General features: G+C 43.9%; 9 protein-coding genes and 1 long non-coding RNA gene across 26 annotated transcripts in view; 6 read left to right on the forward strand and 4 right to left on the reverse strand.

Moving 5' to 3' along the window:
- The first annotated feature begins 13,967 nt into the window (after positions 1 to 13,967).
- Positions 13,968 to 53,422, forward strand: LOC128814314 (integrator complex subunit 6-like). 6 transcript variants are annotated; one of them, XR_008439347.1, is made up of 19 exons: positions 13,968 to 14,136; positions 14,220 to 14,297; positions 31,991 to 32,140; positions 32,569 to 32,658; positions 32,975 to 33,158; positions 33,989 to 34,117; positions 35,953 to 36,116; positions 37,205 to 37,357; positions 38,934 to 39,066; positions 44,807 to 44,901; positions 45,660 to 45,770; positions 47,466 to 47,681; positions 48,158 to 48,281; positions 48,840 to 48,982; positions 49,304 to 49,535; positions 50,132 to 50,524; positions 51,891 to 51,984; positions 52,413 to 52,789; positions 53,151 to 53,422. XR_008439347.1 is itself a non-coding variant. In XM_053990025.1 (18 exons), exons 1-18 carry the CDS (start codon positions 14,026 to 14,028, stop codon positions 52,510 to 52,512), a joined length of 2,700 nt encoding a protein of 899 aa, XP_053846000.1. In that variant the 5' UTR covers positions 13,968 to 14,025; the 3' UTR covers positions 52,513 to 53,422. The 6 variants fall into 6 exon arrangements, 4 of the variants coding, with proteins under 4 accessions (XP_053846000.1, XP_053846001.1, XP_053846004.1 ...); XR_008439348.1 differs by having other exon boundaries at positions 52,413 to 52,714; XM_053990025.1 differs by having other exon boundaries at positions 52,413 to 53,422.
- A 9,799-nt stretch (positions 53,423 to 63,221) lies between these two features.
- On the reverse strand, positions 63,222 to 67,939 carry MMGT1 (membrane magnesium transporter 1). Its single transcript, XM_053990471.1, has 4 exons — positions 67,830 to 67,939; positions 67,283 to 67,335; positions 66,353 to 66,456; positions 63,222 to 65,381 (listed from the first exon to the last, which is right to left on the reverse strand). The coding sequence occupies exons 1-4, from the start codon at positions 67,909 to 67,911 to the stop codon at positions 65,219 to 65,221; spliced, it is 402 nt and encodes a 133-aa protein (XP_053846446.1). The 5' UTR covers positions 67,912 to 67,939; the 3' UTR covers positions 63,222 to 65,218.
- Positions 67,940 to 69,066: 1,127 nt separating this feature from the next.
- Positions 69,067 to 92,080, forward strand: SLC9A6 (solute carrier family 9 member A6). Its single transcript, XM_053990224.1, has 16 exons — positions 69,067 to 69,343; positions 75,209 to 75,408; positions 75,775 to 75,852; positions 76,495 to 76,571; positions 77,487 to 77,599; positions 79,179 to 79,284; positions 82,098 to 82,244; positions 82,471 to 82,571; positions 82,798 to 82,886; positions 83,104 to 83,217; positions 84,798 to 84,909; positions 85,293 to 85,446; positions 85,965 to 85,995; positions 87,182 to 87,261; positions 87,875 to 87,980; positions 88,764 to 92,080. The coding sequence occupies exons 1-16, from the start codon at positions 69,082 to 69,084 to the stop codon at positions 89,037 to 89,039; spliced, it is 2,046 nt and encodes a 681-aa protein (XP_053846199.1). The 5' UTR covers positions 69,067 to 69,081; the 3' UTR covers positions 89,040 to 92,080.
- Positions 92,081 to 98,867: 6,787 nt separating this feature from the next.
- FHL1 (four and a half LIM domains 1) lies at positions 98,868 to 135,296 on the forward strand. 8 transcript variants are annotated; one of them, XM_053990041.1, is made up of 7 exons: positions 98,868 to 99,024; positions 100,679 to 100,796; positions 130,815 to 130,996; positions 131,982 to 132,159; positions 132,648 to 132,817; positions 133,363 to 133,549; positions 134,316 to 135,296. In XM_053990041.1, exons 1-7 carry the CDS (start codon positions 98,983 to 98,985, stop codon positions 134,471 to 134,473), a joined length of 1,035 nt encoding a protein of 344 aa, XP_053846016.1. In that variant the 5' UTR covers positions 98,868 to 98,982; the 3' UTR covers positions 134,474 to 135,296. The 8 variants fall into 8 exon arrangements, with proteins under 8 accessions (XP_053846016.1, XP_053846017.1, XP_053846021.1 ...); XM_053990042.1 differs by having other exon boundaries at positions 134,319 to 135,296; XM_053990046.1 differs by lacking the exon at positions 98,868 to 99,024 and adding an exon at positions 100,922 to 100,977 and having other exon boundaries at positions 100,725 to 100,796.
- A 733-nt stretch (positions 135,297 to 136,029) lies between these two features.
- MAP7D3 (MAP7 domain containing 3) lies at positions 136,030 to 179,573 on the reverse strand. The gene is made up of 20 exons (XM_053990040.1): positions 179,458 to 179,573; positions 166,568 to 166,663; positions 165,696 to 165,776; positions 164,112 to 164,275; positions 161,270 to 161,384; positions 160,322 to 160,354; positions 155,813 to 155,914; positions 154,014 to 154,112; positions 153,535 to 153,633; positions 152,341 to 152,466; positions 150,328 to 150,473; positions 149,801 to 149,931; positions 148,959 to 149,203; positions 144,495 to 144,630; positions 143,160 to 143,340; positions 141,955 to 142,059; positions 141,668 to 141,721; positions 140,794 to 140,887; positions 140,180 to 140,378; positions 136,030 to 139,071 (listed from the first exon to the last, which is right to left on the reverse strand). The coding sequence occupies exons 1-20, from the start codon at positions 179,534 to 179,536 to the stop codon at positions 138,762 to 138,764; spliced, it is 2,595 nt and encodes an 864-aa protein (XP_053846015.1). The 5' UTR covers positions 179,537 to 179,573; the 3' UTR covers positions 136,030 to 138,761.
- Positions 179,574 to 179,654: 81 nt separating this feature from the next.
- On the forward strand, positions 179,655 to 181,453 carry LOC128814507 (uncharacterized). Its single transcript, XR_008439400.1, has 3 exons — positions 179,655 to 179,844; positions 180,486 to 180,631; positions 181,128 to 181,453. It is a non-coding gene; the product is annotated as an uncharacterized LOC128814507 (long non-coding RNA).
- A 15,955-nt stretch (positions 181,454 to 197,408) lies between these two features.
- Positions 197,409 to 211,334, reverse strand: ZC4H2 (zinc finger C4H2-type containing). Of its 4 annotated transcripts, none has more exons than XM_053990260.1 (5): positions 211,229 to 211,334; positions 205,501 to 205,672; positions 204,064 to 204,236; positions 202,789 to 202,951; positions 197,409 to 201,682 (listed from the first exon to the last, which is right to left on the reverse strand). In XM_053990260.1, exons 2-5 carry the CDS (start codon positions 205,654 to 205,656, stop codon positions 201,569 to 201,571), a joined length of 606 nt encoding a protein of 201 aa, XP_053846235.1. In that variant the 5' UTR covers positions 205,657 to 205,672; positions 211,229 to 211,334; the 3' UTR covers positions 197,409 to 201,568. The 4 variants fall into 4 exon arrangements, with proteins under 4 accessions (XP_053846235.1, XP_053846234.1, XP_053846233.1 ...); XM_053990259.1 differs by lacking the exon at positions 211,229 to 211,334 and adding an exon at positions 209,463 to 209,730; XM_053990258.1 differs by lacking the exon at positions 211,229 to 211,334 and adding an exon at positions 206,810 to 207,083.
- On the forward strand, positions 211,214 to 233,631 carry ZC3H12B (zinc finger CCCH-type containing 12B). Its single transcript, XM_053990257.1, has 6 exons — positions 211,214 to 211,286; positions 227,440 to 228,205; positions 229,916 to 230,055; positions 230,773 to 231,007; positions 231,095 to 231,201; positions 231,772 to 233,631. The coding sequence occupies exons 2-6, from the start codon at positions 227,604 to 227,606 to the stop codon at positions 233,190 to 233,192; spliced, it is 2,505 nt and encodes an 834-aa protein (XP_053846232.1). The 5' UTR covers positions 211,214 to 211,286; positions 227,440 to 227,603; the 3' UTR covers positions 233,193 to 233,631.
- A 5,521-nt stretch (positions 233,632 to 239,152) lies between these two features.
- LAS1L (LAS1 like ribosome biogenesis factor) lies at positions 239,153 to 252,056 on the reverse strand. Of its 2 annotated transcripts, none has more exons than XM_053990270.1 (13): positions 251,885 to 252,056; positions 251,114 to 251,239; positions 250,856 to 250,925; positions 249,648 to 249,729; positions 248,447 to 248,638; positions 247,842 to 247,888; positions 247,355 to 247,464; positions 246,544 to 246,629; positions 245,420 to 245,635; positions 244,068 to 244,203; positions 243,132 to 243,511; positions 242,033 to 242,174; positions 239,153 to 239,534 (listed from the first exon to the last, which is right to left on the reverse strand). In XM_053990270.1, exons 1-13 carry the CDS (start codon positions 252,052 to 252,054, stop codon positions 239,444 to 239,446), a joined length of 1,848 nt encoding a protein of 615 aa, XP_053846245.1. In that variant the 5' UTR covers positions 252,055 to 252,056; the 3' UTR covers positions 239,153 to 239,443. The 2 variants fall into 2 exon arrangements, with proteins under 2 accessions (XP_053846245.1, XP_053846246.1); XM_053990271.1 differs by having other exon boundaries at positions 251,962 to 251,991.
- Positions 252,057 to 273,885: 21,829 nt separating this feature from the next.
- Positions 273,886 to 284,172, forward strand: part of MSN (moesin) — a 41,098-nt gene continuing 30,811 nt past the window's right edge. Inside the window, exon 1 of the mRNA XM_053990204.1 lies at positions 273,886 to 273,995. Within this exon, the coding sequence (XP_053846179.1) occupies positions 273,984 to 273,995 (12 nt within the window). The 5' untranslated portion in view covers positions 273,886 to 273,983. The remainder of the gene's footprint in view (positions 273,996 to 284,172) is intronic.

The following is a 284,172-nucleotide window of genomic DNA, read 5'->3' on the forward strand; positions in this document are numbered from 1 at the left end:
AGCCGGAGCTGCAAACCTGTGCGGAGAGCAAGCCCCAAAACAGCCTTCCTGCCATGTTCTCCCTGCAGGGCTGCACCCACCTCACCCCAGGGACAAGTGGAAGAAAGCAGAAACAGCATCAGGAATGCTGGAGGGAGACATCTCCTGCACATGTTTTGTGAAGTTTAATTTGCTCGTTTGGGTAAAATTGCAGCGTTCAGAAGATAAAGGTGTGATGGTTAGACTGAAACGTGGGCTTTAATTTAGAATCCCCTGCACTGCAGCATGGTGTACCCCCTGTTTATAGGCACTGTGTTACTTGTCACAGGAAAATTATTTTGGAGAGAAAATATAGAAGCAAGACACCAGATGATCTCAGAAGTTTTCCTCTAAAATAAAATTTTGAGAAAATGTTTGATTGCTTGAAGCATTTCATTCCAGTAAAAGTGGGCATTTGCTGGGAAAGGTGTTCCCAGCATAAGTGAAACACAGATCCTCATAAAATTCCTGGCCTAGTGCAGTCTTTCCCCAATATAATACTGTGCCCAGTATAGAGCACATACATATTGCAGTTGGTATCTTATTTTCAGTTTCTTTGTATTTTGTAGCAATACTGATAAATTCACCAAAGTCTTACTACACTCATAAGAAATATTTACTAAGAGAAACAATGAACAGTTGGGATAGTTCGGATTATATTAGGATAAAAGTCAATAAAGCAATACCACTGAAATTACAGCAATGGGAGATAAAAATTAGATCCACAGAATTTAGTGAAAACAACAGCGCTGCTGTCTGACCTTATTTCTGCCCTCTACACAGTCATTAGCAAGACTGTGCCATTTATTTACAGCTTCCTCCCATTGCAGACCCAAACTTAGGCAATAAATTCAATTGCAGAAGTATTTTCACTGAAGCAGTTACATTTAAAATAAAGTTACCAACATTCTTTCTCCCAAAATTCAAGAAAATGTGTGGCAACCTTGTATACTTTGTCTGCAATTTTGATAACTCTTCCCAGTGATACAGTTTAGAGTCAAGTAGACCTTTATGGGTTTCACAGCTAAGGCAACAGTTACATAAAAAGGATGAACGAGCAGCAACAAAACAGGAAGGCTGGGATCTGTAATCTGAACGCCAGAACTGCCTGCACTTACACTTTACTATTTCAGTGAGGGAGGCAGCACTGGAGAGTGGTAAAGCTCATAACTTTAGGTAAGGAAATGGAATGCTTTAATTTCTGCCTTTTATTCCCTGTATTGCCCTAAGTCATTTAAGACCAGACTGCAAAGGTTACCTGATTTAGACTAAAAAGGCAGAAAGTGTACAATTGAAAAGAACAAAAAAAAAAAACAAACAAAAAAAAAAAAAAAAAAAAAAAACCGAATCTGTTACCTATAGTCAAAATTTTGCTGGGTGGTGAAGAAAAGGGGGCATGCAGCATTCAAGGTGATTTTCAATGACAAAAGTGCCTTTGGCTCCTACAAATTAGACACTGATTTCTTCCTCAGTGAATGAGAATAAAACACTGACACCACGTGAAACATGTTGGATGTGAATTGGTTTATACAACTGCTAACAGTTGGGACTAATATCTGTCACTAAACTAAAATATTGGCAACTACACCAGTAACAGGAGAGCGTCTCTGTTGCTCAGTCTTGCTGTTGGTTATGCTCCCTGCTTTCGTTTTTTTGCTAAGATACAAAAGGCTTCATTTTCAAACAAATGAATCATTTAATTATCACAAGAGATGTATGACATGCCCATAACCATGGATGGTAGAAGTGTTTCCATTTGTTATGATCCTAGGTCAGATCTGGGCTCATCTGGAGAGCTTCTTCCAGCACGGTGATATTTGGTTTTTACGGGACTTTCTTTCCCTTCTCTGCAGGATTCTGGGGCAGACATCTGGGATGGCTTAAGGAACTGGATAAAGTTTGGGTCCCCTTGGGGTAGCAGCAAAGAGTCCCTAGCCTTTGAGGCCAGAAATTCATAGCTTCTTCACTGTATTTGCAAAAATGGACTAGTTTGTCCCTCTCTCCCAAGATTCAGAAAGGAAGGGACTCTTTTGGAGAGGCAGCAGATTGGCCTCAATGCCACTCAAGCCAACAGAGTTTTTGTTCAGCTGCTGCATTTGAGGCCTGCCTACTTCTGATTTTAACAGTTCTTAAAATATTTCTGCACTAACAATGTGGAATATTAGCACACATAAATCAGCCTGGCTTGCTGAAACAGTTTGCTTATAGTTTCATTGACCCTGACAGCAATAACAATAGTGTTTCCAGAGGGAGAACTGAGTTTTTCTGTATGTTTGTTGTGCTAGTTCTTGGTTCAGGATTTTTTTCCACTATTGTCCATTAAAAATTGTTTAATGGCCTGTGTGACACAGTGACTGATGCTGAAATCCTCTGATGTCTTCTGGAAATGCAGTAGAAGCAATTTCCAGCCCATGTCACAGGAAATTTGCATGTTCCAATGAATAAAAATTAAGATGAAAGCAGGATGTGTGGGAAGAACTGGTAGTGACAGAATCATTCCCAGCTGCTTTCTTGGTTGCAGAGTAATCACAAAATGAGTTTTTTTACCAAGCTTGTTTAATCCTCATCACTGGATTTTGGAGGGATGTGGCCACTTCCAGCTGCCTTGCTGAGTTATGTGTATGTTCTGTACCACTGGAAAACTCATGATTAGACTCTGACCAGAAAACAAACCTCAGTGAGAAAGAACTGTCACCAAACCCCTAAAGTCCACTGTTTACAGAGTCCCATTTCTTAGATGAGCTGGCTTTGTTTAATGGTGTTAAGGAAAAGCTCTATTTGGAGGCAGAAGGCAGAGCATAGCCCTGGCCTCTGAAATCAGATCACACTCTTTTACCTATCTACTGGGAAAGGAGCAGCTGAGGATAAAGCTTGCACACAGGCAGCTCTGTATAGTGTTTCAAGGAAAGCTTTGGAGGAGATAAGATTCTCATTTTGTACTTTGACAAAGAGCTGCACTGACTGCAGGAGTCTCCACGTTACACTCACAGCCAGTACAGCAGTTTTCCATGGTGCTGCTGCAGCACTGCCCCACCTCATTTTATTGTCCTCCCAGTTTGCCACATCACCAGCTCCAGGGAACTGGGGGTGCTGTGGATGTGCCAGTCCCAGAGCCTGGAAGCAAAGGGTTAATGGGAGAGCTCTCTGAGTCTCTGCAAGCAATAGGAAGTTAAGAGTCCAGACAGCCTTTGCTGCTTTTGCTTGAAAATAGTAAACAAGTAAGAAAAATATTATGGTTGTATCTGGTATGCAGTAAGGCTTTAAATTTGAGTTTACTTACCTTTCAAGTGTTCCACATATCCCATATTTGACCAGAGGTTTGCAAACGTGGCCCTGGGAGGGTTGCAGGGGTAACTGGCTGGCAGCCTAGGACTGTATTTAATTAGCAAGGAATGCACCGGCCCTAACTGCATTCCCTGCAGGAGCCACAACCCACATGGCTACAGGTGCTGTCCTGCTTGCTCCTCAGGCCCAGGGACTACTCTTCCTCAGGCAGGAGTGCTGCGTGTTGCAGCTTGTGCTGCATTTGGAAAAGATTATGTTTGGATATTACTATCAGGACACAAGTCCTTCTGTTTTCTGGTTTTTGTTCTGCCATGATGACAGGCAATATCATCATGAACCCCTGGTTGCAATAACCTTGCTGGATTCACATTTTTTTGATGCTTCTTTAATTAACTATTTTGGGACAGCTGGGCCTGACTCTGACTAGCATCAGCTGCTGATCTTCCTGAGTTCATCTGGAGTTTCAAGTGATTGATACCTCAGAGAATTAAGCTCAAAGTGCACCAGGCGAGACTGCCTAGAGCTAAAATGCCCACAGTCAAAGCCCATTAACTGAAACGTCTGTGTTTCACTGAAAGTGTCTTTGGAAAGCTGAGGCTAATTTTTCCTTTGTTTCCACCATTCTGAAGTGTTCTGCCTTGATACAGTAAGATGTAAGATACTGTTCTGTTTTTTTAAGCAGTCTGATGGCTAAATACTTTAGTGCTAATTTCTGAATTTTAAAAAAAGTTAACTTCTATTTTTATGGCGATTTTAGCTGTATCAGGTGATTCTTTTCCTGAGACATGATTCAGGTAAGCTCCTGTTATGTGTATCAAAGGGTAATTTATGGTTTCAATGCATTAAGTTATGTGTTTTGCATCATGGTGGCTCCTCCTCAGAACAGCAGGAACCTTGTAGAACTGTGCTTCTCTCTGCTTGTTTTCCTTCTGATTTGTTCTTGTTTTTTCATAAATACTTTTCAAAGGTTTATTCCTTTATTTTGTCTCTATCCATCCATTTTCCTGCATTTTATTTTCTGTGTTCCTTAACGTGTGAGTACTGAGCAAGTGGAGAAGGGAAGAGGCTTTGTGAGCACTTAGCTAAAAACTCTAAGGCATTGTCCTGAGATACAAACCCCTGAGGGGCACAGTGCAGTGTCAGTGACTCCCTCCCCATAAGACCCACACCACCAGGGGTGTTGAACAGCTCAGGATCCCCCTGCCTTAGTGCAACTGTCACCGTTTGCCTCTATTTTCATTTTAACCTGCTCCTAAACTGAGAATACGAGTCCTGTGGAAACCTTGGTTCACCAGTAGCTCATCACAGCTTTCCACTGTGACAGACTGTCACTAGGCTTTTGTGGTCTTCCCCCTTGAATTTTTAATTTCATTTGTTGTAAATATACATATACAAGGCCTGTTCACAGCATTGGTTACCCATCACGTCCTTTTCCCTTCCTCCTTGTCTGCTGCTTTCTTCTCTCTGCTCTTCTGCTGGATGGCAAAATGAGGGAGCAGGATGTGTGTGCTGGGAGGAAAGGGGGTGGCAGGAGGATGGGACTGCCGGGGGTAAGGGACAAGCTGCCTGTCCCTGGCTCGGTGGTGATGCAGAGTGTGTGTTGTGCAAGGCTGCAGAAATGTTGGGGTGACGAATGAGCCTGTTGTGACATGGGAAAGGCCTGGCACAAGCTCCCAGTTCAGTTGGATTTTCTTTGCGAACACAATGGGTTTAGCTGAATAGGGAATAATTGAAGTTTGAAAATGTTTGGATGAGAATGGGCATTATTACAGCCTTTTTTAAATAAAAGGGTGAGCATAATCATAATTGGAAATTTTTGTCCTTTATATGAATGTTTAATATAAAAACTTTTATTGCAGATAGTATTTTTTAAAAATTAAACTGAGTGACTTCAGGGTGGAGTTTCTGGTTTTTCTGTTTGTTTTTTCTTGCTGTCTGAGGCAAATAGTTACTTTCACTTGGCTATGGAGACCAGTTGGTTGGTTGTCTTTTTTTTTTTTTTTGTAGAAAGTACTGAATTATTATTGGAGACTGACAAGCATTTTGATGAATAATGGAGGCAGCTACATTTTCTATCCTTTAAATATGAGATAAATGCTACAATTAAATGCCCAAACATAGGATTGAAATTTTCCTTGGTTTTACTTGAGCTAATGCAATATTCTCTCTCTGCACAATTATAAGTGTGGTTGCTCTAGGGAAAATGGGGGGAGGGTTGGATTGTAAAGCTCTGTCAGAAGCATCTCCTGCCCTCTGAGGGAGTCTGCTGGAAGATAGAGTCGGGCAGGAGAACGCAGAGAATGTTTGCTGCTCCTTCGTGATGTGCAACCGCCGGGCTCACGGCTCATGAACAGCAGGAACTGCCACGCTGTTTCCAGGAACAGCCAGCAGCGCTCAGGGATGGAGGAAAAGGCCACACACCCAATCATCTTGACTTCCAGCTCTGGTAAGGGTTTGAAAGCACAAAAGTTTCACCAAAGCGACAGGGTTTATTTGCTGTTGATCACACTGCCACATGAATTTCTTTAATGCCTTTTAAAATCCATTTTCAGCCTCCACAACCTCCTGAGGCACTGACTGCCACGATGCAATTATGGATGGTAGGAAAGAGTACTTCCTTTTGGGTGTGTCTGTTTTAAACCTGCTGCTAAATGCCTTTGTTGGATGCCCCCTCAGCTTTTGTACTGCAAGAGAAAGTGAACAATTACTCTGCATTTACCTTCCTCATTCGGTTTTACAGACTGCCATCATTTCCTGCTGCAGTCATCTTTTTTTTTCCCACCTGAAGAGCCTTTGTCTATTTCATTTCTTCTTGCTGTGAAAATTCTGTATCTCAAAAAAGATAAATGTGGGCTTTTTATTACTCCTCTCTTTTTTTCTCCATTCAGACAAAAGTGTCAAGGAAACCCTATACAGGAATGCCATGGTTAAAAGTTTCTTTGGTGTTTCTTTGTGCCAAAATAATTAGCTTTTGGCTCTTGAAAATTACCAAAAATTTCTGAAAGGAAGAGAAAATGTTGTTCTTGTAATCCTCTCCAGTCTGAGATTGTGTTCATATACAAAACTAGGTAAGAGAATGCAGTAAATAAACAGAAGTGTCTGGGTTTGAAGTTCTTCTTTGTTGCCAACAAACCTTCCAACTTAATACACAAAAATTGAGTGAGTGCAAGGAAGTGACAAAACTGGGACCTGAGAGTTCAGGAAGTCCAGTAATTCAGTTTGTACTGAACAAGGTCAGCAGCACGAACAGGACACAGCATCTCCAGAGAGAGTGGGGCTGTTTCATTCTACTTAGTCCAGAATAAGCACAGTATCTTCTATTATGTCTAAATCTGAAGGGACAGAGGAGTAAAAGGGAGCACATTTTTATTTTAAGTTTCTGTGTTCCTATCTGGCACAAATACTCCATCTGAGAGAGACAAATGCAAATGTCTCCAGATCTGAGCACAACCATCTGCAGGGAGCACCTTGCTGTCCTTTCAGTCTGGCAAAGTTACAAAGCTCTTCCACCTTGTGCCCTTTTTTCCTACCCTGTCGCATTCGAGCTGACTCTTCAAGACTCTGTACACCTACTTCTTGCTTCCTGCTGTGTCTCAGTTCTTTGGATTTCCCATCTGCTGTGTGCTGCTGGCAGTGCTGCTGCCCTGCACTGTCTCCTCCTGCCATGTCCTCTTTCCATGTCCCTACACAGAGAGCTGCTCTCAAAAGATGTCGTTGTGTCCCTGCCTAAGGTCTTCCTGGAAACTTGTTTCTTACTAACAAGATACCAGATATCTCAGGAGAAGAGCTTTCACTTCCTCTTCTTCATTGTCTATCAAAAAACCCCAAAACTATATATTGAAGAATGAAAAGATCTTTGTTTTATTTTCCTATGCATTTGCTGAGTTTCCTGCTAAGCCCCCAGTGCTGCTTGGGCCTTTCCCTCCTGCCTTGCCTCACTGTCTTGTTACCACCCACTCATTAGATCATGGCTGAAATTAGCTGGTGAAAACTACAGGGCAGGGCTGATGCCTTTACCTCGGTAGCAAGGGCTTGATATGATTTTAAGTTGTTTTTTAAAAAATAGTGAAAACAACAAAATTAGCACTTCTGCAACTGGGGAAACCAAGGTAGGAAGGCCAGGTACCCACGGAAAGTGCTGGTGAAGGTCTATAACAGAACCAGTGAGAGCTCACGTGGCACCAAAGCCTTGTATTCCAAGTAGATCATTCTGTCTGCTTTTCTAACTCTCTTTCATGATAAATAGTCTTAAGGATTAAATATGGAATTCCTTTGGGGAAAAAATATTTTGTGAAAATTGCTTCTATTAGAATGCAATGTTTTTATAGCACAGTTTTTTTCTGTATAATTTTTGCTTGTTTTGGGGGAACTAAATAATGATAAACATACTTGTGCCAGGAAGTGTTTGGTTTCAGTAAGATGATGATGATCTGTTAAGGATATGTTGGAAATGTTAATATTCATCCCTAAATGATAATATGTCCTGTTTGGGACCAGTAAGTTACTTTAGGTGCCCTCAGCCTGGAGTTAACATCCCATGGAGTGGTGTCCCATCAATATTTTGGAGACTGTCCCCAACTTTTTAAGACACAAGGTGCCATGCCAGTGAGGGACAGTGGGTGTTCCCAGTGCTGTGAAATGATAGTGAAGGGGTGAAAGGTGACTTGCTGAGCTGAAATCAGAGGGCTGAGGCTTCCAGCAGATCTGGTCTGCTTTGGATCAGGCACAAGCAGCAGTCAGGTTAGCTAAACTTTCTCTGTGGGAGATACTTTGAACTCTGCAAGGGAGAATTTCTGTTGCAGGCAAGCCATGTATATAGTAAAAAATCATAACTGTGTCCAGAAATGAAACAGCCAACTGTGGCTTTTGCTTTATGATAAATCCTGTCAGTTCAGAGCAGGTCTCCAGCCCATGAGTATTCTTTGCCATAAAATAAATGCTGATAGGTAATAGATGAAAGAGTGTGAACTTCTCACTTGGCGGCACAAATCCGTGTAGCACAGCCTGGAAAAACGACTCTCCTAACCAGTCCCTGTTGGCTCCAGTCTATTTAAACATATGTGTTTTCAGGTTTCAGTTCTGGTAACGTTATGCTGCTTTTATGACTCTTCCTCACAGGAACCCAGGGAAAAGATTGTAGTTTTCCTCAGAAGTGGCAATTTTTCAGCCTATCTTTATATTTTACCTTGTAGAATGTAATAAAATCCAAATCCTGCCACTTGTGCATCTGTTTAATTCATATTGTTGGTTTCTACATTGGTAATACTCTGGATTTTTTTTTTTTTTAAATGCCTTTCATCCAAAGATCCCAAGCTGATTTGGCCTGATTCCCAGGTACAGCTTAGCAACACTTAGCATAAGACCAGTAAAAGGAAGTAACGGGGAATTTCACGCAGTTCTTGGCTGGCTGTCAAGTCAAATGCACCTACAGTCCTACAGTCAGAGCATCCCCAGCCCGTGAGCCCTTGATGCAAGGCTCCTGTCTCAGCCACAAATCCCTCTCCCTTTCTCTTACCCCCCAGAACAAGCTCTGTTGTCTCCCAGTGTTTGTCAGCAAGAGATGATAAATCTTTCCTAGGGGAGAACTTGGCAGGACATATGAGGGCTTGGGGCTGGGGCCATTAATCTGATGTTATTTGCTGTTGGATCACAAACATACACTAGGCTGAAGCACACACTTTGGGTTTTGTATCTCCCTGCATAGGTATGTGCACAATTTAAATTTTTTTTCTTATCTTCTGACGTTTAGAGTAACACAATTCTCCAGTTTGCTAAACAGGAGAAGGTTTCAGTTTCTTTTTCAGCAGCCAGGATATTTTTCAAACTTTTATTCTGAATGTTGTTTCTTCTTTGGAGAGACTCTTGGACTTTGAAACCTGTTCTCATATGGAAAGCCTTGCCTATCTGGAAATCTGTTCTGGCTTGCTTTGCTGTTCAAGTGCTGCTTCGTGGGTTCATTTTATGTCTCCTCGGAGACATTTTGTCAGAATTTTGCTTATCTACCAGTATTACAAAACGATCCCCCATCTTAAGCAACCAATCACTTCCTCATCCCCTTCTCATTGGTCTTTAAAGCAAAATGGAAATTAAACTGTCTGCTGTTACGCAGGCTGTGGATCTGGCTTTCACCTTTGGACTCTGGGCAGTATTAGCTGTGCTTGCATAAAAACTTTGCAGGAAGAGGAAACCTTGCTGAACTGTGCACAGCAAAGGGTTAACAAGTCTGAGGGAGAAGGGGAGAAAATCAGGATGGCTGGACTCTGCCCCTTTGCTAAGTGGCTGCTTTTTCTGAAGTACATGGAAGACAGATGAAAAACCTCAGAGTTGCCCTGAATTATCTTCCTGAGCATACAGCTCTCTCTTTTTGTAGTTAAATATGACAGTTATAGTGCAGTATTTATGCACAGTCAATAAATCAGCAGAAAACGTGCTGCAGTCAGGGCATGTACCCATAGTCTGTTCTTTATATTTTAGCTGAAAATGGAATTCCTGAATTTGCTGAAGCCTGTGCAAAGAAATTCAGGTGCACATCTCCACCAGAGACTTACACGAAGTCTGATGGCTCACAGTAGCCAGGGTTTGCTCCTCAGCTTCCATTACTGTCCTTCCGTCTGCAAATCCACATTCCTGAAAAGCAGCAAAACGGCAAATTTTGGATCAGGCTCCCAAACTCTTGAGTGGAATCATTGCAGAAAGGACACGGAGCAAGTGAAAGCGGCAGAAATCTTTAAGGATGAGTTAAAATTTCGTGGAAGTTTGCAGTGTAGTTACAGAAAAGAAAAAAGGTCCTGCTGAGCAATATCCTGGAAAATACTGGTTTGGGGGATTTGTTTGTGTTTGTTGGTTTGGGTTTTTTTTTTTTCTGTTTTGTTTTTCCAGAAGGGGCTGTGTGACACACTGGCAGAAGCAGCCTGGCCTTTTCTAGTGTCTGGCTTAAGAGCAGCTAACTGCTGATGGGGGAGAATATTTTGCCCTGATGCAGCACACAATATCACAGGACTTGAATTTGCTCAGCTTCTGCCATCTTGAATATAACTGTGAAGGAGCTGTTATTCAGAACAATTTCTTACCTTCCACACCCGGGTCCAGCTGCACACAAATTTTTTACGTTAACAGGGGATTTCACCTTTCTGAAAGGGACAGCACAGATCCATGGTTGCCTAAGAGCTAAACCCTTCTGAATTCTCACTGTGGTATTGAAAAATGCACCTTCTATGGTGCCAAGTAAGTCCCTTAGCTCTGGTGACAGCCTCGTTTTTGTGTGATAGGGATCATACCTCCCAGCTCACTGCATGGATTAATCCATATTTTTGTAGTGATTTAGCAGTGACCATTTCTGCTCCGGCTGGAAGTGTTTTAAATTAAGAAGGAAAATCATCAGGGCAGCTGTATTGCATGACCAAGATAGGGAGCCACAGCAGCAGAGGGAGGTTTGAAGGGTTTAGCTGTTGATCCAGATTTTAAGTAGATAATTTCTGACTAATGTATCCAGTGTGCCCCAAATTCAGGTGGCTAAAACAGCATGGCTTCTGTCTCACAGGTGTATTGCTTGTTCAGGATAGAAAGCAGCTAGGTGAGAAAAACATAAGATGAAGCAATATAAAAGTGTTAAGAAACGAACTGTTAGTGCTAAAATCCTGTTAGAGGTAACAGCTTAGATGTTAAGCTGTGTTAGAACAAGAAAGAGAAAAATAATACTTTATCAGCACAACAGGGAAAAATACCACTGATTTGTTTGGTTCAAAAATGGACTAGAATTACCTATCCAGAATTCTGTTTCTTTTTACTATGGGATAGAATATCTACACAGAAATTATTTCAAAATATTTAATTATAGGAGAGCTTAACCTGCTGTACCTGTTGTGATTAATTTCCCCATAAAGACAATTTCTTTAACTATTGCAGCTGAAGAAATATAGTAGATGAGTGTATTTTCAATTAAAAACCAAGAAAAGTTTAAACTTTATGGAGATGATGAATGTCTGCTGCCACAGCTGCCAGATAGTCAGCTCTGCAAAAACAAACTGTATGGAGGAGGAGTAAAAGGCACTCTAGCTGTATTCATGCATGTTAGCAACCATGGTGCCTGTAATTTCAGGAATTAAAAAGTGTCTCATTAAACTAAATAAATATCTTGCATTGTGCCTAGAAGATTGCTAGACTTTAGCTCTTGTGGTGTCCAGCTGGAGCAGGATCCAAAAAACAAGATCCTCAAGAGAGAAAGAGGGAGAGTATGTGAACCTTGCCTGGTGCTGCCCTTGGAAAGGTCAACCTGTGAAATGGGAAACAAAGTTTCATCTTGACCTTTAAATACTATGTTTGGATAGGAAAGAAGTAGCTTTTAGGTATCTGGTGGTCTGGAATTATATTAAAAAAAAAGGTGAGGATATGAATTTGTAATTGTTTAGCATTTCATATAGCCTGTGAAGGAGGCTGCAGGACACGGGGCGTTGGGCTGCCAGCTGGAATTGGCTGAGGTCAGCTGGAGGCAGAAGGAGTCTCTGACCTCATCTGGTTGACATGAGAGCAATGCATAGGTGGCCTCATCGAGTTCCCTGTGCCAGGACCTGGTGGTGTTAGGTGGCTTCTTCTACCAATCGTTCAGTTTCCACTCAGGCCTTTGCAAATCCATTCCTGTCCAGGAGTTATCTTTCCAGGCTAACATGCAGCAGTACAAAAATACAGTATCTGCATTTTTATCTTATCTCTAGAGATTCAAATCCCATTTGTATCAGTCTGGCTCCATTCATGTGCACTAATGACATGCGTAAAAATATCCTGGCCTTTCTGCTATAATTGTTAAAATTCAGAAACCTTAATTGCAGATACACATGCACAACTTATGGAGGGCCTGGATAATGGAATGGAGTCTCCAAGTTTGACAGAATTCTTTTTCAAAATGAGCTGCTTTTCAACTCTTTAACTTACCTACTTTTGGTTCAATAGAATTAATTAATGAAAGAATGTAATTTGAAAAATATCTGCAGAGGTTTTTTTAAAAGACAAACTTCTTTCTAAAGCCAAATAGAGACGTGGCAGGTCCTGTGTGCAGATGGTGGGCTTTCTCTGTTGACAAAAGGGATGAGTACATGCCTGAATCAAATGAGTTTCATCTCTTGATTATTCTGATCAAAACGGGCAATGATATCTTTACCAACATTTGTATTTTGTAATGCTTTGTAATGGGGCATAAGAATTCACCTGTGATGTTGTGCAGTAACAGTATTGTCCAAGTGCTTCAAAAAAATCGAGTGAGAACTGAAACTGATTCTGCCTGCTGTTGAAATGAATGACAAAAAAAAAAAAAGTGGAAAAAGCATTTGAATTTAAAAGCACTGGAAAATATTATCAGTTTCTTTATTACTTTAAAGTAAGATACATGCTGGCAGTGCTTCTTCTGTGTGTTTTGGATTTACTCCTAGAAGAAAACAAGCATTCATGAGTGGACATAGTGCTAAATACTTCCTCAGCCTCCTTCCCCGTATCTGGTTGCTGTTGGTGGTGGCTGCCAGGCCCATTGGAGCAGGACACCTTGAAGAGGAGGCTCAGGGAGGACCTTATTTCTCTCCAAAATTGCCTGAAAGGAGGTTGTAGCCAGGTGCAAGCTGGGCTCTTCTCCCAGGCAACAAGTGGAAGGACAAGGGGACATGGCCTTGAGCTGTATGGGGAAGTTTAGGTTGGACATTAGGAGGAATTTCTTCACAAAAAGGGTGACTAGACATTGGAACAGGCTGGCCAGGGAGGTGGTGGAGTCACTGTTCTGGAGGTGTTTAAAGGAAAACTGAATGTGGCATGCTGTGCCATGGTCTGGTTGACATGGTGGTGGTCCTGTGCCATTGCTTGGACTTGATGATCTCACAGAGACTTTCCAGACCAACTGGGTCTCTGATACCTCCTTTCAGATAATACTTTTTTTTTTTTTTTTTCTGAGTGGTAGGAAATATTGCAGGGTTTATGTGTTTTCAGCTTTGCCACCATTGATTTGTTGCCATCCTGCCTTGGTCTAGGCACACTGCAGTGCCCCGTCAGCATGCGATGGCCAGAGCCAGGCACTGCCTGTGGGAGACGGCTGTTACCTGACCTGGGAAAGGATCGCATGTGGGGGCCGGGGATTTAGTGCTTAAGTGAAACCTCTGGAGACAGGAACGGGGGCGATTATGTCACCGGGTGAGCTGCTGAGAGGCTTCGCTCGGCTCCCCGGCACCAGCACACAGCTCCCGCATACTCCCCAGCCATCGAGGGCTGCGCGGGCCGAGGTGAGGCGGGTGGCGGGGAGGTGCGAGGCGGCGGCGCGGTCACTCAGCCCGCGGGTACCGGGAGGTACCGGGGGCACACGGCGGGATTGGAACCGCGACCGACCGTGAGGGGCCGGCCCGCGAGGCGCCGGGCGGAGCGGCCCCTGGAGCGCGGGGCGGGGGACCCCGCAGAGGGGCGGGGCAACGCTCTGTGTGTGTGACAGGTGCGGCGCGCGCGCGCCCGCCGTCACCCCGCTCCCCCTCCTGCCTTTCCCCCCCCGCCCCGCGCACGCCGCCATGAATATGCAAATGCCGGTATAATTGCCAGCCAATGGCGTGCGCGCTGGTCACATGGTGCTGGTGGAGGCTCAGGGAAGAGAAGTTGAGTCCGGGCGAGCTCGGGCAGCGCCGCCAGAGCCGAGCGAGCCGCGGGCGAGCGCCGCGCCTCCTCCGCAGGGAGCCCGCCGGCCGGGGCTCTGCCTGGACCATGCCGATCCTCCTCTTCCTCATAGACACGTCCGCCTCCATGAACCAGCGGGCGTACCTGGGCACCAGCTACCTGGACATCGCCAAGGGCGCCGTGGAGATCTTCATGAAGGTGAGTGCGCGGCGCCGGGGGAGCCGCCGCCCCCCTCGCCCCCTTCGCCCCGCTCACGCCGCTTCTCTCCGCTCTCTCCGCAGCTGCGGGCCCGGGACCCGGCCAGCCGCGGCGACAGGTACATGCTGGTTACGTTCGACGAGCCGCCCTATTGCATTAAGGTAATGACCCCCCCCGGCCGCCTCGGCCCCGCGGCGGGGCCGCCCTTGGCGCGGCGCGGCCCCGTCCGGCCCGGCGGCGGCAGCAGCAGCCTGTGAAGATGGCGGACATTTTGCTTTTGTATGGAGGAGAGAGGCTGAGGGCGCTGCTGAGATGGAGGAGGGGGGGGGGGAGGAGACGGGCGGGCCGTGATTCACCGCCCCGGCGCAACGAGGGGCGGCCGCGCTCCGCCCCCCGCGGGGCGGTGGCTCCGGCGGGGCCAGCACCGCGCTCGGGCCCCGCGCGGCCCTGAGACCCCCGGGACACGCGGGCGCGGTGGGGCGGGCAGTGCCCGAGCCCGGCGGGCAGGGCAGGGCGAGTTACCCCTCACGGCCGCGGGGCAGGGGCAGCGCGGAGGCCCGGCCCTGGCGCGGCTGCGGGTGTGGGACAGCACCCGCGGCTGTTTCCGCCTCTGCGATTGAAGAAGCCACTGTGTGTCCCCCTGTCCCCCCCGCCCCGTTCATCCTGCTGAGCACGGTAGCCTGCACCAGTTCTGTGGAAGGTGCTCGCAGCCGCCACTCCGTGCAGGGTCGTGGTGAGCTGGATGTGGAGCCATCGAATCATCAAGGTTGGAAGACACCTTTAAGATCACCGAGTCTAGCCATCAACCCAGTACTGCTACTCTAATTCGTAAACCACTAAATCACATCACCCAGTACCAGCCTCTTAAACACCACCAGGGACAGAGACTCTACCTCCCTAAACAGCCTGCCCTCCTGAATCATGAAAAATGTCCTCCTAATATCTGATCTGAATTTTCTCTGTCCCAGTTTAAGGCCATTTCCTCTGGTCCTCACTGCAGGCACAGCAGAAGACAGCGGTCCCTATCTCACTGCACCTCCTGTAAAGGAGTTGTATAGAATGATGAGGTTTGCCCTAAGCCTCCTTGAGAGTAAACAAGTCTGCCTGGCTGGCTCCTCTTGTCCCTGTTTTCTCATTCCTCAAGTTTGAGGCAAGTACGGCCATGCCGTTCTCATCACATTGTCTGCACCATGAGGTTTAGGCAGAAGTAAAAAAAAAAATTGTAGTGCTGCATCCCTTATGCTGTAGGCTGCAGCTTGCTGATGGAAACATCCTGACTGAAAACACTTAGGTGAAGTGTGTCGCAGAAAGCATTGCTATGGGAGTTTTAGAATCCTGAATAGTCCTGGATTAGGACTATATTTGCTCAGAGTAATACACTGCTTATGGTAACTGTTGAGCTGTAGACCCATGCTATGAAGGCCAAAGAAGTTAATGTATGAATACATTGTTGGTCATCATAGAGAAGAAAGGAAAATATTCTCTAGATCTACCAGCTAGAACTTCTTGAGATGTTTAGGAAGTAAGTAGACTCACTGGTGCTGAGAGCTTATTCACATCTGGGATAATGAGGAAATGTAACATGAGCTATGAATCTTGGCTCCTTTCATCAGTGATAAATTTACAGGGCTTTCTGAAGTGACAAGTCACAGAGTAAGTATTTATTATTTGGTATTGCTCCTTTCATTTCCTCAGAAGAAGGTGTGGACATAATTTCTGTGAATTGAAACTATCCTTGACTTAGAAAAAGTGACTGCCAAAAAACCTACATCTGCCTAGGAGAGGTGTTTTTTAGACAAGATGCACACACCATTTGCCCCATTTGTGTTAGTGGCTGGATGCAAACCCTAAGTCTTTGTTATGCCAGTGTTAACTGGATTTCTTGTGTCCTAGATTTCTTTTCTTCTAGTTTTGTGTCAAATATTTCACAAGTCTATCTTATGTTTGAGAAATGAACTTGCTCCCTGCAGTGACAACAAGCATACTGGTGATTTAATAAAAAAATGACTTTGCTGCTGGAGGTCTGTGTGGTAATGCTGCAGGTTATTACCACGTCTATACTCAGATTGCTGAGAAAGATCCTTGTGTTTAATAAGCATCTGTGTACATTCTGGTGTGCTAATGAGCATCTGACTATTAACAGTTTTAGTAAATAGTAATTGAAATAAATGGGGCTCTGATACCTGTCATAGCATTCAGTCATATTTAATATACATTAAATAGCCAAGGGAAAGGAAAAGTATTGTGGTTGTTGTAACTTGCTAATTTTTCTTCTTAGAAATTTATATTTCTGCCTTTAGCACACTGGTTTTTAAAATGGGCCTCAAACAATCTTAAAATATTTTTTCAAAAAGTAGTAACTTTTCTAGGAACAGGCTGCAGATTCAATAAATACCTGATTATAGTAATTACAAACACAAGTGCAGCTCAACTATTGCGTAAAGACTTCATGGGATAATGAGTGTTATTGGGCTGTCATCATGTCTGTTCCTTGAGCAGAGAAAGCCTCACAGCAGTGATGACTCCCTGTTTGAAGACTTGTTCTCAAGACCTGCACTGGTATTTATGATGTTCCCTCTGTTGTGTTTTTTAACAACCACAGTTGTGCCAGGAAAACTTCCTGGTCTAGGCCAGATTCTCTATGTCTTACAGAACATGCTTGTAAAACATAAAAAATCTGGTTTCTTTGCTAATGCTGCTGCAGTTAAATACTTTGTTTGTCTTGATTTAGAGAATGTGAAAACAAACCTGGCAAGTGAATTTTGCAGGCTTGCTTTCCAAGTATGTGCAGCAATGGCTGTTTTATCCTCTTGTTTTCTTTATGATTTATACTAATTAAATTACTTAGTCTCTCAGATAGTTTACCAGAGAAGCACTTGAGGGAAATAATCTGGTGGTGGAGTTGAGACCACCTAGGGCACAGAGGAATTACAGGAACTTGAGTTTTGGAGCAGGGTTAGCTGAGATACGTGTTTTGGATTGGTTTGTATCAGAATTTGTTTGCCTGTAGCATTAAATTATTTCAAACCAACAGCACTGGTTCACTTTTGATGGACAAGAATATATCAAGAAAGTATTATGCATATGTATTGTATTGTGCTAAGTGGAAGAATCATGCTGTTGCACAAATGATTTGCCAAAATCTGTGAAAGTAAGGTGGCGTTTTTGAAACTGTCTTTAGTATAGATGGTTTGAAATTATTTACAGGACCTGTTGATTCTGTTTGACTGCTAATATCTCTGTGCCATTTTTTAAACATGGAATTATTTAGTCTCTCAGATTGCAGTGGGGCTCTGCAAAGAGCTGTGATGACAAGTGTCTAAAGAGGAGTCAGGGTGCTGTCCTGGGAAGGTGGGGATGGCAGGAATATCAGCCCCACTCTGGCAGCAGATGCCTCTGGAACCTCATCAGCTGTTTGGCTTCTATTTGCTATATAATGTATAGGTGGTGATTTGTGACAGCAATTACGGTGCAACCATTTATAACTCTTACTTTGTTTCCAAAATACTCTACAGTAAGAGACAAATATTTAATATTTTAAAAACATCTTATGAAATGTATTTACCTTGTAGTTGTCAAGTGATGTGATCCTGTATAGGTCAGTGGAAAAATACATGTACATTCCATTGGATCTTGGGTCAAACTCTCATTTTATGAACTATGGGAAAATTAGTATGTTATTTCATGATGTAAGAATTTTCAACCTAATGTTTTTAGTGTATTTTTTAGATTAAAATTATGATAGGGTGCTATCAAGTGAGAATGTGCTAGTTGGTGGCATGTTAACATGGAAGTGAGCTAGTCTGTTCTGGTATTTGGGCATCTGATTTTTGGTATTTGGCATGCATGGGAAGGTAATAAGATGTACAGTGAAGCACCTTTGTAAAAGGTGTCTATTACTATTAAAACACTAGTGCTTAAATTTAGGTATGGAAGGAGTTTATTTCCAGTGTGTATCCAGTTGGGCAAGAAAAAAATGGGTTCAAGAACAGCCTTGCTGCCTGGCAGGGTGTTTGATGTTCCTGGCCTTCTGGCTAAGAGAATGCATTGTCCTGTTCAGGGAATACAGTTCCTGGTGTGTCCTTGTTTTGAGGACTTTCTGTCCATGCATTGCTAGAGCCCGGATCTTGCTCCATCCCAGCCGTGCTGTGACCTGGTGCTGCAGCACCTCCAAGCCTTGTGTGCCAGCCCCACCCTTCTCATCCCTTCCTGCACAACGTGGCTGATCCGGAATGCCGGGGCAGGAGGCTGGGAACAGGCCAGGAGTGTTACTGACAGTTGAGCACAGCACTTCCCGAGCTGCCACCGTGTCTGGGTCAGGGGCCTGTCATGAGCTCTTGCCATGGCCCTCATGGTCTTCTGTGGCTTTTTTCATTTATTTACCCACTTGTTTGTTTTTTTTTAATCACATAAATTTCAGCATCCTCTGTCAAATATAGATGTTTCTCTGTACGTAAGCACATGCTGTGGTGTAAGTGGGCAGAATCTTAAGCCATTTTGTTTATTTTTTTTTTGTGAAGTAATGGTGCTAGAGTAAAAGTATGGAGAAAAGAGAACAGTCTTCTCACCTACCCTTTTCCCTGCAAGCTTTTGCTATTTTCCAGTGATGATGTTTCAGCAAGATCTATCTAGATTTGTCTGAAAATGGAGCTCATGCCAAAATCTTAGCCAAAAGAGTTTTTGAAAAGGAAAGCAAGGCTTAACTCTTCATTTATTTTTTCCATTCTCTATTTTTGTGAAACCTCACATCCTGCAGTTTGTGGCTTGCTTGTGGATTTGGGCTGCAAATGGCGAGTTCAGGCCCAGACCAAAAACACAATGGTGGCCTTATGTGGAGTTATTGATTAACTGGACTGCCCTGTTCCCTTGTGACTGATATCTGGCTGCTGGCAGTGATACGGCCTTTCCTCAGGGCTCGAGGAATATTATTTATTATCTGGTCACAGAAATATGACTTCTGTTTTATGTTCATGTGAGATTCTATTGTCTGACCTTCATAAATGATCTGGTCACAAGTCAGAGGACTGAGAGAACATAAGTTATATTCTGAAATACATATTTTCCTCCTTCTGTTGTGTTACACTGAATTCAAGAGTCAGCTGTGACTGCACTGCAGAAATAGGCTCCATGAATTTGAGTGCAGAAATATGTACATAGCTGTCTAAGAAGTAGCTCAAATTACTTTATACAGTGCGTGTGAAACACTGCACTGTTTGAGATGTGCAAACTGGGACTGATGGATAGGATGCCTTCCAGTTCCTCTGCTGTTCCCTGCTAGCCTGAACATATGTTTCAGTGCTAAAGAGCTCCCTTGTGGAAGCAGCTCTTCATGATGGACTCTGAGCAACCTCTTCTTTTTTTTCCCTGAAATTCTGGAGTTGGATTGGGATATCTTAGACGCTGGAGCAGGAATTTGTAGAGGCTTTTTAAAGCGTCTGTCAAAGAGTACTTATTGTAAGTAAATAACCTGCTTGTTTATGATACTGAAATAGTGCTTCAAAACTGGGAGTTCATAAGGTCACACTTGAGGAGACTAACTTTGCTGTCTTTTATTTCAGTGGCACAGAAGCTTCTGGCAGAAGCATTTTTAAATTTTGCTTTCATGGAGATCCTGTGCTGGTGCAGAATGGAACTGATTACCACTCACTCTCTCTGCACAGGGCAGGGGCAAATGAATAGGTTGTACTGCTGAAAGAGATGTGAGATCTGTTTGTCTGTTTCTGGAAGAAATTAGATCAGAGCTCCTTACTGAGCTTCAGGGAGAAAGAGAAACCCAACCATGAAACCTGGTGGGTTTGAGGCAGAGATCTGCAGGAATGCTGCCTGAGGTGGTAGGAAATGCATTAGTGTGTTTTTTCATTTTTGTGAAGGAAGAAAACCAGAGGAATACCTAGTAAACTGTAGCAGATCCACAGAATAAGCCTAATTTGATTAAGTTTTTACAGGAACCTTGAGACACTGAAAATCATTGGGTTTTATATGTAAAAGGTCTGACTTTTGGCAGGCACGAGTACTTGGTGGTCTGGCCTGTGCTGGGGAAGGGGTGGTGTGAGCAGCTGGGAATACACTTGGAGGTTTACAAGCTGGCAGTGGGGTGTGCAGGCAGAATTTTTGGTGCAAGGCAGATAGCAGCTGCAGGGGCAAGAGGGAAGCTGCTATCCGAGAGGTGCAAAAGGGAGAGAGAGCTGAGGTCAGTGGGAGAGGCCTATCTTTCTCTGCAGATACGCTGTTAATGATGTACACACTTAGTGAACCCACTAGCCAGGCGCTGTTGGAAAGGGGGAAAAGAGGTGCTGAATGTAGTACTGAGGGACTGGATGAAGTGTAAGCAGCACACAGTGTCTGTTCTTGATAACTAATTCAGGAGACTATATTCTGTGCTTGTTCAGTGGACAGAGATAACCATTCCTGTTCTACCACTATGCACTTCTTGGGTCAGTTACAGCAGTATTTTTATTTCTGAGCACCAACATCTTCCATTGCCTTGGAAGTACTCCACACACCTCTCCTCCATGTCTTCCACTGTGCATGTTTGAGGCTTTGTTTTAAATTTTCAGAAGGCTGTCTTTGAGCAGAAATGACTGGCAGGTTAAAGCCAACAATTGCTTTTCCTCTGTTAAACACAATGACTTAAGGAAGAGAAACAGAAGTCATTTGTTTAAGGAACCCATGCAGATAGGATTGTCTGTTTTTTTTTTTTTTTGAGGTAAAAACAAAATCAACTTAATACTGTTTGGGAATAACCACCAAACAGTTTTTACATGCTTCTTTCAATTTAACTGCTTTATCACTTAAATCTGACTGAAGAATGTGTTTTTAACAGTTCTTTTTTTTTAAATTAGTCATCTATTCTGCAATTGGATAAGTAAGGCCATAGGCAGAAGGTTCTTGTTGGTGCAGGTGGTAGGTATTTTACATACTGCAGTGTATGTGTCTCAGAATCTGAAAACACCTAAAAATGTATTTTACTAAAATCCTAGGAATCATCAGTTGGCATCCCTGCAGCAAGCAAGGAAGTATTGTAGCCCCTTTTAGCTTATAAAGGTACTAAATTGATTCCTATTGAGAGTGTCCTTTAAAAAGCACATTCCCATTCCTGAGAAACATCATACTGGGTAGTGTAAAATGTGTTAAAATGCTTTTAAACATGCATAAGCATGCTGCTTTACTTCTTTGTGTCCTGGTTGTGAGTTGTAAGCAGCCTCTTCCAGGAACTGGTGTAATGAGGACAGAACATTATAATGAGGAATTTTGTGAAAAGTAATGTACCTTTTGCTTTAAAAAAAAACAGAGCAGTAGTAATCAGGGTGATTCATTCTTCTAAAAGATATAGTTTTGTGCCTTCTGAAATTGAGGTATTTTGTAAAAAATCAAATTCATGCAAGAACTTAAAGGTGACGGTTAAATTTTTGAAAGGAATAGATTTAAATGGAAGGACAGTTCAGAAATTCTTGATAGACAGGAGGGTCTGAACTCTGCTTGGCAGTCCTTTTTATTATTATAATTTTGAAGTATTTAAATACTTGAACTTGTGCTTTCACCTGCTGCCTGTCTTCACAGAAGGGCGAGTGTGTGTTGCTGGCTTAATTCTTAATGAAAATATTTTAACTGGTTCTGCTCCTACAGGAATCTGCAAAGTAAAATCTTGCTTTTTCATGTGGGGTGGGTTTCTGCTTTGTACTGTACAATAGATGAGATGCCAGAGGCCTTGAATGGAAACCATCATCTGTTGTTCATAGCCATTATAGCAATTTATATTTTCATCTTTTTATTTGGTTCTTTATTTGGGCTTGGACACATTCAAAGATGTAAGCCCTTAAGACTACAGGATAAACTAGACAAAAGTAGATAGGTTTGCATTAAGAGGCTTTACTCATCCTCAGTGCAAAGGTCACTTTTATTTTAAAAATAGAAGCTTAAAATGTGGAATCAAAACAGTTGAGTTGGATCTCCTGAGTTATATTTTTGTAGGGAGGTGTTCTGTAAGGAGGGTGTTTTGTGAAGTTGGTGGTTCCTGGCACATGGAATCTTTGTGGTCTGCCTCTACCCCTTTTGTGCTGTTATTATTTCAGTTTCACTTAGGAGGTTTTTGAAAAATGTCTTTTTTGTTGGTGTATATATATGTAAAAAGGCCTGGGCCTTGCACCCTGGCTGTGTGGGGTGGCTAAAAAGATGCACAAAGTACATCTGTGATACTTTGCGAATGGGCATTCATTCGTTTTTAACTCGATGAGAGCTGATGTAGTATTTGATTGGCTCACATTTTAACAGTGGAAAAAGGTAATTAAGATTGCAGACACTTCTACCTTGTTCACCTTCGCATATTTTATAACAGCTTGCCAGGAGGAACTGTGATTTGCAGCAGTGGTGCAACAATGATGTTTTGAGCTTGCTGTGATCTAGAAAAGATGTATCTTAGTGCTGTCTCCTACAGTGTTCCCATACCTCAGGCAACTGGGATCCAGTGGGGAAAAGCACGTTCTGTACTGTGTGACATGTGCTCTGGAGCTGAGTGCTTTTGGAGTGGGGAGCAGTGCAACTCCAAGAGCCCTGTCAGAAGGGTCCAGATGGCTTCAGCCTTAGTGATTCTCTTCACTGTCTGTATTTTGAATGCCTCTGTCCTTGATTTTATTTAATAACAGGCTGACAAAAAAATACCACAAAATAAAACAAAAAAACCCACAAACAAACCCTCCAAAAAACCCAAACAAAAAAAACCCAACCGCACCCAAAAACCCACCAAAAAACCAACCAGCCAAAAAAAAAAAAAACCCAAATAAAAAAAAAACCAAAAAAAAACCCCAAAAAAACCAAACCAAAAAACCCCACCAAATGTAAAGAGCAGCTGGTGCGGTGTGTAGATTGTTACTTAAGTAATGTACTTTTAGAGACTGAATCTTGGAATTTTTTTTTCTTTCCTAAACTTTATCCTTACAGTGCACATCTTAATGATGTAACTCTTGTGCTTTTATACCTCCCAAAAATATAGCAGGCAATAATTGAAAGGAATTTTTTTGCTTTGTTTTTTTTTTCCTGGCTGATTTCAGAACACTTGGAAAACACACAGCAATCAATTTCAGCTGTAAGCAGCATGTTTTAGGATCGAGGTTTTAAGAATGTGCCAAGAGATTAATTCTTGTAAAGAGACTGTTATTGTGCAGATCAGAATCTGTACTTGCCCATAGACTTGTATTGATTTGTATATTCACTCTGCAGAGCATTGAAAAAACAAACTTTCTTTTGGTATAAAAACTGAGATTGACAAGGATCTCTGAAACTTGAACTGCTTATTGTCAAATAAGTAAACAAGTCTTGTTTTATTTTTAAATAGCTATTATTTTTATTGTTATGATTTTCTGTCCCACAGTTTACCCAGTTATGATTCTTTCCTTGTGTATCTATGTAAATTTCAGCATAAGCAGCACTAGATTTATTGAATGTTATTCTAGACTAAAAAAACCTAACAGTTCAGAACGCCTTAATTTTACTTTTTAAAGATAAAGCAATTGTTGGTTTGTCTGTGTTCTCACAGATGCTTTTAAAATCTTAAACGTGTGAAATAGTGTTTTAAAAAGTGAGAATCTTGATAAGATGGATGTTGTCGAGCAATTAATTGGGCAGAAAACAAAGATCTACAGTGTGGTTAAGCTGGTGTTGCTATGCTCTGCTTCTAAGTGAGTATAATGCATTAGCACTGGTCTTCATAGCTTGTTAATGGTTCAGCCAGTGAGTCTTGATTAAAAAAAAAAAAAAGTTAAGCTCTGCTTTGTGGGAGAATGTGCATCTGTTGAGGCAGAACACTTGGTGCCTTTAGCTGCTGCCAGGGCTCCCGATGGTTCTCCCAGGCTGGGATGTGGTGGGACTGGAGGGCTGGATCAGGACCATGTGCCCTGCACTCAGAGGGCCTGGCCTGGGGGAGCTTTCTCTAATCAAAAGAGCTTAAGCTCAGGTAGTTACTTTTGGTCCAGATGACTCTTGCATTAAAAAGAAATCCAACCTTGCCATCATCTGAAATAAAAATCTGATCAATAGTAATGCTCCCAAGGCCATCAGTGTGTTTTTGGCTGTATGAGAGTGAAGTTATTTGCTGGGTTGGCTAGGTGATATTTTCCGTGAGTATATGAATTTAATGGTCATCTAAAGTACTTCTTTTCCTCAGCAGTGTGTTGAACAGCATTTCAGACATTAATTGAGGAAAGCTGGTGATTAGACGACTCCTAGATTCTTGAGTTTTGAAGTAAATTTGCAATATTTGTAGCACTTTGGTGTGCTGCTCTAGTTCTGTGATGTGCTTTTGGGAGGAAGGAGGAAAGAATGTGGCAGTTTGCAAAAGAAACGTGAATCATATTGTGTTGCTCCAGCTCTGGGCTGTAAAGCTAGAGTATCATCAGTAATGCTTTTCCACTTGATTGCAAAAAACGTGCAGTGAGGAGTCCCTTGTGTTGTGTAGTAGCAGCTACTCTGTAACCTCTTAGCTATTGCCTTTTTTCCTTGTGACTTCTCCAGCCATGCTGAGTGTAGGAAGGGACCAGGAGAAGGACAGAGCTGGGCCTGATTGGTATTGAGAGCATATTTGATAGGCTGAAAGAGCAACAGGCACTGTGAGTAGCAGAAAATCTTTGATTGAAACCTCCACATTTCTGCAGTTGCCCTCTCTACAGTGTTTGGATAAGATGCACCTATAATGGTATTTCTGAAATGACTGCTATGCTGCTGAACAGGAGCATGGAGCCTCTTGTTATGTTTACTGTGCTAAGGCTGTAAACTGTGATTACTTCTGTGTTCCCTCTCCATTAAGCTGTTGTGTGAAATGTAGCTTGTTCTGGTTCAGCTCTGTACTGAAATATCCTGGCTTCTCGAGTGTTCTTCAGAAATAGGTGCTTTTTTAACTGGATAGTGTTTTTCTATTTAAATGAGAATGATTTTTGGAACAGGGTGATACCATGATCTTTTTGGTATTTATACTTTCCTTTCTTCATGTGTTTCCTTTTTTTCCTTGTACAAGAAAAAGTGCAGTGAGAGTAACTGTCAAAATGCATGAAATACTGTTGACCAAAAAGCTAAATCCAGAGATGGATTGAAGCAGGAGCAGTGGGTAATAAATAAAAAGGTAGTGTAGGCTTTTTTCTTTCTTGCTTGGCATTGATTATTATCCCTTGGTTCCAAGCAGTTTCCAGCTTTGAGTTGTTCATACAGCTTCTGCATTTGGCATTCCTGTAGGAGAAGATGCTTCTTCTCTCTAAATGCTGATATTAACAAAGGGCCCCAGTACATGTTTTGTAACTGGAGCTTAAGAACCTCTCTGCTTGTGTTTTGCAGGGGTGCTGTGCTTAAAGATTGAGTTGTTTGTGACACAAACATCTTGAATTCTTCTTGAAGGAAAAGCGTTTCTGTGTCTTATTTAATGGTGAAGTCATCTTGAAAGGACAGTGAATTGCATGGTGTAGTTTGACGGAGCTTTTTTTGGGTTTTTTTATTTTAAGGTTTCCTGGAGAAATACTTCTTTCTATACAAGATGAAATAGTTTTCTGTGTAGCTGACTGCCTGTAATAAAAACTGGCACTTACATACTGTGCTAGAATGTATTTAACATTCACTAATGTGCTTTAGAAAACCAACTGATTTGATCTGTCTTCAAAAATTAGTCTGATGGGTGCAGGTACAGGAGAGTTCAGCTTAGAAACGTGCAATTGAAGGGGATCTCCTGGGCGTCTCACTTCACATTGCAGCCCTTCTTTGGAGTGCAAGGCCTGGATTGCTTTGAGGGGAAGTGAAACTGGAGGGTGCTCCCCAGTGGTGAGTGTCCAGGAGGGGCTCTAGTGTGGCTCTTGTGTCCCAAGGGACAGCTGCCCTGCCCTGTTTCCAGCTGTGTAGGGAAAAATAATGTGGGTGAGGGCAGGAGAGATTCTGTGTTATCAAGGTACATAGTGTGTCCCAGAGAAAAAGGAAGAATTGTGGTGCCTGGAGCTGGATGGAGATAGTGGGTTGTGCAGTGACAGCTTTCTGCTAAAAATCTGGTGTCAGACTGTATCAGCTGTGTGGGATCAAAGGAATCCTCTACTTCAGTGTCTTCTTTTCTTAAGATGTGTTTTTTCTCAAGATGTTTTAAAGCATTTAGCATACTATTCACAATACTTAGCCTTAACACTCTGACCTGGTGCTCACTAGCTCTGATGTAAGGAACACCAAGTGATGCTTCTATAGACTCTTCACTGTACTTGACTACTCTGTGGGATTATCGAGGGAGTGGTTTAAACCTGTGAATTGGTTACCTGCTAAAATACTCCTCAGATGAGAACCGAGAAGGAGGGTCTTTGTTAGGCAGGTCTCAGAGCAGATTGCAGTGTGCACCTCCTGGAGTGAGCCCTGCTGCTCCCTGTGCTCAGCACCACCCCAGTGATGAGCTGAGTTCAGACCTGTGTGCCAGTGTCGTTCTGAGCTGGAGCTGTGCTGATCTCAGATAGGAGAGGTGGGTGCTGTGCTGCTCTCCTGTGCCAAGAACAAAAAAAAGAATTGATTTTGGGAGTTTCTTTGCTATGGGCTGTTTAATGCTGTGCAGTGACAGGACTGGTGTGTTGCACAGAATAAATGAGAGAGTAGAAGTGCTGAAATAAGAGAGAGTTCTGCAGCCAAAGGTACAGAAAACCTGAGGGCTCTGTTGACTCAAAAATGGCATTCATAAGTATTTGGAGGGGGGTCAATGTCTGTGTCTCTTAGAGCTGTTTTTCTGCCCCATTTGCATAGACAAACATTTGTGAGGATGAAATCAGCAGGTGATTAGTAGGTCATATGATTTTGAATTATTTTAGGAAAATAAAAAATGTTAAATAAAAATGTATTTGGTGTTCGTAGTGTAGTCAGTACCTTTCTTGTCCCGTGTACCATTTTTAGCTAGCAAATCTTTGAATAACAGATCAAACACGTGGGGGTGGTGTGGGCATTGGCTGCTCTGTACTGACAAGCAGCCTTACCCTGTCCTTCATGGGCAGGGGGACACATGGTACCGGCACCTCTCCCTGTTTGCTGAGTTTTATTATGGCAGAGCTGGGGTGACCAAGACAGTCTTGGCTTGCTAAAACTCCTATGCCAAAGTTGATGCTCAGACAGGGAAGCTCAAGGCTGCATAGGAGGTTATTCCCTGCTGCAGAACCCACTGAGCAGTGCTGGGGCTGGGTTCAGGAGATTACAAAGAGGTGGAGATACTTCGGCATTTGGGAAGCAGCCCCGTGAATTGTTAGGGTGTAAAAAGAATAATTCATTTCTGTACAAAAGAAACACTTGACTTTGCTTGACTTTGGCTCAGACATGAGCAGGTCTGAGTTGTGATCATGTGTACAGTCACCAGTGAACAGAAAGGTAATTTAAAAATGAGTCATTCTGGTGATTTGGGAGGTAAAATGCTCTGCTGGTTTCCCTGTCTTCCTGTGGTACTTGGAAATTCCATAGCAGCGGTGGTTTCACATTTTTTTTCTTACCTTTTTTCCAAATGATTGCCACTGACAAGCTAGGATGCCACAGGCATGTTATCTTCAAGTAGTCTGTTTTCCTAAGATGGGTGCATTTAATAATAGCTTGAATTACTGAGAAACTTAAATACTTTAAACAAGTTGTAATATCTGAAATGCAGTTGTTCTTTCTAGGGAAACATTAGCAGAACTCTTAAAAATCTGTATGTTTGATTAACTATTGAGTATGTACTGTAACACAGGCTGTTGTGATTGGCATGCAGGATTGCAAATTGTCTTCTTGGAAGATTATTTTTAGTAATTGTTTTTTGAATTAGATCTGAAAGCATTCCACTGAACAATAAACTGTGCAGCTCAGTCTTAGGGCATTGCTTATTATAAGCTCTGAAGATGAAGCCTTGCAGCCTCCAAAGCACCATGTCCCTGGATTTCCTGAAGCTGGGGAAACTGGGAACTGTTTTGGACCTGGAATTCTTGTGCTCTAATGCCCAGCCTTTGGCTCTGCCCCCTTTTTTACAAGCTGACAAAACTGTGCCAAGAAATAGTTGGAAAGAATAAAAGAAAAAAAGCACAGCATCAATCAAAGCCAGAACAAACCAACAATGAACCAGTAAAAAACTACAGTAAGACCAGTAAACCTGACAGATAAACCAGTGTAGCTGAGATTTCAATATCTGTGTAACATATATTCAAAACCTGGTGCTGTTTTACTTGTACATTGATACTGCCCCCTTTTATGTGATGAAACTCCTGCTACAGAATTTTAAGATTTTCTTTCTAGTGTCTTGCAACTAAAATCTTGTTTCTCCTAAATATTGAAGATCTTTTTAAGCTACTGGGTCTGACCAAGATTTTCTTTTGCTGCTCAGCAGTTCTTTTGATGTTCAGTTAGTCCTGATTCTGCTTGGTCTAAATAAGATCTCCTTTTCTTCACTGTATTTTTCACCTTGGTGTTTGAATTCTCGTTAATGTGGGCCTTTCTCCTGCTGAAATAAGCTGTTTTGACCTTACCTGCTTCTTGAAGCAGCTGAAATACTTCTGTAGCTGTGTGGTGAAATATAGAGCAGGGCATGGATTTGTCCGAGAACTAAGTTACCGGAGAAAAATGTTACTTTTAAAGTATGTTATTTCTTGTCAGCATGATTTGCTTGCCAAGGCTGAAGCCAGGAGCTGGAGGGTGGTGTGATGCTTCCAAATCTCTGGGTGGTTTGTAGGATGGTATCCAGAGCTTGCAGAAGGCCAAATGACAGTGCATTTTTGTCTGTTGTTGGCATAAGCAAAGAGGGTGAGATTTTTGATTTTAGTACTTGTTTTTTCCTAGCTATCTTTGAAAGTCTTCTGGTATGTGTTTAGAGTCTAAAATTATTTGTTCATATAAATTATCAAAGGAAAGGCCAGTAATATACTGGTTAGGTAAAGGCTGCTCAGATTGCTATTAATAAATTCTGGACATAAAAGTGACTAAGTTGGAATGTAATATTGGAAGATTAGAAGCAAATACTCTCATGGTTCAGATTGGTTCATAAACAGCTGAAATAACTATTATTCAGTTCTGACTTCTTAGTTACTGACCTGTAGAGGATTACTAGTTTTGTGGAATATGTTTGGTTTTGGTCCTTTAAAGGTTGTGGGGTTTTGGTTGGGTTTTTTTTTTTTTTTTTTTTGGTCATTAGTGTTTCTCCTGGCAAATAAAGCCAGTGGGTTTTTCTGTAAGCAGTGTTAGTGGCAGTATTTTGAATTTAGGAAAGATTATTATTTAATCACTTCAACGTGAACTCCTTGTGCATCTGCTCAGTGTTGGGTACTTGACTCTGTTTTGCCCTAAGAATGTTCCTACTGTATATATGGAAAGGAGAATATACAGACTTCTATGGGGCTGGAGTTTCTGTCCCTGAAATACATGTTTCATTATATACACTGGCTTGAGTCTTTCTGAAGAAAAACATTTTACAGAAGCAGACTTGTCATTGGTTTAAGTGTTTTTGATTCAAGAATCTTTTTTTTGAGGATAAGGTAGAGAATGGAGTACATTAACTAATCAGACTTAGTTAGAGCTGGATATGGAAATCTTGCATTTGCTGCTCTTGTTCTCATTATGAGAAGTTCTTCCATATTACTCTGTTTATTTCAAAGGTACAGTTCTCCTTGGCTTTATCTTTAAAGATCCTGTGAGATCTGTAAGATGGAAAATAGTTTCCTTGGACAGCCAACCATTGGAGATCAGCTGCTCCTTGTACCTTCAGCTTCCCTACTTCTGCCTGGGGAAATGGTACATGTTTTATTTTGCAGGCAGTTGAACACACTGCAGCAAGATCAAACAGAGAGCTGGAAGCTGAGCAAACATTTTCACAACGGGAAAATAGCAGAATCTCCAAATACCAGTGAAGAAGACTCTTACTGTTTATTTTATAAAGAATACTCTTAAATTCATTGGAGTTCAAATCAAGAAATGTAGACTGGGAGTAATGTTTCTTTTGTAAATGTTTTGTTCCCCCATGTGCTTTAGTAACAACTTGAGGCAAATGGTCTTTGCTGGAAAACACTTTCTGACCTCCAGCCTGGCTGTTCCCAAGAACATTGATGGACTCACTGATGGGTGTTTTTTGCCAGACAAAAGGGAGCAGTCTCACCTACATTTAGGGGTCCTTAGAATTCAGACAAAACAATTTTGGTAACTGTTCACTTAAAATTGTTTAAGAGAAGCTTTTTTTGGATAAGGCAAATCATCTTGTTGGGATCTGGTGCTATTTCATTCTGAAAAAATACCATTAACTAAGTCACTTTTACTCTAAAACAGTGACTCTATGCTTGCATTTCATTTTTGCCTTGAGCTGACCACAGGTGTGGGAGGTTGCTGTGGCTCTGCTGATGAGATACTATATTTTAAGTTATGGTTGTGTGTGAGTGTTGGTGTTTTATTGAGAATTACCTGGTTCTTTTGAGCTGCCAGGGCAGTTTAATCATAAAGCTGAACCAGTCTTGGTGAAAGTCTGTTCTTTCTTTGTCCCATTGCAGAGTTTTCTCACTTGTATCCCTTGAATTAATCTCAAGCTTGAAGAACTGGTTAAGGGAGCTAAACTTGACCAAAATACTTTCGTTGTATCATCTTAGGATAATTCTCTATTCTGAAAAGAAATCCACCCAGCTTAGGCTTGTCAACTCAACAGAAGTATTGATCATCACATGTCCTTTCTGCTCGATTCTTGTATCTTTTACAGTTCTGAACATGTCTCTCCTAAGACCATTTACAGAACCCTCAGTGTGTACTAAAGGTTGGCAATGGGATAGAGCAGCTTAAAAAAACCACAGGAAAATCCTGTCCTCCTCTCCCGTTCTTGCACAACTTGGCACAGCCAGCAGGTGGTTGCTGCCGAGGCAGTGCACAGGGAGGAGAACCTGCTTCACCTGCAGGATGTGTTGCTCAGAGGTTGTCCCAGCAGAAGTCAGGCTGTCTGAAATGATCCTCTCCATGTCTGCGTAGCTGGCATTCCTGGTGGAGCACGGGGAATGTCTCTGGTGCCAGATGATAGTGAGCCTGGGTGAATAACTGCAGGAGTGCCTTGGAGAGTATGGTGTGATAGCTGAGAGTTACAGGAATATCCAGGACTTTCAGGCTTTTAGCTGAGGCATCTTTAAATCCTGTACCAATTCCCTGTGAGCTGGTCTTTTCTAAAATAGCTTCCCAACTGTGCAGCAAATCACTTTAAAGGGAAGAGAATGTGAATCACACCTGTTGGGCCTGCTTACCAGAGGGTCCAGAGTGCTTGGTTGGACTGATCCACCCTCATCACTTGCTGTTCCTTTGATCCCTGGGCTTTGTCAGCAATAACTTTTTTAAAGACCTCCAAATTTTTAAGCTGTTACCCTGAGATACTAAATAGTAATTTGATTCTTAATGGGGTGTTTGCAGCCACTCCTTTATTTTCTTCCAGACTTAATTTATGGAAGAAAGGACAAAAAGGAAATGGGTATATGCCAGAAGAGGCAGTGACATTATGGTGCTTTTGTCTTGGTTTTACCTTTGCTGTTACTTTGGCAGCTGCATTTCTGATTTCCAAACTTGGCAGTTTCTCCTAAAAAAATATTTACATGCTAAATCCAAATACTTCTATTAACAGCATCATCTCTACAGCAATTTTCATGGTAATACAAAGTTTTTCCAGTGCTTGGCAGTGTGTTTTTCTTGAGTCTCCCATTGTAGGTGTAACCATGTTTCACATCAAGTTGTCCATAACTGGATTAGGTGTGTGCAGCATGTAAATGGTGCAGTGCATCTGTTAATCAGGAATATAATTAATTTTTGTTGGGAAGAGAGATAAATGCCAACTTGCAGTTGATTGCAGTTTGCTGCTAGAATAACTAATAAGCTTTTTTATTTTATGTAACAGGCTGGATGGAAGGAAAACCATGCAACATTCATGAATGAACTGAAAAACCTTCAGGCTTCAGGACTGACAACCCTTGGTCAGGCACTCAGGTCATCGTTTGACTTGTTAAATCTCAATAGATTAGTGTCTGGAATAGACAATTATGGACAGGTAACAAATCTATCTATAGTCGTCTGTCTTTTATATTTCTATGTTTTTTTAAATTATAGTTGGTGAGGGATTTTGGTGGTTCAAGTTCCTTTTTGCATTTAACTTTTTTTTAATGTTGAATAGCTCTGTGTAAGAGCTTGAACTGGGGGCCCATTTTTTCTTATTATGGCTACTGAAAAGACCCTGGAAAATGCTGGCATTTTTTTCCTCACTGAAGTACAAAGAAGCAGAGTATAAATGACCCAACTGTAGACTCACAGGAGTAGCCCATTTTGTGTAGTTCTGTGTGGTTCCACACTTATTAAAAAAATTACAGGATTAGTTTGAAAGATTGCTTACCTTACTGTTTATTTTATAATGACAAAAATACAAGCCTCTCAGCCTGTGTGTTAAGGTTGCTCTTAGCATTCTTGTGCTTTTGTCTGTAGGGAAGGAATCCTTTCTTTTTGGAGCCATCTATTTTGATTACCATCACAGATGGAAACAAACTGACAAATACAGCTGGAGTCCAAGAGGAGGTAAACTTGCATTAAGTTCTTTCAAGTTATGGTTGTGCAGGTTGGTGCTATGCTGAGATGAATATTAATCAGTTTTTTCCTGCTAATTGTACTTCTTTATCGTTGACCTGTTTTTATAGAGAATAGAAACCAGCTATTCTGTCACTGCCTCGCCCCTAAATTCATAGTCTGTAAGGGTTTTGAGATGAGAACTTCAGATAAATTAGTGGGTTGGAGAGAAATGGGCTCTTTTACAGATAAATGAATTAATTTGGATATGATGTTTTTAGCTGGTGTGTCAAATACTGGAAAATGTTCTTAAATCTTTTTTCACCAGCTTCATCTTCCATTGAATTCTCCTTTGCCTGGAAGTGAACTAACCAAAGAACCATTCCGTTGGGATCAAAGGCTGTTTGCTCTGGTGCTGCGTTTGCCAGGAGCTGCATCTGCTGAGCCAGAGCAGCTTGGGAGTGTGCCTACTGATGAATCTGCTATCACCCAGATGTGTGAGGTTACAGGAGGTAACTGGATGCTTTTTTGCTTTGCTTCACATTTGGCATTTGCCTTGAAATATTTCTTTTCCTTTAATTCACCTTCACCTCTTTCTGTTTTTTCTATCTGAATTACTTTGTGTCCATGTGAATCCATGTGGTGCTTTCTTGGATTCCAGTAGCACAGGAGAACTTTAAAATAAAGCAATATTCCTATTTCAGGTCTAGATGTGAGAGCATTTTCTAAATGCAGTAGGAGGTTTTAGAAAATTTCTTTGGTTATTCTGGAGGTTGGCTTTGCTCATCATGAGGGTTTTTTTTTTTTAATTTTTTTTTTTTTTGTTTTTTTTGTTTAAGTGTTGAATTGAGCAGGATTGCTATTAGTGAGATGTTAATTCTGCTGCAAGGCTGATAAGCTAAATTTAATCTTTAAAAAATTAATTCTGGAGCCTATTGCTTGATATGTTGATTAGGATTTTTTTTTTAATTGGTGCTTGGAGAAATTGTTGTGTGGGAGGAGGAGGTTTGAGTAGACAAAAGCAGATTACATAGTCTTGGTGAAATCAGGCCTTCCTAAGGGCCTCTATAAACTTGGCCTTGGTCCAGCCTGATGAAGCCTTAATGGCCTCTTTTTAGTAACAAAATCTCAGCAGGTTGTGGGGTTTTGGTTCTTTTTCTTGGTTGTATTTGATTTGCAAAGTACTTTGCCTTTTACATAAACTTGTACAGAGTTTGTTGCTATTATTTTGGTTAAAGTTGCAAGCCTTGGCAGTATGACTTAGGTAATAAAACATCTTCCTTAAGTAAGATTACTCAAAATTTGCTTTTCTGTTTCCCCTTGTAATTTCTCCCTTGCATAGGTCGTTCATACTGCGTTCGGACACAAAGAATGTTGAATCAGTGTTTAGAATCTTTAGTTCAAAAAGTCCAAAGTGGAGTTGTTATTAACTTTGAGAAGTCAGGACCAGACCCAGCTCCTATTGGAGAAGGTACAGTGATTGTTGTTCCCCCCCCCCCCACCTAATGTTTAAGATAAAATGTTTTGTTTGTGTGTAGATGTCTTTAAGTGTCTTCCATGTCCTTCCTGCCAGCTTTTCCCTGTAGTGTACAGGATACACCTTTTACAAATGTTAGTTTGATCCTTGCTAAATGAAATGATGCCATATGTCTGCACATGCTTGTATGGATCATCTACTGCTGGCTGGCTCTGTCACTCCTCTTTTTGGATGGCTGAGGAAAATGAATGTTTGCAGGAAGCATTTAAGTTTGAATTACAGTGTTGTCAGGACTGTACTTAAAATAATTAAATCTAGCAGTAGTGTATTTAAACACTTAAACATCTCTAAAGCAATCTCAATGCTTAATTTTCTGTAGATTTTCATTCTGCTAAATGATCACAGATCAGTAAGATGCAGGTGAATGTTCTTAGCTGTGAGAGAAAAACTGTGTAAAGAACAAAGAATTACTTTGCTCTCTGAGTCGAGTGCATAAGAGGAAAAGAGGAAAGTGCACTTCAAATGTGAAGCAGTTCTTCAGATTTGCAGAAGTTCATGGCTTAAAAGGAGAGGGCTGACCAGTTCCAGTTTAGGAAGTTAGGATCCTGGAATATCAGAAAACATAATAGCTTTAGCATCACCTGAACATTCTAGCAAAGCCAGCTTTATTCCTGCTTTCATTCTGGAATCAGCTTTTTCTATGTTTGTTTTCTCCTTTTGCTTATTTGAGGAAGGCTTTCCTGTAATGCTGTGCTGGACAGCACAGCAGCAAATTCCCAAATGTCTCTGGTGGCCCAAATATTCTCTCCTATGTGGCAGAATGACTGGTGAAATGTGGGGTTTTTGTTAACTTCATTTCTGTCACATTTGAATGGGTGATGGGCTGTGGATATGAATGTATAAAAATGTCAAGACTTTTAATCTCTATGGAAATTGAGAAAGTCCTAAACTAGAGAGAAATACTATAGGATTTGCCCAAGCTGTAAAACTCACTGTTTTTATACTGCATTGAAACCAAACTGGTGTGTCACAGAAACATGGTTTCCACAGTATTGCTGGCTAATTCTCTAAAGCAAGGAAAACTAGTAATGTAAAATCTTTTTAAAACAATGAAGATTGGTTAAGTGGGTGATCTCTGCTGTGCTGTTTGCTTTGAAGAGCAGTCTTTGAAAACTACTGGTTACATCTGTAGTGTTACAAAGATCTTTATACAAAGTTCTTTATCCTCAGTTTGCACGAGTGTCTGTGCTGGTGGGCTGGCAGGGAAGGCTGGCCTTTGCAGCAGCCTGTGGGGTTTAAGTGATCTGTGAATTGTTGTAATTAAAAATGTGGCAAAAGCTGCCTCCTGCAAGATGGATCCAACTTCTCCAAGAAACTTTGCTCCTCTTTGGGTTTCCATGTGTGGCAGCATCAGTCAGTGAGCACTGCAGCTCATGTAGAAATGCAAATGCCAATTCTCAGCCTTTCCAGGTGCAGCAGAACCAGCAGCAGTAGCTTGGTGCTGCCTGTGGGAACTGTGTCAGACACTGAGCTTAAGCAAATACATTTTCCATAACATGTGAGTATGCCTTGCTGCACTCACTGTGTAAGGACTGTGTCACAGGAGCAGAAGGGAGATCAGGGCAAATACTGGAATTGTTTCTCAGATGCTTCTATGTACACCTGGATGCATAGGTTATTTCAGCCTCTGATATAAAGATCTGTATGTCTTTGGAACAGGAGTAATGAAATTCCTTACTGGCTGCTAATACAGAAATTTTGCTAGCAGACAAATGCATGCATGTAGCTTTTCATTTTCTTTTTGTTATTTTGCTTTGTTTAAATTTTAGATGGACTTGTTGATTCATCCAGGCCCATCAATTCATTTGCTTCTCAGCCGTGGCATAGTTGTCATAAACTCATTTATGTACGGCCTAACCCTAAAACGGGTGTTCCTGTGGGGCATTGGCCAATCCCAGAATCTTTTTGGCCTGATCAGAATTCACCAACACTGGTAAGTAAAATAAGAACTGAAAAAAGGATTCTGTATAAATAGTTGAACAGACTGAAAATAGATAATGGATAGAGTAGTTTTTACTTTCTCTATTTATTGTATGATGTGACTTTGCTTTAAAGGGTTAAAACAGAATGGTATAATCTAATGTGGCTACTGTAACCTGTGACATTTCTTGTATCCAGAAAGTTCACTTCAATGTATATGGTTAGTTAATTTGCTGAAAGATTTTAAAAGGTTAAAAAATTGAACTGTAAGTTACTTCATGTAGCACAAATCATAGTGAGCCTAATTAAATTTTAATCAAAGATTTATAAAATTCATTAACATGGAAAAAGGAGTATTTGTTTTTGAAAGAAGATCAACCATGGGTTTTTTTTCCTTGGTATTACTTCATGTGTGGACTCTTTCACTAGCAGGAAGAATTAAAATTGAAACAGAAGAGCTACTCCCTGCAGAAAATGAGGAGAAAAACTATTAATTTCTCCTTTTCTTACTGAAATGATGATACATTTGGCATGCCTTACTAGCCTTTAGAAACATCTCTTTTGTTAGGCATGTTCTGTTCCTGCACTTCGCAAGTGCACATGGTACTTTCTGTCCATTCTTCTTGTTCCCACCTCCTGATTAAAGAGGGAAAAATAAAAAAGAGATTTGTAGAGAGTTCTTTGAGAGATTCTCTGTGAATTGACTGCCCTCTCCCATCTGTTTTTCTGTGGACTTCAAGCTAGGAAGAAGAGTTGAAGTTTCCTTTAAGCCTGTCTGTGTTATAGCTCAATTGACATTAAGGCTTTTAAATATAAAGATAAATATATTTTAAATATAAAGATAAATAGTGGCACACTAACCATGTTTTTCTCTTGATGGGAAGGGTGTATCAGTGTGTGAGCATTTTTTTTCAGTTAGAGAAATACTTAGTTTATATTCTGTTATGGGAGCTTGTATTTATTCTCTTCGAAGGACTGCTGTGGAAACTGAGTGTTTTAAGACTTACAGGATGGTGAAATACCCGCTTATGGATGTTTTTAAGAGAATTGATTTGTTTGCCATAAATATGTGAAAACTGATACCCTTTTCCTCCCTTTCAGCCTCCACGTACAGCTCACCCTGTGGTGAGGTTCTCCTGCGTGGATTGTGAGCCCATGGTCATAGACAAGCTTCCTTTTGACAAGTATGAGCTTGAGCCTTCACCCCTCACCCAGTACATCCTGGAACGAAAGTCTCCCCATACCTGCTGGCAGGTACTTGCCCTTTATTTGATTCTAGAAATGTAATGGGTAATCTGAGGTACTTCAGTCTTTGCAAGCGTGGAGAATTGGGGCCTGGTTCAAACTCTGCAGCAGATGAGAAGAAACATGTCAAGGTTTCACTTACCTCCTTTCTAAGAGAATTATCAGGAGTCAGAATTGAGTGTTCACAGGCTTTGTAATCTCATTTAATTCTCTTTCTGGGCCCATCTCATTTTGCTAAGAAATGTGCCCCCCAGGTTCCATTTTTGGATAAATTGAAAATCTCTGCAGGCTTCCATTTGCTTCCAGGGAAAAGCCAGCACTAGTTTCCATCATGTTACCTAATGAACAGCTGCAGATCATTTTCACTAGATGGTTGAGGCTGCTAATGGGAATTGAATGGAAGCTGTTGATCCTGTTGACTAGATTGGCCTTGAAGAGGTCGAAGTTCTGTTGCTGAAATATTTGTCACGTGATACTTTTGTAATTTTTTTGTAAGTTTCTGTGTCCTCTGTAAAATCAAGCTCCCGTCTTGGTGGTGTTCTTTTAAATATTAGCCTAATGTGTACACCAGGAGTATGCTCAGTAGGATCCTTTAGCTGGGAATTTGGAGGTGTCTCTGTTTTTGTATCCCTAATAAATACTATAACTTAGTTGAAAATATGACGTGCATATTCAGAAGGAAAATTAAAGCTACTTAAAAAAAACTAGTTTCAAAAATGTCCTTTATATTCTGTTAGGGACATTATTTGAGTTACTAAAATTACTCTGCTGTTTTTCAAAAACTGCTTTTCTTCTCCCAGCTACACATCATACCCTTACAAATCAGAGAAATAGGCTCATTGTCATAGAAACCATGCAACAAACCCAGTTTCTTATGCCCTGAAAAAAAAAGAGGAAAACCACTTACTATTTGCTTCAAGGTTTATTTTTTTCTAGGAAAACTATTTTTGACTTAGATGTGGGATATTTTGCTTGCCTCAGTCAAGAACATCTACAGTTTTTATCCTATTGAAACATTGTTTACATGTATTGCTTTTCAGGGTTAAAACACTCATATATGTGCACTTAAAAAAATAAAGTCAATTTTAAGTATGTTGGCACTGGGCACAATCAAGACATTTCTTGAGTGGTTGTTTGTTTTGTTTAATTTCTATGCTTAAAAACGTTTTGCATTTCTTTTCATCATTGCTGTAAACATCAGTTGTGCTATTTTTGATTCAGAAGACTAATTCCAAATAGCTTGTTTATTTAACATTCCTTCAACAGATGTCCCTAACCTGTTTTAAATAATTTCAAAAACTCTTCAGGGCATCACTTCACAGTAGTTTCACTAAAGCAGTAAAGATTACTCTGTGAAGAGCATTTCCACACTTACTGGGTGTACGCTAAATGTCGCATGTCTCAGTTTGGTGACTGGAGAATGTAAGTCCTCGCTCACCCTGGTGTGTTCAAATTTGTCTGTGCTTGATAATTTACTGTCTTAATGCAGTTGGATTCAGATTGATTTGAATTTTAAAAAGTCCCATTGCTTACTGTTCTTCACATTCTTCATTCTAATACAGTGCTCTCTCTTATTCTTTGTCAGGTATTTGTGAGTAGCAGTGGAAAATACAGCGAACTCGGCCACCCGTTTGGGTATTTAAAAGCAAGCACTACTTTAACCTGTGTAAACCTCTTTGTGATGCCTTACAACTACCCTGTTTTACTTCCATTGTTAGGTAGGTAACACATCTGCATTGGGCTGCCAGTGCAGCTGCTCCAGAGTAAAAGCAAAACAATAATGGTTGGTGTTCTGCCTTAGTTTGAGACATTATAAAATAATGGAGATCAGAGAGTAGAGAATGTTGCAAACTCTTTTAACGTACTTTGGGAGGAGAGGATTTTCATACCCCCTCTCCCTTTTTTTCTCTCCAGCAGAGGAGGAGAGCTACCTGCTTCCAGTGCATGTTTGATGCTGTTCACCTCCTAGACACGTAGCCTCTTCCTTAACCTGGAGTAAGCTTCAACCTCCATTCTTTTCCCTCATTTAGGGTGTGGTGTATCCAGGTTTTGCAGTTGCTCTTGTAGCAGCTTATTTTTTACTGGAAGATGAGATGCAGTGTTTGTCACGGGTGTTGGGAAGAGGGAATTCCCTAATGCAGTTCAGAGCAGTAGAAGGAATTGAGCAGTGAAACAGTCTGCATTTCTTTCCTGCCCAAAGGACCAGGTTTTGATTTTGTTTTTTACTCCTACAATGAAATTATTTTCTAAGGAAAGGTAATATGAAAAGGTGCTGTGTGAGTAACTGGCATAAAGGTAATGGCAGAGAGGAGTTTCCAGAGTGCCACTAACCCTTTCAGTTGCAGATGCTGTTAAGGCTTTTTTGTTCTAGTCTTGTGGGTGATACAGAAGAACAGTGACCAAGCGAATTGAGTCTTACTGTCTTACACAGGATTTTTCTATTCATTTCTAGGACAAAAAAAAAAAAGATCAAAACACAATTCAGGAATGCCTTTTTGAAATCCTGGTCATAACCAAAAAAGAAGAAACTTGTGCTTGCTGATTATGTGTCTTTTATAGTTACCTATGTAGCCTGGTGATTGTCCCAAAGTGTGCAAGGAGGATGAGAGTTTTGATGACTTTGTGGTTCCTGAAATACTGCAGCAGATCCACTAGCTGAAAAGCCATCACTGATCCCAAGTTAACTTCCCTGTTCATTTTGATGTTGACATTTGCAGTTCTGCTGTGTCTTCCCTGGCAGCTCTTGTCTTCCCCCTGCCTTTTTTTTTACAGGGGTGTAAAGCTCTTCCTTCTCTTTGAGGAAAGGCACTTTTCAGTGTGTGTAGTGCTATTCTGCAGTTTACTCACCTGGTAATCCATTTCTTATATTTCTGAAGGCTCTTCAAAGGAAGATGCAGAGTTTCCACATTGCCTGAGCTGTAAAGTGGATGTTTTCTTGAGGGCACGAATCCCACGCATTCCATATTGTTCATACAAACACGCACAGTGTTACCTTCGGATCTCCTTCCAGGACTTTGTTTATCCTTGGTCTCTAAAGCATGGTAGAATTAAGTTCTGTGGAATATACCTTCAACACAAAAGTAGATCTGGACCCTTTTCTACTTAGCAGTACAGAAAAAGAGTGAGATGATAAGCAGCATGCCTGGTTATTATTTATAGATGCTCTTAGCAATACTGACTCTGTATTTGGCTCTGTATTTAGGTAGGAACACTCCTCCTGTGTCTGCCTTCATACACACTAGTAGTGGCTACTGATGGTTCAGCAGAGGACTGACATGAGTGTGTAAAACCAATTTTTCATTACTCTCACCCAGATTTAAAAGGATGTGAGGACTCCCAAGACCAGGAGAAGTCTGCTCCATTCAGCCACTACCTCCCATATTGATCACTGTGGTTCTAGTGGCTCCTGCCCTACTGGTAGAATATTGTGTTGGAGGACTGGTTGGGACAGTACCATGGATAATCTACCTCTGTTCCTTCTGGTGATTCTTTCAAAGACAAAACCACTTTACAACTGTATATTTATTTGTACTGTATCATCAAATGCGTTCAACCTTAGATAGTAAGATGTTTTCAGATATTTTTTCTTGCATTTTTGTTTTCCTCCTGCATTCCTGAGCAGGCGAAGTTTTAATTCTCTTTTTGAAAAATAGTGTAAGACAGCCCTACAAACAGGTAAGACAGGTTGGCATGAGGTAGCTTGCAGGTGATACTTGAGCAAACTAAAAGAAGTTGTACTGGTCTGTGGCTGAAGGAGATGAATTGTACCACATCCTATAGCCTTGGTGATTTTATGTCTTGGTTTCTGCAAGAGTGGATTTGGGAATGCTGTAACTTCTGCTGGCATTTAAATTCCAGAGCCTGCATTCTGAAGCTTTGTAAGGGAAAGTAGCCAATTTACAGGACTTGATAAAACAGTGCCAATCCATGTGTTAATGGACTCATGCACTGTGGTTGGCTGACAAAAGCACTGGTCTCTGGTCCATTAGCCATGATGGATGATGTGGGATGAGCAGCTCCAGTTTGCTTTCAGAAAGCTAGAGAGAAGTCCTGGCTAGCTTGGTGCTGGTTTGCTCCCAGAACTGAGGAGGTGGGATGCAGTTCTTTCTGTTCAGTAGGAGGCTGCTGAAGGCAGAGCTTTTCACAGGCAGATGCTGACGTGCTTCAATTCTGAATGCTTGGCCCACAGATGATAGAAATTTCCTCTTGAAGGATTGTTGCAAAGCTGTTGTACTTCAGGTGCTATGCTGTTTAAAAACATTGTACAGCCAGGTTCGTGAAGCAGAAGTTGAAGGAGGGGTTTTAGGGAGAGCTAAGTAAACATGAGGTATATTTCTAAATGCTTCTGCCTTGCCTAAGATGTTTCCTTGGTTCCTTTTAGCTGCATGGGTGGGAGGGCAAGCACTGCTGGGCAGTAGGAGTTCATTGGGAGTGTCAGCAGAAGCAGCAGTGAAGCAGCCATGCAGGAAATGCCTTGAGAAGGTGGTTAAATACCCTTTTTCTGTGTGTCTAAATATGCAACAGGATGAGCATTTAGAAAATGTCTGCCTGTGAAGGACTGCAGCCTGGACAATTTCCTTTGATGTTTTACAGGCTCTGTGAGAGAACCTGCTAGTAATGATTTTATATTTTGGAAACTAAGGGCTATGTTCCCACTAGTGTGAGCACAGCATGCTGTGGCTCTGGGAGGAACACCAAATACATTTTGATACATTTTGTGTCAGTGGGGAATCAGTGGCACAATACCTTTCTTAGGTAATGATGGATGCTGTTTTCCGTTGCAGTGCCTTAATTTTACTTGGATGGTTTGCAGGGAAGGATACTGTTTTCTGTGAAAGTAAAATCATGAATCTGCTACCTAGAATAGAGGATTAGTGCATAATTAGGAGAATTACAGGAGTCAACAGGGAATGGTGGTGTACTTGCTCAGGTGGAATTTAATGTGAGTGATGATTTTTAAAAAAAATTTTAAGTTTTACTTTGGGTTACATGGTGAATGAGCTGTTGTAATTTAGGCTTCAGCTGAATTACTTAAATTACCTGCTGACTCTCCTCTCTCTCACACTCTCTTTAACTGTTCACTGATCTTTAAAGGTGCATCCAGCCCCCTTCTATAGTACTGAGTGTTAAAAGTGTGTATTGTGTCCTGTTTGTCACAATTTGGTTGCTTTGTACATTAATCTGAAGTGGATAAAGACTTTGCAATGCAATTTTCAGTTAACTGGTCTGTGTGATTTTACCTGATCCCTTGAGTTGTTGCAGCTTGCAGCCTGTTCATAATGGTTTTTAATACCATGTTCCCAATTATACAGTGCTTTTTAACTCCCTCTGAGTTTAGAAATAAAAAGAATTCTGCATTAAGTAGACTATGCAAAAATTAGTATCTGAAAATAATTAGGTAGAAGTAAAACTAAATTGTGTAAGGATTTTTTTCAGTACTTTCTGATTTTTATCTGCAAAAGTTTGGGATTTAATCTGTGAAAGACATAGTTAACTAGATGATTTTTAGTTTGCTTATTTGTATAAATCATCATGTGCAGCCCAGGGCACAGGGGAAAAAGTGCCTTTCAGGTGCCTGTGTTGCAATCTGCTTGACAGTGTGTGTCTCAAACTCTCAAGGCAGAGGCAGGTAAGGTGCTGATGATGAAGTTCTCTTTGAAACTTGTGGCTGTGTTTACTACCCTTTTGAGAAGGTGGCAGTTCCTCCAGTGATTTTGTGCTATGGGGAGGCTGATTTTAAGAAGCTGAAGTTCTGCATACGTTTGGGACTTTTTTCCTGGGATAGCAGATATCAGGGAGGTGCTTTTGCATTTGATGTCTGGGAGTAGAAGTGTGCTGTGGATTGGGAGCCCGGGTGGCTGAGCTGAGGAGTGCCTGTGCCATGTCACAGTGCCTGTGTGCTCTTACTGGGAGAGCCTCACAGTGCAGCAAGTGAGACATTAATCAAGTGCTGATTTAAGGTTCAAGCTGTACTCTTAAACTGTAAAATATTAGGGTGTACTATAATACTGACAATCTTGCTTTTTAAGGTGGTTTTTTTTTATGTTGAATTTTGAGAGGGGAGGAGTTTAACTTGTGTTTTGCTGCAAAAAGGAAATAGATCTGTGAAATAAGAATGGATGTTATTTTTTGTCATATGTCATGATATCACCCCAGGTTCTTTTGGATAATAGTGCTAAGCTTGCAGTATATTGAGATTCTGAATGGAATTTTGATTTGTCCTCTCCAACTCCAGCCCACTTTCGTCAGGCCAGGGAAGAGAAGTAGCATCTGTAGTATGTTTTTTATATGTAATCCAGAACTCATTTAGATTGGAAAATACCTGTAATTGAGTGTGGTTTGTCTATGAGAATTTGGGAAGTAGTATCATAACATCTGTTCAATTTGTGCAGAATACCGTGCAAGTCAAATTTTCTTCTCCTAATACATCTTCCTGAAAACTCAATGTGGAGAAAACTATTTCCTTGCTACATCTGTCTTTTGCACACCCTCTTCTGTGCATCTCTGTCTCCTGCAGCTCTCCCCAGTTAATTTTTGGACATCCCCTTTCTTCAGACCTGCATATCCTTCCATTAGCCTCACTTTGCCACGTGCTACAATCGTACTAAGAAGATCCTTTATTTCAGTGGATAATTCATAATTGCACATGGTAAATTGCAGGATGCTGTGTTTGGCATAGAGACCACAGGCACAGTTCAGTGTGCACAGCAAATAGGCCCACACTTCTCCTGAACAGCCAGGTGCACACCTGGAGTGAGCCATGTGCTTCTAAATTGCTACCCAAAGGAAAGAAATGTCTGGTTGCTCCTCTCTTAAAGGACAGCAGTTTTTGTAGCTAATTTCTCTCTCTTGTCTGTACCTGTGGGAGACTTTGCTGCCCTGGCATGAGGCAGGTGATGTGGCTGGAGGTAACCCCTTATCTGCCGGGTGTAGCTGCTGCTGTTGGCAGCAAGTCCAGCAAAGCCGTCCAGAAGGATTCTCTGATTGGACTTGTTTTATTTCCCTTTAATGCCAAAGAATATTTTTACTGGAGACCAGAATTCATCATACAGGTTGAACAGAAGAAAGCTGGTTTGAAAATGGAAATGGAATCAAATTAATGTTGTTTGATTTAATCAGATACAGGGACTCCCTGATGTACAAGAGAGAGGCAAGGGAGGTGAAACAGGTGGATTGTTGCACCTTCCGTGCTCTGGTAGTTGTGTGCAGTGTTTAAGTCTGGTGTACCTTGTAAGTTTGGTTGCAATGGGGACTTGCTCTGGATTGCCTACTGCAGCTAGGAGTGGGGATTCCCAATCCTTCACACCTCAGGTTAAGAGCAGTTTTTGGGGGGAAGCCCCATTGGGAGATGGGTGGGGGGAGAAAACGGGGGGAAACCTGGCACCTGTGGTTTTGGACAAAGCTAAAGGTCTGGGACTGTATAAATGACACCTTCTTTTGTTGTTTTCCTTGTTGCAGATGACTTGTTTAAGGTTCACAAACTTAAACCAAATCTGAAGTGGCGACAGGCTTTTGACAACTACTTAAAAACAATGCCTCCTTACTACTTACTGGTATGTTCCTCTTCTCATCTCATCCTCCGGGGTATAATGGCTGGTGTGACCAGAGTCCTTTGCATCATACCTCTTCCTAGTAAAGTTTTTTTACATAATTATGATGGCATTTTAGATAGTTAACATTCTGCCTTTCAGAGGTATGTAGATTAGAGCAAACATTTTTAAGCATTAAAAAAATTGTAGAAATACTGAGGAGAAATAGTAGCTATGTTAAGATATTAAGTGTTTAATAAAATGTGTTTTCTTATTATTAAATATTAAATTAATTTTGATCAAAAGTACTTCAGAACATTCAGAGAAACCAAATTTGGCATTATTTTTGTAACTGGATAAGGAAAATGCAGATTAGGTTGTTTGTTAATGTGGGTGAAGTGCTACAACTTGGGAAGCTGATATTGACTGGGCCAAATAAAGGGTGGAGGGAGGCACTGTGTCACCTTTTACATGTAGCTTGGACAATGCACCTCAATATGGACTTGCATCATCCCGGCTATTCTGGACCTGAGCCTTTGAGTGGAAATTGCCAGTGGCACCACACTGTGTGGTGTCTTGGTGATGTGGCATAATGTCCATTGTGAGCTAGTTAGACACCAAACTCATGTCACATGTTATCTGAATAGACTTGAATTTTAGTGGCCAAAAGTGGAAAAGCTAGAGCACTAATCTATGTGCCTTAGCTTCCTATGATTGAGCTTATAAATTTCTTTTTATAAATACTTATTCTCTTACTATTGTGTATTTTGTTTTCCTTATAGCCATTAAAGAAAGCCCTAAGGATGATGGGAGCTCCAAATCTGATATCAGATAATTTAGATTGTGGACTTAGTTACAGTGTTATCTCTTACCTTAAAAAACTCAGCCAACAGGTAGTATTGATGAAACCTTTGCAATTAGAAGTGCGTTGATTATTTAGTTTGTGGTAATCTCATTATAAAGCAGTTAATCCCTGTGGGGGAGTTCATATGGGTGTGCAGCATATATTATAATTGAAGATTGGTGAGCATTTCCACTGCAAATATGGATGAATTCAGTATGGTTCTGTAGCCAGTGATTGTGCCTTCTGTAAGTGGTGGAGAGGAATGCAAATGAAACCTCTTCAGCTATACTTTAAATATTTGTTAGATTTTAAACTACAAAGATAGTTAATCATTCATTAATCAAATCATTAATTTGATTTATGCCTGCTCTTGCCATTGTTCTTCACAGCTGATGTCAGAGGCTTGTTTTCAGTCTCACGTTTATTTCCATGTGTCCTTTGGCAATGTATATTTTCCAAAAAAAAAAAAAGAAAAAAAAAAAAAAAGTATGTTCTTGTCTGTGGGGAGTAAAATCACAGTTTGACCTTTATATCTGAGCTTCCTGTTTCCTTCAGGTCAAAGTCTTTCTATGTGTTAAGTGTGACCTGGTGGGAAATAGTCTTTCATATCTTTTTGCCAAGACTGCCATTCCAGGTGTAAGGGCCTGGAAGTTCTTCCTCTTTAGCATGAGGAGCTCCTAAAACTGCAGTTCAGTATCTAGAAGGCAGTGGGGAAGCAGTGCAGCCTTTAAAATTACAAAGCAAAAATCCTCTGCCTTAAAGAATGCACAAAATACATCCCAGAGCCTCTGAATGACTGAGCATCTACTAGAGATAAAACTTCCTGTGGTATTTTGGTAATCTAATGACATGCAAATTCCTATGATTTATCTGCACTGTGGAGTTGGAATGACTCGAGGTGGCTGCTGTGGCTCTCACAGACGTTCTCAGCACATGGAACAGTTTGAATGTGTGGAATGCATTATCAGCTCCTCTATAGGCACAGGCAATTCCAGAATTCTGCTGTGCTCCTGCTGTCCTTAAATTCAATTTCCCACAGATAATGAAGCAAACTGTGCAGAGGAGGAGATCTGGGGGAGGTGGCTTGCAATCACAGTGGGTTTTGGGGGTTTGGTTGGTTGGGTGTTTTTTTTCTTTGGCGGTATTGCTAAAAAACCTTAACTCTGAATACAGTTAGAAGTTAATACAGTAAAATTCTCTGTAGCTGTAATAAGAAATCTCTGCTAATTGGAGAAGTGATGCATTTTTAGAAATGTACTCATAAAACAGATTTCTTTTGCAACTTTTCTCCCTTATATTGTTACAAACATACAGGGCAAAACTTAGTTCATAGGTTGCTTCAAAAATAAACTGAAATTATATTACTATATCTGAGTAATACTATTGTTTTAAATGCAACTTTACTGTAACCTAAGGCATCCTGCCTTCCATTTTGTTTTTTCTTTCCCATTAAAGATGGTTCTTCAGGGACACAACAGAGTCACAGACTTGCAGCAAAATCAGGGAATATTCACAGACCTCCTACTGGCATATAAATTTAGATACACTGGCTAAATATTTTTCCATATGTTAGCACATTAGGATTTCTTTATGCTTGAGATCTAATCTATGTAATCCAATGTATCCCTGGGTAGGTAGTAGGGAACTAAAATTGTAGTTTTATTCTGCTAATGTACTGTGTGTTTTGTACTGGAAATGTGCAATGCCTGCTGATTCTTTAACTCATGATGTGATTCCATTTTAGACAAAAATAGAGTCGGAACGGATAATAGGTTCAGTGGGTAAGAAAGTTCCACAAGAAATTGGAATAAAAGTGAAAAATCACTCCAGTGGCCTCTCCTTGGTACACAGTAGGGATTTTAAACAACTGCTGCAAGGGATCACTGGGGAATCTCCTCTGAGACTGTCGGAAATGAATGTTAAAGAATTTGCTGGATTCCACATAGGACTTTTAAACAAGGTAAACAGCACTGTGATCTTGCGTGACTAAGTAGTTAATCTCATCTGTTTTATATGGGTAATTTTTATGGACTTAGTATAGAAGGAAGTACCTTTGCTGAGCTGTGATGAGTACAGCATAGACATAAAGAGAGAGAAGAATAAATGCAATTTTTTTGCACTTGATTTTGGGACACGGTTTGAAAACCTCATGGTAGTAAATGAAAATTACTGTGTTTTAAGTGCCAGTCTCTGCAAAAGACAGCTATTGTTCATCCACAAATTAATGTGTTCTCTTAATGGAGCTGAAAGCACTAATGCTGAATAAGGTCATGTTGAAAAGACAGGCACTGAGCTTGCTTGTATCCAGTTATGAAGCTCTGAAGTTGCTTAAGAGTATTTTTTAAAAGTTAATGTTATTACAGTTCATAATGGAATTTCTCTGTGCATGAGAACGGATGGATTAACTGAAAGTTACTTATTTTGTTACAAAACTAGGATTTGAAGCCACAGGCATTCAGAAATGCATATGATATTCCCCGTCGCAGTCTTCTAGACCAGCTAACTAGAATGAGAACCAATCTTCTGAAAACACACAGGCTTATCTTGGGGCAGGATGAAGGTAAGGAATTGCAATTCTTCATTAATAGTTTGAAGAAAATACAGCTATTTTTGTTATTTCCGTATGGTAATGGTTTTTGGTGTGGGAGCAGAGGTGGGCATTGCATATCTTGCTGAGTCAGACAGTGTCCTTTTCTTGACTCTGAAGGGGAAGGAAGGAAATCTTTGCCTTCTGTCATGCAAGATGTCATGCCGGCTTTGAAATTTAAAAATAAGTTCCATGGGAGAGCTTTCACATTCACCAGGGTTCAGTAGACATGTGTTATAAAGTGATGGGGGCTTAAGGCAGAGAGGAGCTCTCTTTGTTTTTTTTGTGAGGTGCTGGTGGTCTAAAGATGCAGTTGCTGACATAGAAATTAAACTTTCTTATTTTTTATTCTTCTGCCAATTAAGCTCAGCTCTTGCCAGGCTTATTTCCACAATTGTAGTCTTCAGCTCATTCTCTCTAGTCAAAAGAAATAATCAGTTCTAGTTCTTAAATGCTAACTCTTGAAATTGAGGTGTGAAGTTTGTATTGCCTTAATTTTAAGATTAAATTAAGATCTCGTTTCTGTTGCAGACTGCCTTCATAGTGTTCCTGTTGCTCAGATGGGAAATTACCAGGAATACCTGAAAATGATGCCTTCACCTCTTCGGGAAATTGACCCAGATCAACCAAAAAGACTCCATACATTTGGCAATCCATTTAAACAGGACAAGAAGGTAGGAGGGGTCTTGCTGCCTGCTGTGCCTTCATATTTAATGCAACTTGAAATAATTAGTGCATAGAATTTCTCCCCCACAACTACAATATATTGCTAACCTGTGGAAAGGAGGGATGTCTCCCATGTGGTCCAAGACTCTGCTTTACAGAGTGGGACTGGGCTCTCTCTGGGTATCTCTGGGTTGGTTATCTCTGTTCTGAGAGCTGTCAAGCGTTCTGAAAGCCTCTTGAGTCTGAACGCAGAGGGACTCCACGCATCAGGGGATTGGTGAAACAGTTGCTGGTTTGTACTGCTACTGAATTCATTACTTCTTTTTCAGGGTATGATGATAGATGAAGCCGACGAGTTTGTGGCTGGGCCCCAGAACAAGATCAAGCGTCCCGGGGAGCCGAACACGCCGGCATCGCTGAAGCGGCGGCGCAGCATGTCCCCCCTGCTGCGGCGGCCGCAGTCACCGCCCGTCGTCACCAACCACGTGGGTGGCAAGGGGCCACCCGCTGCTCCTGGCTCCCCCTCCTACCTGAGCCTCAAGGGGGTCCCAGCAAATAAAGGTACACTGAGCTGTGGTGCAGCAGCTCGGCTGGTGGGGGGATCAGGGGAGGAAGGGAAAAGGTTCTGCCAGCGCGTCTGTGCTTTGCTGGTATGTAGGAGTGGGTTTCTTTTGTTGGCTTAGATGAACAGGCTGCTGCTACAGCTAATGAAATCTGAAATTTAAAAACTGTTTGGAGATAGAAGGTATCTCAGATCAGCTTTTAGTTTTTCTTCGTGTATTCTGTGGCAAAGAAGTTGTTTCGTTTCCCACAAATAGGAATTTTCATACCCACCTATTGCAGCAAATGGAGTCAGAAGAAAACTCTGTTAGCTGGGTTTGGGGAAGAGAAGGAAGATATAAGTTTACTTAGGAGTCATGACATTGCACTAGGAATACAGAAGATGGTGACTTCACAATAGTGATAGGAGATGTAACAGTCCAAAGGGGAAATATTCCCTTGATCACATCCCCAGTTGAGCAAAAGTATTGGAGTGTTTTCCAGTGCTGTCAGATTGCTACGCAGCACTTCATGCAAAAAGGATACAGAACTACTTCTGTTTGGTTCTTTTGATGCTGCACTTATGCACCAGTAAGATATGTATTTTTCACTTATAGATACCAATAACAGTGTTGTCCAGGATGGCAATGGAGAGAAGAAAGCAGAAAATTGTCAGTCAGTGGAGAAGCAAATTGATGGCTTACCTGTGCAAATGGCTCCTGTGGTTCCAGCTGCTGTGGGAGAGGATGAGATGTTACCCAACGACTTAGACTCCTTACCCGTTGAATTCAATTGTTTAAGTGAAGATGGCTTGGATCATAAACCTGGTACCAACGCACTTGTTCGAGGGCCTCTGAATTACAGTGTGAGTGGAGATGACCAAAAGCGGGCCATGGAGTCTACTTCTGAATCGGTGCCAAATTCCTTTAAAATTACACCTACCATGTTGGAGGGAAGCAATGCTGACATCAAAATTAAAGTGATGAAAGAGGTTCGCAAACCTGGAAGAAGTAAGTTATTTGGGTTTCTTTATTTTAGTAGTATATATTATATGTGGTACAAGAGAGAAGACTTTTCCTGGAAGGAAGGAGCTGTTTTCAATATACACACAACTTGAGATTTTGAGCAATTTCTGGTTGCTCATAAATGAGCAATGGAGGGGCAAAAAGGGAGGAAATGCTGAGTTGAAGTTCAGACTTGTGCTTGGGAGGTTGAGTGCCAAGTCACCCTATTTGCCCTGGAAGACAGGTTAACTGGTGTGAGAGGTGCCCTATGAAAGCAGCACCTTTCAGAGGTTTTGGTTTTGTTACCAGTGATCTAATGAGCAGAGAATACTCTGCTTTAGGCTGCACTTCTCCTGTGTACACAGAAAGTGTACTTGTTGCTCTGTGTCCATCAAAAAACTCCCTTTTGCAGGGCAAAGGCACATCTCTGTAAGGGTGTGCATCTTGGAATATGCTTCGAAGGGAATAGTAACAGTTTATAGCAGAGTGATTTTTTTTTTTTTTAATTTTGTGAGACTAATTAGTGATGAAACACTAAAAGTTACAAACTCTTAAGAACTGAAGACTAAAAGTGACAGTCTGCAAAGTGGGCTTATCCAGTTTTATACCAAATTCATGCCTAGTAAATGTGATGCAGATTAAAACTGTATTCAGTGTGAGTCACCTGTCTTGCTGCAGAATTCAAGCAGTCATCAGAGAAAGAAGCTAAATTGTCGTGGCTTGAATATGTAATCTGTTCAGAGGTCTGACCATTTATGCTCCCTCTGCATCCCTCTGAGCAGACTCCTGGTCACAGCACCATAAATGTATTCATACAGGGGTCAATTATGGGGAGTAGTGAAACAGTGCTGATACTAAATTTGTTTCCAATTCAGTATGTCCAGTTTATTCTTTTGCAGTGGATATATTTACCTTGTACCAATGGGACAGCCGTGTTGTGCTCACACTAAGGGTTGATAATTTGTCTTTCAAGAGATGTAATGGCAACCTCTGCTTTCAGAAATGATGGCTGCAGGCCAGATCAGGGTTTAGTGGCCCTGTGCATGTTAACTGTGATCACGGAAATGGGAGGCTTCTCTCTACCAGCCTGCATTTTCTGATGATAAATATTCCTACCTGCTGCTTTTTAAAGAGAACCTTAATCTTTAGTGCCACATTTGAATTCCCAGATCATCAGTATTCCTTTAAATTATTCCATCACCTGTGTTCTGCTCTTAAAGCTAGTGCAGGTGTTTTTCTTGTCTTATGTGTTTTATCATGCAGAGATACATGAAACTGAGCTTTTTTTTGATTTTTGGCTCTTGAGCTTTTCTGAAATTGCATCTGCAACATTCATTTTTAATACATGGTTGTATTTTTATCTCTTTTTTAGATTATGAAAAAATATTTTCTCTTCTTGAGGAGGTGCAAGGACCCATGGAAATTCAGAAGTATTTCATTGAATTTGCTATCAAGGAAGCAGCAAGGTTTGTATAGATATAAATGACTCAGAGTCATAAATTTAATATTAATTTAGATCTTGGTAGTAAATAATAAACTTTATCAGTGCTAGTTTCTGATTTTCTGTTTTGACATATTTAAATTATAGTTGTTTTAGTGGTCAAACTAATGTTACATTTTTTGTAGTAAATGGTCTTCACTTAAAGTTTAAATATGAATTAGAGAGATAACAGGTTGTTCTTGAAGACCAACTCAAAATACAAGTGGGTTGAGCAGGGGCAGATGTATTAAATTAAATTTTCTAGCCGTTCTAATGCCAGAAATAAAACAAGCTCTTCCCTACTGGAAACAGAGAGCCTCTGGTAATACAATTTGTCATGGCTGAATACTCTTTGAGTTGTTCAAGTGTATTTTTGGAAGAAGAAATTTATATTGTTCTCCCTCTGTTCTGTAGGTTTAAAAAACGGGTCTTAATACAACACTTAGAGAGAATACTAGAGGAACTAGATTTCACCAGCCCACCCAACAGAGTTAATCATGTCAACAGTAGATAATGATGTACCGGCCAGACGAATGCGGACCAGGAACGAGTTTGCTGTGCCACAGAAGAGTGGAAGAGGACGTAGCTGCTGCCCTCACCATCTTGGCAGTCAAGTGATTTTACTGTCACAGTCTGAGAAGAAGCAGTGGAGCTTTAACTTTCAGAGCCTGATTCGGCAGAAGCTGGGCTATAACCTTAAGGATTTGCTATGAAAGGTGTGGCTTTTTCCTGTGGAGGGTGCTCTTTGCTCAACAGGCGGAAGAAAATAACCATTGCTGCCCCTCCTGCAGGTGATGAGAATTTACTCATTTGAACGCTGTCATTAGACATTTACGTGCTATAGGCAGCAGGTTGCACTAAAATGGGGCACTGTCAAATGCACACACTGTCTGCATCGTGGAGAGAGCCCGTGTGTTCCCAAAAAAACCCTCCCAGAAACACCTGCACTGGTAAAATTGCATGTTGCCACCACAGAGACAAGGGTCTTGTTCCCAAGAACTGCTAGCCATGCCTTTAAACTTGAGATTCAGTGTAGATTGAGAGTAAAGAAACTGCTATTGTGTTAATGAAAGCTAAAGACAGCCCTGTGACTGTTACCACCTGATGGTCACTAAACAATCTACCTCAGACTCTCTTCTGTTTTGTCTGCAGACATTATGAAAGTGCACCTGAGGCTTCCCAGGTCCCCGACTTCAGTTCTCTTTCATCCTGTGAGGAGGACGGAGATTCTTCAGGTGGCCTTGGCACACGCTGTGCTTTGGAAGCACTAAAAGGAAACGCTTTTAAAAACGTGTATTTTAATGTTCATACAAAAGAGATTATTTTGAACAGTATTGTTACCAGATCACTAATTTGATATTTTAACTGTATAAATTTTTTGGAACATATGTATATATAAAATAAACCATTTTATTAATTTTTAAGAAGTGCTAATCTGAGGAGTCTGTAGCGGGCAGCACTGAGTTCCTCCAGTTGTCTGTTACCAGCAGACTGAGGATATTTTTGTAAAACCAGCTGAACCTGGTCTTTCACATCCTCAAACACAGCTTGTGGTGTTAGCTGCAGAATGTGTTTGTACCCTGGAGCAGCTGTCCAGGTGTCACTCAGCTTGGCCTCTGGGGTGCACATTTTTACTCAGTTTTGAGGGCTGTAAGTTCCAGTTTACCAAACTCTTGGTTACCTGAGCTGGTATCCTCTCCTCTGTTCCTCTTAACTATTTTGTCCAAAGGCAGTTCCATATATGACAGAACATACAAAGAAGACTGAAGCCACCTGTGTATAATTTTTTTTTTCTCTCTCTAAAGCAGTACCAGAAATGTGCCAGTATGAAGTGGCTCTTGGGACGAGTGTGTATTTTCAGTTGTTTGCTCATAACCTCCTCTGATCCTCTAACAGCTTTCTTTAAAAGACAGGTTAAAGTTGTGCTCGTGCTGACTTGTGCTCTTGGCCTCGTATGGGAAATATCCCAGGGATTCCAGTGCACTGGCAGGCAGGGAAACAGATTCTCGTGGTGAGCCTGTGCTTCTCTGTTCCTGCTGGTATTTTTAGTACAAGCCAGCCTGTGAGACTTCTTTTCCATCCGCTCTGAAGCAGTGGCCTTGGTTTCCTTGAAGATGCAGTTTGACCATTGGAATGACACCAGTGAAATGCAAGAAGGAAATGAAATTCAAGAAGGAAATGAAATACAGCAACAACGAATCTCTGTCACAGTGTATATGAATGAAGTGCCATAGGAGAAGGCATTACTGTAAATGTGCCCTGATTCTTAGAAGTAACTTTTATTCATCTGTGCAGATGAATAAAATTGAATATCTGTTTTAAAACCCCACAAATACCTTGAAATGATACAAAGGGGGATTTACTCCTTCAAATTTCAGATGGCAGCTGTTTGTCACTGTGTTGGACATCCCATGCCAAATGTTGGACTCTTCTAAGGGATTTTATTTATGGAGGGTCAGATATACTGTGCATACCTCGTTGTAAAACAGCCTGGTTAAATGCATCAAGTTGCATGTAATGTGCTATTCTTGAAGTAGTAGGTGGTAAGAGGAGACAGCTTTCTTCCATATAGTTATTGGCTGTTTAATTTTCATCACCTATTCCAGAGACACTCACTTGATCATTGTGTGTCTCAGCAGGGGCCATATTTTTAACTAGTGGTCTTGGTAGTGTGTAAATCTGCTCTTTTGGTGGGATGCAGTTGGCTGCCAAATCAGCTTCAGGCAGCTGGTAACTTCCATGCACTCGTTTGGAATCTTGCACCTCAGAAATGACAAAATATTCAAGCGCAAGCAGTGGGAATTTCCCCCTACCTCACCATTGTTTTATCTGAATAGGTTGAAATTGGGTTAGAATATTTGAGCAGCAGAAACCATATGGTGAACTGGACATGAGCCTTCATAAGAAGGAAGGAAGGAAGGAAGATGTCTTCAGGGGTTGTGTCAGTGCAGAGATGAAGAAAAAGGAGCAACACCAGTTGATGAAGAGCACACACAGCCCTGAATTCCACATGGAAATTGCTCATTTAGGAGGCAGAAAATGCTCCAAAACTGGTTTAAGAAGATTCTTAATGGAGAGAATTCCTTGTGAGCCAGACCCCAGTGCTGGATGTGGGTGGGACATGCCTTGAACAAATACAGTCCCAAGCTGTGCTGGCACTTCAGGGACAGCCAGGAGAGCCATGCTGGTGTCAGGCCTTGCCTTTCCTGGTACAGACCATAGCCCTTTGGTCTGTAAGCAAGAGCTGTGTCACCAGGGCTGTGACCTCTGTGACAGGTGAGCCTCTTGCTGCAGGAGTGTCCCTCAGCAAGGGCTCAGGAGAGAGGGTGGGTCCACTGATGCATCCTGGAATTGGAAGCCATTTGTGCTTTGCTCAAACTTAGATTTTTGAGCCCTTGTTTATATGTAAGGTTGAAATAACATGGCACAGTTGAATGTTGGGAAGTAGGGAAAAAAATATGGCTCTATGTTTCCTGTAAGGAGCATTGTGTAACAATCTAATTAACAAATTTAGCACTTGCCTTCCTTGGGTTGGAAGGGTTGTGAGGTGCTTTAGAGTCTGGATACCTGTGTGAGTTCTGCTGCATCTGAGGGTTTTCTGACCCTCTCTTAACTAGGCCTCCTCAGTGCTTGTTACCTTTATTTTTTCCCTTGTAGACATCAAGGGTTTTTCCTCCTAAGCCATGTAGCTCCCAGGCTGGTCACTGTGGCAGGTGTCTGTTGGGTGCTGCTGTTCCAGTTTGGGGGTGCAGTGCATTTATGGTGGGCACGTGTGTTCTTGCCCAGGTTTAACCAGCATCAGAGAGTGATTGTCATCTTCCAAAATAGCAGCTGCAGAGGCTGTTACTGTGCTGTGGTCAAGCAATTGTATGTCTCCCTTTGCAGGAAACTGTAAAAAAAAAAAATCCCCAAACCTAATTTTTTGGGTTTTTTTTTTCATCTGGTAATTTTCTCCTGGTTCTTCCTCTAAATTGCTTGGCTGAAATGGCAGCAGTGTGGGCTGTTGAGTTTCATTTCTTTTAGTCTGTTCTTTAGTATCTCCTAAGGAACTTCTGATGGAAAAATACAAGAAATGCATTACCTAACAGAAAGAAGTAAAAAAAACCTGTAAAGCTCAATTACAGTGTTTCATACCAGCAACATGGCAACATCACACCTTTAGCAAATGGACTTGAGAGTGCTTGTCTTGAGAATGTGCAACCTAGTTAAGCAGAAAACAAGGCCAAAGACACTTCAGACCTGGCAGACAGGAGGCTTGGCAGAGATCTGAAGGAAGGATGTTAGTCACTGGAATTAAAAGGAGCTGCTGCTTGCAGGTCTGCAAAAACAAGTTGAAGTCTATCCTAAGTGGAAAAGGAAGAAACTGGAGAAGAAGAATGCCTTGGGATTTAGCAAAAATCTGGCCTGCAGGAATTGTTAAACTGTACTCTAAATCTGAATCCTTAGATCATTTCAAGGAGGATGGACTAAACAAAAAATGTTGAACTTCCCTGAAATAATCCATTCAGTTGAGCTGCAATCTGGCTTGTTGTTTCTTCACTGAAAGACTTGGCTTGGCTTTGGCATTGGTGTTTTTCTTCTCTCAGTCTGTGATGTGGTGTTGTCTCTTGGTAGTGGCTAAAGTAGTGTGGCAGGGAAGCCCTGTGGTTGTCCATGGAGCTGGAAATGCAGACAGGGGCTGTGGGAAGAGTTGGTGGAAAAGGCAGGTGCTGCTTGTGTGCTGTGGGAGGTGGTTCAGCTTCACCTCTTCCATGTCAGAGCCTTCATTTTTAAAGTGCTTAAGGTGCTTTCCAGGGCTGGGAGCACAGATCTGATGCCTTGAGCAGCTGATTACTCAGAGTTCAGGGGATGGATGTGCCAAGGAAGGAGTTAAAATTGTTGTACAGACTTGTACAACCTTTTGGTAAATGCTGGAGGATGTTTCCATAGGCAGTGGAAGAACTGGGCTGCACATGCCTTCACCCACACGGCTTTGCCAGGAATGGGGACTGCTGGTACCATGTAAGGAAAACTGCCCTTCAGCAAGAGCTGGGAAGTGCTCAAAGCAGCTGCATATTTCTTCAGATTTTGAGCTTGGGATGAAGCTCTCAAACAATTTTTATTGAAGAGAAGAATAGTTTGGCCTGGGAAAGGTGGTGGAATGGAAACCTCAGATTTTTGCTGGAGATCTGATGTTTTGGAGAGCTTGGGGAAGTTTTATCTTTACATCTGCAGTGGGAATTTGATGGCTGTTTCCTAGTCCTGGACCATCTCCAGCTGCAATGGAAGTAGCTGGATCCTCAGCATTTGTGTATGTTTGCTGTCATCTCCATCACTGTCACTCCTCTAATGCAAACAGTCTTGCATAATATCCCTTAAAATATTGGACACCTCTGGTAATTTGCTGTATCCCAGAGCTCCACTCGCCACTGCTGAGCAGCTGGTAGGAGGGACAGAGCTTTTTGGGAATGATCCCCATGGTATGTGCTCATTTACAAAGTACTTAGAGCCCTGCAGGATGCTGAACAGGAGGAGAGGGTTAGAAAGCATTTTGGTAGTTGCTAGGGCAAAGCTCTTCTTGTGTGGTCAGCCTGTTTCTTGTCATTTACTCCAGAGCGGGTGTATATTTTAATGTTAAATTGTATTTGTAAGTATTTAATATGTAGAATATATAAAAGGGGTTCAGTCTTCTGAAAAGGATGGATTTGGGAGACTTCTCCCCTTGCTTATCTTGCAGCTGTGACCCATGTGCTTGTGCAGAGGTGGCCCTTGCAGAGAAGGATGCTGGGCTGTGCTCAGGTTTTCCACAGGGAGGGACTGCTCTGGAACCTTCCCAGGTCTTGGATCAGTGGCAATAGGCAAGTGGAGCTGATCTTTGCTGGGTTTGTGGAAATGCACTTACTGTTTCTTGAGGTGGTGGTAGCAGTGTGAGCAGTTCCTGTCTGGGCACAATTTTGGGAGCTGAGGAGGCTGTTGGGGTATTTGGGGTTTGAGCAGCCACAGGTCTGGTCAGGGCACACTGCTGAAGTGGCTGCCTGATCCCTTGGTAGGGGGTGTCTCAGTGAAAGGGTTCTTTCCTAAGCAGGACAGAAATAAAAATGAGCCCTGTTCCCCAAGACTAGAAAGTGATTAAAAAAAAGGCATTTTGCTGATTGCAGATGATTATCATGCAGCTGTTCGACAGTGACATCCCAGCCATGGAAAAATAACATTGATTCTTTGAGCTGTTTTCCAGTCTGCACAGCATATTAAAACCCTTCATGCACAGCTGGCACATTTAACTTTGATTATGTTGTTGAAGTGACTGATCTGAGAGCAGCCTGGATCCCAGTTGCTTGCAGAATTTGAAAATAAGATTGTTCCAATTCATCTGCAGTTGGTTATTTTGGAAGAGAGACAAGCTATCTTGAGCACTTTTAGGGCTGCTAATTAAAGTCTTGTGGCTCTCCTCTGAGAGTGTCTTTAAAGATGGATGGAGAGACTTGCCCAAGGTCATAGAGTGTGTCACTGACAAAGATGATTATAAAATCTGTGCCCTAATTTGGTCTTGCACACTTGAATTATTTCCCTGGTGTGGTCAATCCCACCACAAACCAACACACTGGCTGCTGGGCTCTTGTACATGTCAGTGGGTTCCTTCCTCCCTGTGCTCTCCCACCTGCCAGCTGGGTCTGGCATGGGAGCAGCGTGAGGTGGAGGAAGGACAGGCTCCCTACTGCTTCCCCACAGAGGTGGCTGCAGTGCTGCCCTTTGGCTGGAAGTGTGCTTCTGGGGCTGGAAAAAAGCAGGAGCTCGGAAATAAAGGTAGGAGAACTGCAGAGAATCTGCCCCAGCCTTTTGGCATTTGTGGTGGTACTGCCTCTTTGTTAGAGTTTGGCTTCTGACCTGAGCTGCTCCAGCAGCTTTCCTTTCCCAGCTCAGTGAAAGCACACTTTGAAATTCCGCTGGCATCCGTGGGTTCAGGGCTCCTCCCTCTGCACACACAGAACTTAGAAGCTGCTATCCAAAATGATCGTTAGTGGAAAAGGAGATGGTGGGGGACTCGGGAGCTCTGGAAGAGGCTGTTTTAAGTGTATCACATCCATCAAACCCTCCCGCAGGAGTTCTGTCAGAGAACAGGAATGCCAGGAGCTGGATGTGGGCAGGACGTGCTGGGGCTCGGTGAGCTGGGGAGGCTCTCAGCGAGCTGCTGCTGCAGCAGTGCCTGCGGCTTCCAGCAGGTGAAACCGGGTCAGAGCGACTCCTGGGAACTGTCTGTGAATTCCCCCAGGAAAGGCAGTTGGTGAGTCACATCCCAGGCTGCGATGGGAAGGTTGCTGGATAATAGCTTGAGCGATGGTGGTGGCTTTTCTTCACACATCAGGACCCTGAGGAGACTCTGACCTCATGGGGCAGCTGAAAGCTGTTTTTTGTCTGGCTTCCAGGTGACCAAAGCTGAATTCCTGCAAATGTAGATACAACAGGCCCTCCTTCCCAGGGTATGCCTTGCGCCCCTGGACCTGGTGTACCCACTGTTGAAGGGAGAAGGGGTTGTCAAGGTAAGGAGATGAAAGGGACAGCTCTTGCTATGATAGGAAAGCAGAAAGAGGTTGAAAACCTTTCCCTGTTGATGTTCAGGCACGAGGTGGGAGCTCCTGTGAGGGATTGACCAGTGGTGAGTTTGGGAGGTTGGTGCTGTGCTCAGTGCGAGGCTGGCGTGGGGCCTGCGAGGGGGTTTTGTGCTGATGGAGTGCTCTGCTCTGTCTGGAGCTCATCCGTCGTGACTCACTTCTTATTTCACTGCTCCTGTTTTGACTTGCACTTCATCTCTGGGGAGCATCCCGCTGCTCTGCTCCCGGAGTGTGGTGGGGTTTGAGCCTCAGGTTTGCCCCTTTCAAGCTCTGCAGCTGCTGCCTGAGCACAAGAAGCAAAGGCAGAGGAGAAAGTGCCTTGCCCACTGCTCCCATGCTGGGAGGCAGCCCAGGCTGTTTCCATGGTTGTCCTCCCTGCCAGCCCAGGGCAACCCAAGGCAGCAGCATGGCCATGGCTGTGTTTGACCACCACCAGACCGGGGTTTTTAACCAGCCCTGGTGCATCCTGTAGGTTATGTGGGTCCCTCCCATGGGAGATGAACATGGGCCTCACTCTGCTGTGGATTTTTCTTTGTGATCTGAAGCTGCTGTATTTAAACATGTAGGGAAGGAAGAGCTGGCTCCAGCTTCAGAGTGATGGTGGTGACTTTGAAATGGTGCAGCCGTCCCCAGGGTCCCTCAGCAGAGATCTGTGTGTGACAGGAGGCTGTAGAGCAGCATGGTGGCCTTGGGCAAGGAAGGGGCATTATTTGACCCCTTCTCTCCCCTCCATGTGCTTTGCATTGTGCTGGGGAGGTGGTGCCTCACTGGGGGCTCACCCAGGCCTGTGGGTGCCTTGGAAGCTTCAGTAATGGCCCAGGCAGTGACAGCTTGGTGTGGATGTGGGGAACAGGAGGCCCTCTGTGGACTGCCTGCCAAACTGGCCACTCCAAAAAACTGCTTTGGGCTGCATCCTGCTTTGTGCACTTCTGCTTCAGCCTTTGCTGTGCACAGAGGATGCTCCTCCTGCATCCTGCACTGGAGCAGAGACCTCCTGGGGCAGGGACAAGGGATTCTGGCTCTGGGGACATCAGCACTGGCCTTTTGTGGCTGGCTCTAAAATACACAGAAGAAATACCTTGGGGGAGGAGGGGAATATTTTCTTTCCTTCTATTATTTTTTTTCTGAAAGGCAAAGTGAAGTGCCCCTGCAGCACGGCCTCCCTCCGGCAGATCCCGGGGAAACTGGTTCAGCCAGCAGCAGTCTGGGCAGGGAGGGCACTGCCAGTGCTGGGTGCTCTGCCTGGCAGCACTGGGGTATGAACTGGGAATAAACATCCACATCTCTCTGCATGGGGGGCTGTGGGTTCCCCAGGACCACTGGCATAGGGTGAGCTATTGATAATCTAAATGTCACCTTTTATTTATTTTTTTTCCATCTCCCTTCCTATTAAAATGGCCTGGGAAGCTGTGACACCACACAGCCTGGGTCCCTGCCAAGGAGCCCTGGGGCTTGTGTTCCTGCTCACGCTGCCAGACTCCCAGCTGCCTTGCTGCTCTGTGAACTCCCATTTGCCTTTCTTGGCTGGAAAAAGGATTAAGTTAGCAGGACAGGAAAATTAATTAGCTGCCATTTTAAGGATGTAGCTTTCGTCGCAGTCCGAAGTGTTTTGAAATGGCATTGTGTCACTGAGACCAAGCTGGGGTTGATTAAAAGGCTTTTACCTGCCGGAATATCAGATTTATTTCCGCCGGGGTTCTGCCCCTGGTGATTATGGCTTCAAGGTGAACCTCAAGGCCAAATTCAAGGAGTGTTTTGCCTTCGCTGTTAGTGCTGGCTGTGGAAAGCTGGTACCAAAGTCTTTTCTGCTTGTTTAACATTCAAAATAGCCTTGCTTTGCCCTTCCCCTCTGCAGGCAGCCTGCCAGTCTGGCACAGCATGGCTGGGACAGCAGGGAACTGCAGAGCTGCAGCTTCCCTGCCTGGTTGGGGTCCTTCCCACAGGGAGCCCGGGGGCAGTGCCGTGGCCCCGGATGCTGCGGGGTGAGCCACAGCCTTCCCAAAGTGTCTGCTGCAAAACTGCTGCTGTTGGTGCAGGTGGCAAAAGGGAGCAGAAATGGTGCCACTCTTGGTGGGGGGCTGTATCCAGCTGGAGGATGTCCCCACAGTAATGCCCTTGCTGAAGGTGTCAGAGGTGGAGAAGGGCAGATCTGCTGCAGTGTGGTGAAGTGTGAGAGAACCTGAACCATGGGAAGCAAGTGATAAGGAAGCCAAAAATCATTTTAGGGTTAGAAATTAATAATCATTCCCTTTCTTCAGCTTTTGCTGAAGCTTTTGCTTTCAGTCATTTGCTTTCTTCAGCAAGGGGGACTGTGGGTGCTCCAGAGCACCTGGAAAGGGCCATGAGCTGCCAGCTTTCCCGAGAAAGCTGTGCCCCACTTTGGGCAGCAGTGGGGACATGGGACCAGACTGCAGCGATGGCTGTCTGGGACACGCAGAGGGGACACATCAGCTGTGCGACCAGGGGGGATTTCCACACATGGTGCTGCAGTTCAGCCCTCACTGACCTCTAGAATAAGTGCTTCTGCCAGCTGCACTCCCATTCCAGCCTCACAGGGAAGGGCTGCACGAGTGACCAATCTCTGACACAAACCGTGGTCCCCATTCCCCACCTGCAAGGGTGTAAGTGACTGCTGCCCTCCTTAGCAATTCCCCACTGAGCTCTCACTGCAATAGTTCAAAACCCAGCAAAATTAATGCAGATTAAACCTGCTACTTCAGCAATGAATGGAAATTACCAGCACATATTTTTTATTTCACTATTTAATGTAGTAGAAATACCACGGCTTGTAGCCAAAGCAATTCAAGATGTGACGGCTGTAAATGTGCATTGGGCGAGGCTGGAAACTCTCCAGTCTAATTCAAGAAACTCTTGGCTCAACTCTTGCTTTGCTTTTGAAGAAGAGAAGCTCATCTGTGAAGAACCCCATGCTGCAAGGTAAACACGAGGTGGCTTTGGGAGCTGGTTTAGGTGCCCCTTCCCAAAACGCCAGCTTTATTGGTGTTTTCCCCTTGTGCTGTGCTGGATGCAGAACTGCAGCAGCACAGAAAGCAGATGAGGGGCGAGTCTGCTGCGCTCTCTGGTGCAATCCTGATGGATGCTGTAGTTGAGCAAACTCCTCCAGTGCTTTGCTAACTTTTCAACCTCCCCCAGTGGAAAAGCAGAGCAAGAAGTGAAAAGTGATCTTGCTCAAGCCCAGGATTTTAACTATTGCCAGCCCTGGGAGCAGCCCAAGTGTTTCCCCCAGTGGCTGTTGCAACACCAGACCTTGCAGGAGCCTGTCCTGTGGGCTGGCAGGGTAGATTAGCACATGGTAGAAAAGCCTTTACTGTGGTTAATCTGAAGACAGAAAATATGTCAGCTCTGCCAGAGAGGATGACGAGGAGCCTCAAAGGCAAGCAGATCCTCAGGCTGGTAATATTTCTCTCCTAAGTGTTTTACTCAGCTACTTGCAGCTATTTTGATCCCCCTTTCTGATCTTATCTCCCAGTAATGAACACCAGACCAGACAGCACTCTCACATAGAGCTGCTATAATTAAGGCAATCACTTCATGTCAGTGCTGGGCAGTCACTTTTAAATAGTCACTCAACAGGGATTTGCTGCAGGATGGTCAGAAATAAACAAACAAACACTTTAAGGATATCAGTTTTTACTTGACATTGTGAGATCAATAAGAAAAAATAATTTGTACAGCTTTGTGATAGAACCGCTGCTGCTGCAGAGTGAGGCTACTCCTCATGAGAAGGGCCTTGAGGCAGCCCCAGGGGGCTCCCAGCAGGACCTGCTCTGAGCAGCAGGTGATGTTCTGCACCTCCCTGTCCCAGCAGCACCTCAGGCAGGTTCCTGTAACCTTCCAGCAGCACAAACGGGGCTTCTCAGACGTTTTGCGTGAGCAGCTCTGCTCTAAGGCCCTCTGCAAAGGGCTCAGTGCAACCACGGCTGCAGAACCTGTCCACAACAGTGGTTACTGAGCTCCTGCTGTGCTTCTCCCTCCCTCTGCCAATTCTGTCTCTCCTCTGCCCCACAAGGTCAGCTGGCCCACGTTCAGCCTCCCCTCGGTGCAGCAGCCCTGTTCCCCAAGGGAACAGCTCTGTCTGCAGTGGAGGGATGACCCAATGCTATTTCCGAGGCCTTTGGTGCTGGCGGGAGCAGATTTGTGACACCAGGAAGAGGAGAACCAGGACACTTCAGGAACTAATCCTGCAGCTCAGATGCTTTCAGCTGGCAGAGTAACCCTTTCTAATCAAACCCAGATGTTTAAGAGTGATTGTAGAGGAGCAGCCACGGATATTGCTCGAGCACTGCGGCACCCACTCCATAGGACGGGCAGAGCTAGAAAAAGACTTCGGTTTACACAGTATTTTTGCCAAGATTTTTGCCTTTGACAGTTCTTAACAGTTTAAAAAAATACCAAACACAATTCAATAGATGCCAGGACAAAAGGCTGAGTTTCCACTGTGCCAGTGAAACATCCTCCAACCAGCCCAAATTCTCACTGGCCCCACCAGTATCTTGACCTACCCTCCCTCTGCTGTGTCAGGGAGGTGAAAAACCAGAGAGAGATTTTAGTATTGATTCAGCCCCTGAAGGGAGATAAGAATTTAGACATAAGTAAGAGTTAAGGACAGTATGATCAGTTCTAATACATGAAATCAAGACAGTAATATTAAATCAACGAGGGGCTCAGCTGGAAAAATCAAGGTGGAAGGCTCTGTTGGCAGAAAAGGGGTTGCTGTCCTGGATTAGTGCCAGCAAACAGAGCAAGCTGCTAGACCCTACCCCTGGATCACTCACAGAAGGGACATTTTTTTACTGATGCTTAAATATGAAGATGACTTGGAGGTTGTACCTGGTGCCAACACCATGTTCAGCATGTACACAACGTTCAGCATTCCCCGGTTCACAGCCGGAGAACGCGGAGTGTGGCAGATGAGCTGAGCTGCCTCCCCCACACCAGCACCAATGCACAGCCACAGCCCAGGCAACCCGGGGCAACTCACATGAAACAAAGGAGGGCAACGAGGAAATAACGTGGTAGTGAGATACCAGGAAAAAAAAAAAGAATAACCCTTCACACAACTGTTTTTCAGCATTATAAAAAAAATAAAAATGAAAGCAATCTCTTTGACTCCCCCTGCCACACCGTGCTGGTGTCCCACAGGCATTCCAGGATCAGGTGCTGCCCCTTTTCCTGCTGTTCAGTGATGCAGTGCACCCAGCATTTCTGAGGGGATCCATAGACTGTAGTGCAAGCAAACTGAGAAAATAAATACGCTCAAACATTCCCTCCTGTCAAAGAACATCAGTTGCAGGAAAAACTAGCTTGCTTTTTGTTTTAACTGAAGTTAAGTTAGCTGCAACTCGTTTTAATATCTGAAACTTTGAAGATGTGTTTCACAGCATAACTGTAGAATTTACACTGCATTGCCAATCCACAATTCAGTCATTCTCATTAACAGTGTACAAAGAAGGTCATTAGTCTATATATATATATTTATATATATATATATTTTATAAAGTCTGGAAGATCAATATAAATACTGCTCCAGAAATTAAAAAAAGTGTTTACATCCCCGGCTTGAATATTACATCTCAGTGTCCTGGGTTACTGGTATCATCTGTAAAAGTCTTAGCGGCGCAGAGGTTCAAGTTTTCGAAATTTCAGTGCCGAGCTGGATGACAAAGCATCTTGGTTTGAAGAAGAATTCACTGTGTCTGGGGACTGGAACAATACTCTACCACGATGATTAAATACATAAAAAGATGGATGGTTCCTTAATGTGTCAAATGTCCTTCAAAATAAATGCAAAAAGCCAAGGTTAATACTCTTTCAGAGCAGGGAGTTTAGAACAGTCAGTCAGGCTGGGGCGTATTGACTTTAGACACAAAAATACAAGTTTTCAATCCAAACTCTTGCTTGCTTTTAAGTTTCCTAAACTAAACCAATGAGGAAATACACAGTTGTGAAAAAGACCACAAGATGTCCACGTCACCAACTTCCCCTTCCTTTCTGGAGCTCAGGGCCAGCCCGTGGATGCTGCTGCAGACACACCAAATGCCAGCCTTTGTTCAGCTCTCACTTGTGTTAACACCCTGATGATGCTCAGCTTTCCATCCCCCTGGGAGCCTCACGCTAAAGGCTTTAGGTGAACACTCTGAAATACAATTATGTCAGCTCTTTCACTTCCCCTGCTCCCCTGTGGTGTTGGAAATGGCCAGAGAGGCAACGTCTGCCCATCCAATTTCCTGTCAGAATCACAGAATATTCTGAGAAGGAAGGGACCCACAAGGATCATTGAGTCCAACTCCAAAGCAAACAGCTCATAAAGCAGTTGAACCTACAACCCTGGCATGCTCTAACCAACTATCCTCTTCAAAATCTTGGTCCAAAATCCCTTATTTTCTTAAAGTCTTACAGATGTCCTGCCTTGAATATACTGTGTGAGTCTCAAGTGACTCAGACTTGCAGTCTGAGACCACGTCATGACAGCAGGTGGTGATTCCTGAGCTCTGCTTCCCACCTGCACATTTCATTCCTCCACCAAGTCTGCACAGCAGGATTTCAGATGAGGAAAAGCAAAAAGTTTAGCCTGATATCTAATTCTCCCTAAAACTGAAGACATTGCTGGCTTTTGCAAGTGTGGCTGTTCCCCTTGGGTGACTGCCTACAGCATGCATGGAAGGACTGAGCTGAAGATGAGTGATTTCAGTTTGTACAGAGAAGCAGATACCGGTGCGTACAAAAAGAAGAAATAAAACATACTTATTTTTGAGTTCTGAAGTGGCATCCATGTCTTTAAACTCTCCTGCAATATGTGCTATCCCATAGCAGGTGACTGCAAAGGCCAGCAGAGTCTGCAGGACTATCTGCAACAGAGGGAGCACAGTGCAACACACACATTACCCAGTGTTCTGCACATTTACCAAAACATCTCAGCTTTCACACAGTATCTCTGGTGCTTTTCATCCAGTGACAGCAAACAGAGGTGGCCAATCCAGCAGTGGGGAAACTGAGGCACGGGAGAATTAAAATTCTCTCCCATTTGCACAGCAGAGCTCCAGCTGCCCCAGCACAGGTCTGGGTTGCACCAACTGAATCGACTCACACGGCTCCTCAGCAAGAGCCTGAGACCAAACACTGTGTTCTGTGCTCTCCAGGACCCAAATTCCTGCCAGGAACACTGTGGAGCCCCGGGCCAGGCACTGTGCCTGGCTCTCCTGGGCACCTGATCTCCCTGCCCTTCTATGAAGGAGAGAGGGAACAGATAACTGAAGTGGAAATTTGAAAAGCAAGCAAATAGAAGTTCCCTTCCTGAAGCAGGTTGCTCTGGGATCAAACAGCCACTCTGGATAAACACACGTCAGCCACCCAGAGCCAGAGGGTGCAGGATGTTGATGCTGCAAAGGAGGTGATGGATGCAAAAGCTCTCTGAGCTGCACGCAGGGAATCCTGGACAAGATGCTCCAGGGTAGCTCTAAAAGAGAGGGAGGTCTGGATCTGGGGTTTGGTTTCACTGACAACTACAACATGCTCGGGAAGTTGGGATGAAAAGTGTGGTTCTTTTTGACAGTGCCAGCTCCAGTGAAAGTGCAGCTTAAAAACTACTTTATGCTTGCCTAACACATTAAAAGGAAGCAACTGAGAGGCTAAACCACCCCTCAGTTACACCTTTCACACACTGCAAAAACTTACATCTATGGGCAACGTTTCATCTTCCTTTTCTGTCAACCTCATGTAAGAACGATCTACAAAACAGAAACACACGCACGCGTCAAGCACTCTGTGCACGCAAATAAACAGCCCGGCAACACGAACCCCCAGAGAAACGGCTGCAGAAACACGCGCCAGCCTGACCCTCCGCGGGCCGCCCCCGGTGCCGCTGCTCCGCAGCGCGGCTGGCCCCAGCGCAGGCGGCCGGAGGGAGGCAGCGCCGGGACGGCAGAGGCCGGGCTGAAGCCGCGACCCGGCGGGCGGCAGCTCCCCCTTCCCACCCTTCCTTTAGCCCTCCCTTCCCGGCCGCCGCGGCGCCCGCACGGGGCGAGCCCCGCGCTGCTCCCGGAGCCTCGGCTGTCCCGCAGCCCGGCCCCAGGGGCAGGGCCGCCCCCGCCGGCGGGCTCGCGGCTGAGGCCGATGATGATGCCGGCCCGGCCCGGCCCCCGCCCCGGGCGCTCCCCGTCGGCCGCGCGGGGGTGCCGGTGCCCCGGGGCGCCCCGGCCCGCCCCCCCCGGCGGTGACTCACGCTGCGCCGCCGAGAAGGCCGCGTGTGCCAGGGCGAACAGGCCGAGCCCCACCAGCCCCTTCCACACCGACCCCGCCGCCATCGCCGCCCGCCGCCGCCAGGGCGCCCCGGCGCGCGAGGATGGCGTCACACAGGGGGCGGGGCCAGACCGCGCCCCAGGAGTGCGGGGGCGCAGGGGAGGCGTGGCGTCAGCGGCGGGGGGCGGGGCCAGGCCGCCGCTTTCCCACGCGGGGCCATTGATAAAATGCGCGGGGGTGGGTGGCCCCCGGAGCCAGGGATGGTTCTGGGGGGCGGCTGAGGGAGAAGGGCCCATGGGCCCCCCCGAACAGGTCCCTTCCCTCCACTGGGCCAGGCCGGATCCCTTCCAGCCGAAAACAGAGCGTAGGGCCAGTGATGCCCGAGTTAATTCCCACTTTCCACGTGTTTAACCTCAAAGCTTGAGAAACCGGTGCAAGAAAAAAACGGGGCAAAGGGATGCACACAACACGTGCAGGAGGGACCCCCCTGGCCGAGCCAGGCTTGGGGCAAAGCAAGGAAACACCAGGGTCCCACACAGCCCAGCATCCTGGGTCTTCCGTGCCCCCAAGGCACAAAGGCAATTGTTTGAGGACGTTTCCTACAAGTCACCTTTAAGTTGATCACTGGCATTTATTGCAGCCCTTGACCCACCGGCTCCACGCATCCTCCCTCTATTTCTTGGTAAAAAAAGGTGGGAAGTTTACCCTGATCCCACTTCGGGGCTGACGGCGGCTCTTGGCACCGAACACATGCCTTGGCACGGTGTAAAGGCACGACCAGGATCCTCCTGGACCTCGTCTCCCCATGAGCCGGGGGATGTCCAGGACACCCCTCCAGAGCACCCTGCGCACAAACAACACCCGCTGCTGTGCGTGGCCGCGCTAAACCACCCCGCACCACGTCTGTCTGGGCATTTCTCTTTCCTCCTGCAAACCCCTTTGAACTCGGATCGCCTCCTCCGTCCCTCGCATCCCGTTCCCAAGGACTCCTCCCAGGTTTCGTGGAGGCTCCCCCGGCACCCCTTTCCCTCCCAAACCCCGCCTTACGAGCTTCCCCAGCGCCGCCCGTCCCCTTGCCCCGCTCCCCGCGGCCCCTCTCCCGCTCCGTCGCTGCCGGCCCGTCCCCGCTCGCTGCCGGCCCGTCCCTATCCGGGCTCCCGGCGCTGTTCCCGCCCCCGGCGCCTGCGCCCAGAGCCGCTTCCTGGTGTCGGCGGGGCCGGGCCGGTGCCGGGGCGATGGCGGGGCCGGGGCCGGTGCTGGCGGCGGCCGCGGGGCTGTGGGCGCGGGGCGCGGCGGGCGCCGAGGCGGCGGCGGCGCGTCCCGGGGCGCTGGAGGAGGAGATCGTGTCCGAGAAGGCGGCGGAGGAGAGTCACCGTCAGGACAGCGCCAACCTGCTCGTTTTCATCCTGCTGCTCACCCTCACCATCCTCACCATCTGGCTCTTCAAGCACCGCCGCGCTCGCTTCCTCCACGAGACCGGGCTGGCCATGATCTACGGTGAGCGGTGCCTGCCCCACGCGTGCATCCCGCGCCGCCCTTCCCTGCGGGACCCGTGCGGGAGCTGCCCCGAGCACCGCGAGCCCCATCCCGGCCGGTCCCGGCTCTGCGCAGGGCTGGCTGCGGGGCTGGGTGCTTGCCCAGGGCACACGAGTGGGGACCAGCAGCGCATCGTTCGCCCGGTCAGTGCCCGGTGGCCCCTGGCCGAGGGCTTGTTCGGTGGGCGAAGGGCTGCGGGGCTGCGGCGGGACACGACACATCCTCTCGTGGGTGCTGTGTCACAGCCCCGTCCTGCTGTGCTGAGCCTTATCTGGGTGTTGCTGGAGAGAGGGTTGGTTGTTTTCCAAACCGTAGATATGGAGAGCTCTCGAAGGCAGAGTTACTCCCAAATCTCTGGCAGTGAGGAACTGGTTGGGTTTTTCCAGACGACCTCACAGGGTGAAGCTGGCAGGGTCATGGGCTATCAGGTCACCAAGCACTGGCAGGTCCCACTTCCCTGCTCCAGGGTTGAGAGTGGGGACTTGGGGCGGCACAGAGCAGTTGTTGCACTGCTCAGGAGCATCCCGGGTTGGATGGGGCTCTGAGCAGCCTGGTCTAGTGGAAGGTGTCCCTGCCCGTGGCAGGGGAGTTGGAGCTGGGTGATCATCAAGGTCCCCTTCTGATCCAAACCATTCAGTGATTCTGTGATCCCACATGCTGGGGCCAGAGGCTGTGTTTCCAAGATGTGTTTAAAGCATCCAGATTTCCAGAAGCTGCCCAAGAAGAGTGGAGAGGCCATTTAGGGGATTCTCCCAAGCTTTGCCACACTCAGGGGCCTGCAGAGCCAGCAGCCTTCGATCCTGCTGCCTGGGGACCTGTGTGCACAAGCCACTACCTTTTCCTCCCACTGTGACAGGAGCTCTTGGAGAGGAGCCCCTTGTGTATTGCCACAGGAAGTGAAGCAAGGCTGGGGGTCAGTGCAGTGGGGCTGTGGACATTTGGGTTTTAATGGTGGCCTGTGATTTACTGAGGTGACAGGGCCTCGTGAGGTGGCCTGAACCCCAGGGTATGACGGGGCCATGTATGGCTCTCCTGGGGTTATCTGGCATGACTTTTGAGTTCAGCCAAAGTAGGACTGGGAGGTGTGCTGGGGAATGATTAACGTGGCCGTGGATCTGTATCTAGGGATGATTTGTTGAATTTAGGACTGAGAAGGCATCTCCTGCAGCGTGCTGTAGTTAGTGTGTGTCCTCTGTGTGGCCCTTGCTGGCTGGGGGTGATGTGTGACCACACAGTCAGAATCTCCCACCCAGCAGAAAGCTTTGATCTGAAGGCTGTGACTTGACCTGTTTGGGCCACTGGCTTTTGTGATCCCAAGTTTCAGTTAATTGGAGGTGTCCTTCCAAATGAAGGGGTGGAGGCACTTGTGTCAGCGCACAGGCATGAAATTCTGCTCTGCTTTTTCAGGGGCACAAAATACTGCTCTGCATTTTCGCATTCCATCCAGCCACCGCTCAGGGGGGTTCAGATGTTTCTGGCCTCCTGCCCAGGGTGGGGATGGTTACCTCCTGGGACAGGAGCTCTGCTGTGGGAGGACATGCTTCCAGCATGGAAGGTCTTCCCTCTCCTGCTGCCCCAGACGTGCAACTTCCTATTCCTTTCATGCTCTCACACCTTGTTCTTCTTCTCCTGGACATTTCTTCCTCTTGATTGTCCTCTCTCCCTGACGTACCTGAGTGCTCACTTTATTCTCAGAGCACAGCCTGGGTTGTTTCAGTCTCCTGCTGATCCATAAAATGCACCTTTTCTGTCTGTTCCTCTGCAGACTGTGCTTAGGGAATTGTTGGTGAAATCAGTAATGTCACCTGTCTGATCATGCAGAAAATCCCAAGTTTTCCTCAGTGTCAAGGCTTTTGGCATTTGCTTCTCAGGTAGTGGCAGGTGCCATAGGAAAAGAGATGTGTAATCCCAAGGAATGGTGAGATGCCTTTACTGTGACAACTTTAAATCTGCAGGGAAGAGAGGAGGTATCCCTGTCCCTGGCTCCCTGCGATGCTTTTAGCCCCAAGGAAGTTCACTGAAAATGTGGAAGGGGCTGCAAAACAGACCCTGAAATCTGAACTAGAGAAACAACTTGCAAAAGCTTGTCTTTTTCTGTTCATAAAAACCCAACAACAACTAAGTCAAAACTTTCGCATATATCTTTTTTGGCAAAACACATCAGTTTCTTTCTTGTCTTTGTTTTTACTGGAAGTTATAAGCTCTTGCTCCAGGTGGATTTCTGTCGTGCACATCACACTGTCAGCTCAGAGCTGATGTTCAAGAGCTGGACGGCGGCTGGAGTAATTTCAGTGATAGACAATAGGTGCTTAGTAGCCTGTAAGCTTCATTTCAGTGTTTAAAATGAGGTTCCCACATCTGAGGTGCTCAGCATTTAGGATGATTAATTGAACAATTTTGTTTCAGTTCTTCTCAGAGTCTGATGGTGGATGTGCAGGAGCTTCTCTAGAAGTTTAGTTTCCTTGTACTTGTTCCCACTTGACCTGTGTATTGTGTGTGTGTCTAAACTGCTTGTTGTCAGGATGTCTTCAGTTGTTGCATTTTTCTTTCCTTTTGGTGTCCAGATTAATGCTCGCCTGGGGATCCTGTCTGCTTCCATTGTTGTTAAGTGCTGGGTTTGGTAATATATTAGTCTTCATTTAAAACATTACCTCGGAAATGTTCAACAGCACCTTAAAAAAAAAAAAAAAGCCCATGGGCTTTTGTTCTTTTTAATGAAGTCAGGAGAAATGGCAATGAAAATAATCTCTTGCACTTTGCATAAAAGAACTCAATTAATTTGCCGGCTTTGCCTTCAGCTTCTCAGCTCCTTGCAGCTTTCAGCTGGCAGCTTCCTCAGTGCTGGGTTCCCTCTGCTCAGCTCCGCTCCCTCCCAGGACTCTGTTTTGTAAAACTTCTGGCAGCAAAAGCATGTCGATACTGGCTCACAGGTTGCTGCTGGGGCAGCCCTGTGAGTGCCAGGAGAGTCTGAACCATTTCCTAAGAGCCTGTTGGAACCAGGAGCACCTGCAGGGTCCCCTGGGCTTGGTCCAGGTAGCCTGAGCTCAGGACTGGGTTGGTGCCTGGAAAACCACGTCAGGTTTGTCCCACGTGCCTCCCATGAGCATCGTTGGATAGGGAGGGTTGATCAGACCCACCATGGGGCAGGAGGGGCTGCTGTGGGGCCATTTAATGTTGGTGGAATAGTTGGTGTCCAGCAGAGCAGCAGGATGCTTTCCCTGCAGGTAACTCTGGCAGTGTCTCTGTGTCAGGGCTGCTGCAGGGTCACACTCAGTGCCCAGGAGCAATTTCTGCATTTGTGTATTTGCACGTGGGTGTCTTTGCCCACCTGGCAGCCTCCCAGGCAGCCTATTACTGAGCAAGACAAAAAGTATGATTTGGGGGCTCCCAAAGAGGGGTCTTTGGCAGATGTTGTAGGTTTATCTGTCCCTTTTCCCTTACCCCATTCCTGGCCAGAGTGGGAATTTGGCCCTGTCTGGAGCTTGGCTGGCACACGGGGCCAGGAACAGCTGCCTGGATAAGGAGGTGGCAGAGGAGTAGGGGTGCTATCAGATGTAGCACTGCTTTGGGACAGGGATTAAGGGTGGAGAGGTGATCCTGCCTCAGGATCCCTTCTGAATTCACAGCAGTGACTCCTTCTGTCTGTCCCTCCTTCCTCCTGTGGGGTCTCATCTCACAGTGCTTAGCCTGGGTGTTAAAGGGGTTGCTGGGTGGGTTTCCTTCCATCTGAGCAAGGGCAGGCAGCTGCTGGCTTCTGATTCCTGCATGAACCCCTGAAATAATTTTTTTTTTTTTTTTAAGAAGAAGCTTTTTAACAGTCACCCCAGGTAGTTCTTGAGGGCTGCAAAGCATGGTATACCTTAATAGCCATAAGCAGATGTAAATAACCCTTTGAAACTCTTTTTGTCCCAGTGAAGGGTTTTGGTTGTTCCTTTGGTACCTGTAGGATTGTCATCTTCTGGGTGAAAGGAAAATGGGGAGTTTTGTCCCACTGCTGTGATGCCTTGCAGCCACTGCCACATGCTCCTGTAAATACCTGTTGTAGCATCATGATGTGCTTGACATACTTGCTTTCATTCTGTACTTTTATTTCTGGAGCACTGGAAGATCACAGGAGCAGAGGCTGGCAGAAAAGTAAACTAAAGAATTACTTGCAGTGTCCCCTGTAAGTGATGGTGGTGTAAAAGCAGCCCCCAGCTGCTCTGCACAGTGTGATGTGCCCTGAACTCTCCTTGCTGGAGCTGGTGGTGCCTGGCTGTGCCCCGAGGGAGCTGTTCTGTGACTCTTGGGGTGATTCAGTGCAGGATAAAGCCCAGAGTGGTGAGCAGCTGGTTGATGCTGCATGGCTTAAAAACATCTGTAGCCTTTTAGCTCACCTGTGCTGCAAAGTGCTGTATTAGACCAGGGTTTTGGGTCTGTCCAGTCCCTGAGCTGGGCTGTTCTAGGTCAGCAGTGGTGACTTTGTGTGCAGCCACCTCCTCTGCCTGTGCTTGTGGCCTGGGTGTGTGCTCTGGTGGCACGCCCTTGAGACAGGAGATGGGGGCTTTTCTTTTTGCCATCAAGAAAAATGGCAAATCTTGTCCTGGAAAAACTGTGGCCAAGGGAGGAGAAGTCAAAAAGTGGGTGGATGATCAGGAGCTGGCTGCAGGAGATGCTGAACAAGCTGTGGCCCCACAGTGTCCTGCCCAGGCTCTGCTCTGAGAGGTGGTGGCACGGGAAGAGTTGGGTGTTCCCATCCGTCGGGGTTGTGCCCTGCCTGTAGGAAAGCACAGAGCAAGGCTTTAATTAAGGCAGCAGTCAGGAGCAGGAGTGTCCTGGGAGGCAAATGGAGAAGCCTTCAGAGCCTTGCGGTCTGTGTTTAGTTCCCACGTGTCTGAAAGCTTTTCATAAATGTGTGGTTCAGAAATGGGGTTAAGAACCAGAATTTCTGTGGCAGCTCGGGGCCGCCTTAATCAAGGAGTTTCCAAACCCTTTTGTGCTGAAGGCTACGTGGAAAGGTGTCTTGTGGGACACCCTCTTCCCCAGCCTGCAGATGTCAAAACATTCTGCCAGGAGAGCACTCAACAACTTGAATCTGGATTTGAGACTCAGACAACAAAAGAAAAATGCCTTATAAATTGCTGACTAGCAAATTAACTCCAAAATACCCCTACTTAGCAGCTGAGCTGGAGGCAGAGTTGCCTCACCGGGCTGCCCTGGGGCTGCTGCTTGTGGTGCAGAGCTGAGTTTAGCAGGGGCAAGGAGAAGACCTGGGTGGTCAGCCTGGACTGGGAAACAGTTTTATATGTTTATATGTTTATGTATTTCAAAATGTGGTTTTATAAAAACAGGGAAGACTGGGAGGAGGCTGTATGGTGCTGCAGCACTTTAGGAAAGATGCTTGCCAGGCTCAGAGTGATCAGGGGGGTTGCTGGGTATCGTCTTTAATCCCTGCCAAAATGAAGAGTTTAATGTATCAATGTCAGGTTTCAAGGGGCACATTTTGGGCACGTGTGAGCAGCACCTGGCCCAGCAGTGCGAGCTGCTCACCTTAAAAAACCCAGCGTGCCCTTGATGTTGGCTGCCCTGGAGTGAGGGTCTGACTGATTGCTGGGTGGTTCAGATCCTTCAGGACTTGTCCATGGCTATGTTAGAAACTCCCCATGAGCACGGAGCATTCACCTGGCTCACGGCGACCAGGATGGTTCAATTCACACGGGCATTTACTGGCTTGTGGTTGTGCTCAGCAGCTGAGCAGGGGGTCAGGATCCTGGTGCTGCACCCATGCTCAGAGGGATCATTCTGGGTTTGCTGTGGTTTGTCTCACAGAGCTGTGTCCCTCCCCAGGTGTCCTGGTCGGCGTGGTCCTGCGCTACGGCATCCACGTCCCCAGCGATGTGAACAACGTCACCCTGAGCTGCCAGGTGCAGAGCAGCCCGGCCACGCTGCTGGTGAACGTCAGTGGCAAGTTCTATGAGTACACCCTGAAGGGGGAAATCAGTGCCCAGGAGCTCAACAACGTCCAGGATAACGAGATGCTGAGGAAGGTAAGGGAGGCAGTGGCTGGAGAGGTGAGCGGTGCTTCCCACGCCCTCCATGGGGACGGGTCCTGGATCTGCTAGGTTAAGTGTTTATATTTTGGTTTTTTAACTTGTGATTGTGATCAGCAGAAATTTATATGTTCAACACAATGTAATGAAACTCTAGTTTTAGCTCATCTTAATTTAAGGTGTTTAGACTCTGGGATTTGTCTCCAGAAGATCCCAGACACATCCTCAGCATTGACCCAACAGGATTCCCATGGTGGGGGTACAGGGCATCCTCCATATATTACTTTCTTACTTGTGTTTTGTCTTGCAAAATTTCAACAAATCATTTTACTGTTGGGTTTTTTTTCCTTTCTTTCTTAACAGGTGACTTTTGATCCTGAAGTATTCTTCAACATTTTGCTTCCCCCCATTATATTTTATGCAGGCTACAGCTTGAAAAGGGTACGTGCCTTTACAGTGCTGATGTTTTTAGTTCCTCTGCCTCCAGAGAATTTTTAATACTTGCAAGTGCTTTAATGCTTGCTCAGCAGGCCGAGGCTGCGGGGGTGGGATGGTTTTACCCAGCAAATGTGGGATTGTGGGAAGCAGAGCTGAGAGTGCCCCCGTCATTCTCGTCTGCCCCTCTGCCCCGGGAAGGGTCAGTGACTTCAGCTGTCTCCAGCAGGGCTTTTTGGGGTCAGCCAGGCCATTTCAGCCACCCCAGCTTTCCAGGCACATGGGAGTGTGGGAAGGTTTTAGAAAGCAGCAGCTCTCTGAAATGCTGACTTGGAAGGAGAGGAGAATGATGCAGTTTAGCTTGCGGGAGAAGGAAGGAGGAATGCTGCTGGGTTAGGAAATCAGTTCCCAGGACTTGGAATAGCACCTTATTAAACACCCAGGTGTGAGAACATGGTACATTCATGTTTATTAATGCTGCATGAACTCCTGGTCTGGCACTGGGCTGTGCTGAGCACCCTGTGCCTGTCCAGCTCATGGTGTGTGAGCTGGGTCCAAGTTGCTGTGGACACTGTGGGTGCCTGTGCAGGCTTGAAATAAATTGTTAGCAAAATATAATTCAGTTTTTGGTTTTTTTTCTCCTGCTAGAGGCACTTCTTCAGAAACTTGGGATCCATCCTGGCATATGCTTTCCTTGGCACTGCCATTTCCTGCCTGGTGATTGGGTGAGTAGATGGAGCTGGTCTGGTTCTTCCACAGGGATTTGAGCTGTGCTTGGGAGAAGTGTTCTAAGCCTGGAGCTGAAGCTCCTAATCCCAGCCCTGAAAGGTCACACAGGCTCTGCTACTGCTGCTCAGCAGCAGCAAATAATACTATTTACTGTGCAAACTTCTGCTGCATGGGCAGGGTGGTTGCTAATTGTGAAGTGCTCTCTCAGCATCTGAGCATCCCATGAGAATAGTTATTCATGGCAAGGAAAGTTTCACAGTTCAGAGAAAATTGTCTTGATAAATCAGCAACTTCAAATTATTGGAAGCATAAGCCCTCCTAAACTTGGGGCACAAGAGTAGAGGGCAGGATCATAAAGATGGGTGTCTAGTGAATACAGATGTGTTTCAAATTGTTTATCCCTCAGTGCAGAGGCTGCTGGATGGTTCCCACTCTGGATGGTAGCACACAGGCTGACACAGAGTGTTCTCCACTGGAGTCCAGTGGATTCAAGCCAACTCAGCATCTGCATTATCTGCTCCTCACTGAAAGTTTTGGGCAATTCAGAGTCAGTCCAAGGTGACTTCACTGGACTGTGTTAATGTGCAGCACTGCAAAGTGGTCTTGTGACCCCATAAGCCTGGCTGCTGCTTTTCTTTAGGCATGTTGTGCTCCTGGAGGAGTTCTGGTCCCACTTCCCTCCTGGCACCATGTTTGTGCTCCAGTTCAGGGGGTGCTTTGGTGTGTGTGGTCCAGCATTCACCTCCAAGATCATGGCCCTGGGGTTTCACCAGGCTCTGTGCATCCCATGCAGTTCTTTGGTGTTCTGGCATTTGGATAGCTTTAATCTGGTAAATGCAGGGAAACCAGGCCCATATGAATGCTGTTTTAATGCATTGCAGAGATGTGTAACTGCCTCTTCTGATCCCCAGCTCTGTGGTGTACGGCTGCGTGGCGCTGATGAAAGTCACTGGGCAGCTCGGGGGAGATTTCTACTTCACTGACTGCCTCCTGTTTGGGGCCATCGTGTCAGCCACTGACCCAGGTGTGTTACATGCTTTCCCTACCTTTTGGCCTGGTTTGAGTTGTGGGGCAGAGGGGAAGAAAGTCTGAAACTCCTGCGAGTTCCCTCCTTCTGAATTTTGGAGCTTAATTTATTTGTGACATTCTTAGAGGTCAGGTTTGTCTCTGTGCCTTTTAATTTTCTTTAGTTATGTGCAATACAGTTTCCAAACCTCTGCTTTCCTGAATCCTTGTTTGCAGTGAAGTCCTAGGCAACCTCTCTCTTGACTGTGCTGGGGTTTGGCATTGTCTCTCTGCCACCCTGTGCCAGCAGCTGTTGCAGAACAAGATGTGTAACGTGGGGAGGGTTCAGTTGATAATTTTAGTTAGTTTAGCTATTTTCTCCTGCTTCCAGTTTGGTTGGATTTTGACTGGGGCTAATCTAATTGAAATTAGACTAAGGAGACACCTTAATGAGCAGTACTGAGGAGTAGTGACACCTTGGTTTACTGATGCACTTTATAAATCAAAACTGTGAAAAACATGCCTTGTCCATGTTGTCCAACTGAAATTGGTTCATGATAGCTTGTATGTGGTAGCTGTTCACTTGCATGCTCTCATTTCATGTAAAAACACAGGGCCACAAAAAGGCCTCTGTTTGCTCCTGTGCTTTGCTGAGCAGGGCTGCAAATCCTCTAATGCTTAGAAATGCTGCAGATGAGCTGTCAGTGCCGTGTCCCTTCTTTGGGCTTGAAATAGGAACAACAAGATTTCACAGGTAGAAATGGAGAATTTCCCTGTGCATAAATGGGTTGAACCCCCCTCAGTGTGTCCTGAGTTCCTGTTCCTGTTTGAAAAGACTCACAGAAGTTGTTTGGAGCTGGCTCAGCCCTCAGCCTGAACGGTGCCCGATGCACCATGTGTTACATCTTGCTTGCTTTGGGTGTTGTGACGTCTCTGTGAGGCTGATATGCAAAACCTGCTGCTTTCCATTATCTTCATGGAGCTGCTGGATCACGGAAGAGCTTGAGGGAACTCTGATCTCTGCCATGTGGTCCTAAATCACAGAAACCCCCACGTGGGGTTTGAGCTGATACCTGGCTATTTCCAGTCAGATCTGAAATGTTGTGTGTCTGTGCTGGCACTTAGAATGTGTTGAATACAAGGATTTCTCTCAGAGTATCAGGAATGGCAAGAAAAAGCAGTCATCATCCTGGACAAGCCTGATCCTTCTGGCCTTCTGCAGGTGCAGGAAGGCTCTCCCTGATGTTCTGAGCTAACAGCATCCCTACAGCTGGGTGGCTCATGCCAGCCTGGTACTGTGGCCCAGCCCATGAGCTCAGACCCTGGGAAGCTCAGAGCAGAGTTTGTTTTTGTCTGCCTGCAAAAGATTCAATAGGCCAAGATGTGTTTTAGTAAAAGGAGGAGGGAAATGATGAATCAAATCCAAATCTGAAAGAGCAGAAGGAAGACTATCAAAGAGAGCACGGGGGGCCGCTGGCACCATCGCAGCAGTGGCACAGATGTGCAGGAAGGCCGATTTCTGAAAAGGACATTTAGTCTTTGATTACATCGAAATAACAGCACCTTTTTGAATGTCTCTTTATTTTTCTATTTGTCAGTGACTGTCCTTGCCATATTCCATGAACTCCAGGTCGATGTTGAGCTGTATGCCCTGCTCTTTGGCGAAAGCGTCCTCAATGATGCCGTTGCCATAGTGCTGTCTTCGTAAGTGTCTCCTGTTTTTATTTAGAATTGTTACGTGTGTTACATGTCAGGAGCTGGGGGGAGCCTCTCAGCCTTGCCCCTCTAAAATAGGAACATGGGTGTTTGCAAGAGCATCTTAAGCGTCCCAAAAAGCTGTAGTGACATTCTGATGCACGTCCTCATTGCTCACCACTGCTTGGGATTACGGATTGCCCTTAAAACTTCCCCCTGCATGATGGATGGTTTTGTTTTGTTTGTGTGGTCAGTTGACCCATCCACAGGGAAGTTTTTATATCCCTCTGAAAGAGGAAAAGCACCACGTCTCCTTTTCAGCTACAAGATCCCACTGCAACCCCTTGCTGATGGCTTTGCTCTTACCTGCATCGCTTCCCACCCACAAACCCCTCTTTTGTTTAGGTGGAAATAGCTGGTGAAGCAGCTGTTTGCTTTCTCTCCCCACTTTGAGGAGTTAATGTTCTTACAGGTGGAGTTAATGCCCTTGACTGAACACATGGGAAACTTGCTGCCTTTCTAAAGAATGTTTTATATTCTTTAATATTTTATGTCCTTTGCATGCAGGACATATTTTACCTGCGTTTTCACTGTGTTGTCATAATGGGAATTTGTTCAATAATATATAATACCTGCAATGGTGACAGCTTAACATATGGCTAAGGCTAATGGAGAAAATATTTCTAGAATACTTGTCACTCCAGCATGCTGGTTGTGTGGGTTTCACTGGAGGCAGCAAGTAACACACTGTGAGCTGTGTGTTGTATTTACTGAATTGAGTGTTTCTGTTGAGGTTTCTGGAACTCTTTGTATTGCTCACTCTGGCTTTTTTTGCTGGATGTGTCACTGCTGGTGCAAGAGGAAACGCTGCACAGCCAGATTGTGTTTCATGAGTGAGGAGGGGATGGGGTCTTCCAGCCTGTGCTGGCAGGTTCTGGGTGGGAGTGGGTGGATTCAGCTTCAGAGTAATGGAATTCGTGGTGGATCTCGGCACGTGTGGGTGACAGCACTGCCCACAGTGATTTGCCTCTTGCTCTGCTTCAGTGCCAGCTCTGGAGCTGTTGCTCTGATTTCCTGCTTTCCTCTCTCCACAAGCTGGGCTCAGGCCACCCCTTCCCCAAAACAGGATAATTTGCACCAAGGCAGCAGCTCCGAGTTCACTCAGCAGTTGTTTTATTTTGCCCCAGCACTGCGGGCAGGGGAGGATGTGGAGCTGGGCTCTTCAGGGGCTTTTGCCCAGTGTGGGTGCCCCAAGGCTCCTCTCCTGCCTGCTTTCAGCCCTGGGCAAATGTCTGTTCCGTGCTTAAGGAGCAGGATCTGTGCCTTTCTCTTCCTGTCTTGGCCTGGTGTGGCTTGGCAGCAGGAGCTTGTTGCAGGATGAAGAGGAATTGAACCCAGAACTGAAAGCTGGTGGGCAGTGAGGTGCCAGAGCTGCAGTTTGGGAGCAGAGGGGTAAATGCAGCTGCAGGATCCCAACCTGCTTCTTCCAAAGGGAGGATTTGCAGAGATTAAACACCACAGGAAGCCCCATGGGCAGCAAAAGGGGAAATAAAGGGCAGCTGGCAATAGTGTCTTATTGGCAAAGCAAAAAACAAAACCAGAAGGAGAACTGTAAGAGGTTAAAATGCAAAACCAACATTCAAAGAGTTGGTTATGGAGGGGAAGTGAAACCAGTCTGGATTAAAAAAAAAATGAAACTGGAAAACCCAGAATAAGAGTGTGTTAGTGAATGAGAAGTATAAGATGGAATTGATGAAAGGAATTAAAGCACGGAGAAATCTGCAGCTTGCAGTGTAAAAGGCAATGCAGAAAAATGAGCTGTATTAAAAGCAGGGAAGTTTAGCAAGGGAAATTACCTGTGTTGGAAAGGGGAGGTTTGTAATTTCTGTTGCAGAAAAATGTTGGTGTATAGTTAGGGGAGAAAGCTTCAAGATGTGTGTGCAAGGCAGTAAGTGTCTGTTCTCAGCAGTTTAAACACTAAATGTGTAAAGTTCACATCCAGGAGTTTTAACAGAGTGAGCCAAGGGATTGCTAACTAGGAAGTTAATGTTTCCAAGAAGTTTACATCAAGGAAAGTGATGTAAGGAGTTGATAAATGGGATTTAGGAGCTGGATAAGGGCCCCCCTGTATCTCAGCCTTTCCAGGTAGAACAATGACTAATGCAAGGCTCAGCTCATCAGGAGTTAGGAGGGAGCAGATTGATAGATGGAATCAGCACTGCAGACCTGTTTGCCATCTCACCACAAAGGTCTGTTGAGGTCTGGTGGATGCAGAGAATGGTATTGCTGCTGTGCATGGCACTGTCTGCCTTGGCTACCCTGTGGTATTGCACTTTGGAGCTCAGAGCAGTGCAGAGTAAATGTAGTGCATGTTAAATGTGGCAGAACGGGAGCAGTTACAGCTCTCCAGGGGATGTTCACATCAGCTGCCTCACTGGAGAAATGGAGGTTTCCTGCTTGAATGCTTTGTGGTCCCACAGCACCTGGCATTACAGGGAGCTGGTGCCAAAGTCCCCCAAATCCCACCATAAGTAGCACATGTCACACGAGGCACAGGCTTTGGTCCCCTGCTCTCTGGTGTCCAGGAGTAATTGCACATCCAGGCCCAGGGGGGTGGCTGATCCCAAACTCCCCAGGACAGCGAGGGTGTGCAGCCACTGCACGCTGTGATCCCAGGGGATTGCAGTGTGTTGTGTCTCTCTGGTTCCTCAGGCTCGGTGTTTGCAGCAGTTGTAACACTTTGCAAGGCTTGTGTAGCACTGTGAGGTGCCTCTCCCTCCAGACTAAGCAGTTTTGTTCTTGTGCTTTCCCTCCTCTTCCAGCTCAATAGTTGCGTATCAGCCAGCGGGTGACAACAGCCACACGTTTGATGTCACAGCGATGTTCAAGTCCATCGGGATCTTCCTGGGGATATTCAGTGGATCTTTTGCAATGGGAGCAGCTACTGGAGTTGTGACAGCTTTAATATCCTTCTCACTGTTTAGTTTTTTTTCCAAGTGTTTGCATAACAGCTTATTTATTTTTTGCTGCACTGCATTTCACCCAGATGTTTTATTTTTTTTCCCCTAAATGAATGAAGGGCAGTGCCATAGCCTTTTTAGGGGCAGACTGTGTAGCTGTGATACACAATTGGATTTGATATGCTGTTAGCCTGCAGTGTCTCTCCAAATTGTCCTTAACCATCTGCAACGTCACCAAGTTCACCAAACTTCGGGAGTTCCCCTTGCTGGAGACTGGCTTGTTCTTCTTGATGTCCTGGAGCACGTTCCTGCTGGCTGAAGCGTGTGGCTTTACAGGCAAGCTCCAGCACAACCCTGCCTCTGGCATGGAGATCTGCAGGGATGATGGGGCCACTGAGTTTTGCTTCTCTCAGGATCGACTGTAGCCAGGGCTCTCCCTCTGCTTGCAGAAGTTTAATGATTCTGGGTTCTGGGGTTACTGCATTAAGTTCCCTTCAGGCCTGGGGTGCAGCTCGGCTCTCTTTTCCTCACCAGGAGTCTAATGTGATGCTCTGCTCCCCAGGTGTGGTGGCTGTGCTCTTCTGTGGGATCACACAGGCCCATTATACCTATAACAACTTATCTACAGAGTCCCAACACAGAACTAAGCAGGTGAGAACTCCTCAGACCCCTTCAACCTCTCTGAATTTCAAATTCAATTTTTTTCCCTTCCCTCTAGCCAGAATTAGGTGCATCTGTCTTCTTACAGCTGCATTTCACTAGGGTTGCTTCTGCAGAAGTATTTATTGCATGACAGATGGGCTAACATGCTTTTCTTGTTAAATCTATATTATATCTAACTCACTTTTAATTTGTTTTTCTCTTTCAGTTGTTTGAGCTTCTGAATTTCTTGGCAGAAAACTTCATCTTCTCCTACATGGGACTTGCACTGTTCACCTTCCAGAACCATGTCTTCAACCCTACCTTTGTGGTGGGGGCCTTCGTATCCTTTGGAGCCCAATTTATAAGACAGAAAGAAAGGGAGAGGTGCCTCATTCCCAATTTGTGTTTTTCAGTCAAATGAGTGGGCTTGTTCTTTTTTCAGTCAGTCTAGCTTTATTTTTAAAAGGGGATTTCTGCCATGTAGTGGTGCCTTTGCTGGTTATTTTAAGAAGACAGAGATTATTTTTCCAGCTTTTCTGTTGGTTTTTTTTTTCCCCTGTGTTCTCTCCTCTTGTGGGCATCTGAATCAGCTGCTGCAGGGACTCATCATTCAGTGTGACCGTGATGCCAATGCCAGGCTTTGTCATGTGGCACCAGGAGGGGCTTTGCAAAGGGGGGCTGCCTGGTTTAGCCATTTATTTCCTCTTTTCTCTGCTAGTGCACTTGGTTTATGCCCTGAAAAAAAAGCCTTTTTTTGGTCAAACAGCACAGTTATAGCTACAGTAGATGCCTCTGAATGATGTCATGAGAAAGGATTTCCTGTTCTGCAGGCTGATGCTAATGGGAACGAGGGCCCTGGTATGTCTCAGAAAAACAAGAATTTTGAAGGAATTTTTTTCACATCTCAGGGAAGCCAGTTCAATGTGCAGAATTATTTTCACCCTTTGTCAGCACTGATGCAAGTTTATACTGGTAAACAAAACATTTTTGTCATTGCTGGTCCATGGTTTTGCAGCAGCCTCAGCTGAATTTCCCTGATCAGCTTTTATGGGGTTGCGTGGGGCAGAAGGGATGGAGAGCAGAGAAATGCTATTTGGGCTGTTATATTGAAATTTTGTGCAGTTCCTCTTCAGTGGGAACTGGCTAACTCACTGATGAAATAGCTCATTCATGAGAGAGATCATGAAATACGTCTCTTATGCAAATTGTGATGTTCAGGAAAGAACATAAAAGCTAGAAGCATTTTCCATATTATTCAAGGCTCTGCTGAATAGTGGCTCCAAGATTATTCTTTCCATCTGGGTGCTGGTATTAAAAGATACAGCTTCAAAGATAAAAAGCAATATGAAGGGGCTGGTGATTCTTGTATCTCGCAGGCTATGAAAACAGAAAGAGTATTAGTTTTTTTTTTTTTTTTCCTTCTCAACTGCTGCTGCTTTCATTTTGCTGAATAATCTTTGGGAATGAGACTTGGCTTAAAGCTTCAAACCCAGCTGTGTAGTGTGGCATGCTGGGGAATGTCAGAGAGGTTGTCATAGCTGTGATAACTTGAGCTTCACAGAAGACAAATAATTCTTGGGGTGCAAAATGGACCTAGCAGCAGAGAGCGTACTGTGGGAAATGGTGGTTTTCCTCTCCTCTCACTTGTCTAACATGTCCTTTCATCATTACCTGTGTTTATTTGTGCTTGTCTCTGTGTGATATTCCTGAATTGCAGTGTGTGCTGTGTTTCAGCGAGGCAGTAGCCTGCTCTTCCCACAGTGCTGGAGCACTCAGGGCTGGATTATTTTCTTTGCAGCCAGAGCACCGGCGTTTCTGCAGCTCCCAGTTTCCTTTGGGCAGTAGAAACTGGCTCTGTGTGCAGGTGGGATGTGATGGGAGACACAGGAAGAGCAATTTCCTTAACACGTGCAAATACAGCTTGCCATCTTCCTAGGGAGAGCTGCCAATATTTACCCATTGTCATTTTTACTGAATTTGGGGAGAAGAAATAAGATTGGAACGAATTTGCAGCACATGATGATGTTTGCTGGTAGGTGCTGCATCCTTCCTCTGACCATGTGGCCCATTGGCACTTCCTTGCCTCTGAGAACCTGGAAATATTCCTTATTCAGCTCTAAATCTCTTATGGGCAATGTCTGGAGGGGAGGCTGGGCAGGAAGGGACTCAGTGGTTTGAGATGTAGGAATGAGCTCCTCCTGTCCTGCTTCAAGTACGTGGCATGGGGCAGGAGGAGGGTTTGCCTTTCTGGGCTCAGAAAGAGGAGTGACAAAACCATCACTGTTCTCCCCTGGGGGTGGATGGATGTCCCAGCAGAGGGGCAGCAGGATGTAAACCCCAGGTGGGGAGCTGGCCATGGGGGGAGACGGCCTGTGCCGGGGGCTGACGCCGCTGCTGCGCTCTCCCTTCCCGCAGGGCTGCGCGGAGCCATGGCCTTCGCGCTGGCCATCCGGGACACGGCCACCTACGCGCGGCAGATGATGTTCAGCACCACCCTGCTCATCGTCTTCTTCACCGTGTGGGTGTTCGGCGGGGGCACCACGGCCATGCTCTCCTGCCTCAACATCCGGTCAGTGCGGGGCTCCCCTGGCTCAGCCCGGCCTCCCCCGCGGCCTGCTCCCAGCTCAGGCTGCTCGGCCTTCTGAGAGCAGGGCCAGACCCCCGGCATTGTCCTTCCCCCCGTGCCAGCCCTGGCACAGTGTGTGACACTGCTTGTCCTCAGTGTGTGACACTGACACTGCTTGTCCTCGGTGTGTGACACTGCTTGTCCTTGGTGTGTGACACTGACACTGCTTGTCCTCGGTGTGTGACACTGACACTGCTTGTCCTTGGTGTGTGACACTGCTTGTCCTTGGTGTGTGACACTGCTTGTCCTCAGTGTGTGACACTGACACTGCTTGTCCTCGGTGTGTGACACTGACACTGCTTGTTCTCGGTGTGTGACACTGCTTGTCCTCGGTGTGTGACACTGCTTGTCCTTGGTGTGTGACACTGACACTGCTTGTCCTCAATGTGTGACACTGCTTGTTCTCGGTGTGTGACACTGCTTGTTCTCAGTGTGTGACACTGCTCGTTCTCTCCTCGCAGGGTCGGCGTGGACGCGGATCAGGAGAACGTGGTGAGTGTGCTCTGCTGGGGAACCTGCACTGCACCCTCAGGGCAGGGCTTGGTCACATCCTGACCCTGTGAATGCCTGTCTGTGCTCTGCTTCCTTCCAGCTGCTGGAGGTTTTAGTTCCCCCTGTGAAAGAGTTTGCAGTCAGTGGGAGTCACAGCTTTTCTGTGCTCTCTGTTTTTCACGAGCCTTGTTTTGACTCAGCTGGAAAGAAGGGCACAGAAGCAATGCTGGACTGTTTAGTCAGTTCACGTTGCTACTGCAATAGATTCAGTCTCTCCCTAGCTGGGTTTGAAATAAATCCCAAAGTGAGCATGACATGGAGGCTCTGCCTCATCCCAGTGTCCAGGGCAGTACAGAAACACTATTTACTGACTCATTTTATGTAGCATCTGCCCCACTTTTACCCTCAGCCCCTGCTTACCCCTTTTCCTGTGGATAGTTATGTGGCAGCCCCGGAACCACTGACCACACTGAGATCAATGCTGGAGCTCCACAGCCCTGGGAATTTTCCTGCCTGGTATTTCCAACTGTCTCATTCACGTGTCTGCAGCCTGGTCGTGCTGTGGCTGTGGCTCTCCTTGGTTTCAGTGTGGATTCTGTACCTTGGAGGTTCCTTTTATTCAGAGCCATTTATTGGGCTGTTCACCTGCTGGAGAGAAAGCATCAAATGTGACAGGCAGCCCAGGGCCATAAATCTGTAAGCCAGATTTCTATGAAATATGTAATTGTAGTTCATAGTCCCCTCCAAACAGTTTTATATTTTTTTCTCTGACTAAAAGGAAGCCTGGAGTTCCCATAACACACAGTTATTTGCATGCAGCAGTGTCAGGCGAGATCTGATGGAGGTTGGATCTGTCAGTCACTATTAAATGTGATGTCTGGGTGCAGCTGCTGGCTCTGAGGCACTTGAAGCCTTGGGGCCAGACACTGGAAGGCTCTAGCAGCAAAATGGTCACTCTGTGCTTTGATACCACCTCCCTGAGGCAGATGAATGCTGCTAAATGCAGCCTGTTGTGGTGTGAACGTCCTTACACACACAGCCAAAGGCTTCTTCTGAAGAGGCAGTGGGAAAGTCTGTGTCTCTTTGTGTCCCCTGGGGATAATCCAGTGTCCCATGGGGTCTCCTGGCCCTGATCCAGCTCGTGGCATGTTGTCCTGCCCCTCTTTACTGTTTTGCTCTCCCACAGGGTGTCCCAGAGAGCGAGAGGAGGAGCACGAAGGCTGAAAGCGCTTGGCTTTTCCGCATGTGGTACAACTTCGACCACAAGTATCCTTGGGCAGCAGTGGGTGTGTGCTAAGTCAGACCCCACTGCCAGACACCTCTCACTGGGACCAGGAGTTCCTCCCTGCTTAGCAGAGGAGCCAGCATTTGCTTTCCCGTGACATTGCTGTGTTTTGGTTTGCACCTACTCATGTCTGTGGCTGCAAGAAATGACAGTTTCCACCCTCTGTCAGTGAGAGTGCAGCAGCAGTTCTGTTCAAAGCTGGCCTCTCCAAGATTGGCATCCTGGGGGTCCTTAATCCCAGGGGCAGGTGGGCAGGAAGGGATGGGGGTTTTCTTACTTGCAGTCCCTCTTGGTAGATCTGTGCCTCTCGTCCCTTCCAGATGCTGTGCTGTGAATTAGTGGAGGAGTGATGTGAGGCTGAGGGGCACAGGGTGGTGGGACAAGCACTGCTGCTGGGCATCTTACCAGGACTGTGTCCTGCTACGTTTGGTTGCGTTCTTGTTGCACACCATTACAACTTCTGTGCTGCCACACATTTGTGTTCCTTTTCTTTCTGTGATTTCCTCGCAATGCTGAGTCCTTCAATGCTGCCCTCCCAGCCCTTGACTCACCGACTCTGCCCCGTTCCTCTTTTATCCTTAACCCTCTCCGTAGCTATCTAAAGCCTCTCCTGACACACAGTGGTCCCCCTCTGACCACCACACTCCCAGGGTGCTGTGGGCCTGTTGCCCGGTGCCTGACGAGCCCTCAGGCGTACGAGGTGAGTCCTTTGGTGTCCTTTCTGTCACAGTGTTGTGGGTTTGATGTGTTTTTATGTTTCTCTTTTGGATGCTGCTCTGCAGCGTCATGGTGGGAGCATGAGGGAAATCAGGTATTGGGGCTGATGGATGAGCTAATTCCCATGAGCATTTTGCTTTTCCAGCCTGCTGTTAGGTCATGAAGGGGTTTGTGGTGTGTTCATGGTGGTTCCTCAGTGACTGGCTCAATGAAGTTGTCACAGCTGTCCTTCCCCAGGCCCAGCTGGGAGGATACACAGTTCCCTATCCCCTGCTTGCTTCCAGCCTTACAGCTGAGCCATTCCTGCAGCCCTTTCAGCTGCATCACTCACAACCACAAAGGTAGCCAGTATTGCTGTGCCCAGGGGCCCCTTGCAGTGGCAGCTGTCCATGCCAGAAATGGTTTTGTCCTGTCTGCACAGTATCAGCATCCTGACAAACCAGAAATGGCTGTGATGGATCAGCAGTGCAATTCCTGTGCTCATGAGTATGGCTAAAGCCACTCAGTGCTGCGTTCCCCATGTACCTGGCTATGGCACCAGAAAGAAGAGAGCTGGGAGAACCCTTTTAGGCAGTCTGCAGAGAAATCCTGCGTGCTGTGAGTCGCCTGGGCTCTGAGATGTGTGTGTGCCACCTCTGGTTCTGGTCACGGTGCAGGAGGGCCTGTGACTCGGTGCCTGTGTCTCTGCTCAGTCACCATCACCATGCGATGGTAAACGGCCGATCTGGAAGAGTTGAACAGCGCTTCCCTCCTGTTTGTTCCCCAGAATCAAGAGCAGCTGAAGGACGATGACTCCGACCTCATTCTCAACGACGGGGACATCAGCCTGACGTACGGGGACTCCACGGTGAACACCGACTCGGTGGCGTCCAGCGGCGCGTCGCGGCGCTTCGTGGGGAACAGCTCGGAGGACGCCCTGGACCGGGAGCTGGCTTTTGGGGACCATGAACTCGTGATCCGGGGAACGCGCCTGGTCCTGCCCATGGACGATTCGGAGCCCCCGTCAAACGTCCTGGATAGCGCGAGGCACGGTCCAGCATAAGGTTGCTCGGTTTAATTGACAGTAATATTTGCATATATGATCAAGAAGTATGTACTACCTAAAGTCTAATGCATGTCTCAAAATGTCTAAGCTGTATAAATATTATTTATATGGTGTCAAAAGAATATAAATATTCTCTGCCAAGCACTTGTAAAGAACAAGCTGCAAATTTAAGTTAAAAAATGTGTTGACTGCACTATGTAGGGTGGAACTGTTTTAGCATCAGAGTCTTTTGCACACAGTGAGCTTCGTTAATGTGTGATTTGATGAAGGGTTTAGTTCCCAGCGGGTGAGTAAAGGAGCTGTGACTCCCTGTTCATCCTTTGAACCTGGGAGAGGAGGGTAGGGAGTTGCTGGTGAGCAGTAGAAATTGCTTTCTAGTCTGATGAGAATTGTTGAGTTTCTTTTGGTCTCTGATCTTTGGATAGTCACGTTTGAAATATCAGCAAAAAATCTGCTCACAGACCCTCTCACCAGGCAGTGGATGGTGATAAACTTGTTTCACTGTGGGAACCTGGAGACTTTCTGCTTTTTAGTGACCCTCTGCCCAAGCCCTGCTTTAGTGGGCTCATGGCAGACCCCGGCCAAAGCCGACAGCAAGGGCTGCGGGTGTCCGGCTGCTCGGATGGGAGCAGGAGAGAGGGATGGTTGGTGTCTGTAGTTGTGTTCAGGAGAAGGAGGCGATCCCACAGAAACTACACCAGGCGTGCACAGATTTTAGGTCTGAGTCCATCTTTCAGCTGTGGCTCAAGCAGCTTTCTAGAACCAGCCATCAAATCCTCTTTTGGCAACTAAATTTCATGTTTGGGAAGCGGCCGTGTCTTTGCGCGGGCGAATCCCTGTCCTGCGGTCACAGATGTAGCCAAGGTGTGCAGAGCTGCTGCAGCTGCACGTGGGGCTGTGGAGCCCAGACAACCTCAAACTCGAGCTTTAAGGCTGCAGATCCACACGGTACCTCCGGAGCTCTCCAGGGGCATCCAGCTGGTACTGAAGGGGAGCCGTCCGTCCGTCCGTCCGTCCTCCCGCAGAGTCAGAAACCATTGCACTTTGTTTGGTAACTCCTTAGCATGCTGTGTGTCTGCAGTCCCCACCCGACCTTTCTTGTGTCTCTTATCATTTAATGAGAAATGTTTGTGAGTTGATTTTTGGTTTTAATTTACGTTTTTATTTTTCAAGGAAGAGCACAGAACAATTTGCGATTTCACACTAGTGTTAAAGGATTTATTCTGTAGTTATGGGAATGGCTAAAGGTGCAGTGAAACTGCTAACCCTGACATCTTTTTTTATCCTGGAAAGGGGGAAAAATGGAAATTTACTGTATGTAATTTTATTGTCTATTTTATCTACAGTTTTTCTATACAAACCTTTCAGGGTTACTGGTGCACTACAGGCCCATTCTGGAGTTAACCCTCTCCAGAGGGCTTAAACAGAGGTATTTAAAATGAAAATACATGAAAGAGAGCCAGGTGAGTCTGAGCACTCACAGCTCCCATTAATTGTCTTTGGAACAAACTTTGCATGTCTCAGGATCTGACCCTGAGCCCTCAGAGCAGTGTCCCCACAGCTGTTTTCTCCAGCACCACCTGAGAGCTGGAGGAGACAGAAAATCCTGAAGTATCATATGTATAGTTGAGAAAATAAATCTACACGGTTTGTTTGTTCTTTTTTTTCATTTTCTCAGGTCTAAGTAACATTGCCTTAAATTTATGGATGTGAAATGATAATTATTTTGGCAGTTTATCCCCAAGAAAATGCTTTCTTTTTCCTTCTGAACAAAATGTGTGTTGCCATAGGACTTCCCTAGAAGGGAGGTAATGCTCTGTTTATATTTGGATATATTTGGGGCATCTTCCTTGCACCTGTAAATGGCATCCCGCTGTTAACAAAGCTGTTGGATTAGCACTGGCCTTTGTTTCCTACTATGCAGGAATTCCATAAAGTGAGTGTGCATTTTATATGATGTCTGTAAGTTAACTTCATGTGTTTAAAAAAACAAAAAAAGGAGAAAAAAAAAAAAGTAGGAACCTGTTGATTTTAGGTTTACTGCATCACTTCTACATCCTGTTTTTTGTTCGTTCTGCCTTTTTGAAGAGGTATGATAAATAACTACCTCTTGTTTTTTCCTGTATAGCCTGACTATGAATTCAGTTTACAGAGTTGGTGCAGCTGGAGGTGCAGGACAGTTCTGCTGCCCCAGGGCTCCCTCCCAGGCATTCCCAGCTGAGGTGCAAATTTGCTGTGAGGTGGCCACAAGCTGGTGTTTTCTCATGGCTGTGGTAGCATTCCTCTCTTCCTCTGGCCCTTTGACTTCAGTAATTTATCCACTCACCAGACACATTACCCATAAGCCTCAGCTTTTGACACCAATAACAGTTCAGTTACGTGAAATGAAAAAAAGTTAACCGATGATGATTTTATGGGTTACATTATGATCCATATATAATATAACCAGGACTGTTCTGAATAGCCATAGTTGATGAAAGAATTTAAGCTTAAATTAATGAGTGATTTCATAAATGAATAGGATTCATCCTCCACTGATTATTTTCTGTGCTAGGCTGCAGCAGAGCACACAGGAATGCCTGGTGTGCAGAGGCAGAGCCCTGATGCTTTGTGCTGCAGATGGAGCTAAGGGTGCCTTGGAAAATCAGGGCCTGAGACCTTTGCCAAATAGATAAGACAGCCATGAGGAGGCACTTTACAGCCCCCACGAAGATTTAGAGAAGGTGCCCTTCTTCTGTAAATTGAATTTCCATGGTTTTTGCACATGAAAAAGCATTGTAGGTAAAGTTATGATTTGTACTGGTACTGTCCATTTGTGTGGTAGTGGCATTAACCCCGTAGCTATGGTGTTTGTGCAGCTGATCTGTGATAGCTGATGATCACTATTGGACCTTCTGTTTACACTGACTAAATCCTTTACTGTTGCGTTGTACTGTGAAAGAAGGATTATGGGCCTATAAAAGATGATTTTTTTTTTTTTTTGGAATTGTGTGTACCGTTTCATTAATTCACACGGAAATAAATCTGTAGCAAAGTGACGACGTGCCACTTGACCTTCTGAGAGCAGTTTGTTCATGCCTTTGGCAGCAGCCACGGATGCTGGACCCCGAGGACTGGGGGGCAGCTGGGCTGGGGTGCACACTCTGCCTTCAGCCCAGCTCCTGGGACACTCCCTCCTCGCAGGAGCAGTGCTGGGGAGCAGAGCCATGCTGGTTGCCAAAAGCTCCTCCAGGAGCAGCAAATCCTGCTGGGATAATGCTGCTCACTCCCAGCCCTGGGGCAGGGAATGGACCTGCACAGAGGCATCACCATGGGGTGTTTGCAAAATCAAGGCCCCTGAGCTTTCTCAGGCTTTTATATCCATGGGACTGTTGAATTTGCACTTGGGCTCCTGGCTGGTGATTCTGCCCTCTGACTCCCACCTGCACCAATTTTTTTGGTGCCACGTGCTGAAAAGGCAAGTTGTTCAAATGCTTTACAACCCTTCAGTATGGAGGGCACCTCAGAAATTTCAGCAATCTCTTTCTGAGGGCTTTGGTTTGCAAAGGACAACTTTCATCCCTTGGATGGTGTAAAACACATTGTCACAGCTCTGCCTGGCTGCAGGAGGCAGGTACCTATACACCTATTTACCAGGCAGATACCCTGATATGTATTTACCACACTTACCTCCCACCCATAGCAGCTGAGGGGGTGTTTGTGCTGCTTTCCAAAGGGACTGTGGCCTTTGTGTGGGGTGGTGAATCCTGAGCTGTCCTGCTGGGCTGTCCCAAAACTGAGCCTGCAGCTCAGGAGAGGGCCCTGCCTGGTTGTGGGTGGCCTGTGCTACTGGAAGTCACAGCAGTGGGACAGGAGACAAAGGTGTTACTTTATTTTCTTGCTATGAAGTGATGCTAATTCTGCTGTGCACTCCCACCTCAGCATCCTGACAGTCGGAATAAACACCACTAATCCCACTGGATATGTGCTGTCCAGCCCAGCTGGGGTTGGACTCTGGCATGAAACTCAAACAAACAAGGACAACATTTAGCAATTGAACAAATGCCTTTTGGCAGCCCTTCACCTTCCCAAACCCTCAGAAGAAGTGCAGCAGACCCCTTCAAATGTATTGTTTCCTTGAAACAAGGTATGACTCAGGCCCCTCACCACTGGTGAGTGGTATCCCCAGTACCTAAAATGTAGCTGGGATCCTCTGGTCTGTATCCAGCCTCCCCAGCACGGGCTGTGCCAGGAGCTGGCATCTCATATCAGCCCTGCAAACATGTTTTGGATAGGTGCTGTTCAGAGGCAGGGCAAGCAGGGACAAGGCAGTTCCCTGCATGGTCTGGGATGGGGGACTTCCCCTGCAGGCAGGTGCACAGAGCTGTCATTTGCTGATTAGTCCCTGTTGTATTAGTTCTGTTCAGTCAGAGCTGATGAGGGGCAGCTTTCAGTCAGTACCATCTGTCCATCTTCATGTGGGGATCAGTAAAGCGCTGGGAAATGGGCCAGCACCGGGTATCTACAGCCTCAAAAAAAATCACAGGGCTGTTTCTAGAGCAATCCTGTATTGCCGTGCCCAAAGCCACAGACAATTCTGCACCCTTGGCTCTGCATCTCCACATCATGCTGGGGTAGCATTTATATGAGGTAAAATTTTAAAAAAGCAAGGCTTTCATTCCTCTTCCTTATCTCATCATGGCCTGCAAGGAGCTCTGGTCCTTGCTGGGTCCTCTAGATGGCAATATTGGAAAGGACAGCAGTTGTCCATCACCACTGTGTCCCTGCAGATCCTGGCCATCAGAGCCCAGCCCACCCAGCTCCAGAGACCCTCCACTGCCCTGCAGGGCTCACCACACCTCAGGCACCGTCCAGCTGGGTCCTTGTCAGCACAAAGGAGAGGAGACCCTGTTGCAACATCGACTGCTCTGACACCCTGAGTCCCCCGCAGGAGCCACCACCTTCTCAAACCCCTGGAAGGATGGAGGTGCTCACAGACATCTCCCCTCTGCCTTGTTTTCCCCTTTAAGCCCAGCTTCTTGTTGGCCATTTTTTCCCTACTAAGCTTTCAGAATGAGGAGTTTAAGGCCAGTGGCCACAAGCTGTCTGCAGGATGAGTTTTGGTGAGAGATGAGCTGCTGATGCATCTCAGAGCTGGTTCAAACCCTCCCTGCAACACTGAGCTCACAAAGGCACCTTCCCCCACGAGCTCCCCATGTCTCACAGGTGTGTGTCTCACATCACCTGGGCCATTCCTGGCACTAGGCTTTGCTGGCATCTGCAGCCAATTTGTGGTCATCATGGCTGCCTGCACGAGGACAAAAACTCCAAAAGAGTCCTCACCAGGTGTGGGGAGTTTTGTGGAGGAAACTTCTTGGTGAGGGGAACAGAGGAGGTGGGGGTGGAAATGCCTCTCAGATGCCAGTGGGCCCAAATATAATCTCACAACAGTAAATTGCAAAAACCACTTTTGGCCACATGTGTCTGTGCTTGGAGAATAATTGGAAGACAAGGCAAGTAATATGGAAACAGAGAAATGATGTCCTTGCTGACAACCCTAACAAAATCTGCCAAGCTGGTGAGGGACCCCAGGGACTGGGAGTGTTTGTGTACTCTCTGTGTCCAGTGCAGGCGTAGCAACACTGCCCAGCACAAGGCCTGTGTGTGCCCCCTGCTTTCCACCTCTCCCACTCAGCTGGGAGCAATGTGTGTCTCATTTATCCCAAAGGCATGTGCAGCACACCTGGTGCCTGCAGCCACGCTGACCCCAGCGGCTGCTTTGCACCTTGCTGGCAGGGGCAGTGCTGGGGACAGTGGCTCCTGGAGCCCTGGCCCTGCCATGGCCAAGCAGGGAGTGGCTCTGGTGTCCCTGTGAGCTCCTGGACCGCAGATAAGAAGAAAAGCAAAGTCTCAGGATGCTGCAGAGGTGAGGTGTCAGGGTGAGGCTGTGACTGGAGAGCTCAAGCAGGGAAAGCAGAATTCCAGCCTGTCACTGCTCAGTGCTGCTGGAGGTCTGCTCTCAGAACTGTGTTTGGGGAGCAGGGGCTCTGGAGCATGTTCCTTTGGGCCTTGCAGTCCTTAAACAGCCCCTCTTGGTGCTTTTCCTATCTCCAGCCCTCACAGTCCCTGCTCTTGGAACCTGGGTTAGAGGCTACAAATCTCTTAATGAGTGCAGGAGTCCTGAAAGGTTCAGGATTCTGGGGTAGCAAAGCCTTGAATCTGTTCTCCAATATTTAGACATGTGTATACACAAAAGGATTGGATCTTTATTAATTGTCCTTTCATAGGAAATTCCACCAGCTGTCCTCCTCCCAGGGGTGCCAGGGATGCTCCAGCCCCAAGGAGCCCATATATGGTTGCAATCTCCCAAGCCTGCATGTTCCACAAGAGTGTGGTCATGGCTACTTTTAAGGATATGTGTGAACATTGCTCCCTTTCCTGTGTGCATAAGCTCCCAGGAATGTGGAAAAAGATTAAAAATGTGCATAAATTAAAGCTGTCTGTTCTGTACAGCGTGTCAGCCCTTCCACCTGCAGCAGCCAGGGCAGTTATGCCAGCCTACCCACACAGGTGCTGTGCTGGGCAGGGCAGGCACTGCAGGGCAAAGGATGCTTTGAGAATAGGAAGGCATCAACTGGCTGAGCATGGAAACACTTGGCAATGTAAATGTGCCTGGGCTGAGACAGCAGCAAAGATTTTTTCTCTTGCCCTCCCTCCTCTCAGCACTGGTGTGAACCAAAATGTACCTTTTCTGGGTAGTAGCTCCAGGAGTATGACCTTGAAACCAGCCAAGGACAGCAGGTCTCCACATCCTCACAGCATCCTCATTCCCTGCAGTGCCTTGAAGTATCTCCTCTGCACCCTTTGATGATGGATGGCTGAATCTGCTCTTCTGTGATACAGCTCACTCTTAGAATTCCCAGAGGTACAAGAGAAAAGAGAACAAGAGATGCAGCATTGGTTGCTTTTCCCTTTTCTCAGGTAGTTAATATTAATCACTGGTGCTTTGGATGTGTTATGTGAATTCTCCCAGGTTCTGGAGCTTTTGACATCTGCAATAAGAGAGAATTGGAAATGTCTGTGTATGTGAGTGACAGATGGACCAGGTTTAATACAAATTTCTTCCCTTCTCTGTGTACTCTGCCATTAGTTTTTAGTTTTGAAATAGCCCTGAACATCCTAAAGCTCTTTAGTTAAATAATGCCTGAGTGGTCTGAGGTCACTATTTGCATTTCTCAAAGTTCAAAATCAAGGATTCCTCTGATGGCCAGCTCAGGTGACACAGTTCTGAAAATGCAGAGGGTATGTCTGGAATATGTTTTCCACCCTGGGACCCCAGACCTGTGTCTGCTGCTCACACAAAAATGTGCAAATTCTTACAAAAGGCAAACAAATTTGCCTTGTTATTGTTTTCTGCTCTGCAGGGGCTGGAGCTCTGTTGCTGAGATATTTGCTGTAGATAAAATACCTCAGTTCTAGTCAGATGCCTAAGAGGGCTCAGGGCTATTGTCCTGCTAGAGAGAAGCCAGGCCTGTGGTACTGTGACATTCCTAAACTCAGCTCCATCAGAGACTTGTTGCTTCAGCTGCAATCTGTGCTCGATGAGAGAGCTGATAATAGACTGATGGTGCTCGTGACAAGGGTGTAGGGGTTGAGTGAAAAAACTCCCTGGAAAAAATGGATCATCCTGGCTTTACAGATACTCAGTTTGAGATTCCGGAGCTGGCATTTGGCCTCGGCAGTGCTGGCAAGACTGAATTCCATTGCTCTGGGGAGAAGAGCCCAGCTGGGCCAGGCAGTCCTGCCTGGCTGGTGCTGGAGCAGTTCTGTGTGCAGAGCTGGCTGGGCTATCCCGGGAGCAGGGGCAAAACTTCTGCTGTGGATACACCACCGTCAGAGAAGGATGCACTGGCTCCTCAGGCTGGGAAAAGGAGCATCCAGTGGCCTCCCCAGGAGTGGATCTGGCTCAGGACACTGCGTGGAGGTGATGGAAGCCCTGGAGCATCACAAGCAGCACAGTTGATACCTGCACTCCGTGGCCGCCGAGCCTCTGATGCAGCAGAACGGGTAAAGCTGCGGTGTAAATATTTATAGCCAGTTACCAGGTTTCATATTTGGCCAATCCCTCTGTCCCTCCTGGCTCCTACCACTGGGTGTTTGTGGCTCTGGGTTGCCAAGGACACTGGCAGGGGCAGGATCCTCTCTGCAGGAGCCAGGGGCAGTGCCCAGGGCTCCGAGTGACCCTTCCTGCAGCCAGAGCTGGTTCTGGCTCTGCTGCCACATCACAGCAGCACCCACTGCACCCACCTGCACCTGCACCTGCACCCAGCCAGCAGAGGGGAGAGCACGTGGGGCACTCACCAGCCCCCCAAATGGCAGCATTTTTCACTGACCAGCTCACGTTTGTGTGAGGGAGGTGCAAAGGGAACGTGCAGCACCCCAGAGCCCTTTTTATCTTGGGACATGCCTCTGTCACCCCTCATGGCAGGGGGTTGTTTTAAAAATCAAAATCTAAGTAGTCTGAGCACAATTTTCATGTTCTTCCTCAGATCCAGAATATCTAATGCCAAATATTTTTCCCTGCTGTTGGTTCAGTTTCTTCTTCTGTTCCCAACTCTCACTTTAGCTGCTGAGGGGAAAAAGAATCCCAATCTGCTTTTACTAAAGAGATTTATTTCAGTTTGGAAGTGGCAGGAAGACACCTTCTCTGTAGCCATGCATATGTAAGATCTTTCTCTAGGGTCTCTGAGTTTGACTTCAAATCATCGTTAAGTCACTTTTCTTCAGCAGAACTCAGCAAAGAAGTGAGCTCTGTCATTTTTACTTAAGAGATGATTCCCAGAAAATTTAGTTTAAACCAAAGGCAACACACCCATGCTCCCTTTGTGCCAGCTAAACTAAGCCAGTTGAAAATCCTATCTGACTGGAAAGAGAACAAAAGTCCAGCACAGACAAATCTCCTTCACAGCTGGGTATCAAATCTAAAATCTTTTGTTGGAGAAAGCTGCCTGACAGCTATTTACTGCAGCTCCTTCAGCACACTGAGCTCAGGAAATTGCATTCATAATTTCCTTAGTGCCAAATTGTTTGTAATTTTCCCATGACTATTTCTTTTTTTGTTTGTGAAACAAAGCCTCTGGAAATCTTGCACAAGTTTACTTTTTGCCTAAGTATGAAGCTAACATGAAGTATATAGTTTAATGGGATACCATTCCCTTGATTTCTTTGGCATAGAGAATAAAAACCCCAACCTTGTTTGTGACTAAGTTTTCCGTCAATGGTCTTATAATTTTAATACAATCAATTTTTTCAGCAAAGGCAAAATTGATCTGATACAGAAATTCAAAATGCTCATCTAGCCAGTGCTTTTGGGCACAAGGAGAAAGCAGAAAAAGTGGAAAGGTGTGACCTGGTTTTTCCACATCACCATCAGTGCAGGTCTGAGCAGTACAATTCCCAGTGCCATTATGTAAAAGAAAAAAGACTTTGCTTTCTGCAGAGGCACTTGGGTGTGGTGAGCTGGGCTGGTGTTCAGTTCCAGCCCTGGGACAGAGCTCATCCACAGCCTTGGGCAAGTGGCTGCTTTCTCCACTTTGTGCCTCTAGCATCACTCCCCTATCCACAGTGACCTGACTGGGCTCCTGGTGTAACCCTGGCGCCACAGGGGCTGTTTAGGTTGGTACCTTGGAGCACACCAAATTTACCCTCTGCACAGATTCACATGCCAACTATGCCAACTATGATTTCACTGGCATTAATTGTGAGTCACAGAAAATCACTATGTAGGAGCCAGCAGAGCATTTGTTAAGACTCCCCAGCTCGAGGCTTTGCATCCAGAGAGACAAGGACACGCTGGTGGCAGGTGCTGGAGGGGCTGGGGTGTGACCCTGCATCCCTTCCCACGGACTGCAAGATGCTGTGGCAGCACAGGAGGTTTGTGTGAGTCTGTTGCAGTGGTTCCATGCCTCCAGCTCTGCTTTGGAACCAGAATCTTCTCCATGGGGTAATTCTGAGTCTGAAAGCTTGTTCTCTTACTACCTGTCTGTTGTTGCAAAGCCTGCATTTTAAACCTTCACGTAACTTTGCCTCCCTAGGAGGGGAACAAAAAACGCTTTTATGTCTCTGTGTACCCACAGGAACCTGAGGCACATTGAGCAAACCCCTCCATCGTGGTCACGCTGGCAGGTGAACAAACCAGGGACTGCAGGCACTGAGCACCACTGCTCCTTTCTGGAGGTGTCCACTGCATTCCCAGCAGCCCTGGAGCCAGGCAGGTATTGCCTGAGGGCTGATGTTGTCACCCTGCCCAAGTCAAGTTAGCAGTTTGTACCATGATGGGGCATATAATTTTGGTGCCCTGAGCTGCAGCAAACACTGTGAGCACCAGCCCATTCTGTGCCTGTTGTCTCTCATCTTCATGGAATGATCTAATCCAATTGTATGTGTTTCTTCATGGTCCTCAGCTTTTTAATTTATTTGATTTCAGCTGCAGACTCAGGCAAAATGAAATTTGTCATGGTTTGAAAACTTCCTCTGCTATTAAAACATGTATTTTACTTTTAGTCTGTGGGTACATTGAATGATCTTTTTCTTAGACTAAAATGTAAAGCCAAAATTAATAAAGAAGCTTAATTTTGGTTTGATGCCTGGAAGCCATCATTTTAAATCTGGACCGTGAAACTCCTGGTGAGTCTCACAGTAAGGAAAAAGATCAACATTAGGGTAATTATGTATGGTAAGATAAAGATACACGTGTCTATAATATGTATCATCACAAATCCCTTTACTCTGTTTGAAGGAAAACCTTATATTGTACTGCTATTTCTTTACCTCATTGCTCTTAGAAAGCTTTGTTAAATCTCTCTCAGTAGGTATCCACCCAGGAATTGATAACTGATAAGGACCAAGAGCCAAACCTCTTCTGAAATTTTATCTGTTTGACATATGCAAATACTCAAATATTTGATGGATTCCTGTTATTGTTTAATGTCTGGCCAAGGTGTTTGCTGGAAGGGCCAAAGTCTGGAAACACTTAAACTGTGCCCCAGCAGTTGTTGAAGTCAATGGAAATTTACTTGACTACGGCAGAGGGTGGCTGGAAAGTTCTAGAGATAGCAGTAGTTGAGCAGGAGCAAAGCTGTTTTTTTGGCCAGGCTGCTCCCCACACTGCAGTTTGTGGGCTCTGCTCAGGTTTGCACAGACCATGAGGTTGGTGAGTGGGGCTGCAGGGGCTGAGCTGGGCACTCCCAGGGCTGCCCTGTCCCAGGGATGTGGGCCCAGGTGGGGCCACAAGCTGCCTGCTGCTCCCACATCCCTGCTTGTGATCCAGCAGGAAAAACACCAGGACCCAGCACATGAATGTGGATGGAAATGCTGAAGTTCAAACAACCACAGAGCAGAAAACCTCAAGCCCTACCCTTGGCAGAAAACCTGGTGTGTTTGAATAGCCCCTTGCAGGCTGCAGATAAATAGCTGTGACTGCTGCCAAAATTCCTTGAAAACTTAAATTGCTGCTGGAAAGACAGTTGGAAACCTTAGTTTCTCTTGCCTTTTACAAATGTGGCATTGCTACAGTCAACAGATGGGTCCATTCCTGCAGGGCTCTGGTGCATCATCTTTTATAAATGGGAGTCACCTTTGTAATTTTCCATGCACAGAAGGAGCAACTTGTTCTGGGAGAAGCATTTTGGACTCTGCCAAAGGACACCAAGAGGGCTGACACGGCTGCTCCTCTTAATCTGATAGATGAGCCATCCCTGCAGCTGCTTTTTAAAGGTGGGAACAATCTTTAGCTAGATCCCTTCTCCATGTGCAGATTCTGGTGTCACTCAGGAAAATCTGAGTAGCAGTGATGTCACAACACAGCCACTGTAATTACTCATGGGCTTATTCACTAGCAGGCTCTCAGCAGGTGATTGTCCAGCTTTTGGAAGTCTCCTTTGATCTGTTGATCCAGGTTTGCTGATGGTATCTTAGGGCTATGCTACAGAAATATTTTAATACTAAATTGGGGAAAGCTGAGCAGTCTTGTGTGTGTCACCTAATACAATCATAATCCTTTTTTTGGTGGCTTGCTGTTTTACCCACTAAATTAAAAGAATCATAGAATCATAAAGGCTGGGAAAAGCTCATCTCCAGTCCCACCATTAACCCAGCACTGCCAATCCCAGCTCTAAACCAGGTCTCTAAGCACCACATCTACATGATTTTTGAACTCTCCCAGGGACAGTGGTTCTACCACTTTCCTGGGCAGCCTGTTCCAATGTTTGACCACCCTTTGCATGGAGAAATATTTCCTAATATCCAGTCTAAACCTCCTGTGGTGCAACTTTTGGCCAGGACAAATTGGTCCCTTTCTGGTTTGCTTAACCAGTGATGAAGAAGAATCCACTGATGCCCCTCAGCAATTTTGCCCTCACTCCCTTGCATGTGTATGATTTCCAAACCACACTGATAGGAAGAATTGCAGCAGAAGCACAGAGATGTCTGTGTTTTGGCAGCCTGGCTGCTCCCACTGGGGATCCCAGCCCATGGTGTGTGGCCAACAGGTTGTGATGCTCTCTGTGCATCAGTGTGGAAAGCAGGGTGTTATGTATTTAAACTCCATGGAAAAGGCTTTACATCACTGATGTTTTAACCACACTGTTCCAAACCTTCCATAACCCCTCCCTTACTTACTCCCAGAGAGGAACGACTCTGAAGTGTTTCAGCTTTTCCATTACTTTGCCTGCCTGGAGACTTTGTGCTGATGGCTGTGAGGTAATTAGCTGGTGTCAGGTGAGTTCCAGCTGCCTGCAGGGCTGAGCCTCCATCTGGCCAGCAGTTATCCCCCAGGGCAGCGGAATGGTGGGATGGCTGAGGGCGTGGACACTGATGGATCTCTTTCTCTATTTCTTTTCTTCTTTTTCCTCTCTCTCAGGTCTCTTGAAATGACTCACTGTGGGGCAAGGTGTGCACCTGGGGCTGAAACCAGACTTTGGAAAAGTCAGAGAACAGATTGAGGAGGGAGTCACCACTGGGACCTCAGGGGACCAGCTTTCCAACATGATAGTTCTCCTTTCAGCTGGGAGGCCCAGTGTGAGCCACAGATGCTTTATATTCCAGTGGAAAATGAGCCCATCCAAAACAGGATGGATGACTTCTACCCAGTCAGGGACACAGATGTCACAGGAGCAGCCAGCCTGTGTGGCTGCCTCTGCTGGGAAGGCTTCCTGCTCTCAGAGGCTGGTGAAAGCAGGTGGCTGAGTGGTGAAAGGAGGATGGAGCCTGTCAATTAGGGAATTAACAGGGCAGTGACCCTGGGGAGTCAGTGTGGACACGGAGTCAAGAGGGTTTGTGATGGTACCTTAAACCCAAAATAGCTGCATCCCTCAGACTGCAACTTGGAAGGGGGAAGAGCCCTCCCCAGCTGCTTTGGGCTGTTGGGAGGGGGAAAAGAACCCTCCCCAGCTGATTTGGACTGTTGGGAGAGGAAAAGAGCCCTCCCCAGCTGATTTGGACTGTGGGGAGGGGGAAAAGAGCCCTCCCCAGCTGCTTTGCACGAGGGGGGATAATGACTGGTAATTACTTTAACGAGGGGGATTGGTGATAATTTTCACCTGCAGCTGAGGGAAGGGCTGAGTGGTTCCCTGGGAGAGGAGGGCTCTGGAGGGTTTGTGTGTGGAGATTGTCTCTGCTGGTGTGAAGAGCTGCTGTGGCTCTCTGTGGCCATGGGGTCCCACCTCGGGCAGGTGAGTGGGGCAGCTCTATCTCACACAGGGTGATTGTCACCACTGTCAGCCCTGACTAGGGGACACCATGGATAGGATGTGTCACATCCAGCCCCAGCCTGGCATGTGGGAAGCAGGACAGACAAACCCACCCGTGGGACACGTGAAGGGCATCCTGCATGGACTCACCCCAAGGTGCACTGGCTTCCTTCCCCTGCCAAAACCAGGCCCCATGGTGGGGAAGGGTTTCCTCCTCTGTGGCTGCAGAGGGATTTTATGGAGCCAGCACAAGAGCCAAAGGGTGAACCAAAATACATCTTTTTCTTCACTGGTGCAGATGGTCCCTGAGGTGAGCCCTTGGCTTTGGGGGTGTCCTGCCCTTAGGTTTTCTTGGAGAGCATTTGGCTGTAGAGCAGCTTCCCCACACCCTTTGCAAGCTCTACCATCTCCAAATAAAGTTTCCTAGCAGATAGATTTGTGTGAGTAATTCAACCAACTCGGTTTTAAGTGCTTCTGCTTATAGTTCATTTTGTTTGGATAACTAGTCAAGGATGTGTTGGATCATTGGAGTCCTTCTTTTTTAGATTTATCTCCTGTGTTTGCCAAAAATCAATTTGCGGGGTAATTGATTATCTTTCTTAGCAAGCACTGGTGGTAGCAGGGGATTGACTCAGAGTTGACTCAGTCCTTTGCAATGAGTTGTGTCATTCTTGCACTTTTTTCTTGCTTAATCTGATGCTTTGGCAGAGATTTTTATAGTGCTCTACTGTATCTGTAATGTGGCAGTGCCCCACTGCCTGTTCCTTGACTCTGGTTGTGTGCTGTCCTTGCTCTCTAAATCATCCAGTGCCCTTTTCCAAAAAGAATAAAGCTGCTGCTGTGAGGAGTGCAGGCTTTGGAGGGCTTAAATTCTTCTCTGTCAGGTATACTGGTCATTTTAAGGTCTGATTTAAGGTCTGGTCCTGCACACACTCACTTTCTGGCAGGAGTAGCCATACTGAAGATGGGGTAAAGCACTTGCTCTGTGCCACGTGCCTTTGCAGACCTTTATTTTGCTGTTTTTTCTGGATGTGGCATGGTGCACATGGGACCGGGTAGTGAATGCAACAGGGATCTAAAGGATGCAACAGCTGCAGGATGAGGCCTTGAGCTGCAATCCAATGAGAGCAATGAATTACTCAAACAACAGCCTGCTCTGCTGCAACCAGTGAGAACCACATTAAATAGATGAATTTATTATTTAGCTGCTACTCTATTAAGCTGACAGAGATGCTGCCTAGGAGTTGCTTTTGATGGTAGCTGGTATTTAGGATTTGGCCATGAAATCTCCAGTTTGTGTTGTATGTGGAAAGCATCTAATACTTTAAATAATGATTATAAAGTATTTAATACTTTAAATAAGTATTAAACAAGAGGCTCCAAATAGCAGACATTCCCTGCAGATTTGGGATGCTTGTTACACTGCTGGTGGGCTGCAGGTGCCTGTTGTCAGGCACTTATGAGAGCACTTGTGCTTCTCCAGGATGCATCATCTGGCTGGGATCTTCCAAGATGCACCTGCAGAGGTGCAGGATTAGTCCCCAGATACCCCTGTGGGGACAGGGGCAATGGCTGGCCCTGGAAGGGAGTCCATTGGTACAGATGCCCCTGGAGCAGCACCCTTCCTACTCCTCTCTCCTTCTATTTCTGTTTGTGGCCAGAGGTAGGAGAGCTCCCTCTTTTGAAATAAGAAACCCCACAGGAGCTGCCTGCAGGGTAATTTTCCCTAATGATGCTCTCCTACAGTTGTGCAACACCTGGCTTATCTTTGTATCCTCACACTCTACACCTCTGGTTTCTCCTGGAGCTCTTGCCTTGATTTATCTAACTGGGAATGCTCTGTCTGGATGTCCTGTCCTTGATGTGTCTCACCTCTGCAATTTCTCATGAATCTTGGAGCTCTGCATCTGCAAACACATAACAAACCTCACACCTGAGGGGCAGGGGGGTTCTGCTAATGTTCTTGTAGGTCTGATGGTTGGTTACAGGCACTAGAGAAAAGCTCTCATAATGGTGAGTAAGTTATATGCTTGCTGGGAGAGCTGTTGGAAAAATGAGCTGGAAATGGGTATTTGGATTCCTTTGAAAATCAAGTGTAAACTCCAGTCCATAGTGATAAATGATGTTGCTGTTTCACATCTGTGTTTTATGCATGCTTGAAGTTGTTCTTGGCAAGGGGTGGCGGCCTGAGCCTTGAGCCTCAGGGCAGCCCAGTGTTCTTGTCCCTGCTAGGGGTGTTGCTAATGTGGATGATGCAGTACTGGAGGAATCTGTGGGACTTACCTGTTGAATGAACAGAGACACAGGAAAATATGAATGTTTTTATAAAGAGTGTGTTTGCTCTTACACAATGTTTTTGTTTTACTAACAAAGAGAAATTCCTTGGCCCAAGTATAATGATCTGCTTTCCAGGGATACTGGTGCTGTGTCCAGCACACCTACCAGCTCTCCTGCTATTAGTCAGGAGCTCTGTGGTGGCTCTCCAAGGCACCACAAAAGCCTGTTTGTAGAGCAAGAGCTCCAACACAAGCACCTCTTGTTGAAAAACAAACTTAGTTTCTTGCTGGGCCATGTGTCCAATAGCAGAAGAATGGAAGTAAGTGGGATAAACTCAGAAGAATAGAAAAAGAACAAGGGATGGAGAAAGGGAGAAAAGAAAACAAATGTGAACATTGTGATATTTTTCTGGTGGGGCGCAGCACAGGCAGGCTGATTTATTTAAAATAGGAATGAATTACTACCTGACAGTACTTTTTTTCATGTCTGCTTTGGAGAAGATGCTCCTCTTTTGGCATTTTTTTCTGTGCTCTCTTCAGTTGGGTCCCCTCCTTCCCTGCAGACTCCTCACTTGAAATACATCCCTGCTGTCCGTTTCGTGTCCTGCAAACTCTGTCTGTGAACCCAAAGGTGATGTATAACTGAGCTTCCAGGAAAGCCTTTAGCATTGAGAGAGGGCTGTTTGGACAGGACAGGCGAGGCATCCTCCTGCAAAGACTTTGTGCCTCATTTTCCTTGTCTGGGAGTGCAGCTGCTGGCACTTTTTGGGGCAGCGGGGCTGTTCCCAGCCTGCAGCATCCCACGGTTCCCATGACAGCGCTGTGCTGTTGTGGGGAGCTCGGAACATCTCTGCTGGCAAAGTGCCATCGCTGGTTGGGGTTTTCCCCCCACGGATGGTGCAGTGACCCTGGGAGGAGCTCCCCACCTCCAGCTGCTCCCGGGGCAGAATCGGTGCTCTGGGTTGGACCTTTTTTTTTTTTTTTTTTTTTTTTTTTTTTTCTGCCATGCACCTCCCTGCTATAAGTTTGGAAGCCGCGTCTCTCCCGCTGGACACCCCAGCGCAGCCCGGGACCAAAGCGCTCCCGTGGCCGCCCCGCAGCGTTCGGTCCATCCCTCCCCTCCTCTCCTCCGGCAGCGGCCGCCCCGCAGCACTCCCGGGCTCTCCGGCAGGCAGTAAGCACATGCCTCCCTCTCTGCCTCTCGAGCATCGTCTCGCCGAGCAGGGCAGGAGCGTTTCGGCATCCCACGCTTCGCAGATCTTTGGATTTCAGGGCTGGTGTTGGTCTTTTCTCTGCCTTGTGACTGCTCTGCCGGAGAAGGGTTTGTGGGAGCAGGGATGGGGAGTGGGAAGCCTGTGGGTGTGTAATGTACTTCTGGAACACTTCAGCAGGCAATTTCTCCATAGTTCGCTGAGTTAACCTCAGAAACTGCTTGTTTTATGGGTTGTTTTGGAAATGGAATTTATCTACATTCTTGCTTCTGATTTCTCTTGCACCCTCTTTTTCTGATATGCATATTGCCTCCTGGAAGGTGGTTGCTTTGAACACTGGGGTATAAATACAACTTTTCTCTTTGCTTCCAAGTTGAACTGGTGCTTAGGGAGCATTTGCAGTGGTACTGAGTTGTGTAAGAGATGCCAGCTCCGTGCTTTCCTGAGCAGGTGATCAGATGTGCCTCTCCGAGGCTTTTAAAGAGAGCTGGGGAGGAAATAACTAAAGCAGAGGCTGTTCTGTGGGCTCTCAGGTGATGTGAAGAACAATCCTGGGAGCAGGCTGGCAGTAACAGACATGGGGAATATGGGAATGCAAGCTTTTACCTAATAATTATCACACTTTCCTCTTTCTGTATTATGGAAAATCAGGCAGTTGCAGAAGTTCCTACAGCTGCACCCATGTGAATGCAAACACCTTTAGCTTTGTACAAATGCTGCGCCCCTGTATCAATATAGATTTGGGAAGTCACTTGCATGAGTGAAGTTGTATTTGCCCATGTGTTTGCAAGCTGGGTGTTTCTGTCATTAACCTTTTCTTTAGTAATTGGTCAAAAGATAAGTAAATGCATGGACTCTGCTCCAGTCCATGTTGTGTAAGCAGGAGCCTGTGTTTGAGAATGGGATGTGACTGTTTTTTAAACCACTGAAATCTACCATGTGAAACAGGGAAAACTATAAAAAACAATCCACCTACCAAATAGCCTTTTACCCTATTTTAGGAGGAAGAGTGTTTTTTAAAAACAACAACAAAAAAAACTTCCGAAAGGAAACTGATTAAATTCTTAAGCCATGATGTACAAAGCAAATAGCTGATCAAGCAACCAAATATGGATTTGAAACTTCAACTTTCTTTTGTAATGATAAAAGCACCCACATACTTCAGTGACAACACCCTTTTCTTCTTTTTACCAAACACAGCATTCTTGAATACAAACCAGTTCCTAATTTTTCCTTAAGGAGCTCAGTATGTAAAAATTCCTTCTTGACTAATACCTAAAAGAAAAATGTGGGTAGGTGTTTCAGAGCTGGCACCACAAGTGCAAAAAACCCCAAACCCTCCAGATCTCAGTGCAGCAGTAAGCCTGTTGCTCAGATTCTGGACTGTGGCTCTGAGGAAGGAGTTCAGGGCTGGGATTTTACAGCTGGTTTCTGACGTGCACTGAGGAATTTTGGCTGAGGAAGTTTTTTAGGATTGGGCCCTTGAATTGATTCTAACAGAAGTTATTCCCTGCTGTGAGCGATGGCTTGTCTCCCTGTATGCTGGTATAATTCTCTGCTTGGATGTAAACAATGGCAGCTGTTCAAAAGGAGGCAATGTTTAGGGTACTCAAACTGTTGAAAATAAACACGCTCCTGCCCGTCTTGGCTGGCCTTTATTTCGGAAGCAGCCTTTCCATCGAGCTGTGAATGGAAAATCCAGATATATGGTAGGAAGCAGCTGGGGGAGCCCAGTCAGGTCACGGCTGTGGATAGGGGAGTGATGCTGGAGGATGCCCTTCATCTGTAATCTAAATCCTTATCACATGAATGTGGCTTGCAGTCCATACCCACTGCACTAGGATGTAACAAAAGCTTTAAGGAACTGACCTTGCCCCCAGGAAGCAACTTACTTCCTTTTGTATCACAGAACTGTTTGGTTGGAAGGGACCTTGAAAGGCCAATTAGTCCATAGGGACATCTTCAACTAGGCCAGGTTGCTCAGAGCCTGGCCTTGAACACTTCCAGGGATGGGGCATCTACCACCTCTCTGGGCAATCTGTGCCAGTGCTTTACTGGTTTTTACAGTGTAAAAATCTCCTTCCTTGTATCTAGTCTAAATCGAGCCTGTTCCAGTTGAAAACCTTTGCCCTTGTCCTGTTGCAGCAGGCCCTGATAAAAAAGTTTGTTCTCATCTTCCTTGTGAACTCCCTTGAAGTACTGAAATACAGAACTGCAATAAGGCCTTCCCAGAGCCTTCCCTTCTCCAGGCTGAGCAATCCCAGCCCTCCCAGCCTGTCTCCAAAGGAGAGCTGCTCCATCCTCAGAGCACATCATCCTGTGCTGGACCCCAGGGCTCACGCAGCTCTGCAGGTGAGGCCTCACAAAATGGAGCAGAGAGGCAGATGTGAGCCAGGAATAATACTGTCCCCTCAGCAGTAGCCTGGGTGAATTATGTTCTTTTAAGTTTATTCACCAGCCAGTGGAAGCATTGGGGAGTTTAAGTGGAAAATTCCTCTGATCTTTGCTGATGGGACAAGGATCACACAAGTCTGTGTTTAGCATTTCCCTTTTTGTGGTGCTGCTTAGCCCTGAAGTCCCAGTGGCATTAAATGTAGTAAGAAAAGCCTCACCACCAACAACGTGCAAAGTTTGCCCAGACTTTTGATTGGTTTTGATTTGATTGCTCCTAAATCAGAGCAGCTCCCTGGAGAGCCATGGGCAGGCTCTGGTGTGCCAGGCTTGCACAGGGGTCACAGGGAGATGCAGATGTGTGGAGAGCTGAGCCAAGCAGTCCATGCCTGCCTGTCACCCTCGTGGTCCCCAGCCACTGTCCCCTTGTGCCCTGCTGGTAGGAGAGCAAAGGTAGCAAAGCTGAGATTTTGGATTCAATTCTTTACCTTGAGTAGGGTGGACTCACTTTTGCTTGAAAAGATAATGAAAATCATGTCTATGCAATAGACCTTCCCAGAACTGACCTGTGATTTCATTAAAAAATACATTGTAAGCCAAAATACTACAGTTTGATTCATTGAGATCTCTTTTTATTTCACTTCTCTGTTATAGAAATGCAGACATGGAAAGTAACAAAGCAGAAATGTCTGAGATCAATCATTTCGTGTCTGATTTTGGCAGAGGGAGTGTGGGAGGAAGAAAGAGATCTCATATTTCACTTAGATACTCTGTTTGGAGAGGAGTTTTAAGCAGATGGCTCTTGAGACTCTGTGACTCTAAAGAATTAAATGCTATTTAGATAAATGCATGTTTCCACTTCTGCAGTGTGGTTTTGGAAGGACTGTGCCATATATCCTGGCTTCGGTCCTTTTGTCCTTGGGTCCACTAAAAACCCTGTTTGCAGCCACTTGGCTGAGTGTAGGACCAAAGGACTGGGGCTTCCCTGGGGTTCAGAGACAGGACATAGCCCAGCTTGTTCCTCTCCCCAGAGTGCTTTAACTGGGACTTTGTGTAGCTGAGCAGCCCAGAGCCAGCTCTGGGAATATCACCCCAGCTGGCTTCTGCACGAATGAAGTGCAACCAAGAGGCTGAAGCTGGTGTGTGATGAGCATTTCTCTCAGTGAAACCTCCCCAGGCCTGTAGGCAAAACTCTCATACCAGAAATGGCTCATTTTGCTGCTCTGAGTACTTCCTGCAAAGGCTCTGCTGTGCTCTGAGCTGCTGTTGGAAAGCCACAGAAAAGCCCTCAATGCCCTCCCTGCAGCACACTCTGAGGCAGGAGCTGGCCCTCGATGCTTTCAGGGTGATTCAGGCATGTGTAGTGCTAAAAAATGCTGCCAGAGCAAATCCCTCCTCTCAGAGCAGGAGAACATGGCATTTCTGTGGGATGGATGGATGGATGCTCACTCCCTCTTCTGCTTCTCCAGCTTTTTCATCTCCATCAGAATAGATGGGAAAGAGGGTCTGTGTCCAATGGCAAGACAGAGCTAAAATTACATTTAAAGCTTTGGAGAAAATCAAAGTAGGGCAAGAATTGCATTATAGCCATGCTGGAATGGTATAGACAGGGTTGGAAGCACTCTTTAAAAAAAGGTTGAGCTAGAGTTCCCTGGAAGAAGTTGGAGAGCCAGGGCAGGGTTCCTGGCAGTTCTGGAGCTGCAATCCAGGGTGGGAAGGGCAGCTATTTTGCTGTGTGCCTGACTGGAAACTTTCAGGCAGAGTTACAATTTTGGTTTGGATGCTGTTACAGAGTTGCATTATTTTTGTAAATAAGAAATTCAAACCCTTTTGACTTTGGACTGATGTTTTCAGAAGACCCACTTGTGCCACAGATGTTCCTCATCTCTTTTCTGTCCCTTGAGGTGACCCCAGTGATTGGTGTTGTTTGGATGCATCCCTCCTGCAGAGCTGTGTGTGGTGTGAGCTGGCAGCCAAGGGTCAGAACTGAGAGGGATTGAAGGTGGTGGGACACAGCTGAATTTGTGATCTGTTGGGGTCAAATACAGAATGACACTTGTCACCCAGACATCTAATGGAGAACAGGGGAAAACTATTCCAGCTGGGAAGAATCACTGCAGCACAGCTTTTTGGCTTCCTCATTTCTAATCCCCTTCCACCCCTGGAAAGGGGACATGAGCAGAGTGGAAAAGAGGAGACTAAAATCTGCCTCACAGATTTATGATGCTTTGACATGTGAGGGAGCTTCAAATCAAATACTGGCTGGCTCCAGTGGTGTCTGTCTGCTGAAATGATGGGTTTAAAAGTCTCCTGTTCACAAGGAATTGTGTGTGCTCCATATGCCAAGGGACTCCTGCAGGGAGGCACAGTTGGTGCAGGGATCTATAATCCACCTATTTTGCTTCAAGGTCCCTTCAGCACTGCAGCAGCTGTCCCAGAGTGTGAGGGCTCTTGTGTTACACCAGCTCTCAGCTGCAGAGGAGTTCAGAGCTTCTGGCAGAGCAAGAATTGCTCTTGCTGTTTTGCTTGGACAGAGCAAAAAATCCACTCAATCCTCCAAAACTCTCTCATATGAACCAGAGTGCTGGACATGCCTTTCTTCTTGTGCTAAGAAAAATAGAAATGGTTCATCACACTAAAGCCACGGCTGGTCCAGCCCACAGTGGTTGTTAGTTGGCTTTCCTGCAGGGAGTTGGCTCCCAGCTCTTCCTCAGAGCCTTCATATGGGAATATTCAGTTTTCATGTGCTTCCAGTGGTCTGTGACCAAAGATTCCCTTAACTATGACACTACCCTAAATACAGCCCCCCCCAGTGCTGGGGTGGGAGAAAATGAGGTCCTCTCTTCTAAAGAAATGCCCCAAGATATGGAAACCATCTGGACTTGGCAGGCTGCTCCCAAGGCATTTGCTGCTTGTTTACCTTGGGACTGGCTGCCCCTGGCAGTTGTTACCATCAGCCCTTCTTATCTGTTCTTTTCTATAATAAACACTGGAGCAAAGGTTTGGAATTAGTCACTTCTGAGGCACTGCCTTGCCTCCCTGTCCAGCTTCTGTCTTATCGTCTCATTTTTGGACTCCTGAGCCTTTTGCACTTCACTTGCCTCTTGGTTTTCCCCTCATCTCATTGCATGGAGATAGCAAAGAGCTTTTTAAAATTCCTGGTAGGTGTGTCATCCCCAGGGCTGCAGCATCCCAGGGAACTGCTGCCCTGGGACAGCTGGGTGCACTCACAGTGCTCTTGCTGTGTGCTACAGAGATTTTTCTACCTTGATTTACTTCATGCAGTGGATGAGTTTGATGAGTTTCTGACTGATGCCTGCTCAGTTCAAGAGCCCACAGTGGCAGTGTCAGGATCCCAAGAGCATTCCAGGGGCCTGGCACTGTGTCCTGCTCTTTGCTACAGCATTCACCACAGGGCAGCCAGTGGTTTCAGGGAATGCAAACACAGACAGCACCTCCAGAACACAGGTGTGTGGTCCTCATCTGGACTGAGTAATTTGAGATCTTAATCTGGAGACTGAGTGGCTTTGCTTCCGCTTACAAATTCCCCGGAGATGTCTAAACATTGTCCTGATCTGATCTTGCTTCTGACAGTACTGTGGAGAGGCACTAATGAACAGCCCAGTTCAAGGATTTCCCTCTCACTCTCTCTGGTCTCATCTCACGTTAAAAATACCCAGGGCTATGTATTTCACTCAACACAAATAGTTTCCTGTCTGCCCTTGCTCTGCCCATTGAAAGGCAGTCCTGCTTCCCCAGGGCACAGCCTGCCAGGTGAATGCACTTGATGTGTAATTTATTTTAGTGCTGCCTCTGGAAAGGGCCAGGATGGGATCAGGATTGGAGAGCAGCCCACGTTCACCTCACAGCAGCACAAGGGCACCCGGTGGGGATGCAAATCTGTTCAATTCTGTCTGGATTTGCTTTGGTGGATGCTAAAACATGTCATCCACCCCTTGCCATAATATTCCCTTCTCTCTTACACCATTATCACTGTAATGATTTATAACCAAAGGTGGAAACTTCGACTCTGGATCTGCCCCTGTGTTAGGATGGGTTTCTTGCACCATTCCTGTTTGGGGAAAGATTTGCTGATTTTTGGCTGTAGAGGATTGCAAACATCATCCCTGTGGTGACTGATGTGCTGGAGAGGCTGTAACACTTGTCTGGGCTGGCAGGGGGCTGCCCTAAAGGCTCACCTGTGGTGTGTGTGAGTGAAAGCTGTGCCTCACAGCTCCTTTCCTCAGTCCCACGGCGCTGGGGTGAGCCCGAAGGCAGCTCTCCCTTCCTCCTGCAGGGCTCCCAGCACCCATCTCTGGAGCACTGCTGGGAGCACCCCCTGCCCTCCCTGCTCTCCCCCAGCCCGTGCTCCAGTACCAGGAAATCTCTGTGTGCTCCACTAGACACTGAACCAAACAACCAACAAATCTCTTATAGACCGAGGAGTCAGTTGTTTTGGTTACCAGGGAGATTGCCAAGTGCAAATTCAACCTGAAATAGCGATGAGCTCATCCCTGGAGCAGCCGGGTGGAAGGGGAGCCAGCGCCAGGAATGCTGGCTGCTCCACGGACATTTGGATGCTGTGTGAGCTGTTTTGCCAAACAGCTTTTGCCTTCTTAATGAGATCGTGCAGGGGATGGTGTGTGAAGCTGGCTGCTGAGATTGGGCTTTTACAATTCCTGGAAGCATGGCAATGAAATTCCTGGTGGGACTGTGGGCTGGAGAGCCTTGGGTGTGGGTTCAGGTGCTGCAAAGGTGGCCTTCTCTGCCATCTCCCCTATCCTGGAAACTTCTCCCTGTGAGAGGATTGTGGGGAAACTGAGATGCTTGACCTGTAGGTAAGGGTTGGTTCTAAGCAGCTGGTTAGGCAGGAGTACTGACAGGCCAAGCCTCTCCCTGCTGCTGCTCCAGGGACTGGAGCAAGGGCTTGGAAAAACCTCACCCTCTTCTGCAGTATACCTGGGGCAGGAGATTGAAAATCTGGACTCTGGCATTATTTTGCCCTGAAGTGTCCCCATTTTAAGCAGGTCAGGACTGGAATTTTGGAGTCACCTGCTGCCAGGGCACTGTGGGAGCAGAGATGCCATTTCTGGGATGATGGAGGGGGCTCTTGTGCAGTGCCAGCTGTGCCTGAGAAAGGCAGGATAAGGAGGTTGTGCTGAACTCGGTCTCTTGGCAGCCCAGGAAGGGCTCCTGTATCATCCTGCAGCTTTCTCTGCTGGGACAGAGATGTTTCCATATGCACTTCACTCAGTGGACTCACTCAATTCTTTCTGAAGAAGTACAACTTCTAACTGAAAAGCTCTGTCTGTAGGAGAAGTGCTGCCTATCCCTCTGCACCGTGGTGCTGCAGGGGACAGGCTGGCAAAGCTGTGGCAGTGGTCTCTGTTAAATTAAATTGCTAAATTATCAAATACATCAAGTTGTGTAGAAATATGTGAGAGCATCACCTGTCTTGATGAAGCAATGCATGAGCCCCTTACCAGAGGCCCACTGACGGATTTCAGCAAATCTTTCAAGACATAATTACCAGTGAGTGAAAACAGGGAACAATTATCAACAGCACAAATGCAAACAAAAGTTGAGCCCCTGAAAAGTGATCTGTGAACCTACTCACATGGTGAAAAAACATGATCCTTTTTTTGGATTAACTTCATAGCTTTCTGAAACAAGGGATGGAGGTTGCATCTATAAAAAGAGATTGGTTTCAGTAGGGGTATTTTGGAAGTCTTTTATTATAATTTTACAATCATGGGAGAGGTAAATTATGTTCTTGCAAGTCCCCTCCAGGGCTGTGGGTAGATTTTTTCCAACTCCTTTCTGGAGCCATGTGGGAAATGCTTTGGTGACATGGCCAAGCCCCTCAGCATCGCAGGCAGCCCTCTGTGCCATCAGCTTCAGGGAGAGGCTTCAGGAAAGCCTGGTTCTTGGAGCAGCCTGGCATTTTAAAGAAGGTGATTTCCATGTGAGGACTTACAGCTGAGTGGGATCTGGGTGAGGCAGACAGGAGTTCACTTTTTATAGCTGCAAGGTGGGCAGTGCTCTGTGTGCCTGGGCTGTCCCAGGGGCTGGGCTTGAGTCCATGTGGCCCTGCTGCATAGCACAGCCCTGTGCCCCAGCCACCAGCACCCCAAACTGCCCAGAGCTGAGCTGGGCAGGATGCTAAACAACTTTAAAACCTACAAATGCCACGTGGAGCACTTAATCTTCTGTTTTCAGTATCTCTTTGGAGATGAGACACTGCTTGTCTGATGTGAATTGTTTGCATGCAGTGTCTGATGTGTCACCTCCTCTCTGTGGGGTGCAGCACTGGATGTTAACATTTGGGAGCAGGACAGGCATCCCTGCAGGTCTTCCCTGTGTCCTCCCCCAGTGTTTCACCTTCTTCGTATCAAGGGGTGTTTGCCTTTTGGCTGTCTCTGGGTGACAAAACCCGCTGCTGTTCTTTGCAGAGCCAGGACCAAGCCTAACCTTGCTCAGCCCCGGCACAAAGGCAAGGCTCCCTACCAGGCTTCCTTCCAGCACAGCTGAGAGTTTGTCTCAAGGGGTATAACTTTACCAAAGGGACAGCAGAGTCCTTGCTGTTGCAGGAAAACTCTCCATAATTTGGAAACCTCACCCTTTCCCCATTGTCCTGCAGCGTTCCCAGAGGGACGTGGTGCTTGTGGGCTCTCATGAAATGCAGCTGTACAAACTGGTTTTAAAAGAAAGCAAACCACTGTTTCACATCTGGTTTAGCTTTTTGACAGTTTTCTCTGGCATTTGTGTGCGATTAGCACTGCTTTTCTGTCACATAGAGCCCATCCTCTGATAGCTGAATGTGGGCAGTAGCTGCAGAGCTTGCAGTGATTGTGTTGAGAAGGGCTGGTTCTCTTTGCAGACTGTTGCTCGTTGTCCCTGAATTTATTGTCTCTCTGCTACTTGAGAAAGAAAACAAAATAATTTTTTGGGCCTGAATCCAGCCCCAGAGCAGGGGATGGCTTAATCAAGCACACAAAGCACTTTTGCCAGCTCCAATTGGTTTATTTCTATGTTTAAAATCAAACACTCTTTTAAGTATCTCACTTTTCTTTTTCCAAAGTTTGTGTTTAATGAATGTACCCACTCACAGACTTTGCCCATTGCTCCAAGAGTCAGCACTGGTGGAAATGCTGTAGCATGCAGAGCTGCTGTGGGACACTTGGAGGAGCATGGCAGAGGAGAAGAGCCCTTCCCTCGGCTCTGAATGCCCTGGCTTGGTGGAGGGGGGAAATGAAGGTATTAAATGTAGCAGTTTCAGTAACCTCACCCCCCCACCCTCCTTTGGCCTGAGCTGTCTCTTACCAAGTACTGATCTTAACGTTTCCAAGACACTCAAGGAACTCAAATTTTGCTAGGTTACCAAAAAACTAGAGTGGGAGTATGTTGGGGAGGAGAATTCCCCTGCTTCCCTCTTCAAAACAGCCTCTATCCTGCAGATAATGACACTCAGCTGGGACACCACAAACCAGGGCAGGGCTCTGAAAACCATTCTGGGCTGGGACTCTGGTTTTGGCTGAAATTGAAACCTAACCCTGATGAAAGATTTAAAGATATTTGCTCCTTTTTTTTTTTTTTAACATTTGAACCTGTGTTTTCTAACTGACCCCACAGGTAAAGCTTTCCTGTGTAGTCCTTGCCCAGCTCTGATGTGACATATTTCCAGAGAGACTCAGGATCCTTATCACTTTATGGAAAATGAGATTTACATTCCTGTATCACACAGGCACTTTGAAAATATTATCCCTGACTCCAGATAAATGGCTCATACATTTTAATGCTGCTATTAGAAATTGAATTGACAACACTTATCCTCAGTGGAAATTGCTCTGCAGCTCAGGGGAAAATGTTCAGAGAGCACTGGTGGAGACTTCAGAGAGCTCTTGTCATCTTGAGATGTGTGTGCTTCTGGTGCAGTGTGTCTGCTGAATGAGAAGAGCAAGGTTTGATATGTGCCAGGGAAAGGGGAAAGCACAAGTCCATGGGCTTAAAACATCCCAAAGATCTTCTGGGAATGGGAGGGCAAAGTGGTGGGGAAGCACAGGCTGCTCTGGCTTGTGTGTCCCAGGGTGTTGTGGAGATGTTGCACTTTATTTGCTGTCTCAGTAAGTGTGGAGAAGGTGAACTGATGAGTGCTGCCTTAAGCTGGCACGTGACTGAAGTGCTGCTGAGGTGCTCAGGTGGGTGACAGAAGCAGCAAGGAAGTGCAACAAAGAATCCCACTCAAAACAGGTTGCTTTTAGAGCAAAGTCTTTTTAATGGTGAATAAACTTGCAAGAGCTGGCTGATCTCTGCTCCTCTCAGGGGATGTGCCCTTTGAGGAGCACTTCACATTGGGCTGCAGGACATCAGGTCTCTGCAGCCTCGGAGCTGGGAGCTCCTGCTCCTGAGAGTGGAGGGAGGAGGAGGGACACAACTGCCAAAATACTCGATGTGGTGCCAAAGAAGCACTTGTGAATCTGAAGCCACTCCAAGGTGAAGAGTTCCCACTTCTCCTGCCCTCGTTGTGCAATGTGGCCCGGCCTTTGTGGTGGGTGTTGGGGTGCCAGGAAGTTGACCTCTTCTTCCATTTTAAACTGCACTTATCTGAAGCTGGAAGTTAAATCAAACCTTCCTAAAGTAGAGTTTTATGAAAATAACTCTTGTGACTAATCCAGCCCCTTAGGCCTTGCTGGAGGAGACTTTGCAGCTTTGTTTTTCCTTGTAAAGAATGCTCAGCATATGTCCTGACAATTAGTCAGAGTGCCCAAAAATACCCATCAGCCCTGCAAGCTGATCCCCTTCGGCTCCTGGAGCTGAGACAGACACAGGGTTATGCACTGTGGGGCTTTGGGAACGGTTATTTTTAAAATGGCCACATAACAGGGGTGATCTGGTCCTTTCAGCCACCAGCTCTGGCTAACAACTGAGGGTGCAGACAGCCAAGTGTTCATCTTGCTCGAGGCGACTGTCCTGCCCAGGGTATTGGGCTGCTTCTCCTGCTAAAGCATGTGCCAGTGCTGGCTCTGTCAGCTCTAAATCAGTGCTGAGGGCATGGCCCTGTGGCCTGTGCCAAGTTTGGGCAGTGCTTTGATGGTGTGCTGGATGCCAGGGAGTCTTCCCAACTGGCATGCCAATGCTTGGAAGGGCACGTCCTCATCAAAGAGGTGGCCTGTCTTCCCCCTTAGCCAGGCAGCCCTTTTCTGAGGGCTTTTGCTTTGCCCTTCTCTGACCACCTAAGCTGAAGTTTTCTATCCTCAGTGTTTCTCATGTGCTGAATTTCCAGAGAATGTTTTGCCAGAATCACAGTCCGTCCACAAACAACCCTTTCTTCTCCTCCCCTGAAAATCAAGATCTGTAAGGGGACATACCAAGGCTCCTTGGTGCCACAGAGCACTGCTGGTGTGGGGATTTGGCTTGGCCCCTGTCCTGTGTGGGCAGAGGATGGAGGGCTGCAGAACCATCTGCTCAGCAGCTTCCTGGGAATGTGGCATTTTGCTAGAAAACATCACATGGAAAGCATTCCCAGGCTTTGGAGGAAGTGCTTGGGCAGAGCCTGCAGCACCCACCTTGTGAGTTTTCCTGGCTGCCAGGTCCTGTTGGATGAGCACAGGAGGGTGTCAGGGGATGCTGGAGAGCATGTGTGTTGTAGCTGATGTCTGGGTAGCTGCTAATCTCTGACTCCTAGTGGGTAGATTTCCAAGGAATGACCCAGCTTTCAAGCAGTGAAGCAAACCAGTAGCTGAACTTCCTTCCATGAGCTCCACAGTGAGCTGTTTAACCTCACTGAGGCAGAGCACTGCCCAGCCAGCTGCTGTGCCCGTGAGAAGGAACTGGGAGCTACTACAAGTGCAGAGAGCCTGATGGACACTGTGAACTATTATTTCAGGGATGGCTCACTCACTGCTTGGTGAAACCCTGGCATGAGCGTTTATTGTGTGGGTATGGCAGGATTATATTGCTGTGCCTGTTCCTCACACCTCGTCTGTCCTGGGAAAGACTGCTGTGCTGCCTGCCTGGATCACTGTAGTATTTATTTGACAGGGACTTGAGTTACTTTTCTCAGCTCTGAGGCCAGGGCTAAGCCACGAGGGGAAAGCTGTGCCTGGCAAATACCTGCCTCATGTTTGGCTCCACTGGGCATTCCCCCTGCCCATGAGTGCAACTAAACTTGAACAAAGAAAGATCTAAAGTTGACCAAGATGGCCCTAAGGAGCTCCACTGCCCTAAGTGTGAAGCTTTGGGGTAATAGGCTGGGGAATAACTGAGGTGGGGTGCAGCTGGTTGGCCCTCCCAGGATGCATCACCTGGCAGAAGGGACTGAGAGTCATCACAGCACTGCTGGGTGGGTCTGTGGGTGACACAGTTCTAGGGCTGCTGGGGAGGAAGCAGTAAATGCAGTATTTGAAGATTTTTAGCCCAATTATGAGCCTGCTGCTCTTATGAGGTTTCTGAATCAGACCAGTCCTGGCAGTACATGTGACCCTGTCTCCCAAGAGGAGTAGAGGAAGTCTTTGTCTCCCCTCAGGGTTGTATGACCTTCATGGACATGTTCACACCTCTGTTCTTCACCTTGCAGTCCATGAAGGAGGCTGTGGGCAGCCTGCTGAGCCTCCCAGCCCACTGCCTGCACACTCACAGCAGAAGGACTTGGCAGACAGCTGGGAAGAGAAACACAGCTCATGTTTAAACAAGTGCATTTAAAGACTAAGACATCTGTCTTTCTAAGATATTTTTTTAAAAAATCTTCAACCTTTTGGGGCTGTCCCTTTTTCAGTTTGCACTGAAGGTCTAAATCTAACTGTTGGGACTACAGCAGGCACTCGACATCCTTGGTGCTGGGAGATGCAGCCTTGGCATCTTATCTGCAATGCAAGAAAGAGGAGGAGGGATAGGAGGAAGCTGACTTTATTTTGAAGTTGATTCAAAACCAGCTCTGCCCAGCACCTGCTGCAGCCTTTCCTCTCCCCAGTCTTCTCTGGAGCCTGGGGCTGCCATGGGGCTGTTTGATGCCTGCATCCCACCACACTGTCATAGCCAGAATGGGGAACAGGAGCTGAACAAAGCTTTGGGACTACAAAGCAGCTTCTGATTTATGCACAGACACTTCCCCCAGGCCCCAGTGTCACTTGGCTCCCAGCAGCAGTGAGAGGTCTGCCATGTCAGCAACAGGTGATGGGAAGAAGTGCCAGTCAGGAGCGTGTGGGGAGGGGAGCCACAGAGCAGATGGCAGCAGGGAAATAAATTTGGAGCTGCCATGGGAATAGTCCTGGAAACAGTCCAACCTGTGGATGGAGGCAGATGGGAAAGGACTTGGTTTATATCTCTTCCTGGTTTTGCATTTTTTCAGACAGGTTTATTTCCAGCTCTGTTATCTCTTGACCATTCCTTCCTATTACTACACCCTTATCCCTTTCCCCCCCTTCTTATCCTGTCTTCTTTTCCGCCTTTTGTTTCTACTCACACTCTGAGCTCCTGAATGTTGCCCACCCTGGGCCTGCTTCCTTATAAATCTATTCCCAGTTCCTCTACCCCTACCTTCAGAGCTGACCCAAAAAACTTCCCTTGGCACTGAAAGGCTCAGCTCACTGCTGTGACCCAGCTGTGAGCTGGAGCTCAGCCTGGAAGAATCCTGCCTTTGCCAGGTCTTGCCACCTTCCTTCTCTACTGTTCCTCTGAGCTGGTTCCCTGGGAACACCAGGGGCTCACCTGGTACCTGGGGTGTTCATCCCCCTGTCCCTGCAGTGATGTCCTTGCTGGCTTTGCTCTGGATGTGGGTACATCCCAGCTGTTTCTGCCTTGTGTTCCTGTGAGTGCCTGTGGGATGCTTCAGGGGTGCTGAGGCACAGCCTTGTGCACAGAGCTGGATTTGAGACTTCCAGAGCATTTTTTGGGATACTCCACATCGAAGCTGTCCAGTTTTGAAAGGACGAGGTGGAAAATTCCCATTCTGGTTCAGGTGTGAGGGTCTCTGGCTGGGGGGCAGGGGCCATCATGTCCTGGCAGTCCTGTCTGGATGTTGTGCAAACACTGCTCTGCAGGGGCTGCTCCTGTGCTGGGAGCTGGAGGCGTGTTGGATACTGAGTGCTTGGAGAGCTGGATCAGCCCCCAGTGCCAGTCCTTGTGCCAAACCTGTCCAGCATTTCGGTGGCACTGGGGACTGCTGCCTCTTATGCCTCTCTGATGGATCAGCTACAGCTGCAAAGATCTTTTCCTTGGAGAGAGCTGTATCTGTGTCCTCTCTTCTCTCAAACCCAACTCTCTTATTGGTGGTCTTCCTGCAAACTTTGTCTTTATACTAAAACAAAGAACTATTCTTTAAAAACTGTTTTATTTCTGCCTCAGAAGAGCCAAGGAAGTTTATAGCTGAGATCTGTTGGGCAGGAGTGCTTTTCTGTGGGAAGACACATGCATGCAACCTGAGACATATAAAATAAAATTAAAAAAGAAATTGATCTGCCCTCAGGACAGGAAGGGTAGGGAGCACTGTGGGACTCTCATTTTCTGGGGACCCTGGTGAATGGCAGTGTGCTCTTCTGTGCAGGTGCACTGTGCATTGCCAGCAGCATGTATGGAAGCAGGAGGCACAGCATTACTTTAGGAGGTGCACAGGTGCTCTGCTGCTGGTATTTACTGCTGCTTTCTTTGATGATGGTGACTAATAGTTCATCAATGCCTGGCTTAGAGCAGCTCTCTTTAGGAGTTTCTGCCTGTTGAATGACAGCAGGATGTGTGAGCAAGCTGAGAGACCCAGACCTTTTCTGGCAGGATTCTTAGGGCAGGAAAATACTCTGGAAATCACAACGTGAATCATTTGTTTATCCGAGTGGATGACACTATGCCCCAGCCATGCTGCTCTGCAGTCAGACCCGTTGGGTGGGATCAGTGTGTCCAGGGCAGCTCCCTGGCAAACCTACAGGACAGGTTTAATGTTAAAAACATGACATCCCAAGCCTGCTGTGCACTCCCTGGTGTATTTGTAGCACTCTTTCCTCTGGGACCTGTGGGTGCCTGGGGCACAGAGGAGGGCTCAGGCAGGGCTGGCACAGCTCCATTCTGGGGCGCCCTCTCTTTCCTGGAGGTGTCTGCTCCTTGACACGTTTCATGGGGCATTGGTGTCTCTCCTTGGCACTTGTGCTACACCTGCACCACGGCTGTGTTTAATCACCTGGGCTTGTGTGCATGAGGAGAGTCTTGGGAAGGAAAGGGGAATTGTCCAAAGTTATCTGGCTAAAGCCAGGCAAGAAACCAAGAGCAGCAGTAAGGTTGTTCCATTCCTGCTGCTGGACCAGAAGGCCAGAGATTCAAACAAAATGGCCTTTAATTAAGTCTGCTCTGGGGGATCAGCAGGGGCTTTGCAGACTAAGCTGTGCCAGGAGCTCCATAGGCATCCACACGTCTGGGTCTCCCTCCTGTTTCTTGGCCAAGCTCTTTCCCTCTCCTCTCTCCTCCAGCCCAAGCCTGTTGTGGTGCTGTGGACACACGTGTGTTTGTGCACATGAAATGACATCCAAGTGTCCATCCCTGCTCTCCTCAGCCCTCAGCAGCTGCCAAACTGCTGCTGGTTGCAGCCACCTCTGCTCGGGGTGTGGCAGCCGCTGGCACCGCACAGAGACTCTGCTCCATCAGCCAGGATGGGAGCCAAGGCTTCTGATGGAAATACCTGGGCATTCTGGGGAAGGCAGGAAATGACAGCTGGGTGGGAGGGTGCCAGAGCTTCGTGTAGGGAGCTAGAAAGGAATGAGAATGGTTAATGGTGCAAACACTACGTGCATTGCCAAAAATGAACTCATGTCTGTAAATATTACACTGCGCACAGCAAGATTAGAACAGGAAAATACCAGTTGTTAGGGTTCCTGTTGCCATCTGAATTATGCAAACAATTTGCTGGAGTTTATAGATGAGCTGGGGCAGAATAACATTGGTTTTTTCCTCGCCAAAGTGTTTCAGTGCATTAGTATTTTAGCACGTTTCCCAGGCTCAATCTGCTGCACCAGTGGATCCATGCTGTGCTCTTTGGAATGGCGTGCTGTCAAGAGTGGCCTTTTCCAGGCCATGTTGGAAACTTGGAGATGTCAGCATGCTGGTGAGATGCTGGGCCTGTGCACGTGCTACCTGAGGGGCTAAGATGGGTGTGAAGGCTCAGGGGCTCACCAAGGCCAGTGCTGAGGCTGGAGACCGTGCACGTGTGTGTGGCTGGGGAGCTCTTGGGAAGCAAAGATGTTCCTGGCTGTAGCAGGGTTCTGGCTCTTCAGAGGCCAGACAGTACCACGATGGGCTCCCTGGAAGGAATGATAAACATTGGCTCTTCCCAGTGGCTGTCAGGGAGGTTCAGTGACTTTCCCACGGCCGTGCAGTGCGTCAGTGGGAGGCAGGATTAGCAGCTGGGCGTCCCTGGCCCCCGGCCCTGAGCGTCCCCGGCAGTTGCATAACCCAGGGTGAGTGCGGGGCTGCGGAGCTGCTGCAGCCTGGGGGACCCCACAGGAGTGACCCCGAGCCACAGCTCCCTCCCCTTGCTGTGACTTGGGTGGAAACAGGTTGGCTAGAGCCATGGAGCTGGGATCTTCCTGAGAGCTTTGGAACCTGAGTCAAGAGGACAGAGGCATGAGCCAGTGCCTCTAAAGCCACGCTAGATGCTAGAGAAGCCCCCTATAATGACACCCATCTTTCTAAGTGCTGCTCTTCAGGGATTTGCTCCCTTTGAGCAGTTAATGCTGTGAGCTTCCTTAAGGGAAAAGCTGGGGAAGGACCAGAAATGGCAGTTTTTACAGTTTTACTGGCAGTGAAACTTCAGCGTGACCTCCATGTTGACAGCAAGTCCAACCCATCCATGGATGTATGTGCTGGTGTTTCTGTGGGCTGTCAGCTGAGTCCCCTGGGGTACAGCCACATCCTTTCTGGGCCAGAAGACAGCTCCTTGCTGGCTACTGGGGCTGCAGCCCCCCGGCCCCCACAGGGCTGTGATCACCTCGTCTCTTCAGCCATGGCAGAGCAGCATTCATGTTGGGTCTGTAATTTAGCTCAGGACTGTTACGAGACACAATCTCACTCTAAAGCCAAGGCCAAATAGTACCAGCATGGGGTCAAGTTCATGAGTTCATTCTGCCTTTGGGACTAATTTGGGTGCTGAGTAGCTGGGCAGGTATTTGACTGTTGCCTGCAGAGACCTAGAGGTCTCAGGATCCTATTCTTCTCCCTCAGATCACCTAAAATGGTAAGAATTTCCAAGGGGGATTAAGGTTGAGATCTCTGGGGAAGGGGAGTGGACATCTGGTAGGAGTCCTGTCCATATTAATAGCCTCCATTTAAATGTATGTTATCAAATGGGGCAGCTCCTTATCAGCCTGTGAACTCCATTACCTGAGGGGCTGCTGCTGACTTTGGGCTGCTGACCATGGCTTTCCACAGGCACACAGGTAAAGTGGGTGTGCTGCCAGGGCTTGTGGGGGTACACCTGGTAAATGGGGAGGAAAGTTTTGCTAAAAGGCTGCTGTGCCAGAGAAATAACTTTGAATGTAGAGTTAAACCTCAGCAATCTGCAGCTGTAACTCCTGATGGCAAATGGGCTGATAAACCAGTGGGAGACTGGTGCTGGAGCAGAGTGCTGGTGGTGGCCTCGTTTGTTTTGTAAAATGCATTGGATTTTAAATGTTTTTGTATCTGCTGCTGTGGGAAGGCTGGGGCTCAGCTGTTATTTGAGCAAGACTTGGTGAAAATGGGGGACAATGCTCCTCCTTTCTGCAAGTTTATTGTGAACAGAGAAACCCTGAGACCAGTGTGTAAACCCACATGGTTTGCTCTGCTCTGGTGGGAAGTTTGTAGTTAGTTCCCTCTTCTCTGTTTGTCTTTTAGTTCAGAAGGGCTGACCCTTACCAGTGATAGGAGAATGTTAATTTTTCCATTAACACTGACAGGAATCTCGAGATCATATTTTACATGTCTTCATGGCATGCAGCTCTGTGGTGTCTTCCCATCCTGACTCATTCCTCTAGCCCTGCAGCTGAAGACAATCAGAAGCTCTTTGGGAATTTTGAAAGCCTATCTCACTCTTAGCAGCTGTTTTTGTGCATATCCAGGGTGTATCACAGCCCTCCCCCAGAGCACAGTGGCAGTGCCATTGCATCTCTCGGTGAGACACAGCCCCGAGGGTGGACGTGCCTGGGGACAGGGCGTCAGTCTGGGGCACAGCTCCTGTGGGCACCAAACTCAGCTGCTGCTGCACGCCAGGAGCCAGGGGTGCTCGTGAGACTTGGGAACAGAGAGCCTCCTCAAAGCTGGGCAGAAGAGGCACAGTTTGCTGCTCAGCTTCCTGCTCAACTTCCCAGGATGAGGCACTCGCGAGAGGCTGCTTGCACAGCACGTAACTGCTCAGGATTTGCCTGTGGGATGCACATACGTGTTATGCAGGGCACCACTGTGAGTAAAATCTGACTTCTGTGGTATCATTTGATGTAAGAAGATGTTTAACTTCAGCCCACAAGACTGACCAGTGCTGTAGCATCCTTCCATTACACTCCCAGCTATATAATTTTTTCTTTCTCATCTTCCTCAGGGGATGTCCCCTGGGGCAAGGACTCACAGACTTGATTGATGCTGTGCTGTAATAGAAAATGCTGCAGGGTGTTCCGAGCAGATGCTGAGGTTGGACTGCTGCTGCCACACAGTCACAGCACGGTGGTGTCTGATCCTGCAGACCACTGGGAGCCCCAGGGCAGCCGTGGGGGTATCACAGTGCCTGCTCAGGGTGGGGCTGGATCCTCCAGAGCAGGAGGAAATCTCATTTTGGCACCTGGGAGCACCTGGGTGTGAGAAGGGCATCCAGCTGCTGAGCTGGGGCAGACCAGTGCTTAGCTGGGAATATAATAGAGGAGTCTCAAAGACAAAGCTTAATGCAGCCGCAGAGTTAGTTACTGAACAGGATTTGTTTTGGCTTGAAAGGTTTGGTCTTTGTTGCTTAAACTCTGCCTAAAGTGCTCAGCCTTACTTGAGGCAGTGGTGCCTCATTAGCCTTCACTGAGCTCTGCACTGAGTGCCAAAGCAATCCCTGGAGAAAGTGTTTGCGGGGCTGGGCCAGTGATTTTTAATAAATGGCATGTCCCTACTTCCCTGGGGAACTGTGAAGATTTAGTAATGACTGGGATGTGCTCACACATGGTGGCAATAGGACCATAGGGAATGTTTTTGGCACCCGCCTGAGGGACTTGGAGCTGTTCTTGCTCTAAATAAAGAAGCTTTCATTTTATCAACAGATTAATTTTTGAATTATAGAGTATGAGACTCGCACGTGCCCCAGCCTGGCAATGGGAGAGCACAGCTCTGGTATTTTCAGCCCTCCCAGCAAAAATGACCTACAAGAGGTTTCTTTTCTTTCTTTCTTTGGGCTTTGCAAATGTTGGTTGCCCAGGGCATTGTGCCAGTGCAGTCCTGAGTGTCACTTTGCATTTGGGATTAACAGGACCCTTCTTTTAAGGGTTTCCCAGGTATTTATAGCAAACCATGCGACCTTGCATAGAGGAATGCTGAGAATAGTAACTCAGGTGACAGACCAGGGCTGCCAGGACTGATCTGAAACAGGCAGGTGTAGCCAGTGCCTGGCAGTGTGGGGCTGTGTACTCAGTCTGCTGAGAAAAAAAATAAAACTAATGTAGAATCACAAAGCACTTTTTCTTCCATATGCAACTGTGTGTAGGGCAGAGGGTTAACAACTCCAACCTCATCTTCTTTCTTAAGTGGCAGAATAATCTGTAAAGCATAAGCACAGTTTCTCTGGTTGTGTTTAGAGACTACACTTCAAGTTCTTCCTTGGTGGTTTATCACATTTAAACACATTCCCCAGAGACATTAACACATAGCCTGTGCTAAGTGCTTTGCTTATCAGCTGTGCTTCAGCTTCCTTCCCTGAATGCTTTGGTTCCATTTATTGTGCAAACCACTGTGATGCTGCTTTGGGTTTTTGGCTGAACTGGGATGAACCAGCCCAGGGTGATGCAGAGCCCAGTGGGAGGCAGGGGTTGTGTGGACGCAGCAGTTTTTGTGGGGTGGCACTTCTTAGGTCTGTACCCTTTCCATCCCAAAGCTGGCCGTGCTGCAGGGTGCAGATGTGGCCCTGGCCCTCAGTCAGCCCCGTGACTCCTTGGTGTCGGTACCACTTGAGGTGTGTGGAAGCCCCTGGGGCCCAAGTGTTTGAGATCTCTGAAGGAAAGAAGGAAGGAAGGAAGGTGTGGCTGCCCAAGGGCTGTTTTTGTGGAGTAGAAGATGCTTTCAGGGGACAAGTGGCGAACTGGCACCTCTGTGGTCAGGTAAATGTTAGGGTTGTGTTCCAGTGGGTCTTTGTGCCAAATACCCTGATATCTGAGAAGGCCACTGGCCTGGCCTTCTGCCCTCCAGCTGGAGCCAAATCCATCAGGGAGCTACATTTAGAGAACACCCTGCCAGGGCTGGTGGGACAGGGACACCTTGCTTAGACCGAGATTTGTTTCTGGAAGTATGGCTGTATTTTTCTTCTTCTTATTGAGGGTTCTCTAGGCTATTTAAGGATGGGCACATTCTGCACTTTCCCCTCCCCCCAGCTGCCTGTGCTCACTGTTTTCTCCTGCTTCTCTCCAGCAGAACAATCCTCTGCACATGCCTGGGAGGGGGAATAGTTCCAGCCTGTCCATACTTTTCCTCTACTTTCTAAATCCAGTTCTGTGGCCTCAGTGTCAGGCTGACAGGGGGTTTGGATCAGTGCATGTCCTCAGGGTGATTCTCCTGGGGCTAAACAAGAGACACTCGACCAGGCTGTCACCTCAGAGATGCCAGTCTGGTGTGAAGGTACAGCCACAGAAACTTGTGTTCAAGTGACTTCTGAGCTAAAACACCTGCATGTACTGCTCTCATTTTCAGCACAGCAGTGTGAAAAGAAGCACAGAGGTTCAGTGCTCTGGGTTTTAGCGGTAGTTTGGTGAGAGCTCTCCCTGGTTTTGGGTTGCTGTAGCACAGTTGTGCTTCTGGTGTGGATCCCTACCCTGTGCTCAGCATCTGCTGCACTGCTCATATGGGAAGTGATGATGAGGGCACTGAATAAAGACCCCGAGGAAGTGATGATTTTTCCATGTACTCGGTGTACCCTTAGTTTCATAACTTGCCTACTTTTCAGACAGTAAAGACAGGCCAGGGTTAATATACCTGGAAGCTCTGGAAGGTTGTGCTGTGGGGACCTGGTGCAGCTGGAGGGTGAACAGGTTATTAAGGAGATAAACAACTCCAAACCCATGACCTGCTGCCAAGCAGGCTTTAGAAATACATTCATTTTTATACAGAGCATGAGAAATATCTGTTTACCTTCCATGAGAGGGGACAGGACTGCTGAGGGGACCAGCTGCAGGATACTAAGTGAAGCTGAGCTCTGAAGTGTCCACAGATGTGTGCTCCATTTGGGGAAAATAATCTGGTGGTCCCAGCACAGGTGCTACTGGCCTGGGGCTCCACTCTGCCACACACTGGTGGCTTTCAGGGCTCTTGTGCACCATACCTGGGTGGGCTGGTCCTGCTCCTGTGGGATGGTCTGGCTGCTGTGGGCTCTAGACATGGCACAGGTGAGCAGAGCCCACGAGCAGCCAGCACTTTTGCAGGGGCAATGCGACCACTCCGTCTTCACTGCAGGTAAGGGGACAGATGTGCCCTTCCTGGCTCTAGATCAGGAATTCAGGGATGATAGGCTGAGGGCAGGAGGCCTCTGGAAAAGCTGGAAGGAAATTCATGCCCTTGCCTGTGCATGAGAGGGGTTTTCTGGTGTGTGAGATGACACAGGGCAGGCAGAAGCTGCTTGCACAGCCCAGTCTGGGGGCTCCAGGCCCGGTGTTAATTTGCCTGTGGAGCTCCAGAGCTGCTGTGATAAATGTGTCTCACATTAGCACATGATGTGTTACATGGGAACATGGGGTTGTGTTGCTCCCTGAGCCATACTTTCAAGATTATTTGTTCAGGCTGAAAACAGCCCTAAACCTGAGATCAGGGACGTTTTAATACCATTTGCCATGGACCCTGCAATTGCATTTCTTCCAAATAAAACCCACCTGCTTGCTAGAGCTCTGCAGAGCTGGTGGTGGCTCACATCATTGCCATGTTTCCCAGCTGTTTATCTGTTTCATTTGCTTGAACAGGTACCTCAAAGCCCTTGATGTAGTTGTCAGCAGGACATTGCACCCCCTGGCCTTGCCAAGGGTTTATTTCCTGACCTTGGTCCCTCCACAAAGTACAATTCCTACCAGCTTGGCCTCCAGCCTGCCTCTGTCAGTTTTAGGGCAGGAACAAGGTGTGAACAGAGCCTCCACCTCTGCTGCAGCCTCCCTGTGTGAAACTTTTCTTTAGGGCTCTCTGTCCTGCTCTCTGAAATATAAATCCTTCAGCTTGTTCTGGCCCTATGTTATCGAGAGGGTGACGAAGAGGAGATAGTGTGATGACTCTTGGATTTTAAAGCTGGCAAGGTAACAGTGTGAGTCTTCCTGGGCCCAGATGAGGCAGATGCTCTGCTGTGATGGCAAACTGTTCATGTACAGGCTCCTCTGGCTTTGTACCCAGCAGTGTTGGGCTGTTCCTGGTGTGCTGTAGTGGTCTGGTGAGGTTGGACCCTGTAGCTGATGGTACATCTGGAATTACTGGGCAAGTGTCCATGAAAATCTGTGATCAGGCCCTTAGGCCATGACAGGGCAGATCAAGAGCATCCTGCAGCCAAGGGTGAGCCCAACAGGGTCCCACTGACCCTGCCATGCTGTGAGGGCACAGCCAGGAGTGACACACCTCTCTGCACCCCAAAACCCCTACAGGCTTGGTTATAAAGCACATTGTCCTGGGCTGGGAGCAGCACAGCTGGAATAAGCACTGTTGTACCACTGAGCTCGGTGAGGAACAGGCTCCAAGGTAGCCCCCAGGCTGGGTGGGGTGGTCCAAGGTGAGGCCACGTGATGGAGGCAGCAGCAATTTGTATGGCCTGACTCTGTCCTCTCCCTTCCTTGCTCTGTGCTGACGCTGCTGCCCTGTCAAGAAGAGAGGACATTTCCTGCTGCCAGGCCACAGCCACATTTCCCATCTGGCTGGTGATGATGCAGAAGGTTCAAGGCTGTGTCCCCGTGTTGGCTGTGCAGGGAAGTGGGCTCTGGGGGCACCAGTGACAGGGGCAGGGATGGAGCTGCCTCTGTGGAACTCCATGGACTTCTGTAACTCTTATGTTCTCTCCCTGGAAGTGCTCCAGGCCAGCCTGGATCAGGCTTTAAGCAACCTGATGTAGTGACTGGCACCCTGTCCCTAGCAGGGGGTTTGGAACAAAATGATCTTTAAGATTCCTTCAAACCCAAACCAGTCCAAGATTCTCTGAATCCTGATGGAGCCCTTGTAGCCCCTCACAAGAGTGTTGGTGGCTTCTGCTGAGGAAGGGTGCATGGAATGGAAGGAGCCATTAGCAGGAGACTGGGAGTGCAGGAAGGGATGGGTGTCTGGGGAGAAAGTGTGAGCCAAAGTGGAAAATCCTCCAGTCAAGATTCCCCACCACGTTGACAGCTCCCTGGCTATGGTGGAACATCAGACCTTGGCAGAGCCTTGATGGTGTGAACTGAAAAATATCTCTCCATGGAGGCAGATTTTTTCTTGGTTTTTTTTTTTTTTTTTTTTTTTTTTTTTTCCCCCTTATGATTTTATATGTGAAAGCCTGGTGAAAAGATGCAGCTGGAAGCTGCACAACTATCCAGCACAAAAGGCCTTGGAGGGCTGCAGCTGGCTGTGGGTTCAGGCTGGAAACATGGAAACAATTCCACTCTGCTCATGTTTGTTGGTGATTTCTGCACACAAGTGATGTAGTGCCTCAGCCAGGACCTCACTGAGGCCTGCAGTAATGAACTAAGGGACTCCCAGGGAGTGATTAGGTGTCATTAGCCTGCTCAATGTGCAGCATGTAAATAAACCAGCCTAGCATCCTTCCACTTAACAAGAGGATGGGGAAAAGCCTGGTTTGAGACTCTGCTCTCCTCGACTGGAGCTGCTTTGTCTATGAAGGAGCCCTCGAGGAGCGTGATAACAACACCACCACATGCTCATTCCTGAGCCACATTCCTCCCACTGATCTGCACAGCCCCAAGAGGCTGGAGCAGCTTTCAGGGCCCCAGCGCTGTCCCCTCAGCCGCTGTGCTCTTGCAGGGCCTGGCAGCTACACCGTGGGCACCATGTCGGAGCGCTTCGACTGCCACTACTGCCGCGACCCCTTGCAGGGCAAGAAGTACGTGCAGAAGGAGGGGCGGCACTGCTGCGTCAAGTGCTTCGACAAGTTCTGCGCCAACACCTGCATCGAGTGCAAGAAACCCATCGGGGCCGACTCCAAGGTCAGTGCTGAGCACCTCAGGGGTGATGAGGAGAGGCAGAGGCTGATCACCCTCCTGTTTGCTCTGGTCTGGCTCTGAGCAGCACTTTGGGAGCCCTCTGGCTGCCAGCTGTGTGCTCATCGGGCAAAGAGCGGCGCTGGGGTGTGCACAGGGGGGCACATGGTGGGCTGCTTTGGCACAGGATCCCAATTCAGGGCCTAGATTCAGCCACATGACCTGCTGCAGATGCTGAATTGCCCTGGAGAGAGAACTGCAGGGAGCTGGCCTCCATAGGGCCTGCAAAACTTATCTTCTGGGCAAAGCACTAAGGTCTGATTTTTGTCAATTTGTCAGATGCTTATTGCTTCATGATGGAAATCAAGAGTTCTTTCTGTATATATATATTGAGAGCAGCTGGATGGCAAGATGGTTCTGCTGGGTTTTTTTCCTTATGTTAATTTATAACAGTATCTCTGATGTTCAGACACTCTAACACCAGGCAGGACATGAAGAAACACAAACTGCAGGACCTGCAAATATCTGCAAGCCTGGTAGTTGAAACCGTTTTGATTTCCATAAAAACTGGAAATTGGTTTGTTGCTTATGTATAGAAATATGATATTACTGAAGTCATTAGCATATACCTTCAGGGACAGATAAATGCTTATGGCAATAATAATGTACACCTGAACTAGAGGGAATGTAAGAACACGAGAACTTGCAGAACTTCGAATCTCCGAGCTGTTGGTTTGAAGCATCTTCTGTCCCCCTGAAAGTCCAAAGTGAATGTGACTGTGTCAGTGAGTTTGGTTAAATGTCCTTCCCTTAAGGGCTTGAAGAGGAGCTGTAGCCCTACCCACTGAATCAGACAAACTTAGGGACAACAAATCCATCCTTTCCTGGCCAGGCTGCTGAGACAGGAGCTTGGCTTTAGGGCTGCTCAGTGGGAGAGAAAAAGCTTCTCACTCCCTCCCTCCCTTCCTCCCTCCCTTTCTGTTCATTGCAGGAGCTGCATTTCAAGAACCGCTACTGGCACGACAGCTGCTTCCGCTGCTTCAAGTGCTACACGTCCCTGGTCAACGAGCCCTTCATGCTGAGGGAGAACAACAAGGTTTGGTGCAGCAACTGCACTGCTGCTGAGGATGCACCCAGGTGTAAGGGCTGCTTCAAGCCCATTATTGCAGGTACGGTGCCAGTGATGGGTCTGAGGGCCACGTTCTGCTCTAGAGCATAACCAGGGGGATTTATCAGGCTGTGGAGGCTGCAGTTAGGAGTTTGGGCATCACAGTGGAAGGCCGGAGCACCTCAGAATAGTAAATTTTGACTGTTGCTTTCACCTGTCCATTTTATTCAAGTGTTGAAAGGCTGCTTTGCCATTAACCCTCATGTGAATAATTAACCCTTATGTCAGTCTTAAACTATTTCTACCAAAAGCTTTGCTCGGTAAATCACGGTCCTAAAAGGCTCAGGCAGCTGGTAACTATTTTAAGAAAATCTAGCAAGCCCTGGCTAAAATCAGATACAGAAATTACCAGCTCATCTCTAGTCTGCATTCCAGTGGAATCCTGGGCAGAGCTATGGACAGGTCCTGCCCACAGATGTTACATGCACAGGGGGCAGGGTTTACCACAGGCCTGAAATCTCACAGACAAGTTATTTTTATCTGTTGTAGGAGACCAAAATGTTGAGTACAAGAAGATGGTCTGGCACAAGGACTGCTTCACCTGCAGCCAGTGCAAGCAAGTGATTGGATCTGGGAGCTTCTTCCCCAAGGGTGATGACTTCTACTGTGTCTCCTGCCATGAGCACAAGTTTGCCAAGACCTGTGCTAAGTGCAAGAATGTAAGTCCTTCCCCTCAGCAGAGGCAGCTGCCAGAACCAGCCCTCATGTGCCTTTTGGGAGCTGGGAGCGTGAACCATGCTGAAGCTGTACCAATGCTGATGTTCTTCCCCTGAGATACCAGTGCCAGCAACTGGTGGAATGATGGGAGAGCTGATGGCTCCTGTGCATTACAGGAACTGAGCAGGGGTGGTTGGTCTGATGGCAACACTGCAGAAAACAAGTGATACCAGTCTTGCACTTGCCTTGGGGTAGTTTAAGCTCTGTAGTGGTACTGAATATTCAAGAAGTGAAACAGTAGCTGTTCCACAACTTCTGCAACTGATTAGTGTGGAATTTCAGTTACTGCAGGTAAAAGAATTATGAAAGTGCCAGGTATGTGGGATTTCAGTTTAGAGGCACTCAAGTGCAGCGTGCAATTAAATTTTGATGCAAACTTTGGAAAGATCCTCTCCATGAAAAGCTTTCCAACCCTACACCCCATGCCTGTGTCACTTCTCTTCTCCCCTGCTGATTCTAAACCACACCTCTGCTCTTTCTCTCCCAGCCCATCACTTCTGGAGGCCTCACTTACCAGGAACAGCCTTGGCATTCCGAGTGTTTCATTTGCTCCAACTGCAAGAAGCAACTGGGTGGGAAGCGCTTCACAGCTGTGGAGGATCAGTTTTACTGCGTTGAGTGCTACAAGGAGTGTGTTGCCAAGAAGTGTGCTGGATGCAAGAATCCTATTACAGGTATGTTGGGTTAAATGCAGCTCGAGGGCAGTGGGTGCTGAAGGTCAGGACAGTGATCCCCCAAAGACAGAGAGCCCAGGGATGGGTAACATCAGAAGCAGGTCTGGTAACCCAAGCCCAATCCCAGCATTTTACATGTGATCTGGCTCTTGAGCCACGTGCTTGTGCTGGATGGAGGCTGAGCTGGTAACTGAGCTCTTCAGCCTCTGCATGTCTCAAATTTACCTCCTTCAAAACTCCCCCACCAGAACTATTCCCACCCATATCTCAGTTTGGGACCCTTAAGTCTAAAACGAGTGGTGTTTTATTGCCCCAAAGGGACACTTGTACCCATTCCGATGTATTCTGCATTTAAAACTCACTGACTACAGAGCTCAGCCCTGAACTGTGGCCACTGTCCTGCCAGTCCCATGAGGCTCACATTCCATCCTGCACTTTAGAGTACAGAGCTGAGCCCACAAATGTTTAGCTCCACCTGTCCTTGCTCCACATCTCTCCTTGACTGTTTGCTGGAGAAAGCAGCAAAGGGAAGAAGTTTATTGCAGAGACAAGCCATGCAAGCCTTACACTTATGTTTCTCCTTCAAGAAACACCAGAAGATGCAACAAAACCATGCCTCAGTTGCCACTCTGGTGTTTCAGGCAGCCCCTGTGGCCTGCAAGCCTAGGGGAGCAGTGGGGCAGCGGGACCAGGCTGTGCTGGTTGGTGGGATAGCCCAGCCAAGGCCGCGCTACTATCGCCGTCCTATAATTGTGTTCTCTCCTAGCAGGATTTGGAAGAGGAACCAGTGTGGTTAACTACGAGGATGAATCCTGGCACGATTACTGTTTCAAATGCACAAAGTGTGCCCGTGGTCTGGCCAACAAGCGCTTTGTTTGCCATAATGGAAAAATTTATTGTGCTGAGTGTCCCAAACGACTGTAAATGAGCAGATGTAAGATGGATTTTAAAGCCCTGCTTTCCCAAACAGCCCTGGTAAAAGAGCAGGTTTTTGCATGTTGAGAATTTTAACTTTTTCCATTTTAGTGTAAGAACTAAATTAGCCTCAATATACTGGGTTTGACTTTTGAAGCTCTTGCAGTACAAAAGCATGTAGCCGCACAAAAATCTAACCTTGTTTCCAAGTAACTCCTAGTATAAAGGCTTGAAATGCTGTTAGATTTAGAGATCCACACACTGCATCATCTGTGTGTGGCTTGAACTAAAACAAATCTAGTTTTAAGCTTATCTGGTATATGATTAAGCTTGGCACTTAACTGAAGTGGGTTTGACAAGGCATGCACCTCTGACACAGAGATGCAAAGATTGCATGTGGGATCAGAGGGATCCATGATTATGCTTCCACAAATACAGATACACAACAAACAGTGCACCATTAATAAGTAATAAATACCTTAGCTTACTCTACAACACCACATTGCAGCACATGTACGGAATGGCTTCATCTTACAGATAACAATGTTTTGGCAGTGACATTTAGCTTAGTTAAGTTTCCATAAACTTGTTTTAGTCTTGATTTCCGTGTGGTTTGCCTGCAAGTTTTCCTCATCAGCTTTTTTTATATCATTGTTTAAACAAGGTTGTCTATGTACAATTATTAATCCATTAACAAGTAGTAAATCTTTCACCTACAACATGCACATGCATTTACAAGTGCCTTAAAAATAGCTCATACAAGGCTAGCTCTCCTATCATGTCAGTGTATCTTTAGTGACTGAATAAAAGTGAGACTAGTGCCTGTTTGGAATCCATAGTCTGGAAATTATTCTTTTTTCATTTTGCCATCTTACATGATTCATGTGTCTTAGGGCTGAGCTACTGAAGCCAAGTCTACTACATTGATACTGGCAAAGTAGGAGTCAGCTGTGCTGTCATTGCACCCTTAAATATCTGAGGACTAAAGCAACAATTTCCATAAACTAATTTTTTTTTTTTTTTTAATATATAACTGACACTGGACCATCTGCCAGAAACAGCTTGTGTGAAAAAGCCCTTTGGAGAGCATATATACAGCCACTGTTCATTCACAGATCTACCATGCTTCAGCAACCTGAATGCTGGTTTAAGGAGGTTTTTTTTCCACAATAGTGAAATACTTTATGAACTGGATCTGCTCCAGCCATTCCCTTTCAACTACTGATAAAGAACCCTTGCAAGAAAATGAAAAGGCAGCATCTTGCTGGTCACTGCTCCACTGCTGGACTCATCCTCACAACACAGAGATGCTGCTACTGCAGGGGAAAGGCAAAGACTGGCAGGGAAAAGCAGGTTAAAGAATTCCTCAGTTCAGAACCCGCCATCAGCATGGACAAACACAGCAAGAGTGAAGGTGTTAGTGCAAATCCCCTCTCCTCCACACAGGCTGCTAGTTTGGGAATCTGGAGCAGTTAGTGCAGCACCAGAGTGCATCCCAAGGCAGGTCAGCATGGCAAGGGGTGGAGAGGCCTAGTAAGGTCACATTTAACATTACAGAAATAAAGCATTGTTCAACTGCAAAGTTTATTTAACTGTGCACATGTATTTACACAGGGCTGGATCAGACCATCCAACAAATCCCAGCACAGAAAAAATATCGGCATCTTTGTTAGAATGATTGTCTCTGCCAGAACAAACAGCTATCATACAAAAATACAGTTCTCCTTTTACCTAAGGCACTGCTCTAAAGTCTAAAACAGTTCTATGGGATTTCTGAACAGCAAGAGGGAGAAGACTGAGGGCTCCTGTTGCAGCTGAGGTGTCGAGGAAAGCACAGGTGTAGTTCCAGCAAAGCCACTGCAAACACAGCTGCTGCTTGGATGCATCACTGGAACTGAGGGATCAGCCAATGGCTTGTAGCAGGTTTTGAGAGAGCTACTCTTTAGAGTAATGACCTATCCAGTCTATCTGTTACAGGAGACATCAGAACAAGGCTGCATTATTACTTTTAGTAGCAATTTTCAGAAGATGCTTCGTTAAACTCTTCATGCTGAAAAAAGCAGGCAAATTCAGGTTAAATAGATTATTTAATGCAGGCTTTAGGGGAAGGGAAATATAAATGCAGCTTGCAGCCACTGTTATAGAGCTGGAACTGGAACACTTGGAATAATTAACATGAACAAAACATGACTTCAATGGTCTAATACTGTTATGTACACAATAAAATAATACTTCCATAGTGTAGATAAATAAGCAATTCAAAAGGAAAACATATTTTAAAAGCCTAACACCTTAAACTGCACCAACAGACAAATCCAGGGACTCAACATTTTTGTAATATATTAGAGCACATGCTGAAAAATGTTTTGATGTTTGCCAATAGATTAAAACATATTAGTGATGGTACAACACTTGTATTTTGAAACTGCCAATATTTTCACATTAGATAATAAGGATTTTTTCTTCTCCATTCAAAATTGAAGATACTCAATTTTGCACTTTTAAATAGCACATGAACCAACAAGCAACAACATTTTTCTAGACATTAAAAAGGGAGTTCAGCTTTAACAAACACTGAGTGAGTCTTTTATTTCATCAAGTTCATTTTAGAAATATGCAAAGTCTGCATCTAAGTGGGGAGCCTCCAGTGGCATGTTCTACATGATACTGATATGAAAATAATAAAAAAAAAGACTCAATCAGGTTACTGTAAAGTCTGTAAAGGGAAAACAAGGAATACTTGAACTAGGAAACCTTATCTAACAATTAGCTAAACGAACAAAAAAAGAACATTAGCACAACAGTTTCCCTGAAATGTTTCAAGGTGCAAATTTGAAGTTTGTCATCCCTCCCCTGTTGTTTTTTGCAAACTTGAAGATGGATAAAGGTAAACAAGCAGCTTTTCAAAACAAGGCCTTCGGTACTTGAGAAAACACTGGATTACTGAAGTGCAATCAGATTATTTCCAGGTCTCTAGTGTTCACAGTTCTGTCCAAAGAGCAAAGAAAAAAAAAATATTTAACCATCATAACTGTGTGTATGCCACATGCATCCATCATCACTGTCAGTCTACATCCAGGAGTGAACACAGAACCACTTGGTCACTTACAGTCCAAAACCAGCACAGTAGGTTTTCTTTCTTTTTTCAGGAGTATTAGTTTTCAAAGTTATGTACAGAGTTCTTAACCTGTACTACATCTATGAATTTTCAAGTTCAAAATTAAAAGGCCACACCTCCTTCACTAAAACGTTAACGAACATGATCACAACAAAGAGTGAACAGCAGAACCACAATAAATTTGTCTATTCCCATGGCTCTGTCTGTTGTGGCCTCAAGGGAAGCCTCCATCAGGGTGTGCCCATGGAACTAAAATTCACAAGACGCAGAGTGACAGAGGAGACTCAGGAAACAGTTCAGTCTAGGAAAGTGCTACACTTTAATCAAAGAAGTGCTACACATCACTGGAAGGAAATGTGGATAGCAAGGCTTGTTTTTCTACTAGCATTCACTTCAACTGATCACACAGTCATTTATCCCATGGAAAGAGATCTCCTGTGAAAACAGCCCTTTGGGGTTTTGCTCCAACACCAGAGAAGTCCAGTCTTACATAAACTGGCTTCCTGAAGCTTCTCTGACACACTATGCACTGTACTGCATCAGGGCTTGGCTTCTCAAGTACATGTGGCTTGAGATGCAGCCCTGCCTCTTTCAGAAAATTCAGAATATTTTGTGTACAGCTTTATTACTCCTCCCAAAATGTAACACAAACATCTGTGGAATTTCAGGTTGGTGTTACTTGCCTCAGTGAAGTGAAAGACTGTTCTACAGTAAGTAGAGAGACAGCTAATACACTGCTAAGAGTCTGAAGAGACCTTGTAAGACCACACAGGTCAGCATCAAAACCAGAACATGCCTAGAAGTGAAAAGGTCTGGTGTGCAGAGTTACATCAGACACCTTTTAAACTATTTTGTATCTTCAAAAGTAGCATGTGCCATTTCATGTGTCTTAGAAAAACCTTAAAGTACAACATATGAGCTTCAATGCTGTTTGGAACTTCACAAGGGCTCAGCTGTGTCTTTGGAAGAGCCTTAATGTTGGGCCTTATCAAGTCCCTAAAAAGGCATCAGTTGGTGACTCCTTTTGACAGAATTCAAGTTAAAAGCACTAAAGAAAGAGCCTTCCCTCCAGTCTACACATTGGAAAAAGTGCCTTGAAAACAAGAAGCTGTAGTTAAGGCAAGGAGAGCAAAACGCAAGGAGGTGAATTGCCTAGCTGGGGGAAGAGGGACAGGGAAGTCAGCTTGGATTACCTGATGAAGCATCTATAGGTTTGGTCAATGAATTCACTGCACCATCTTCCTCAAAAGCCAATTTGGGACTAGAAGGTAGTGTAGCAGCATCATTCAAGTTTTGATTACAGTTACCAGCAGAGATGCTGTCCGAGCTCAGTTTGGTTGACTTGGAATGTACTCCAACATCAATGAACTCCTCAAAAGTCCATGAACCAGATTTTCCATTAAGATTCTGAAGAAGTCCAATTGTATGATCAGCTTCATGAACACCCAACTTCCCCGAGTCATCAATAACCACTTCTTTTGCAGGATGGCTACAAAAAACAGAGAATGGAAAAATAAAAAGCTTGTATTGCAGTTTCCACATGTTTAACCTTACATTGATTCCAGGACTGACAATTTACAGTGTGCATACTCTGCAAAGCACTGAATAACCCACAGGGCATTCCCAGACAAGCTTCAGCTGCCACACGGGATCTCCCCTCCAAGAACCAATGGGGAAGAAAAACTCAGCAATATATGGCCCTTTTTTTACTATGCTAACAGTCCTCAGGTAAGGTTTCTGCATCTACAAATTTGATATGAGAAAATAATCAAAGCTTTAAACTTGTTAGTAAGTCTTGATTTTTGTAGGGCGCATTTTTCCTTTTTTTTTCTCCAGCTAAGACTTTTTGAACACAAAACTAAGTCTCAGAAGACCAGCAATATTTAAAACAGATTCAAAAGCTAAACCCAAGTTACAGACCAATTTTCACTCATTCTTAGGACAATCATGGAAATGTCTTTATATTCCATCACTGGAGGAATGACATTAATTTATCATCACTTTAAAAAAGTGTTCACAATGTCATTTCTAAATCATTAGCATTTAGACAAGTAAATGGAACAAGCATCAGAGGACAAATTTTCCAGTAGCAGATGAAAAAGCTTTATGTTAAAAAAAAAATTGAAACAGTAAAAAATTCAAATTCCTCACTAAGGGAGGCTTCTGCATTTTATCTGGTATTTCAGCACAACTGAAAGTGTTCTAGAACTTTCTGTAGGTTATTCTTCCTTTTCAGTGTTATCCTCCTCCCTCTTGTTTAATGTTTTGTTAATGAGAAGAACTGCAAGGCATTTAAATGGAAAAGGTTTCAAGCCAATGTCTGTTTTTATAATCAACATTGCCATGATGCTGGCTGTGTGTCTCACTTCTCAGCAAAGGCAGCACTGTTAACATGGTGCCATCTAAACAAACAACTATCCTGAGCTACCTGCTCTGTGTGAGGCTGTGAGCTGACAGCACACACCACATGGCTGGAGAAACACACACAGACACCACAAAGCCAGCAAGGTGCTGCAGATTTAAATAAATGCTGCACTGCATTTATTTAAACACAGACAAGAGCTTTCTTGTGTGAGAGCTAAGTGCAGCAGACTCACCTGGAATCCTTTAGCTCAGTAACAGACAGAGACCCCTTGTCACTTTTCAAGTCACTTCCATTCATGAACACTTCACTGGCCTTCACCTCTGACTCGTCTTGTGCCTCAGATTCTGCAGAGATCACGCTTTGTGCAGTCTCTAAACAATCCTCTGCCTCCCCCTTGATGCCCTGGAGCAAGTCAACACCATTTAGCTTTCCTGAACGTTTCAGGGAGGGGGGGAGGAGAGAAAATTAAATACAAGGGGAAAAAGAATGTGAGTAGCAGAATTGCTATTCTAAATGAATAAAATACAAGTGCCAAAAAAATCCCACCTAGTCAAAACCCGAGACACTTGGCTTCAACAGATTCATTTGTCTGTAGACAAGCTGCCTATATCAACATAAAATTTGTTTTTCATCTTCAAAAATCCACTTCTAAAATGAAAGCATGCTGCCTGAATTTCACTCTCAAATAATTTTGACTGATTCTCTGTTCAAGAAGGGAATCCCCCTGGCATGTCTGGGACTGGTGTCTCAGACCATCTCAGTGCTGTTAGGACTGACCTTTTCAACAGAGCTTAAACACCACTGAGACTCACTGCCACCCAGGCCTGACTCACTCAGCTTCCTTACCTGGTTGATCAGTCTTCTCAAGACCCAACTCCTCCTCCTCTTCAATATCCTCTCCCTCCATCACCTCCGAGGCAGACTTCCCTTCATTCTGCAACTGAATTGCCACAGTGTTACTTGGAACAACTCCCTGTCCACACAGTTTCACAAATTCAGTCACAAGACCATTCTGTGCCCAGAAGTGAGGCCACACGAGTTCAAAGGCTCACAGACAACCAGGTCACCCAGCAACACATGCTCTGCAGAGCCAGAGCCTGTGAGACCCACTTCCACCTCCTACCTATTATTCCTGAGCTGCTTTCCTCCTCTTTTCTCCAAGGTGTGTGCTAAATTTTTATTGATTTTCAGCTATTGGAAGACTTGAATATTTGAATGTTCAAAGAGGAACAACTATTCCTCAATATGTACAATTTTTCACAAAACTTAAGTCACTGCATTAATAAAAATACATCCAGTTTTCTGTAGCAATAGTAATCCAAAGAGAATTGCTTTAAGCAGTTCTTCTGCTTTAAGCAAACAGATGATGCCAGAAATCTAAGTTTTCTGGGAAAAGTCTGTCCTGGCTGAATGCACACAGTTTAAAAAAAAATCCATTATTAACCAGTGTTTGGTTAAAACAGTTTTTTAAAACCAGTCTGGAAGTGATAACACCAGATAACATTGTGTCTATAGGCCTGGAACAAAAATGTAACAAAGACTCTTCACACAGCAAACCAAGCAGAAGAATGTGTGCAATGGCAAGCTACTGGAAATTTTTCTGGTGCACCAGAACTCTGCACTTCCTGTGGAAGCCATTTTGTGTAAGGATAACAGAGGAAGACAGGATACAAGGCAAAAAGTCCTATTCTGCATTACACAGATCCAAACAAAAAAGTACCTTGGATTCGTTTTGATCCGATTTTCGTGTTCTTTTCATTATTTCTTCAATTCTCTGTTAAAACATGGAGAACATTTACAATGATATACAGAGCTTTCTATTTCAGCATTCTGGTTAAAATTCATCAATCAGAACACATTTTCATAGTTCATGAGTGTACTATTTTCATCACTGCTTTTAAATTTCACAAACCAGAGTTGGCAGCCTTTAAAAAAACACACTTCTATTTAATTGAATCTGAGACCATTTGCCTGTTCACTTTAAGCTGAGAATTCAAAACAGGCTACCTTTTTTCTTTCAAGCCTTTCCTGCATATTTTGCTGCATAATCCTCTCTCTTTCCAGTCGCTGTCTTTCAGCCTCTTCTTGAGCTTTTGCTTCAGCTTCTTCTCTCTGACAATAAAACAAAAAGAACAGAGCACCCAGTGCATAACTTATTCCTAACAATAAAAAGCAAAGGAGTTACAGAATCCGGTTCAACACAGACAGGAAAATCAGACAATCACTACTTAATATGACCACACAACACAACTAAATGTCAATTACCTAGTTACTGACATGAAATATACATTACTATGACATTCAGAAACTGAAACCAACTATACTGAGGTAAGGCAAATGTTCTGAATGCTGCTCAGCTACTGAATGTTGATGTTCAGACTAAACTTTGGGACCAACGAGGATAATCTATAAAGTAACAAGCCAGCAATTAAATTCTAAATGTGTCAAGGTTAACTTAAAAATCTTGGCAGTCAGGTATTGCTACCAAGACACTTGTTGCTGAACATCTTCTACTCCTCCTACACTGGAAAATCTTTTCCAGTATGACTGGAAAGAAGATAGAAACATAGTTAACACTCTGAGTAATTGTGGTTAACAAACATTTAAAGAAATATCCAGACACATGGCAAAGCCATTCACAGCTCTTTGAACACAAATAATTTCAATGTAAAACTGTTTTAATTTTCAGAATTAATCTAATTGAAGGAAAGCCTGCTTTCTGCAGAGCTGCTCCCTTCAGTTCAAAGGATGCCTTTGCAAAGGTACTTGCTGTGGAAGACTATTCAGCAACAGGAAGAACAGACTTGGAAACACTACCAGTCTTTCTTTGAGAGGAATCAGAACAAACCAGATTACTTTCCTGACAGACCATCTTCTTGTAACTCATAGCAGTCTGCTGGTTAAGGGGGCTCAGTACAAATATTTTACATATGCAAAAGAGCATCCCTGATGACTAAAAAATATATCCCAAAATAGCTGCTTCTGCCCACACTTGAATTTATTAAATGCTAGGGGGGAAAAAAAAATCACAGAGACCAGGGCAAGGCAAGACCTACAGACAGTCTCAAATCCATCTCAAGACAGGATGAACTCAGCCTCACGTCATGCCTGACAGAGATTTGTCAAAACCATTCTGTGAAAGAAAAATCAAAGGCAACCCTCTTGAAACCACAGCAGCAGCTTCTTCCAGGCACACAGCTGGAGCCACAGACCTGCTGCTGAAGCTCTGCGAGTTTTTCCTGCTCCTCCTGTTCCCGGCGGATCCGCTCCTCTTCAGCTTGTCTCTGCTGCTCTCCGTAAGTCACTCTCCTTTCCTCCTCCTGCTTCCGGAGCTCCTCCTCCCGTCGTGCTTTTTCCTCAGTTGCTCTCCTGGCCATTTCTTCTTCTCTGATTCTAGAATTTCCAAGGTACAGATTACTGGGTATTTATTTCTATAAATTGTGCATGCACAAGAGACAAGAGTAGGAAAGGAAGAAAGTTCAAGGCAGTCCAGTCAGAAATAACTGCATAAAGACACTTTCTGGTGTGGATTTACAAATGCCACCATCCAGACTTATCAAAGCAAAAACTTGAATAACTTGGAAGAAATTATCTGTGAGTAAAAGCTCTTTGCTAATTAAGTCAAGGCAATTTACTTAATTAGCAAAGAGTTAATTTGCTCTTAAATTAACTCTTTGTTTAAGGATAACAGAGGAAGACAGGATACAAGGCAAATATGTTTGATTGAGAGCTGGATTAAGCAATGACCATTTAATAAAAACCAGCTGCAACCATGACATGAATATAATCACTGTCAAACATAAATTTAATGGGATTTCCTAAAAGACTCTTTCTTCTATAACCTGAATTCAGAGATACACTGAAGGTGCATACTGCCAGCTCTTGCAGACATACAGGGCAGATCTGACGACATATTTCTAGAGCAGATTATATGCAAGTTTCTGACAGCTTCATATCCACAACTGGGAAACAGACAAAATCTGACATTCTACCCTGTTTATAGAAGGCAGGTGACCCCTGACCTAGAATAAAGTTAGTCAGCACTAACTTAGCTATTTATTTTAACAACTTCTATGCAGTAAGCCAAATGCACACTGATTTACCACTTTGAATTACTTGCCTGTAAGATTCCTGATCCATATTTCATATCACTAAAGTGAGATTTAATGTACCATCAAACCACTGCCTAAGCTGATCAAAGGGAAGTTTGATACGGAGAGTTTGACTCTTTCAAACCAAATACAAACAAACCAAACACAAGTGGTGCAAAAAGCACATTCTAGTTGTGAAACAAACAAAAGCCCCATTGGTGCCTGGAAGGAAAAAGAAACAGTGACTTCACAGGGACTGTGCATTACATATGTACTGAGATACAAACTGATGTTACACTAACCTGTACCAGGTTGGTGCCAGTGCCTCTCAGCTTCAGGAACTGTATTAACATTTGCAGGAACTTAAATAAAAACTTAGAAAACATATACAGCTGGAGTGTCTTTCCAACCATACCCCACCAATGAAAGCATCCTTTCCTTCTTCTCAGTTGTTACCTTTCCTCTTCTTGTCTCTGAATTCTTTCTTGGTCTTCACGCTCTCTTTGCTCCCGTGCCAGACGTCGCTTCTCTGTCAGGATTTTAGCAGCTTCTTCAGCTGTGGTGGTCCCTGCTACTGTTTTGCTACCTGATTCTGCAAAGGTTAAAAGAACCTGTTGTTAGCAAGTTCCAGGAACTTAAAATTATGAAAGATGTTATCTCTGTGAGATGAGATCTTATGGCCACCTGATTCAGTACCTTTTCCATCAGTGCTTATCACACAGTGATTGCACCTTTATCTGTAACAGGCCTGCAAGAGCCAAAGGGGAGCCCTGAAGGGGCAGAGCCACAATATCTCACTGACACTGAAAGAGTAACAGCTCATTTCAACAGTGATCCAGCCATATTCCAGATGATACACTTAAAGATACTCTCCAATTATTACAGCATTTAAAAACATGTCTCTGACAAGACACCCTTATTTCTGTAATGCTTGAACAATGAGAAGAAAACTGGGGAAAAAAAAAGCTACTTTAGGAAATACCTTTCACTTCCTTCTAATAAACCTGAATGCACAGGACCCTAAAGAAGAAATTATCATTCTTTTATTTTTCTTGTTTCATAACATTAACATTCATGGCTTTATATTTACGGAGTATCTTAGAGTGCAAATGATCATCATTTTATCTGGCCATGAAGGCACATTCTAATGACTTCAGTAATACCATATTTCTACACATCAGCAACAAATCAATTTCCAATTTACATGGAGATCAAAACAGCTTCAACCACCAGGTGAGTAGATCTTTGCAGGTCCTGCTGTTTATGCTTCTTCATGACCTGCCTGGTGTTCTGGTGTCTGAACATCAGAGGCACTATTACAAATTAACATCAGGAAAAAAGTCAAAACAGAACCATCCTGCCATCCAGCTGCTCTGAAAGAACTCTAATTTCTATCAGTTATTCCCATTCCCTAGAAATATTTCAGTTTGAATGTGATTTAAGAGCTCATCATCTGAATATGCAGAGAATCAGCTCTTGATGTCAGCAGAGCAGCAGCATCATAATTTTTGTGAGGACCTGCCTTTCTCCTGAATATTTCACAAATCAGCACATGTGTGTTTGCTTAACATTTATAAAGCCTTGAAGTCAAGGTAATTTTAATGAACTATGACATCAGGGTTTGACCACTTGTTTTACTTCTGACCTGAAGACAAATCATTCAAAACACAAGGTCATCATTAGGAACTTTAATACCTGAAAAGCTGCTTAGGCCCCATGGACACGTAATCACTACCTGCAGCTGCAGGGTATAATTACACACAGCAAACTCTCAGCAGCTGAATCATGGCTGTCTTTTGTGCATAAAAATTCTTCTTGCAGTCCTAGGAAAAGCATTTCAGCACTGATGTAGTGCAGGCATAGAGAGTGTTCTAACATTTAGATTTATCCAAAGCTGAGAAAACACCACCTCCCCAGACAACACATTACTTCTGATGTGGGAAAAAGTTGCAGTGATGTTGGTACTAACAAAAATCAGCCATGACTGTTCCAAATTTGAACTCAGTCAAAAGAGGTCCTCCTCCTCCTGAGCAAGAAAGACCATTTTGCATTTACAAAAACCATTAGCAGATCTGCCTATTCAAGACACGCAGATGTTATTCTTCCAATATTCTGTAATTTACTAGGTTTCATTTACTGTTGCCAGTGTACAGCCATGAAGAAGTCAAAATGTCTCTCTCTTCCTCTGTCATATGAGTGTACTTTCTGTTCAGACTACTCACTTTTCACAGCAGAGGCCATTTGTTGTTGCACGTTTGTAATCTCTCCCAGTTGTATCAAATCTGCTTGACATTTAATGTCAGGTTTAACCTATCTCCCCTCCTCAGAACTGAACCTAAATAAGAACCTAATGCACAGCAAGAAGTCTAAAGGTTTTAGACTTAAGTTCTAGTGTTACAGCATGGTGACAGCTTAAGTATAATATCAGGTACTGACAGAAGAAAATTAGTCACAACAGTTCAGAACACTGCAGATATGGAAAGAACAGGGGGAAAAAAGAAGAAAGGGTTGGGGACCTTTCCACTGCCTTTTCACTTCTGCAGTTTTATTGATGATTTCCATATGGTTATTTCAATACTGTTTTCATCTCCATGTACCCCTGTACAGGTTGTTTCCACACGGCAGGACATGAGATTTCCCAACATGATTGATAACACACCTTAAGAAAATTCAGGCAGTCTTTTACACTCAGCTTCCTTTTCCTTGTACTTCTAGTCATTACTGGTAAGAACAGTCTTTTTATCAAAGGACTTCCCTTTTTGTAAGGGAAGGGGAAAGACAGAAAAAGGCAAGAGAAACAATCTCTGAACACTTGCAAAATGTAGTACTATCTGGATGGAGGGAAGATTCCAACAGATTTCAAGGTAAGTAATTAATTCACAATTAATCTAGGAGTCATATTTCAAAGCCTTCAATACCCAGATACAAAATGTGAGGCTCCATGATAGTTTATTACCTATCATCATGCATAAGGTGAGAGCTCATGAAGGAGCACTTCTTATGCTTTAAGTTGAACAAGCCTTTTAATTCTCAGAGAAGCTGCGAGAGGCTGCTGCCAGAAATGACAACTGCTCCAGTCACTGAAAAATAAAAAGTGTTTTACTGCGGAAGAGTATATTGCAGTAGGAAGACACAAAAAACAAGACAAAAACTTGATTGCTGTCAGCAACAGGCAAACAAGTTCAGTTTGAAGGAGAAGAAATGAGATGAAGATACAAGTGCACAAAGCTGAAAGTAGGCTAAACCTACAAGACCTAGAGACTGATTTGCCACATGCCATTCACTGGTGTGCTCTGACTTCAGAAGCTGTCTGGGACAGGGAATTGCACCAACCCATGGGGTGAACTGCTGACACAGACCTGTAAAATGAAAATTGCCTTGAAAACTGAAAGCAACTTCTTAAGAAAAAAGATTTTGGCTCACATAGCAATATTGCAGTGTACCAAAACATTCAAAGAGAGAAATGAAATAATCTCTTATTTTGAAGAACATGCCCACTATTTCCTTTTGTTCTATGTGTCAAACAGAGAAAAAGAGCTTTGTCCAGCCCCAGTAGGAATCACTACAAAGATGATTATTTTGAAATTAGAAATAAGCTAAAAGGAAAACAGATAAACTGGGTTAATACAGTTTCAGAAGTCAGTGTAGAGAGGAGACAGATCAGGCATCCAAGGAACACGGACAGGGGTTCTTGCTCCAGAACAACTGGAAGATACAGGACTAGGACACATTGTTATGGAGGCTTCAGCCAGCTGATGACATTGATCAACAGTGATGATGCTCTGAGGCACACAAGACATTTATCCATATTATGGTAGCACACTGAGGGATGGAAGTTCTGACTGCAAAGACAAAGGACGGGACACCAAAGACAGATATGCGACTTCGTACAAACATCCACCTCTGACAGCCAGGCTTCCTTCCACAGGAACACATGCCCAGAGAGCTCTACCATGAGTTCTTCAGGTGAATGACACTTCCTCATATCCAACAGAAGCCATATCAGAAGGAGCCTCAGAAGTGGCAGAGAAGAGGAACAGCCCAGGGAAGCACACAGGAACCGCACATGCAGTAACGTGCAGCAAGCACATGTTGCCACTTACCTGGTGTGTGAGGGATTCACCCCCAGTACTGCCCACTGGCTCTAACTTACATTCTAAAGATCCCTCTTTTTCCTGTCAAGGGTCCCCTAAGTCCTTCTGCACAGTGTATTGCCTGCCAGACCTCATCAGAAGGCTCTCCCAGATTCTGTTGGAGATGGCAGCTGGCATTTTCCCCAGGGACAGAGGCCAGGCTCACGTGGCACAATGAAGAGGACTAGAACACTAATTACTTATCTGGTATATGGCTCTCCTTAATTTACCAGGATAACTTCTCAGTGTGTCTTGTGAACTGATCACTCTTCCCAAGGCAGCAATGATTACACACTCACTGGAACTTAGGCCAAGGCAGCCTTCAAGCATTGTGAAAACTCTCTCTTATCCTGTGATGAACAGGAGCTGATTTTGTCCTCCAAGAAGGTATCTACAGGAGCGTTTTAAGAACTACCAACTGAACTGAAAGACCTTTGTGTAGTTTAACTATTGACTTTACAAATTTAAGCTAGTAGATCCCTGAGCTAAAGCAGCTGAAGCCCAAAAGGCAAAGAGGATTTCTGCTTTTCTTAAAATTACAATACAAGTAGTAATATTGAAAGCTCCTGACTTAAATAGCCAAGTCAAATAAACCAATTACTGCATTAAAATTCACATCCTAAAGTCACACCATGGAAAAACTATTATATAATGAGCAATGAACAGCTTCTGCCTTAAAACATCCCACCCTCCAGGGCTCTGCCTCATGAGCCAGTTGTTTCCCCACTCCTAGCACACACTGGAGAGGCCTGGAGCAGGAGTGAGTCAGACATTGAGAAACACCCACCTTCTTTGGTCTTTGTGCTAGCTGCTCCTGCATCCCTCTCCAAGGCTGGGGAAGCACCTTGATCTTGTCCTATTCCTTCTGTGCTCTTATCCTTTGGTTTGCTCTCTGCTTCAGTTTTCTTTTTGGTAATGTTTATAACACTTGGTGTGAGAGATGGACGCTGGATGGGTGCTGATTTAGAGACTGGAGTAGGAGATGGTGGCCTTTGTTTAGACACACCAGGTGAAGGTGGGCGAGTCTTCTGTCTGTTGAAATAAAGAATATTTTTCAGAGTGAACAATGAAAATCTCAACCACGTGCCTGAGGACAGCAGTCTCCTTTGTTTAGTTTATATTACGTATCTCACTTTCAAAATAATTGCACCCACAAATTACTGGTGCCTTCCCCATAAAACTCAAGTCAAGATTCCACGACACCTTGGGCAACCAGCCTTGCTACTTAGGGGCTAACATCAAAACAGGACTGCTAGCCCAGATCTCCATTTACTCCACATCTAGGACGAACCTCATGATTCCTATCCAAGAAACTTCCTATGCTAATACAGGTGGATCACTTTAATCAAAAGTTTGCAGGCTTTTGTTGGTTTTAGTGCACAGACTGCACAGAAGATTAGGGTGTTTTTTGTCTACACAACAAAGGTTGAAGTAAAAGCTGCATCCCTACTTTGGGAAAGGGAAATTGGACCCAAAAAGAAGACTTTTCTGTACAAACACAGCATAGCACAGGTCATCCAAACTCTAACAGGTCAGCTGTCTTGAGACAGGAAGAAGCCTTCATTTTGTGCTGAATAAAAGGTGTTTACACGTATCTGACAGCAGAAGAGGTTTAACCTGGGCACGTACCTGACTGCAGAAGGGGATGGAGGACGCTTCACCAAATTAGCAGGAGAGGGGGATCTTCTACGAGCAGACACGGACGGTGAGGGAGGGCGCCTCAAGCCAGAACCTGGGGATGGTTTTTCTGTCTCTGATTTCTAGAAGATACACAAAAACACAATACTGCTGACTCTCTAGAATACATTGCAGACAAAGGAGCTGCTATTTCCACAAGCAAGTGGTCAACAAGACACACTTTGAATTTCCTTTATGTTCCAAAACACAGACCTAGTCCGTGTTTAATTTTTACATAAATTAAAGTTTGGGAACCATAAGCAGCAAGATACAAGATACAAGATTCAAGATACAGGAGAGATCAAGTACCATAAAATTCCAATTTTCTTTTAATACTCTCTATTTTTAGGCAAATGCTACTGTACATTTCATTAATGCTTATTGAAAGCAGCAGCAAAGAGGGGAAACAGGATCCCATCCTGAGCTGTTCCAACCCCCCAGATTAATAGAAACTTAATTCCTGTGGGTTTTCAACAAACCTGGGTTGAATCAGGTGAACTTGCATCAGATGAAGACACAGAGGACTTCAATCTGTCGATGCTACGGCTGCGCACCGGCACTTTAGGAGCTGGGACTGGGGAATTGATGGAACTGGCTGAAGCTGAACGAGGACAGAGGTGAGATTCTATAAAAGTTAGGAATTTGACAAGACAAAACAAGAACCAAGTGCACAGCATAAGAACAGGAGAGAAGGAAGAGGGAGAAAAAGAGAAAGAGAGATTGTGTGTGTTAGAAACCATACAGGGAAACACCGCAGGCAGTGCACAGTGCAACGGGTCACGGACAGACACCACCACACAATTAGTACTTGGGAAGCAACAGCACCAAGAATAAACACTCTGAAAGCAGCAGTCTGGAGTAGATAAAAATAAAATGCTTTTCCAAAAATGGACCAAATTTGCAGTAGAGCAGCATTACTTTAATTTTAGTCAAGTTGCATTCGATCACAAATGCTTCCGTTTCAATGGCTTAGCATCTTTCCTGACAATTTCTTCATGACAGGGTCAGATTTCAAGCATGTTTCCTCTATACTCAAGGAGGAAACCTTCCTTCTTTTCAAAGGTGGTGTAAAAAAAATCTATCAAGACAAAAAGGTTAACTATTTAACTATGATACCTTTCTGACCTGAAGTGTCAATCTCTTCACATATAAGATACTGGAAGAAATTTTATCTTATTACTTTTTTACTAACATGATCACAGACAGATAAACACATATAGATGCAAAAATATTCTAAATTTAGATATTGGATTCTTCTATAATTAAAATAAATTGTGACAAATGCAGCACTTACTTTTGTAACTTTATGGAAAATACATTTTATTTTTGTATTTGCAGCATTTGTGCAAGGAGACCTGCATTCTGTTTGTGCACAGGTTGTGTTAAAGCACAGGTACTTTTCTACTGAAATAAAAAAGTACCTCTAAATAAACTTAAAAAAATGTATCTTTAATTCAGCAATAGTGAGTGTTACATGCTAACAGTAACAGAAAAAAAGATGGCATTTCCCCACATGACATGAACTGAAGAATTCATGGTAAAATAAAAGCAGCACATACACAGGTGTGTAAAAATATGACTATTGACTACAAACCAAAAAATAAAAACTGGTTATTAGGCAAGGGGAACAGTGTGGAAATGTCACCATTACTGATAAGGACCAAGTGAAATGGTGTACGATAAAAAATAAAGATGTGATTTCATATTAAAGAAGAAACAGGCAAAACTGGGAACACAAGTTGAAGGTAAAAGAAGAGAAAGGACTCCACATTGCTTCCAGAGATGCATTTACTGGGTCATTATTAATCAACCAGTAACAATTCCAGGACATGTGGGATGCAGCTAGGGGGGCTTGCCCACGATGCAAATTCCTGCTCTACTGAGCCTGGTGTGGACATATCAGGTCAGTCTGGACCAACACAAACTGCTCGAGTCAGCCAGGGTTTCTGTCTTCTGTTATACCTTGACTTCTCCTACCAGCTGAACAAAGCCAGCTCAGGGTTCCCTGTACTTATCTTAAGGTAACTCTGTTGTCATGTTCCTGCAAGATTTTCTTCCCCTAAAGAAATTTAAGTTTTGCACTTTGAAATTATAGGTTTGCTTGGTTTGTTCTTTTTTTTTTTTTTCCCTTTCATAACCTAGTACTGCTCTAACCAGAATGTCTCAGATTGAGTCGAGGGTACAAATGCAGATCTCTATCAGTTAAAAACCACACACAAAATCCCCAGAATGAACACCAGCATCTGGTTCTCTGCAGAGCAAGTAAACCAGCACTGGAGTTTAAAAGCCAATATTATTATATGGTTTTGTAAAGTAAACATGCAACATAGCACATGAATTTGCTATTAATGACCACAGAAAACACCAGGTAAGTAATATTACACACAACTGTCTGATTCAGACAGAAGTGTAGCACAGTTAGCAGCTACCATCTAAGTCCTTGCTTGAAGACAAGTGTGTAAAATCTTGAGGCTTTGCTGCCCTCCTGTTACCTGAGGGGTCCTGTCCATCAGCCGACAAGGTAGCAGCACTTTTACTCCTAGCTAGGGAGGCCTGTGTGGGGGCGAGGAGGCGGCTGATTACGCTACTGTCCAGGGGACTGAGCTGGGAGCGACGAGCTGGACGACAGGAACAAACCAAAAAGGATCCAACATGAAATCGTATCATGGAAAAGACAAGCAGTACAAAGCAAAGGAAGACTGAGCATTGTTGCAAATGGTAATAGTTTTGGAAGAACAATACTGAAGTCATGGAGGGGGAATTCCAAACTAAAAGCACAAAAAAGTTAAACACTGCAATCTCTTATGTTGCACTTCTTGTTCTTGCCTTGCTTAGTACAAGTCATTTTAATGTGCAGACTGGCACATGTACAACAGAGGTGAATGCTGAATCCAGTCAAAGTATGAGACCTTTTTGACTGAGCTCTTCAGAGCTACATTCTCGAGATTGCAGGAAAGGCTGTTTTGACATAATAAACAGAAGGCTTGCAAGTCAAAGCCAGCAGTTATGGTCAAGCATCGCCTGCACACACAGATTCACATGGACAGCACCCAACATTCTCTCATACAGGAAAGATTCTGAAGCAGAAATAATTTCAACTGTTGGCAACAGCTGCTAAAAAGGAAAGTTTCAGAATTGTTAACTCAGAGGGAAAAACACGTTAGACAAGGTGCTATTCCTCAGGTTTAGGAGGAGCTCCCAGGAAAGAGGTTATTTGTAACCTAGTGGGGAATACACAGACCAAAAGAGAGTGAAGTGAGAACAGGTTTCTTCCTTCTGCATGCACATGATTTACGTCAGCAGCAGGAACAGAGAAGTTACTTCTAAACTGAATAATGAAAAGGAACTTAAAAAAGCAAAGGTAAGATTTAACTAAGAAGTGAACAGATCAGTGACATTTTTACCATTTCTGACCCTTCAATCTACCAGCTCTCAAATAGATTGCTTTCTTAAGCAGACACATGTTGCTATCTACTTGCAGTGCCATTTAATAAAGACTAAGGCCGCCTTAGAGGATTTCTTTTTCTGTCCAGAAGTAAAACTTTAACTTATACAATTTTATATTTAACACTGGGTAACTAAAAAGCCATTAAAAAGAAATTTAAGAACCTAGGAAACTAGTGAAATCAAGCCTATCCAAACTTTAAAGGCTTTTAAAAAAATATTCAGTTTTATGAAACAACCACCTGGTTTTTCTTCCTTTTTCACTTTTTCTAGCTCTGGAGAGGATTGGGGTTTACTACTCATTCTACTCAAAGATGTGCTCCTCTTCTTTTCTGTTCCTCCTAGAGACCAAGCGTAAGGAAGATTATTTTTAACAAGATATGATTTTCTAAATTGCCATCCCATGCTTTGCTTTTACGAATCAGCTAAAACCATCAGTGTATCATTATGAAGCACTATTTTCTCATGAGTTAAATGGTTTGGCTACCATTTGTCTACTTTCCCCCCACCCTTCCACATTTCAGAGGAATAAGGCTGGTTTGGAGACAGTTACCCAATATCTGGCACTGCAATGTGCATAATGATATTTATGCCACAGTGCACAGACTGCATGAATGCCTGAGTGCAAACATTTATAATGGAACTGGGACATGGTTTAAAGTCATCTTTGAATATTCCATTTACTGCCTCCCAATTCTCAAAACAAACTGGTTTCTAGCACCTTTCTGTTCCACCTGTGAACCTTTGGGTGCTGACTGCTGGGAATGTGGAGAGACTTTGTTACTCAGTCTGTTTAATGAGGCACTTCTCTTTGTGGTACCTGGAAGTGAAAGTGCATGGATTAATTATGCTGAAAAGCCCAGAGGTCCCCTCCAACACCTGCCCCACTTCCCTAAGAGAGAGAGGAATGATTAAGTTGCTTTATAATATTGAATTCTTCAGAAGCAGAAAAACTGGATCAGGGAAGAACCACTTTATATAAAGCATTACTTTTTTTTTATTTCTGCATGTTTCTGATCACAGTAGCAGGATGTCAGCCACAACAGATTCTTGTTTGACCTACTGAGGCCATCCTTGTACACCTTTAAAATACATGAGAATTTTAAAAGACAACTGCTCACAGTCTCTATGAGTATGAGTGAGCCTAGTATTAACACAGTGGTAACTGGAGATACTCCACTGATCCAGGACAAGCATCATTTTCTCATTTCCACATTCTGCTCCTTCACCCTCCCAGGCACACATGCACAACAGAAGCAATCTCGTTCATTTTGGGACTGTATTTAACATCCTGTGAATTTACCCATCTTTTTACCAAACAGACAGCTCTCCCCAAGTGTCAGATTGAGAGCACAGGATCACTCTAAGTCACCCTCTACATCCTGATCATATAGATCACTTGGAGTCCTGTCTAAATTTGTTGTATTTCAAGCCACCTGAGAATATTTTCTCCAAAGTGACTAAGGATTCACAAAGGATTTCAGGGTATGACAATAAGTTTGAAAGCAATCCCAATTAGTTGATAATTAGTGATTTCCTTTGAAAGAGGTTTAATTTGTACTTTACAGCCCTGCTTCTGACTCATATCCAGAGCTGAACCCTGCAGACACATAATATATAAATATAATTTAAAATCACAAGCAGCCTCCAGTGACTCAGAGCCCCTGCCAGTATAAATATAGTCACTAATTTCCCTACCAGGCACAGAGTGGATGAGCACAAATTTTTCTGCTGCATCACCTTCCAACACGAACCAGCAAAACCACCTTCAGCTGTGTCTGTGTCAGGGATTCTTTTAGCTCAGTTTGCTTGATCAGAGGCTGCAGACTGGCAGAGCACTGCAGCACAGACTTAGCTGAATCTGCTTTTGTATTAAACAGCTTTTAGCTTATTCATCATTTGAGACAAACAAACAAGCAAAAGCAAAATCTTCCATATTTGCGATATAGGCAGGTTCATATGAAACTCTGGGAAGATCCCAAATAACAAAATCTCATGCTAGAACAAGCCAAAGTATGTGCTCCTACAAATAGTTTTTATTTATCTTAACAAGTATATTAGGACAATTCCTTATCAAAATTGATTTTTTCCCCCTCTCATTGGCAATCAAATGACTGAAGCTGTCTAACAGAAAAAGGCAAACTTTATTTTCATACTATATCTATTTTGCTGAAATTTTAGTGTGTGAATTAAGGCATGCAAATCCATAGAGATGATGGGAAATTATCTGTGAATCATTTACCAAGATTTGACTTTAGTAACAGAATTATAGAAATAAAAAATAAAAAAACCAGCAGTTTTTACCATCGCTCTTCTCCTCTAACAGAGATCACATCAACTGGGTCAAAGCCCTGAACAGTCAGGCTGGATTAACAAATTGCATGAAATGCATCAGAGATCCAAATATGAAGTGAGTCACACAGCAGGGGAGGAGGGAGGAGTTTTCATTCCACCTCCTGTCTCCTCCCCAGGCACAGTTGAACAGTGCCCTGCTCCCAGCAGCCACACACCCCCACTTACTTCGATCTGAGGCATTTAGAAGAGCTGCAGACGAGGACAGGCATTTGCTCACAGCAGCCTCTGCCTGTTTGAGGTTGGCTGTGGAGGGCGAGCGTTTGCTGGCTGTGGAGAGAAGTGATAACTTTAGAACTCGCCCTCATACTGAGACTTTCACACCTTGCTGAGAGCTCACTCTCCAGGTATTACATCCTGAAAGCTATTACCACTTTTGTCTGATGACAAACACAAAATTTTGTTTTCCTTTGAACAGGCTTGATACCATTAGCACCAGCTGGGACAGGCACAGAAAAGGTAGAGTTTAGTGGAGTCATGCCAGGATTTATGCATATGTGTGCAAAAAAGGGACTTTTAAACCCCGTGCCCCTAACATGTAAAGACAAAAGCTACTGAGGTTGTCTGTTGTTACCAGACTGGCAAGACACAGAAAATAACAACAAAATCTGGAAGACTTCTTTTTTCATTCTTGCCACATAGGTATGTCAAACAGTTTTTTAATCACTAGTTAATAAATCCAAACCAAAACAAATTATTTTGGAGGAATAAAACCAAGTCCTAAGGAAAGGCAAGAAAGCATTCCTATTTTTGATTGCTTCACAAAGGTTGCTGTATTTTAGAAATTGCCAATTTTTCTCTAAAAGCTACTCTTAAGTTAATGTTTCCTATCAAATCTGAATTTTTTCATAAAAAAACTGCCACAAGAGGCATTAATTTTTTTGTATATGTATACAGATACATACAGACGCATAAAAATCATATCTTTTGTGGCAGAACTGCAAGTTTATTACAAGGCAGATCAATACCTGCTTTTTAATTTCAAATAATGTACTTTCAGGATGAACACTACTCCACAGTGTGAAAGCCTTGGAAAACCATGTACCTGTTGCTACAGAAACTCAGTAAGCAGAAAACATTAACGTACACAGAGTGGCACAGACCAGCACAACAAACACACGGAATTCTATAAATCTAATACAAGTAATCGATTTTACTGACACACTGCACAGCAAAGATGATTAATCTGAACTCATTAGTGCATAAATACCAAAGGACACAGCAGCACTACTCACCACAGAGGCAACATCTTTTCCCTTTGCCAGCATGCTACAACAGCCCCTTATAGCCAGAGCCAGGATATAAGGATTCCTATGGACAGTCTATGGGAAGCTCTTGGGACAGTGAACAAGAGCAAAGTCCCCATGGGATAAGGGAGATCTACTGAATCTAGATTAGAAATTAAGATCTGAGCTTAGTAGATGTTTTCCCAACATAAAAAAATGAAGAAGAAAAAAAAAAGGGGGGGGGCATTTTATGAATGGAGTCCGAGAACTGGGATAACTAAACAGCCTTAAGAGGTTTTATATACGAAAATCAGGAAGCTCATAATTCATGTATTCGGGTGTTTTTGAAGGGGAAGGCTACCCTCTAGTGTCTGCTCTTTAAAGGAAATCCTGGCTCCTGCCTGAACTCAACTGAGTCCAAGGCCTCCAAACATCACAGAGACACTTCACACAAATTTCTCTTGGTTCAATTTAGCACTTCAGCACTTGTACGAAATCTGAGATTTGGTCTATCACCTACTGGGACCCAGGAACAGAGGTCAATGCTTTTTCAATCAATACATCTGCATGATCAGATGGCCTCAATTTCTTCCCTACCTGATTCACAGAACAGCTTCTGCAAACTATAAAGCTCCTTTCTCTAGGAAAAAAAAAGCTTTAGAAGACAACCAGGAATATCCTGCCTATGTAGCACCATTTGAAAAAGTACCCCAAATACCTTCTTTGGGGGAATGTTAGAAAACCTCCACCAAGGGGTTTGAAATGCAAGAAGCACACAGCCCATGTGACACCAACTTCTCTATTTTTCTAATGGAAAGGGGAAAGCAAACTGCAGCAGTAGAGCTGAAGAAAGCACATGTCTGCCATGCAGCAGGACTTGGAACTGGGCAAGGAACTGGAAAACATGGGATCTTAAGAAAATCACTCAGAGTGAGAAGCTTTCAATCCTCCCAGGGTTTCACTGAGACAGGGTGCTGCAGCATTGCCTGAGGCTGGATAACATAAGGCCACATGAAATAAGATCAGCTGTCTCTCACTTCCTTCCAAATTTCTACTAGGACAAGGAAGCTCTTTATTTAGCAAGGAGAGGCTCTGGCAGCCCCATTTCTATTCTAATAGCATGTTTCCAGTCCTGATGCACCTGAACCTCTAGTTCTGTTCAGCAGGCACCACTAAAACACCCCCTTTACCAGGACTGTCATCAAGGATGCTTTATTGCTCAGCTTGGCCATTTCTCTTGGCAGACCCACTCCCTGCCTGCTTCATCTTAGCACTGACAGCAATGCCATTAATGTAACACTTGACTCTGGGGCTTTCATCCATTTTTACATTTCTCCATCAGCAGGATCCCTGCTGTGGTCTCATGAATCACACTCAACATCCCACAGAACTGCTGATGGCTGGGGAAATGTTCCATTACATGGGCTTCACTTTCCAGAGCACTCTATCACCCAAAACCTCTGCTCTGTCACTCAATGTTCCTAAATATTACTGTTGACACACCCTGTTCATGGAAGACATATCTGATTCTGCATTTTTTTTTACACAGCACTACAACTGACAAGAATGCCTTTTGTCCTAAAATATTTAAAGAATATTTGAAATCAGTTCCCCAAATGGGTCTCATTTTAAGAAATGGGACTTTAATCCCAAATCTGCTACAGAATTTGACAGTGGAAGTATAATATTGCATTGAAATTTGCTCAAAACATGCAATTAGAGAAGATGCACTATTCAGCTACAATGATGTAATGGAGAAGAGCTCATATGGTGTAATTTTTCAAAGTAAAAAAAAGGTAATTGTTGTCTTTCCAGAAAATGTGCAAATATAAAGCAAAATGGACTTTTTAGAAAGCCACCTGCATTTAAGTATCCCACATGGCTTAGGCAGATTTTCAATAACAAGTAATGAGCTCCCAAAATTAAAAATAACTACCCTGAAACAGGAATAAATATAAGAAATGTAAAACCAGTCATGGTTCCACATTATCCACCCCACAGATTATAGCTTCATGTTTGAAACACTAACATAAAATCAAACACAATTTTAAAACAATGTGGATGCACAAGGGTTTGACTAGGACATTGCATTACCTGTTTATCTCCATAGCAATTTTTTTTCCAGATTGGTGCCAAGTTATCCAAATTGATCTACTGCTCCTGAACTGTCTGCACAGTTACATTATGATGCATAAATCACAGGTTAAGCACTTATTATTATATCAGAAGCATTTGTGTTAGAAGATATTTTATCTTAAATGTGCTTCAGCAGCACTGAAGATCCTCAACAACGGAAAGGACAGACAAGGCTCATTTCCTCACATAAGTCAGGAGAGAGCAAAGAACATTATTTTGTGTTTGTTAGAAGAATAAAACCCAGTTTCTTAAGCATGTAAGGCAAATGTGGTTTCCCAGTTTCAAGGTTAAATGATATTTGGTAGTGTGAGATACAGTGAATGAATTTATATATTTATTCAAAGAACACATGTAAAGCAGATAAACCAACCCAGCCAAACTGCCTGATTTTGGTGAAAATTAAGGGCTCATGATGTGCAGGGCAAGGGAAGAGAAAAGTTAACTAAAATACACGTTTCTGCTGTGTTGCCAGAGTAGTTAACCATACTCAGTCAGACCTTCACTGCATTTTCAAGTCTCACTTGTCTGTGTCACAGACAGCTGCACTGCATTAGTAACGCTGTGGGCATGCACAGACTGCCAGGATTCAGATTCAGCTGGGTCTCAGCTGAGAGTTTTCACCTCCATCTAGCTACAGGAAATAATTTTGCTTATTAAACATTATTTATCAGTGATCCAGAGCATTTCTATGAATGGCCCAGTCTGTGCACTAGAAAGTGCCAGAAATCCAGTGAAAACACATTTCAAGTATAGAATTATCTCTAGGTAATTGGGACAGCTCTGATTTTGCAATACCCTTCATGGAAAAAGTATCAAACTGCTCAAGAGACCCATTCCCTTTCACAAAGTTTCACTAAAATATCATTTGATTTTGCAAATGTTACTTCAGTTGCTGGTAAACCAAAGCAAGAAGGAAACAAACCAAGACCTACAATGTAATTTTTGCAAAGCAATGAAACAGTCTGAAACTGCCCTTAAACCCTCCAAACCTTAGACCACTGAACTAATTTATATTCAAATACTTGCCCACAGAAATTGCTGTATCCAGACCCCTTTAAAAACCCAAATGAACATAGCCTTCCCCTGAAAATTCCCTCAGCATGCCATGACTTAAGCTGTAGTTGAATTAGCTGGGAGGGATAGCCAAAATGAGGGGGGCTGCTTTCTACTTAGGGATCACATTTGTTGCACGGCTGGCCAAGATCCAGGAAAAGATCTAAAGAAGATGTTTTTCCTTAGTGTGAGAAGAACTCAAGCTTAAAAGGTTAGTAGTAAGTACAAAATAACAGAAAAAGAAAATTTTAGAAATCTATACCACCAGTTCCACCTTCATCTGCGCTCTGCTGTTCTGTAGAAGAAGAAGGTTTGTAAGCTAAGTCATGAGGTCAAATAGCAAAAAAATGCAAGTTAACCAAAAAATGGGGATGCTGCATATCATAATGACAATTAATATCGAAGCACTTTAAAACATATTACACACTCAAGCTGACAGAAAATGATAGTACCATACTCAGTACAATTCCACCAATACAGAGGATAGGCTGAACTGAAGCATTTTTTGGATTTATTTTATTCCTGGCCAATAACTTATGTTATTTATAGGTGGTTAGGTAGTGCATGAAAAGATACCTTCTACTGCAATCTTTATTTGCTGGTCTTATTTCAGAATGTATACAAGCAGAAACAGTTAATTGTGAAACAGGAAATTATCTGAGTTCAAATTAAAGACTGTTAAAATGCATCACCTAATCCAGAATAGAATCCATGTTCCAAGAAGCTTGGACTGTCAAATGCATTTCCTTACCCATTACTGGGCATTCAAATAATCAGTCAGCATTCCATAACTCCAAGGGTGTGTTTAAAGCATTTCAGATGTGATATTAGAGTACAACTGGGTACTTTTGGTTTAATCACCAGTCTTAGCACTCCATTACATGAACTGCATTTGAAGGACTCTGAATTATCTTACTATTACAGATCATAATTCCCCTTATCTGATGTTTGAGGGCTGGCAGTGCTGTCATGTGTTGTATTTCCCATGGAGCTTCTCTCCAGCTCTTCCCAAGGTCAGAAATAGCTCTAAATCTGAGCAGCATTTCAGGGCAAGTACAGATATGACACTTTCCCATGAGCCATGCATAGATCCTGCTTTAAGATCCCAGATAGGAAAGGATGCCCAGGTCCCTGTGAATAGTGCCACATCTGCCACTGTTCACACAGGATATTCTGTGATTTCAATCCTACTAAAACCAGTGCTGCTTACCTGTTTTGCCTTCTGAGTCTGGAGTTACAGACCCCCCCCATGACCATCTCTTCTGTCGTGTTTCCAGCCGCTGACTCCGTTCCAAGGTGCGATGCAGAACTGCTTCATAGCGCTCCTACCAAACAACATCTCCATGAAGCTTGTAACTGTTAACCACAGCCACACCAGGAAACAAAATACAGACCCCCCCCCCAGTATCATTTATAATCTGTTTTACCAGGATTTTGTTACAAAAATGATCATGCAAAGAATGTTGGAGGCAATTAATGGCTTCAAAACACTGCAAACATGATTAGGTCGAGCTAAAGCACAGATAATCTATTCTGCTCTTTACTTAAAATAGCCACCAAACAGATTTCCTGTTCAGTAAACAGCATTACTTATTTTCTAAATAGAGGTGAACCCCAAACTGAGCAAAAGTAATCTGTTATCCTTGCAACTATTTCTATGATGAAGTTATTTCTAAAAGGTGATAAAAATTCTCCATTATAAAATACCAAGTATAAGGTTATTTGTAATTTCAAAGAACTGTAAAAACAATGACCAGGTCTTAACAGACACTGACATTATGAGAGATTGAGATGTGATGAAACCAGGGAACAGCAAGACATGAAGGCAAAACTACAAAAGAAGACCAATCAAGTTCAGGCCCCAGCAATCACTGCTGGCAGGACAAAGGGGGCTGGAAGAAGCTTTTGCTGCTGTCTCCAGAACTAGTAACTGCCTGCAGGGGAGCTTTAGCTCTTGTGCATAAAAATGAACCATAACCATGCTAGACTCCTTGCCAGCCAGGTTTCCACACGTGTCAACAACACATCTCTCTTCTGGAACAGCTATATCCCAAGTGATCTTTTGAAGCAGTATTTTCTGCAGAAACACTGCAGTAAGATGTCAAGGGAGCTCATTATACAGCCATTTCTCCCACTTGGGGACACCAGACTTTCACCTTCTTTCAACACCATTTCACAACAGAAACTAAAAAAGTCACCGTGCAAAACACACAATGTAAACTTGGAAGGAACGGAGGATTCTGCTCACTAACAAAAGATAAAACTAAAAGTTTTTGTTTGAAATATAAAGCTTAGTTTCCCCTCTGTTAGAGAAACCTGAACTAGAGTTTACCTAAGGTGCCAAAGTACCCAGACATTATGTAATCTGTAGATTGTATTCCCATGGAGGTATCTGCAGTGCAGTAATTCTTCAGTCAGAGTTAAAGACATAGGCTTCACTTTACAAATGACAGAAATGAGCTCAAGACCACAATATAGTGAGCTGCAGAGCTGTGCAGAATGACTGAGGAGCTGTGGAGAGACAGATATCTGAATCCTCACCACAGCTAGTGGCCTTCAAGATTTTTAGAACCACTCCCTTTTCCACAGTATTTGCTACTGTGCTACTGCTCCTACCTTATTAGAAGATTAACTAAACAAGACCTGGCTGAAAAAGTTAACAATGTTGTTAACAAATTATAACAAATACATACAAAATATTTATTTTGATGCACTTCTATCTACCAAATATAGATGGTTGTAGATGGTATTGTGCTGGTATCTTTTCCTCATGCCAGAGTACCAAAGTCAAGATCACTTTCTGATTGAAGACAAGGTTTTACAGGTCAAATCCACACTGTCTTCCCACCTTCCAGATTCTGCATGTATAACCCTATGCAGAAGGTCATCTCCAGGGACTGAGTAAAAGACAAGGTAAACACCTCATTGCTAGTCCTTGTCTTCCTTGATTATTCACTCTGGTGGCCACTCAAAACATACCTACTATCCTCAAAACTGCATGAATAAATGTAATAAAATGTAATGGATCATCTTTTTGAAGCAGAAGAGATGTTTTCTGCATAAAGTAGGTGCTTAAAGAAATTACACTGCACTGGACTGCCCACCCAAACATTTCTATTCTCCAGCAGTGTAAACTATTGAAGTTCAAATGGAATATCAATCTGATCACACCCAGGAGCTGCTTACAGAAAACCAAACCCCAGTGTAGAATACTGCCAGTGAAAAAGGGCAGCAAAGATGGATTGCTAGAACACTGGACTCAAAGGAGCAACCAGCCAGGCTTATAAACTCCTCACCAATGACCCACAAGCAAGTTCTTACAACCAGCTTAGGAAAGCACAGATGTATGATGCTTCCACATGGTGATGCTGACACCCTGGAAATGAGCCCCTTCACAACTTGCACATTTCATATGCACTAACAGAGCTACTTGTCAAAAGGATGAAATAACTTCATGTATTTATTTCTGCTGTCAGCTTCTATCCATTGAGTGAGTCCCAAACTCAAACACTGCTCTGCCTGTCCATGTGCAGTCAGAGCAAAGGCCAGTGACAACAGTCACTACACAGTTCAAAGCAGCAAATGACAAATACACAGATAACATCACCACCTTTCATCATACAGGAATGAATTCTGGTTTAGAAGAATTAAGAGAATGTGAGTCTCAGGCCACAGCAGGGCTTGAGAAGGAAGCAAGACAGAAATAAGAGAAGTCTAAGACCTGTCACCCATTCTGATTTACAGATAGACTCTAGAAGTGCTCTGAAGGCATTTGGAAATCTAGAAATATGGGGTGGGAGCTTTGGTCATGTGAAAAATAGCCAGTGGTGAAACAGCCACAGCTCCTGAAGTGCTGAATGCCTCAGCTATAGCTAAAGCTCTATGGGGAAGGTGAACATGTGCCTACATAGCCCACTGTAGATATGGAAAATACTTTTATGTTCTAACACATTCATCATTTCCCTGAGTTTCTCTTTCACAACACTTCAGAGCATGGTAATGTAGGAAAACCACGTAGATATTTTAATCTATGGAACTTTGATGTGTGTTACCTTTTCCTCCTCTATTTTTTGTTTCCTCTTCTCTTCTACTGCTGCCCTCCGTTGTTCCTCTTTTTGCTTCATTTCTTTTAGCTTTCTCTGCCTTTCTTCTAACTGTTTTTCATACTGGAGTTTTGCTTTTCTCTCCTTTTCAAGGATTTGTGTCTCTTTGGCAGCTGTAAGAATATTTTTAAGAAAAAATTAAAATCAAACTTAGCCATTCATTGATATTGTAATGCAACTTACAAGCAAAAGACTATCCAAGTAGAATTCTTACCACCTGAAGTGAAAATGTACAGGAAGATGAGCTTGCAGAGGTGAGAACAGACAAGAGACTCATCTTTAATTCTGTCCCCAGGCTGGAAGTGGAATTAGAACTTTGCCTGCCACTAGGCTTTACTGTCTAGACAGGAATATCTGGATATGTATATTCCCTATATTAAGCATACATTTTTCTTATCAACATAATGGTGACGTCTCTGTAAGGAAGCAGTACATTAAAAATGAAAAAGTAGAATTTTTATGTTGGATATTTTTTGGTTTTTAGAACAAAATATGGTAATATTTAAGGTACTGAGTGACAAAATGGGAAGACCCTACAGTTCCTGCATTTGAGTTCAAAATAGGTTTATCACCATTCTCTGCAGCCTCCACCAAGGAACAGCTGTGTTCAACAGCAGTTCAACAGGAAGCCTCAGGTCCTGTGACACAAAGCTAGAATGCACAGAGTATTTTCCATGGCCAGACAGAAGAAATGAACCAAGAGACCAGATAATCACACCAACAATGCACAGGCAGCATCCACACATAGGGTGCCCAAAATATTTCTGAATTTTATATGCATCATAATACTACCCTGTTCCCATATTAGGACAACACAATAATTCCTGTTGTTGTGGGTCTTTGCTTTTATGTTGAGAAACAAACATACAGCTCAGAAAGACATCTCTCCTCACAAGCTGGGAGCCCAAGACCCAGGACTGCAGGGCACACTGTGACCCTTTCATCTCCTGCTACACACACATGCACTGATTCACATTACAAACAGCAAAAAGCTGGGCAAGAGTTTTCTGCAGTTATCTAGTCTCAGATTCCCTGCTAAGATAAAGTGTATACTGCTGACACTTCAATACAGGAGTCATTTCAGTGTGCTGGGAAACAAGGGAGGCAGTGTTCAAGGCAAACAAGCCATTCAAGTACCTAAATCTTTTTTGGTTTTCTCTGAATCAGCATTCTTCAAACGTCAGTCTTCAGGACTATAGGAAGGAGTTCTAAGCTAAAAGTTCTATTTTCCAAAGTGTTTTTGTTAATGCTTTCAATGAGGAATTAGCTAAATTTGCTGGGTGGATGCTAAGAAATGGAAGGTCAGGACTGACATAAAGCTTCAACAAGCTAAAATTCTCTACAGTGTTCTCTCAAATCAAAAACTTCTTCATTCAGGTTCACAGATGGACACTGGTGCAAGACCAAGAGCAGACCTTGTCTCTTGTCCCCAGCAAGCTGACAAAAAGTGACAAAACATGGAACAAGGGGGACAGTAATTCCTTTAAGAGAAACATTTTAGAAAATGATATTTTAAGTGAAACATGAAAATACCATGTTGCTTTTCCCGCTCTTCTCTTCGCTCCCTGGCCAGTCTTTGCCTTTCTTCTGTTCTTAGCATGGAACCATCTATCACTGTCAAAACAAAAATTGAAGACACAAAATTGTCAATGACTTTGAACATTCAAATTTAAATAAAATGTCAAAAGTCTTTACCATCAAAAGGAAAATGAAACTTCCTGAGAGATGCACACACCACCAAATCACTGCATACTCTATATAGAGATTAAAGATGCCATCTGAAAAATTCACAGAAAGCTGAATATCCTCCTCTTCCCCCTTTCCATTCCCTCACAACACTATTTTTAATAGGTGCAAGAGAAAGCAGACATGATATTAAAGTTTCCATAGGGACAGTCAAAGGAAACCCTAAGAAGTCAGATGTGTGAGAACATACCCTATTCCATATTCAGCCCTGATCCTCATTCTTGTACATATTAACTCCCATGAACAAGAATGACAGGAATTTAGGAAAATGTCATCTGGGAACAGATAGTTCACCTGTCATGACAAATTCAGAGCACTGTAGGACAGCTCATTTGCAGACTAAGCAAAACCAAGACTTAAGCAGTCTTTGCAGGTATAAAAACTTGAATTTCAGCAGGAAGTGAGCTGGGAACTTGCCCAGTTACCATCATTTATCTTTGCTGTCATGTCCTGCTTACAAGACAGGCAATTTCCACTGAACTCTGAGCCAGTCAAAAACAGAAATCTGTTATCAAAACCAGACCTACAAACCATCTACCAGGTGCTCTGACGCCTCCTGAAGAAAGAGCACCAAATTTCTCTCTAAATATGTTCTGAATCCCTACTAATCCTCCCTTGTGAGCCCAGCATTCATTAAGAGCAATGACCTGTAATTATACCTGGTTTAGTTGCTGTCTTTATTGAGGTCTGGACTGCAAGAGGGCTAATGCCACTTTGGCTTCTTCTTTCTTCTGCTATGGCTTGGGCTGCAGCAACTGTGAGAAAGAATCAATCCACATTAAGAAAAGCTCTACAAATAAAACTCATGAAATAAATATCTAAAATAAATACATAAAATTCTACTTGAGGTCACTGATGCTTTTATTAAACAACTAACTGGGGGCTGCTCAGCTTGTAAGGAAAAACTTGTCAAATGAGACTTGAGACCTGGCATAGCTTTTTGTTGTAAAAACATCAAATCTTATGTTTTAGGACTATGGAGTTTCAAAGATCAAACTTAATAATAACTTTAATAACTCTTCTAGAATAAACTCCATTATTTTGCAAAGTTATATGTGACTTACACTTAATAACAGAAACTCTTTGCTACCACATGAGCATTTGTGGGCTGCATACATGTATGTAATAGGCCATTAGCACTGCTAGAATCATATTCTGATGAGACCCAAGCAGGGAGAGGTCTATGAAGACCTGTCATTATTTTGTGACATGAAAGAGAAAGGGGATTAGCTGCATAAAGTAAACCATTAAGGGATGCTTACAACATACTTCTGAAACTGGATCTTCAAAAAGAAATTTTAATTATAAATTAAGACTCCAAAACAGTAAATTGAGCATTTGTGCAGAGACCCATTCACCTTATCTGAGTTTCACCAAGGTGACTTCAGCAAAATGCAGGGCTACAATTCACAGATAATCACGCAGAAAGGAAATGCTACCAATATTAATTTCACTATATAACAAAACCCATTAACAAGTCAGGGAGACTAATTTACTGTATCACTCTCCCCAGATTTTCTTTGTTTTGGTATCAGCCTTCACTAATCACCATGCAGGGCGTGAAGAGTTACCAGGAAAGCAAGCAGGGCAACCTGTAAGACAGCATTACCCCAGTGCCCTGCACAGCTCAAACAGAGGTGTCCTCACACATTGCCACCCTGCTCTCACCTTGGCTGACAGACACTGGGAGCTCGACTGGCTTCCAGGGAAAAGCCCAACTTTAGGGGAAGCAAGGGAACACAACCCAGAACACACGAGAAAGTTGAGGCCAGTTTTACCCAGAAAAGGCAAATCCACAAAAGGAACACGTAACATGCTGTGATCTCACCCAGTACGTGAAGGACCAATAGTACAAATTGCTGTTATATTTTAAAAAAGGAGACTACAACTTTGCCAATGATCTGACTTCCCTTTATTAAGAGGAGTGCAGAATGCAAAAGAGGAAGGAAGAGTCTCCCTCTTCTCCATGCATTGCCATGACAACTAGTTGTGTCATGGTAATAACCCTCCCTAAGGCTGTGCCCAAGAACAATCACCTCAAAGTGTTTAATTCCATGTGATTTCAGTGATAAATGCTGATTACAATACTTATTCAGCAACTCTAAATTGTCACCCGCAGCTGTTGCCATGTCTTGAATTAATTTTTCACTGCAGCAGCAAACAGAAGTCTTTCTCAACCCCATCCTATACATCTCTGAGGCTCTTTTCACACAAGTCAGAGACCAGATATACTACAACACGATGACAATACCAGTCAGCAAAAAAAATAGCTTAAAAAAGGCTCACTGATTTTCCACTATCTAGATCAGACAGGACAGACAAAATTCTGATTTTTGTACACTGTTGCATGTCGCACGGATGGGAATGCAGCCCAAAAAAACACCAAGTGGAGAACAACAGAATTATCTATTCTAACACAAATAGAAGTGAAAACAGCCAGAGGAAAAGCAGCCCAGTGCAGGTGTTCTGAGAGCAGAAATGTACAACCAGGGCATTCATATCCAATGACACCTTTGTACATCACAAAGGCTGAAGGAACATAAACTCCTTCAAATACCACTTAGATTTCAGACAAATACAGAAATCCAGATACGTCTTTCCTCAAGGGAGGAGACAGAGGTGCCCAGGAAGCCTGAGCCAACTTAACCCAGGCAGGAAATTATCCCAACAGAACAAAGTCACTCTGCACCTAAACCACCTTCAGTTAAGACCAACACTGGAATTTTGCCTCAACTCTCAAAGTTTAAATATCCAAATTTCCATAACAAAGTTATAGTAAGAAGTAACCTGCAATTAAACAGGTACAATATTAATTTTACTTTACTTGCAAAAGTATTTTACTATTAGAAACCTTGCTGAACAAAGCAGCCATAATGGATATGGGGGATTATGTATTTATTTACTCTATCAAAAATAAACACACATTTGGAATAATGTTCATGATTAGAAGGCACTGATTTAAAAATGTGTCACATCTGCAAAGCAATTAGTCAGCTTATTTTAATTAATTAAGGTTGCAAAAGATTACTATTCTATAAGACAGGAAAGTGGGTTAGAGAAACAGTTCAGCTTGCAGAGGACACAGAGGTGAAAAAACTCTAGAAAGATCTAGCCAGAGGACTTTGCACATCAAGGTTTTTTTGTATGTCAGATAAAATATTTTATGTTCACTCCTTCAATACTTCATTATTTGCATAGAAACAATGCACTTTCACATTTGAAAGTAGCAGATTTAAGGCACAAGGCAAGCACCTTCATGTCACATGGATGTGATCCATTTAACCAACAGAAAGCCAGAGTCAAATGTGAACTGGGGAAGATCAATAAAAGGGGAACAGACATCACATTAGATACATCCCTGATATGTGTGAGCTCAATTTCACCAAGTTCCTAGTCAACAGACAGGTTTTATGGCCCTTGACAACTTCATAGTAAATTTACAATACAAAACTGTGATTTTCAAAGTCCACATTTTACTACAGAAAAGAAAATGCACTGCATATTGTTGCACTATGCAATCTTTAAGAAATACCTATCTTATTTTGCTTTGATATGATAAAAAAACCTTAATAATTAATATATTTAAATGTTTTTTGGCACAGATACCTATAATTTCTCTGCCTAGATTTCCATAATGAATGTAGCAGTCTGCTATGGAGTGAAGCTTCATGGAAAAGAATTTTCCACAAAATATATCTCTGTAAAATACAGAGCCTATACCTCTGTAATGAATCAGGATACCCCAGAACAGGAAACCAGTTAACAACCATTTCACTAGAATCTGTGTCACATGTTGCATTAATGGGGGGGTGCCTTCATGGACATATTCAGCTAACTTGCTGGAGAAGAAAAATTCTCTTAAGAGTCAAATTATATCTCATTTCTATTCAGAGCTTGCCCTCTCACAGTAGTCTTTCACAATAATATTTTGTGATCAGCATAATGTGTGTGTTTATTTTACAGTAGTCTACCTTTAAGTGCTCCAGGTAAAATTAATAAAAATATAAGCCATGCATGAGGCTAATAATTATATCTGCATTCATGCATAATAAAATAGAGCTATTTGAACCATGAAATGATTAGGTAATTTGGGAAGCAGTTTTCCTTCTGCACCCTCATCACCATTTAGCACCCCAGGTCTGGCCAAGCAAATCGGAGATAAATCAAACCCACAGAAGCACCAGGAGGTGACATTCTAGATAAATCCAACTCTCCCAGTTTCACTTCCAGCTCACGATCCACTGACAGTGCAGGTGCTGAGGTGCCTCCCTCACACCGAGCATGACAGTACTTCCCTTCCCTGATCAGGTTTCCAATATGCCCTGAAGAGACCGGTGCTAAAAATAAACCTTGATTTCTATTTCAACCCCTGCACACGGCTAATACCCTTGGCCCCTGCCAAGACTGGCAAAGAACCCGCTGCTGTTCTTAGTAAACCTCATTAGGGACTGCAGCACTTCTGTCCCTTTGCCCAGCGAGGTCCAGGCCTCCATCCCATCACCAGCCCCGTGTCCGTGACCCCTCACTCTCCCCTTCCCCTGTGCAACTACAGAGGAGAGCAGAATGTGCTGACTTTCACAGCAACCCTTCTGCTTCTTATGATTTAATGACTCGTTATGCAAAGCAAACAAAAAAATCCCAGACTAAGCCTCTGAAACAGGGTGTTGTTAGGAGGGCTCCTGAATGTTAAGCATTGTTATGATTCTAAGTGTGTTCATAAAAGTTTAAAGCAAGCAACAAGAAGCCAATAAGCAATCATTGAATCGAAAGTGAACCTTCCAGCAAATTACCTCTGATTTTATAGCAAACTGTGTCAAATCTGCAAGCCTCCATTTTTGCCTTGCTCAAGTACAGGGAGCTACTGTTTGCCAATAAGTGTTCAGATATTTTTAATAAGTTTTGTACATACTTTCAGGGAAGATAAGAAAAGTCAGTGTTCAAGTTTCCATGCACTGCCTTTTAAGCTGATTTTCACTCATTAATTAACATAGGTTAAGACAAACAGATACAAGATCATATGCTTGAAGCTCTAAGAAAAATTAGGTATTGGTTTTTACACCACTGCTCCTTGTTCAGTTGACACCAGAGAAAGGATGCACCTTCACACAAACAAGTGGACAACACAGAAAGTTTCTAATGATGAAGAGAAAACCCTCTCTGTGTGCACTCCTCTCTTCCCTGTTGTCCCCTTTTCTGTCTTTCCCCGTTGATCCTCACATCCCATCTTTGGGCTGCAAGGACTGACAGGCTCCACAAACAAACACGTGAGCTTCCTGGTAGGCACCTTCTGACGGACCAGCTGGAAGGCAGATGGTTCTCCTGTTTTGTCTGGGCAGCCACCAGATGGGAAGCACAGAGATCTCCAGAAAGCAGTGCACACTCTCAGCTTCAGCAGGCTAGAAGAGCTTCCTGTTGTCTTATCCCTATCCCAGACTCCATTTGCAAACTTTGTCCGATATTTATTCCCTACATGGCATACCTATTTTACTACCTTTATGTGCCTTCCTCCCTTTAAGACCATTTCCTCAGCTAAGTCTGTACAACATTATGGTTTTGCTCCCAAAATTCAAGACAGTTCAAGGTGATTTCTTCAGTTCATCACAAGTTTTGATCCCACTGGAAAACCCAACACAAGCATTCCTTTGCAATCCATGAATCAGCAGCTCCACGAGTATTTGAGACATACTTGCAAGAACTTGAGTTTTTACTGGTCTTCAAACATCCACATTCAGATTAAGACCTAGAAATATTTTTATTTTAAAAATCACATAATTAACAAAATTACTTATTTCTTACAAGGAAACCTTCAAAGATACAGCTGAAGCAATCTCAAAGATGGATGATACTCATACTATGTACTCAGCCTAGGGCATGACCAGAAAGGCACCAGGAAGATTGCTAGTTAATTTTTGCATTGACCTCTGCCCACTTTGCCCTAGGGGAAGCACATAATCTAAACCAAACTTGACTGAAATATAAGCACAGACCAAGGCATTGATATTTGTCCTTAAGAGAATTAGCAGCCATCTCCAGAAACTTTCTACAGTCAGAGATGCTATACCATTGCTCAACAGCCACACCATCCTCACTACCTTCAGTTGTCTGAACACTACTGAAAACACACCTGTGGAGTCTCACTGACTCCCGCTGTCACTTATTCTCTTTTTAACCTCACTTACACTGCTCAGCCATGAGTTACACTTCTTGCTACTTAATGGAAAAAGCAACTGCCAGCACAATGCTTAGAAAGGACAAAGACGTGCCACCAAGTCTTGCAGAAGCCATCATAAGGTTAGTAAGAAGCACTGTGTGTGCTGTGCACACAGGGCTGACAAGCTAAATCTATCTCCTTCTCTGGAAAAGACACCTGGCTTCCACAATCTGGGGCTCTTTTATTAGTGAGGTGTATTATTATTCATCTCTTGAAAGAAATTAAGTGGAATGACAGCAGAAACTCCACTCTCACAAAGACCCTTGTGAACCTTCTCAAGTTTAGCTGAAATATTTACCTGTTTCTGCATACTGGAAATTCCAAAGTATCCTGATATACAAGACTAAAATGAAAGCAGTCTATGCAATGAATATGCCCTTACATAATTTCGAGGGATTCATTGTGAAATTTACTAATTATGTAAAATAAATGCTTATATATAGGGGTATACAGATTTAACAGTCCCAACTGGACAGAATCAGATACAGGTTTAACAGCTGCAGAAGGACCCAAAAGGTAAAATGGAAGATTATCAATAACCAGTCTGCTGTACAAATAATTTTCTCTATTTAATAGCACTGCCCAGTGCCTCAGGAGCACATATCTTGTCCCTCAATGCTGGACTGGCTTCACAGATGCCAGAGCAGTCCCACTTTAACCTCCTCTGCACAGCTCAGTTCCCACTGGAATTCCAGCTCAAGCACTGGCAAAAGCTACAGACAGAAATCAGCTCTCTGCTTTACTCCTCCACGTCCGGGGGCTGCCTAACACTGACTCCTCTTCACACTCCTGCAAGCCATGGCAAAAACTAACTTCAAGACAAACTCTTGCTCTCTTCTCTTATTTCACATCTGTTTTTTTCATTGTATTGTTTCTTTCTCTTGCCGTGCACTATCCCTAACACTAGCAACTTCTCTCCAGGACTTCCCTCTTTCCTGAACAGTCTGGGGGTTTTTTTGCTTGCTAGAAGCATGGCCTTGAAAACGCTTTTGTCCTCTTGTTTGCAGGCTGTGGCTATTGTTTAATTCACCCAGCCCAAACAATGCCAGCCCAGACCACAGCCTAGCACTGCGAGTCACAACGGACTCCAGACAAACCCTGTGAAAACACCATTTTGAGCTTTCTTTTGGTGCAAGAATAGCAGTTCCTTTACAGAACAGCAGTGAAAACTACTGCTTTTGCTTTTTACACTTGATGAATTTCTCATGGAAAATTTAGAGCTCATTCAAACTGTCTGTGTGTTTCAGAAGGAGAGACTAGTGTTGGCATTTACCCCCAACAGGCCAGTCTCAAGTCAAACTACTCAATACAGAAAGTGCTGCAGGACACTGACAGGTCCACAGTGTGCTTAATGCAGCAAACCCTCTGTCTAAAGCAGAAAAGGGGGATGCAAAATGCAAAAGGAAATAAACTGCAAATTTTCTTAAAGCTGTACAGTTCACCCAGCTAATTAAAAAATTAAGACTCTGGGACACTTCAATACATGCAATGTTAGACCCCAGCAAAGCAGCCATGAATCAGTCCCTGCCCCAAATAGCTTGAAGAATAAGTGAAAAGTGGAAAATGGGTGTAAAAAAAAGCAAGCAGGAAAAAGGAGCTAAAGAGACCATATTTCTTTCTAAATTCACTACCCAGTGGCAGAAAGTCTTTTAAAGAAATGTGTAAATGAGCAAGGTGACACTCACTGATCTGGCCTGGAGATGAGTGTCCTTGGTTTTAATATCTAGAACACAACATACAAAAATATTGATCAACTCTGTACTGCAAAAATGTTCCGCTAAGAAGTTCTCTTGGCAAAACTAAACAGAGGATAAGGTTTGAAATTAATAAATTTTAAAAAATTCTATTAAATTATGTTCTTTAAGTATAAAGATCCCCACAGTATTTCTATATTCTTGTAGCCAAGCCCTCTTGGGCTTGGGAGAGGAATTTTAACACTTGGGAGCTTTGAAACACTTGCCCAGAGAACAAGCCACTACAATATCTATTCTCCCTCCCAAGATTCAGGTCAGTGCATTTAAACAACAGAGAGTGTCTGTAAATTAAGAGTCAGTTAAGTACTCATAAAAGAGTATTTTAGAAGTTCCCTGTGAATTATGAAGGCAAAAAAAAAACACTGTGAGAAAAGAGAGAGGTATTCTGAGCATGGCTAGTGGTAACTGTTTACTTCAAAGGCAACTTCAGCTGGGGATCCTTCACCTAGAAAGCAGAGGTTCCAAACTGACTGGAATATAAAAATAATTTAGATGAAAACAAATGTCAAGAAATTATGTCAGCCTTCTTTAAAAGCAAAGGCTTGTGTCCCTTTATGCACAGGCATTATGCAGCATGGTGGAGGTTTTTGTCTCTTTCAAACAAAAACAATTCTGAGCAACACTTTTTTCTTCCATGAACCACACACTCCTGAAAACTTTAGACACCAGCATCTAGAAAGGTTTTGATTATTGGACAGGCATATGCAAACACACTGAAAGCATATCATCAATTAAGATTAACCTGGTTGTAAGCTGCATAATTGGAAGCTAAATGGCACTAATTTATTTGTGGCAGACAAGAAATTTGCAGTCCCAGTTGGATTTTAAACTACCACAAGTAATCCAATAAGTCATATTCACAGAAGTCATTAAAATTGCATGGTCAGAATTTTATTTCTCAGAGTGTCCTTTCACAAGAGGACTACAAGCATCTCCAATTATTTAATCAAATTTAAAGACAACCAGCAAGTTTTGATACCCCTATTATTATAACTAACCTAGATGATTTCTTCCATTTATCTTACAGTAACCCTTCTTTCCTCTCTTATCACCTTTAAGAACTGAAAATTAATAATAGCGTATCATTACTCCCCTGTTTTCTTTTTGAAAAACACAAGTGTATGAAGAAGCAGCAGTCCTTAATTCCAGTCACTTTTTAAGACTATGCACAGTTAGGGATAGTGTAAGCCACAGCATCTCTGGGCTGTCACTACTGGAGTTATGACCCTTGCAAGTCATTATTTACCGAACAGTTTCATCTCAATTGAAGCATGGAAGCCAAATTTATATTTTGCACTTTCAACACATGAAGAAATATGTAGAGAATGGAACACTCTACATAAGAAACTGAAAAAAATATGCTGTCTATGCACATGGTTTGGGTGGTTTTTTTGTTTGTTTGCTTTTTTCTCCTTACAGCAAGGAGGCTATCTCTCCTGAATGTATTTGGAGAAATCTCAAGAATTTAAAGTTTTAAATTTGAATACAACCTTTTATAAAACACTTACAACTGGAAGTAATCTTCAGAATGCTAAGCACATCAGCATGAAATTATCCCTAACGTGTATGATTGTATTTCCCTGAACAAAAAGAAAATTAAATTAGGGCTCATAGCCATCACAATCATATTAAGTTCTCAGCCTGATTTGGGAATGTTCTCTCACCACTGAGATCTACATGAAATCAAATTTCTGTGCAGTTCTTTGCATTTATCACCTTGGCACTCTGCAAAGCAGTCTTACTACTTTCATGCAGGGAAATAAAGATGAAGCACAAAAAAACTTAGAACTTTCTCCAAAGTTCTGAGGAGTTTCACAAATCAAGAAATTGAAGCCAGCCCCAGTGATCACCAGCTGAATGCCCCAGTGATGGGCTGCCTTTGCTCTGCAGATGGGACCTGTACCAGTCACTCACTCAAACATCACCAAGTAGGACAACAACTGAATGCTCGAGATGCTTTTCATGCAGCACTCCCACATTGTGAGAAACCTGGCAAAGAAATGGTTTCCTTGTCTTGCTGCTTCCCAGGCAAGATCTGAAGCCCACCTCTACTGACAACCACACCGCAAATCCCAAAGGCTTTCAAGGATCCAAATTCATAAGTAAATTCTTTCTTCTTCCAGCAAACAGCTCTGACACAGGTCAACTCATCAGTTGTCTGACTGACAGATGCTTCTGGATCCCAAATAACTTTCTCTAGACAGCTCTGACCATCTTCTGTTGTGGGACCAAGACTGTACCCAGGAGTTCTCTAGTACTTCTACAGGTGTTGGTACAAGCTTGTGTTCCTAAGTTATGCTTTAAAACTGTTATCTAGAGACCAGGTAAATCTGTGCATGTCCCTGACTACTTGCTTGAGCAATGAAGTTATACTATTAGTTATCCATCCATCCTTCTTTTCATGCCAATTCTGTGTACAGGCACTTGGTAAAGCTGCTGCTAAGAACTGTGGTCTGGGCAAAATGGGCAAAGCCAGACAGTGCCACTTTAACAGGGAGAAAAAAACGGATTACATGGAATGAAGCTGTTGTTTTATTAAAAAACTTCCAACCAAACTGGGACCTGTAGGTCATGGAATTTATGCCTGCAGCTAGATTTGTTGGAAAAGGCACTTTATTTTGTTCCCCAAACCTGAGACAGGTTTCCCAAAAGATGATGCAGGTCTTGGAAAGGAAAATATGTATGAACAGCATTTAAATATACTGTTTTGAACAACCTTTGCAACAGCAATTCAATATGAGTGGAAATCCTGGCAACAGCACAGGAATACCAAGCTCTAGTAAAAAAATCCAAACATTTTCTACCATCCATACTATGAAAGATGGGAGTTTTCAGTATTCCAGGGAAAATGAAGACAATAAATGTAGGCTACAGCAGCTTAAATTACAGGTATTTTTCCTCTGATTACCCACACTACTCAAGGAAAACCTCACTTACTGGATAAACCACAAGTACCCGACTATTCCCCTCTTCTCACATCTTAACAAGCTCAGCAGTACTTACGGCATTAGAATAGGAACAAAAATTCCTCTTCATCCCTGAGGGATGACAGCAGCAAACACGGGATAACAAAAATGGGGTAAGCAACTGCCATCTATGCACTGCTGGTTCAATGTACAACTACAATTAATTTCTAATGTTAAGTGATGTTCAAAAACCTTAACTGCCTTCTAGTTGTGGTAGCAGATTCTGCTTTTTGTCATCCACGTAAAGGAAATAAGATTGGACAAGTGTGTCAGGGCAGAAAATTATTACAAAGGAACTGTAGAACTGGCACTGCAGGCATGAATTGGCCTGCAGAATCTCAATTACAGTTGATACTCTCTCAAAGAAGGAGAAACACCTTTTCCTTACCTCAACACTAGACCGAATTTAAGAGAATATTTTTCTTGCCAAACATACAAAACTGGAAGTTGGTTACAAGTGGCACCGTGGGATTCTACGTGTGCAAGGCCTAAAAATTAACAAGCACCAATCACCCACAGAGCAAAGCAGTATCAAGAAGCTGGTCACAGAGAGCAGAAGTGAACAGAACAAGAACCCAGAAGTGTCCTTTAATAAGGACCCACAAAGGTACCTATGCAGAAGGTGACTATACAAACAGTATGTATACACAGTCTTAGCCAGGCTGCCAGAAAGAGCTGTGGTTTCTCACCAAGATTCTCTTTATTTATTGTCTTTAAATGTGAGATTCCCAGACACAAGTTCAGTGACAAACGGCCGAAGGCACACAACACTGTATTTATTTTGCATAGATGCTTCTCCAGATTGATTAAGACAGCAAAGTACACAACTGCCCGCAGAGCAGCAGAAACTGGGTCCAAGCATTCTTGTTAGCAGGTATTTTGGAACTGAGGAGTCCCCCCACGCAGCCAAGTGAGCTCAGACAAGCAGGAAGTTCTATCCCTCCCCAAACACCCGAAGGGGAGCGTGGGACTGAACATCGAGGCTCCTTTGGGTGGTTTTTTTTTTTTTCCTACATCTTCTTCAAACAGCTGCGATATCAGACTTGGCTGCTGCTCACAACTTCTCCAAAGAGCAGCAAATACTGTGGCAAATTATCCTGCAAATTCCACCGTCAACCACTGGATTGCAAGGATGATTTCTAAACATCATTTTCTCTCTCTAGGGAGTGCTACTGACTAGAAGTCGGGAGCAGAGCTGCAGCAGCCTGTGAGCTCACAGACAGCATTGATTCACTGCACATTAGCACTGAGTTTATCTTTGAGCACATAACTGCTACAAATGCATTCTATGTACACTGAAGTTCAGATTCTGGTTCAGTGACTTCTACCCCCTCAGGGAAAACAATTCAAGGTCTAGCCTTTCCAAGATCTAGTGAGGGAGGTTGTTTTTTCAACATGATGTGCATATTACAGCATGTGCATATCTGAAGGGAGATGGAGCTGCCTGGCCCAAGGAGCATTTCCTCTCTGATTTTGGGACTAAATCTAGGTCATGACAGCTGTAACCAAATATGGGTGCCCATCCTTAGAAAAACTTAGCAGCCACCATGTAAGTGCATCCCATATGCAAAATAAAATTCAGCAGTTCTAGCAGGAAGAATAAGGTTCAGACAGACACAGCCTGTGCAGGTGAGAACTGCTATCTTTTGGGAGATCTTTATCCTTCTGGAGCACTAAACTGTCTTAATTTTGAAACAGAAACAAAAAGTAATTAAATAGCATTTCCAACACCCAACACACTGAAGAAAAATGCCAGATGAGAGTTGTGCATTCAGGACACTTTGCCAGTACTCCTCTTTATGTAATTATACAGATACACTGAAAACAATCATGTAAGAGGCTCTCAAGAGTAGTAGCTGCACATAGTCCTAGTTAGTTAGCTTAGATCAAACCACAAGTCTCTTTATTTTTTTTAATTTTTTTTTTTTTTTTTTTGTGACTGGGATAAGTAAATGTTTATCTTTTCTAATGGCTCACCCACAAAGCTTCTGCATGGAGATGTACCACGAAATGCTGCTGCAAACACATATCGTGCATGCACAATACTCGTTGTAGAGTATATTATTAAGGGCCTTAAGAATAAATAGGCACATAAAAGACAAAGCTAAAGCAGAGCTTCTGGAGCCCTCTTATAACACCAGTTTTTAAAAAAAAAGTGAAAAATAAAATCGGGAATTATTCAATCTTTGATTAGAATCAGTGCCAGGGGCTGTCTCTGCCTTCTGCACTCGGGACCGAACACATCGCTGGGGCAAACCCTCTGAAAGCAAGAGCCACCGCAGACACCGACAAGTTGGGAGAACCGGTGAAAAACGGGCGGCTCGTGCAGCGCAGCCGCCCCGCACCGCCCCTGCCGCTGCCCACGAGCTGCGGGAGGTCCCGAGCCAGCAATCACCGCCCGGAGCTGCGGGAAAGCACGCACCGGGCGGGGAGCGGGGCCGCGGCCGGGCAGCCCCGGCGGCCTCCACTCGCGGTGCCCCTTCCCCGCCCCGGGACGGGGCCGGACGTCCAGCGGGGCGGCCGAGGGGGGAGCAGCCGGCGCCAGCCGCGCCCTTGGGCCGCCGGACCCCCCCGGCCCCCACACACACCCCGTGCTACCCCTCCCTGCCCGCTCTCACCCATCTGCTCCCGCAGCCCCTTCAAGGAGGAGGAGGAGGAGGAAGCGCAGGACGGGGGCGCCGCACCGCCCTCCGCCATCTTCAGCGCCGGGCCGCGGGAGTGCCGGGCGGGCCGCGGGGCGCGGGGCGCAGTGCGCAGGCTCCGCCCGCTCCCGCCCCGCGGGCACCGGGAGCGCTCCCGCGTCCATCCGGGGCGGCCGCGGCGAGCGGCGGGCGCTGCCCCGGGCTGCGCTTCCACAGGGACGGGGCTGCTGGAGCGGGTCCGGCCAGGGGCTCGAGCCTCCTGCAAGGACCGGCGAACGAGTCCGCTGAGCGGCGGCTGAGGCAGCCGGGGCTCCCGGAGGCTCCGGGGGCACCTCACCGCCCCTGACAGGAGCGGGTAGTGAGGTGCGGCCGGTCTCGTCTGCTGGGAGAGGACCAGAGGAAACGGCCTTGAACGGCCACAGCAGAGATTGAGATTAGAAAAAAAGGAATCCACTGTTCAGGTGGTGCTGGAATAGGCTGCACAAGGAGGCGGTGCAGTCGCCGTCCCTGGAGGTGTTTAGGAGATGTCTGGACCTGGCGCTGAGTGATGTGGTTTAGCATGGGGGAATTGTCAAGGCGGGAAGAGACCTTCAAGATCATCAAACCCAGCCATCCCCTCAGCGCTGGCACCGCAACCACTAAACCACATCACCCAGTGCCAGATCCAGAAACCTCTTAAATATGTCTTTGGTTTAGGGGTTGAATACTTTGAATATTCTGTGAACATCTGCCAAAGGGGCCAATAGAATTGGCTGCCCCATGGGAGCCATCGTGGTCCCCAGTGGCCGGTGCTGAGGGGAGCCTGGCTCTGCTGGCCAGCTCCAGGCTGGGTGGGCATGGGACAGCTCCCCAGACACCCCACATGGCAGGGGCAATTTGTGTCCCCACAACAATTGCAAATGTCATCCCAACACTGCAAGGGACTTGGAACTGGATGGTCTTTAAGATCCCTTCCAACCTAAACTGATGTGTTACTAACCATGATTAATTGCCTCCTGTTACAGAGCTCAAGGAGAGATGCTGCTCTAGCTGGTTATCAATAAATTTGGGAATAATCTCATTTTACCTCTGAGTTTACGCTCTGAGAAGCGTGAATGTAAAGCAGCATCCATGGCCATTCCAAAGGGCAGGCACTTTGGGCCTTGTGCAGGTAACTCCCTTTGTAATCATGAACAGAAAGTTTGCCTGCCAGTGGGCCAAAAAGTTAACCCATAATTGTGATGAATGCAGAAAAAGTAGCAGTAAGATCAGGTAGTATTTCAAGAGAACAAAAAAGGAACCCTTTAAATATTCCATGTAGGGCTCCATTTTAGTTTATATATTCTGAATATTCAGACCACAGACTTGCCCTGTTCTTTGTTTCTTTTTTTTTTATGTTGGCTATATGTGTCTGCACAGAATCCTTTGTCTGTTGTTTCCTCTCAGTGTTAATAGAATGCCAATTATTAGTAGTAGTATTTAAAACAAAAGGGCAGCTAGAGGGGAAAAATCCCCACACATTCAATGCCAAATTTCCTAGGTTTATATTTATAATATATGGTAATAACACTTTACCACTTAGCAGCCTCCATGTCCTTTATACACATGCTGAAATCAAATTTCACCATTCCACTGAGAGACATTCAGATGTTATCCTCATTTTACAGATGAGAAGACTGAGTCATTGAAATCAAAGTCTCTGGTTATGTCATGAACAAAGCAGCACAGCAAAAAAGCCTGGCCCAGGTTTCTTGATTCCTTGTTCTGTATCCATGTATTTTTCCATCTTCCTTTAATCAGCAGCTATCAGAAAATATCACTAAAATTGTTTGTATTCGTTCTCAACAGCATAAAATACAATATGTGTGGTATGAAAAAATGGTCAAACTACCTGACACAATGTAATTTTTATGTTTTGCAAGCCCCAAAAGTAATGTGTAGTTATGGGGCTGCACTTTCCATATCTGTAATAATAAAGTGTTCATTAATGTTTTGAGGTGCCTCTGAATTTTTATTAGGTTACAGTTATTTTCCTTAACTTTCCCATTTAACACACTATACAATGAAAGGGGTCAGAGTCTATTTATACATTTTTGTTCCTCTGAGAAAGATGAGACAACTGGCATGGGAGCAATCACACTGAAGGAGATGCTTGCAAACAGAATGGGCAACTAAAATTCGCTTTCAAATGAGATGGCATTTTCTTTTCTTTCCATTTCAACCAACACATGTATGAGTGGTCTCGCTGCTTGCAATTTGACACGCCTGATATTCTGCACATGCAAAGCTTCAGAGTGGAAGGTATGAATTACAGGAAGGGAAATAAACCAAGTGTTGCACACTCAGGATGTTTGTGGTGGTGCAGTGGAGGCTGTAAAGTTAAAATAAAAAGGCCAAGCACATATTCATTTATGAGAGATAAAAGGACTCTTGAGGTAGAAGTGGGGCATTGTCCCTCCCTGCTCTCCATGTATCTCCATACTGTTTGAAATCATATCTTTTATCTTTAGGCACACAGGAACTGAGCTGAGAAAATTTGCCCCAATGTGGAAAATGTGTTATCTTTTTCTCTGATGAGCAGTTTAGGAATGTTTGAGCTAATGTTGCAGCAATTGTAAATGTAACATTTGTTATAATAATGTTATTTCCTTTTAGACCTTGTTTCTCAGATTTTCAAGTCAGTCATGCAATTACTGCTTTTGCATTTTTGGTGGAACTTCATTAAAATTTTGCCCTCACATGGCTTCAGCAGGAATTGGAATTGCCTTTCAATTTTGCAGCATTTGCAGACTTGATTGTAGTAGCTGATTTATCCTAATCCTTGAAAGACTGTCCTTTTTTTCCATGTCCCTGTGGAAAAATGAATAATTTAATTTTACAACAATTTCTTCTGTCCTTTTAGTTTTCATGTGATAGTTTCTGACATATCTTCTAAGCTGTTTCAGGCTGAATTATGATGGGTGCATATTGGCATTGTGTGCTCAGAATCAATAGAGCCCTGGCACTGCATGCAGTGTGAGATTCTAGGGGGTTATACTATCCTTTTCAATTTCAGGAATACTGAAAGTAGTTGGAATAATAGTGGCTGAAATTAGCCAGGTAGAAGCTTGCACATGTGATGACCCAGATGCAAAAAGAAATGCTCAGAGAATACCTCAGCCACTGATAGATCTGGGGAGGGTGCCAGAGGAAGAAGCACCCACCTATACATTTATTCCTTACCCTGTTTCCCAAAGTATCCATTGTTACACAGTATTAGATGTTGTGCTTGTCTGGACTCAGTCTGAAATCTGATATAATGGTTCAAGAAAACAGCCCCCAGATTTTCTGTGAGACTGCAGGTCCTAATGCCTTTGGTCATTGAAGTACCTAACAGTAAAATGTTCGTGTGTATTCAACTTTATTTGTGTCAGAGTCTTCCTGAGTAAGAGCTAAAACAAGAAACCAGGGAAATAAAATGTATTTTTATATTTATATCCATGTATGAGATTGTGAAAAATTATGAACAAGTATTTCAAAAGTCCAAAAGTGTAAGGCCTGTATTATGACAGATTAGAGTGGGTTTCCTGTGGTGAATGTAACTGTCGTGGCTGATGGAAGGAAAATTGATGGCATGAAAATTAATGTAGCTGCCCAATATTCTTTCCAAATGGGCTTTAACTGCACATTCTTGTTTATTGCTCTCCTGCTGGGACAAATACCTGCAAACCTTGGTGTTACTAATACATCTGTATGCTTAGGACCTCATTTCTCAGCTCTGGCTCAAGTTCACTTGTATTTATCTGGGTGAATAATTCCTTAGATGTGAAGTTATTAGACGGTATTGCCTAATAGAAGAGATACAGAATGCAGTGTTAGTTTGTCCTTGTCCCAGTTTGTTTATCAGTTACCTGGATGATAGAATGGGAAGCATTCCTTTATCATTTGTATGCACTGCTGATATGGTAGAGTACAAGCATAGAATTCAGAATGATCCTGAAAGCTCAAGATACAGTCCAGGAGAAGATGAGGGTAAATAGGGACTGATGCAAGAGAAAGCATTTAGACAAGAACAATTCAGTGTGGAAAGGCATGGCAGAGGACAGCTTGCTAATAGCAGATGGAGCAGAAAATGATCTGGGATGTCACAAGCTGAGCATGAGTCAACAGTGGCCTGGTGTTGTGAAAAGGGAAGTGCCCCAGAGCTGGGACAGAGGGTGGGCTCTGGGACACACAGCCCCCCTCTGCTCATCAGCAGTACTGGGGAGCAGCAGGACCACCCTGGGGGTGCAGCCCAAGAAGATAAAAACCAGCTGGGGAACATCTAGAGCAAGTGAGAAGAAATAATGAGAAGGTGAATGAAGAAAGTTAAAGAATTGGATTTTTTTTTTCAGTCTAATGGAGAGGTAAATGAAGGGTGATAATCTGCTTTCTTTGAAACAGAGATAGTAAAATATGATTGACATGATTTTAATCAGGGAAGATTATTTGATTTCAAGGAAAATATCATCAGGTAGGGGTAGGGAAATAATAGTGGGATAGATTTCTGGGGAAGCAGTAAAGCTCCAGCATGGGGGATCTGTGTCTGCATGAGTGTCAGCCCAGAAAGACAGGTCTGATCAGAGGGACCCCATGACCTCTTGAGCTCTGTCTCAGCTCTGTGTTTCTGTGATTCTGGCACTCCTACTTGTGCCTTTTGGGACTATTGGCCAGAACAAGTGTTTTTCACTGCAAGGGCTGCAGAACTGCCTTCTAAAATTAGACAGAGTGTTCTAAGCAGTGACAAAAGATAAATGAGTTCAAGGGAAGACATGGTGGTCATGTGGCTGCTTGGTTGGCTGGCAGAAAGGGTTTGATGCTTCAGTGCCTGACACCAATTCTGTCTCTGAGATCATCCTTTCTATGAAATAGTATAGTAAGGGCAGGAGACCAATTTACACAGAAAGCAATTAAGAGAGAAAGAACATGCACATGTAACATATGGAAATAGATCCTCTGCTCTCCTATCTGCCATCCTGTGCCTGCCCACCAGTTCTCACTTCATAGAATTACACCTATGTGTTGTCTTAGAAAACATATTCCCATACAAACTTAAGTGCTTGCAGGGGTCAAAATAGGGATAAGTAAGTCTGTTCTCACCATCTATCATCTTTCCAGTGTTTATTTACCTACTTATTTATTCTGTGGCTTTCCATCCAGCATAAGCTGTCTCTGAGGCTGGCAGTTCCTGTATTGTGTATATGTATGGGTGTGTCTGGGAGGTTGAGCACACTGAAGACAGTAAACAAATAATAGTAGATTATAAAAGTTAAACTCTTAGGCCACTTCTTGTGACACTTCTTGTGACAGTAGCTGCCTTACAGTGTGTGTCAAAACTGCATCTGTTCAACCAAACTGAGATGCTCTGTGCTCAAGTTCTCACTGCATGTGTCATCACTGGCTATTTATTTGTGTTGCCACACAGTCTGGGAGCCTGCAGGAATAATGGGTAAACACAGACCACAGTAGGCTGCTCCCTACCCCAAACCTTGTCCCGAATTTCCTAAGGAGCTATAGAGCAGCTGGATAATTTTTAAAATAACTTCCATACTTGTTTCCCTCCTGCCCTGCTCTGATTTGGAGCAGAACATTCCCCAAAGGAAAGACTAAGGGGAATCAGTTCAGTCAATTTTCTTAAGGTACAAATCCCATCACACTGAGTCATTGTACAAATTCAGCACTGGCTGTGAAGATTCCAGCATCTCCCTTTGCCTACAGAACAGTGTGGTAATTATTATTGAATCATTTTAAATTATCCAGAATTTCGATGTGATTACCGTCAATGGCACTAGGTAATATGATTTCAACAAGCTAAACACTGATATGGTAATCCTTATCACTTCTAATGCCAAACAATTTAATCTTATCACCATGTGCTGATGAGATAATATATTTCAGTAGGGCTTTTTATGAATATTTTATTATCCCAAGTGGTGTTGAGATAAATCACTGATGTGAGTTACAGTGTTTTGTTAGCAGTACTGTGCATCTGACTGAAAGGACATTTTTTTGAAGACTCTGAAAAGACTTCTCAAATCTATGTAATGATCTAAAAATCCAACTGATTGATCGCTGCCTAGAAGTGAGCACTTATGGGAAATATGAGAATACAGAATAATTTTTCAGTTGTTTGAGCATGAAAATATTTCTAAGTAACTTAGCACTGCTTAGATGTTTTTCTTTGTAACAGTTTGAAGGTCGCTGCTTTTGAAAGATCAGTTGTCCAGGAAGTCTCCTGGACAAAAAGAAGAAAAGCCAGTCATGCAAATTTTATTCTGTGCAGAGCTCCTTGGCAGAGAACAGGAGAGTCCCTGGTAACTGCCTCACTGCCTTTGGAAAAAGCAAGAATAAAGAGCAGGTTGTAGTGATGATGGGGAAGATTCTTAGTGCAAGGACAGAAACCTGGTCTGGAGTATTTGCTTCCCTAAGCTGATGTAAGATATTTGCTTGGGGTTTGAAGAGTGGCTCTTCCTGCAGTAAGAACGAGATTTGTCAGGAGTAATTCCCATTTCCCAGACTCTGTGCAGACTTTTTGCTTCAGACTGCCACCTGCTCTCCCTACATTTCCTGGCAGGCCTGGATTTAACAGCCTCACTACATTGTCTGGATTCCCTGCAGAGGTTTGGTACAGGCAATGTGCTGCCTTTGGCCAGCCATTCCCATTCTAAAGGAGAGTGAACTCGAGCCAAGGAGAACCCTGGAAATGATGGTTACACTGTCCCGCTCACAAAGGAAGAGAGAACAAAGAAATGGCTTTTCAGCAGCAGCAACAAAAATCCACCAAAAATCTAATATTGATTTTATGAATGCACTTGATATCTGGAGCTAATTTAATCCAAATTTTAATGTTCTGCAGTATTTTGGCATTTACCTACCTGAAAATCCCTCCTTTATCCCAATGCCTTCTAGCTGCTGTTCCAAGCAGCTTGTAAGGGGAGTGGGCACTAACAAGTTGTGTTTTAGGATGACTTCCTCCAGTTTGCTTTCCTCTCTCCCCAGGGTCAAAGTTGCTCTTGGTGTGGGATGGATGCTGTTGGAGCTGCACCATAAATGCCCAAATGTGAGTCTGGCACAGGGAAGTGCTGGCTGCATTCACCCTGCTGAGAAGCTGTGGTTTCATTTCTCACCTGGAAGTAACAACCAGTTACTCCCAGGTGTTAATTCTGCTGTTGAATTTGCCTCTCCCCATTTCAATTAATCCAGTCTTACCAAGTTCAATATGGAGTAAATCTACGGGTCCTATTCAGCAGCATCAAGAAAAATCTTCAGCTCTTGGATTACTTAATCAGTTTTAGAAGAGAAATGTCATACTGAAATAATGTTTAGACAAACAGCAATGTTTCTTTCTGTAAAAAAATGTATTTGGAGAAGAGCTTTAGCAGTGTGGTTGCTACTGAACTCTACGGTGTTTTGGCTTGGAGCTTGCTGCCTTGGCAATTCCCACTGGCTCCTTACATGGCTTGCAAAGACCCTGGTCTCACAGGCTGCTTCACCATAGACCCTACCTTGTCCTCCCATGAAACGGGCCCTCTGCTCCTGCCCAGCTGAATGAACTGAAGTGGGATTCTGCAGGGACAGCAGGAGGCCCCTGCCACGGTTTGGGACTGTAGCACTGTGAAGCTCCTGTATTCCAGCACAGGAAGAGGGTGAGGAGATAAATGACTCCAGTGTTTGTTTGTTTGTTTTGCCTAAAGAAGGTTCTTTGTAAGCATATTCCACATGAGAATTCTTCTAGCCACGTAAATAGATCCCTTGTGTCTGAATTTAAGTCTCTGTATATTGTTCCTTGTGCAATGGCTTAGAAATACTTTGGAGGCATTATCTGGGAGCTTTTATGGCTTCTCTCACATATTTCCTCTGCCTCCCTGCTCCTACACATCCATGCACACATAGTGAGAGATGCAGGGTCAGATTCTGATCAGACTTCTGCTCAAATTACACACACAAAACTCTCTTTTTTCACTTTTTTATTTTCTGAATTCCACCCATAAATCACTTTTGAACCCACTAGGCAGCTCCTTATAAACACTAGCCCAACAAGAGCTGTGCTACTGAGGACCTCAGGCTCCAGAAGGAGAGATAACTGGCCAGATTTGGAGCTGAGATCCTTAAAACACAAGCACCAGCCCATCTGTGGCCAGTTTCCCTGCCTGGTGAGGCTGTTTTGTGAAGTTGTTAACACAGAATCACAGCAGTGCCATTTATTCTTGACACTGTGGATGGCATTGCAGGGACAGCCCTAACAAATCACTTGCGTCACCAGCAGGTTTTCCATTTGGGTTGGTCTTCATAAAAAGCTCTGACTGGTGGCATGGAGCAGGAAGAGAAAGACCAGATGTTTCTCCTTGAGCATATTCTGACTGTGTCTCCCTCAAAAGTTAACCATTCCATGGTTCCTTTGGCTTCATGTTTTATTTAATGTCGGTTGTGAAGTCTTCAAGAGTAAAGTCTAAGATAGCATTTTCTAGCTTTTCTAGCAGAACACATTTCAAAATGTGGCTGTGAGCTGCAAAAGAATTGGGCTTTACACCAGAGAAAAAGGACACATTCTCCACTTAAGAAAATTAATTAATCAAAATTACTATTATAAAATGATCAGTTTTTAATGGGCAGGTAACAAGAGGTTCCTGCATGGACTGTGTGAAGGTGACTGATGTGAGGCTGGCTATCTGTGTGAGTCTTTTCTGTGGTATGTGGAGTTTTGGAAGTCAGAGACACAAATCATGCAGATGCTAAAAGTCAGGCAGTGGCACTCTGCCTGCAGAGCCAGTTGTTACCCAGCCCCTCCAAAGCAATCAGGGATGTGCTCTGCAATTAGACCCCAGTGTAGCTGTCAGTAATGAGCACTGGCTCTGTTCCTGGAGCACTGTGACTGTAAAATAATAGGTAAGTTTGCCATGATGAGTATCATGTTGCTATGGGCAGCAACAAGAAGGATTGTAGCCCTCCATGAAATCCATTCTGTCCAGTCTGGTGCCTTCTAGATCTACATTTATTTACATCTTTGGCAAGGACACAGATTTCTTCCTTCTAGAAATTTAAGGGCCAAACTTGCAAGACATTTAAATATTTCTGAAATAAATGAGATGTAGCATAGCATGTAGGAATTTTTTAGATATATTTTGTGGCAATGCTAGGTGATAATTTATATTGTGTCCTGAAGAACCCTCCAGAGGGTAATTCCCTTCCATACCCCTGCACAGTGAACCAGGCACAGCAGCCACCAGCCACCTGAAAACCCAGCAAAAAAGCTTCAGTCAAGCACTGAGCACATGCTCTATGAGCTTTTCAAAGCAAACCCTTCAGTCTTGGTATTCTCCAACCCACATTCAGCTAACAGAAACCTCTAGGTTTCTTGTTTTCTGGGAGTTAATGGCTTTCAGTATGACTGCTAATTAGCAGGTCACAGCATTGCTAATAGAGTTTCCACTGGTTTCTTTGCCACGACTTTGGCTTTCACGTGTGAAGGTTTCTTTCTCAAGTCAGCAGTGGTGAGCCCTGAGTGTTTTGAAATCCTGTGGTGAGTGGCCTGGTATAAATGGCTGTGAGCACTGTGTGATGATACCCACGTGTGCATAAACTGGGCTGCAAGCGTGTTGTTGAGGCTGAATGGTTTGTTCAGTGAAGAAGAAAAAAGGAGAGACGTTTGAAGAGCCCTGGAGATTCTCCTTTGCCTAACTATGGTGATGCAGCACCTGCTTTGGTATCCGAGATTCCCACCTCCAAGATGTTTTACCCTGGATCAAAGCTGGTGGCTGTCACAGGAGTCCTTTGAAGCTTGTTCTGCTACAGGAAATGAAAAAGAAAGGAGCAGCCAGTGCCTCGGCAGGGCTGAGCATGAGGTGTTGGCTTTCCACCAGCAATACTGGCTCTTCTTCTTACTGTGACAACAACCTGCTCAGCCTACCAGGGCTGGAGCCTTGTCTTTTCTCAGGCAATTCCTGGGGGCAGGATTTTCAGCCAACCTGCACCCCAGTGCTCAAGGGGGTATCGAGGCTGTGTAACTTGTGTGAAAAGAAGTTGTGACAAGTCCTGCCATGGCAGCACTTCAGCTGTACAAATTCGGCTGGTGAGTGGGTGGGGGAGTGGATGGAGGTGGGGGTTTTCCATCTGAAGTTTCATTTAAATACTGACATTTGCCAGTTATTACTGTACTGTGGCATCTGAGCAAACTCAAATATTTTGCCTTTCCACACCTGAAAAAGTAACTACTGTAGTTCAGACCTCAGGGTAGAAAGTGTTGGCTGCTACTTATTTTTCAGTGGTAGTTCCTTATCTGCTTAAAAATGCTGCCATGAACCTCAATTAGTCAGTGCTTATACAGTGCTTTGAAATTATAAGACACTATCTACCTTTTAAGTATTATAATGTTTCTATAATATATTCTAACAAGTACATGCTTCAGTACACAGCTGCACACTCAGCAGTAGGCCAGAAATGCTTCCTAAGGGAAATAATCCAGGAGTTTCTGTCCCCATGGCACAAGGAAATCTTCAGCATTTAAAATTTATAGTGTGTGTACCTTCAGAGCATGGATAGACCAGCTAAGAAAAAGAGAGTACAAACAGCAGCTTAAAAACCCCAATATTTGGTGCAGTGCAAAACCTCTGCACAATCTGATCACAGAGTAGAGCAGGGCTGGAGGCAGATGGAGCAGGTGTAGCACCATTGATTTCCAATTATTTCCTCCAGTATTCAGCCCAGGAGCTCCTGGTTGCTAAAAGTCTGCTGTGCACACTACAGATGTTCTTTTATTTTGATGCATTGGAGACAAAGATGAATCTGACTTCCTCATTTTGCTCTTCAGCCAGTGCTGCCAGTGGTGAATTAAATGCCTTGCTAAATTAATAAGTCATAACGGTTTTGGGCTGGGGCCAGGGAGCTGTCAGTGTGTGCTCTGCACGTGAGCATGGCAGATATGTTATCCTGGGGATAGAGTGACAGCTCCAAGGGCTGCAGTGAAATGAAATCTGGAGGGGACACGGGGCAGCCAGCCGGGTCATCTGCAGGAAGCAGCACCCAAAAAGGTGACTGGCTCTCTTGGGTAACCCCCAGCAGCTTCAAAAATGCAAGGCACCCAGCCTGGTTGTATGTGGCAGCTTACATTTGGCAAATTTGAGAGCTGTGACTGTGGCACTGAAGTTTTACAGTGATAGAAAATGGTTAGGAATGTGGATATTTAGTTTCTGTGTTTTGTCCACTTTAGTCCAGGGTCTTCCCCTGGCTCGCCAGATCAGCGTGGGGTGTGGATTAGCCAGAGCTGTCACGGAACAGGGCTCTCTGGCATGGTCTTGGCACGAGGCTTTGCAGACCTCACTGCTCAAAGGGTGCCCTGGCTGTGCAGCACTGGCCCTTTGGTGTTTCTGTCTCTGAAGTCAGCAGAAAAATGACCCTGTGAGAGCGGTCTGAGGGCACAGCAGCAGCTCAGACAAGTTGGGAGCATGGGATGGGACATGGGCAGGACTGCAGGGCTGGGACAGGGGTCTGGTTAGTGACACCCCAGCCAAGCTCTTGGCTTGCTTCAGCTGTAATCCCACACTCACCCGTGCCACTGGCTCCTGTCCAGTCCTCACCCTGCCTGGGGCTATCCATGCCTCACACCTCAGCTCCCTCCACCATCCCAGAGACAACGAGGATGGATGGGTGACCCACTGACCAGCTGGAGCATGGGCTCACAGAGCTGCAGAGAGGCCGTGTGCAGCCACAGAGGGTCTGCACAGCAGCAGACCATCTTTTAGGAGTTCAAAATAGCTTTGAAATAACACATATGTCAGAACCAAATGCTTGGTGCCACCTGCAGAAATAAAAGGAGAACTACTCATGCCTGTTTGCTGCTTTTCTGACAAACAGCTGCAGAGAAAAGGGGTACAAGCACAAAGCTGTCCTCTACATTCAGATTTCATCCTTCTTTCATGGACTATTTTCCTTAAAAGCCTCTGATGCGGTACAGCCCTTCATAAATCATCCACTTGAACACACTGCAGAGTTGAACACTAGAAATGAAATAAGATGCAAGCCTGTGTGGAGTGACTAAATGTAGGATACAGCACAGAAGGATGCTATGTAATATCTGATCTGGAATTTGGCTCCAGTGTGCTGTGGCAGAACAGATTAAATCGAGATTTATGAATTCTTCATTTGAGGAGGAGGGTGCATTGACTGCAGACTTAGTTATAGATGGTGGTTTACTTACCACTGGGATCTTGGAAATTAAATAAAAAGACCAATTACCACCTATTTCTGTAATGAGAGGTGAGGGTGGATGTTTCTCTTTGGTTTCCCAGCCAAAACAATGGGCTGCATGTCAAAGCTTGTACTTGCAAAGGCAGAGGGTAGAGGATTTGGGTGCTTTGTGTGTCAGTGAGAAAAGGAGTCATCTCATGGACTCCTGAAATAACAGGAGGAGAGACTTGGGTGTAATGACCCTGGTTTGGAAATGGTGAATAGAGCTGCTTGGTGCTCTTCTGTGTTCAAGGAAACAAGGTTCAGTATCATTAAAATTCTAACTTTTTTCTTCAGCCTCTCTTCCCAGTGGGAACAATCTGGTGAGGCCCTGGTTAATACCTGCTATAAATCAGCTGAACATTCACTTTTCTGACTCGAGCACGGTCCCCACCCCTTCAATTATCACTCCTTCTCATGTACAAACATTAAAGCAAAACTCAATTAGAAGTGAGCTAGAATTAAAAACCTGGGCACAATTAAAAACTTGCTTGTTCCCAAATGCCCTGAGCAGGGCAGGTGGGACATTCTGAGGGGCTGCAAAGGTACATCCTGCAGCAGGGGTCAGATCCAGGTTTGGATTTAAGCATTTCCTGCGCCCCAGGAATTCCAGACACACTTTTGGCCATGGCTTGTTTCTGCCCAGAGCAGTGACAGGCTGGATGGGGTGCTCCTGGCAGAGAGGCTTCCTTGGCCTTCTCTGAGGATGGGTTAGACCCAGGACCTGCACAGGGGGGGATTCTGGCAGCATGGATGGCCATGGCATAAATGCCACTGGCTGTCAGGTGTGGCTTTTCTTCTTTCAGAAAGGACATTCTGCTGGATGTGTGTTGGAAAGTCTCATATTTAAGCCTTATTCTCCATAGTCTGAGCAAGGTCCTTGCCCTGAAGTGGGACAAGTATACTTTTTCCTTAAAACAATGCTAAATCCCAAACTTCTCCTTTACCTAAAACTAGGTTTGGGTTTTTTTTTTGTTTGTTTGTTTTTTGTTTGTTTGTTTGTTTGTTTTTTGGTTGTTGTTTTTCCCCCCGAAATGATTTTGGTTGGCACAGCACATCTTGTTCCACTGACTTACAGGGTCTGGGCTTTCACATCCTGGAAATCTGGTATCTCTGTACAGTGAAAAATCAAATCATATTAGAACAGTTCTAGGTGATAGTTAATGCCAGCTAGTGTAGAAGAGTATATTGGAAACCAGCATATACAATATTTATATGTGTGTATATAGATTTTGGCTATAGGATTGGCTGTTAGGGAAATTTTTTTCACTGCAGGGGTTGTCAGACACCAGAAGGGGCTGCCCAGGGCAGTGGTGGAATCACCATCCCTGGAGCTCTTAAAAATGTGTGAATATGGCACTTGGAGACATGGATTAGTGATGAACTAGGCAGTGCAGGGTTAACAGTTGGACCAGTCTTAGAGGTCTTTTCCAACCTTAAAAATTCCAACCTCTATGATTCTCTGATATCCTCCAGGCATCTGGTGAAAATGAAAAGGTGGCAAAAAGCTTTCATCCCTTAAGTCTGTTTTTCCTATTGACAAGATTGTTTATGTCAATATTATTTCAGTAATATTTCAAAACAGAAACCTGAATCATATTGAAGCAGTTTATATCTTCATTAAGATGGGGATTTTTTTAGGACCAGTAAAATGCAACTTTTCTCTTGCCTCAAGACTCAATAATTATACAACTGGAAATGGAAATTATTCTGAGAAAGGACATAAAGAGAACTTTGGGGTGGTGGTATCAATTTTACGAATACACTGTGAAATCCTGTTGCTATTTTTAACAGCCTGCCTCAGCTAAGAAAGGAAAAATATCAGAAGATGTAGAAAATGTTAAGAGGAAGTACTGCAGAGTGAACCCAGAGGATTGCTCAGAGAGGAAATGACTCAGGCAGTTGCTAAGTAAAGGCAGCTGCCTATTTACAGAGGAATTCAAAGAGTTAAAGGAGAAATTCCCAAACAGAATATCCTCAGCAGAGTGTGGATGGCATGAGGATGCACTTAGAATAAATGTGTCTGAATGAAACCACAGAATTGCCTGAGGTTTGCCATGAGGGGCAGGGATAAAACAGCCACAGCCATGGGCAGGAATCAGAAGGCACAGGACAAACCCTTCCAGCCTCAGCAGGCACTGCTGTGCCGTGGTGTGGGTGAAGGAATCCCCCTGGCAGCCAGGACATGAGCCCTGCCCATGGCCAGCCCCTTTTCCCAGCAGGATGGTGAGGATGGGTTGAGACTTGTAGACCAGAACTGCTCTGGCCTTCATCCTTCCATCCTTCAGCAGGCTCCCATCTTCCTTTATCTCCCTTTGAAGGCCACTTGCAAGGCCAGTCTGGAGGACCTTGAGGTGGGGAAGGCATGGCTGCTTTTTCCAGCTTGTGCAATGGGGACTCACTGGGATCTGCTGGCAGTTTGTGTGAGTGCTGCATGCTCTCTGCATCAGAGGTGCACCAGCATCCCCAGCATCTTCAAGGCAGGCCACAGGGCAACCTTTCAGTCTCCCAGGATCTACCTCTGCATGGCTCCTTTTCCTTTTCTTCCCATCAGATACGAGTGGTCAACTGGAACAGAGAGAAAACAAAAGCCCTGCCTCCCATTCACATCCAGTACCTGTAATTAATGAGCAAAATAACTTCCCTCTTAGCAAGACATCAAGGAAAAAGACTCCCAGCATTGCTCATTAATAAAATAAAAGCTTGTGAAAAATCACAGCCTGTAAGATGTGTTACAGAGAATGTATCTCAGCAGCTGTTTGGGGGAAGCAAAGGCTGCTGTGACAGGTCAGGGTCCTCTCGGTGGTGACAGTCCCTGTGGTTTGGGTCCCTGACTGCACAAGGTCTAGTGCGAGGGAGCAATTTATATCCACTTCAGGGAGCAATGAGTCTCAGCCTGTCGTGTGTAACTGCAAAGCTTCTCCACAGTTGTTGTTCATGTCTATGAAAATGTTATCTTCACTTTAAGAAGCTCCCCAGCCACAGGGAATGAGAAAAGCCGTGGTGATGTGACACACCAAATTCAAGATGTGGAAAAAATCTCAGCTATGGCACTTCTCTATTTGAGTTTCTGTGTGCTGGGGGTTAGGTTTTTACAGGGAATTTCTTCACATTTGTTGTCAGGGAGATGGAAAATAGCGACCAAGAGACAAAAGACGAAGCCGAGTCCCTTGACATACCCTTGAAACGCTTCTGGGGGAGAGTGGGGAGCGGGGTTGTTTTGGCAGTTTCTTAACCGGGGCTGGTCACTCTTTGCCCGGCTCCAGAGGGGAGACTGTTGGGCTTTGGGCGCTGGATTTCGGCTGCTCGGGGAGAACGCGGCGCCGCCAGCGCTGCTCCCGGGCCCGGCGGAGGCAGCGGCGGCCACGGACAGCGCCGGCTCCGGCTCGCAGTGCCGGGGGCTTCCCTCCGGGCGGCAGCACCGAGCGTAGTGAGGTAAACAGTGTGAATAGTGCAAAAAGTGCAAAAAAATGTACAAAGTGTACAGAGCGTAAAAGCGCGGCGCTTGTCAGGGCCCTGCCGGGCTCACGCTCCCATTCCGGGGCTGCAGCGCCGCCTTTGACGGGCAGGGGGCGCCCGCGAGGCGCTCGAGTGGCCGCGCACGCGCATTCCGCGGGTGCAGCGCCGCCTCTGGCCCGCAGTACCGCGGGCGGCCACCAGGCGGCAGCAGCGACCCAAGAGCCGAGCCCTGCAGGGACCCAAAACCGCGGAACGCGCGCAGCCGCCCCTGCTGCCTCCGCAGAAATCGTGTTTTCTCCCGTTTTCAAGCCCTTTATTGCTTCCTTTGTATAATTTATATGTACAAAAGCTGCATGTGTATTTTCAAGCCCCTATTGTATCTGTGTTTGTAGGACCAAAACAAAAAATGCGCCCCAGAGACATAAAGATTCTAAGAAGCGTGAGCAGAGGAGCAGAGATGCCGCCAGGCCCCTCACTGGGGCCCGGCAGGAACAGGAGGCCATTGTCCGCTTCTCTTTGGGCACCACCGCCTGCCCAGGGCTCCTCACAGCCCCTCGCCCACTGCAAAGGGACAGCAGGGGTGGCTGATCAATATCGAAGCAGTGCGACCCCCCTGCGCCGGGAATAGCGCGCTTTGACTCTATGCTGCAGAAGGTTGAATAAATTGCTTTTATTAAGCTAAATTATATTACATTAATACTATACTACACTATACTAGAACTATATCATACTAAAAAGATACTAAAGAAAACCCCGTGACTGTCTCCAGACAGTGAGGACACAGCTTTGACCCAGCTGGCTAATCAATCTAAACAACCTTCACCAGTGTCCAATTAACAAATCACTCTTTGCTAAACAATCTCCATAACACATTCCACATGTGCCAAACAACAGGCGTGGTGAATAGAGATAAGAATTGTTCTCTTCTATCTCTGAGCTTTCTCACAACTTCCCAGGAAAAGTCTTGGGAGAGAGAATCACGTCTCTCTCTGTTCAGAGAATGTGAATAGCACAGATTTATTCTGAATAAACCAAGGGCTTATTCTGTCATGCTTGTGACAAGTTCCTCCAGCAGGTTCCTTCGCCTGGGGGTCCTGCCCCTGCCCACGGGACACCTCCGGGGCTCTTTGTGGAGCAGCTCTGGTCAGTCTGGAGGGAACTGACTGATGGTCAGCTCCTGGAGCAATGGGCGGCTGGACAGAGGTGGAGAGCACCAGGAGCGAGCCCGTGGTGAGGGAAGGGAGGAGGAAGAGAGGAAGAGGAAGGGGAAGGGGAAACCAGCTTGGTGGCGGGGTTGTACAGGGACAGCACAAGGCTGGGAATGGGACAGAGACAAACAGAAAACACAGGGACAAGGAAAAGGAGAGAGGAACAGCAGGTGAGGGGGAAAAGGGAGCAGGACAGAGATAAAGAACCTTAAAGAATCATTTAGGTTGGAAAAGAGCTTAGAGATCATCAAAGTCCAACCATTAACCCAGCACTGCTAAGTCCACCACTAAACCACTTCACCTGAATAGAGTGAAGAGGAGAAGTTAAGAGTAAGGCTAGTTGGAGTAAAACCTGAAGAGCACAATAATAATTTTAAAGTGTTTTAAAGGGTGGAACAAGCTTTGGTGCTTTTTTTTTTTTTTCCTTGAAACAGATTAGATTATTTTTCATGCTACACTTTAATATTAGATTTAGGAAGATACAGGGATTTGAAGCTCATTTTATGGCAGAATCTTGCTAAACTCAGGAAAATGTGATGGAAGCTGATTTCAGTTACAGGGAATATTTCAGGGTTAGTTCTTAGGAAGGTGTGAATGTGTATTAGCCTTGTGACTACTGTTACAAGTAATGTTACAACTGAGATTAGGATTAAGGAATTGAAAAAAGCAGCAGGATGAACAGAAGTTAGAGCAGGTTGTTTCGAAGTCTGAAAAAATTATATTGGTAAACAAAATGAACAGCTACAAAAATTATTAAGTTGGAGAAGGAATTGTGTTTCTTGCCACTTTCAAATTTAACTTTAGAAGGAAAAAACTGAGAAGTCTGGCTAGGTTAAAACCTGTTGTGCTATCTCCTTTTCCTTTCTATTTTCTAAAGCTCATTTGAAGGGATCTTTCTTTCCCCATATTTATTTCCATAAAGGTTCTATAAAGGTATAACAGAATTGTGGCTAAATCTATTCTGTAAAATTAGAGAGCTGAGTTTTACCACCTGGGCATAAGCAAATAAGAGATATGAAAGTACTCTGCAGAAAGAAAGCGTGACATGAAACAAACATTTATTTAAAAGGACTGTACAGACAAATTAAACAGATCTCACACTGTTACTCCTGTGAGGCACAGGAGTAAAATATTTAAAACACAGAAGCCAGTGAAAACACCAGATATTGCTAGAATACCTAAATACTAAAATGAAAATGTATGCTGGAGGAATTAGAAAACTCTAAAATAAAAGAATAAAGCACTTTTTATTTATTTAAAGTGCTAGTGAAGTCTTAATTTCTTGAATAGTATGGTATTTAAAGTAACACATCAATGTGTATTCTTTCAAATTTAGGTTGTGTAAATTGAAGCCACTGTCAGGTTCAGTCAGGGTCCTGTTTATAAAGCTAATGTTGAATTCAGGAAGTGCAGGTATTTAAATTTGCCTTACATTTTCTCTGTAGTTAATGGTGTCCTTGGCACTAAAGTTTGGACAACTGATCCACCCCAGGATGGGTATGAAAACTTCTGTAGCAAAGCATTTAGCTATAGTACAGTGTTTGCATCCTTTTGGTTGTGAGCTTAGGCTTGATGGCAGGGTGAAAGGCTTGGGATTTAGGTTTTTTTCTGTTTGGTTGCAGAACAACAGGACTATCCTTTGAGGCAAGTGATGAACAAAGACCTTGGAAACCATCTTTACCAAGAGAATCCAGTTATTTTGTTGTTGCATGGATACCCTTTTAAAAACAGAATGACAAAGACAGGGTTAAACCAGACTTCAGTAACATAAAAGCCTCCTAAGCTTTCAGGAGGGTCACATTGTGGCTACTCAGACAATTTGAGCCAAATAAGAATAAATTTAAGCGAAGTGAAGAAGTATCCACAAAGACTTCAGATACAAGTGAAGAAGCCATTGTTGCTCCGTGAAGCAAAAATGCAGTAGACTTGTGTTAAGAGCTGTACTTCAGACAGCTTCCTCTTCTGTCTGAATACCAAGAAATCAATATTTCATAATTATTCCTCCAGTCTCTTGAGAGAGTTGCCTGGGAGAAAAGAGCCTGGGGCTGTCACGAGAAGAGTTCTTCAGTTAAACTTCCATGATTATTCCATGAGAGAAAAAGAATACTCTTTCCCTATGAAAGACACTGCTTCCCTCCCTGCCCCCACCCCATGGTCCCTCAATACATAATACATATTTTATCTCCTTGAAATGGCTGAAATCATGGAATATCTCAAGTAAGAAGGGATCCATAAGGATCATCAGGTCCAACTACCTACCATTAAACTGTATGGCTAAGAGTTTCATCCAGGTGACCCTCAAACCCTGACAGGTTTGGTGGCTTGGCCACTTCCCTGGGTCACTGGACCAGTGACCAACCACTCTCTCAGACAAGAGCCTTTTCCTGGTGTCCAGTCTGAACTTTGCTCAATGCAGCTTCACTCTATATCCTCATATCCTGCTGCTGGTCATCAGAGGGTGATCAGCACCTCCTCCTCCTCTGCTTTCCCCTGGAGGAAGTTGTAGGCTGTGATGAGGACACCCCTCAGCCTTCTTTTCTCCAAACTGAACAAGCCAAGTGTCCTCAGCTGCTCCTCAGAGGTCTTGTCCTTGAGACCTTTTGCAGTCTTGGTCTCACAGGTGACTCCAGAACACTGTAACACTCTGATGTCCTTCTTGCACTGAGGCATCCCAAACTGCCCCCAGTGCCCAGGGCCTCACCAGTGCAGAGCAGAGTGAGACAACCAGCTGGCAATTCTGTGCTTGATGTACCCCAGGTTGTGGTTGGCCCTTTTGGCAGCCAGGGCACCCTGCTGACTTATCTCCAGTTACGCTCACCCTCAGCAATGCATGCTGTTCATATGGCAGAAATTCGTAAAGGATGTGAAAATTTGTAAATACTAGTACAATTGATGCAAACACAGTATGTCATATTCACTTTATAAAAAAAAAAAAGAAACAAACCCTAACCCTGTAAAACACAAGAGCACATGAGACTAGTTTAAAAAAGTAAAAATACAAAACTGTTGTACTAAATCAGGAAATGGTGTATCCTTAAGTGTATTTCAGTTCAGGGATCTCCCAGGAAAGAAAGAACCTGGCAAAGTAACAGTAAAGTGAGAACAACTATGACTAACCCTACCTATTTCTGACCTGTAAGTAGAAGTCTCTACAAATCAATCCTCCTATTCACACTACTTCATTGCAGGCCATTCGCCCACTCCACTTGTCACTACTTCTTAAATTTATGTACAACTACCATCAAAGTAAGCTGCTCTCATGTATGCACTTGGGGAAGTCCACATACTGTCTTTTAACTCTGTGCATTTTCCCTTCAACTCCATAGGAATTGCTCTGAACAGGGCACACAGCACATGACCACTGTGACATTTAAAACAGTAGAATCCAGTATTTGTGCTACAAAACATGCATAACACACTATTGCCATTTGGAGCATGGAGACTGTCTTCCATTATTGCTATCTCAGAGACCAAATCCCTGTAGTTCAGCTAGCAGAATCTGCTCTTCACATAATTTCAGGGGCAGGTGGTCCATATTCTGTCTGCTGTTGACAGATGTTGATTTGGCTATGTAACATTAAAATGGGGGAATATTTCCTGAACCTGGCTTCAGTTTTAGGACTAAGTTCAGTAAATCACTCGTGTACTTTGTGGCAGACTTAGGAAATGAATGGCGACGTATGTGATGTGGCCAGTAAAATTGCATCATGTGGATTTATTACAGTTGCCAGCATTTGGCAAAGTTCTTGGAGCAGAGACCTGGGGCTTCCCTGTTCTTCCTATCTAATAAGCCAAATTCCCAATATAACCACTCTAACATAATAGTAGAGAGAAACCTGGGCTAAAGAGAGAAGAGTGTGAACAAGCAGTTCCTGCGTCCCAGAGTTAGTGAAAAGAATATTTAACACTTGAGATCAATTTAGGCAACAAAGGTGGTCACAAAACTGGGATTAGAGATGATAAATTTCAAGTGCCAGTTCTGTAAGTGGATCACTGCCATCCTCCCCATTGCAAGAACTGTTGTTATATTACATGAAACAAAGGGAAGACATACAGGGAGTGATCTACTCCAGATGTTTTAGAAAGGGTTCTTTTGGCACACAGGGAACAAGAAAACAAACTGGCCTGAAGTAAAGCTTATTTGAAAATGACCTTTTAAAAGGCAGAAAAATAGAAAGTTTTGGTTGAGGGAGGACAATTACACCAAAACTGGTTGGTTCTGGTGAAATGCATAATTTTTAGTTGACACTGTTCCTCATGCATGTTCCTGAACTTTCCTATGCTCCAGTAGAGGATATGTCTGCCAGATTTTGGCTGTAGAAACCAGAAACAGAAGACATGCAGAATGGCTGATGTGCAGTCTGTGCACATAAAGCTCTGGGATATATCATGCATGTTTCCTAGAGAACCACAGTGTCATTGGTCAGCCATAAAGCCTAGGAGTTCTACTAATAAAGTTCACTTCAGCCTTGTTCTTAAGTCAATTAGTCTTTTGACTACTGAAAATAATAACCTGTTAAGATGTTAAAGCATGTCAAATTACATCATTTTTAGAAATTCATACACAGCCAGCACCTTTCCAGGTTTTAAGTCAAGTTTGAAGGAGTGGTACAATCAACTTCAGTAAATCAAAACCCATGTATGTCCTTAATGCATTGATTTTCTTTATAACAAATCTCATTTTCCCTGAACATTTCCTGTTTAAAAAGAGTTCCATTGGATACCCAAACCTACCCACTCTTACGAGATTGGAAAACAAATTGTTCTTCAGTGAAACGAACAGACAGTCTGCTATTTCAGCACTTCAAATAGTCTCCTGTTATCAGGAGAAAACAGAATAATCTTTTAGTAACGTGTTTTTTAAAAAGAGAACATAAAAGCATTTGTGGTAATCACATTTGATCAATAGAAATAGCCTGTCATTTAGGATACTTGCACAAAGAATTCCAGTTTGTTTAGGAGTACAAAAGATGAAACAATTGAAATGTTAAACTGTAGCACCAGTAATACTTACTTACCTAAAACCAAATCCTAAAGACTGGAAGGAACTTAGAGCAGGAACATTGTGCTTACATTGCATTTAAATAGAAAACAATGAGACGGTCATACTTGAGTCTGCAATTCAGTAAAGTCTGGGCAAATTTGCCATTCTACTGGAAGAGTACTGGGACAGGTCACACAGCTTGTCAATCTCCTGGATTTCATTCATCCTGTTTCCTCTTGGGCTTTTTGGGATTCCGAGATCGGCTCTTTGCTTTGCAGAGTGGGCATATGGGGGCGTTCCGATGGATTTGTTGGTGACACGACAAACATGCCTGAAACGCAATGGCAGCCTCTTGTTACAAACATCAAAGTGGCCTTGGTACACAGGTTATTGAGTATCACACTCTACCCTACAGTACAGACAAAAACAAGGCTCCTTGCCTGCAAAGGAAAACTGGTGCTGCACCCTATACAGTCTAGGTATGTGGATTGTAATTTCAGGCTTACTGAAAAACAGGAGCATCTCATTGAAGTAAAACTACATTTCTACAGGCTCATACATGTATCACTAACTTCAAATTCTATTTTGTGTTAAAGGTTACAGTGATGTTTTAAAGGTGTTTACCTGCCTAATAGCTCACTGAGTCAGAGAAGTTACAGTGATGGCCAACTGCAATGTCACAGAATTGAACACAGGAGCAGGTGGTTGGATGAATTCCACATATTTAACACAAGGTACAGAACTCTGCCCTTTTGCTCCAGACTGAGCCTGTAATTTATGTTTGACTGAAGCCTATTACTTGCAGAAAGGCTTTCAATTGCCTAACTACAGATAGTAAGTATATTACTTTGGTGTGTACCTACATCACTTTACCTTCTTAGTGACTCTCTGGAACCTGGGTGGGATGAATATCCCTATGTAACTACTTAACTCTTCTCACTACATAAGGAGCTGAGTAAAACTGTCACTTAAGTGCCTGTGGTTCTGTTACATTAATCCACATTACTCTTGAAGATCCCAAGTACAGAAGCAATCACCTTTCCTGGTAATTTACACCACTGGTAATTTCCCTCATAAAAGATGTGCACTGCTTTTAATATGACTCCATATGGCATTAACTAAGAGCCACTTCTTTTTCTTTTGCACAGATTTTTTTTCTCTTTCTTACATGCCTTGCTGTCATGTGAAACACAAGAGGAGTGGGAATTGTCTACATCTCTGCTGAGGGTGACTCTTAAGTCCTAAAAGATTCTTATCCTTAACCCTTGATGACTGGTGCTACTACTTTAAGTTTACTGCTTGCTCTTGATTTGAACCCCTGCAAGGAAAATCAGAATCAGGACACGTAATTTTTCCTTTTTGCAAACATCAATCACTTTCTCAACATAATGCATTCCAATGACAAAAGAGAAAACGCAGCACATTCCATCTCCTGACCTTCATTGGAGGTGGCTGCTGTCTGAAAGTTGCTGTCTGTCTGGTGTCTTGCTTCCTGGCCACCTGCAGCTGTTGGGCAGCTGCTGCAGCTGCAGCCAGAGACTCTGGGATGGGAGGTTCCTGTGGTTCTGTCTGCCATTCTGCTTTCTGCTTTTCAAAGTAGCTAGACAAAAGAATGACAAACAAAAAATGTAACCACCTTCTGGAGTATTTCATTAGTCTGTAAAGGATATTTGGTGTTAAAATACAGTGGATCACATTTCCCTATCATGTTCTTCCACTAGAGTCAAACTGCCAAATTGCCTACACATTGACTAGTTCAGAAATAGAATATGTGGTGTTTTCTTCTGCATTTCTACACTTCCAGATTCCAGACTGGACGTAAATCTAGTAAGATGAAAAATAGACAACATGTATAGAAGAAAAATAGGCAACAGCTTCAGATGCACCTCTGTCAAACAGTTTTTCTATTTTATTCTGTTAAAATTAATAACTTTTGTACACAACAGATTAATAAACAGATTAACACATTCTTTGCAGTGTCAAGGTGTTTGGAATGTAAAACAACATTTCTACAGAAATACAAAGGAAATCTTGAAAACTGTGTGCCTGTGAAAACTATGTTAATTTTGCTGGGCAATAAGATCAATACATGCTTATTAAAACATCCCTTGCATTAAAAACTGGTCTGTTAAACAAAGGACACTGTTCTTTGAATAGTAGCTAATTCTGCCACTGCTTTGCATAGGTTATATGTAAAAATGAGGCTGTGATTTATTATCCAAATCCATTCCACATCTCAGGGAAACTTGTTGACAGTCACAGGTATTTGGCTAAAAGCCACTGCCATGTGCAGGCAGCAAAAAGTAAAAATCTGACTAGCAGCAGCACAACCCAATTGAAGAATACCTGGTTTGTATCCCTCTTGTGTACTGCCTCCTACTATGGCTTGCTAAAGAAGTAATTTTCAGGGAAAAATAAATATATAGAAAAAGCAACATATGGTATAAAATCTAGAAGGCCAACAACCACCCTTGAATGTTTGCACGTGGTATGTAGAGTTTGCAGCTTGGAATAACCTAAATTTAACTTGGAACAAATTCAGACTGAATGTTATCAAATACATTTTCCTCCACATCCTTTTTTGTTAACTTGTTTTTCATTCTTACCTCTTGGGTTGTTTTTTTCCATCTACCAACAAAATTAAAATGAGAAAACGACCAGTAGAATTGAAAGAAAGCATAAAGCCAGATAATGTTTGCTTTGGAGACTTACTCAAGGGACAGCTTCTCTTCCTCTTCACATAGGTCAGGCAGCCTCTGCAAGCCCAGAGTCATTCTCAAGGCATCCACGTGCTCCTTTAGGGGCTTGTACTCCTCGTGGAGCCGGCGAGTAGATTCCAAGAGCTTGTTAAGATCGTTCTCAGACTGCTTGATAGTATTCTCCATCTGAAACAGGAGGTTGGGCATGTTTTTAAAGACTGTTCCTCTCCGACTGAGCAACAGGTTGTACCAAAAGAAGAGATTTTTGTCACTCAAGTTGGAAGAGATTTGAGACAATGCAATAGTAAAGCAAAGACTTAAGGTACTGGGAGGATGAAAAATGGGCAAAGAAGAAGCAACAGAAAGTGACATATGAGATGCATTTTCATTTTAAAAAGGTGCACTCAACCTATAGGAAATTCTGAACAACAGAAAAAGCAGAGAGACAGGCTACAAATAAAGTCGGCAAGTGAGGAGCTATAGAAAACTCTCAAGAGACATTAAAAAAGAGTTTAAAGAAGCATAAACTAATTTTCTGTGTTTCTAAGATACCTGAACACTGACTGGCAGAAGTTAACAAACAAGCTGAGTAAAGGTTTCTGCTTCTCTTACTGCAGCAAGTAGGAAAAGCTTTTCCAGCAAGTGGGAAAAGTAGCAGAGAAAAAGACAACTTGACTGCACAAAGAGAGGAGGATGAAACAGAGGCTGAGGTTATGCAGCTGGACAGGGGAGCAGACATTTGAAATCATAAATAAATGGAGTCTGCACATCCAGTACATAGCTTGTATTTTTTCACTTGTTGGAGTTTTTTTCTTCCGGTGCAACACAGATACCTTCAGAGCTAAAAACCCCATGTAAGTGCCCTAACAGGACATAAAAAATGTATTTAAAAATATATTCCCTATTTAGCCCCTCTAATTGGCTAATCTTCCCTGTTTATAAATTGTTTTTTCTCTTATTTGTATTAATTCCCTTCAGGCTGATGTTTGGTGATTCCACTCTGGGACGAAGCTCAGCTCTTACTATAAACTTAACAAACACTATGTATTTTCTCAAAATCTCCTAGTCCCACCTAGCTGCCAAATTTCCTGTTTCTTGGTGCTAAATGAGAAAAGACTAACAGGAAGAACTGCTTTCTATGGGACAGCTGGAGTGCTATCACTGGCTAGTGGTGAAGTCATAGCCACAATAGGCTTGGTTATCTTACCTATGCTCTTGGTGCAACAGCTTATTATGCCAACATTATAAACTATCCTGCCCTACAAAGGGAAAAACCAGTTATCCTGAGGTAAATTTACTTTGTGCTCTCTGTAGGATCCTAGGATGGTGCTGTGAAGTGCACATTATTGAACCAGTGACGGTTCACTCATGTGCACAATTCCACAAGCTGTGGGATGATTCATGTGCAGCTGTGTCTTAGTCAGACTGTCTGAGCTGGGCTGTCACATACCACATTAATGTCAGCGTGGATCAGTCGCAGCTCCTCCACGTGAGCCATCTTCTCTTGCAGCAGCAGGTCCATTTCCTGCTTATATTCTTTCAGGTGCCTCTCCTCAGACTCCAGGGCTTCAAATTCTGCTTTCAGTCTTGCCTTTATTTTTTCCATCTGCAAGGTCTTATTCCTGAATCCCAGTGATAATTAAAAAGATAGAGAGATAACAGTAAGTCAATGACAGATATTTTTGTGAGGTGTCAGTTTATATGGGATTAGATAGATGAAAGAAGGCAGCAATAGACAAGAATGAGACTAAATGTGTCTGAGGGAAGGTGTGGTACAAGGAGAATACTGACACGTGGTGTACCCTGCCTGGCTTTTATTGAGCCCCCTCTTCCAAAGCATCCTGCAACTCACCCTGTAAAGGACGCTATATACAAATTCCCGGTGTTCTGCACTGCATGAACCGCAGCCCGAGGCAGCTCGGGCCTTGTGGCCGGAGGGGACGGATGAAAAAGCCGCGGTGCGGTGTGTCCCCATCCCCGGGCGGCGGCCAGAAGCAGCAGGTAGGGAGATGTCGGCGGGGCTCCCTCGGTCGCTCCCGGCCTTTGGCCGAAGGGCAGGGCAGGGTCAGAGAAGCCGCTGAGGCTCAGCCGCTCATCCCGCACGGATCCGCCGCTCCCCTACCGCCGCCCTCCGCGGGGGACGGACGGACGGACGGACGGACGGATGGATGGACAGATGGCTGTCCTGCACCCCGTGGGGCTCTGCCGGTGCCTGCAGCGCTGCCCAGCCCTGTCCTGCCCGAGGGCACGTCCGCCTTCGGATTTGGGTGTCGGACTCTGCTTTCCTTGTCATCCCCCCTTCCTTCTCAGCCCGACAAGGCTCCTGCCCGGGAGCGAGTGGGGCAAAATAACAGACAGAGAACCTCGTGAATACGAAATACTGATTCAAATGACTTAAAAACAAACAAGCAAACAGTCAAAGCCCTACGACAGCCGCGGCCCGACACCACTCCCCCGAGCTGCGCTGGGGCCGCTCAGTCCTTCCCACCCGCGCACTCCGCCTTCCCGTGCAATCACTCAGGGCTGCGCTCTGCAAATGCACGACCATTACCGCCCTTCACTACGCATTCCAGCGGCGATTCCCAGCAGCAGATGCTCCCTCCCTGCTTAGAAAAATGTGTTTTGAGCTCTCATCGTAAACCCAGCGGTAGTTTTCTTCCCCTCAGTAGCACAATAGCTACTTTCAGATCGATGCAACTCCTCCGCTCCCCCGAGGAAAAAGCTGCTTCATGTAACGGTGGGGCACAAAGCAAACATACCTGATCTCCTTGATGCTCTCGAGTTTGCACATTATTTCTTGCTCATCTGCCATGCTTTTTACTCCCGATTTACACCTCCCGTGAAACGTGCAAAATGCCAGGGGCGAAAAAAAAAAACCAAAAACGAAACCAAACCAAAACAAAAAAATCATACAATAGACACAATGTAGTCACCCCCTCCTCGCATATGGGCTCTGAGCCTGTGCGGCAGACTCTAGTGGGAGCTGTGGGACTTAGAGTCCAGGTTCCTATTGCTGCCCAGGCAGACAGGCTGCAACACGACTACAACACCCACAAGGCAGAGCAAAGCTCGCCTGCCCTTCTTCCTGCAACTACATTTTAAAACAATTTGTCACACCTCATGATGCCTGAGGTTGTTAGGAGTGCAAAAAGAGCAGGCGGCTTCCTTCTGAGTTCTGTGCAATGTTTAGCATTTCGTTAAAATATGCACTAAAAGGCTGTTGATGGGTTCATGATTTTGATTAAAAGCTTTGACAAAAAGGGCATGCTGTAGTCATTACTACTACAATTCTGTTTTCTCCTGAATGCTCTGTTTTCTTCTGAATGTTCTAATTGCTCACCAAAACAGCAGTTGTGAATAGAAGATGATTTGTCAATAGATGTTTTAGTTACTTTCTCCATTATTTATGGACTTTTCCCTATATTGTCGTGATCTTCAAATAAAGAAAAAGGTAGATGCAGGAAAACAGCGATAGCACCAGCACCCTCTTCAGCCCTCTACAACTTTTGTAAAGAAATTAGAACATAAAAGGTCATATCCTAATGTAATTAGAGTCAATTGCAAACTCTTGCAGCCTTAAAAATTGAAGATTGTAGGATTGAGCCCTAAGCGAGCTGTGTGCTCAAAGGGGGCAGGCTTCTTCGATGCATGATTTAAATAGATGAACTAATTGGTTTGAGGGGGTAGAAGACAAGTTAGCTACAGTCAGCCAGTGAGTCTTGTTGCTAAGACAGTGAGAGGGGGAGAGCAGGCAGGGTGAGGACAGGAGGGAGAGAAGGAAAATGTCCTCGAATAGGAGTGATGAGAATCCCAGCCTACTTTTGCACTGTTTATCCTATTTTTTGATTCCTGGTTTTACAGGCTAAGCTAAAAGGTTGAGGGCTGAAAATGAAAATGCTGAAAATGAAAATGCAAATTCAACTTGTTCCTTTACTCTGCTTTGAATGACACTAAGAAAACCACTTCACAAACTGTTATAAATCAGTTGGAAGTTCTTAGGAAGTAAACCCACCCACAAGGCTTAGCAGTTATTTTTTCTTTCCATGTTTTAAAAAAGGAGAGAAAATATTACATCTCCAAATTTCAAAGCACTTCAAAATGGTGAAAAAGTTAGACACTTGCAGTCCCAGCACATACAAATTGGAAGCATTCGACTTGTGCTTCATGGCTTTGGTCAAGTGTTTTAATGTCTGTGTTTCAATTTTTCTCCTAGACAAAGTGGGTCAGACAGTTCTTTATATTATCTGAAATCACCACACTGGTATGTATTATTTATTCTGGTGTTATTTATAAACTTTGATAAATTTTGGGATGCAAATAAGGATCAGTTTTTCCCAGCACGTGGACTGAATTTTTCAAAGAAAGATAAAGTACTTAGGACTAAACTGACACTGAAAAAATATTTCAGCTGATCCTGAAAAATTCAACCTTGTTGTTGTTCGATCCTTTTAAAACCAAGAGACAACAGGCAAATAGATTTCAAAACAAGTTGCAGTATTATACAGAATGAAACCAAGGCTAAAACACTCCCCTACTTCATTGAGTACAGGACTGAATTTTTGTGCAAAAATCCCCAACTGCTTCCTGTTAACAGTCTAATATCAGTCCTCACACTTTAGCATTATGACAACAAATCTAGTTCAGAACAATTCCAACTGGAAGAATTTTCTTTTCTCTCTAGATAATTATCCCAGCTACAGCAATTAATTCTACAAGTCCAGATGTAGTGATGCAATGTAGGGCCCTTATAACTGAACTATTAAATAGTAATATTCTAACTGCATTTTTTTAAAGTGCAACGTGTTTTATGGAATAAATAGCATTTAAAGAAATATTAGAGATTAAAGACTAGTGGAGAAGAGCCCCCAGTAAAACACACAACAGAACTGAACTTGGGTTAATATACTGCTGGATTAGGTACAAGTCACCACCATAAGCAGAATGTGCAGCAATATTGTACAACCTAAATATCAGAAAATGGATTAGTCAAAGTGATGCATCCCAAGTAATGAAATTGCTTTAAATTACTGAGTTTCTTAAATGGAAATAGATTCTTTTTGTATCCCATTGGGGTTTTGAGCTTTCAAAACATACTCTTCACATTTTCCAGATTTTTTCCTAAGAGTGGGTCACCCCAATTGCACTGGCCATTTCCTATGCTAAGGGAAAGCTGGTATTGGTTTCAGAATGCTTTGGGAAGCTGAAGGTACAGCAACACTGAAACTGATAGAAACAACTACATGCTAGCCCTGAGATCTTCAAAGCATCTAGTCCTTAAATATCAATGTTTTACACAAAGCCTAAAGTATTTGCAAATTTTATTAAACCTGTGTCGGAGCATCCTACCAGGTAAAGGTTTAAGTGCCCGCATATGTTAATCTTGGCCCATCCCAAAGGTATGCCTAAATATACCTGCATTTGGTCATGTCCTTTATTTCATCCTCCAACCCCGCGACCTACAAAACTGGGAAAACACAATATTGCAATAAACCGCCCGGCACCCATCTGCCCTCCCTAAGCCTCCTCCTGCGGTTTCAGCGAGGGGCTCGGATGTCCGCAGGGGACAACGCCAAGGGCAACAGTCTCCCTTTTCCCATTCCCTTCCGGAGCCCGACCATACAGCCACCTCGCGGCTCGCTCCCGCGGTTCGGCGCTCCCCAGCGGTCAGCCGGCGCTGCCGGTGCCGGTGCCCGTTCCCCGTTCCCATTCCCATTCCCATTCCCGTTCCCGTTCCCGTTCCCGTTCCCCGTTCCCATTCCCGTCCCTGTTCCCATTCCCGTCCCTGTTCCCTGTTCCTATTCCCATTCCTGTTCCCGTTCCCCATTCCCATTCCCTTTCCCATTCCCATTCCCGTTTCCATTCCCATTCCCGTTCCCATTCCTGTTCCCCGTTCCCGTTCCCATTCCCATTCCCGGTCCCATTCCCATTCCCGTTCCCCGTTCCCCGTTCCCGTTCCCCGTTCCTGTTGTCCGTTCCCATTCCCGTTCCCATTCCCGTTCCCCGTTCCTGTTGTCCGTTCCCGTTCCCGTTCCCATTCCCGTTCTCCGTTCCCCGTTCCCGTTCCCGTTCCCATTCCCGTTCCCCGTTCCCGTTCCCCGTTCCCGTTCCCGTTCCCATTCCCGTTCCCCGTTCCCATTCCCGTTCCCGTTCCCCGTTCCCGTTCCCCGTTCCCGTTCCCGTTCCCTTTCCTGTTCCCGTTCCCGTTCCCGTTCCCCGTTCCCGTTCCCGTTCCCTTTCCCGTTCCCGTTCCCGTTCCCCGTTCCCCGTTCCCATTCCCGTTCCCGTTCCCGTTCCCGTTCCCCGTTCCCGTTCCTATTCCCATTCCCGTTCCCATTCCCATTCCCGTTCCCATTCCCGTTCCCGTTCCCGTTCCCGTTCCCATTCCCGTTCCCGTTCCCGTTCCCCGTTCCCGTTCCCCATTCCTGTTGCCCGTTCCCGTTCCCATTCCTGTTCCCGTTCCCATTCCCGTTCCCCGTTCCCATTCCCGTTCCCATTCCCCGTTCCCATTCCCGTTCCCGTTCCCGTTCCTCGTTCCCGTTCCCGTTCCCATTCCCGTTCCCATTCCCATTCCCGTTCCCGTTCCTGTTGCCCGTTCCCGTTGCCCGTTCCCGTTCCCCATTCCCATTCCCATTCCCATTCCCGTTCCCCGTTCCCCGTTCCCGTTCCCCGTTCCCGTTCCCATTCCCATTCCCATTCCCGTTCCCCGTTCCCCGTTCTCGTTCCCCGTTCCCCGTTTCCATTCCCGTTCCCGTTCCCCGCTCCCGTCCCCGCCTGCAGCGCCCCCTGCCGTCAGGAGGGGGCGGGAAGGCCGGTGCGCGGCGCCGCGCGCGAGGCTGCGCGTGCGCTGGCGTCGGGAGCGCGCGGGGCGCCGCGCGCAGCCGCGCGCCTGCGGCAGCGGGGGCGCGCGCGTTGCCGGGCGACGGCGGCCGGGCGGCGGCGGCGCGGGCCCGGTGCGGCGCGGGCGGCGATGAGGCGGCGGCAGCGGCCCCCGCGCTCCCGTCGGCGCTGAACGCGGCGCCCGCACTTCCCCCATCCCTCCCCATCCCGTCCCGTCCTGGCTCTGCTCCTCCACGCCCCCTCATCTCCCCTTGCTCCGGCCAGCCCTTCCCCCTCCATGCGGCGGGAGCGGCCGGAGTGGGGCCCGTGCCGCGGCCGCGCCGAGCCCCGCCGTCCTTCACCTCTTCGCCGCCAGATCCCGCAGGGAGCCGTGGAGGGCGTCCGTAGCGACAGCAGCGGGTGAGGCCCCGGCCGGGGAGGGGGTGCCGAGGGCGGCTGGGAGCGGGGGAGCGGCGGAGCCCGGCGGAGCGCTCCCCTCCCCCGGGGTCCGCGCGGCGGGGGGAGCGGGGCTGCGGGGCGCCCCCTGCCGCTCGTCGGGCGCGGCCCGGGCCCGGCGGCAGCCGCGGCGCGGCCTTGGGCCGCCGTCCGACCGCGCTCCGCTACCGGGGACAGCGCGGGGAGCGCCGCTGGCCGGGGGGTGCTCCCGCCGCTGGCCCGGGGGTGCTCCCGCCGCTGGCCCGGGGGTCCCCCTGCCGCCCTTCGCGCAGCGGGAGCGGCGGCCGCCTGGTCTGGCGCGTCCCTCCCCGCTGCGGGGCCGCTGCCCTTGGCTGCTGCCGCCTGCCCCGCAGTAGCCGCACGCTGGGCGAGGGGACGCGGGGACCCGTGGCAGCGTCCTCGCACCGCCTGCGGGAGCGCGCTCAGAGCCCGCGGGCTGTTGTGGCAGGGCAGGCGAAGCGGCCTGGGCAGTGGGGTACGGAGCTCCGAAATTCTCCGTCATTCACTAATTGAAAGCTTCAAGGAGAGATTGCAAAGGCTGCGTTAGCACTCTGTTTAAGAAGGTGTTCAGTGTCTGAACAAAAGAACAATGCAAGAAACTTGCATCAACGAAGAAAGGTGGTGAAATAAGGAAATTACTTTTGAGGAGGATACCTGATGATTGCAACTTGCATCCTTCCATTTTGCTTTATAATGCAACTGTCAATAAGGAACTGCTCACTCATTCAGTATGCTTGAGGTTTGAGATAATTTTTTGATCGGTTCATTTGAAAATGTTATTTTTCATAGCTGTCTGCTTTTCTAATTGTCATGAAATAATTCGGAAATTATATTTCACAGGAAGCGTTTACTTCACAAGCTAGCAAAACAGTAAAATTGAAGCAAAAGCTATATTGCATCTTCTGATAGACGTGAATCTAAATTATTTGGGTTTATTGAGATACATCTGATATTGCTTTACTTTTTTGTTTTAGTCTTGCAATGTGTTGCAGTGATTAGCATGTGTTGCCATAAATGGGAAGTAAGACTAGGAGGCATATTAAAATGCTGGTCATTTATGAACTTCCATTATGCACATCAGTAGTTCTGAGTGCTTGGGAATATGCAGCATTCCAGGTCCATCTGATTTCTTATGCTTGGTATGTTTGTTTATTGACATGGAAGCGCCTGTCAAGTAGTCTTTTTCATATAGGAAGGATCCTTTGTTGATAAGATATATCTTTTGCTTGCCAAATGTTGTAACTGAACTGTGGTATGTAGGACTAGAAGGTATATTTCACAAATTTGGCACTGATAAAATTATTTTTGCTTCTTAATGGAAAAATGGGTTAGTGGGAATTTCAAGGTCATCTTCAAATATAGAGTAATTTAGCTGCCTTTGGAATATGTCATTTCTTCTCCAATGTCACATGTTTTCCATGTATCAGTCCTGTCACTGTTGACATTTTCTGGATCTGTTTACCTTCTATAATAATCTAATGTTTAGCAAGTTTTAATAGAAGAAATCCATAAAGCTTCCTAAGTCAATTTCATTTGAATGATTGCAATAAAAGATACTTAAAGAAAACCTAGCTGCTAAATCTAAACCTAACCCAAACTCACTATTTGGAAAGAAAAAGGGTTAAGATGGATGAAGGAATACCAATTACACTTTATATGCTGATGAACTAGTAAGAAAGTAAATTCTTACTGTCAACAGCTGTAAATTAGGTAAGTTCTGACTTTCTGTTCTTTGATCTTTCTGGAAGCCATTTCCAATTATTCCATTGTAGACAAATTATTCCATTGTTGACATTTGCTGGTTTTGACTTTCCTAGCCACTGTACAGTTTGCAACTGAAATGTTATTTTGTTGAACACTTATAATTCTACTATAAATCTGTGAATAATAGAAGTAAAACAAATTGCTTCTATCACTTGCACTTTTTCACTGTTTGAATCAAGAGCAGAAGCGCTGGGGCTTTTTGGGAATAAAGAAGGCAGCATCTAAGTTCAGTTATGAAAGTAGGGCTTGGAAAGATGAAGAAAAGCAATTTATAAATTTGGAAGAAATTCCCAGGTGTTGCCACATTAGAAATTAGTTTGTTATATTGATTTGTCCATCTCAGGATGTGAAAAAAAAAATTAAAAACCCAAATGGCTGTAATGCTACACATACCTGAGAATACAGTCCTCGTTCACATCATGGAATCTGCTAGGCATAAAGGGTGTTGAAGAGCCATATTTTCATGGCTGGACAACTATATACTTTTAAATATATCAACTTTTTGTGTGTGTGTGTGTAATTTTATTGTAAAAGGCTATTTTTTATACATTGTAAATGAAAAGCTTGTTTGAGCCATAATAGTGGTATTTTTAAAATGCTTTACCATCTGTTAATGTGGGGTGTTTTTAGTTTCCTGTGAACTGTCCCTTTTTGTTGATAAGCTATATTTTTTATGGTATGTTCAAGGTATCACAGATAATTCATCTGGAAATAAGTATACCATGACCACCTTTGCAGATCCAGGCTGTCTGGTGCCATGATATGTAGAATTGCATTAGATGTATTTCAGAGTTAGGCAACACATTTGCAGGTGCAGAGCTAAGCAGTATAACATCTCCTGGGATGTAGTTTCATTTTACTGAGGTGACCAATTTATTCACGAGGCCATAATAAGAAAAAAAATCTTCATTAGCTGGCAATTTTGATTCAAATATATATGTTCTATATTTAAATAAGTACTTCAGCTAAGTATCCTTGACTTGTAAAGGTAGCTATTGTATTTAATTTTCTTTCATGGGTTATTTTTGACATGGCTTGCTAGAAAGCAGATTGATTCACCATGTCAAAATAAAACCTAGGCTTTACATCATTTGTTGTAGGCCTCTTCTAGAATTTCATTAGGAAGTCATTGTGCAGTAGAACTAAAGTGTTTTACAAATCCCAGCATAGGCCAAGGTGCTTGTTTGTTACACAGTCAGAATTTAAGAGCCCCTTTCTGCATTTGTTCCATCTGAAGAGAGACCCTCATCAAGATTAATATCTGTTCTCATTAGCTGACACAACTTCTAGTTTTAATTGAATGCTGTAACAGGGGCAGAGCATCAACACTTGGTTAAAGCCAAAGGTTTAGACTCGTATGTCTAGTGAGGATATCCACAAGAAGTATGCACTCCTTTACTGAGCCCACAGACACCTCAGCCAAATCACATAAAGTCAAAACTAAGCCTGACAATTTCAACCTAAAACCATGTGCAATTGCCCCCCTGACATGATACTTTTTTTTTGTAAGATCAAATACTAGTTTCCATCTCTTTGCCAAGTCTCTCCCTTTTCTGATCTCTAGGTTTAAATACATTGATTTAAAATACAAACAAAAACTCCACCCCCTAAAACAAAACAATCCATCACACCAGAACACCTTCATCCCTCAGGTCTTTTCCATAGGTAGACCTCCCTTTGGAAAGGGAGTGATGAAGTTGCTGGAGCATAGGGATTTGCCATTTTCAAAAGCAGAGTGGTAGGCTTTTTGTCTTGTCTTCTTGATGATGACTTTCCAGCTTCTTCGCCTTGGAAATGAGCAGTGTTGCCATTATGTGAATAAAGGAATCTTAGCATAAAAGAATTCGTTTGTGTTGGACTTCCTTCAGGAGATCACTTAGTCCAACACCATGCTTATTGCAGACTTAATTAGCCATGTACTGACTTTGTTTTTGCAAAAGCAAGATAACAAGTGAAAATATAAAGTCACAAGTTGCCTTCAAGCTCCTCTTGCTGCTTTCCATAAAGGTACTGTTTGATACTTACTGAGTGAGATGTCTTTCTCTGCTTCAGACTTTTTTTTTTTTTTTTTTTTTTTGGTAGTTTCTAAAGTGATTGTTTCAGTTTATCAGAAAGCTTCATCCAGTATATTGAGGTCTTTAGAAACAATTGCCTTTGTTTTTCAGGTTTCTCAGAGATTGCTTTTGAATGAGAATTTTGGTTAAAGGAACATTTGGTTTAGTCTGCCAGAGTAGTATTCTAAATATTCAATTACAAATTGAATTGGTGTAAGTTAAGGTGGTAAGATGCATCACATCCTTGATGTGTCTTTGACTTAGCTGCAATCACAACTTTTTTTTCCCTTCACAGAGCATTAATGAGTCATTTATATCTGCAGAGTAGGTAGCACCAAATGGCCTCCTATCAGAATGTGGATTAGGAGAACTAGTGTATTCCTTTGGTCACAGATCCAAATAAATCATCTCAGTTTAAAGGAACTGCCCACAAATAAGCTTTAGGAGTTACATGTCTGCTCTTATTTTATGTAATGTTGTCAAATGACGTGTAAATATTGCCTTAGTAGAGACAACAGATCTTTTGAGTAGCAATAATGATAGCTGTAGCTCCTTAAGATTATTAAGATTATATAGAAAGGGAAAATTGGTGGGGAAAAGGTACTATATATTATTGTTAGAACACCTGTTTTTAAATGTGTGTTTACTGTATAATTATTACCTTTTTTTTTCATGTCTTAGGAAATAATGATTAAATACCTAATGCAATAGAAATACTCCATTTTCTTCCCTTCAGAAGGCCTGTACTTTATACTTGTCTTGTGCCCAGCACTACCTGTTCTTTCTAGGCTGGGTTAACTCCAAACAGGAATCACGTGATTTAAGAAAGAACTAAAATGCTGCTTCCTCTGTTTAGAATTCCAGCTGTGTCCATCCCGTCCCTTTGAATTCATACTTATGAGTATGACAAAGTTAATGAAGTTTGAGGCAAGGTGCTTAAATTTTATACCACTTTTTCATTTCTCTTCAGTTTACACTTGATTTCTAGTTCACAGAATTATAGAATATACTGAGTTGGAAGAGAGCTACAAGGATCATCAAAGTCCAGCTCCTAGCCCTTCACCTCAAGAATCCCACCATGTGCCTGAGAGCATTGTCTGAAGGCTCTTTGAGCTCTGAGGCTTGGCACCATGCCCTCTGCACTGGAAGCCTGTTCCAGTGCCCAGCCACCCTCAGGGGGAAGAACTTCTCCCTGATATCCAACCTGGACTTCTCCTGTTGACTCCTTCACAAGTGATTTCAAGTTCTCTATGTGATATGCTAGACACAGCTTGCTTTTATTTATAGTCCAGTACATATATCAGTGATCACTGAAAGTATTTCCTGAAGTAAATTTGAAGTACCTCAAACATTGAAGTGTTGCTGTAGTTTTTTAGAACAATTTTCAGTTTAACAATACTCTACAATATGCTAAGAGTGCAGTAAAAATGGATACTTTTCTACCAAGTTCTCTATTCTATGGTGTTGTTTCTGTCATGTGGTTTGAGTTAAATCATGTAGTCATGAAAACAAAATTACTTCTTGGCAAGTTTAGATTTGGTAAAAGCTGTAGATTTGGGCCGAAGGATTAATCACATATTTGCACAGCAAAGAAAACATTGTTTTATTTAATATTCCAAATCTACTATGACTCTAGTATTTCAAATATTTTATTTTGGGTTTTTTAGAAATAGCCATGATTTCTCCAACTTATAGCTAATCAAAACACTTGTTCTCATTTCCCTGGTGTCTCTTGGTAGGTTTATGTTTTTCTGCTCCTGGCATTTTCAAAAAGGTCTCTAGGTTAATTTCTGAACCCTTTATAAAAGGTGCCACAAATGTTTAGTTATACTCTTATCAATCTTGCAGGGCAAACACCTAGTGTTTGTGATGTACAAATCTACAGTTTGAGCAGAGTTAGAAAAGGAAAATGAAGTTCTGAGAACTTTCCTTGAGGTTTTTTTCTGATACAGCCAAGTGCTCTGCTTTTCTATTTAGTTTCTTGCGTGTTATTGGGAGGCTGAGCATAGTAACAGAGTAATTCAGTGCAATTTTAGCTAAGCTGAATGAGGAACTTTTCATCAAGGTCAGCCAAAAAAAAAAAAAAATTCTAAATTTGAAACGTGTGGCAACTCAGTTGCAAATATAGGATGTTCTGCTTAAGGTTGTTGGGTTGGATTTTTTTAAGTTGTGATCACTAGAAATGCAGTATTTAATCTAATTTTCCTGAAATAAAAAGACCATTAAAGAGCAGAGGTGTGCTCATTACTTTTCACAGTCTGGGAAGTAAGGACTGCCTCTTGAATCTAATCCAGCTGAATCTTGTCATTGCTGAAGGATACTGTCACTCCCTGATTCCAGTTCAAGAATCCAGCCAAGCACCAGTAACTTGCATTCAGCAATGTTGAAAAGGAAAGTGAGAAATGTAGGTCCTTAGGGTGGTACTTGCACAATTACTTTCTTGCATGACGATGCTTATATATTTTTGTCTGTCATGATGGTTCTTTCTTGCCTTAGTATTGAAGGATGCTGTTCCCCTTTGCACAGGTGCAATTTTTTTCTTTTTTGAGTTGCACTGTAAACTTGATCTGTGTTTAAGAAACAAACTAATTCCTCCCTCAAAAACTTCCCATCCAATCCCTTTTCCAACTGTCATGATGAGCCCATTAGCTTCTTCATACTCTAGGGAGAGTCATGAACGAGTAGGTTCTAGTTCATTAGGTGTTTTGGTGAAGAGTCCATGGTGTGATTTCATGAATCTTGTTTTTCATACCCACTCAATGATATTCTTATGATGTTTGAAAATGTTTGATCTGCTAACTCAGGGGATTACTCTACATTATTGGCAGCACCCTGCATTTCCATAGTTCTCAAAGCATTCATAACTTTCTTAAACTGAGACAGCTGTGTTAAAAGTATTTCAGGAAGAGTGGACTAGAGCTTGATGAGGAAGGAGAGCTACCAAACTTTTGAGTGCTTGCAGCATTTGGGAAGGAAGAGCTCTATTTCACTTTTCTGAACTGATTTATGAAATGCATAGAGTGATACACTGACAGAATTAGAATTTACATGTATATATGTGTATATCTATCTGTATTTATTGGTGTGTGCATAGGGTGGGTTTTTTCCATCACTGTTCAATGTAGACAAGAATTAAAATATAGATTGTAGATCAGAAAGGTAAACCCTCATGGTATTTCTAAAGTAATTTCTTGTTCTATATATTCTGGTGTATGAATTCCTGAAATTCAGCCCTCTCTGCACAACTGAACTTTTCCTACTATTACAAGTGTTCCATCAGCATTTGTCAAGGAAGAACATCCCCTCCAGGGTTGGGTGGTGGTAACAATTACATTTATCTTAACTGGTGAGTCAACACTGAAAATCTTCCTTTGTCCTTTGCCTCTGTAATAGAAGAGTGCTAAGTCACATTCCTTATTGTTCTTCTCCAAAGATGGTTAAGGGAGGGAGAGAGACAGATGGAGAAACAGAAATGGCAAATTTGTTTTTCTTTTAAAATACTTTATCTGAATTGACTCAGAGAAGAGGAAGATCCTAAATAAAATTTATTACTTTCCATAGCTAGCAGGCTATTTTTCAATTGCTGTTTCAATAGTAAATTTAAGGACAAGGTGTTCACTGCTGGTGTAAACAGCTAATACTCTTTAGATTTAATTTGTGTTTTATTTCAGAGAAGCCATAATGAGTAGAAAAAGTAAAATATTTTTTCTTGACATTGTACTGAGTTTCACTTGCTAAAACACTATACAGTATTAGGCCTTTGATTTGTGTAAATTTAAGGTTTCTCTGTTCATCAAAATGACAGTGTTGAGACTTCCCAGGAATGTGTTGAGACTGACATTGCATAGTAAGATAAGGAAAAAATTCCATTAAACTGAATCAAAATGCTGTCATTTATATGGCTCTACTTATCAAGGGACTGAAAAGCCTGATCTGCCATTTTAACACTTCTCTTAGAAATGCTGCTTGACTTAGCACATATTCTGTGAATGCTACTATACATATCTCTAAATGTTTAAGTGAGCTGTAGATCTGTGCTCAGATCTTCCTTTAGACCATGTCTAATTTATTAGATTAAAAAGTACAAGAACTATTTGAACATGTATTCATTTTAAGCATCTTAAAATTAAAGTATTCATTTGGCAAATAGAAACTGATAAATCACCCAGGGTTTTTCTAATTCGTTTTCTAAAGGGTGGAAGAAAGGTCTCATTTCTCTTACACCTCTGGCACTAACAGCCCTTACAGTATCTTGGCTCAGTTTCTATTCTAAGGTATTTGTTAACACAGGAGTCTGCTTACTTATAGCCTGGTTTAAGGGAGCCTGAAAAACAACTTATTTTTCTTTGGACTCGGTGTTTCCCTTTTGAGTGCTTAACAGCCCAGACGGAGCGCTCGCTGCCCGCCGCACGGCCCGGGGTCAGACGCGCAGTGCGGGCGCACCCGCCCAGGGACAGCCCCGGCGCGCCCCGCTCGGGCCGTGTCGCTGCTCACAGCGGCGCTCGAGTCTCTCTAAAACAAAACTCGTTATTGTGGAAACTGCGATGGAGCCATTCCTGCCTAGAAAGGTGACATTCCTTTCCCTGAGGGAATCAACTTTGCCTTTTCCCCCGACTCGGTGCGGTCCAGGAGGGTGAGGCTCCCGCCCGCAGATTTCACACTCCCGGCTCCCAGGGCCGGGGGGCGAGCCGGGCCGTGGCTGCGCAGCGGCGGCCCCCCACACCGGAGCAGGGGGGATGCGGCATAGCAGCGGCCCCGGGCCGCTTGCCGGGACCGCTCCCCCGTCCCATCTCCTGGGCATTACCGGGCCAATGGCTGGAGTCACCTCGGCTCTTGTCAGAGCGGCTGTTCTCCTCCGTCCGTCACGGGGAGCCGTCCCGGGACTCCGGGAGCCGCCCTGCCCTAAAATCCTGGAAAAAACTTTGCGCAGATGGAACATAGGAAGTGGGGGCTCCTTCCCCGCCTCCCGCCAACCTGTAGGAAGTGGAGATCTCTCCCCCTCGTCCTGCTAACCTGGTGGAAGTGGGGATCTCTCCCCCTCGTCCTGCTAACCTGGTGGAAGTGGGGATCTCTCCCCCTCCTCCTGCTAACCTGGTGGAAGTGGGGGCCCTTCCCTCCCTCCAAGGAGGGAAGGGCCCCCACTCCCGGCTGCTCCGTGCCCAGGCCAATTCTCAGTTCAAAACCCGCGCGTGTTGAACATGAAATAAACTTTCTCATTGTAATATGCTTTTGTCCACCAATGAACAATCTCAGCCAGCGGCAAACAGGCTCACACACACGCACGCCCTGCCTTCCCCCCACCTCCACCCCAGCCGATCTGGGGCAGGTTGGAAAAGCGGTGAAAGGAAAAAAAGACTTTTAGAAACCACTCCAAAAGGAAACTCCCCCACCACCATGCTGGGTTGTCCCGGGATTGCAAGCAATTACTGACCTTAAACAGATACGCAATACACACAGATACGAACTGCATACTACACAACAAAAAGATATAAAATACCTTTATATTACCTCCTGCGGGATCTTGGAGCCATGGTGTATCAGCCTCAGGCCGCTGCATGGAATTCTCAAGATTGCCAGCAGGAAAGAATTCCCTGTAGGATGTTCTCTGTCCAGAGGAAGGGTACCAGGTTCTCCCATCCCATCTCAGTGTGCTAGAATAACTGTTGCCTTTTGCCCAACCTGGAAATGAAACTCGAGATAATTTTAGTAAGGAGGTAATATAAAAGGCATCTTTATTTAAAGGCCTTCAGAGGCAGTTATGGAAAGATGTCTGCAAAAGCCCACCCCCCCAGGAGTGAATACATTTTTATAGGTTTTAGAAAATTAGCGTAATTGATAAAAAGCACCAATTAGGAACACAAGTGCTGATGCAATTCCCCCCCCAGGTCAAGCCCCTTCTCTGGAGCCCCCCTTCAGCACTGGCTGTATTTTGTCCATGAGAATGTATTCCAAAGAGTTGTTCTCACTTTGGTTCCCAGGAAGAACCAAGATAGTATTGGAGCCTTGTACCTCCAGAGGCTTGGAGCTCTGGAATTTGTTTTGGCTTTCTGCTTAAGGAAAGGCCATGGAAAAGTACTGGGAAAAGTAGTCACTAATGCAATAGACTACAGGGCTACAAATAAATGTGTGAAGAATACAGAGAACATAGAAAAAAAGACAAAAGCTAAATGGCATCAAAAATCACATGCAGCACAACTCTTCCAATTTTTTAATCCATTCTGAAATACCCAAATGTTAATTTTAGAATATTTCTCTGCTTTTCTTTATCTGTGAATCTGTCCCAGCAGATGTGTAGCACCTAAGTGTATAATTTGAATGAGAAAAAGTTACCGTTTTTATTTGTGACTCATATACTTTGTCAGATTTGAGCACTTTTTTAGTAGATAAAATAGTTCACTACCTCAAAAAATATTCAAAGCTGCAGGCAGCTACATGTAATATCCGTGCTGCTCCTGAGACAAGAATACAACAAGACAGTTGTGTCTTCAATGCCATGAAATCACTGATGTTGAGCTGCCTTACCTTTTTCATAAACACTGTAGAAATGTGTTTTTCAGAATCAAGGGCTAATCCAAAATCCAGCGCCATTTCTGCATCTTGAGCTGCTCCTGGTCTGTGTCCTCTGACAATAACTGCTGCCTAACAAATACTGTTCTGTCACATTCCTGAAGATGTGTGCAATGCATTTTGGTGCTGGTTGGTGTGTTGGGGTTTTGTGTATGTGCACTGCAGGCTCCAATCACAATGCCTTTAAAATGACAATTAGTGATGTGTTGGGAATGTTCTTAAAGCTCAGAGGAATATACTTGGGAAGTGCTTTAGAGTCTTTAGAGTAACCACTGGTCTGTGCTGTAGCACAGTGCAATGCTGGAGGTCCTGTTGATTGTAGCATCCCTGAACGTTATTTAAAACAATTTTTTAAAGTCTTCTCTCTGTCTCTACTTATTTATATTGTTTCCATGGGTTTGGATTCTTTAGACAATAGTTGGTGTGTGTGTAACAAGGAAGTTGTCAGCTTTTCTGTTAGTAGGCCTGTACACTGTCTATACATATGGCATAGCTGTAGATACATCACATGCCAGCCTGATCTAGTTTGGTTTATTGAGACAGTTTAAGAAATACAGAAGGAGAAATCTGCAATATTTATTCCCTGCTGTGCAGGTAGAACTCCCCTAAATGTTACCATTTCACATATCACTTTTCAGTTAGATTTTTTCCCCTTGTGGAATTATTTTAAAAAAAACACCCACTGATTAGCTACATGTATCTCAAAGGTACACAAGGGAAAACAAACAAATTTATCCCTCCTTAAAATAAATAGTATAGAATCATTATTAAGTATTTCTTATCCAGAGGAGAGAGATATTTGAGAAAATACACAAGGTTCTTTGTTTTGTTTTAATTTTTCATTTTAGTATCTTCAATGACAGTAAAAAATTAAAAATGCCTAGAAGTTGGTGAAAGGAGTTGATAAAAGATTTCACTTAAAAGTTGTTCTTCAAAGGAGATGTGTGTATCATATAATTGCACCTTTGAGGGACATGGCTCAGAGCACACTGAGATGATGTAAAGGCAGTGCCATAAGGGACCAAAAGAAGTTGTTCAGTCCATTCTTTTACCTGAATTTCTGTTGGTCCTGCTGAAATGAACAGGCTTTGTATAGAGTATTTCTAGCACCAGCTCAAAATAGTCATTGACATTTGAATAGTGATTGTTGAATAATTCACAAGTGTTTTCATTTATATTACAGTACTTTATTACTGTGCAGATATTTTCTTTCTGTTTTCATACCATCAAAGTTGAAGAGAAGCTTTCAGTTTGGCCCCTTATGAACAAAATAGACATGATTTTGTCTGCCTCTTTTTTCTGAATCACATTATCAGTTCTACTAGTTGCTCGTGACTGTGCTGAAAGAGGTGCTTAGGAAGGAAACTTAGTTGGTTGCTTAGCAGCGAGCATCATGAGAATTAAAATTTTAAAGCTGCAGTGTCTGTATTTCTGAGTTGTAATAGCTTTAAATTAGATATTCATAAGAGCTTTCTTTCCTTGAAGTGTGTGTTCATATTTGGCTGTCTTTGGGGGGAATGTAACTGATAATAAAAAAATTCTGAAATTTCAGTGAGAAAATGTTGTTATTCTTGATCTGGAAAATGAGGTTTGAGTCTATATTTGAAAATATTTTCTGACTTGTTTCTCAATTTTGTAGTTATCAGTAAAATCAAGCACTACTCCAATTATTTATGCTTTTAATTTTTGTTCAGGGTTTGGTTGTAATAGGATTTAAAAAAAAAAAACAATGTAACCTGTGGTATTCGCAGTAACCCACTGTGATAACTCCTTAGTGCATCTGTATTATCTTTTAAAAGTATTCATTATAAGCGGTAAGAAAACAGAAAAGTGGAAAATTATTCACAAATGTAGTTCTATTAACTGATAATTAGTGGGTTTTTTCCCCCCATAAACTCCCTTAGTGTGCCCACAAAGTACTACATTCTAAAGATGTCTGGACAAACGGTACCAAACTGTTCCATGTGGTTTTTCTGATATTCCAGCTTGTCATCATAATTCTAGATTGTATGTTCATTGTGCAAGGGACAATATGGTTAGAATAGGCTTGGAGCTAATAGAGATCCCTAGGTACAACTGTACTACCACTACTAAATAATATAGATGAGAAAGGAAATAAATTCTCTGTTATTGTCAGTACTCTACAAGATGACGCTTGAATTTCTGAGAAGTACAGTGTGGAAAAACAAATAAACAAACCAACTATGCTGTTGTTGCTCCTGGGCTTTTTTTTTTTAGTCTAAATGCCAGTGAATTAATTGCATAAATGTGTTCCTGCTGACTGGAAGTACTCTTGGAGATGTGGCTATAGTTGTGGTGGTTGTTTTCACATGTATCAAAGGAATTACAGAATTTGTCACTTAAAGTGGGAAAAAGGAGGAATATTAATAACCAGGACTTGCTTTCATTTGGGTATGGAAAATACAAACTACCAAATAGTCTTCTATTAAAAAGAAGTTTTCTAGCTTTGCACATATTTTCTTTCAGACTGTATGTATACAAATTATATATATTACATGCAGACTATAATTTCTCATTTTTGTAGAAAAATTTAGTGGCGATTTGGCCAATTAAAAAAATTAAGGCATAAAGTCATTGTTAGGAAAGAAATTGAATACTTATAGCTTTAGCTGAAGTTTGAAGATTTAAGGGCACTGCATAAAATGTGTGCTCTGTACAGTTACTAGAAACAAAGACAGGCTTTAAACTCAGTAACAAGGGTACATTATTTCAGATGATGAATTCTTTACATTGTAGTTTTGCATTTTGCACTTTATTAAATCTTTTTTTTCAAATAAAGCTAAAATTACAGTGTTTAGGCACAACATGATATTTGAGAAATGTGTGTAATATTAATGTAATATTTCATTTTATATTTAAGAACTGCAATATAATTTTTTGGTGTATATCAAACTTTTGCTGTTTGAATCTTTTCTCATCTCTTATTTATTTTGATGCTAGAATATAATTTGATTGTCTTCTCAGTCACAGTTCATTCACCTGTGTGGAAAACATTGTAAAGAAAGATTTGTAACAAATTGCCAAGAGAAGTTCAAGTAGCAGAAATGCAGATATTTATCTATAGGTAGTAATAAAAATTACTACCTATAGATAAATACATAAATGCCTGACCATTTTCAGGCATCTTGCCTGAAATGTTTGTAATAAATCAATAGAGTGCGTGATGAAAACTCATCTTCAGAACCACAAAGGGGCTTGGGATTACAATGGCCAGCACGAGAACTCCAGTGACACAGAGAAAGGGTGGCCCAGCACAGGCTTCTCTGAGGGCTGTCACAGAAAGGCACCAGCCCTGTGCTGTGGGGGTGGCACCCATCACCCTGGGCCATCTCACAGACAGAGGGAGGCTGGGACACAGCGAGGATGCAAGGAAAGCTCTTCTGTGACTGCATATGGCTTGGCCAGGCTGGGCCAGTCAAAGGCATTGTGAGGGTCAGGGGAGAGAGAAGGGAGGTTTCAAGATGATAAGTTTAACAAAAGCCAAATTCTTGTGACATTGTGCTTTGAGAGATGACAGCTGGGAAAGAAGAATGGAGCTCTTTAAGTTTAGATGAACAGGATCATGCTGTTCTTTTTCCAGTGCCAAAGCAGTACAGTCTCAATAATTTGAAAAAAATTAGTCTTGCCACATGTATAATGGAGTGCCTTATGGAGTGGCAATATTTTGTAAGCTGTGGGTGCAGTGTATTGATAACCTTGTAGTTTAACCTTCTTTTATAATAATTTTTTTTTTTTTAGCCTTGGCAAGGTACAAAGTTATGTATAAGACCTAGTTAATTAAAATCCATTCCAGGTTAAGCTATTAATACATCTAAGTTGGCAAGTACTTGAGTGATAAATATACTGCTATTAGTGCTATGTGAGAGAAAAATCACTTGGAATGAAAATAGAGAATACTGTAAAAATAATACCTAAGTATTTATAGGGATACTCTTTGAATAAATAACATGAAAGAACAGCAGTTTTTAAAGTCTAACTTAAACCTAACTAATCAAGATTGGCATTTCCATTCAAATGCAAAGAAACTGTGTTTTTATTTCATATGGCATAAAGGACTTAGACTATCACAGAATTCTTTAAGTTGGAAATAAACCTCCAGGATCATTGAGTCCAACCTTTGACCAGTCCCCACCTTGTCAAGTAGACCAGAGCACTGAGTGCTACATCCAGCTGTTTTCTGAGCACCTCCATGCATGGTGACTCCACTGCCTCCCTGCACAGTCAAATCCAATGTTTGACAACCCTTTCTGTGAAGAAATTCTTCTTAAAGTACAACCTAAACCTGCTCTGGCAGATCTTGAGACCATTTCCTCTTGTCCTGTTGCTGATTTCCTGGGAGACAAGACTGATCCCCACTTAACTACAGCCTCCTTTCAGGCAGTTGTAGAGAGTGATAAGGTGTCCCCTGACCCTCCTTCTCTCCAAGCTGACAAAATATAAATATAACATGAATTTACAAAAATATTAAAAAGTATGGTTATTTATTAAAAAATAATGCTGATTGACTCAAAACGTGACCTTTTAGGGTATTTTTTTTCAGGTACGAGTGATTAGCATTTTCCTAAGGAAATTAGGCTTTTGAGCAGCTGTCTCTGCATGTGTGTACATTTTTGTTTGCATAATTTGGAGTGCAGTCTGGTAGAATGTTACAGTTTTGCCTATTTATGGTGGTTATATATTACTATATAAAGGTTTTCCAGGTTAATAATCTTAGTTTCACTTTGAGACAATTTAAGGGGTTTGGTTGTTAGGCCAATATGGACCTGTCTCAGAGATCCTTTGACATTTTTATGGTTTTGCTTATCAGATTTTATCACTCTTCTAGACCTGTTGTTCTCTGAAATATTCCCATAGGCAACAGAAACCCACCATATAATGTAGGGAAACAGTCAAGAAAGAAACCTTTCTAAGACTTACTAGCAGAGCTTTGAACTAGATTCATCAGGGGGAGGGATGTGCTTCTGAGTGTCAGAGAGAAAGCAAGAAACACCAGCACTCTGGTGGCAGCAGCAGGGAAACACCTGTAAATTGTCCTAAAGGAACTAGGGATGGCCTGTCACAAATGGTGAAGAGGCCATTCTATGATTCTGTGAGTGGTATATTAGGTGCTGTGATTTTCTGCATCTTATTACCTAAAACCAAAAGGATATGAAAACTTAAAATTAATAAGCTTTGACTTCTATGCAGACTGGTGATGCTTTTATTTTCTTTTGTGGCTTATATTATTTTGTTAAATGTCTGTTTTATTTTCCAGAAGACACTTTTGCTAGGTAAACTTGTTGGATCTGATAATAAATCGTTACTGAAAGAGGCTGAAATGGTTTGTGTTAAATTTTATGCATACTGGAACACTGCACAGTTGTTCCTAGTGTAGACAGGCTGTTCCTGCAGTAGAAGACATGTTTCTAGTGGAAATGGTGGCTCACCCTTTTCTGTTTTATTATCTTTAAATATTACTGAGACAATCCATTCCAGTTCTATGTTTATTGTCTGGGAATTGTCCTTGTTTTGTAGGTAGAGTAACTGAGGGAGGGAAAGAGTGTCTTATTTGTGATTACACAGACAGTGTAATTATATGCTTTATTATAATCAATTTACATAGAAATGTGAATGACTGGGTACATCTACTGACTTGTAAACAAAATCATTATAGTTGAATATTTTGCAGAATTGATCAAAACCTAATTATTAATTTTTTCTTTTTTTTTAAGGAACTTCATGTTGGTGTTGCTTATGCCAGAATATAGTAAACAAGGCAAATTAGCTCCAGCCTTGTGTAAACGTTTAATTGGCCAACATGATGCAATTGAGCATGAATTCCAGGTGGCTTTGGAAATGAAAGAGAATTGAGCACGCTGGCTGGAAGCTGAACGTGATGACGGCCTGGTCTATGGTCGGCAAGCTGAAAATGGAGAAGAGGCACTCCAGAGAAGACAGAAATGTGGAACAAGACGCGGGAGAATGCAGTGCTGAATCTGAGGAATGGACGAGCTCAGAAAGTGACCCTGAACAACCATACTTCAGAGGCAGTACTCAGTGGAGAGAAAAGGAGGTTTCCACCAAGCCACATCGGCCGCTCTGCCGGTCCCCATGTCTGGATCGCCCAAGTTTTTCACAGAGCAGTATCACACAAGACTTGAAGCTAGATGAATGCAAAACAAATTTGGACAAGGAATACCAAGCTAAAATGGATTTTGCTTTAAAGCTTGGGTATGCAGGAGATCAGATCCAGGCTGTACTGAATAAGCTGGGAGCAGATGCGCTCATCAATGATGTTCTAGCAGAGCTTGTGAGACTTGGCAACAAAAGTGAATCAGAGGGACAAAGCACTGCCAGCAGTACCACTGGTACTCTGGTGTCAAGAGGCCCTTGCCCAAAGGAAATAGCAAGCCCTGAATTGTCACTGGAAGATGAAGTGGTGGATAACAGTGATAACTTGAGACCAATTGTCATTGATGGAAGCAATGTCGCTATGAGGTGGGTGTCCCTGTCACAATATTTGAAAATAATAAATCACTAAAATATTAAAAAAAAATACTGACGGCAAAGTAATTTTAAGTTATGTAGACTATTACACTGATAATACATCTATTTTATGGACTCTTTAGTCTAGGCTTTTAATTATGCTGTTATTCCTTTATATGTAATCCATATTCCAGTTCCCCTGCCCTCATTTTAAATCCAAGTTCTCACCTCAAGTCTTTTGTTCAAGCAATCTCTTTGTAGTGTTCTTTTGTGTGGATGGGTTTAGTATTTTGAAGTCCTTGAACAATACTGAAAATTGTTTCTGGACATTAAAGGAAAGTAACTTAAGTAGGGTAGGAAAACTTAGTTCTTTCTAAAGTGACATGCAGTGTAAGGTAATGAAATGCAGTGAATTCATGGTATTTGAGCTCTTGATGATTGAGCCTGCTCAGTATTCAAAGCAATTTAGCTGTGTCAGAACAGGGATAACACATGAGCTAAACCTGCTGACCAGCACGGCTATACTGCTTGCTCCACCTCGTGTACTGAGTGCGGTTTTGGGCATCCAAAGGAGGGCCACAAGGATGGGGGAGGTTCTGGAGGGGAAGCCTTATGAGGTGTGGCTGAGGTCACTTGATTTGTTCAGCCTGGAGAAGAGGAGACCGAGGTCAGACCTCACTGTGGTCTTCAGTATCTTCACAAGGGGAAGCAGAGGGGCAGGTACCAATCTCTTCACTCTTGAGACCAATGACAGGACTTGAGAAAATGGCACAAAGAGGAGTCAGGGGAGGTTTAGGTTGGATATTAGAGAAAGGTTTTTCACCCAGAAGGTGGTTGAGCACTGGAACAGACTCCCAGGGCAGTGGTTACAGCACCCAGCCTGTCTGCATTCAAGAAATGTTTGCACAACACTCTCAGGCACATGGTGGGATTCTTGGGGTGTCCTGCATGGGGCCAGGAGTTGGATTTTGATGGTCCTTGTGGGCCCCTTCTGACTCAGGATATTCTATGTACATTTGGCTGCTTAGGCTAACACTAACCCAAGAGATACCTGTCCTGTGCCACTTTTGAACATGTGTGTAGAGTACAGAGTTCAGCTAGCCAATGATTTGTTTATCATTGAGTAAGTATGATTTTTTTTTTATGAGGGCTTGTGTGCTGTTTTAGAAAACAAATTTTTGATGGGGATGGAACTTGAACAACTTTGACACAATTACTTCTTTCCTATAAAAAGTTCTAATATAAATGAAGAACATTTAGTATCAGAGGAAAAGATTTTCTTAATAGAGAGGTTTAAAAGCACTTATCACCCATGGCAATCTGCATTGTTCATTCCTCTTTTTGTGATGGCATTTTATGGTGCTACTTAAGGTGAGCTCAGTTTGTCAGGGAAAGTGATATTTTTCATTAGGTCAGCTAATAAAATGAAAAAACCTGAAAAACTTCATGTTTATTTGCTTTTGCTCTGGGGATAGTAAAATTTCACCATTTATAGACTTTTTAAGTAGCAGGGTTGCTGTAATCTGACAGCTGAATAGCTCTGTACAGTTGTCTTTTTCCAATTATGTAAGGAGGCCTAGTAAAAATTTACAGACTTTGTTTTCCTTATATCCTTTGACCATGGCAGCTTTAGAAGAAAAAAACAACCAAACCACCACAACAAAAACCAAAACCAAATGTAACTTTTGTCCTTGCTGTTTCTAAAACTTGCATGTTCTTCAGCCATGGGAACAAAGAAGGATTTTCCTGCCGGGGAATTCAACTAGCTGTTGATTGGTTTCTGGAAAAAGGACATAAAGATATCACTGTGTTTGTACCTGCATGGAGAAAAGAACAGTCTCGACCTGATGCACCAATTACAGGTAACATCAAGATTTTCTTCGACCCCTTGGTTAAAAAGAAAAAAAAAATTGTCATTTATTGTCATATTTCTGATGGGTCCAGTACTGGACTGTGGATGTGGTGATGATGATGTTGCACTCAGGTGTTTGTTTGAAAACACAACAGTTTCATTGGTTAGGAAACAAGCATTTAAATGTCTGCATGTGTTAACAATGATGTGGATTTTGTAACATTATTGGATGGTTTCAACACTTTTGAGAAGCAGCAGTTGAAATTTTCCCATTTGCAAGCATTGTTGTTTGGCATACAGGAACTGAGTTATTTGCTGGGTGAGCATGAAATAAGTAGTAACAGGCCAGGGATTCATTTAGTAGGGCTATCTTGAACACTGAAAAGGCAGCATGTGTTTTTACCTATAGAAAGTCTTTGCATTTTACTCTACACTAACAAGGCTATTGTGATACAGTAACACCTGAGTTCCTGACATGTTCGGGAAGACTGAGTAAAGGTACATGGCTACAGAGTGGTTATGAAGTTCAAATATTGGATATTTACTCAGTGCTTTGAAACCTCAGAAATAAAATCCACATCTAGGTGGTTTTTAATCATAATGAGGACTGTGTATAATTGCAAGATACTTTGTCAGACAAGAAAGGCAAGAATTTTCATAATACAAAGGTTGCATTTCTTTCTTTTAAACTGTTTTTAAAAGCTGCTCAACCAAAATTATTTTACAGATCAAGAAATCTTACGTAAATTGGAGAAAGAAAAGATTCTTGTTTTCACCCCATCTCGAAGAGTTCAGGGAAGAAGAGTAGTGTGCTATGATGATCGATTCATAGTAAAACTTGCTTTCGACTCAGATGGCATCATTGTGTCAAATGATAACTATCGGGATCTTCAAAATGAAAAACCAGAATGGAAGAAGTTCATCGAGGAGCGGCTGCTAATGTATTCTTTTGTGAATGACAAGTATGGGTTTTTTCTTCAAAAGTAAATGAATTTGCTAATTCAGCATTCTCAGGAAAAACTGGTCATGTTTCATTTCTTTTCCCTTAGATTTATGCCTCCAGATGATCCTTTAGGACGTCATGGTCCAAGCCTTGAAAATTTCTTAAGAAAAAGGCCGGTTATTCCTGAACATAAGAAACAACCGTGTCCTTATGGTAAGTGCCCAATTCAGATTGATTTGTTGTATTTAAAGGTAGGTGAAGCAAGCAATTAACATCTTGTCATTACCAGACAAAATGTACCATTTTTCATGTTGCCATCCAAGCACAGTGTCTGCTTTCATACCCCTCATGCACATATTTATAAAAACAGTGTAGCAGAAAATTGAGGATTACGAGATACACCTTGTGCGTAATACAGAAAAATACAAAAATAATATATTTTTGCTATTTTACTCTGGTTTGTGTTCAAGGGAGGAGATCTGTAATTAATAAAACTGTGTTAAAGCTAATTTGTTTTTATAGCACTGTGTGTATATTGTCATGATTGAAATCATAAGCCAGTAGGAAAAAAAATTGGTGTGTCTTGCCTTTGATGCAGGTAGACATGGATGCAGGCAGGAGAGTCTGTGACTGCCTGTATATATAAAGTACATCATTATCCTTAGAGGTTTAATATAGAAATATTACAATTGCAAAGTGGTGAAAGATATAAAGAAAAAAGATGGCAACTGGTGCTATTAATGGGTTTTTGATTTATTTAACCTGAAAACCCTTTTCTTCCAGGTAAAAAGTGCACCTATGGGCACAAATGTAAATATTACCACCCAGAACGTGCAAACCAGCCTCAAAGGTCAGTAGCGGATGAGCTTCGAATAAGTGCCAAATTATCTGCTGTGAAAACTATGAGTGAGGGAGCTTTGGCCAAATGTGGCACAGGGCCATCCAGCTCCAAAGGAGAAATCAGTTCTGAAGTGAAACGCATTGCCCCAAAACGTCAGTCAGATCCAAGCATTAGGTCAGTAGCTGTGGAGCCTGAGGAAAAGTTATCAGCAGCCCGGAAGTCCGAGGCCAGCTCTGTCCCGTCTCTGGTTTCTGCATTAAGTGTACCAACGCTCCCTCCACCAAAAAGCCATGCAGCTGGTGCATTAAATACTCGTTCTGCAAGCAGTCCGGTGCCAGGTTCCTCACAGTTCGTACATCAGAAATCCTCACTGGAACATATGTCCAGTGTGCAATATCCTCCTATACTAGTCACCAATAGCCATGGCACCTCAGTTAGCTATATTGACCAGTATCCCAAATATGAGTCACTGGGGGACCATGGCTATTACTCCTTACTCAGTGATTTCTCCAACTTAAGCATAAGTAGTATCCGTAACTCAGATTATTACGGGGCTGATATGGACCAGGGGATGTATTCTAGAAACTCAAGCCCCTGTCCTGACAATTGCTTAAGCCATACAAGTAATGATTCTTATTCCTCTTACAATGACTTGTATCTGGGTGTAGCAGATGCCAGTCCAGAAGACAATGTGAAGAGCCACAGACTGCCATCGAAAAATCGTCTTCAGCCTTTCCCTCATGGTTACCATGAAGCCTTAAATAGAGGTCAGAGTTACGGAACTGAAGAGCCTAAGCAATCCCTTCGCAAACAGTCAGTTTCCCACTTAGGCCTACATGCCCAGCATCCAGTTGTTGGAGCACGGTCCAGTTGTCCAGGAGAATACCCTGTGCCTCAAAATGTTCATCCATCAACTGCACAACCAAGCCGTGCCTTGGTGATGACAAGAATGGACAGTATTTCTGACTCACGGCTTTATGAGAGTAACCCTACAAGGCAGAGACGACCACCTCTGTGTCGAGAGCAGCACGCCAGCTGGGATCCATTACCGTGTGCATCAGACTCGTACACTTACCACTCGTACCCACTGAGTAACAACCTCATGCAGCCATGTTATGAACCTGTCATGGTAAGAAGCATGCCTGAGAAGATGGAACAACTGTGGAGAAATCCCTGGATTGGGATATGTGGTGAGCCACGGGAACCTCATATCATCCCGGAACATCAGTATCAAACATACAAGAACCTCTGCAATATTTTCCCTCCAAGCGTTGTCCTTTCTGTGATGGAAAAGAATCCCCACATGACAGATGCACAACAGCTGGCAGCTATGATTGTTGCCAAATTAAGAACAGGGCGTTAGAGCAGTACAGCCTCTTTTGGATCAATGAACCTGTACAGCACATAGGACCCAGAGGAAAACTTACATGAAGGAAGAGGCCAATCTTTTGTAAATATTTTCTACTAAGATAGTATAAAGTTCTGTACACAGTAGCAATCATATATATGCTGAGGCACTATATAAAAGTTGATTGTATTGCAAATTTTAAGATTTTAAATATAGGGATTTTTAATAGTATTTTATAGGAAATGCATACCTTGCTGCATGGATAGCTCACTAAGAACTATAATGTCACAATCAGTGTCTCAAAGCTGTTACTACAAAATTAGTGTTAGCAATTATATTGCATGTATTAGTGTACACTTACAATTTGCTTATAAATACCTAATCGGCCTCTAAAAGTATGCTCTATACACACCCAGATGACTTTTAGGGTTTCAGCTTTGTCATTTGACACTGCCTACTGGCATCTTAAGTACTGAAGAAAAAGTAAATTTGCTAAAAATTAAAAATTATTTATAAAAGAAAAAACTGATTTCAGATTTTCAGTGTCAACATGGTTGTTGATACTTAAATTTCAGAACTGTCCCTCAAGAGTTTGAATAACTATTATTATATTGTTCAATATGTTGCCTCAATCCAACAGAAGCCAAATTCTTTATTAAATTAGGACCAAAACATTAAGGAATGTAAAGGCATGAGTGCCATTCAGTAAACTGAAACTTTAGCTTCTCTCCAGAATCTCCTCTCAAACGTGCAGCAAAGAGCTGCTGGCCCAAATGACTAGACAAGCTGAAAATAAATTGTCAGTATTATGTAAACTGGATTACTCAACTTGAAGCAGCAAAAACTGGATGTTAACATGGAAGTTCATCAATAACTGCAGCCTTCCTCTGGGAGCAAGGATGGTGTTTGAGTGAGCCTGACATTCAAGGTGGCTGTACAAGATCATCTTCAAAAAGGGTGGAGGGGGAAGGCTGCTTCTTGAAAAGAGATGCTCCAGTTTGGGTTTGTGGCTAAGCTGTCCTGGTTTTTGCTCTTCAGATCCACGCAAAGGTGTGCATTTGCCTCGTGAAGGCTTTTAGAGTTCCTGTTTCAACAGGTGAGATAATTTTGTGTGGCATTGTTTGCGCAACTGGTATCTTGCTCAGGGTGGGAACCTTTGTAGCTAAATGTCTCCAAAAGAGGCGTTTATTGTTTTTTTAAGCTGCACTGACTGTACGCCCTTTTTTGAATCCACTGTATATTTCAACATTTTGAACCATGACTAACTCGACATGTCTCGAGCTAGGACTTGTTGACTTCTACTGTAGTTTTTTTCATGAAAGTTGAGAAGGCCTGGTTTATGGCCTTTTGTTTCTTCATGAGAAGGTGTGACACTGCCTAAATGTTTCTTACTGTGAAACACACAGAACGTGAGGCTGCAGTCAGGGTTGTTTCTGGTGTTTTGATAATGGCTTGCATGCTGCTTTCTAGTTATCTGTTTGTCTGAGAAACAAAGTTTATCATTTCCTCCACTTGTGTTACTGTAGTGGTTGGTTTGATTCAAAATATCTTGTGGGCTCTTTATCATGTGCAAAATAGGTTTCTGTCATATTAAAAAACCCACCAAATGAACCAACAAGAAACCACAATTATGGATGCAACGACAGTTAATTTACTGACATTTGATAACTGTATCATTTCACACAGGATAAATTTTCTTGTGTTGGTACAGGTGATGTATATAATGACTATGTCATTATGTATCTGAAATGAAGTAACTTGAAGGTGATTCTGTACTTACAAATAACTTAAGTTTTAATTAGTTGGTTATTCACTCTCTTAGTGGGGAAAACAATTCAGACACTTATAATAGCTGGGGGAAAACAGATTTAACTCTTGACCAGTTTTCAAAAACATTCGTACTTTTAATTTGCAATTAATTCTTATTCTCTTGCATGATATAAGCAGCTGAGAGCAATGCCTCAAATAACCAGAAATGACCTTTTGTTTGTTGATACAAATTGTATCTCTTTTTCTTGATTGTATAAAAACTGTGTATAAAAAAAAATAATCTCTAGATTAACTTCAGTATTACATTTTCACCACAATGTTTGTGACACCATGTGTCACAGGGAAGTAGCCCATGAATAATTATGGATTTTTTTATTTAAAATGGGCACTTGTAGTTTATAGACAAACAGGGACAACTTTTCAGAACCAGGTTATTATGTGCACAAATACTGTGTGTACACCTCAAAGCATTACATAGGTATCTTCAGTCTATTTATTAAGCAGATACATTCTTGCACTAAACTTTATGTAAAAATGTTGCTGTTAACTCATCTGCATGTGTTTAAAATGTAACAGTAATTGCTATAGACCCTATTTTATTCTAACCAATTAATTTATAAATTATTTAGGTATGAGATGAAGTTTATTGTGCACTCATGTTTCCATCTTGCATGGAATTAAATATTTGTATGCAGAAAAATGTTTGTTCCATTTTTCTCCATTTATAAAGATAAGCTATTTTAAGAGAGGATTAGTTGGTAATTTTGATGTTTTCTAATGTAGAAAACTCAACAGAGATTTCTGTATGAAGTGCAGGGTGGCTTATGGAGATATCCATTTTTGTTGGATTTGTCCAGTCATTTTAATTTTCACTAACCTTTGTTTTACTGATGAAAGAATTCCTTTTTAAACAATGGGAATGCTGTGAGAACACAAACCCAGCATACTATTTCCCTAAGGCACTTCAAAGGCAAATTGTCTTATTCTGAGAAGCTATTGGCATCTCTCATGCTTAGTTATAGAATTGGCAGTGCAGCCTTGTGGAAATAACCTGCAAATTTTGTGCTTGTTTAGTCCTCCTTAGAGGTAATGAAACTTTTCTATGTGATGTAGTCTTTCCTGATCAACTACTTTAAGTGATAATTTGGTCATCCACACCTGTTTTCAGATATGTTTACAAGACAGTTCAAAACACTGACACATTCATTAATCTTTAGCGCATAAGCTTGGATTTCTTCTTACATGGAAGAGTTGATCTTATTAACACCTGATCATAACTGTCTATATTGTAAATATAAGACTTTGTATAAATGCTCTTTTTTAGAGCATGGTATTTAAATGTTTTTAAAACTGTAAAAGAACAGTTCTAGAAACTATATTTTAATAAAATCCATGAAAAAAACAATTCTAGATGAGGGGGGAAAAGTGTGAAGGTAAAATCACAGACTACTGCAATTGATAAGAGTTGAGCAGTAGATTTTAGTGCTTTACTGGGGCCAGAGCATTCTCTGGGAGTTCTAATTTACTTATCTTTCATCTTCAGCTGTATTACTTTCACATCATTTGTCACATAAAAGTGTGTAATTTTAAATTCATAAATCAAAAACCAAATGCTTTGTGGGATGTCAGTCTAAATTATTTCATGTTTTTTGTAAAAATTACATGTCAGTAATATTGTAAATTGTACATGATTTCACTGCTGTTAGTCCTGTTGTTGTCATGTTGAGCTGCAGTAGTTGGCTTTATTCATTTGTAGAATTAAACATTACTGTTTAATTGTTGTAAAATTTTATAAATCTCTTTGGGTTTTTTTGGTTGACCCAAATATAATGTAAGTCTTAATGACAAAATGAGTGAAAATGGATGTTAAACCAGTTATGTGGTATTCTTATATCTCTGTAGTGGTAAGTGGGCACTGCTCTAGTTGCTGCAGCATGTAATTTATTTACTAGCATGAGTCTGTTTAGCTTTTGTAAAAATGTTTTAGCTGTAAAGTTAAAAATAGGTGTGGAGTATGGTTGCTTAGAACAAGCAGAAGGAGCTTCATTGAAAAAAAACCAAACAAAACCAAAAACATCTAAGTAGGTGAGTTTCCCCCTCCATACTTCTAATGCCAGTTTGTCCCATTTTGGCATTTTGTTCAAATAATAAAGTTAAAAACACTTGGTGACATGTATGCATACCTGATCTGTATCAACCCGCAAACAGGAACATTCGATTATTGCAACTTTTAAAACTCCACACTAAGGGGAAGGAACATGCATCATTTCTGTGAAACTTTGTTCCAAAGCTGAAACATTACTTGATCTTGACTTGCCAAATGTTTACCTGAAGCATTAGTATTCCAGGACTTGTAACAGTCAGGCCTTTAGATCTGTCACAGTTACCTCTGTGGTGAGCATTCAGCTTTCACACTCCTCTGATGTACCTATTGCTTGTTTGTGTGACAGAGCCCTCATTAAGTGTATTTCCTGCAATATTTCAACTGGAAAAATACAATTGCACCATCACATAAATTATTCTTATGCCAGTGTTTGGTTAGCCTTTGAAGAGTCATTATACAATATTGCTGATTTTGGTCTGTATTTAAAGTTTGTAAATGTATTAAAATAATTGCAAGAATCTAAAAGAAGTATAGGTTATCACCTGGTCCCCTCCTGCTCTATGTAAATGTTTTGCACAATTATTTAATAATATGAAATATGTTATAGTTTATATATATAAAAATTTTTGCTTATTTAATAAAACTGAAAGCCATTGGATTATTTGTTTCTAACTTTTTATTTTTCAACCCTCTTTAGACAAGACCCCCAAAAAGCTTTTTTTGCCCAAAACAACTGTTGCAGTCTGTCCAAGTTATTTCTTGGTGTTTTTTTTAGCTGATTGACTGAAAAAATCCCAGATTCTTTAGGTGGAGTAATGGCAGATACACAAGGCAGTAACTACAGCTGATCGAGGTATGGTAGTAGTAGCAGCACATGATTTTACCAAGTGCACTTCCTCCAAGGAGTAAAGAAAATTACAGATGGTACAGTATGTGCCAGCACCACTCATCCCTATTTGAATTGTTATGCTTGTTTGCAATAAAAAATACAGTAATTAAAGTAATTTCATACTCAGCTAAATGCAGTAATAAAGGAACAAATCCCTTTCACTCAGAATTTTCTAAATAAGCCTAATTAACTACTGGGTAAAAGAAGTATTTCTAAAAATACTTGAAAGGGGAAGGGGTTCCATGAAAAATCCCTCAAAACAGACAGTTTATTTCCTTTTGCATTGGCACTGCTTGCTTTTATAGAAGGAAATATACAACATATGTTCCATTTTTGGATGTGTGGTAACAAGCAACTGCAGTGGAACAGAATAACAAAAAACTAGACAAGAAGGAATAAAGAAATAATGTTTACATTCTGGCCATCTAGCTAAGCCTTTACTTGAGAGCCAGTCCAAAGCATCCATGAAGCTGCTGTTCTAAACATGCATTTCAACCCTACACAATGTACTGCTAAAGTTGTATGTCCCTTTTTGTATCCCTTCCTTTGATTCCTTCTGCATAGTAAAACCCAAAAATTACTAGGACTCAGAGAAAGCCTTTGTTTCACCCTTTAGCAGAAGCACTTTAAAAAATTCATACTGAGGAGTCCTGCAATAAATATACACCTAAACTCCTGGGGGTTTTGACAGGTAACCACAGAAGCCTCTTAAGTTCCAAGAACCTGTAATACAGGTAAAGAAAATTGAATTTAGAAGAACTACCTGGAAGCCATTTTTCTCAGCAATTTTTCAGCAAGGTCCTTGTTCAGTCCTTTTCTGCAGTAATCACACCAGCTCCCAGCAAACACCACAGTACTGGTTATGAATATCAGCAAGATCATGAACAGAAGTAACATGAAGCAAAACACTTCAATCAAAAAGAGATAGTAGTGGCTTCAAGACTGTCACTTGAAAAAACATCGTGACAAAAACATTTCAAAGGTATTTATGTACCACAGTGCATTCAGCCATGCTCTTGCTAGGATTGATCCCTGAAGCTTCATGTGAAATCGCAGACAGGTGGAAACTGTAGCACAATCTTATCCTGGCACAATCACTCCTCCAGGACAGGATCAGCATCAATGAAGTAAGAATGGATCAACAGTCTCACTAATGAGGGCCAGAGGACACTTTCCAAAGTGAAAACTGAGAAACAGCACCCAGGAGCAAGGTTTGCCTTCAGTCAGTTGTATTTATTTATGAAAAAGTTAAGGAACAGGGAAAGATTCCAAAGTTCTCTTAACTGTATTTGGCAAACTTCAGCTGGTTAAGCAAGACAATGGTTACTGTACATGCAACTAAAAACACAAGACCTTTATAAAACATTGGTTTTACATGGTAAAAATCAATAAATCACAGCAACAACAACTTCTCCTGGAGTAACTATTTTTCCACCATCATTACTAGATCTTCCACGCCACTTAACTTGTGCAATACAAGTCACAGAGCAAACTGCTGCTGTCTCAGAAAAGTTGAAGGCCACTTTTTATTTTATGGAAGTCATTCTGTGTCCATAACAATCCTCCTGTCATGGGAATATTCAATTCTGCAGAGCTGTGAGGAAGAGAATAAAGCACATTAGCAGTGGGCTAGTTTGGAAGCTCACATCACCAAAGTAATTTTGATAGCACTTTTATTTCCAAAATATTTCTTGTTTTTAGCTCAGAAACATTTATCTGCTGAAATGTTCTTTGTTTTTAATCAGTTTGTTCAAGTCCTGAAACATGAAAGGTACAAGGCACAAACCAAAAGAAAGGTGATCGGATATGAACAATTCTGAGGGAGAAATGACTGCAGAAATAACCAGAGAACAATTCTCATCTGAACCTTCATATGTCCTTTGCAACTAGGAATACAAGCTCAGGTGAAAGGCTAACACAGCAAGCAACTGACATGAGAACAGTCTCTCACAAGTTACAAATCTTACATTATTACCCATTTCTATGGCCTTAGAAAGAATCGTGGGACTTAAAGAGACATTCAAGGATGCAACCCCTAAAGCAACAGCATGTCAGCAACCCCCCCATCAGAAAACTCTAAGTAGTCATTATTTGCCAAATTTGCTCCTGCTGTCAGGTAAAACTGACACTGGGAGCCAATAAAAAAGCATATATGCTTATCAAAAAGCCTAAAACATCTCCCTGAGGATGACAGCAGCTATTCAAAGCTTCAGAGATTGCCTCAGAAACACTAAACATGAACTTTGACAATACACATGTGCAGCATACACCAGAAAACCCACCAAAAAATGGACACAATCTTTTGGGAGGAAGGTAGTGCAGAAAGACAAAGTGCATTGCTTTTAGAAAGGGTGTGTCCCACTGCCTATGCTGCAGATGTATTTTCCAAGCACCTTACAGATATTTTCGAAGTAAATCATCAAGTTTTCATTATCTCTCATACCATCCTTTAGTACCTCCCTTCATGAGCCTGGTAGAACAGCTCCTGCCGACAGAGAACTTAGAGGGCAATACCAAAAACGTAAATAGCAAACACACCTTCAGGTCCAGGCCATACAAACACCTTTGGTTGGGGGAAGCAAAAAACCCACATAGCTACAAGACAAAGGACAAGGTCTCTACATGGAAGAAAATGCAAGCAGTCAAGAAAATCTTCTTCCTCCTGCCTTGGGGAAGTCAGACCACCTTTCTAATACCACATGTCCTTTGGCAAATGGACAAGCTGCTATGCAAGGGAAATAAGAATAACAAACAAGCTGCCATTGTAGCATCCTGATGAAATCTGGATTGTTTCCAGGCACAGTTACAGGAATAAATTAGTTTCTGCTCCTTTCTATTTGTGGTAGCAACAGGTTTTCCTCATGTTTTTTCTAAGATTTTTTTTTTTTTTGCTTGGCATCCTGCCAGGCTGTAATCTGAGTGGAACAAACTGTCTGCCCCTTTCCCCACACAAAGAGATGCAGAAACACGTGTTACTTTTGGGCTGGTATGTCTTCTCATTTTCTACACAAGTATTTTCTAGTAATATGAGTTGCTTGACACATTACACTGTTCAAAAACCAGCCTGAAATTTACAAATCTGGCTTGTAGCTTTTTAGCCTGCAATTAATATACCATCAGCTCTCACCATGACTAAGTCATGTTTCAAAATGCAGTCTAGGGCACCTTCCTCCAAAGGAACAGAATGTTATTGATAAGGGAAGGTCAATAATTTGATGCCAGGGAGGATGACCAAGAGTATGGAGAAGACTGAAGTCCTTCTCTTCTCAGATTTGAAACTGGAAGCTTGGAATCTGAACACAACTCTGAATATGTGAAAATATGAAAATGTGCAAGATTTCTTCAGTGAAATACCCCAGGCTGCATGATTCTCAGTTCTTCACATTGCTACTAGATTGGGCCCACCAACCACAGAGAAGAATCAGTGATTAGAAGGTTGTCCAATCAAGTGTTAAGGAAAATAACTACAATTAATTTACATTCTGAAGCATTTCTCGGATTAAAATAATAGGAGATGGGTTTCTATGTATGTGATGAAACTGGTTTGACAGCTTACAGTATTCAAGTTCCTATGACTTCAAAGTGTGAAATAATGACCCTATTAAAACATCTCCAATGAGCTTCATTTAGTAACAAAGGTGATCTGACTAAAGCTTTATAGAATGCCCCCGTTATTTCCAGGACAATTTGTGTTTCTTTACTGAGGTCAGATCTGCAGCTCTAAATTACTAGCTACAGCTCTAAAAGGTCACTGAGCACTGCCACCATATCGAAGAGCAAAGCCCCAGCTAATAGAAACTTCAATTTTCAAGCCTTCTGGGACTGTGTTGATAACCTGCTGAAGAGCAGTATTTCATAAACCTTGGAATGGTTTCTTTTAAAAAAGAGCAGGAGGAGTGAAGATAGCAATATTAGAAGATGGCGTCCTCCAAGGATACCATTAAGGCTAGGTTTAGAGACAATAGTAGATATTTGGGTCAAACTATTTAAAGGGAAGTTAAAAGGAAATCTCAGCCCTAATTTTCACATGGCACAGGGAGAGAAATGCATTTCATGGTTCTGGGACAAAGTCCCACCCACATCATTACTCACTTTGTATTGAGAGGCTTCCACTCATCCCTCACTGGCTGATCAAGCAGGGACATCATAGAATAATTACCCAACATGAGACCATCAGGGTCATCTGTCTGCCCTGGGAGTTTCCCAAGAGGAAAGTCTTTCCATCGTATTTCATCTAGATAAAAACAGTACAAAACCAAGAAGTCTGAGTTTCCCAGAGAGATTTTTGGAACACAAGATCACCCTCCCCAAGTCCACAAATTCTGCCCCCGAATGGCAACTCAGCCATTCAGCAAATGATCTGCACCAATGGCACAGAAGCAGAGGACAATTTTGCTTCTGTTCTCAAAACATCCAGTTCTAACAAGCTGTTCACATCAGCATACCTAAGATGTCTCTTTTTTTCCTTTTTTTACTTGAGAAAATTTCCCATTGAATCAAGTACAAGAGTTCAGTCTTCTAGTGGCTGCTTTTTTTTTTTTTCCTTTAAATGTCATTTTGACTCCAACTCCTCGCCACCAACTTCCTCCTCCTGTGTCTGAGTCCCTCCATGACTCATCCAAAATTCTTAGCTACAGAGACCTCCAACCCCAATGACAAAGTACAGCTACTGTAACAAAGCTAACAAAACACTGGATATACTGTATATTCCTTCTAAAACCCTGTCTTGCTCCTTTCTTTTGTTTGCCACCATGTCATAACAACCATTTTCCCAGAGCATGGAACTTAGGTTCACAAACTGTGCTTTCAAATACCCCCAAGTCAGACCCTTCAAGTCTGACAAACAAGAAGTTCAAGAAATATCCATATTTTCTTCACCACTCTCAGCTGGCATATATGCTGCCCCATCAGCTGCATACACTGAAATTTTAAATAGTTTGGAAAAGCCTAATAAAAAAATAAATAAGATAGTAATAACATGCTCCTGGAAAGCACACTCACAGTATTTTACGAGCTTAAGTGAAATGACTCCTAAACATAAACAAAACACTGGAAAACCCACATTTTTCAGTAATTTGGCATTTAGATGACTTTGAAGCACAATTTAATTGTGCTTCCAAAGGGCTGAGATGTGTTTGCATTTCAATTAACATTTGTCAGTGATGAAGACTGTCTTAGAGTCACTTTTTACCTGCAGTGATCTGCCAGGCAGACCCTTGCAGTGCTGCCCTCTTCTCAGCAATGGCCACCATGGTACCAGAATGAGCAAGTCCTTCCAAAGCACTTGCTTCAATCACCATCTCTTCTTCCTCCTCTTCCACTTCCTCTACACCATCGTCTGTCTCTGGCACATCTTCTTGTTTCTCTACAGACTGCCCTTGGTTTTTAACCTGATTTTCTTGCCTGGCTCTCCACTGTAAGCTCTCTATAGTATAAATTGGCTGTTCACTGCCATCTGAAGAGAGGCCTGGACTGGACAGAGGGGCACCTCCTTCTGTGTAAATGGAAGCAAGATACAGAAGGTTCTTCCGAGAAGAACGTGGTAAGCGAGGTCTCATGATTGTGAGGATCCTAGAGAGGGAAAAGGGCAATGGAAAAGTTTAAAAAGAGTCGAGAAATCTTCATCTGGAGTCTTTTTTGCTTTTAAGTGTTTGTTTTCTCCAGGACAGCTGGCTCACATAACTCATCTAACAGGTAAAATCTGATTATTCCCTGGTCAATAGATGCTGGAATACTCTGTGATTAAAATGAAGAACTTGGGATACTTCTAACTGAATTACTGCTTTACTGTTTTCATGTACAGAACTTAGGAGCTGTGGTAAATTCCTATCACCTGAATAAGGTCACATCTCTACCAAGTCACTTTGCTTCTTTAAATACCTCCCCAGATAACCTCTGCTTTCATTTGAAAGGTGGAATCCTTTAAAATTCTTTTCCCTCTCTTTTCATGTAATCAATGGGGATGTGAATAGCAGCAAGCGTAGCTTTATATGCACCTGTTAGAATTTCTACAAGATGCAAAGAAAGGCAAGGGAATGCAGCTATAACTCAGCATATCACCAGGGAACCAAAGCTGTTACAGAGCACTGTTTGCTGTTCCTTTTCTAGGTCACAGCACCAAACTTACAGCTGAAGAAGATGTGGGGTTGCCCAGCAGGGAGCTTGCAAGCAACTGTCAGTCAGTCTTATCCACTGCAAAGGAACTTTATGGAGGAACAGCTCCTTCACAGACGCCTGCTTGTTACACTGTTGTCTTTTCTTCCCTTCAAAGAAAATAATGAAAACAACAGCGTGCTCAAAACTCATCAAAAATATACCCTTCATCCCTCTGCATTTTTACTGGAACCCAGCCTCAAATAAGCTGTCATTTTAACCCAAGTGCACGACCAGATGTACCAACCAAATACAACACCAAGGTTGTGTTACAAAGGACTTGACAACGCATGGACAGCTCAGGTAGCTCCACCAGACCTGACCACAAAGCAGTGCAGACATTCCCAAGCTGGCCCTGTGCATGTCACAACAGACAGGAAAGCCACAAGATGTGTTTGAACAGTATTATCCCAAATAAATGCAGTGTACTGCATCTGGGACCCAGTATCATTCCAGATAGCTCTGCAAACAGTAGATTTAACAGCTGGGAACCAGCAGCATTCAGGGATCTTGGTACATCATAGATATGCTCAGCACTGACTGAAAGCACCTATGACTGCCTGAAATACTGCCAAAATCTTTGTGCAGACCAGAGCAAAATCTCTGGAGCCAGACCAGGAGAGGACAGAAGAGGCGCCAAAATTAAGGGGTGCAAACCTCTGCAAGGCTGCATGATGTCACAGTATAAAAACCCTGTTAGCAGAAACCTGTGACACTCTGAATAATTAAGGCCCTTCAATGCCCATCTCTGGAATGAAACATACAGTCTGCCAATTTTAACAGTTCTAAAGAGTCAGGAACTGAAAACAAAATATTACTTATTATTTCTGTGTAAGTTTAGAAGGCATAAAAATCCTGTGTAAGGATCAATAAAGGATAGCACCACTATTTAGTATCTTATAAAGGCAGGCTGCTGTTAAAGGAGAAAAGAACTCGGAACAGGGATCTCATAACACACCACGTGTAACAGTAGCAGAGAGCATATAAGGATGTTATTTCCTACAAGTATTGATGTCTGGAGAAATTACCACTCAATGGCTTGATCTTTCCTATGAGAGATTCGCTTTTCCTATCTTGAGGAGGCTGCAGCCAACTTATCAATAACAACTTCAATTTTTTGCTAAGAAATACATGACATGCACAAGCTGCAGGTGAAAAGTCCAAGAAATGCAACAATAAAAAAGCTTTATGTTCACATGACAAAATGTACTAATTAGGCTACTGCACTTTATACATAAAGGTCCCACCACTTTACTAGTATAGCTTTACACTAGTACAGAAGAAACTCTTATGCTTTTTTAAACACAGAAATTCAGACACACTCACCAGCGTTTACTTTGGCAATGCCAGTCAGCAACTCAGAAATCCAGTTGATCAAGAACTGAGGCCGGAGCTCTGAAGAGTCAGAACATTCCTTCAACTCTATAAACATTTTCTCCATTAGGATCTGTGTAAAACTTCGTGAAAGGAGGCCTGACAGCAAAGGCTGCCAGAAGCAGTAAAATGCTGGGGGAATTTTGAATTGCCATACCTCTTTATTTGCTGCAATAAGAAGGAAAAAAAAACTAATCAGAGAAGCCAGAAAATGGTGCTCTGTAATTTTTTATGAAATATGGGTGTGACACTTGCTCCAAACTAAAGAGGTTTGTTCTCAGATCACTGATTCCAGGATATTTCCTGAGGTCCTCATTGAACCTGAAACTATTATTTTTCTTATACTAGGCAAGTAAAATAAGTAGCAATTTGATAATTAACACAAGGAAATTATTAACACAGGGAGATCTGTTTTGTTAATCGCTTTCCAGTTTCAGCTTATTTCACACATAATTAAGAGCTATTCTATCTAAAAAATATACTGCAAAGAGAAGGTTCATTGAGCAAAGCAATATAAAATCTAAAAGCTTTTAAATTTTTCTACAGTTACATAGTCATGGAAATTTGAGACTCTTTCTTGGAAAGTTCTTTGGCTGTGAAATAGGGAATTTATTTATTTTCATTCCCTCTAGATGCCTAGTTCTCTTGCAAACAATAAACGCAACTCCACACATATGGGCAGCAGCTTGGAACTAAGATGCAGCTGGTGAATGAGGCTCAAAAAACCCCATCCGTTTTGATTTGCTTCAAATCTTCAGTGTAGAAGAGAAACTAGTGTGGGTTCCTGAAATCAGCAACTATTGCAGAAAAGGGCAGAGATGCAAGTTTTCAAAGATGTTTTGGCTAGATATTCAGTGCTGAAGAGCTATCCTTCCATCCCAAGAGATTTATGCAAAAGCAGTAGCTAAGCATGGCCAAAAGGGATTCTGGAGAACAGGGCAAAAGATGTTTAAGGACCTAGATATACAAAAAATATGCAGCCAATTAGAGATTTCAATATAATGAGAAAAGAAGAACAAACTTGGTCATAACACTAGCTATGCATTTTCTACTTGGGTGATGCATAAAACACTCACCTTCATACTTGATATTTAGCATCTTCAGACAATCCATCTTTGGGATGAGAAAGCCATCACTGAGAAGAGCTTCAGCCACTGCTGCCCTAGAGCAGAGAGACTTATTACTGCCACTTATTCCGTTATGTATCAAAACACCACCTGCACCAGTTCTGAAACAAGTTTGACTGCCAAACACATGGAACTGTGAGGAGGGAATGGAGAATCTTTGTTTGAGCAAGAGACCTGGTAATGCTGTTACTGTATGACATATATTTTTATATTCAAAACATCAGGAGTTACAGCTCTTATCTGTAACATGATACTCTCTCCCCTCTGCAGTTACACCAGCTAGATTTCTCAAAGCAGGTCAAGATCTCCATGCAAATTTATATGGTAATAAGGAAGTCTCAAAACACTAGGTCCTCGAGGCTCTGTAATAATAGAAAGATAAAAAATATAGAAAATGCCAAGTATTGCCCTGCAGTTTTGAAGAATTCCAAAGGTTACTGTGAAATCAAAATCTCTACAGAGTTGAGCTTTGAAAAGCTCAACCCTGGGAGCTTTTTTTGGGAGCTTTTGAAGACACTGAAGATGCTGCATGCCTTGGGGCCAGCATCACTAAGTCTGGGACAACACCTTGGAGACCATCTGGCACAAGGACCACTGCTCATTAGCACACATCAACAACTCAGTCCTCAAAGATGTTGAGGAAATCCACTAATTGTTTTCTCCATGATCAGCTACAGGACACTGTGAAAAGGCAATTTAATAGGTCTACAGCCCACTTCAGCACCATACCTTTCACCTCAGCTCTTTATCAGAGACATACCTGTTTTCCTGCATCAGGTCTTTGATCTGAGCCAAAATCCAGTCCAATTCTGAAGAGGAATCAGACCACAATTCCCGAGACTTTGAAACAGACGGCATAGTCTGCATAACCTGAGTGAAGGAAAAATTCAAGCATTAACAGAAAATATACTCCCATGACAAAGACATTACTGCTATGACAAGAAGATGCATGTGCCATGTGTATTTCATCACCAGCACCTGAAAAAGTTCACAAATGTTCTCCTTTCTTGGAATCTCCAATAAGCACAGATCTCCTTTATAAACCTGAACGAAGTGCCCACATTGGAACTGTCACAGCTCAAATTGCTTGTTCTCTGGTGCAAAGTTTTCCTTTGGCAAGCCATGTATGACAACACTAGCAGACAGACCTGAGCATGGAACTAACTAAAGCAACAAGGAAGAGAAAACATATTGGCCAAGAAAGAAAAGAGAATTAATGGAAATGCTGATTATCAGAGTGTACTTACCCGGAATTGCTCGTTCTTGTAAGATATCAGAACATCTCTGACTTTTTCTAGAAATAAACATAAATATATAATTTAAGCAGAAGATCAACTATGTAAGGGAACTTTGCATCTAAGGAAGCTGCTTAATTTTGCTACATTTACACTCAAAGAAGGCATCAGTCAAATGAAGCCAGCAATTCTGTTGAGACAATGCACTGAAGGCTCCCAAAACTCCCAGACTTTTCCAGCAACATGAATTTTCTCAAGTGGGGTTGAACCAAAATTTCCATATTTTATCACTAACAGTAGCCAAAGATGGCTAAGTTGGATAAACCCAGACAGCTCAAAAACATATTCCTAGATTAGTGTAGGAAGAAATTGTTCCCATATGCAGTTTATATTCTGATATTTGTATTCCTTATACTTGCATTTTGCATCAATTGCAGCAGCACTACAGCTATTCACAAAGTGCAAAAATTTGGAGAAATACTACCGAACCAGTCAGTGAACACCAGAAATCCACCAAGACCAAAGAGGGATCCCAAAACCTGAGCTGAAGGTATATTTAAATTGCTTTCTTTAGCATATCCAATCCTTGTATCTGTTGCTGTTCTAGGAACACCTACCATGGAATTCCTTGTGTTTCTGACAGGCCTCATGCTGCGGGGTTTGAATCTCCCATGCATCATCGTCCAAATCTGCATTTGCTTCCACCTCTTCCTGCTCTTCTTCCTCATCCTCATCTTCTTCACACAAGTTATTGCCCAGCTGACGGCTCCAATACATCTTTCGTAGCCAGTCCAGCACAACATCACAACCTAACAGAGAAGAGAAAACATCTTCTCAGTGAGGATTTGTTATGGCAAAAAATAATAGGTGGCATATTGCTAACTTGTATTATGAAAGTAAATGCTATTAACCAGTTATGAACCCTGAAAACACAAAAACTCCATTAATGAAAACATGAACGAGTTAAAAAAACTCAAACAAACAAACATACAAAACCCCCAAAATCCAAACCAAAACTAACCTCCAGAAAAAAAACAGGACAGAAAAAAATCCCAATGTAGTATCACAGGCATTGCAACTACCCATCATTTTTTTTGGCGGGGGGGGGGGGGGTGGAAAGATTGGACACTGTTATGGCACTGCACCTTGCTCAAGCTAGGTCAAATTTAAGCAGCAACTAGATCCCTGCAGTGGCATTCTGATGAGAAAATGAGTCAGTATCACTTTAGTATCACCATGGTCAACACAGCATCCACAACAATAATATACTTTTTTTTTGTGCAGGGACTACACTATGCATACATTAAATAGAATGGAAAGAAAATGCCTTTAGTTTCATCAGCATTTTCTCAATTCAATCTAAGGACCATGCTGAAGATTATTTAACCGGATTCTCAAGCCTTAACTCAAAATTTCCAGGAGTCTCTTCAAATGCTATGAGCTGGTCACTCACTCAGGCTTGCAGTATCCACATTTCTCCCTAAATGGGATTTTTTAAGAGTGTTAGGTATCACTAAACCATCAGGAAAAGCTTTTACCTATTTCCCCAAGATGAACTTCCTGTGCTGCAAAGAAGCAAAAGCACCAAACTGTTCCAACCAGCTGCTGTTGTTTCGAGTAATTTTTTCGGGGATAGGAGAAAGCCTCTGAACATTTGCCCTGTGAGGAACCACCGGACACAGCTCAGCTATCCCTGCCTGTCCTTCAGCACCCCAAAATGGAGGCAGGGTGCTCCCCTCAGGGCCTGCAGCTCTGGCACTGCCACCCCAAGTGTGCCTCAGGCCACCCCTCCCGACGCCAGCCGCTGGTGGCACTCACCCTTGCGGCACAGGGCCAGCCGCGGCAGCTTCCCGTGCGTCAGCTCGTGACGGAGGTCCACGACCCACACGGGGATGTCCACCTGCAACAACAGCCAACACCTGACCCCTCTGCTCCCACTGCATCAGCCCACACACCTGCAGGCAGCCCTGCACAGCTGCAGAGAGCCTCCACCGGGTGGGAACAGCACCTTCCTGGCCACTCCTGTGCTGTGCTTCCCCTGCATCCCACTTCAAGAGTGGGCCATGAAGCCACTCCTCCTGTGGCCTAGGATCCATACAAACTTGCATTTTACAGTTCAAGTCCTTCAGTGTTTCATGCAAGGAGAGATTTCTTTTTAGACAGAGGTGTTACATTTAATTTAATGTAACTGAGAAGTAGTTAAATTATATTTCAATGGGTGAGACATTCTGAGTAACTATATATCAAAGATACAAATAACATCATATATAACACTGAAATTTACACAGTAATTTGCATGCAGTTTTTTGCAACTTTCTTGAGGACAACTACCTTTAACTATGCAAGACCTTTGCTTTTAAGCTTGATCAGTTTTAAAAAGCGAGAGGCAGAACTTTTCTCAAAAACTCAGGGAAAAAAAAATTCAATTCATCATTTTCACACAGGGGCCCAAACATATACAGAAGAGTCTCAAATACTGTCTGTTCTTCACTGTCAAAACTTATTCAGTCCCAGGGTATGATGTTCAGTGCAGCTGGCAGTAAAAGGACTCAAGTTGGTCCTGCTACTACAATTACAGCTTGAACCTTTCCTCCCCCACACAAGTGGAAAAGCTCACCTGAAGAAAGAGACATGAGATGAAAACACCTGCACATGTGAGTGGTTTTTACATACAGCCTTGCTTGTCAAAGACTAGGATTTACAAAGATTAAGCTCTTTTTCCTATCTCAGTTGCCAAGAAAGCAAAACGTGTGACAGTATGTCAAGTGGAACTACACACATGTAAATCAAGACTTTTGATCACATGTGATTCAAAAACCTTTAATGATCATCAGCTTTTGTTACTGTCATTGTGACTTCAAAGGTTTAGATCCAGTTGCAATAAACCTGTTTAAAGCTTTGCAGCTGGAATAAACAAGCATCTATATCTGTTATTTTGGTAACAAAAGAATGACCCCCCACAATTTCATCCACTCAGTGTTGTTAATAATCTGTAAATGATGAAGCAACTCTTATTAAATAGTTACCTCTCTTGCTAATTGTCTCAGAGGAATGCTGACCATCTTCTGTTTCCTTTCTGTGATCAAGTTGACAAATCTGCATGCAGGTTACAGAAAAAATAAATTACTATCAAGAGCTGCAGAGAAACTTGGAACTCCAGAGAGAAACTCCCCATGTACTATACAACCCTGTGGTCCCAGAGATGCAAAGTCAACTCAGACAGTGGAATAATAACATCTGTTCAGGTCTTTCTCTCAAAGCACAAGGGCCTTGAGAGCCCTTACCTTACAAGAGCCAGCCCATAAGAGAGGATGAGCTCGTGTGATTTCAATCTGCCAGATGAATCAAGGACCTTACAGCGAATCAGTTCTGCTGTGCAGTCCACTGCAAGAGGCATTTTCGGACCGTACCTAGAGGCAAAGGAAAACCAGGTGAGCAGGCTCACACAAATACACTCACCCTGTAAAAAGGGCAATTTTCCCCCTACATTTTGTGCTCTGTGGTACATAAGAAATGGTATGCTGTGACAGCATCAAAGGCTCTTTCCAGAAGGCTTCTATTGGAACAGAGTGGTTACACGGTTACTCCTAAGCACAAGTTAAATTAATATTCACTGATATGCCAAGCACACAGACAAGATGCTTCACCTAGGCGGGTCTTGCGTACGGATGCAGCAGAGGCAATTTAGGGCCTTGGATATGCTCACTGCCTCGAGAAATCAGCCCGTGAAGTTGCGGGCATGCAGGGTTTCTGCCTCCCCTGCTCCCACGGGACCACCGTGCCCTCGGCATAAGCTACGTGCCCGGAGCCTCCCGCAATGAAGAAGGAGCCCTGCAAGACGGGGCCGCCTGCCCGGCTGCACCGCCGGCCTGCCCACACAGCCCGGCCGCGGAGCTGCTCCGGTGGGGAGCTGCGCTCGGCTGCTCGGCGGCCCCCGGGCCCAGGACCGCGAGCGCCGGGCACAGCCGGGGCCGAGGGCACAGAGCGGCTCCAGGGACAGAGGGGCGGCCCCGAGAGCCGCATCGCGCTCCCCGCCCGCGGCGCGCGGCCCGTACCGGCTCTTCCATGCCGAGACGCGGTCCAGCGCGTCCTGCTGCAGCCGGCTGTCCCCGCAGTACAGCCCCACCATCACCTGGTCCCACTCCGCCCGGCCCCTCCACGCCACCACCGTCCGCAGCGGCTTCGGCCGCCCGCGGCACCAGGCCGGGCCCGCGCGGGCCGCCATGCCGCTCCTCGCTCCGCCTCCCCGCGGGCCGCGCCGGCCTGCCCGGCCCTGCCCTGCCCTGCCCGCGCCGCTTCCGCTTCCCGCGCCCGCCGCTCGCTGTGGGTGCGGCCGCCTGAGGCGGGCCCGGCCCCGCGGCTGCTGCAGGGGTGCGGCAGGGGTGGCGGCGGTGTCCGCTGCGGCCCCCGGGGCTCGGGAGCAGCGCGGAACAGGCGCGTTCTCTCCTTGTGCATGCCGGGAGCTGAGGCACGGCGAGGTGTGTCCTGAATCAGAGCGAGGGAAGCCTTGCGAGAAAGCACAGGGCCATCGCCAACAGCCACACCATGTGCCCCATAATGTTGTCCAAACGCTTCTTGAGCTTTGTCAGCCTTGGTGCTGTGACCGCTTCCCTGGGGAGCCTGTTCCAGAACTCAACCACCCTCTGGGTGAAAAGTCTTTTCTTAATAACAAACCTAAACGTCCCCTGACTCGGCTTCATGCCATTTCCTTGAGTCACTGGTCACGAGAGTGAGGAGATTGGTACCTGCCCCTCCACTTCCCCTCGTGAAGATGTTGAAGAACACGATGAGGTCTGACCTCAGTCTCCTCCAGGCTGAACAAACCAAGTGACCTCAGCCACTCTAAGGCTCCCCCTCCAGGCCTCTCCCCTTGCTCCTGGCCCTCCTTTGGATGCCCAAAACAGCACAGAGTACCCAAAGCGGGGCAAGCTCACTTCTTGGTGAGGAACTTTTTTCTGATATCCAACCTAAACCTCCCCTAACTCAATGTCCTTTAGGTCCTGTCCCTGGTCACCAAAGGGAAGAGATCAGTCCTGCTCCTCCTCTTCTCCTCATGAGGAACTTGCAAATTGATGAGATTTCCCCTCAGTCTCCTCCAGGCTGAGACCAAGTGACCTCAGCCCTGCTCATCCAGGTTCCCCTCATGGCCCTTCACCAGTTCTTGATTTTTATGTAACACTGCTAGCCAAAATATCTACATGGGGTGTTTTTTTTTTCAAAAATAAGTACATAATCTACACTACTCAATACCATTTTAATGTAATTTACTTTCTTGAGGCATAGATATAAATTAGGAATATTCCCCTTTTAACTGGATAGTCTTGTTACGTATGGTTAATTCTGAAATGACTGAAGTTTTTGAATTATAAAATGCCCAACATCCCTTTTTTATATAGCAGGATGATGTGCTAAGATTATTTTGTTTAGGAAGTAAAAAACTCAGTATACAATAAGGTTTAAGTTTTTAAATTTCATTAAGGTTGTATTTTTTTTCAGTTTTGATTAAGTTTTATCTGTATCTATTATTTTTCTGTTCACAATAGCATTTTAAGGTTGCTTTGTTTTTCTTGAAACATGAGGTAACTTCCCTCTATTCCAGTGCGAGTGAAAGAAAAAACACTGCAAACATTTCAGGCACAAAGCACATGAGACGTTTGAGAGGCAATGATAGTTGGTAATATGTTTTTATTTTGAGTCAGAATAAAGACTCAGAAACTGGATATCTCAGATGCAGTGGGGTCCAGTGGCAGGTCACTCAGTGAGCCAGAACCTGAGCATGAAACCAAAACTGCCGGAGCAGGGTCCTCATCAGCCCGGCCCCACCACACAGCACCGGGTGAGATGTGCTCAGGGCACACCCAGAGCTGGCACCCAGACTCAGCCAAGGCTCCTCATCGTGAGGCAAAGCCGTGCTGATGAGGAGGGAATCTGCAGACCCCGATTTGCACCACATCCAGTGACTGTTTGCCAGGGTCACACAGACCAGTGATCACCCGTCACATCCAGAGGGAAGCAGTCACTTTGGTAAGACCACAAGGAGACATTTTGATTGAGTAAAATCTTTTGGTTGCAATAAAGACAAAACAAGAGAAACATTTACATGTTTAACATGAAGATACAATAGTGCATTGATACAGAAGTAATGTCCAAAATAAGAAAGATGTAATGAGGCATTTTTAGCTCATGAAAATCTTTCCATCTTTATTGGTTAGAAAGTGAAAAAATCCTTGCTTTTCATAGAACCAAAGAATGTCTCAAGTTAGAAGGGATTCACAAAGATCATCAAGTCCAACTCCCTGCTCCTTGCAGGACTATCATATGACACTAAACCATGTGACAAAGAGCACTTTTGCCTCCTGTAATGAAAGTATCAATAAAAAGAACATATTCTTGCAAAACAGCTTAGGGTTTCTCAGCAAAAAATTACTTCATGCATGCTGACCATTCTTGCTAACTTGAACTGACCTGTGAATCAGCATGGAATAAATACAGCTCCCCCTCCTTTTTCATGTTCCCAGCACTCCCCAGTGTGGAAGCATGAGGAGTTGCTTGTACTGGAAAACATCATCACAGCTTCATACAGCACAGAAGTGATGGAGAAATGGGGCCTGTGCTTGGCAACATGGCTTTGCCAAGAAGGTGAGCCCTTCACTTCCCTAGACCACACTTGTGTCTCACAGAGTCTCTTAGTTGAATGTTTCCCCAACAAGAGGAGCATTATGAGGCATTTTGCTTCAGTGAAGGAGAAGGGAAAAGCACTGCTGCCTGCTGGTATTACCCATTGTGACAGCAGTTTGTGGTGTGGTTCCTTGATGACTCCAGTGCAGCCCAGGAAAGGAAGGGGCTTAGGCTTGTCTGTGCTTTTGACTGGCTCCTTTGGCCCTGCTGGGGGGCTGGTAATTACAGAATTACAGAATGCAGGGAGTTGGAAGGGACCCACAAGGATCACTGGATCCAACTCCTGAGATCCTTGTCCAAATGCATCTTGAGCTCAGACAGGCCTGGTGCTGTGACCACTGCCCTGGAGAGCCTGTTCCAGTGCTCAGCCACCCTCTGGGTGAAAAGCTTTTCCTTGATATCCAAGCTAGGAGTACATGAAGGCAATGGCATAAAAATGGATTGCATTGGGTCCCTAGATGTGATTTTTAGCTGTGTGGTTTCCTTAACCAACCATGTCTACACTTTGTGCTTAGAAGTCACTGTTTTCCTGGTTTGCTACGTTCACCCTCAATGTTTTTGTTTTTTTTTTTTTTCTTACCCTATTCCAAAACTCCATCCTCTTGAACTTAAAAATAACATATTTAACACAAATTTTCTCACAGTGGGTTAAGGACTAAGCTGCTTCTGATGCTCAGCATGCTAAATAAATTAATGGTCATGAGGTGTCTGCTAGACCCTTAGAGCCTTTGGCGCTTCCTTGTGAGCTTGATTTCCTATCTAGGTTTCTAAAGAAGTGAGTTTTGTGCCTTCCCATGCCAGCCAAGCTCTTCCAGACTAGCATTGTCTTCTAGAGGGAGAATTCTAGAGGGAGAATTAAGCGTTCTGCAGCAAGACAAAATGAGCTATACTGGCTATCAGCTTTCTTGCTCAAATGAGATTTTGAGGTGTAACTGCACAAAATGAGGTACTTTGCTACTGTTGCAAGTGGAAGCCTGGCCAAGGTAGCTAACTGTGCTGTGTCCCACATCCTTTTCTTGCATTGATTTGCAGCTCCATCTCCATACCCCTTTTGCCACAGAGTGGCACCAAATTGGATGGTGCAATTCGATCTTGTGACTTCCAGCACAGCTGCAGAGCTTGTGAGGTGAGCAGGATTTGAACTGAGGTAAAGGACTGCTCACTGTGGCCATTCATCACAGTTAAATAATATTACCTCCTACTTGCTTCCCAGCTAGTGACATCCTGAAAGCAATTAGAAGTTCAGTACTCCTGTCCCTCTCTTCTGTTTTCTTAATATTGTCCACATTCAGTGGGCTGGGATTTCCAGTGATTTTAGCCATGTTAACTCCATCTGTGCTTCCTGTGCTTTGAACATGGTGCATTTATTAGAACCAACCTGTCCCAGGCTGGAAGAAAAAAGCTTTAAGTCCCTTCAAGAAATCTCTTAGTCAAATGTTTCATTGTGGGAAGAGCCAGACCTGATCCGCTGCTTCTGTTTTCCCCTACAAATGCTAGGACAGAGGTGGATACTGCTCACAGAAGGGATAGTATTGTCAGAGTTACTGTAGCCATGAAATGGATGAGAGTGGCCACTGACACTCAGGGCACTTTCAGTCAAATAATCCATATTCTTACCCACCCTGAGTACTGCCAGCACCATGACTGGTGAAAACTTGTTGTGCCAGTGCAGGCAATGACTTTCCTGGGCCCTCAGGGTATGGAAAATGTAAAGTTTGGTGCAGCACACTCACACAATCTTTCAGCCTGCATCTGCAGAGCCTATCTGCACAGCCTGTCAGTCGCCAGTGTGACTCAGCAACACAGGGAAATTCAGTTTTGGATGGTGAAGGCAGAGCCTGGCAAGCCCCAGCTCTGACTCACAGAAAGCAAATGCATTTGACATATGCTGGATGTGAATTAAAGTTCCCAAATCTGGATGTTCCTTGGGACTCAAGAAGGAGCACCCTCAAGACATTCGTGCTTCAAAGTGTTTGCTCACTGAGGTGCAAGTAGTGCCCCTTCCAGGTATTTCTGCCTTTTACTGTTTCTGTGCAATTGTAGCTTTGCTCTTCTGGATACATTTAGATTTGATGTCACTGTAGTTGTCCAAACAGGTTTTCATTCTGGCCCCACAATGTTTGCAAAGAAGTGATGGAAAATCCTTAGTGACTGAGTGATGGGAGAGTGCGTGTATGGGAGGGTCTGTCCACTTGCTGTGGCCAGGCAGCTTCTAACCACTCTGATGCTACCACATGTTGAACAAACCTGTTTTCAGCCTGAAGATTGTGCCTGGTAAAACAGCTGATTGCAGTAAGGCCAAATCTTTCCCACATAACATTCTGAGTATCCTTCTTCCAGCCTACCTCTGCCTGCAGAGGAGCTCTGGAGGCAACTGGTGAGGAGTGAGTCTCAGAATCCTCACCAAAGGCCACCCTCTGTCCTGGCTGCCAAACTGCAGAAGTCATTCTCAGTGATACCACCTGTGTCACTATCTAAGGAGACAGAGATGATGTAGTGAGGTTGGTTTTAATCTACTGCTACCTTGGCTTTCTTTGAAACAAATCTCCATCCCACCATTTATTTAGGAGGAAAATATGAAGTGAATATCTTTCCCTCACCCTAGCCTTGCACAAAGTTGACCCTCTGTGCCTTCTATGTTATTAGGATTAATAATCATATCTATATCTATTCATTTAGTTCTTGGCAGCCAGTATGGCTTCATAGCATAGATCAGGTCGTAGATTTAGGTTATTGCTTTTTGTCTGTTAAAAAGTTTGTGACAGAGTGAACAATTCTCTCCTTTCACATTGGAGGTATAGTTGATACATGCCTTGGAGGTATATTTGATAATAATAATTTGTTTGCACAGGACTTCATCTTTATACTGATTCCCAAAGGTGAGCTGATTGGTCTGCACAATTTACCAGTGGGTGAACCCTTACAATTTATCTTTGGGATTACTAAAGAGAGGAAAGACTCAACACCTCATTCAGCAAAGCATGTGAGATTGTGCTTCATTTTGGATGTGTCTGGGAGTGAAACACCTATTTTAGTGGGCTTAAGATCCCAGCTACCTGGTTGGAGCAAAAGCTTCCTATTTATTCTGGACCAGGGTAGACTGCTGCTGGCAGATAATAAATGTGTGAGCATTGCTGTGATGGTCTTTCTCTCACAGCCCTGATTAGATGCCTCAGGTAATAATATCATTTGTAATAATGATGAAGCCAAAGCACCCGTGGTTTTAATGCAGTTTGTATCAGCTTGTCACTAACCATAGATAACTATTTGAGTAACCTGGAGTGGTGAAATCACATCTTCATGGTTCCTGTTCCTTCTGCTAACTGCTGTAAATTGCACTTTACAGTTGCATCACAGATGCAAGGTGTAAGTCCCTCTGACTGTATTTTTTTTCTAAAAGGTTTCCTGTCTGCCTGTTCTTGAGCTTTATGAACTGTAAACCTGCAATTTCTAAATGCACTGAACATAGCCATGGTACTCTGAGAAAGACTTTCCATATCCTAATAGTTTCACTTTAGTGAGTGTCTCAGGCTCATCTCCATTTGGGAGATTTCTCAGCATAATTGAAACTGTCAGTGTTGCTGATGTTGCATAAATGGAGAAAAAAAAAGACAATAAAAATAAAATTATTGTTACTCTCTCCCTTCCTACCTTATTTCTGTCTAGATTTACAGAATCATAGAGTATGCTGAGTTGGAAAGGACCCTGAAGGCTCATTGAATCTAACTCCTGGCCCTGCACAGGATCATCCCCAAGAATCCCAACATGTGCCTGAGAGCATTGTTCAAATGACTCTTGAACTCAGACAGCCTTGGTGCTGTGACCATTCCCCCAGGGAGTCTGTTCCAGAGCTCAAGCACCCTCTGGATAAAAAGCGTTTTCTTGATATCCACCTAGACTTCCCCTGACTCAGCTCCATGCCATTTCCTTATGTCCTGTCACTGGTCATGAGAGTGAAGAGATCAGCACCTGCCTGTCCACTTCCCCTCGTGAAGATATTGAAGACCACAGTGAGGTCTCCCCTCAATCTCCTCTTCTCCAGGCTGAACAAACGAAGTGGCCTCAGCCACTCTTCATAAGGCTTCCCCTCCAGATCCTCCCATCCTGTGGTCCTCCTTTGGACCCTCTCTAACAAATTAATCTCTTTTTAATATTGCGGTGCCCAAAACTGCACACAGTATTCAAGTGTTCCAGTGCCAGTGCAGAGCAGAGCAGGACAATCCCTCCCATGCCCAGCTGGTGATGTTGTGTCTGATGCCCCCCAGGACATGGTTGGCCTTCTTGGCTGCCAGGGCACTGCTGACTCAGATTCAACTTGCCATTGTCCAGGATGCCCAGGTCCCTTTCCTATGGCACTGCTCTCCAGCCTCTTGTTCCCCAGTCTGTACATACAGCCAGGCTTGCTCTGTCCAGTACAGAATCTGGCCCTTGTTAAACTCATAGAGTTGGTAATTGCCCACTTCTCTCATTTGTCCAGGACTCTCTGCAGGGCCTGCCTGCCTTAGAGGGAGTCAACAGCTGCTCACAATTTAGTATCATTGGCAAGGTTACTTAGTATTCCTTCAAGTCCTGCATGCAACTTGTTAATCTTGAAGTGAACTGGGCCAAGGAGGGAGCACTGTGGAACCCCACCAGTGACAGGTCTGCAGCCTGGTGCTACCCCATTCACTCCAACTCTTTGTGCCCAACCTGTGAGCCAGCTGCTCACCCATCTCATAACATGGTTATACAGCTGTGTGCTGGACATTTTATCCAGCAGGATACTGTGAGAGACAGTATCAAAAGCTTTGCTGAAGTCCGAAAAGATTAGATCAGTTGTCTTTCCTAGATCAACTAGGTGGGTTACTCTGTCATAGAAGGAAGCATGTTTGACAATCAAGACCTTCCTCATGAAGCCATCCTGCTTGTGACTGATGCCTGCATTGTCCCCCAGGTGTTTTTCAATACCTCCCAGAATATCTTCCATGATTTTAATGGGCACTGAAGTGAGACTGACCAGCCTGCAGTTTCCAGGGTCCTCCTACTTGCTTTTCTTGAAAATCAGGACAATGTTCACAGCTTCCAGTCAGCTGGGACCTCTCCAAATTGCCAAGACACTCAAAAATCATCGAGAGGGGCTTTGCAATGACATCAGCAGCTCTTTGAGAATTCTTGGTTGAATCCCATCAGGCCCCTTAGATTTGTGGAAATCCATCTGGAGCAGCAGATCCTGCACAATTTTAGGATCAGCTGGGAGATGATCATTCTTGCAGTCATGGTCCTCCAGCTCAGGGCAATGAGACCCCTGGTATGTACTTCTTTTACATATTTTCATTTTCAGAAAACTTCTTCAGTATTTGCAGTCTTTCTCATCTCACACTCCATTCCACACTGCTGTAAATGGAGACATCCTCCATAAGCTCCTGCAAAATGCTGATATCTGCTCTAGAGTTAGCCCCTTCCAGGTACTCCTTACTGTTCCTCCAACTTGGAGCTACTTGTGTGCACTCTGCTAACCCAGTGCAACAGCAATGAGCTGGAAGTATATCACAGAATCAGAATATTCTGAGTTGGAAGGGACCCACAAGGATCATTGTGTCCAACTCCAAAGTGAATGGCCCATTGAGGCTCAAACACACCACCTTGTTGTTGTTAGCACCATGCTCTATGAACTGAGCTAATGCCAGGTCCTGTACAGTCATGGAAATATGAACTACCCTGGAGCTAATTAGTCTGTTTTACCTCACTGGAATCCCTTGTCTTCTGGATACCACCTTACATCTTCCTCCTCCTTGCCTTTGTATTAACAGGTTGGAAAGGACACGATGTCTAACATTCATGCTGTCTATCACTGGTACAAGCAGGACCTGAACCCTAGCACCCTCCCTCGCCTCTGAAACTGAAACTGAAAGCTGATGTTTGCTACCGATAGTGATACAGTCTCTGGGTAAAAGTCACTCGCATCCTTGCTCTGACCCAAGCCCTGAAAATGTGGCCTTCTCCTCCTTGAAATCCATCAACCCATGGCATATATTTTTAGATGTGCCTGTGCAGCAAGAAAGAAAACTTTGCCAGGGAGATCTTTTCTGTGACTCATCTGTGCTAGGAGGGGAGAGTTTCTTTTTCATGTCTCAGCTGGGAGCGGTCCATCCTGCAGTTCCTCAGCAGGCCAGTTTCTGACGTGTTTCTGAGCCACTGCACTAACACAGAATGTGCAGGGCCAGAGAGGGAGGACTGTGCTCTCTGTCAGTGATTTGTGGGGAATAATCCTTTTTTAAAATAGGCCTTTCTGTCTCCCTCCCCCACTTCCCTTTTTCCTCCTTCAGTGTTGCCACCTTGTAGTATTTTAATCAGAGGAAGCAGATATATCAAGGAAGTCAATGGCAGGGGCGAGGTGGGTGGGGGGGGCAGAGAGGAAGAGGAGGAAAATCACATCACAGCCCAGTCTGCCAGTGTAAACACTTGATGATTTCCTGTTATTGTAGCCTAAAATGTACCATGACATCATTTGCAGGCCTCCTAGAATCACCCAGAAGGAGGAAAAGCCAGCATTCCCAGCCCGCCCCCAGCGTGAATCCAGGGGATTCAGACCCTATAAGGCAGTGAAGCTCTGCAAGCAGCAAAGATAGTGTTTCGAAAGCTTTCTTGTTCTTGGCAATGTGGAAATTTCACAAACAGGAAAAACTGCTTTTACTTTTCCTAAAGGGGAACCGTTTATGCCTCATGAAATATTAATGCCTTGAACTATGGTTACTTTAGAGGCAGAACTGAAATACATGAAATGTTCTTAGCTGAGGACAAACACAGGGAAGCCCCTCACCAAAATCACATCAGATTTTCATTACCGGACGTCTACTTTTTTATAACACTCACTTTCATTCCAAATCACTTCATTCCAAATCACTCTACACACAAGGCAATTAAGTCAAACACTAGATATTATATAAAATAGTACAATATGAAATTAATCTGATAATTTTGAAAGGTGAAGCTAGCTCTCAATATAGCAGATATTGCCAGTGAAATGTTCTTCCTCCATTTCTGAGCATTAAATAAATTCCTGGAAAGTGAAGAGCCAAGCTCTGTGGAGCTTAGATACACAAGCTATCCTAGAATTTGACTCAAAAAGTCAGATTTCTGTCTCAGTTACAGTTAATCACTAAGTCTGCACCACTGTAAGGAAGAACAGAATCAGGTTCAAAGAGATGGGCTCTCATAACTTTTTTTGAGAAGGACCATAGCTAGGCTGGTTTCACAGCACATCCTTCAGCTGCAATCTCTTTGGGCAGACTTTCACATGACCACAGTGGGATATCTGCAAAATCTGGTGGTTTTTTTTTTCCTAAAAAAGGTTAAAAACTCCATAAATACAGTACTGTATATATAATAATTTGGACTCAAACCCTCCCTTGCACACCTGCCAACTGCCTGACACATCAGTAACTGCAATATAACTTTTTGTTATTGAAACATGAGAAGCCAGTGTTTTTGTGTTATATGTAAGGAAAATGAGACACTGAGATTAAATGAACCTGTGTTCTACAGAATAAAATGAATTGTCTTAATCTGGATTTAAACCAATCCTATGCCTTCAGAAGTATCAGAATATTAGATTTATTTTACCATAAAGGAGACTTGAAATTCTGAAGAGAGTAAACCTAGAGAAGAATACAAGCGAGTATAATAAATAAAACACACCTGAGACTGATATTAAAAGGAAACAGAATGGTCTTGCAGTTTACTGGACAAAAAGTAAAATCATGTATAAATTTTGCTGGGTTTACTTTCACTTGGACTTACTGGAATACAAAAATGGGCTGTTCCCCATGAGCTATTTTTGGATAGGAAAACCAAGATATTCAATTCTTCACCATGCTGAGCTCTTTTCAAAGCTGTATATACAAGATGATTAGCACTCATTAAGTAGTTTGCTCTTCATTCCTAATGCTGCAGGGTGCAGCACTAGGAACTGAAATGAATTTATGCAGAGCTGTTGCCAGGACCCTGCATCCAATGAAGTCAAATACTGGGTTCTAATGACAACATCAGGACCTTACAGACTTACACCCAGCTGTGCTGCAAGAAAGGCCCCAGGACAACCAAGTGCTCAGGCACCCTTGTGAGAGCTGTGGAGTGTTGAGAACTTGAATTAACTTCTACATTAGAGGGCTGAAGTAATCGGGTGGGCTTGGCAAGGCAGGAGAGGAGATTCTCCTTCTAAGCACTGAACTTGCCAGGTCCTTTGTGCAGTTATCCCATCTCTGGGGTTCTTGCTGAGTCTAATGAAAACTCGTGGCCTGCACACTGAGAGGGGAGACAGCAGCAGGGCTGTACGTGGCAGAGGATGGGTGGCCACAGCCTTGGAGTCGGGGGGCAGGCACCTGTGGGTCTTTGTGAGGTGTGAATGTTCATCTAAGACACTGGTTTGTGTGTTTCCAGGATACTGATCTGTGTTTGTGCAGGAGGAAATCTGGGTCATGTGCTGAGTCTGGTTTCATTCCCACAGCACAGGGATGACTTTGTACATGAGACTGCTTTCACTTGGTGCTTACACACTGCAGGCTGCTTCAGTGTTCTGCATGGCAAGTTTCTTCAGGTGATTTTTGATATAGGTAGTCTTTGCTGCTAAATGTTTCCCATTTTGGTTTTATGGCATGATGTGATGCCATGTTTCCTGGGTTTGGGTGAGATAAAAATGACACAGTACTGTGATGATTGGGATTTATGAGAATTCTTAATCCCTTATGACAAATACAAAATGATGTAGAGAGAAGATCAGAAAAGATTACAAAGTAGAACTGATGGAAGTTTAGGTTATGATGTATTTGGGGGAGGAGCAAAGTGTGCTTGATTCTCACTGGTTTGTACAGGATTATCTCTGCTTATAGCCAGGGTAAATCACCCAGGAAAGTTTGACTCCATTTATTGGGAAAAAAACTAGGTAAAATCAAAGTGAAAGTGGAAGAGAAATCATTCACCAGGGCAGTAAAGCCAGATTTAGGACTGAGTATCAGACCAGAAACAAATCAGTCTGGTGATACAAAGAGCCACCCCAGAGGTGGCTCTTTCTACCAGTACAAATTTATTAAAAAACATTACTGCATTTGTTTGTTCCAGGAAGACAGACCAGACATCACCTGTCCACATACCTATAGACTTATGCCAGATCAAATCTCATCTCTGCTGAAATATTTTAGCATTAAAGCATGAAGTCAGCAAAACTCAAAATGCCCTAGCTAATCAAACAGAAATATCCTGTCTGCTTCAGACAAAAAGTTTACTGTCAGCAATACAGTACTGTGTGAATACAGTATTAGTGTTCACAGAAAGACAGCTTGTGTGAAAAAAAGTCTTCTAAAAGAAGAGAAATACTTTATTTGTATTTAGTTGGTCTACTTCCTCTAAGTTCTTTAAAATGGAAATTGTCAGAAAATTCAATTGAAAGGAAACTGACACAGTTAACATCTATGGTTTGGCACAGATTCAGGTAATTTAAACATATATTCTGTCCTCACACTTGGCCTCTTGTGTTCCCTGAAGTCAACAGGCAAGATGGGTTGGTGGTGGTCTGGTGCTGTACTTCACCATTTTTTTATGCTGTAGTGGGGCACTACAGGGCTTAAAGTTTGTTCCAAGAAAGCTCAAGTTACCTTGGCAGGCTGTGCAGGTGGTGTCCGACCATGTGTTGGTTAATATGGAAATGGATCTTTTTTCTGTGTTGCTGAAAAGAAATATTTACTGACATTGCCTGAATTCTTTACTATAAATTACATTTTATTATGTCTTTACTATATGATAATGTGTTTTGCTGTATTTTATCTCTAAATTGTGTAATTGTAAACATTGAGTTGAGGACATGATGACCAATGACAAGAAGTTTGCTTCTGTGCTATGCCCTACCTTGTATTCTGCCCTACCTCACACCATCCTGTTCCTATACTTATTATGCTTCTGGAAGCATTCAGCTCCTATAAATACATCAAGTAATAGGGTTAGTAGAAAATAGGAATGGACTTTCAAGAAACCACCTCGTACATATTCCTGTCTTTAAAGCAAAGTTAACTATCCAACTTCATATTTTCTGACAGTGTCAACCACTCTGCAGGAAATTAAATACTAAGGTGAGCCAGTGGAAGCCCTTGAAGCTCTACAGGGCAAAGTGAGTTCAGTTTCTAATTCTGTCCTCCACTGTCTTTGGTGGTAGTGACAGGATCTGCATGCCAAGTCCAGGATGGGGCCTGTCCCACTTTCTCTGTGTGACTGAAAACCTTTACAGAGCAAATCAGCTCCAAACTGAAGGAAACTCATTGTGCTGAGGTCCTGTCATCAGGGAAATTCAGGGAGTATGTATGGTGGGGAAGGGGAAAACTCCTGGGCTTGGAGATCTTCTCAAAATATGTTTGGGCTTAAAAAACTAATTTTGACATTAGTAGTTTTTATCCTTGTCATTTAACTCAGGGGATTTCCTTTTCTTAAGAATGAAGAAACAGAAATGGGTTAAGTGAGAGAAAAAAATTGTAAGACAAAGCAAAAAAGTCATGGCTGTGTTTTAAAGGTAGAAATCTGTGCTCCTTGTGAAGACAGAAAAACTCTCCTGAAACCAAACAGGCATAATTGGGACTGAGTGCCTGCTTCTTTGTGTCTGTGGCTGAAGACAGGAAATGCTGTGACACAGAAAAGCCAAGAACACAGTATGTATCTATAAGTCTATATATATGCCTACCTGTCAATCTGTAATCTATCTATCTATCTATCTATCTATCTATCTATCTATCTATCCACCTGTAATTCCTCTTACCCACTCACTCTATTTGTACAAATATCCTAAATGCTCTAATTCTCTGCTTCTTTTTTTTTTTTTTTTTTTTTTTTTTTTTTTTTTTTTTTTTTTTTTTTTTTTTTTGTCAGAGATACCATGTGTTTAGCAAAAACCTAAGAAAAACAAATGATGTCATCTCTCATGCCTTCATCTGTCTGGGCTGGGTGGTGTGTTCTGAGTAGTGCATCACTGTGTAGGGAAAAAAATGCTGGGTGCAGAGAGTGTGTGTGGAGTTAGGCTTGCCCAGGCGTGCACACCCCTCTCAGTCATGTAACCCTGACTGTATCACACCCTGTGATGTTAACAGGGTGGGAGGGAATTCCCTTCACTTGTGAGTGTGTCAGCTGAGTGGGAGAAGTTAGCATCAGCAGTCCCAGATTAGACTCCTGCCCTAGGCAGCTTCTGAACAATGAAGTTCTGAGTCCACTTAATGTTCTAGCATGAAACAGATGCAACACTTACCTAGATGGCATTGCCATGGGTCAGGACTTGGTGTTCACCTTGAAAAAAAACTGATATTTGAGCAAGAGCCAGGAGTAATGCCATCAGTATAAAATGTTCCTGCATCGGAATAAAAATGGCTGGCAACTCCCTGTATATTTTTAAGGTTTCCAAAAATAGTATTAAGTCACAGGCAAAAATGAATGGAGCTGAGGCTTAAATGGAAAGAACTGGTAAAGGATTATTTGTCTGAAATGGTTAGTGCTGAGATCATCTTCCACATTACATGCCACTACCTGAAAACATGGGCCAGATTTCTTTTCCCCTTTTATGGTTTTCTGAGCCCTATTTTCCAATGCATTGATTCACTTGACCAAGTTTCAGTACAGTGGGGAGAACTGACTTAGTATTAGTGTTGAGACTGAGAACCCCACCCCTGCTCTGATTCTGCACTGTAGGAGCTGGAATTCCTGGAGCACAGAGTCAGTCTTGGAGCCCTGGATAAGCAGAAGAAAGTCAGATTATATGCAGTTGCTCTGTGTGTGAGGGAGAGAAGGTTTTTAAATCACAGTGTCAGGTGAGAGGGAAGGTCAGGGATAGCTGAGTGGGAGTAGGAGCTGACTGGAGAGTTAAACCTCTGGGGAGGTGCACTCCTCTGTTCCAGGAGGAATTTGATGTTAATCAGTGAAGCCTTAATGCATGGGTGAACCTAGGAAATTTTGTAGAGGGGAGAAGGAGAATTTTGAAGCCAGCTCCAAAACTGCAGTTTGGTGCTAAACCCACCCATATCTCCCAGGCATGGCCTGGGGCTGAAGGTGCTATTCTGACTGCATTTGAGACTGTCTTTCTTGGAGGTTACTGTCCCCACAGAGGTGCCAGTAAATCTGCATGTCTGCTTGCCTCCTAACTTACTTCTGCCACCCTGATTAAAATCTATCTTGCTAAAAGTATTTGAACAGGTTCTATAGACACACAAGCAGGTCTGGATCATTTTGACAGGTAAACATGCCTACATTAACAAGTAGTGTGGTGTAATAAGAGCAGATATGGAAAACAAAGGAGCTGGTGCTGACTATTTAACATGAACACTAAATGTGCTTCACATTTATTATCACATCATATGAGATGATTTTGGAATTGCTCTGTTCTGGCCCAATTAACTGAATACTTGCCAACAGCTGGAGCATGATAGGTGCACTCCGGGAGCACATCCAAAAGGAATACAGTTTACCAGGTATGAGACTACACTGTGATGGGAAACAAACTGCACTGAATTAGGAAATTAACTTCAAAACCAAACTCCTGATCTGAATTAAAAAGCTAATGTAAATGTGGCTTTCTCATGCAGTTGGGGGCTGAGAAGCTGGTAATCCCCAGGAGACCTAGAGGATAGAGATTATGGGGATGTGGGAAAATTTTTTAACAACTGTTTGTACACTGGTACCAGGTGTATTTCTATGTGTGAAAATGTGAAAAACATGAGTGAAAATATCAAATGCATGACCCTGGCTTTCCAGCTGTTCTCGACACCTATGCAGCATGAGCACATGGACACTTTCCAAGCAGAGGGGCATATTTTACATCATTACTGTGCCTGAGGACACAAAGCATTAAGAAATGGAGAATGAGACTCCGTATTAATCTGCATCTGTTCTACAACTTTGCGATTGGTGCTGTTTGAATAAGACTGTTGTACAGTTTTTCCCTTTTTATGTATCGTAGAGCCTGGGCAAGGAAAACAGCTGTTAGTCTTGTCCTGCTATCTGCCTCTCTGGCTATTGATACTAGCAGTACTCTGAAGTACTTGAACTGTAACACCACAAAAGGCTTGAAAAATAAACTCTTCACATTGACAGCTCCAAAAAAATATCCAGGAAACTAGTCTCTTAAATTAAGAATTGAGATTACATGTAGAAGTATTTATTTATAAACTATTAACATAACATACAGAATTAGTTGCCTGAAGCCTTAAGGTGACAACTTTGTCAGCCCCCTCTGAGATAGCCAATCTTATTGTATTACTTTGATAGCTAGTCAAAAGGAATATAAAACCATCCAGTCACCCACTGACACAGTTTGTAGGACCAAGGAGAGCTATCTGCTAGTCTCTATTTCTAATCTAGAGGACACTACTGCCTCGACTATCTCCTGTCATAACTGGATTTTATTTGCAGATGGAGTATCCTGCTATTACAGCTCATTACAGCAAGTGCTGGTGACCCACATGCCTTTGGGAGAAGTTTAATTTTAAACAGTGAAACTACATGACCTGAAAATCCCTCTAAGAAGTGGCTGCTCCCTGGTTCTTGCTCAGCAACACTCGGTTTGGTCCTTCTTTGGCCCTTTTCACCATCTAGGAATGATTCTATATACAGTTAGTCCTGATTATTAAATGTCGATACCTTCAGAAAAGCCCAGTGTAAATGGATGCCTTCCACATAGACTCCTATGCAGTGGTCACCTGTATCAGAAGCATCTGGAACCTGGTTCTCACCCCCTGAGGTTGGACTGGCCACTCCCCTTCTCTGGAAGCCATGGAAGGAAGCGCTTGGTGGCCTCTGTTACAGTCTCCAAGTTCCCAACCTCTGAGTCAGAAAGGCAGTGGCCCTACATGGTCATCACACCAGTACCATCATCTTGGCTCCACACCAGCCATCTGAGGAGGCAGAGCAGGAGAGAGGGGGAAGAGAGGAGAAAACTCCCACAAAGCCTGTTTCTTTGGGGCACTGAAACTGTGAGGATCTTGGCTGAAGACTCCAAATCACCTCCCTTTCTGCAGCAAAGCCTGTTAGTACTGCATGTAAACTATAGGCAGTCTGAGCCCTATTGAAAAAAAAAAAAAAGTAGATTTTATGTCTACAAACCTTGAATTGTCCTGTTAAGAAAATAAGATGGATGAAGAGCAGAGCATGAGGTTTTGTCAGATTTTGGAGATTTAATGGGGTTTCTTTCATCATGGTTTGTTACAGTGAGGCTTTGCTGGTCAAGACAGGTCTGGTGGATGTCCCCCAGGTTTTGTGGATGCCTGTTGGGGAATACATTTAGTGCAGGTAGCTCAGTGTGCAGACTCTAGTGCAGGCTGAGGATTGAGCTCAGGGACAGGAGGTCATGGACTGGCACGGGCCCTTTGCACGATGGCACGAGGACCTGTGGCGCCAGCCAGGTGACCAGACACTCAGAGACACAGCAGGAGTCCGTGACTCAGAAGATCCCAGGCTATGCCAGCACAGACTGTGAGGATGTAAAAGTGCAGGGAGTCCTTTGTTCACGGTCCCTCCCTGGAGGCACCAGGACAAACTGTGATTCTGTTGCTGTGATAAAATTACTTAAAACAGCCAGAGGCCTGAGACTCTGCTGTGGGAACCCTGGGATCAAGCTGGTAGAGAAAACTTTGAGTGTCTGAGAGTGGGGTGTGTAGGGAGTCAAGTGGGGGCCCTACCAGGTCACTGGAGCTGCCTGTTGAGAAGGGGTTTTGGTCCCAGCATTAAAGTCTCTGGTGGTGGGAGTGTAACTGCCAGAGTGGCTGTTGGATGGTCAGATAAGGAAGTTTCCTTAACATGCCTCAAGGGGATTAAATGCAATGGGTAATGTAGGTTTTTTACATTTTGCTTCCAGTATGTTTTTAGCTGGCCATGATTACTGTAAATGCTTAATGGCCTCTGAGAAATACATGTGAGTAAGCATGTTTCCTTTTGGGTACACATCACACCCTCAAACCTATCAGAATAAATACTGTGGAGTTACTTTTTAGATTAGAAACATTTTTCTAAAACTGAAAGCCCTACCTTGATTCTTCCCATCACTCACAGGAATAATTTTTCTTCACTAGTTTGAGGTGGAACAGATCAATGGGATCTACTCCACCTCCTTGCTCTAAGGAGAAGGTGCCAGTATCAGTACCTTTCACACAAACTGGCAAAACATATTCCCATTATATTTTTTTGTCCTTCCTAGTGATGTTATCTGTTATTTGGGTTGTAAAGATTTGGATTAAAGTCCCAGAATATCCATTAGATTTCCCTTTGTTCCCCACATTGCTGCAAGCAGTACAAGATGTAGAAAGCATGAGCATTTGCTCCCATATGGTACAAACAAAGCAAAAATGAAGATGAGACAATTCTAGCATATGGGTTGTTCTTACTTTTTTTTTCATATGATCATTGCATTCATTGCACACCTTTTGTCTGATTTGAAACCCTCCCCTTTAGTCTCCCCCTGCACAAACAGCATATTCCCAGCACATCCCCAGACATACAGGAAGAGATGAGTGGTGTGGGCCATACAGTGAGTCATTGTTCCTAGCAAAGCCTTCTCCATGTTCCTTGCAGGGCTGTCACTGCCAGTGGGGGATTTATATGCTGGAGGGAATGAGGAACCAGGGCTTTACAAAGCATCTGGCAGACACAAATCCCTGGGATTTCCAGGCAGTTTCAGTTATTTCTGCCCTGGTGAGTGGACAAGCCAGGAGCTGGGACCACATACTGCAATGAATTCCTTTTCTTGAGGTGGAAAAGGGATCAGATAAATGGGTTCACAAATCCAGTGGCCCCCTCAGCTTCTGCCCTGTCACTGCAGCTGCATGTGAATGGGATTATTTCCAGGCTTTTCAAATCCTGCCTTCCTGAATGTGGTGTGCTTTTCCCTTTACTCCTCCCATCCTTCCAGCTTGAGAATCACTGCAAAAGATGACCCCAATTCTCAAGACATAAAGGTGTGATTGGAGTGATAATATTTGTTTGGGAGGAAAGATGCTTTTTACCCCTAAATACAATTAAACACTGAAAAGATCTAAGATCATCACCAACAGCAATTCATTATGAACCTATAGGCATTAAAGTCTGAGCAGTAGAAGGAAGTTTAGCTGATCTTCAAAGGAGATCTCAGAACCAGACTGGTTCATTTTAAATAGAGTCAATCCAGGACTACTGTGTGTTGAAGGTGCAGTTCTCATACTACAGTAACAATTTCATTTTGTGCCTTCCTTTACTTATGTGAATCAAACTGAATTTCAGCCCTCTGAAATACCCCTCTAGTATGAAACACCTTTGGCTTCTATCTTCTGTCAAAGCCATGCAAAGAGGAACTCAAGTTACTCCTCATTAGTCAAAAAAAAACCCCATATGCTATAAAATTATTTAGCTCATGCTAAATAATTCTGGTATGTCAGAACAAATAATTTACGTGTTCTCTCTGCTTTAAAGAAGCTACTACAAAAGGCTTGATGAAAATAAAACATAAGACAATAAATCCCCAGTGAAATACCAGACCTCTTCCCAGGAGAATGCTTAATGTCATCCTGGTCTAATCTAATTCTGAAATACTTTAATATTATTTGGGTTCTGAGCAGTATGGGAGTAACAGCATTTTTGAGGCCCTGGGTAATGTTACTCATTTCTCCAGCCTCCTGCAAGGAGGACTTTTAATTGGCTGGTGCTTTTACCCCTTGGAATTTCATCCTGAATTCAGAGGGAGATGTAATCCATCTGCAATTCTCAAGCAATCCACTGATATGGTCCTTCTCACACATGGCCAGGCAGGGAGGGCTCAGCAAAAGGCTGCTGGATGACACCATGGCTCCTCAGCAGGTGCTAAAGGAGAGGTCTGTAGGGAATTTCATGTCTTGGTGCAACACCTCCAGGAATTCGCAGGAATTCATCATGGAACTGTGGCTGGAGTGCCACGAGGTTCAAATTTCAGATGTCTTGTTCTCCACCACAACAGTGAAGGGGAAGGGGAAAAGAAGAAGCTGGAGAGGAAGTGAGGTGTAGAGACTCATGTGCCTGTCACAGGATACTCTTGTCTTTCAAAGTGGCATGAATGCTATTTTGTTTGGCTATTGACATGAATAATAGGGAAGAAGGGCAAGAGAAGTGGCTGGGGTCAGAAACAAGTGTAGGTTATGCTGAAGCTTTGTCTTGGCCCTTCAAACTCTTTGGGACTGTTTGACACGGAGTTTATGACTTTCTGTGGACATGGCCAATGCCTGGCACACTGTAAGTGGGAATACAGTTGCTTTGGGTCTGATTGTTTCACTGGCATGGGGATTCGTTTGCCTCATTAGCCCTCCTGTCATTAGCACTATGAAGAAAAATTTTAGATCCCTGGATGTTAAATTATGGCCCCTTAAATTTGGCAGGGAAATAGCTAGACTTCTATCATCTAAAGTTTTATCACCTTTGCCAACAGATTAATGGAATTTTCTAAACAGTTACCTAAGTTTTATGAAGGAATGTTGGTATAGAAGTTTCAATAGAAGCAAAATTGGGCTCTCCTCATCATATATGTTGCTAGTATAAAAGAAATCTCCACAGAGTCTCTTGAATTTATGGAGAAAGCTCACACCTAATATTCCTGGATCCAAACCTGGCAAAAAAATCACAAGCAAGTGACTTTATTATTCTGTATGTCTTCTGTCAGTATCTCTTTCTGTAGGAAGTAAGTGGAATAACCAGTCTTGTTTGACCTTGTCTAAGGAAGTCTCAATGTAAAAAGGAGACAGAAAAGGAAGAAAACTTTGTAAAACAGCCTCTTAGGCACCCTGTGACTTTCTGTGCAGAAAAGTCACACCAGTTTACATCAATCCAATTATACTCATGTTTTTTCCTATGTAGGCACAGCATAGAGATTCTAGTTCAAGTGAAACCTGCATATTCAGCTGAAGCAAACAAAGTGCCTGGATCCTGTTTCTATCTCCTGCCAGACAAAAATGTTTAACAGATTTGACAAGAAGACACAAAGTCAAAAAAAAAAAAAAAAAAAAAAAAAAGGTATGTTCCTATTTTCTTTAAAAACAAGACTTTACATTTATTTAATTTCCTTCTTCTGGATGCTGTTAACTTCAAAAATAATGACTTCTAATTTCCTGGGAGAAAATAGGATTTAGTTTCGTGTATGAAAGTCATGTTCAAAGTCCCAAATGAGATGAGACAGCTTCTTTAAATCCCCATGAAAATGGTGACCCTTGATTTCCTCCATCAGTGGCTGGAAAACGGAGATGGCAAGAGAAGATTTGGTGGATGGCCTGCCAGTGATCCTCTGCTATTTTCATCCTTGAACTTGGTTGCTCATTTATATTCTGTGATCGTGGGTGTGGCCTTGGAGAAGCCTTGAAGACCAGACGTGACTTGCCAAGCTTCAGGGAGCCACAGTCCCTTGGGCTTCTGAAGCATCTGGAACTTGAGAGGGAAGCTGTGTGCTCATGTCTTTACAAACAATTCGATGGGTGAAGGTATAGATATTAAAGTCCTTGAAATGGGTCTTAATGTCTCTGCTAACTTTGGGCAGCAGGTTTGTTGCAGATCCCAGACAGCTTGGATCCTGAAACAGTCAAGTGGGTCTGCACAAGCTTGAGTTTCTGAACTTTGGGGTAAAATGACAGGTTCAAGGGGGGAATACACGGTAGGCAGTTCGGGAAGGCTGTGCCTTCCTAGTACCTCAGCCAATGGGGAAAGGAAGAGGGCAACGTGCGGCCGGGAGTTCAGGATAAAAGGAGGCTGCGCCCTCCGAAACCTCGAGAGAAAAAAACGTGGGGATATGTGTGTGTACCAGTGGATTCTCTCCCTTGATTCGAATAAAGTTGCAGGACTCCCCTGCCTCTTTTATGGAGACCGGCTTATCACAGCGTGATTTTCCGTACAAACTGGAAGTGTACCTTTTAATCAAACAGGTGGCGTGAAAACCGTGTACAGAACAGCACACTGACCGGCCCCAGCACGGGCCGAGGATCCGGGGCTGGCAGCCCGCTGAGCTGCACCTGTGTGCACACGGTCTGGCTAACAAGGGACAGAAGCATTGGTCACAAGTCAGTGCTGCGGTCTTACTTTGAACAGTGCAGTCGCCGACAAAATAGCATTATTTTCTTAAATAATGCTTTTATCAAGAACCAGAAGTCCCAATGACACCGATCCGCGCAAAAACTTGTGTGACCGGGGCTGCCTAGGCACTACTTTACGGGCGCTGGAAGCCCTCGGCTCCTGCACCGACGGGAATGTGCCGCAGCCCCCGCCGCCCCCGAGGCCGCGCCCCTCCGGGGCCGCTCCGCAGGGACCGCCCGGCTCGGCCTTCCCGGGGCGGGGGCGCCGCGGCTCCAGCCCCGCACGGAGGCGGCCGGGCGGGGCCGGGCGGGGCCTGGCCGGGCGGAGAGGCGCGGCGCGGAGTCCCGTTAGAAGCAGCGCGGAGCCCGTGCGGATCCCCACCGGCGCAGGAGGAGCGACGGCCGTGCCCAGCCCGCCGGGAAGATGCCGAAAACGGTGGGTGCCGCCGGCGCGGGGCAGAACGGAGGCCCCGCCGCGGGGTCCGGGCGGGGGCGCGGGGCCGGGCGGGCGCGGCCTGGGGGCTCCTCCCGCCTGGGCTCGGCTGCGCCCCGGCCGGCGGCGGCCGCCGCAGAGGGAGCGGCGAGGAGCACGAAGGAGTCCCGGGCAGCGGAGCCTCCCGCCCGCCCCTCCATCTTGTGCTCCCCCGCCCGAGGGGCCGCGCCCGGACCGCGGGGTCTCGGCGCGGCGGGGCCGCCTCTCCGCCCTAAAATGTCCGGCGGAGCGCGGCGGCGCCGCCCGCCCGCGTGTGCGCCCGGAGCGCGGGGGGAGCGGGGCGAGGCTTCCGAGAGCCTGGTGGGAGCGGGTGGCTGCTATGGCCGCCTCGTGCGCGCCCTGAAGAGGAGAAGTTGGGGCTTTCACAACTTGCAGTTAGTCAGTTTGGGTTGCCAGGGAACCTTGTCCCAGCTTGACTCGAGGTATTTCTTGGCTGAAGAGATTTTGGTACTTTAGAAAGTCTAGTCAAGTCCGTACTTGACTCTCCTCGCAGCAGGAGTTCGGTGACTAATGAGGAGCATGGGGTTTTTCCATTTAATTTCTCCTGGTTGGAGCGAAAGAATTAGTCCCAGCTCTTCATTGATAAAACAGGAAGGAGCAGGCTGGAAGTCTCTGGATGTTTCCGTACCGGAATGATCTGAAATGGCCTAAGAAAATCTAATGTTTAAGCTAAGAGTCTGTGGTTTACATAAAGGAGAGGGGAAAAAACAAATCCAAACAAAAACTTACCTCTGTGCAAATCGAAGTTGAAATGAAATTCACTGTGATTTTCTTTTCTTTTAATAGTTTACTTTTTTTACTTTAGATAGTGAATACCTATTTGATTGACAGCTACTTTTCCTGATGTCTTAAATGCCATCTCTGATAGCTAGATGATGGTTGTTATTATTTAAACATCAACGTCTTAAAGGCTATCAAATCTCAGCCTCTTCAAGGTTAAGACAGCATTTTCTTAGGCTTTAGAAGCACCTTCCATCAAATATTAGTGACTAGTGAGGATTTATTTACTAAAAAAGCTAACATACAGGTTACAAGTTCAGTAAGATTAACAGAAATAGCACAAGTTAGGGGACATCTATGTAAAATGCAGCTGAGACCTTCTAGCAGAGAGTTTACAGTCGTGATGAGTGACTTTTTTTAGTGTGGCTCGGCCAAGAAATCCTGAGCAAGAGAGGCTTGCGGGGCGGGGTTCCCAGCACCAGGCTGAATCTGAAGGCTGGCTGCGAGGTGCTCATTGCAGCCTCCGCAGACACACCCTAGGCTGGATTCACCTTCTCAGTCTGCTGCTTTCTGGTTTTGACAGAGCAGTTCTGGTTTTGACAGAGCAGTTCTGCTTTCAGAGCTTTTAAAAACTGGAGCAGATAGAGAAATGCAAGTGTTTTGGTGTAATGCTTTGTATTGCACGCTGAAGGCTCTACAGAGAGCGGTTCCAGGTCTGTGCCTGTTGCCGTACAGAGCTGCAGGCCTGCTGCTGTATCAGCCTTTGGTTTCCTGCCCCATCTGCTCTAGTTACAGACCCAACTGAAATAATATTTGAAACATTATTTCTTGATCTTTGGTTTGCAGGAACAGGATATGCTGGCATAACTGTATAATCAGTTCTTCATGTGAAATAAACATGACTACTACTGTGCTAGCTTAAGATTTGTTAATAGCTGCTTAATTAACAAAACAGTAAAACGCAAGAGACTTTCCTCAGTCAAGGAAAAAAATCAAGGTCAAATGTGGGTGAAACCTGGGCAGTTAGATGTACGTTTATGTGGGCTTCATCACAAAAATAAATCCATTGTGAAGAAGACAGATGGAGGAAATGTTCTAGGGAACAGTTCTGGCTGGGCAGGAAAAGCATTTGTGTCAAAACTACTTGGTTGGTAGCTCTTATCATTCATCTCACCAGGCTTACAGAAACATGCTGCTGCGTGGCTTAAGCAGCAAAACCTGTTGAGTTCTGAGTCTCTACACCTCCTCAAGCTAGGCTAAATGTTAGCACATGTAGGTTTCCATTTTGTTATGGGAGGTTTGCTATGAGTGACACTAGGCTGTGTAGCACTATTAATAAGAATCCAAGATTAACTCTGGTAACCTTTGAACTAGTGCACATGATTTGCTGTTGTGACATGTAATGGGGGGGTTTGGTTGCTGGAGGCTTTGTAGGCTGTGTAGAAAGTCCATCATGCATCAGCCTGCTGATCTTGCCATACTCTCAACAGGAAACCTTCACTGTTTAATCTAGTCTGGTTTAAGTATTTTGTGTTCTGGAAAGTTTGTGAAGTGTGAACAGTTAAAGCAGCCACCAAAAAGGGCATATAATTCCCCCCATGCTTTGGACTGCAGAGGGTTGAAGTAGTTGAGTGCTAAAAATGAGCGTTGTCAAGCTCTGAGAAGTCTCTCCTCCAGTTGTGCGCAGTTTGTTTATTTGCCATGAGTAGGCTCTCATCTCTCTGTGACTGATGGGTGCAAGGCTTCTGGGATTCATTGACTATTTTGCCTATGCAGGTGCTTACTCTGTGAATGGATGGGCCACTGAATGTGAAACGGGAGCATTCAGCACATGTGAGGGGTGCACTCAACAATCCTTTCACCAGGACTTGGGCAGTTCTGTTTTGGGTAACATTGTAGAGAAAGGGCTTTAATCAAACCTAGTCTTGTGGATACAGAAAGTTTTAGAAGGTAGTAAGGGAAAAGGTGCCAGTCCAGATTTTATGATACCTTAGTTTGAAGCTAAGTGTAGCAATAGTTATTAGGATCTTTAGGGACCCTGTCTGTAGTTTGAATTGATGGGCCTAGTTCCCAGCAGGACTCAAAAGGTCCTAGACGTTTTTTTTTTCCGCGTTGTTCTTTGTATCTTCAAGGTTCTGGTTAGAAGAAAAGTAACAGAGATTGAGGTGTGTATCAGGAGAATCCTCTGGTTAATTAGTTTCTTGTGTCTGTGGCTACTTGCTACCAACTACTGCAACAAGATGGCAGCTATGAATAGAAGGCTACACTTGTTTTGATCATTTTTCTTCTTCTTTTTTTTTTTTCCTCTTGTGGAATTTGCTTGATGTCTTGAAGGGGGAAAGGATAGTGATGAAAACTGTGACTTTAATAGATGGGTGCTTCTCTCCTGATCCTGTTGTGCTATGGAGGAACTCTAGAAGCATTCTAGATGCCTTCTGTCTCATTTCATGACTGACCCATTGGTGCTATCTCTTCCTTTCCTCACTCAGTACGACTTGGGAAGCTTGGTGACACTGATCCAAGTTTGACATGTGTGCTAACTTTTTAGGCAAACTCAATCCATTGTATATTTCTTCTAATGCCATCAGATATATGACTTGCTGTAAAGAGGTGTGTTTGAATGTTCCCAAAGACCTTTCTTTATACAGAAGTGTTTCCCCTGTTGGTGATTTTCAGATGATTTTGTAGTTCAGAAGCAGCAATAGCTAAAACATGCTGAGTTTAGGGTGGAACCAGGTAAACTACTGAAACTGGGAAGCAGTGAATTATCTGTAGCTTTATACCTACCATGGGATTTTGCAAAACAGGAAAGGCCTTTGCACCCTAGCTTGTATTCTATTCAACAGCTTGGTCCCTAGGTTCTGCAAGAATAGCAAAGTTTTACTTCATGTCATGTGAAGCAATTAAGCTTGACAGTGAACAAAAGCTTCTGTTTGGTACTTTTAGACCTTCTATATATTAAAGTTAAACAGGGATTTAAAAGCACACCATTGATGAGAAGCAAATATTCACTTTGTTTTTACATACTGGTAAAATCTTCCTTTCTCATCTTATGGCAAGCCCTGCCCCTGACTGGGTGAAACCCAGCAGTTATAGTGGTTTTACACTTTTGTGAGCAAGAACTGTTCCAAGTGCCTGATCTGAATTGGTAGTCATGATCCAGTTCATAAAACTTCAAGGTGACAATGTTACGTATAAGAGTGCTTATCATACAAGAGGTTTTAGAAGATTAAATGTCTTAGTTGAGTCCTTTATTTAATTTTTGCCCTCTTGATTTGTTGCTGGAGGCAGCTGAACAAGAAGCAAGTTGGTGAGGTGCACCCAATAAAAGAGGCCCCAGAAAAGCTTTAGGTCTGTTGCTTCTGCTGTAAGAATCCTATGGGGAACAGGGTGCTTCCTATCAGGGGTTCACCATCACTTGCTTCTTGCAAATATCCTGTTACCATAACGTCTACAAGCAGCAGCTTTTTTAAACCTTCAGGGCATTGCAGCCCTTTCCTTGGGGTGATTCTACCTTGTGTGATTAGTCACCCCTGAAGTTTCATTACAATTCTTGCTTTACTCATGAGGATGGTTCATAAGATGTCTTAATATGGACTCGTTTATTTTGAAAGGAAATGGCATCTCTGCCTCTAGAGGAAACTTGGTTCAGTTGTTTTATGTATAATGTCTAGTCTGAAGCTAAGTTCTCCTCAAAAGCTCACTAAGTCCCTAGTAGCTGCTTGAAAGACAGCTGGTGAACCGAAACCGAAGGATTCAAACACCTTCTGCTTGTGACGCTGGGTGTGCCGGGGGACAGCGCCCTGCTGGCCTGGCCACGTCCCTGCTGATCAATGGCTGCTCCACAGAGAAGCCCCTCTTCCTCCACAGAGGTGGCTCTGGCTCTGCTCCAGGCTGTGAAGGAAACTGACTAAAAGCTTCCTCTGGCTGCGTCATCTCCTCGACTCTTTCCTGGCTCGGTGCAGCTCGAGCAACCTTATTTGGCTGACTTAATTTCTTTTTTTTTTTCCCCTTCTGTGCAGCAAGAGGGCCTCCCTGAATTTGCACAATAAAGCTGTTATCTGTGCTTAATCACTGTTCTGAGAACTATAATGGCGTTTGTTTGAAAAGAGCTCCAAGATTTCAACTCCTTGGATCTCTATCATTCCTGTGCCCGGTTTTCCTTTTGTCTGTTTGCTCAGTGATTATACCAGAAACCAATTTCAGCGAGGAGTCTGCTGCCACTATTGGAAAAGAGGAAATCTCTCTCTACCCAGGAATAATCCAGGGCAATTAACTGATGTAAATTAAGAGCAATAGTAAGCAGCCAGTTAATTGCTTGCTTTTCCCTAGGGGTATTTGGGAACAGCGTGTATTTGCACAGTCCAGCCAATAATACTGAATTAAGTTTGTTTTTATCCCATCTGAAACTTCCAAACTAGGCTGAAGTCTCTAGGTTGATGGAAGGCTACTCTTTCAAACATCTTTTTGTTACTTTCCTGTGGCTGTTTCTAGGTGGAGCATTCAAGTGTTTTGGGGGTTGTGGGCATAAAACCCACCCTTCTGAGCCCAGTAGCTAATGCTGACTGTAAGGTAGTGTTTAAAGCAAATACTTGGTGGGGAGGCAGGAAGAGACAGTCGCTGGCAGGCTTGGTGGTTATAAGACCACAGGATCATCTACAACTGTTTGGAGGTTTAGAACCTGAAATTGCAGAAGTTTGGGCCTTATATTGACAAGAGACAATTATGGCTGCAGCAACTGTGGCTATCAATAGGTAGGTGATCTAGTGCTGCTTCCTTCCTGTGCAGCTGTGAAAGGATATATTCACTTCTGTGAATGTGTGATCCTCCAGTGCGGTAGTGGGGCAGTCAGAAACTCCTTGCCTTTGTATAGCAGTTTGTTGAACTTAAATGGGGAAAAAACTTCCTTTGAAGATGTTTTTAAAGGCATGACTCCTGCAGAATGCTCTTTCCTAGTTGTACTAACATCTCTGAAGCTGCAGTAGTAGCTGAGGAAGCTATTGAAAGATACAAACTGTGGATGAAAGAACGTTGATCAGTTCTCATCCTATTGCCAGGCTAAGGAAGAGGAGTACTTGGCCATGCTAGGCCTCTTTCCCTTTGGCTGTTGCTGGTTGATGAATAGCTATGGGAAAGGGCAGAGGAGTGCCCCTAAAGGAGGAATGAATGAAAAAGTTCTGAATCTAATCAGCTGTGTAGAGAAACGTGTAATTAGGCAAGAATGAGATGACTGACTAGAAGAGGGAAGAGACATTCCTTTCTCTGCCAGCTGTGATTCTGTGTAGAGTAAAATGAAATCTCAAAAGAGTTCAGAAAGAATACCTGAAGCAGTGAATCAAGTGCCATGGTGTTCATGGTCCAGACTAAGCTGTATTCTTGCAAGTTTCTAGTTCTCTTTTGTTTGTTTCCTAGAGGAAGGCTTCTCAGGGACAGAATTTTACTGTTCTGGAGGATGAATACTGTAAAAACTTGCTTGTTGTATTTTTCTTTTTTTTTTTTTTTCCTGTTTGTTTGTTTTTTGGTGGGGCAGTGGGGTTGTTAAATTGATATTGGAGAATTTGGCATGCAACATATTTGGAACAGTTACTCTGCCATTGTATACCTTCCTATATTCCTGAGGTGGAATCACAGAATCAGTTTGGTTGGAAAAGACCTTTAAGTCTGAGTCTAGCTGTAAACTGATGACTTTCTGCAGCCATGAAACAGTTTTGTCTGTATATCACTGATATTTACTATTCTCCTTTCTAGGCCCTTATCAGAGCATTTTTTCTCTCTTGATTGGGAATTTAGTTATGGTGGTGAAGTGACTTAGTTCAGGAAAACCCTGCTATTGCAATCTGATCAATCACTTAGTCACAGCATTTCGTAAATATATTTGGTTTTATATAACATAGGCTAATAAAGCATAGAATTCTAGGCTAACTACTGGAATTCCAGGCTAACTTTTTCCTTGCCATAGCTTTTCAACTGTACAGTACATTTGAAAGGAAAACTTTAGCCTGGAATTCCATTGTGCTTGGTTACAATGCAGAAACTGAACTGCCAAAGAAATGATTAGGATGAAGTGTCAGGATGCTTGACACACCTAATGGTGTGGCTTTTCATTCATAATGTCTCTAAGTATATAAATATGGCATAGATTTTATTTTTTTAATTCACTTTTCATGAGCAGTATACTCAAGAGGGCAAAAAAAATTTAGTTCCTCAATATGTTAAATCTATTTTCAGGCAGTTTTCTGGCTGGACAAGAGGGTTTTGGTTGTGTATATATTTTTTTTTCTCTCTCTCAAAATCCAGAACTGGATATCTTCCTGACAATTGTAGTCTACAGGACTTGCAGAATGTCAGTAAGTGGTTCTGAAGGCACACTGGAAGAAATAAGGCAGTTCCACTGCTGACAAATTCAAGCAATATCAGGTTGCCCAGTAAAATGTTTTAATTCAAAACCCACACAATACTTGGTGGCCCAATACATCTTATTTGAAAAACAATCCTGTTAGTCAGAAATGATAGAGAAGGAGGGGCTTGTACAGATGTATTAGAAGTAAGTGATCTGTAAGCAAATTCTACGTAGACACTTTAATGCAGATAACCTCTTTGGACTGGATGTTTTTGCTGTGTTTGATGCCCCCCAGGGGGTGTTTTGCCCTCTTGTCTACAAGGGCACAGTGCTGGCTGCTCCTGAGCCTGCTGCTGACCAGCACTCTCAGATCCCTTTCTGCAGGGCTGCTCTCCTGCTACTCCCCTCCCTCTTTGGACTTGTGCCTGGTATTACTCTGATCCACGTGCAGAATCTGGCATTTGTTCTTTTTAAATTTAATGCCACTGATCAATCATGCTCTGAGTTATCTAGATGCCTTTGCAAGACCTTGTGTCCCTCGAGTGAGTCAGCAGCACAGCCAGTGCTGGTATTGTCAGTACCTTTGCTAATGGTGCATTCAGCTCCTGCAATCCAAATCATTGATAAAAATACTGAGCTACACTGGCCCTGTTATGGAGACCTGGGGAACACCACTGGTGACTGGTTGCCAGCCAGACACAGCCCCATTCCCTGCAGCCCTCTGAGTCCTGCTGCCACTGGTTCTTCATCCAGCACACTTTGAACTTCCTTATCTTGCAGCTGAACAATTTGTCCAGAAGGATGCCATGAGAGACCGTATCAAAAGCTTTACTAAAATACTGAAAAACTACATCCACCACCTTTCCTTCATCCATTGAGTGGGTGACCTTATTGTGGAAGGATACTAAAAGCCTTGGTTGTGCCTGATGACTGCATTCTCTTTTAAACACTTTCATGTCCTTAAAATGCCTTTCAGTAGCACCCAGTAACTTGGTTAATCTAATTACTCTCAGACTTCTAAAACAGATCTGCAAGAAAGCAAAATTGCCTGGAAAGCTGGAAGGATTAAAAGAAACTTGCTTATATTGTAGCTTATAGTGCAGCTGAGACAAGAGAATACTCGGTGTTTAAGCAATAGGAATGTGCAATATTGTCACGTGTTTGCTTTGATGTATGGTTTGTGTGTGTTTTGTTTTGTTTTTAAAATCGGCAAAGTTATCATTTGGGAATGTCACTAGATTATATTACTCATTGTATTCATATGTTCCTCTAAGTTTTGACAGCAGTCATTAATGGAGATGCTGCATAGCAGGCATAAGAAGGGTGTTGCTTCTCTAGTGTGTCTCTTGTCACTACTGTATGTTGCATCTAAATGTTAAGGAATGTCCGTGGTCTGAGATGGGATTGAAAGCTTAAGTATCAATAACTGTTTTGCCAACATCTGTTTATTTAATTTGTTCCTATGTGCATCTCAATATTAAGGAACTATAAAACTGCTTTTGAAAAAGTGAGTGATTAACTTCATTTGTTTTTTTGGATAGACAATGAAGGCTTCAACTGAGATGTATTGAATCCAGTGGGTGTTCATATTCAGTGTTCTGTAGCTACAGTTATCCTCCTACAGTGAAAAATCAGGATCTGAGCTTGCCTAAAGAGAAATCTGACTTCTTCTGTTACTGAAAATGTGCTGTTTGAGCTACTGGATTTTTGTTGCAGCATCTGTAATTTTCACTAAGGCACACTCAACATGTGAATTTGTTTGCATTGCTGAAGTACTGGAAGCAGAGAGCAGTAAAATTATTATGTTCTATGACTTCACTATTCACAATCCCCTAGACAACCAGAAGCTGCTGTATGAACTGTTAGGCTGCTCATTTTGTGAGCTGCCTCAAAAACTCTAAGGTTACTGGTAATTTGAGCAACAGGGTCAGAAAATACTAATATTACTAAAAATGTCAGGAAGTTCCCAGTCCATGGTTGGGACTGTGGAAGGCTTGAAGAGTGTTATTATTCAAGACTATGAAATGCTTTATCACTAAGCCAAGAAAACATTTTGATAAGTGATGTCTTAGTCCTCCAGCCTGCAGCTCCATTGTGCTGATTTTGTTACAGAAGCTGGACTGTAACTTATTCTTTGCTGTAATACTGAGGTGACATACTTCTGTTGTTGCTATGTTAGTCCTTCACTTCAAAAACTATCAAGGAACCCCTCTTACCTGCAGTTGGTATTGAAAAAAAGCCAAAGTATTGATTTAATATTTTTTGGTTTGCTTAAAACACTAAACTGTACCTGAAATTGATAATATTCCGACCCAATTATGACAAACTGGGAAGCAGCAAGTTCCTGAAAATTAATTTTCTTACTCTACTTGTAATGACTTGCTGCTGCATGTGTCTTGGGCTCTGTGAAATCTATGACATCAATGTCTTCTGTGCTGTATACCCGAGGTTCTGTGTTGACAGCATACATGCAGAAATGCAACTCTCAAAAACCCCCAAGTTAGGTTTTTTTTTTCCTTTATCCTGCTCTGTGATTTGTTACTAACATCTCAGATTAAAGGGTGACTGCAAGAGGCAATGCAATGCATTATGCTCAGTTTGAATACCCTTTTGAATACCCTTTTGCACATCCAGCAGTTTAGGGTAGAGATCTTTTTTTTTGAAAGGGAGTCCATGCCAGCATTTTCAGCTGTAAGAATATATCAGTATAGTAGTGTTGTAATGAATCTACCAAAAGACAGAGCAAATAGGACTAAGTAGCTTCCAAATCACTAAAAGATCAGACCAAAATGAACAGTACTTGCTTCAGCATCATGCACAGAAACACAATGCTATCTTAGTGTTCTGACAGTGGTAAATAATCAAGTAAAAATCTGACAGAAGGCTGTCCTGCTCCTTTGCTGCTTCAAGTTCTGACAGGTTTAATACATAGGCTTTGTTGCTTGCTCTGTACTTGATTCACCTCTGTGCAAAGTCTCTTCTGCCCCTAAGCACCCAAATGTATTTTAATCAGAGGTGACCAGCCACTTCTCCCATGGCTAAGTTTTGAATGTCTTTAAT

This window comes from Vidua macroura, chromosome 14, assembly GCF_024509145.1.
Source record: "Vidua macroura isolate BioBank_ID:100142 chromosome 14, ASM2450914v1, whole genome shotgun sequence".
NCBI classification, from domain to species: domain Eukaryota; kingdom Metazoa; phylum Chordata; class Aves; order Passeriformes; family Viduidae; genus Vidua; species Vidua macroura.

What these genes read in the sequence shown, in the direction of transcription:
- LOC128814314 (XM_053990025.1), top strand. Translation starts at nt 14,026, where the DNA reads ATGCCGATCCTCCTCTTCCTCATAGACACGTCCGCCTCCATGAACCAG. An exon ending in TATCTTGGGGCAGGATGAAG is followed by an intron (nt 48,282 to 48,839) that starts GTAAGGAATTGC and finishes TTTCTGTTGCAG; the next exon opens with ACTGCCTTCATAGTGTTCCT. An exon ending in GGTTCGCAAACCTGGAAGAA is followed by an intron (nt 50,525 to 51,890) that starts GTAAGTTATTTG and finishes TCTCTTTTTTAG; the next exon opens with ATTATGAAAAAATATTTTCT.
- MMGT1 (XM_053990471.1), bottom strand. Translation starts at nt 67,911, where the DNA reads ATGGCGGCGGGGTCGGTGTGGAAGGGGCTGGTGGGGCTCGGCCTGTTC. An exon ending in GGCCTTCTCGGCGGCGCAGC is followed by an intron (nt 67,336 to 67,829) that starts GTGAGTCACCGC and finishes TCTGTTTTGTAG; the next exon opens with ATCGTTCTTACATGAGGTTG. An exon ending in ATGAAACGTTGCCCATAGAT is followed by an intron (nt 66,457 to 67,282) that starts GTAAGTTTTTGC and finishes CCTCTGTTGCAG; the next exon opens with ATAGTCCTGCAGACTCTGCT.
- SLC9A6 (XM_053990224.1), top strand. Translation starts at nt 69,082, where the DNA reads ATGGCGGGGCCGGGGCCGGTGCTGGCGGCGGCCGCGGGGCTGTGGGCG. An exon ending in ATAACGAGATGCTGAGGAAG is followed by an intron (nt 75,409 to 75,774) that starts GTAAGGGAGGCA and finishes CTTTCTTAACAG; the next exon opens with GTGACTTTTGATCCTGAAGT. An exon ending in ATTTCCTGCCTGGTGATTGG is followed by an intron (nt 76,572 to 77,486) that starts GTGAGTAGATGG and finishes TCTGATCCCCAG; the next exon opens with CTCTGTGGTGTACGGCTGCG.
- FHL1 (XM_053990041.1), top strand. Translation starts at nt 98,983, where the DNA reads ATGCCTCCAGCTCTGCTTTGGAACCAGAATCTTCTCCATGGG. An exon ending in CCATCGGGGCCGACTCCAAG is followed by an intron (nt 130,997 to 131,981) that starts GTCAGTGCTGAG and finishes TGTTCATTGCAG; the next exon opens with GAGCTGCATTTCAAGAACCG. An exon ending in ATGCAAGAATCCTATTACAG is followed by an intron (nt 133,550 to 134,315) that starts GTATGTTGGGTT and finishes GTTCTCTCCTAG; the next exon opens with CAGGATTTGGAAGAGGAACC.
- MAP7D3 (XM_053990040.1), bottom strand. Translation starts at nt 179,536, where the DNA reads ATGGCGGAGGGCGGTGCGGCGCCCCCGTCCTGCGCTTCCTCCTCCTCC. An exon ending in TAGCACAAAGACCAAAGAAG is followed by an intron (nt 144,631 to 148,958) that starts GTGGGTGTTTCT and finishes TAACCTTTGCAG; the next exon opens with AATCAGGTAGCAAAACAGTA. An exon ending in CAGAGACAAGAAGAGGAAAG is followed by an intron (nt 143,341 to 144,494) that starts GTAACAACTGAG and finishes TGGAAATTCTAG; the next exon opens with AATCAGAGAAGAAGAAATGG.
- ZC4H2 (XM_053990258.1), bottom strand. Translation starts at nt 206,961, where the DNA reads ATGATTTTTTTGTTTTGGTTTGGTTTCGTTTTTGGTTTTTTTTTTTCG. An exon ending in TCCACGCTGACATTAATGTG is followed by an intron (nt 204,237 to 205,500) that starts GTATGTGACAGC and finishes CTCCTGTTTCAG; the next exon opens with ATGGAGAATACTATCAAGCA. An exon ending in AGCAGCCACCTCCAATGAAG is followed by an intron (nt 201,683 to 202,788) that starts GTCAGGAGATGG and finishes ATTGCGTTTCAG; the next exon opens with GCATGTTTGTCGTGTCACCA.
- ZC3H12B (XM_053990257.1), top strand. Translation starts at nt 227,604, where the DNA reads ATGACGGCCTGGTCTATGGTCGGCAAGCTGAAAATGGAGAAGAGGCAC. An exon ending in GGAAGCAATGTCGCTATGAG is followed by an intron (nt 228,206 to 229,915) that starts GTGGGTGTCCCT and finishes CATGTTCTTCAG; the next exon opens with CCATGGGAACAAAGAAGGAT. An exon ending in ACCTGATGCACCAATTACAG is followed by an intron (nt 230,056 to 230,772) that starts GTAACATCAAGA and finishes ATTATTTTACAG; the next exon opens with ATCAAGAAATCTTACGTAAA.
- LAS1L (XM_053990270.1), bottom strand. Translation starts at nt 252,054, where the DNA reads ATGGCGGCCCGCGCGGGCCCGGCCTGGTGCCGCGGGCGGCCGAAGCCG. An exon ending in TGAGACAATTAGCAAGAGAG is followed by an intron (nt 249,730 to 250,855) that starts GTAACTATTTAA and finishes CTGTTGTTGCAG; the next exon opens with GTGGACATCCCCGTGTGGGT. An exon ending in ACCCCACATCTTCTTCAGCT is followed by an intron (nt 243,512 to 244,067) that starts GTAAGTTTGGTG and finishes TTCCCTCTCTAG; the next exon opens with GATCCTCACAATCATGAGAC.